Source organism: Pelodiscus sinensis, chromosome 5 (assembly GCF_049634645.1).
Source record: "Pelodiscus sinensis isolate JC-2024 chromosome 5, ASM4963464v1, whole genome shotgun sequence".
NCBI classification, from domain to species: domain Eukaryota; kingdom Metazoa; phylum Chordata; order Testudines; family Trionychidae; genus Pelodiscus; species Pelodiscus sinensis.
Genome location: NC_134715.1, coordinates 36,366,421 through 36,593,884, shown reverse-complemented (window position 1 = coordinate 36,593,884; position 227,464 = coordinate 36,366,421). Strand labels below are relative to the sequence as shown.

General features: G+C 42.8%; 1 protein-coding gene and 1 long non-coding RNA gene across 9 annotated transcripts in view; one reads left to right on the top strand and one right to left on the bottom strand.

Moving 5' to 3' along the window:
- Positions 1-17,841: 17,841 nt before the first annotated feature.
- On the top strand, positions 17,842-169,284 carry PRDM5 (PR/SET domain 5). Of its 7 annotated transcripts, none has more exons than XM_014574834.3 (17): positions 17,842-18,118; positions 27,855-27,938; positions 47,246-47,368; positions 58,919-59,111; positions 60,237-60,411; positions 62,343-62,435; positions 62,701-62,822; positions 73,889-73,968; positions 77,301-77,385; positions 78,637-78,794; positions 83,339-83,425; positions 85,531-85,624; positions 92,910-93,070; positions 108,330-108,423; positions 134,436-134,521; positions 155,874-155,978; positions 165,442-169,284. In XM_014574834.3, the coding sequence occupies exons 1-17, from the start codon at positions 18,026-18,028 to the stop codon at positions 165,604-165,606; spliced, it is 1,998 nt and encodes a 665-aa protein (XP_014430320.2). In that variant the 5' UTR covers positions 17,842-18,025; the 3' UTR covers positions 165,607-169,284. The 7 variants fall into 7 exon arrangements, with proteins under 7 accessions (XP_014430320.2, XP_075785934.1, XP_014430319.2 ...); XM_014574833.3 differs by having other exon boundaries at positions 17,843-18,118; positions 58,919-59,120; positions 165,442-169,283; XM_075929819.1 differs by lacking the exon at positions 27,855-27,938 and having other exon boundaries at positions 58,919-59,120.
- Positions 169,285-197,987: 28,703 nt separating this feature from the next.
- Positions 197,988-227,464, bottom strand: part of LOC142829572 (uncharacterized) — a 144,562-nt gene continuing 115,085 nt past the window's right edge. The window contains exon 4 of one of the 2 annotated variants that reach the window (XR_012904100.1): positions 197,988-198,466. This is a non-coding gene — a long non-coding RNA (uncharacterized LOC142829572). The remainder of the gene's footprint in view (positions 198,467-227,464) is intronic. The other variant, XR_012904099.1, reaches the window with a different exon arrangement.

The following is a 227,464-nucleotide window of genomic DNA, read 5'->3' as shown; positions in this document are numbered from 1 at the left end:
TTTGCAGGTGACCCGGACAATATAAGACTGTAGCCTGAAGCCCCATTTCCATTACTCCAGTGGTCTCCAACCTTTTTAAGCACAAGGTTACTTTTTGAATTGAAGTGCAATCCAGGATCTATCTCAAACCCAAACACCCTTGCCCCATCTCCTTCCTGCCACTTCTCTGAGGCTCTGCCCCTGCTCACTCCATCCTCCCTCCCCATCCTCACTCCCTTTTATCAGGCTGGGGGCAGGGGTTTGCAGTGCAGGAGGGGTTCAGGACTGGGGCTGAGGTTTGGAGCTGGCTCCAGCTAGGCACCGCTTATCACAGGTGGGTTCTGGGTGGTGGTGGTGGTGCAGGAGAGTAAAGCAGGCTCACTCCTACCCTGGCCCTGCACCACTCCCAAAAGCAGCCAGCAAACTCTCTTCATCCCTGCCCCCACCCTGATCTGTGGAGATGGAGTACAGGGTGGAGGGAGGGTCACCCTGACATAAGTACCCCCCTTCCTTTTCTACCCATGCCCTGCGCAGCAAGCAGGGTGGTCCCAGAGGTGAGCGGCACCTCCAAGGCAGAGGGCAAGAGCAGCATATGGCAGCTGTTCCATACCCTTAATAATTTCTGTTGCCATTTTCTGAACTTTTTCCAATGCCAAGATATTTCTTTTGAGATGAGGTGATCACATCTGTACACAGTATTCAAGATATGGGAGTACCATGAATTTATATAGAGTCAACATTTCACCATGAATGAAAACCTAGCATGCAGACAGCGTGGAACTAAAAGAGCAAGTATATTTTTGATCTAACAGTTTGATTATATTTTTAGAAAGAAAGCCAATTAGGAGCTACATTGTCTAAATTCAAATTTCTGAGCAATAAACTTCATGCAGCTATAACTAAATTGTGAAAGCAATTGATCTTAAAGCATAAAACAAAATTTTCTTGGATTTCATGTGTGGTAGCAAATGATATAAGACAAGTTTTATAAGCAGCCCACAATTATTTATTTTAAAAAGAAATACCCATGTTGGATACTTTATTGATTGATGGAGAAGGATTTTTCGGGGGTGTAATCTACAATGAAATGTTAACGCCACAACACTTCAAACAAGTTTATAAGGTTGCATTTTTTAAAAATACAAGAAACTTTTAAAAGGCTATTGCTTCTAACATATGAAAGTATAGTAGTAAAAGAATAACATATGTTTTTCAAATCAACAAAAATGTAGACAAAGCAAACAACATTATAGGTCTGAAAAAATGGAGACACTCCCCCCAGGGCACAAGGGGCTTGCTTGAATCCTGACAAAAGGCCTGTTTAATTGTTTAGGAAAGTAGATTAGGTCTTTGATTTCTTTTAAGGGATTTGGAGTTCAGAATCAGTAGTATAACATGTGGTTTGTGTTGAGTCCATGTCAATACAATTTGTTCCAGGCCTCCTGTCTATAACTGTCCTGTTACTATCAATGCCAGACTAACACGGAAGAAAAAATATCGAAGAGTTGCAACAAAATGGTGACTTAAAAGTTACAGTGTTGAGCACAAAAAGTCCTTCAATCATGTGGCCCTTCTTGGTTGTGCCCTGCAGTGATACCACAACCTTTAATCCTTTTCCCTTCCAATGTTGCAGGGGGATTCCCCCTCATCATGAATAATTAGTGCAGAGAGACAAAAGGAAATGTCACTAGTAATTACTGTAAAGTGGTGGAGGCACATCAGCTAGGAATAATGGAAACTCCCACTGATGCAATATTCGCACCCCCCTTTTTTGCCCAAATACTCTGTTCTCTTAAGTGGTCTTAAAAATGTCTAGCTCTATTTTTTTTTTCATTTAAAGTAAGTTCAAAACAATTGCTGATTTCCAACTTACAATTTCTCTGTTTTAATTTGGGTAATTTTTTTTACATGGTCTAGATCACTGTCACAACTCTGCACTGAAGGGAATTATTTACAGAGCTGTTAAGAACAGCCCTACAATATTTCATAGTCATCATCAGCCTTGCCTGTGACTGTTCAGTGAATGAAGTGGCTACATTACCCCGGGTTCTCTTTGCCTCAGTTCTGCTACTACAGTAGAACCTGGATTGTGAAAACCCGGGGAATGGAGGTTGCTTGTAATTCTGAAATGTTCATAATTCTGAACAAAATATTCCGGTTGTTATACCATAGAATTATGGAATAGTAGAACTGGAAGGAACCTAAAGAGGGCATCAAGTCTCATCCTCTGCACTCATGATAGGACCAAGCACTATCTAGACCAGGTGTCTCAAACTCAAGTTACTTCAAAGCCTCCTAGTGGGCCAGTGAGCAACCCCTCTGGCAGGGCTCTGTGGTGTGTATGTTTGCATTGCCCCCACTCCCACAACCCCTGGCTCTGCCTGCCACCCCTGGGTGATTTAACCCCTCCCTGTGGTGGTCCGGCACCACCCCTGGTAATGCAGCAAGGCTAGAGTGGTTTCTGGCTGCTAGACACTGTCAGCTTGTCCCTTTGGCCTGGTGGAGGTGTGTGCAGAAACATCCCATCCATAGAAAGGTTTGGGGAGTTGCCCCGACCAGCCTAGGGACAGGATGGTCCCCCTTACCCAGGTTAGCTCTTGGAGTCCTGGGCAGCCTGGGGCAACAGCAGGGGTCGGGTCCCTCCTCCCCAGCACTCACCACAGCAGCAGGAGCCACAGGCAAGCGAAGCTGCGTAGCAGCCTACTCTGCTATGCTGCCATCTCCCAAACAAATCCATGCCCCCAGTGTGGTGAAGCCGAGCAACTGGGCTGGCCTAGGCAGGGCTGGACTGAGCCATTCCGGCACCCCGGGCAGACAGGTTAATTGTGCCCGGGGTTGGAGGAGGGCGCATACACGGCCCCACATCCGCCCGGTGCATGGGGGAGGGCGCGCGGAGCTGGTGGTGGCAGGACGCACGTGCCCGGTTTGGCCCAGCCCGTTGTTGCGCAGCTCCGGACCAAGCCTGGGCGTGAAGGGCCCCATGGCCACAGGGGGAAAGGCGCTGCTGGCTGGCGCTGCAGGGTGGCCACTGGGAGCTGCTGCAGCCCGCGATCCAGGAGCCGGGCGCGAGGCGCCTGATGGCAGCTATAAGGGGCACTGCGCACCCCTGACAGCTGCCATTAGGCTCCCCCATAGGTAGGCACCCTGGACAGCTGCCCAGCTAGCCCATGCCTTAATCTGACCCTGTGTGACGACGCGTTGGGGTCCCCCGTCTCCTGCACCCCCGAAATGGCATGAACAGACTCCACCAGCCCGTAGAATAGAGGTGGTTTATTGCTTCCCCAGTATACAGCACAGCACAGATGTCATCAGGTTACAGGGCAGGCCTAGGATGCCTCAGCCCCCCCTTGATATGGGGAAGGGGTCTCGGCTTCTAAACCCCCCAGCCTTTGCTGAGGCTGCTTCCTCCATGCTCCCAGACAGAAACTAACTCACTCTCCTCCAGCCCTGCCCCCCAGCCAGGGCAGCATCCACCTTCCTTTGTTCCTCTCCATGGGGGTTAGCTGGTCGGACAGGTTGAGAGATCCCTTTGCATAATGACACATCCCTGTCCTTCTGGGCTGTGGTACCGGCGGCAGCCAGTGGGGTAACCACAGACCCATGGAAACCAGCAAGTTCCCCCCCACTACGTCACAGTTCTCCTCCCTTCGAGAGCGAACTGAGCAGGGTCACTCCGCTCGTGACCTAGGGAAGTTCGGGTCCTCTGCGTGGGAACCTGCCCTGGGGACATGGGTGCTCCCCTGGACTCGGGCCGGCCATGGCGAGGCCGCACATGAATTGGCTTCCCTCTGTCCACTCACTGCACCGCTCCAGGGCGACTGGCACAGGCCTGTCCCCTGTGGTCGCACCCACCCTTCCGCTGGCCTTGATCTCTGGCCAGGGTCTCTCGGGCCGGGGCCATGAGCCCAGCGAGCCTTCTCTGGACAGCCAGGGCGGCTTCCACCCTCGACGCTCCCTCCAGGGGGGTCTTCCCCTCCCATAACTCTCTCAGCAAGCCCAGAGGCTCCTCCATACAGGGTAGGGACCCCCAAACCGCTTTCCTCCTGTCTTGGGCCTTCCCGCCCCTCTGGCAGGAGTCACAGGACTGGCAGTACCACTGCACGGCTGCAAATATCCCCGGCCAGTAGAAGTGTTGGAGAAACCTCAGCCGGGTGCTCCGGACCCCCCGGTGGCCCGCAACAGGGACGTCGTGGGCCAAATACAGCAGCTTGAGGCGATGCTTTTGGGGGACTACACGCTGCCGCTGGACCCCCCATGCCCTCACCTTCCTGGGGGGAAGCCATTCATGGAACAGAGATCCCCGCTCCCACAGGAATCTCTCCTGGCCACCTCCACCCAGGGGCTGAGCTGCACAGAGGCCAGCCTGGTCCCTCAGCCTCTGCAAGGAGGGGTCTGCCTGCACCTCAGCCTGGAATTCAGCCGCTGAGGCAGGGATCGGGACCTGCTCCCCACCTTTGCCTAGGTCCAGAGTCCCAGCCTGGCTGGACCCCGTGTCCACTGGGATGGGACCCTGAGGACTCTGCCGGGAGTCCTTCCCTGGATCCAGGTTGCCAGCCCCTCGCTGGCTCTGGCTCCGGGTGGTGACTAGAGCCCGCTGGGATTCATGGGGCCACTCCTCTAGGTCATTCCCCATCAGCACCTCTGTGGGCAAGTGCGGGTGCACCCCCACTTCCTTGAGACCTTCCTTGGCCCCCCATTTCAGATGCACCCTGGCTACAGGCACTTTAAACGGGGACCCGTTTATGGCCTTCAGGGTCAGCTGGGTGTGGGGTAGTATCCGGTCTGGGGCCACTATATCGGATCAGGCCAGCGTCACCTCCGCCCCCGTGTCCCAGAAGCCCGTCATCTTCCTCCCATCCACCTCCAGGGGTATGAGGCACTCGCTCCGCAGGGGCCATCCTGCCCCCACCCGGTACACGGAGAAATCCACCTCCTGAGGGTCAGACCTCCCAGGGGAGGTGCACTGAGCATCCTTCCCCCCACTCTGAGCTGAGGTTTGCCTGCCAGCCCCTGCCTCTGGCGCAGCCTGCCCTTCCTCCCACTCCAGCCAGTTAACCCTGGAAAGTCCCAGGTCATGGGACCTGGTGCACCAAGACCTCTTGTGGTCTTTTTGCCCACAGCGATGGCAAGTTAGGCTTTGGGCTGTCTCTGTCCAGGCCCTGGCTGGTTCTCTGGGGCACAGACGACCTGTTCCTTGGGCTTGCCTCGTAGTTGACTCCCTCCGTCGCTCAGCCGAGATCCGGTCTCTGCACGATTCCCTTTCTCTCCGGGACTCCCGTTCACACCTGGACCGGCTCTCCGTGAACTCATCTGCCAGCCTCCCAGCCTCCTCGGGGGTCTCTGGTCTTCGGTCCTTGAGCTACAGCCTCAGTTTGGGTGGGCACGCTTCATAGAACTGCTCCATCATGACCAGTTTGAGCAGCTCCTCTGCGGCCTGGGCTCCGACTCCAGACACCCACTTGCGGCAGTATTGCGCCAGGCGGGAGGCCAGGTCCACATAGGTCTCCCGTGGCTCTTTCTGCACCCCCCGGAACTTCTTCCTGTACATCTCGGGGGTCAGCCCGAACTTGTGCAGCAGGGCCTCCTTGACTCGGTTGTAATCCCCTGGCTGTAGGTCCTCCAGCTGACTGAGCACTCTGGCCGCCTCCTGGTTCAGTGCGGGGATGAGCTCCTGCAGCCAGTCAGCTGGGGGGACCCGTTGCAGTCCACAGGCCCTCTCAAAGGAGCTGAGGAGCCCGTCTATGTCACCCATGTCCTTCAATTGGGCCACCACGAGCCTCTGCAAGCGTCTGGCAGTCCTGGGACCCTGGGGCCCATACACTCTTGGCGCAGCCGGTGTCCCGCCGGTTCGCTGCCCTGCCATGGCCAACTCATGCTGTCACTGCCTCTCTCGGTCCTGGCGCTCCTTCTCTCGGTCCTGGCGGTCCCTCTCTCGGTCCTCTACTTCCAATTCCTTGATCCGCAGCTGGATCTCCAGCCGCCGCAGCTCTGCTGGGCTGGCCCCTGCCCTAGATGGGCTACAGCTTGCAGGCCTCCTGGGGGAAGCTGTCTCATCTCTCCGGTGGGTTCCAGTGCTCCTCCCCCTCTCTGAGCCTGACACACTCTCAGGAGGGGTCTGGCTACTCCCCCTGGGGACAAGATCCTGGCCCTGTGGCTGGTCATTCTCTTCCAGCTGGGCAATCAGCTGGGCCTTGGTTGCTTTCTGCACAGGCAAGCCCCTCTCTCTGCACAGCTTCACCAGCTCTGCCTTCAAGAGTCGGGCGTAGGCCATCGGCCCGCTGGTCCCCTCAGTGCAGACTCACCAGTCTAGTGTTGCAGCGCCCCACGATTCCCTGGAACTGCTTCGCTCTGTCTCCAGCATGCCTGGCTACCGGGCTCTTGCTTCTACTGCGCCTTGTCGCTCGCCGCTGGAAGCTCCATTCACGGGGTACAGTACATCCCACCCCTGACACCAGTGTGACGACGCGTTGGGGTCCCCCGTCTCCTGCACCCCTGAAATGGCACGAACAGACTCCACCAGCCAGTAGAATAGAGGTGGTTTACTGCTTCCCCAGTATACAGCACAGCACAGATGTCATCAGGTTACAGGGCAGGCCTAGGATGCCTCAGCCCCCCTTGATATGGGGAAGGGGTCTCGGCTTCTAAACCCCCCAGCCATTGCTGAGGCTGCTTCCTCCATGCTCCCAGACAGAAACTAACTCACTCTCCTCCAGCCCTGCCCCCCAGCCAGGGCAGCATCCACCTTCCTTTGTTCCTCTCCATGGGGGTTAGCTGGTCGGACAGGTTGAGAGATCCCTTTGCATAATGACACATCCCTGTCCTTCTGGGCTGTGGTACCGGCGGCAGCCAGTGGGGTTACCACAGACCCATAGAAACCAGCAAGTTCCCCCCCACTACTTCACACCCTGGGCCTAGAGATAGCGGCAGAGAAGAGCCTGTTGTATTGCTCTGCTTCCCCACAGCTCTTGCCAGCACGGTGAGTATGAAGGGGCCCGATGCCTGCTGACACCCCACACCCGGCTCCCGTGACCTGAGGCCATGTCCCTGCCTTGCAGGAGGGGGCCTGAGAATAAGGTTGTGATGCGGGAGGATGGCAGGAGGGTCGAGGAGGAGGTGCAGCAGGGATAGGAAGAGGTGGGACAGAGGTGGAACAGGGACCAGACAGGGAGGAAGGGTAGAGACACCCTCTCCAAGGCTGCAGGGACTCACATGCCAACAGCCATGTGCAGGCTGGATTGTGGAACTGCTCAGGCTGCAGATGGCTCACAGGCCATGAGTTTGAGACCACCTGATCTGGACTATCCCTGACAAGTGTTTGTACAACTGAATGTTAAGTTAATTCAACTTTATTCCAGAAAAAGAAATTATGCTTATAATCATGTTAATTTAAGTGAAACACACAAATATTCTCCTTACCATGTCAATTTTTTTAACTCGCCCTTTTTTTTCATTAGTTTACATTAAACACAGCACTACATCGTATTTGCTGCTGCTTTTGTGCGTGTTTCCACTGCTGTCTGATTGTATGCTTGCCGTTCCAAATCAGGGGTATGGTTGACCTGTCGATTCATAACTCTGGTGTTTGCAACTCAGATTCTACTATGTAGCCCATCTATAGAGGACGTCTAGTTCTCTCTGTCAATCAATGTGTGAGGAAAGGAAGCTAAAAATAGTATATATGTTGTGGCTTGGGCTAGAGCTCAGCCTCTAAAATCTAGGGGATCAGGTGCACTTGTCTGTGAGAGCTCAAGCCTTGCTAGAGGGAATCTGTCTCCTGGCCAGGGTGAGGGATGTTAGATAGCGTATAATTGAACAGTCAAATATTAACCACATCACATTTTAGCAATTACATGACTATTTGATAGTCCCTAAGGGGAGGGAGTGGCCGGCAGACAGTGCACTCCCAGCCCTACTCCAAGGGAGCCCGCTGCTGCCTCTCTATTAGCTCTCTGTTCAGACCGATTCCCGGCTGCTGCCCCGCCCTGCTGCCTTTGGTACAGGACCCAGGCTCACCACAGACAGAGGCTGCTCTGTGGGGTGCTGAAGCAGCCTCTGTCTGCAGGGAACTTGGACCCTCCCAACCTTCTGCTGCCTCCATAGAGGCTTTTAAGCAGACTCTCCCCCGCAGCTAGGGTTGCCAGGTGTCTGGTATTCTACCGGACAATCCGGTTTTTGGGCCCTCTGTCTGGTAAAATAATCCAGAAAATACCAGACATGTGCAATGTCCGGTATTTCCTGGATTTCTAGTGTGCCGGACGGAAGCCTGGCTGGGGAAGTTGCTAGGAGGTGGAGCACGATCGGCGCTGGGAGCCCTGGCTGCATCTGACGCCTTGGGAAGGAGAAGAAGCCCTGTCCCTGCTCCTGAGCGCGTGGTGGAGCCGCAGCTGGACTCACTCGCGCTTCTCCAGACCGTGTGTGGGACTGACAGCGCTCTGGGATCTGCACGTGCCCGGGTCAGTCCCTTCCCCCGACCCCTTCCTGACCAGCTCCAATGCCCCCGGCCCCCTCCCGGCCACCGCTGCTTCCTGCCGGCCACTTCTCCTCCTCCTGATCTCCCCTGGCCAGCCGTGCTGCCCCTGACCCACCTCCCAGCCAGCCCCGCACCCCTCCTGGCCAGTCCCCCCCCCCATCAAGTGTGTCCGGTATTTTTTCTAAACCTACCTGGTAACCCTACCCCCAGCACTTGCTCCTGCCTGACACCCTCCTGCCCTTTGCCACCTCTGATACAGAGCAGCAACGGGGGTGGAATGCATGTAGTCGTCAGGATTAACCAATAAGCTCATCCTTATTAGTTAATCGTGTAGTCGTCTACACATTGACACCTTAGCCTGGAAGACTTGTTTTGAGGTGCTGTGTAGATATACCATGAAGAGACCCGCATTGCCCTCCTAGCTCTAACATGGTGCACAAATCAGAATTATCTATGTTGGAGAAATGTGACTTATCAGACACTTAAATACAGTGATAACAAATGCAAGGAACTTGCTCCATGGGGGGGGAAAAAAAGCAAGTCCAAAATCTGCAGTGCAAATGGTCTGTAGTGATAGGCATTGAGGGAACTCAAACTCAGATAATGACAAATAGCTCATTGTTTCAGCCCAAGGAGAAGATGTGATTGAGAGCTGAAAACAAACTGCATTTTCTGGTCTACACTCAGAAAGTCTATGAAAAGAAAATGTCTACACAGGAGACTGAAGTGTGTGTTTATTAGAGGTCTAGCCCATATCTGCCCAGAAGGTACTGTATCTCCGTTTTCACAAAGCTAGAAAGAGGGTCAAGGAGGGGTCAGTTTCTGAGAGAACCACCTCAAACAATATTCACAAGCACGTTAATTTTTGTGATAGGCTCCTGTGAAGAAATAATTGCTTTTTTAGAGAACTGCATTAGGCGGACCTTATCCATGTACAACAGTCCTATAAGGTCCCTGTGCAGTAAGGAGCTAATTGCAGCTTGGAACACCATGAATGCAGTAATCTCAGCCATCAAAGAAAAGGTATAAATATTGAACATTTCAAGAAATCATTACGGGGACAAGGGCACTTGCTTTCCTGGTCTCACTCTAACTACCAAAAGAGGAGGAAAAGTCTGTTAGGACGCAAACAAGCTTTTCAGCATGTTGCTATACCTAGTAAAACAGTCATGGATGAAAAAATTCTCTTTTGGGACACACTCTGATTTTAAGCCATTGGACATTTGCTTCTGATGCTGACCAATTTACTTCTGGAGTTTTGAAATATGGTTCTGCCTAACATATTTCTGCTTCTACTTAAATTTTGACATGCTAGTTTATACATCTGACCACTAATTAGCTTTTTTCCTTTCTTATAATTAAAGCTGGCTGGTGAGAGACAATTCCATTTCATGACAACTTTTTTAAGATTTCAAAATTGGTTTTGTGCTGCATTGGAAGGAAACAGAAACCCTTTGAACATTTTAGTGGAAAGAGAATTGTGTCAAAACAGCTGGTTTTGGATAGAAAAGTTCAGATTTTCAAGTCAGGCCTCAGGAATCTTCCAGACAAAAATGTGGTCAAAATCACCATCTCTCCAAAATGTTTCAGCTTTGATAAAACAGCATATTTTGACAAGGCTCTGATCAGCTGTAGTTCTGGTGTTGGAACATATGGATAGTTATCTGAACACATAACTTAGGAATTATTTTTATTTGCTAATATAAATTGTAAATTCCTTCCCTGTAATATTTTAATTTAGAACATAATGGTCTTGATCATTGCATGAGCAGCTTTATTCTGATAATATATCATGTACTATTTTTCCTCCTCAGAAAAGAGCCAGCCTGCTAAATCTTTTAATCCAGCCTACCCTCCCTTGCAGTGCAGCTCAAAGCTGATAGCTGCTTCCTACGCTGCGGGGGGTGGGGAGCACTGTGCATTGGCCCTGCCCCTAGCAAGATGTCTCAGCTCCTATTGCCTGGAAACTGGCCAAGGAGCTGAGAGATTTTGCTGGGAGTGGAAGCAGTGCAGCACAACTTCTCAGCTCCCATTGGCCAGTTTCTAGCCAATAGGAGCTGAAGGATTTGGGGGGGGGAAGAGCCAGTGTGTAAAGCCTGCCCTCCCCCCACAATGTAGAGAACCACACAAAACAGTCAGCTGTGGGCTGCTGGCAGGCAGTGAAGCCTGTTTAGGTAAGCACCACCCAGCCGGAGCCTGCCTCTGGTACCCTACCCCTTCCCTGACTCAGCACCTCCTTCTATGCCCCTCCCCCAGGCCAGAATCCTCTCCTGCACCTATATCCCCTACTGGACCCTGCACCCCAATCTCCTGCCTTAGGAATACCACCCAAACCCTCTGCACCCTCCTCCTCTCTGCCTCAGGTCAAAACTCCCTCCCTGAACCTGCTCCTACTAGGGATGTTAAATATTGGTTAATTGAATAGTCAATTAACCTCATGAGTTCTTATCAGTTACTTAACTATTCTATAGGCCCGGGGGTGGGGCCGGCAGCCAGTATACTCTGGCCCCAGTCCTGAGGAGCCCTCTGACACTCCGCGCTGCTGCCTCTGTATTAGAACTGGTCCACGAGGGGACCTGATACCCTCACAGACCAGCTGCCTGTCTCCCAGCGCTGCTGCCTCTGATATACAGCAGCGCAGGGTGGCAGCAGCCCGACCAAGAGCAGGGTCTGAGCCCTTGGACCCGGCACGAGCCGGAACTGAGCCAGGCTGTCTGACCACCAGGCTCCTAATACACTTTAAATGCAGAGCCGCAGTGGGAATAGGTTGTAGACCTGGCACAAGCCAGGACTGAGCCAGCCTGCTAAAAAATGTACTGACAGGAGGCGGGGGAATGCGTGTAGTCTATAGAATTAACTGATACGTTTTGTTAATCCGCTGTTACATCCCTAGCTCCTACATCCCTCCCCCAGGCCAGAATCCTCTCCTGCACCCATACCCCATCCTGGACCCTGCACTCCAATTCTCTGCCGCAGGGCACAACCCCCTCCTTCTCCCAAACTCCCTCTCGGTTCCCACATCCCTCTCCTGCACCCCAGTCTCCTACCCTAACCTCCCTTCTGTACCTAACTTTCATCCCATGCCTGCTGCATAGAAAAGTGTGGCCCTTGACAACTTACCAAAATCTTGGCGTGGTCCCCTGTCAAACATTATTGCTCACCCCTGACCTAGGTTTAAAATGTGAAGGCTGCTGAATGCTTTTTTTATTATGTTTACCATATTGTTGCTACACATCCCATGTGTTTGTAAACAAATAATTATACCTCGGGACTCGGGAGCAGCACACAGAGACATATGCACCCCAGCTAGGGGCCGCAAGGACATGTTGACAGCCAAGTGGAGGGAGCAGTAGGAAGCCACTCTAGCCCTGCTGCACTGCTAGTGGTAACAGCAAGGAGCAGCAGGCGGGGCCAGTGGACACATGAAGAGGGGAGGAGAGCATGCAGAGGAGACAGGCAAGCAGCAGTGTGTGGAGACACCCCTCTCCCTCCCTCTCCCAGAGCTGGTAGCAGAGGCATATTCTCCAGAGAAGTGGGGCACCCATCTGTCCCTTCCTTCCTCCGTACCACACCCTACTTCCTCCCAGAGCCTGCATCCTCACTTTCTCTGGCACCCCCACTCCCTGTTCTAGGCCAGAGGCCAAACCCCTCACCCCTCCTGTACCCAAACTCCCCCCCCAGAGCCTGCACCCTAATGCATTGCCCCGCCCAGTGCCTGCATCCATATTCTATCGCAGAGCCTGCTCCCTGCCCCAGCCCAGAGCCTGCACCTAGCACTGAAATTCCCTTTCAGAGTTCACATCCCTCCATCACCTCAACTCCCTCTCAGAGCCTTAGGCAGGGGGGAGGGGGAAAGGAGTTTAAGTGTGTGGGGGATAATGGGCTCTGGGCATTCTGGGCTCAGATTTCTGCAAATCTGCTGCTCCTGGCTGCAGCCACTAAAAGCACCTATGTTCTGGGCCAGCCCTTTTTGGCAGGAGGGAGGTGGCTCAATTTGCTGCCATTCCTCTGCTTCTCATCCTCCAGGAGCTGCGTCGCTGTGAGCGCCGGGAAGTTCTGTCTGCATGTTTATCTATAACTTTTTTGAGGTTTTCCCTTATTTGCTGTCTGCTTCGTATGCCTTCACACTTCCTTTTGATTCTATAATTAGATTTCAACAAACCAAAGTCTCCATTCGGAAAAGAATGACCTTTTACCAGTTTTAATCTTTGCTACATTTGATAAATTGTTTATATATTAAGAAAATGATGTAGGCATTATGGATTGAATTTACAGCTAAAATTAATCTGTTTACTAATGAAAGTTCACTTGCAGGTCATGCTGTCTTTTGTAATACTGCAGTCTTACAATTTATTATAGTAGCAAATTCTATTCAGTCTAAGACAGGGTATGATACTTTCCAAAATGTAATGTAATAAGTTGTGCTTTATTTTTAAGTATGTACTTAATTTTACTGTACAGAAAAATATACAGATTGGCAAAGTTCTTTTAGCTCAGACTTTCTAAGATCTGGTTTACACTTGGAGTTTAGGTTGAATTTAGCCACATAAGGTCGATTTTCTAAACAATGAGTTCACGCTACTAGGCCCATTCTGTCAACTTCAGGGGATGCTGAAGTCGATTTCAGTACTGTTTTTCACAAGGAGTAATGCAAAATTCCACCTTGCATGGCCAAATTTACGGTAGTGTAGACACAACATTGCAAAAATAGAAATTTTTGGCCTCCAGGAGGCATCCCACAGTGCCCTGCTGTGGCTGCTCTGACCACAACTTGTGCCTCTGCTGCTCTCCATGTGAACAGGAAAAGCCTGGGGAAAGTTTGAATTTCATTTCCCATATTGCCAGAGTTGTGAGCACATCTGAGCAGCACACATGGCCATGAGTTCAAGTTCCATGATCTCCAGTTCTCAGGGGCACAGTGCATCACTCTTAGAGTCGATAGCAGTTTCCTTGCTGGGGACGTATTACTTCGAACAGCACTGAATTCTTGCATGAAGTGGGGACATGGACCTTTGACTTTACAAAATTTTGTAGTAAGAAATCGACCTTAATAAATTTCACCTTATCTCATAGTGTAGACATGGCCTAAGTTTCTGTGATTTCATCTAAAATTCTTCGAGCAGCAGTGCCTAAAGTTGCTAAAGTAATGGTAATACTCAGAAGTTAGCCATTCATGCAGTGGGTTTATGGCAGGGTGAATATGGACTAATATGTAGATTGGTAAATGGTGTCTAAGCATCTTTCCTTATTCAAAAAATGTGTAGAAACACATTGTGCTCATAAAACATACTGTCTTGACAGATCATGTAGAATGAAATCTATTCATAGTCCAGCACAGGCAGCAGTACCACAAGTTAATATTCACTGGGATATACTGTAAAAGGTATCAGTACTTGAATCAGCTTTTATCTACGCAAGAAAAAAAATGGTTTATGATGCTAATTTGCAGATTTTGACTTTCATTTTTACATGAAAACTTAAAATCAAGGAAAAATAAACAGTGATTTTATGTATATATTATAGGTAGAGCAAAAGGCATTAGAACTGGTTGAAAAATCACCTTTTTCTAACAGAAAACTGAGTTTTCAATTAAACAAAACTTTTTGTGGAAAGTGTTTGATTTCCTTGAAAAAATTGCATTATCGTTTTCTGGTGAAACAAGAAACTCTGAGTTTGGGAATGTTCTGTAAAATCCTCAACATTTTCTGTTACTTTCCCCCTCCCTCAATCGACTCTATTCCTTGTAGGTAAAGTTGAAAATAGAGTATTATAAGGTAAAGTATTAAGCAATTGCCAAACTTTAGCAGGTGAGGATGAAATGTCCATGCTTGATCTCTGCTTCAAACTGATTTGCTGGGCAAGACAAGTTTGAGAGATTCAAGAAAAATAGTTCAGATGTTTCTGAAAATGGAAAAAATAGGTAATTTTGCCAATGTTGATTTAAAAGGAAAGAGAAGCTATGCACATTAGGGAAAATACCATGGTTGGCAAGGCCAAAGACAACAAGAAGGAGTTTAAGTACATCAGAACCAAAATAAATCCTAGCAATAGCATAGGTTCATTACTGGTGGCAGTAAAATTTATTAATTATTCAGAAAAGATGTAAACATTCAATAATATTGATGTTCTGTAGCCGGATGATGAACTACTTTCCAAGTCATAAGTAACTAAGTAAAAATGTTAAACAGCTTCTACTAGGGATCAATAAACTGCAGATAATTTGTACCTGACAGGGATGTTAAATTGTGGGTAATCAGCTAATTTAGTAGTCAATGGAATTTCAATTGACTATTCGATTAGTCAATAAGGGGAGAACTGCAGAGTCACAGCAAGGTTAGCTTCCAGCTATGAGCTAACCCGGCTTCGACTCTGCCTTTTAAATGGCAGAGGTGTTGCAAGTGGACTGGGTGCAAGCTGGGAATCAGCTGTCCTGGCTCACACCTGGTCCCAAATGCTGCGCCTCTGCTTTTAAATGTATTAAGAGCCGCCTGGCAGCTCTTAATACATTTAAAAAACAGAGGCACAGCATATGGGACTGGGCACGATTCCCAGCTTGTGCCTGATCTTCCCCTCTGCCTCTGCCTCCCCTGCCCTCTGCCCCCAAGACCATGCTGGAGGGAACCAGCTTTTAAGCTGGCTTCCTCCAGCACCAGCTCCTGCTCCCTCCCCCTAAGGGAGGCAGCCAAGGGGTGAGAGAGTGACTAGTTGAATCAGTACTCGACTACCTGATAAGCATATGCTTATCAGGTAGTCAACTAGTCCCTTACATCCCTTATACTTAAATCTCTTAATATTGCATCTGCAGTGGGAGTGTTCTAATTCAGCTGAGCTTTTTAACATGTGAAATGCCTTATCTCTTCTAGAGACTGAAATTAATAAATCTGTGAAGTGCACAGAATTATAATTGATCAAGGCCTCATAACCAGTATTGCCAGTCCCAAGCATCAAAAATCATGAGTTAGAATCCCCAAAAAGCATGAGGTTGGTGTAAAAAAAAAGTCAGGGGATTTAAAAAATACTTTTTTTGTTCTATTTATTCACATTTTGGCTTCAGCTAGTGATTTAATGGTTGCAGAGAAAAACATGACACACCAAATTAACTTAGCTTTCTTTTAAAAAGAAAAACTAAGATTTCCATGCAATGTGTTTACTCCAGTCGCTGGATTTTTAACAAAACCATGAAATACTGCAAGACCTGCTATTAAAATCCCAGGCATTGTGAGAGCTGGCAATACTACATAGAGATTGCACTAGGTCACTAGGAATGGAATAGATGGGGGACCAGACTCTGGGCCGGCTCTCTCAAGAAGTATGACTCAGAAGGCATTGATCTGGAAAAGGGGTACAGAGGAGGCGTAAAGTCCTCAGCTCTTGTGTGTGCTCTAATTTACATCAGACTGATCATGGGCTACTCCAAAGGATGGAATTATCATAGTGCAGAGTGCTTTAGCTACTGCCCCTCTTCTCCTTCAGTATGAATATGCTGACTGCATCTTCTTGTCCCCAGCATAGCAGGTTGTGAGGGAAGAGTTATATAGTGCCACCTTGCTGACCCTTATGCTGGAATAATACTTCCTGAGCTCCTCTGTCTCTGGTTGTCCCTTGTATTGTACAGGAGAAGCACTATAGAAGACAAGTCCATATGCCTAACAGGGCAGACCCCAAAGCTCCTCCACTCAGCCAGCCTGGCTTTCAGAATGAAAATGCCAAATGAATGTTACCTATGATCTTTAGATCTTTCTCTCCCTCTACCAAAGTGAAGACTAGCACCCACATCTTCTGGTTCCTAGTACTCATTATTTAACCAATAACTATGTAAGAAGACAATGGCAATGGGTCTTGCTTCTCCCCGCCCCCGCCATGGCTGGTCTACATAAAGCCTAGTATTGATACCAGTAGTATCTTCCGCATAAGTTGTAGAAGCCTGTGCTGTGTATTTAAGGGTCCTGGATTCCAAATGTGCTGATGATCTATGCACAGGAGTCATTATAGTTCCATGCAATATAATTTCTAATTTACAAAACCCAGACATCTAAGATAATATCTACAAATCAAACAAAGCCTGCTAAGAGAAAAATATGAAGGTTTTTAAAACACTCAAAGGACATGACAAAATTAGGGTGTTAATATGATTCCCCTGGGCATATACATTATAGTAGTTTTTAATTACATGGTCACATGTTATTTGTTCTGAGACCCCTGTGTCATTCAATGCTGGACTGAGTGTGAATGAGGAAGAGGAGTGCTAGCAGAAGTTCCTTTGTATTTAGGGCTTTGGACCGGGATCCTAGGGATATAGTTTCTATTTCTGACTTTGCAATATGTTTGTCATGGGCACAAAGGGGGTAAATTGTGGCTCCAATACTTCCAGAAGATCTCCTTGGATAGATTCTTACACTGTAGAGTTCCAGTGAAACCAGGTGTTTCCCATTACTTGGATTGGGTCTTTTGAGTATGTCTCACTGCAGCTGGAAAATGTGTTTGAAGTAATATGCAATACAAATTAAACAGAAATAAACATAGCCTCAGTAAGAGAGATTTTAGCCTTGCGATGTTTTCTTTTGCCAGCAGAAAGGCGTAAACTGCGTGGAAATGAAAGAGGGCACATACAGAAAGGTAGCAGGTAATCTGTGCAGTCCCAATGTTCTCTACCCAGAAAGATTAATTGTTGGTTCACTTTCATCAAAGGGAAAATCAAAGCCCAAAACTAGGGTTGCCAGATGGTTTCAACAGAAATAGGGGACACACTTGACATTACATCACAATCTACATTACATCTTATGTTGAAGATACCAGACATTTCTATTTTCTCAATTTATTTTCCAAACAGAAAGCTCAAATTCGGGACTGTCCGGTTCAAAATCGGACCTCTGGCAACCCTACCCAAAACTGGGCCAATTTGTTGTCCTGAGTGTTGGATTTTCCAAATATCCCTATTGGAAATGGATTATAATTTATGACATGTATGAGCATAATGCATTAGGGGCTGCAGGGCTTTCCTCCCATCCAGGCATGATATTTGGCAAAGGAGTGTCAAATATTAGGCAGGGGCCCAAACTTATGGATCTTTAGTCAACTGGGTCAAAAGCAGCTGGATCACCCCCTTTGCTGAAGGCCTCCGGCTCTACGCGTCTCAGCTGGTTTGCCCCTCTCTCTCTAATGGGCTTACGGGGCTGAAACAAGCGTCGCTGGATCAGAACATCCCTGGATTTCCCGACCCTGATCTCGTGGTTCCGTCCAGTCTGGGACTGAGCCCTGACGGCTGCAATTTGCGGTGGGGGGGAAGGAAGTTCCCCTCACGCCGCCGCTCCCCCCACCCGCCACCGCCCTAAGGTCCCGCTCGTCTCTCTGCAGCCAAACTTTCAGCCAATAGGAGCCCGCCCTTTCCCAGCCAGCTGCTACAGCCTCTGCCCAGCGGCTGCTGGAAGCTTGCAGCCGCCTGACTCCTCCCCTCTCCTTGGGGGGACTCCTGCAACCGGCGCCTCGCTGCCCCCTCCCCCAGCTCCTGCCCTTTGCAATGAAGGCCCCCGTGAACTCTTCTCCTCCGTAGCAGGCGGCGGCCCGGGGCAGTGCAAAATGCTGGGCATGTACGTGCCGGACAGGTTTGCCCTGAAGTCGTCTCAAGTGCAGGACGGGATGGGGCTCTACACGGCCCGCAGAGTGAGAAAGGTGGGTGAGCGCTGGGCAAGACGGGGAGAGCAGGGGGCCGTGCACTGGCGGGGAGGGGGGGGGTGCATTGCAGCAGGCAGCGGTGCAGCTTGCAAGCCCGCTCCGGCCGCCTCCCACGCGCTGAGTTTCCCACATGCGGGCTTCTCCCGACAGCGCCTGCCACGTAGGACAGGAGCTCGCGGCGGCGCGCGCCGTCTCCTCTCGCTGCCGGCAGCGCTCTAGTGCCGAGTGAAGCCCAGCCCTCCCCCTTCTCCTGCGGTGGCGCTCCCTTCCCTCCCGTCCGCCTTGCAGCGGGCAGCCTCTGGTTGCAAGGAAGAAGCTCCCCCCCCCCAGCGTTGCGTGTTCTGGGGGGGGGTCTTTCATGGAACCAGTAGACTAGGACTGACACCGTGATCAGCGACCCCCCCCCCCCAAAAAAAAGGCACCGTCCCCTAGGGGAGTGGTTAGCCCAGCGAGGCAGCCACCTGTACATACCCAAGCAAAGCGCGGGCTAATCATGTGCATAGGGCGGGGTTGTAGGAGGGTTTAATTTTGAGGGCGTTTAAAAGTTTTTAAAACCCAGGTAGTGCCTGCCCTATTTCTCCATTTCCTTTCAGACACAAATATGCCTCCCTCCTCACCAAACTCCTGCTGCTTTCTCACTTTGAACAGAATAAGTTGCATTTGCTTTGCAGACTAATGAAACTGGTTGCAAAAGCCCAGCTGAGATCTCCATTTCAGTGCAAGTCCTTTTTATTCAAAACAGGTCACCCATCCTGACAGATGACAATGACGTTGAGATTGTGGATAATCAAGAGAATTTTCAATTATCCAGAGTCTTCCATAATATTTAGGTAGTTGAAGTGGTACAGAACTAAAAAGAGCAATCCCACATTAAATTAAACTTCAGTTTTTGTGGGTTTTTTTACTCTTCTTTGGGGACTCTGTTCCATTTTTGGGTCTTATTAGTTTGAGGGAGGTGCTATTTTGACTGTTTTGTGGTGTGTGCAATTCACCTTACCCTTTGAGTACAGTGTAATTCATCAAAATTATTTCCTATTTTAATAGTCATTACAATTTTGGACCAATTTCTGCTTCTCTTAAGTATGTGTGAAACTGGTAAGGGGGGAAAAAGGCAACCTGCCTATGCTAACTGCCAGAATTTCTCCATATTGTGTTGGTAGATGTCATGAAGTGGTGCTATTATACAGTGTCTTTCTTCCAAGTACTTTTTCTTAGAATGGCAGCAAATATTCAATGTTAGGAAGACATGCTAAATATTGCTATTAGTTATAACAACAAGGAGGAGTCCCATAGCACTTTGAAAAAGCTTAGTTGTGTTATGCATGGCTCTAAGTAAAGGTATCTTCGTGAGCAGCAGGCCTTGCTCTCTTCCTTGAACTTTGGAAACCAGTGTTACTTCTTGGGAACCAAAAATTGGTTTATGGCTGAGATTCCTGAAGGAGGGAATTGGCCTGCATGCTGTTTGTGACCACCTCTGTTCTGGTGAACATGTGTAAATAAAATAAATTGTTCATAGGATGTAACAGGACTTCTTGTCACTGGGATGCCTACCTCAAAGGGGGGGAATAATAGTAATTATGCTATATTCTAGTCATGTAGTGGCCACAAAAGAAATTCTATTAACAGTTTTGCAGTAGTCTTATATTTAGGAGAAGGTGCAGAATGTGAAATGAGATGTATATTCCAGAGTAGCAAATTCTGTAGCGTACTCTGTGGTGTCAAACAACTTAACTGTCTTTCTTGTGGTTAAAATACTTCTTTAAGATGTCCTTATGTTGCCATTAGTATTGCTAACTTCAGTTGCTCAAAAATAACAAGGCAGGTTCCTCAATAACAGATTTTTTAAACAAAAGTAATCAATTTTCTTTCCTTTTTGATTTGCTTCTGTGTTTGAGCCTTTAGGTTTCACTAAGGCAGGGGTGGGCAAAATATGGCCGATGGGCCAGATTCAGCCCGCCAAATATTCAGATCTGGCCTGCCACAGTACTTTTGGCTGCCAATGTCTTGTGGGTCAACAGGACCCTTAGGTAATGCCACTCAAAGTGGATGGCTGCTGGGCCCACCAGAGAGTTTGTGTTGTACATGCCCCTCAGGGGCAGGTTTTCACATACTGAACCTGCCCCCAGCACAATCCTTGTAGCTCCCATTGGCTAGAAACTGTTCAGTGGGAGCTGCCTGGGCTGTGCTATTGGGTGTGTGCAGCATATGGAAACGCACACTCTGGCCCCAGCAGCCAGATGCTTTGAGTGGCATGTGGGGCATGGCAGGCGGGGAGCCTGCCTGAAGGTGCCACCGGGCTGCTTATCCAGGAGTCATCTACAGTAAGTATATCCTGGCCACAGCCTGCATCTGACACCTCACCCCCTCCTATACCATAACTCCCTGCCCCAAGTCACAATCCAAACTCTCTGCTCCCCGCTCTTCCACCCCTGCCCCAGATTTCAGTCCCCTCCTTTCCTGGGTCAGGACTCAAGCCCTCTGCACTGCCTTCTACGTCCCTCCTGCAGGTCAGAATTAGGGATGTTAAATTGTGGGTAATCTGCTAATTGAGTAATCGAGGGAATTTCTGCAACTAGTCAGTAAGGGGGAAAACTGCAGAGACACAGTGGGGTTAGTGGCTCGCTCCTGGCCCCCCTTGCTGCGCCCCTGGGCTCATTGCTTAACCTTCACAGTTACACACAAGGTTCCTCTCTCCACTGTCTCTATCAGAGGCAGCAGTGCTGCGGTGGGAGGGGGTGGAGAAGGGAGGCAGGCAGGAGACAGTGTCATGTGGAGATGATTTTTTTCTTCAGAGCCAGTTCCCTGTGAGTACTGGCTCCTGCCTGCCTCCCCACGCTGTTGCCTCTGATACAGAGGCAGCAGAGGATGGGGGGGCAGGTAGCTTAGCAGGGCCTGGTGTTCATGGGGAACTACCTCCTGTGAAGCGGCTCCCCCTCCATGTAAACGCTGACCATTTCAGCAGTTACACATTTACAAAAACACATGTTTTTTAATCTCTCTAGTTTTTTGTTGCCAAACCTGGGTGTTTTTCCCTGGCAAAAGTCGCATGGCTACGTGAGCTAGGGATGTAAGCGACTAGTTGAATAGTTTAGGCTTATCAGGTAGTTGAGTCATTACTTGACTACTCTTTTCCCCTCCCCTTGCTGCCTCTTAGTAGAGACACCACGGTGGGGGGGGAAGGGGAGCAGGAGATGGGTGCTGGTGGGAACCGGCTTTGGAGTCAGTTCCCCCCAGCACCATTTCCAGGGGGGCAGGGAAGAGTGAGGTGCAACGAGGACTCGGCGGGAGGCAGGAATTAGCAGACCTGCGCTGGGTCCCCTACCGCTGTGGCCAGCTCTGCTTTATAAATGTAGTAAGAGCCACCTTATGGAGATAAGTAGAGTAAGGCTGTTAAATTTAGATTAATCATCTAATCGATTAGTCAATATATTTTTATCGACTATTTGATTAGTCAATAAGTGTCTCTGGCTCTTGCTACATTTCAAAGGAGGAAGCTCTGTGGGGAGCACAGGTGCTTTGCTTTTGAAATATACAGGAGCCCCAGGAGGGCTCTTGTACATTTCAAAAGCAGGGAGCATGGTGCTAGTGGTGGACTGTTTGAGACCCCAGGCACCCTGCAGCACTTCTGCTTTTGCAATGTAGCAAGACCCCGGCTCTTGTTACATTTCAGAGGCGGAAACACTGCCAGTTCCCTGCTGTACCCCTGCCCCTTGTCCCCACAGAGATGGTTCTGGGGGAACAGGCTTTTAAGCCAGCTCCCCCCAGCACTGGATCCTGCTCCCCCACTTGCTGCCTCTTTCTGATAGAAGCAGTAAGGAGATGGGGGGGGGAAGCAATTTGTCAAGTCACTAGTCAACTATCCGATAAGCATTTGCTTATTGGATAGTTGACTAGTTACTTCCATCCCTAAAGTAGAGCCCTGTAAATCCACAGATATCAGCCTCATCCACATCCACAGATGTGGTACCTGTGGATAGAAAGCGATCTGCAGCTCATTTTTGTGGATACAGATACAAATTTTCTTGGAATGGCTTTCTTTGGCTTCAGTCCTTTTGTTTTGTTGCTCTCTCTCTTCCTGCTATCATAGTGACTTTTCTTTACACAGGAGTCTGCCCGTACCCTCCTCCCTGTGCCCTCACTCTCCTCTTCATAATCTCTCTTCAACATCGCATTTGCCTTGCTTGCCACTGCTGCTTTCTTTTCTACTGTTGTCCATTCCTCTTACTCCCAGCTTTTATTCTAAAATACCAGAATTTTCATGGCTTGCCTGCTGTGTTATCTCTTTCCTTCTCTCGTATACTTAACCTTCACCCATCCTTTCCCTGGACTCTTCCTTTCTCTGTTATCTTGTGTTCTGTGCATGTCTTCTGCCCTGCGTGGGCTACCTTTACTGCCAGTTACAGAGCTGTGGGTGGGTGGGTGGGGGGTTGGTGGTAGGAGTTATTAGGCACTGCTGGACTGCTTTTGCAGGTGTTGTTGGATGGGCCAGTGAGAAATGGAGAAATAGGCAGAACCATGATTCCCCTTCCCTCACAATTCTCTCCGCAGCAGAAATAAGATAATATAAAATGAGAAGTAATCTACTACCAGAGAAGGACTATCACTGACTACTTTACCTCTGGATCGAGAGAAAAGCCAGGGAACTAATTGTGTCCATCACAGTTTACACTCTGGGGGTATGTCTACACAGTTTACACTCTGGGGGTATATTCCTTTCAGGAGGAATAATGGTAGTTCAAATTAGAAGTTTTATTTCTAGCTGCGGGCAGGTAGTTCGAACTACGGGGCATTTAAGAATGGCGGCGCCCATGAACACGCAAATGAAGTCCAGGATATTTAAATCCCGGGCTTCATTTGCAAGTTCGAATGCCTACATTAGCCACCCTAGTTCAAACTAGGGTGGCAGTGTAAACATACCCTAGGCTACTCCTGGGACAGTGCAGCTATGCAATGTTAAGAGCTAGGTGGTATTATTGAACACTTCCCTTTACTTGGCAGCAGCTTCCAAAGTTACAGTCCCATCTTTGAATAAAATAGTTCTGTGGCATCTTAAAGAGTAAGGGTGCATCTACACTGCACTGTAACTCGAAATAAGATGCGCATGGGATAGCTATTTCAGGATACTCTGATATCTGATGAAGTGGCTTTTACTCTCAAAAGCTTGATCCCAAATAAATGTTGTTCTTTCTAAGTGATTTTTATCCATGAAACCTTAAGTCCCAGAAATTCTGCTACTCTTTAAGGTGCCACAGGAGTCCTTGTTAGTCTGTTATCTGCAAAAACAACACAACTACCCTGCTGAGACTTAATCCCATCTTTGTTATAAATTCTTTTGGCTGGTGAGCTTTGAAAATCTCTGTTCAGGACCCTCCAAAGTTATGGAGCTATACAGATGTTTATCAAAAATAACCAAAATAATCCATATGTTTACATCAGGGGAGGAAGTGTATTTTAATATGTTAGCAAACTAACTAATGTAAACAAAGCAGTTACAGTTTTAACATGATTTGGTTGGTGGCGTAAATCATTACCTCATCCAGCAAACACAGGTTAAAACTACAGCTGCCTTGTCTACACTGGAATTTTAACATGTTTGCCAACACATTTTCCCCAAGTGATGACAAGGTCTAATTGTATGTAATATTGTGATTACTGGTATGAAGGTTTAGGAATATGTCTTCTAGAACGATTGTACTATATTGTGTGTAAAGGAGAATCTGGCAATATGTTGTTTTTGCTTATAGCAGGACTACTAGTTTGGAAAAAAGAAGATTAAGGGGGGACATGATAGCGGTTTTCAAATATCTAAAAGGGTGTCACAAGGAGGAAGGAGAAAATTTGTTCCTCTTGGTTTCTGAGGACAGGACAAGGAGTAATGGGCTTAAAGTGCAGCAGGGGAGGTTTAGATTGGACATTAGGAAAAAATTCCTAACTGTCAGGGTGGTCAAATATTGGAACAGGTTGCCAAGGGAGGTGGTGGAATCTCCCTCTCTGGAGATATTTAAGAACAGGTTAGATAGACATCTGTCAGGGATGGTGGAGCTTGGTCCTGCCTTGAGGGCGGGGGGCTGGACTCGATGACCTCTTGAGGTCCCTTCCAGTCCTATTATTCTATGATTCTATGATTCTACTCAACTTTGGAAGCCGTGGGGGCCACAATGATACTCAAAGCACATGCTGAGGGCCGCAATTTAAATGTGGTTGCATATACATGCAAATATATATATGCAAACAGCTTCTTTCACACTGATGAGCATGAATACAAAGATTAAGACAAAACTACACAATACATAAGCCCTATTTAATATCAGCAGAATTGACTTAATAAAATGCAATATTTACCCAATTTCCACCCATATGACAGCACTTTTAATGAGCGATGACAGTCCAGGAATTTAACTACTAAAAAGCATATTAACAGAAAACCATTATATTGACTATTTTTTGGCTTTGGCTCCCACCCGCGGGCCATGTGTTGAGCCCCGCGTAAATCCAAACCACACCGCAGGCCGCAAACAAACGGGCCGTGGGCCGCATGTGGTCTGCGGGCAACGTGTTGAGTAGCTTCTGGCTTACTTTCACAAGTTTGTTCCCGTAACCTTAATAGCTAAGAAGACACTATTTAAAGTGCACTCATACATAAAATACTTAGATATTTAATTGGGTTATGTTAATAAATTTTTACCTCCTGATTAAATCTGCGCTTTAGATTTCTGTAGCTGTTTTATCCAGTTTAAAGTAGGGATGTAATAATGTAGTCAATTAACCAATAAGCAAAAACTTATAGGTTAATCCTATAGACTACATGCATTTTCCCCCCCACCCCATCGCCAGTAACTTTTTAGCAGGCTAGCCAGCGGACATGCTCAGTCCTGGGTCACGCCAGTTCCGGAACCTACCCCAGCTTTGGCTCTGCATTTAAAGTGTATTAGGAGCCAGGCAGGCAGCTCAGCTCAGTTCCAGTATGAGGCAGCAGTGTGGGGTGACAGGCAGCCAGTCCACAAGGGGAGCTGGTTTTTAAACCGGCTCCCCTCACAAATCAGCTCCCACTTGGCATCCCACGCTGCTGCCTCTGATACAAAGGCAGCAGCACAGAGTTGCAGGCTGGCTCCTCACTGGCTGCCAGCTCCACCCCTGGGAACTATAGATTAGTCGAGTAACCGATAAGAATTCATGAGGTTACTTGACTAGTCAAGTAACCAATATTTAGCATCCCTAGTTTAAAGAATAAACAGTGTATCAGGGATACAGTGGTAGCCAGTGAATAGAAATGAATTGAAAATAGTTGACTTATTGACTGGCCTCCACGCATTGCTACCCTTACTGCTTTAGTGTATGACTATTAAAAGATGGGGGAATATTAAATACTCATTGAGAAATGAAAAATGAGAGTTATATGCTAAAAAGTAGTTTTCAGACAATCCTTTAGAGAAGAACCATAAACAATATGATATAAACAGTTGCTAATTTGCTGGGGATTCAGTGTAAAAAAGGAAAGGACTGGATAATTCTATTTAATTAAAAACAGAATCCCTTATTCGTTGTCTTTATAGTTAGAGTGTAAAGACAACTAACTTCTGATCAGTTTAGCTGCACGTAGCAATACAGCGCCTTTTTCATGCAATCACCTGTGGCTATTGTACTTCCGCAATCACCCTGTTTCTAGTCTCCTCCCTTTCTCATTTTTACTTATGTGCATCAAACCTAATCAGTCTAGACTTCAGCCTATGCTGCTGCTTCCACAAAGTTGTTACCATAAATGCTCACTCTTCCCTCCTAGAGGATTGAGCCTTGTCCATTATTTGGTGGGAAGGAGGAATAGATATCCTTTGCAACTTGGATATTTCTTGTCTATCTGTTGCATCTGACTAAGTGGGTCTTTGCCCACGAAAGCTTATGCTCCAACACTTCAGTTAGTCTATAAGGTGCCACAGGACTCTTCGCTGCTTTTGCAGATTCAGACTAACACGGCTACCCCTCTGATACTTGTCTACACTCCCTTCAATGGCCGAGTACAAAAAGGTACAGTAGATTTTCATGTTAGGGAAGAGTAAGTCCATCTTGCAGAAGGAGGAGACAAGGGGAATGCTCTCCCCTCTCTGTATCTCTAGTAGGAGCTCTTGAATGCTGGAATGCATGTTGGTGTTCTCTTGGAAAGATGGGAGAGAAGGAGCCACAAACAGCTCTATTAGCTTGGGTCTTGATCTTGTAAAAACAAACAAACCCCCAAACTGTAGAAGCTGCATCATGTCTTTAATTGAACCAGTGCAAGTTTGTGTGTGGATGTTCCCATGTCAGTTTAAACCTAGTTTATATCACTTTAGGTGGAACTACTTGAGTAAAGTTAAGCATCTACATAAAACTTTGCTGGATTGGGACCTTGATGCTGTCTGTTATAAAGATGTTAAGGACTAGTCGACTATCTGATATGCATTTGCTGTCGACTAGTCGATTTCCCACCCCCTTGCTGCCTCTATCAGATAGGGGCAGCAAAGGGCATGACGGGGGGGGGGGGGGAAGAAGGGGTACTTCAAAGTGGTAGCACCAGACAGCTGAACCGGGGATCAGCTGTGTGGCAGTGCCACTTTGAAACCTCAAGGCAGCATTTCAAAGGGGCGGTCGCTGCACAGCTGACCTGCAGCGCAGCTGTGCTGCGCTGCCCCTTTAAAACGCTGAAGTGCCATGGAGTCCAGGGTCAGCTGGGGACTCCCCAGCTAACCTTGGGTTCAGAGCAGCATTTCCCCAGATCTCCGGAGTCAGCTCTGAGTCTCCTGCTGACCCTAGGCTCCATGGCTTTGAAATGTTAGCGGGACTTCCTGCTGGCCCCGGACTGCATGCGCAATTCTGCATTCCCTCCAGCGGGGGCTCTTGTACATTTCAAAGGAGGAACGCGAAAGTGTCCATCGACTACTCGACTAGTCAATTAACCACACTTTAACATCCTCAGTATGTTACAGCAGAAGTTTTTGGTATTTGTCAGTTCACATGTGTATCTTTCTTTTAACTTACCCTCTTAGTTTATAAAACCCGTCTTTGGACCCCGCTGAGTCACAGTTAACTGTACAAGAGAGGACTACTTAACTAATTGCATGGGCATTCCATTCCACCGGAAGCATGGCTACTTAAAAGAATTTTGAGGGACAAGGTGTTATGTAATATGGAAATGTAAAATTTAGATGTTTCTTATGAATTACAAATCTTCTTCATCATTTTGTACTGGTGAACTTATCGCTTTTTTTTCCTTGCTCTTTCCAACAAGCCTTGTCTCTGAGATTTCCTTGTTTTTCCACCTGTTGGCCTTCTGTGAGTTTGTCTAGGGAAATTTCAGAGCATGTTGTAATTATGTAAATAAAACAAATCTGTCCTGTGAATTTCAGCCTCTTTCAAAATACAAACAAAATATTTGTCAAGTGGAGGATATATGTGGTAGGGGAAATTGTTTTAAAAATCAGTGTCACAAAATATGAAAGGAAAAAGCCCAAACATACTAGCTAGCATAATAGTGTTTAGACATTATATAATAATGTGATAGCCTTACTTAAATTTAAAAAATGGCGTATGAACTTGAAGATTTAGCTGTCCAGCTGTCAACTGCAACTCTGTGTACTATGTGTGCTCCTTAAGAGCATGGAAGGGTGAGCAAATAAAATTGTCCTCTTGTTCTGAAGCAAAAGGTAATAACAAAAGACTGTAGTTTAGTAACTCGTGAATTTTTTGTGTAATCATCATTTAGGGTGAAAAATTTGGCCCATTTGCAGGGGAGAAGCGAATGCCTCAAGAACTGGATGAAAACACAGACTGCAGACTGATGTGGGAGGTGAGAGCTATGGGTAGGGTGACCATATATCCCTATGCCGAATACTGGACACCTGGTAAAATTGCTTGGACTGATTGCCGTTCAACTTTAAGTCAGAACTATGTGGTACAAATGTTCAAAATAACATTAAGTTGACTGAGCATCCATTAAAAAGACATCCTGCATTATTATAACTAAAATGGTAAAAAATTAAAAATATATACTTGCAATTAAGTGGTTACTGCTCTTTAGAAGTGCTTGTCTTGTCCTCATCTTCCTGTCCTCCGCAGTGTGGGCTGGTAGTTTGAGGGGGAGCTGCAGGAATCGGGACGGGGGCTGTGTGTGTGGGGGAAGCTGCAAGAGTTAGGGCTGGGAATGTGGGGGGGGAGAGCAGGAGGCTGGGTGGGGGTGCAGGAATCAGGGTAGGAGGGTCGGTGTGTATGGGAATGCAGGAGGCTGGAGTACAGGTGCAGGAGTCAGGACGGGGATTGAGAGTGAGGGGAGAATATGGGGGAGCTCTGGAGCTGGGTTCCCCACCTTACCTGCTGTAGTGCATGCCAGGAATAGCACATAGGCTGCCTAGTTCACGGGCTCTGTCCCAACCAGCTCTTTAAACAGTTGGCCCCTGCTGTGCAACATATGGGACAATTTGCCTGGTTTTTTTGTATTGTTTTTTTTTAAAGGAGACTTCTTCCAGAGAGCTTAAATGAAGGACCGTCCTATTAAAAACAGGACAGATTGTCACCCCAGCTATGGGGCCGATCCTGCAGACACTGTCATAGTGTTTGCTACTATGAGTATTCCAAAAGGCATTGTATCTAGTAGAAAGCATCTGCAGAATTAGGCTTTTAATTGCATCGTGTTTTTGGTAACTTAGACTCTTGATACCCCAGGCAGAAGTTTTTATAGAGTCTAACAACAATATAAATCCTGCTAAATTTGTATGAACCTAAGAATGAAAATAATTACAGTCTATGCTGAAGAATATGAAAAACAAAAAAAGTAAACCTGTGAAAAGCTGAGTAACACTTGAAGCCTTTTTTTTTTTTTTTTTAAAGAAAGTAATTTAGTAATAAAGTTAAGAAAAATGGTGGTTATTTATTATGAATTTGTGCTTCTTTAAGAATTGAGCATATTGCAATGAAAGAGATTAACACAATTATATTAGGGAGCTTTGTGACATGGTCATTAGGTCTGAGATACCTAGAACTAGTTTCTGTATTTGATAGTGTTTGAAAACTTTTCCAAACAAGGTTGCAATCTAACATGGTTGTAAGGATAAGGAAAGGAACTGGTGAAAGGCCTAAAAACTGCAGAAGGGAAGAAGCAGTGGCTGCATGGCACAGTCTCCTCAGACTTGGAGAAGATCTGTGGGGGACTGATGAAAGGGAAGAGCTATGGAACAGCTGTTCTGTGACATGCTCCCGTCAAGATCCCATCTTACTTTTATACTGCACTTTCCACTTTCAAGCTGTCTTAAGCAAAAATATTTGAAAACAGTATTATTAACAAGTCTGGATTTTTTTTTCTAAATCTTCTTTGTAAGATTTTGGGTACTGAGTTATGTGGGTGACTACTATTTTCTTGTAATGATAATTGCAACGCAATGAATTGCTTTATGATATTCCATCAGAACAGAAATCTGAACTGCAGGCAGACTCACCAGGGCACCGGTTTTCAGTTTCACTCTGTGCTTCAATTCCACAGATTGAAGTAGTACTCAGTTAGGCCCTGATCTTGTGAACAGATTCCTCAAGGCAGAACCTCTTACCCATATGCAGCCCTAATGAAGCTAACAATGTCAACAGGGCTTTGTGGTACCTAAGGAGAAGTTAAATTTGGTTGGCACAGATCCAATCATATTCCCAGAGCTTTTACCAAGAAAATTTAGCCAACTAAAAAAACTTGCACGAGAATTCCTGCTGTTTAGTGCTTATTAGTCTGTGACTTTCATCTTGTTCCCTGTTAGTGCCCCTCAAAGTGACAGTGTGGCTGCTTCCTGCTTGAATATTTCCTTGACAGCCATTTATATGGAGAGAATTCTTTAAAATATGAGTGATTTTAAAAATAAATCCTTTTATGCACTAGAAATAGTGGTTGTAAGCTTGGCTTCTTTAACCTCCTTTTAAGAAATGTATAGCCATAATCAGTTTAAAATTTTAAAAGTGGGGTTGACTGAGGTAGGCAAAACAGTTTATGTGAAGTTTAAAAACTTCTTATCACTAACTTTGTTCATTATTTGGAATTTTTAATGCCCCCAAATTCCCTATTTTATTTTTCTCAGCATAGCAGGCAAAATTCACTTCTAAATGAAAATATGACTTTGCACGTAGAAGTTGTGAGGTCGTATCGAGCATAAGTATTATGGCTGGCTTGTGTCTGAAGATGGGGAAGGATAGAACAACACAGACATGATTTTTACATTCATTTTCATCCTGTGAGTTTAGAGGTATAAAGTCATGGGCCTGCCCCCTTGAGTGCCACCCAAGGATCCTGTAAATGGTCACTACTTGCTTTACCTCCTCTGACTCCTCGGTTCATTTCTCTGGGACATCTTGGTGCTCCCTGCACCCACCCAGCACCTTCTTTGCCCTTACCTTAGGGCTTCAACCTACCAGTCCTAGCAACTAGCCATGAGTTCTCTCTAGCTTCCCTGGTTGGCAGCATTGCTCTGTCCAGGGTGCTGGTTCTCCTTTCTCTTGGTAGGAGCCTGATTTACCTCCCTCCCCCCTTTCAAACTCTGGCAGCTACTGAAGCTGCTCTGTCCAGCAGCTCTTCTTAGGCCCTGATTGGCTTCTCCTCTCTGCTTTTCTGATTGATTGCCTCCTGCGTAGTCCCTGAACACAGTAATGGCCATACTGGGTCACACTAACGGTCCATCTAGCCCGGTATCCTGTCTGCTGACAGTGGCCAGTGCCAGATGCCCCAGAGGGAGGGAACACAACAGGTAATCATCACATGATCCCTCACTTGTCACCTATTCCGAGACAAACAGAGGCTAGGGACACCATTCCTACCCATCCTGGCTAATAGGATTCTCTTAACCTCTTAGAGCAGGGGTCTCAAAATCCTGGCCCCTTGGGCCATTCTTGGCTGGAGTAATTGTGAATCTGGGACTCATGGCGGGCCACGGGTGCCTGTCTATTACTGGCTCCCAAGTCCCGTTCCTTTCTGCCACTGCTACGTCTGTTCCCCCCATTCCACCCCTTCCGTGAGGAGGCAGCTTTGGGGATTACCGTGGGGCCTGGCGCTGCACTGTGGCAGTGATCGCACTCCCTTTGGATTCCCTGAAATGATGGGTGCCATGGGGAAGCAATGTGCACTGGACTAGTGCACTTGCTCCACTTCCCCACAGTGCTTGTCACCACAGAAGGTGCAGGCATGTGTGACCTTTGCTGCTGCATGGTGCCAGGCCCCCCGGTAATCCTCAAAGTTGTATGCTCAGGGACGGGGTGCCATTGGGGGGAGAGGATGGCGTGATGGTGGGACTTGGGGGGCCAGTAATGGACAAGGCCCCCCACCCCAGCCTGCAAGGAGTTCTGGACTGGATTGCACAATCACTCTGGACAGGGATGTCTCCACGGGCTAAGAGTTTGAGACCCCTGCTTTTGAGCCAAATGTGAATCAGGTACCTCATCACAGTTACTGTCACTTGTTTATTAGGTGGTTGCAGATAAAACATCCCATTTCCCAGCATGTATTCAAAGAATTATCTGTGGACTTAGTACAAGGGAAATATATATTTTAAAATCATCTACTGTTAACGTAGCCAGACTTCGTACACAGTGTAACCTGGTCTCACCACAACCAAACTATCTGTAAAAGTATAAATCAAATTCTGTATAGCTAAACAACATGTGAAAGAATGCTAAAAGAGAGTCTCATTATATCCCAAATCAATATCAGTCTAGTGGTGTGGAAACAGAAAAAGGTTCATGGTTGGATAGTTTATTCAAGCTTGTGAAGGCCCTCTCCACTGACTAGTCCTCATTTTGATTAGCTATGAGAGAGCATATGCAGTGTAAGCACTCCGACTGGGGAAGCACAACTGTGACTTCTTTTGAGTTGTTTCCTTATTCCAGGAGGGCACCTGGTAGTTGTGGGATGTCATGGCAATTGGCTTGATTTCATTGGCCTTTGCCCTTTAAAAAAAAAAAAATGCATTTGATGTTATTTACATGCTGAACGCCCTACTGTAGTATCCATATGTTATTTTTTCACAGCATTTCTATAGATTACCTTCAATCAAAATGATATAATTGCTGAGGTAAACTTTAGAACATGTTTGGTAGGTTAAGGCACTGAGATGAAGGCCTACTAACTTAGGTTGCTCTTGGAGTGCAATAATCTTTGACAGTGTCTTGTTGCTGATGTCTAGATTGAATATCTGTACTTGAAAGCAGCAAAAAAAAAAAAAAGCACTTTTATTCACTGACCACATTAAGATGACTCCCTTGACAGCAAACCAGAAAATCAGGGTGGGGTTTTTTGGGGGGGGGGGGGGGGCGGGAGGGGAGGGGGGGGCTTGTGAGCAGTTCTGAAACCATTGCATACATCTTACTCCAAGATGCTCAAAACTATGCTGAAAAGATTCCTGCATGCCAAATGTTATGACTTCCTGAATGTTTGAACCCAGGCATTTCATGTTTACTCAAGTTGATCTCAATATAATTCTATAATATAATTTTAATCATGCTGACTGGTCTTAAGTAGAAAATTGGGGCCAGGAAAGTAAAAAGCAGCTGAACTGTCCAAATAGATAGTTAGTCCAAAAATTCCTCAGGGCATTTATTATAGCTTGCTAAGTTAATTGCAATTTACTTAAACCAAATGTAATGCCTATGCACCACTGGTCTCCAACCCTTTTACACCCAAGAACACTTTTTAAATGTCAGAGGAAGCCAAGATCTACCCCATCCCTTCCCCAAAACTCCACCCCTTCCTTGAGGCCCCACCCTCTGTTCCCCATCTCTCCATCATTTGCTTTCCCCAGCCCTTACACACTCTCACTGGGTTGAGACAGGAGGTACGGGCTCTGGGGTGGAAATGAAGGATTTGGGTGTGGGAAGGGATGAGAGGTGCAAGTTATGGGATGGAATTTGGGTGCAGGAGGAGGTGGCGAAAGGGGATTCTGGCTCATGGAGGGGGTCCCAGGCTGGAGAGAGTTAGGGTCATATGGATGATTGGGGTGCTGAGCAAGCTGCAGGCTTGTGGATGTGGGGGTGCAGGAGTTGGGCTGTATGAGGGGCTCAGGACAGGGAGGCTGGGAGTATGAGGGGCTCAGGGCACAGATTTGCAGTGTGTGGATGCTGCATGAGTGTTGTGGCAGAAGATGGGATGTGGGGGTACAGGAGTTTGGGGATGTGAGATGCTCAGGACAGAGGGTTCTGGTGTATGACAGGCTCAGGGTTGGGGATGGGGTGCAGGAGTGTTCTGATGCTGTGGCTAGATGGGGGCTTGTTGGCCAGGCTTCGTTTTTAAATAAAATATTATGTCAAACACACCATGTTTCAGTATTGTCTTTATTTATGAGAGGAGTGGGGAACCTGTTTTGGGTCAGACGTTACTGACCCACAGAAAAATCATCCGGGGACCACACAAGTGAGATGCAAAAAACAACCCCTCCAAAAACCCCCAAGACTCACTGATGTGGCCCCCCTACTGAGATACCTCACTGCCCTGGCACTCCAGCCCCATGTGAGAGAGGATAGGTAGGACTGAGGTTCAGATCAGATTAACTTTCTGGGGTTCCAGGATTATTGGAATTTGTGGGCCCCTCTAAACTCTGAGATGGGGCCAAAAATGAGGGATCCAGTGTGTGGGACAGGGCTGCCAGTGAGTGGGATTAAGGATAGGGGTGCAGAATCTGGGTGGAAAATAGGGTACAGGAGCAAGCTGAGAGTAGGTGTCTGGCCAGGAGGGAGGGGGCAGGAGCTGGGTGCTGGTGGGGGTCTGGCCAGGGGGCAGGTTGCAGGTGGGGGCCTGGGCAGGGTACTCATGGGGGTCTGGGCAGAGTGCTGTTGGAGGAGAGAGAGGGGAGGTCTTGCCAGGGGACAGGGACAGCTCAGCCAGTACCTGGGGATCCTGTGGTGCATGTTGCTCTTCCTCTCCCCAGAACAGCCAGAACGCTTCCTAAGAAGTTGGATCTGGAGTGTGGCTGGGGAATTCCTTCCCTGAGCTGCATGCTATCCTTCCTGCATGGAGTGTGGGGAGAGGGTCCCGTAGCTGTGTGCCAGCTCCACTTCTCAGGAAGCATGTGTGCTGCTCCTCCCCTTCCCACAACAGCCAGCGTGCTCCCTGAGAAGTGGGAGCTGGTGCACAGCTGGGGACTTCTCCTCCCCCTCGCCCCCAGTACAGGAAGGAAGTCCCCAGCTGCGTACTAGATCTGGTTTTTCAGGAAGTGTGCTGGCTGTTTTGGGGAGGAGAGGAGAGTTAGCGCACTTTCAGAGACACTGGATCTGGCGTGCAGCTGGGGATTCCCCCTTCCCCCCCTCCCCCCACCTGCAAGAAGCTGGTGCTACCTCCATTTTCCCAGAAGGTAGGGCCAGTGCAGGCTCCTTCTTGGGGGGTAAAGGGGAAGTGTGGGGGGGAGGGGGAGGCTGGAACACCTCACGATTGACTGGTTGTGCCCCCAAAATTGACCAGTCGATCACGATCAATTGGTTGGTGACTATGGCTATACACATTATACACATAGCAATCAAAAGGCTATGTTTTTTTTGGAGAGGACACCTTTACACATGAGATTAAGAAAATGCTCTACTTTTTTCATAGATGACATAAATATATATATTAACAGAATGTTTTCTCATGGTACCATGTGGTCATAGCTTCAATTTAGTGGAAATTTTTTTTAGAAGTCAGTGGAAATGTAGTTTTTCAGCTGGGCTCACCTGGAAAAAAATATACCATCTGGATTTCCATTTGTGCACCATATCTGTGACGTGGTTGGTGCTTGATCTATGATGGGAATGACATTTTGAATGAAGCTTCAAGGGGTAGCTGAGTTGGCCTTTCTTTAGGGAATGAGTGGTGGTTTGGTGGTTTTTTTTTTTTTTTGTTTAAAGAGGTGACATGAGACAGAATTGTACTTCCTTTCTACTTTTGCCTTTGTAAAACATAACACTTAAAAGAAGTCTTCCGTGCTCTGGTGATCTGCTGTAATTTTGTTAACTAAGGATCTGAGTAGGAATGTGATAGTGTACATTTTTAAATGGTTAACCAATGAGCTTGGACTCATCAGTTAACCTTCATGATTACATACAAGACACCCCCTCAACCCACAGTGCTGCTGCTTCTGTATCAGAGGCAGCAGCATGGGGAGGGGAGCAGGCCGGAGCTGGTGCTCGCAGGGAGCTGGCTTTTAAGTAGGCATTGGCTGCAGGCAGGGCGGGGAGGAGGGGGAACCGGGAGCGGATGTGTGGGGAGTCAGCTTTTAATCAGACTCCCTGTGTTACTGGAGCCCAAGGTGCTGCTTGTCTCCATCCCATCTCCCCCATGTTTACACACACAAAAACAAATTTTAATATACCTAGTTCTGAGATTGTCAATATTTGTGATTGTTCTATCTAGCAGAATGACTTTATTCTGCCTGTAGTTCCTGAGCGACTTGTACTTTTCTGAAGAAGTCAAACATGTTGGGCTCGTCTACACTGGCCCCTTTTCCGGAAGGGGCATGTAAATTTCATGAGTCGTAGTAGGGAAATGCGCGGGGGATTTAAATATCCCCCGCGGCATTTAAATAAAAATGTCCGCCGCTTTTTTCCGGCTTTTAAAAAAGCCGGAAAAGAGAGTCTACACTGGCCCCGATCCTCCGGAAAAAGTGCCCTTTTCCGGAGGATCTTATTCCTACTTCAAAGTAGGAATAAGATCCTCCGGAAAAGGGCACTTTTTCCGGAGGATCGGGGCCAGTGTAGACGCTCTTTTCCGGCTTTTTTAAAAGCCGGAAAAAAGCGGCGGACATTTTTATTTAAATGCCGCGGGGGATATTTAAATCCCCCGCGCATTTCCCTACTACGACTCATGAAATTTACATGCCCCTTCCGGAAAAGGGGCCAGTGTAGACGTAGCCTTACATTTTTTCATTCAAGAAACTCTAGGGGATTGATACAAGAGCCTACTGGATTCAGCTCTCAAATTCGGCTCAGTAAGGGCTACAGCTTGCAATTTATTATTGAAGAGTTATGGGTGTGAAAAAATGTAGGGTAGGTAACCAAGTAGTTAGTTGTATGTTTTTGAAATTATTTTTGAAACATTTTTCTCTAAGGTTATCAGTCTCTTGGATTAACTGCATGTTATACTAATTTTTGATGATCATCTGTGAAAGAAAGCTTTATTCTCATAATTTTTAGGGCTATCCAAATGCTCTTATGGAATAATATGTATATGTTAAAGACCATCTATTTTATTTATAATGTAATTGAAAGCATGGCGGTTTTAAATTTTTTCCTTTATTTGCCAAAATTAAAAATAAAGGCAGTACAGAATACTCTTTGGGTATCGTATTATTTTACATAACTTTTTACCTCGGGGCAACTTTAATGTAACTCCAACTATTTATTGTTTTCTGCAGGCAATTTGGAGTAGAGTGAAGGTGTCCTCAATTGTTTCTCATTTTCCCCAAATCAAGCAAATGGATTTTCATTTTGAGTTATGTTGGAATGTGGAAAGCATTGTCTTTGTATTGATTTTTGGCAAACATTAATGTAGAAGGAACTGGAGAGACTTAAAATCCTTTCCAAATTTCCCTACATAAACCATGAAGAAATGTTGGTCAGGGTAAGGGTGCACCTAATATACTGTTAGCAATGAACATTATATATTTCAGGTTTAGCTTCTGTATGTCTGCCAAGATAATGATGTGAATTCTATATGAGAAGAGCAGACGTGCTGGAAATCAGTCTTTTTATGGGAGCTATGTCTTATATTTATTTATATTAGAGAATGAAAAGAGCTTTTATTTCTACTACTTATTCTCATCACTGTTGCCTTGACAAACTGGTTATAGTTATAAAACCTGATTTTTATTGACTTTGGTAGGCTTTGGATCTGGTCCATGATATTTCTGTTCAAGGTATGAGAAGTTGAAAGATGTTTTAATTAATGTTTGGTAGAATTAGATTATCTTTCTTGGTAGTCAGAAATCTGAGCTGGAATTGGAGAAGTGCCTTTTATACACAATGCAACAACGTGCAATGTTTCTGAGATTTCTGTTGGGGGGGGGGGGGGGGGAGAAGAATCTTAAACGGCGTCTTGTATTTTCTTGTCCAGAACATTAACCCCTGCAATGTCAATAAAATGGGATTCAGAAGCATAGGGTGCAGTTCTTCTGTGGCATGATGGAATGTTCTTTCGATGCTTTTATTCTTTAGAGAATTTTTATGTTTAGGGCATCTTCTAAAGTGATTTGATTTAATGGCTCTGCAGGCAACTTTGCTTACTTCTCTTTTCAAAAATATTCCTTATCTAATGGTTTTCCTTGCTATTTTCACAATCGTTGACATGAATGTGCATATCTATATTTAAAATTACTCCACCACATTCACTGTGGTTTTTTTTCTTTAACCCCCTACTCCTGATTTTTATTTAAAGTTTCAAATTTTGGCATAAACTTGGGATCTTCTAGAAATACTTTTCAGTGAGGTTTTATGGCCATCCTAATTGGACCAGTAATTTTTCTTATCACAGTTTTCATCAATTACTTAGTTTAGATTAATGTATTTTATTAACTCTTTATTTTAAGCTAGTTTTTTTTTTTTTAATCACTCTTACTCATTGACTTCAGTGGCCTTTGAAACAGGCTGGTTGAGTAGCACCTTGTCTCACATTGAGTTTTATGTTATTTTTGTGGGATTACTCTAGGACAGTGGCTCCCGATGTTTTTGAGGCCACAGACCCCTTTTCAATCATTAACATTTTATGGACCCTCCCCCCCCCCCCCCCCCCCCCCCGCACCCGAAACAGTATAGCTGTCTGTGTCTGCAGCCTGCATGTCCCTCAGCCCGCGCTGCCCCTCGGCCCGCTGGGGAAGCAGCACGAGCTGAAGGACATGCCGGCAGCCAGCATGTCCTTCAACCCACGTTGCTTCCTCCAACCCATGGAGCCTCTCAGCCGAGCCATGGGAAGCAACGTGGGTTGAAGGACATGCTGGCTGTGCGAGGCTCCGTGCAGACCCCGTACAGTAAGCCCCGGGCCATAGGTTGGGAACCACTGCTCTAGGATGAGGTGTAGCTTGAGATGCGTGAAGATGGTAGAATTAAGTCCTTAATTATTACACTTCTTTAAAATGTTTTAAAATGGCTTTAAAAATCAGGAGTTGATTGCGTTCAGTGTTAGAAGGCCAATTTAGACTTTGTTGTAGTTAGAGCCCTGTGCAAACAGAAACCACAGATTGAATGGAAGCTGATTTGTTTCTCAGGGCTCTACTCCCAGGAGATGCTGCAGCCAAAGGAGAGGAATGTGATGCTGTTGTTCCTAGGAGCTGTTCCTGCCCTGCTCCAGCAGCTCCATCTGGCGGTGTGGCTGAAGCATCTTCAGCCCTGGCTCCCTGGGGCAGCAGCACCATTTTCTTCTTCTCTGGCTGCAGTGTCTCCTGAGAGTTGAGCCCTACAGATCAGCAGATACCGTTTCTATCCATGGATATCTGCATCTGTATCTGCATTAAGGATGTGAATGACTAGTCAACTATCCGATAAGCAAATGCTTCTCGTATAGTTGACACACTAGTCATTCTTTCCCCGCCCCTCCCCCCCCACCAACTTGTTGCCTTTATCACAAAAAGGCAGCGGGTGGGGGAAGGGGAAGAGGAAGGGTAAGGCGTGGGAGGGAGAGGAAGGGGGTACTTCAAAGCAGCACTGTGGAGCCCGGGGTCTGCTGCTTTGAAACACTGCATGCAGCCCGGGGTCAGCTGGGGACTCCCCTGCTGACGCTGGGCTCCCTGCAGTGCTGCCACTTTGAAATGCCGCGGGGAACACAGGGTCAACAGCGGACTGCTTGAGTCTCCTGCTGGCCTCGTGCTCCCCGCAGCGCTTTCGCCTTTGAAGTGTAACAACACCCTGGGGCTGTTGCTACATTTCAAAGGCGGAGACGCCCTTATCAACTAATTGACGAGTAGATGCAAATTGTGACTCTTCTGTTAGCCAATTCATCTAAATTTAACATCCATAATCTTCACAGGGCTCTAGATATAGTAGATCATACAGTACATTAATGTGGATTTTTATAAATCTTTGCCTTTCTGTGGAGAAGAATCAGTAAGATATTCATAGAAATCTGAGAATTAGCTTGAAGAGAAATTAAAATGGTCACATTTAAAACTGAGAGAATTCATCCTTCCAAAAGGGTCAAATATCTGTATAGTGTTGCATCGTAAGAATTCATTAATATCAGAAGCTGGAGTCTTATGGATGGGAAGCAGTGAGGATTAGAATATCTCATGTATTGTGGAGGAAAAATGAATGGTGAGAAATGTCATCGAGATGCCTTTGCTTCTCAATTGACAAGCAAACCAAGAATTGCTGGATCAGTTGACCCCAAGTTTACCTTTACTTGATAGGATTTAAAGTTGCTATAGGAGATATTAGGCTAAGTCCTGATCCTGCAATGAATTCTTTGTACAAAGGTGTCTTGTTGTTATAGCTGCCTCATACTATCAACAATAAACCAGATCTTGCTGTTGACATGGAAATATAGGTCTCTTCATTCTCACTTAATGAAACCTCTGAAAATAGTCTCTGTAACCTAACTAATTTGTTGACTGCATACAATGCAGAAAACCATCTGCTTATTGTCAGAAGAGGTATGTTGTGTTTTTCTTCCCTGCCATGTGCACACGGAACCATATTTGCATTTGAGCTTATGCATATTTAAATAGTGCAGCCGAATGCTTGACAAAGTCAAATACATTTTTTAAAAAACGGGAGGTAATTTCATTCGAGGTTTAAGAATGCCATCTTGCAAATGGGCTGGGCCATCCCATGGAAAGACATTAAAAGCAGCTTGGGCATTATAATGTAGCTCTTTGAAGAATTACATCTCATAGCTTGCAAGGTTGCTGAAAATGTGTTTTCTAATCTATTTCTTATAGTGATACTGTGATTTAGGGATGTAAAATCCCATTTAATTGGGTAACTGGGTAAAGGGGGATGGGCGGAAGGGCCACTCCAGATGTGGGCAGGGGCTTCTTGCGGTAGCTGGTAGCTGGAGCTGCTTCAGCCCCCACCAGTTAACTGGGTTTCTGTAAGTCTCACCCGGTAAGGGTGAGGCTAACTGGTTAACAATTCATATCTCGACTATGATTGAAACACTGTTACAGGATTCAGTGACCTCCGTCTTAGTCAGAAGGCAAAAACTCTCCTATATGGGATCCCCATAAGTCTCCGTTATTTCATTTATTGTAACAGAAATTGGACTGAATTAACTCAGTAATGTGTTTGACACCATTGTGTTAAAGCTCAAGAAGATATTTTCCCATTTTACTCAATATTTAAAAGGGGTCTAACATCTAGTGTACATTGGATCTCTTAATGCATTTTAGTTAGCCTAATAGAACATTGTAATTAATTAGATATTTTAGCTAACTGCTGCTGCTACTAGAGCATCAGGCTCGACCTGTCTGCAGATTTGTCCTTCTGTTTAGAGGTTTGGGGATAGGGACGATGGGGATTACGTTTTATCGCTATTTAAATTAAATCCATGTTACTCATTTTTAAAAGGACTTTTCATCCAGAGCAATGACTTTTATGAAAACAACTTGCTTGTAGTGTAATGGTAAAAGCATATTTCTCTCCCCCCCCACAAATACGGAGTTGCATTTCCAACTCTGACACTGACTTTAAATGTGACTTCAGGGACCTCATATAAATTTTCAGGGCCTCATTTTATCCATGGGTAATATTGTAGATGCCCAAATATTTATCTATCTCAGGGAGGTCTTTTGAAATTTTAAAACACTTTTTGGCCTTGTTAGCAAACAATTTTTAAAAAACAATTTCAGCTAAAATAATTGCTAACTCTGTGCCTTGGGTATACTGTTGTTTAAATGGTTTTTAAAATTATTTCTTGATGATTTTCAGGAATTGTACTTAAAATTGGTCGTATGCTTTTGCTGGATGTAGATGGCCACTGTTACCAGGTTGGGATAATATCATTTCAAATGTATGTAAGAATTCATGCAGTCAGGTGTCAGGGCGCTATTTACTGACAAGATTAAACTTTCGCAAACTTTAGATAGGAATCATGATGATTAGCCACTAGCAGTCTAACCTATGTCTTTTTAAATATGTTTTCTGCAGTCTTGTATCAATGGTCACTATTTACATAATTGCCTATTTTCTACACACACACCCCAAGAATTTAAGTGCTGTTAGATACTTTGCTGATGAAAAGGTCCCCTCAAACACTTCCAGACCGAGTCTGTGATATATGGTGAGTTTCCCTGGTTAAATATTTTCCCTTCTTCCAACCCCCCAAACCCTCCCCCCCCCCCCCCCCCCCCCCGACAAACCATTGATTCTATATCAATGTAGTAGAAGCAGTTTCTTTGGAAGCCAGTAGGTGTGGGGTGCAAATCCCTTCTGGTAGAGTGGCGGGGGTTTGTTGAAGACCCTTAGATTCATAGATCACAGTTCCCCTTCTAGCACTGAAATCATCTATTTGGATCGCCTGAATAACACAGGCCATAGAATGTCTCCAAAATAATTCTTAAAGCAGATCTTTTCGAGAGAACTCTCCAGTCCAAGATCCTTGGTAAATTTTTCTAATGGCTAATTATCTCACTGTTAAAAAAAGGTGTGCCTTGTTTCCAATTTGAATTTGTTTAACTTCAGCTTCCAGCCACTGGATCATATTACACCTCACTGTGCTAGAATGAAGAGCCCTTTATTAAATATTTATTCTCTGTGTAGATACTTAATAGACTGTAATGAAGCCACCCCGTGATCCTTAAAAATTGTGGGTGGGTAGAGATAGGGGCCTTTGGAGACCAGAAAGCCATGAAGCCCTAGTTTCCAAATGTTGGAATAGGGTAGTGAGTACCCTTTGGCTGGGGGGGGGGGGTGATTATAAATGGGAACCGTTTTCCCAGGGTGGTGGTAGGGAGAGGGCAAGTGTTCCCTTCCAAGTGGCTTTTGGGGCTCTACTGCCTGCCTGCCAAGCCCCAGTCCGATGAGGAGAGAGACAAGCTGCTGTGACTTCTGGACTGTTGCCCTACTGCTGCTCAGCATCATGTTTTCCTCTCTTACTAGTACAGCAGGCACAGCTGCTGTGGTGGGGGTGCGGTACTGAAACTACAGAGTACATTTCTTATGCTCTCCAGGGGGACTGGTTGGGGATGCAGGAAGGGAAATCTGTTTACTACGGTGGCTGCAGCTATGGCAGTTCTGAGTACACCTGCAATTGTCTGAGTGGCAGCCATTTTAGTTCTATCTCCTTGGATGGCCGAACAGTTTCACCAGTACTTCTGGATGTAGGATTTTAGCATGCATCTCTGAAACTTTTTTTTTTTTTTTTACCTGCCTCCTACTCCCCCAAACTTAACTTACTCCTGTGTTCCATGAGCATACCAGGTGAAGGATTTTAGTGAGATGATTCTTGGGGATATACCCCAAACTTAATTACTGACATTTACAGGATCTGCATTTGGTTCCCCATGCTGTAGAACAGGAGTCCAGCTGTTTGTCCTGTGTGATTTTATTTCCGTTCATTTACAGTTTTAGGGCTGTCATTGCAAGTTGGAGGCATTCTTTGATAAGTAGAAGCCGAGATTACTTTAATGGGGCTCAGAGGCTAGCTGTATTAAGAAAGGGCTCACATGAGCCCCTGCTGGCTCATCAGTGGGAACAGGGTATCCGTAAATGTCACTAATCCAGTCCAGTGTAATATACAATGTTTTAAGTATATTTTTCTTGACTTTTCCTCTGTTTCACATCTGTATATTTAATGCAATGTTATGTCTTTATGAGGTGAAAAAAGCAATAGAAAATCTAACACATGTCTTGAAGGGTTTTATGGGATTATTTTGGTCAATAGTTTCCTTATGTGTTAAATCCTTGATGTACGTTCGACATGTCTTCATGCGTTGGCAAGCACTGAGAATGCCCAACTGAGATGATTGTAAAATTGAGATAAATATAAATTCTTCCAATATAATTTGAGGATTAAACAAATGAAAAAAAATAGATTAAGAGGAAGGTAGAAGAACATATGGCTTTTATAGTAGGAACTTAATTGTTTCTCTTTTGAAACATCAGTCAAGAGCTGATGAAAACCTTTCTAGGACCAGCTTGGTGGGCCTCCCTCACTCCCACTCTTGGTAGCTATTGCCAAGTCCCCAAGCTATTAGCTTGTGTTTAATTGCTCAAAGATGTAAATCTGCATTGTTAGCCATTTTCATACAAAGATTATATTCTATAGCTTACATATTTAGAACAGTGTGGGTATAGCAATGTAACTATTGTAGTGCTCACTTATGGCTTTCAGGCCCTCTTAGGCTGTGAGTACAACATAAACTTGTGCTATTGTGAAAATACAGAGCTTTTTAGGAAAGTGTGATTATGTGAATGCCATGTATATTCCTACTCCAAGCAGCAATTAATATATTGGTATTGCTTTCCATGTGAAGTAATGTAGTATATTATTATTTCTAGGTCAAAATCTGCTTTCATTTTACAAAAATGGCTCCCATTTGCTTCAGCAGTGAGGTGTATTTAGATTTTAAAAGTAGAATTTGGCCTTTTAAATATAAAATGGGGCAGCTTTTCATGAAGCTTAAGAAGAAACAAATCATTGTTTGGAAGTACAGTAATACAGCCTGAAGATTTTTAAGTTTGTTCATTTTAATTACAGAAATAGGTTTTTTTTTTTTTCCAGTTTGGGGTGTTGGGGTTTTAATCTGAGAACAATGAAAGAACAACATTGATTTGTTCTCTAAAGCAATACAATTTTTCTTTCTGAAATACTTTAGAGACTAGGTAATTTAAACAGTCATGCTGAAGACACACGGTATTAAAATGTTTTAGAAAAAAAAAAACCTGGAAGAATGTCAGCAATTTATATACAAAGGCATGGTGACAATTTAAGTTTTGTTCTTACTTTGGCCCTTTTTGATGACAGATGAGAAAATGTGTTTCATATATAAATAAATCATATGGAAAAATACTGTTACAGCATGAGCTTCCTTCATAGATCTGAACCTTCCACACCAGAAGAGGTTACATTTCAGTGACAGATGAAATATATACTTTTTCATACCATTACTGGAATGTAACCCTTTCTGATGTGAAAAGCTGCAGATATATTTTTGCCAACTTGTCCCCTCTTGCCTCCAATGTGTTTTTTAGAATGGGGGTGAAGAATAATTTAGCTAGTTGAAAGTTCCGGGGGAAACAGGTATTTGCATTTGGCCAGCCTGATTTGGAATGTGGAAAGAACACCACGGTTGTTTTATGGGGGGGAGGGGAAAGACTATGGACTCCAGCAGCACTTGGCTTTGTAAAACAAAAAAACGCTTCATATGCAGTATACCTTCTCTGTGGTCCTCCCATCCAAATACCGACTAGGCCTGACCTGAGAAAATCCAATGACATGGTTACAGACCAAACACCCTTGATAGAGAAGTTGATTTCCCAATTACTGGCATTGAGGTGGAAGGAGCATGATCATTTCTAGTTCATCAGTTGCACTTGTGCAAGTAAAATGTGCCTTCCATGAGATTTCAAAAGCTTGCACTGTATCCTCTTCACTTAATGAAAGAGTTGTTTCCTTAACATTCCAATTAAATAACTTATAGCCATTGCCCTGCATATTAAAATTCATTTGATTTTTGTCAAGACCTCCATGGCTCCGGTGAAACTTCAGCCAAGTCCAATTTTTAGGTTTGAACCGTGACCATTGGGGCCACGTGTTCATACTTTAAGATTAGTATAGAAAACAAAGCTTAAGGAAATGAAGGGGCTAACAGGAGATGCACAGTAGCTTTGTACATGGGCCTTGACACAAGAGAAAGTCCTTGAAGTGACAGAAGGCAAAAATATAATTGGCAGATTCAATAAGGGATGCATTATAAGAAGAAGTTGTTTCATGAAGTTATTTGAATAAACTGGTGGGAGAGATGAGATTCAGAGGGACAGAAGGAGAACAAAGTTATGGCCATCAAGGGTTTTAAATGGCAGGAATAAAGAGGGAGGATTCATTTGGTGATCTAGAGGCAGAAATGGAATTCAGTGAAAGTCTGAATATGGGCATGGCAGAGTAAAGTTGGTGTCAGGTAGTGAAACTGGGAAAATTGCAGGCTAGAGAAGGTGTCATTGGGATGAAGGTGAGCAAGAGTTAGAAAATTGGAATTAAAAGAAAAGATGAGTTCAGATTTGGACATGTTATGGCGAAGATGGTAAGATGGTTGCCGGTGAAAGGTAGGAAGTATTTGGAGATACAAAACTGGAGAGAGTTAGAAAGGTGGATTTGGGACATTATAGGCATGACATGGTTAGGATCACTTAGAGTATGTCTACACTACAGAGAAGATCGAAGATGCTGCTGTCGATCTTCCAGGGTTCGAATTAGCGGGTCTAGTGAAGACACGCTAATTCAAACTGAGAGGGGCACTTTGGTTGATGCTGGTAGTCCTGCTTCCACGAGGAGTAACGGAAGTCGAAGGGAGAGTGTTCTCCCTTTGACTTCCTCCAGTGTGGACAGCAGCAGAAGTCGAGTTAAGCTTACATAGACTTCAGCTTCGCAATTAATATAGCTGAAATTGTGTATCTTAATTCAACCTCATCCTGTAGTGTAGACATACCCTTAGAGAGAATGTAATGGGAGGACAGCAAGGGAATCTAGAGTAATGTCAATTAAGAGAAAGGAGGAGGATGCAGAGCTACGAAAGGAAGGAACAAAATATGGTAAAAGGCAAAATGGGAGGAAAAGATATTCAGGGAAGAGGAGAATGAGATCAGTGATGCTGAAGGCAGCTTACCAATGAAGGGACACGAGAACAGAGAGAGGTTCTTTCAGATTCTCTAGAAAAAATATGATGTTTGTGGGTGGCCTCTGTGAGGTGTCAGTAGAACAGAAATGTTGGAAGCTAAATGTGAGAGATGGAGTGAATTTAAAGAAGGAGGTGTCTTGGAGAATAAGTGGAGGGGGGAAATTGAAGGGAAAAAAATCAGGATAGACAACACATGTTTTGTAAATAGATGGGATGGAGCCAGAGGCATAAAATAATTTGGTAGGAAGAAGATAAGGAAAGAGTGGGACAAGAGACAGAAAGGGAGACCAGAAAACTAGGAGACACCAGGAGTGAAATCTTGGCATCAGAGAGATGAGGGCAGTGAACACACCTGGGGGTGGAATGGCAAAGGAGCAAGAGGAAGGCACTATGTATATGGTACAGACTGGACTTCTATAAACCAGACTTACCTTGTCCAGCAGCATCTGTGGGTGCGCCGAGGCAGGAGCATTCATGGGGGGAAAGCCAGAGGCCCTGCACTCAGTAACTCCTCCCCACCCTCCCAGAGCTTTTGGTGTGCAGCAAAGAACTCATTTGCAGCATTCAAGCTTGGAGTAAGAGCCAAGGTGGCTATGAAGCGTGGCAGTGTAGCCCTGTGGCTTACAGTGGGGGTCTGGGAATACAGCTCTGCTGCTGGCCTGGGGATTATGCAGCCACCCTGCCTCTTCCCCTGAGCACCCCGTGCCCCTGTTCTGTCATTGTTGACAACTCTGCTACCATCGGGGCAGAGCCTTGCAGCCAGCAGCAGCAGAGGGGCAAGTGTTGACCTCTCCTGGTCTGGCAAATTCTCTGGTTCAGGACAAGTCCAGTCCTAAAAGTGTAGGACCAGGGAGGTTCAACCTATATCACTTTTTGGTTTTTTTTGAAACATTTGCTAAGATCCTTATCAGAGGAAGAGTAGACGGGATAATGTTTTTCAGAGAGAAAAGAGAAGCTGATGGGGGATTGAAGCAGGGAGTCAGTCTGGAAAGAGTTCAGTAAGGAAGAAATTGAGAAAAGAAAGAATGAATGAACCTAATGGAAGAAGCTGACAAGATGGTTGGAATTGTTGAGTGATCAATCACCATGAGATATCCTAAGCAGAAAACTCATTGTGTGCTTGGGGGCGGTGGGAGGGGACAGAAGAACTGAGTATATGTCCTGAAAGCAGAATTCACCTGACAAACATCATGTGAGCTAGACACCTTCAATATCCTTGTGCTTGTATCTAAAACACAACAAAAATTTAATCCAGACCTTTTTTCTTTACATATAAGATTTAATCTTTTCTTTGCTATGAGATACTGTTTCTGGTTTTCATTTTGATCAATGGTTTTTAATATTTCAGGTTCGTGGGAGTAAAGGAGAGGTCCTTTATGTTCTGGATGCCAGCAATCCACGATATTCTAACTGGCTGCGTTTTGTCCATGAGGCCCCATCGCAGGACCAAAAGAACTTGGCTGCCATCCAGGTAAATCTGCTGATTTCTTACCATTCACTTAGTGTTCTTAATCTGCTTGTTTACTCTTCATAACTTGCAATAAAATGTGCAGATGATAAGCAGCACAGCAACTTCCCTGTCTCCCTTTTTAGAAGTGAATGTTTGTCCTCAAAGGTGTACCATAAATAAATATCTCAAACACTAACAAGCCTGAGTATCGAGGGCATTTTAAAACTTCTTTGAAAGGTTTTAATACCATTCTGAAATTTGCTGTGTAGAATTTGTAGCCACTTAAAATCCATTTCTAACACTCAATACAGCTACAGTTAGATTTTCTCTTTACAGCCCTGATTCAGGTAGGTAGGTAAGCCTCTGTTTAATTCAGTGGTACTACTCTTATGCTGGAAGATAAATGTGGGACTATATATTTAGTTGAATCAGGGCTCATTATTTAGGGGTTTATCCTCACACGAAACTCCTACTAAAATCTTTAGGCGTATGCAGAGAAAGCAGAACATAAAAGTAATTTTAAAGCAATTAGCTAAAGATATATAGAAAAATAAAAGATGCTCTAAATATTCCAGTGGAAGCTTTAAGAGAACTTAATGTATTTGCTGGGCATCAGATGGTAGTTACTGTTGGTCATTGCAAAAGATCTATCTATATAATATATATATTTTTAATCCTTCTTCATTACAGAAGAAGAGGCTAGAGACCTCCTCCTATCAGGTAGTTAAGATGAGGCTTTGTGAAACATTGAGGGGTGCAGTGAGGGAGGTGCTGCCTAAATATGTCATGTAATCGTCGAGTTGTGTTCTGTGCCCCCATGGATTAACTTGGCTTGAGTGGGGCTTAGTGTGAGCCCAGCAGTCAGCCTGCATGCTGTATGTTGCAGAACTGAGCAAAAAGTCACAAGGCGCCGATTGCTTAATACAAGGATGCTGAGAGAATTGAGGAATAAAGTGACCGAGTTCCTTAAAAACGATGTAATCTCATTAAAATCAGCTACTGTTATTACAGTCAGGTAGGTGAAGAGGTAGCATAATGGCAACTGAGAGGTTGAGTGGGCGGCTCACTCCTGGGGCAGCTGTAATACCCTGGTGGCTCCATCCCCGGAGGGACCCATGGCAGTGCCACATGGAATGGACTGTGGCTCCTTGGACTCCCTCCCCACTGCCCAGCACCTCTTGGTGCCACAAGCTGCAGAGGATTTAAAATATTTGGGGCTGCAGCCAGCTGAGTGTCTGGGTCAGGGCTGGGGGACAGCAGGGACAGCACTCTGGGAATCCCCCGTAGTCAGGGAAGGGAGGATGGAGAAAGCAGCCAGCTGCTGCCGGGATAAGGCAAGGCTGGGTGGGGCTGCTAGCCCTTGCCCTTTCCCAAACCATTGAGATTCCCTGCCCACACTCACCGTAGTTTCCCTGCCTTGACTTGGACACTCAGCCAGCTGTAACCCCTCACTCTGCCTTGTTGCCCCTTTTGTCACCAGAGAAGCATGCACTACAGTTTGAAAATGAATGTGTTAGCAGGAATAGTTGCAGTGGCTCGTACCTTTTGCTGGATTCTAAATATAGGCACTCCCTACATTACAAGCATCCAGTTTATGAACATCCTCACATACAGCCTCAGGAGAGCTGGCAAGAGGCACAGATGGTGGGAGCAGCGCAAGTGCTGGCTGGATGACTGAAGAGGAGCGGGGGGGGGGGGGGGGGGGAGTCGTGCAGCCAGCAGCTGGAAAGAAGAGCAACACTTCGAAGGAAAAACGGCCGCTTCTCTCTAGCTGCTGGCTGCATGGCTGCCCCCCTGCTCCTCCTGAGTCCTCCAGCCCACACTTGCACTACTTGCTGCTTCCTGGTGAGTGGGGGGGGAGGGGAGGAGAGCTGCTGGGGAATGGGGATGACCACAATGCAGAGCCCATGGTGGCAGTGGCTAGAGGATACCCAGTCATCCCCTTCAGAATTTTCACCTGCCTCCTCAGTCTCCTCTAATTAAACCTGTCTTTCCTCAACCACCATTGTTCAAGGTTAAATACAAAAACCATGGCTACTATTTATCATTGCAAATACACAGTATTTCAGCTACATTATGAGTTAAATAGGTTTTTTGTGGGCTAGCCTGGGAAACTAACAACCATGTATAACATTGTTTCTATGGGAAAATCCATTCCAAGTGCCAAACTATTGACTTACAAACTGGTTGTTTTTCAAAAGGTTGTAAGCTGGGGATTTCCTGTAAACTTAAGCCTTTCAGGAAAATAACCACAGGTCTCCCCGAGCAGAGATTTTAGTTGTTGGCTGCCATGTACAACAATGATTAAGTTATCTGACTGACCAACCAACCAAAAAATCCTAAGAAAATGTTAGAATGTATAAATAACTGAATAGAAATTATGCCATTGAAAAATAGCATACCCTCACCTTGAGTATGTGGTTTCTTCTTGGGCACTCGGTACTAAAAGAAGGCAAAAATAAAAAGATGGGCGACAAGAATGATTAGTGGCATGGAAAAACCCCCATGTAAAAAGACTGGTAGTGCTTAATTTAATGAAGTGACAAAGTAAACATCATAGAAGATATGAACTAATACGAAATAATGAAAGGTAATTTGGGCAGTCTCATTTCTAAATTGCTGTACAGTATAGGTCATTGGGTATCATCAGTAATGATATACTAAAAATCCCAGATGTTTTACTGATTTGTTGTAATGTAAGGTCCCACTACTGCATTTCATATATTTGCTTAACTTTATACACTGTGAGTGGTCAGAGGGGGTACTCGCAGTGCATGAAGTTTAAGTACAAAGTCTTTTCAGCATTGGAACTTTCTGTAATATATAGGTGACAGATGCCAAAGCTCTGACATGCATTGTCATACACAAATACTGACCCATACATCTTTACTGATATGCAAATGTTGAGCCAATTTCTGTAGTTACTTTAGGCACAGGATCAATGGCAGTTCTGTTTGTGGAATGGCTCCAGTAATGGAACCCTTATTTATTATTAAAACTAAATACAATCTTTCCCTGTATAGCCTCTGTGACAGACTGACAATTTCCTGCAATATCCTGAATGGACTTTATTGAATTAAGTTAAACCTTATTGAATTAGTCTTTGGAGTTCATTGCACTAAAAATGCAATTGTGTATGTGTTTTTGTGCAGTTGTATGTATTTCCACAGAAAGGGTAAATAGGAGAACAGCAGGGGGTCACTAAGCAAATTCACTCGTTACCTCTCCAGAGAAGCCACCCCCTTGAAAAGTATGCATCTACTAGTTCAAACTGGATTCTCCAGGGACCCACGGAAAAAGACAGCTTTTGGTTAAGTAGCCTGATTTAAAAAACAAACAAAAAACAACTCACGCAGGGCTTTCTTCCTGATCCAGTAAATGGATGGGGCCCTGGTCCATTCAGATCCTTAGCCCTTACAGTACCGTTGGAAGGACTAGCCTGCCAGAGTTCACGTTAGGGTTAAAGATAATTTTGGTAAGCATAGTCATGTGTGTTGGTTCTTTTATTGTTTTTGATAATATGCTGTCTCTGCGTTTAACCTTAGGAAATAAAAAGGCTTACATAGGAAGTCTGTGTGGTATTTGTAACAGCTGTAATTGTTCTCCATTTCTAAAGAGAAAGCAAGCAGGTGTCCTGTTGAGAAGGCAGGGAACTGTGCATCCTGGAAGTACCCCCCTCAAAAGAGGGAGAGATGTGGGTCACTCTCAGAAAGGCACTGGCCAGGGAATTGGAAACTTGAGATTGAGTGCCCCGATGAACTGCTGAGGGGAAATACAGATGCAATTACCCTAAACTGGGACAGCCTTCATAAAGATAATGCAATGATACTCTCTTAGACCATGTTTTGCAGTCGTTGCAAATGCGACACTACTTAATTTACATCAGCAAAGTGATTTCAGCTTTGATATCCTGAACTCCAGTTGCTTAGCTGCTGCTACTCCTGCTACTAATTCAGTTACATTGCTGAAAAAGCACTGAAACAATTAAAACATGAAAATCATTCATAATACAGATTATCTCTATCAAACACAAGAGAATCCTTATCTTAATAGTTCAATTGAGTAAAGTGGAATATGTCAGCGTAATTACATAGAGTAGAGGACTAATTTTCTAATTAACAAGAGAAAATGGAATATTTAAATTCAGATGGGGTTCCAGACCTCTTGTTCTAACTGGCACATTGTAATTACTCTCATGAAACACAGAAATTCTCATAATGTTAACCTCAAGACATTTTTATTGTACAAAAGGAGGAGTTTATTGGGTTTGTAAAGCTACTACTGGATTTTAATTTTGCCTTTCTAACCCATTGTTCAGTTTTCCAATTGTACTTGGTAAATGCTCTAATGATGATTTTCATGATCTCAAACCATAGATTTGGAAATAAAGATTTGTGACAGGTACTTATGATGAACTATAAAATATGAGAATATTAGTAATTAGAGAGCAAAGATGTCTTGGGATAGAATGCTTTTTTGGTATCATGACTGTTACAAGGTTATCCTAGCATTGACTACAAAAGTTACTTTACAGTACAGGTTGAATCTCTTAAGTTTGGCACCCTTGGGATCTGAGGAGTGCTGAACCAGAGAATCTGCTGAACCATGGGAAGTCAATATTGTCTGGCAGCATCACCAACACTTCCATTGCTTTCTGGGCTCTTTAGAAGACATTTGGGGTAAAATTACCCCTAAATGACAGCACAGAACACCAAGAGCAAGGACTGGTGTTAGTAAACAAAGTTTATATGACTCTGAAAAACTTGGCCACATCCATGATAGAAGGACATCTGGTTTAAAAAGAACCCTACAGGCTGAACCTCTGTAGTCCGGCACTCTCTGGTCTGGCAACATCCATGGGTCTGGCATGATTATAGTTAAAGTCCATTTTGTGTTCCCCACAAGAATTAATAGAAACCCAAACAGATGTTAAATTCCATCTCTTTTCACTGGCAAAGCTTGTCTTTTCAATTTTCGGAGAATCTAGGTGGAACTTACTGATCCAGCCTGTGGTAAAACCACAGAACCAGATTCTGCCCCCCATAATTGTTTGTGCAGAGTGGTATGTACTCTTTTTGGCATAGGGATGTCACACACACAAAGATCAATCACATCACTAAGTGGGCAAGAATGCATACAGAAGAGTAACTCATCTTGAGATGATTCTGTTGAAGGACTACATTTAAGAGTACTGATGTCTAGGTTCTAAGATTTGTGCAGTGTCCTTCCTTTTGAGCATATAAAAAGAACTTATTGAGAAGAAGATGCATTAAAAAAGAAACTGGTTGTGCAGTGTACTTGATTTGATAGCTCAGGTAAAAGCTGTTGGTGGTGGAGGTTATAATAATAGAATGCTTAGATACTTCTATGAGGCCAGCAACCAGAAAATATTTCGAAATAGTTGTTTCATAAGTAATACAGCCAGTCCCAGAGTTACAAACCAAGCACTTGGCCGTAACTCGACGTGTTCATAACTCAGATCCCATAGAGTTACATGGCGACAGCGCTGTTCGTAAGTGCGAAGTGCTGTTCATAACTCAGGACCAGATTTATGACCACCTTGGTAGTAAGTGCGGATGGTCGTAAGTGGAGGTGGTCGTAAGTCGGGCACCTGCTGTACTGCCATGTGAGAACTGACTGAAAGGTTGGAGTATACTTCCAGAAATGCCAATTTTCATTTGTATATTCTATTAAATGTCTTCTATGAGCTCATGCAAAAGCCTGAAAGAATATTATATTTTCAATATTCTTAGCACTGTGTACATACATATATCTGTTTGCCAATTGTCTTTTTGTGAAATGATCCTTGCTGTAGACTACTTTGCAATGAAAGCCACTGGGTTGTTAATGTTAAAACTATTTTATAAATAAAATCATAGCCAACCTGAGCTTTTAAACTCAGATACTTTGTTCATTAACAACCAGACATACTGGTGGTCTGCACTAACTCAGCGAACTATGAGTTAGAATAATGAAATGGCAAAGGTTAATGTGAAAGGAGGTATTTACTGGGAAGCAGTACAGTGGTTTAAAGTCATACTTACTAATCTTCCAGTATTACATTTGTTGTTTAAGAATCAGTCAACACTGTAATAAATATAGTACAATTGGACTATCTCAGAGTAACAGGCAAGAATGAAGGGAGAGAGAACATAAGGAAAGCAAGGACAAACTGATAAGCTGCTTAGTAAATTTACATATTGCAGGACAGTTTTGTGGAAGTCTGAAATCTGCTAGTGTTATAATAACTACAAAGACAAGATTAACTTGTTACACAATATAAGTAATAAAATGAACACAACATTAACACCTGGGGTGCTAAAAGGACAGAATTAAAATGGCTGCTTGATGCTTTATTATATTTTTCTTGAAAGACTCAATTATTTAATTCCAAGATCATTCACATTTATCGGCATGTTTAGTGCTTTTCAGATATTCTGTTACTTAAACAAACAAGCAAACAAAATGGGTAGCTTTAGATTAGAAGAATGAAACAGTTTATTTTTCTCTGGCAGGGATTTCAAACTACAGCTGGTCATCAATGTAGTCTAATACCAATAAGAGTTTGAGTTAAACTTAATGAGTGTGAACCTGAAAAACATTAAAGCTGCTTTACAGCGTTGACTATTGGACATGTCTTAAGGGGAGCGTCAGTGTAACTTGTACCTACTTTAAGACCCACTTTGCTGCCAGAGTGATGCAAAGGGAACCTTAGTGCATGTGATAATCAGGCCTCAAATTTGTATTCCTCGATGACGTTCGAAAGCCTGTAGGTGGTCACCTGTCTGCCCATCTAGCTGCTGATTGATAGTTTTTACTTTCTGAGGTACAATGTTACAAGGAAATTTTAAAAAATTAACATTTTCCAATCACTACTATAGTTTCCACTAGGGTAGGAATGTAAGTGACTAGTTGACTATCCAATTAAGCAAAAGCTTATTGGATAGTCGACTAGACTCTTGACTAGTCACTTCTCCACCTCTGCTTGCTGCTTCTATCAGAAGCAGCAAGAGGTGGGGACCAGGAGCCTTTGCTGGGGGGAACCAGCTTTTAAGGGGGATAGCAGGGATGGGGTGTAAGTCAGGACAGCTGATTCCTGACTCTCACTGGGTCCCCCTGCTGTGCTTTAGCTTTTTAAATACATTTAAGAGGCAGAGCTGCAGCGGGGTTAGCTCCTGGGTCGGGAGCTAATCCCGCTGAGGCCCCCTCTGCTTTTTGACTAATAGACTAGTTGATAGAAGATCCATCGACTAGTCGATTAAACTAAATTTAACATCCCTAGACTAGGAATGTCAATGTGTTGTCTATTATACAATTAATTGAAAAAGCCTAGGCTCATCGGTTAATCTTGTTGACTACACTCATCCCTCCCCCCACCCTGGTGTATGAGTTAACAAGGGGGAAAGCCAGGAGCCGGTGCTAGGGCAGTAGCCCTAGTTTGGAGCCCAGTCCCATGCCCTGAACTCCTCATTTCTGACTCCACCCCAGAGCTTGGTGCAGAGGCGGGGAAAATTTTCAGGGCCAGGGGCCACTGACCCACAGAAAAATCAGTTGGGGGCTGCACACAAGTGAGAAACCAAAAAAACCACCCCTCACCAGCATGGGCTCCCCAATGCTGGGGGGAGTCCTGAGCCTCAGGGATTGGATCCAGGCAAGCTGGAGGCTGCATCTGGTCCCTGAGCCATAGGTTTCTCACCTCTGTCCAAGTGGAAGCCCTGAGCCTCTGCATCTCCACAACCCCCATATGAGGCTGTGTGTTGCTCACCACTGATTTCCCCCCCCCCCCCCCGAAGGTCATTGGCACTGATGGGGAGGGGGGAGGAGTTTCCCTACTATGTGATAGCTCCAAAATTGATGTCCATTTTAAGTATAGATGACTGTGTACAAAAATAATTTGATATATGGAAAGCTGCTGTTATGATGCATGATTATTAAAAAATAAACCTGGCACACAGGAAAGATTGTAAACAAAGATACTTTCCCAAACACCAGCCATCTGAATTGCCATGTTCAAAATTTGTATCTGCTCTTTTATCTAGAATTTATGTTTAACCTTATGCTTATTTTTACTTCTGGAAGTCCCTTCTTGCTCCCCCATGTACTTTGGCATTTATCTGTATTATAAATCACTAGAAATAGTATAAAAACAAACAAGCAAAAACCAAAAACTTTGGTGTGGGTTTTAGGTGCGATGTTATTTTTTGAAAAGGTCAGTTTTATTCATCGAAAAAAATGGGAAAAAGAGAAGAAAATTGTTTAAAAGAGTTCATACGATTTTTTTTTTAACTAAAATCTCCTTATTCTACCTATTCTTTCCCTTTGTTTTCTATTAAAATAGGTGGATGCAAGAAGGAGAAACCAAAACCTTTTCTTTTGTTGGAAAAAATCAGCGTGTTAAACTTTCGTGAAGGGGGGAAAAAACAATTTTTTGTTGCTGTTGTTGCAAAACTATTGACTAGCTCTAGTCTGTTGGGTCTGATCCAGTATTTCATTTTGGACTACACATGGGCTTGGCTATAAGGATGTTAAGTAATGGTTAACTGACTAGTCGAGTAGTCAATGGAATTTCCATCGACTACTCGAGTAGTCCATAGGCACTTTTGCATTCCTCCTTTGAAATGTACCAGAGCTCCTACTGGGAAGTCCCGCTGACTCTTGGCTGCACATGCGCGCCAGCTTTGAAATGCACAAGGGTCCCCAGCTGATTTGAAATGCCATGCTGGAGCCCGGGATCAGCTGGGGAGTCCCCATCTGACCCTGGGCTCCACCATGCATGGCAGTGCTGTCTGGCACTGCCACTTTGAAGTACCCTCTTTCCCCCCTCTTTTCTGCCTCTCTTCGATAGTCGATAAGTGGAGGAGCTGCGTGGAATTAGTTCCCAGCCCTGGGAGATAACCCTGCTGCAGCTCTGTCTTTTAAATGTATTAAGAGTGGGCAGGCTTTTAATACATTTATTAAAAAGCAGAGGCACAGCATGTTGGGACTAGGCATGAGCTGCGAATCAACTGATTCCCGGTTCGCACCTGGTCCCCGCTACCCTCCTGCCTTCTCTGTCCCCCACAGAGACAATGCTGGGGGGAAACCAATTTTTCAGCTGGCTCCCCACAGCACCAGCTCCTGCTACCTCCCTTGCTGCCTCTGATGGGGCATCAAGGGGTAGGGGGCAAGTGACTAGTCAAGGAACTTGTTTATCCGATAAGTCGGTAGTCGACTAGTCGCTTACATCCCTAGTACAGGTTGTACCTCTCTTAACCTGGTCCAGCAACATCTGTGGTCCAGCAGGGTCACAGAGGTTCCTGGACCACAGAGACCTGATATAGGGAGGTCTGGCTGTGGAGCAGGAGCATAGCATGGGGGGATGGCGGCTCAGCTGGGAGCCCCGTCTCAGAAGAGGGGGGCCAGGTGGTGCGGTGGGGAGGTATGGCCCAGCAGCTGGGTAGTAGTAAGGGCCCATTCCCGGTTGCGCAGCTTCAGGCGGGGCGGTGGCCAGGGAGCTCCAGCCCCAGCTGTGGAACTCCAGCCCTAGCTTCAGCCCCATTGATCACATGGGAGGGACTTCCGCTGGTCTGGCAAATCCCCTCATGTGGAACCGATCAGGTCCCAAGGTGCTCGACCAGGGAGGTCCAGCCTGTAGTTGGGAAACTAAAAATACAGATGGCATCTAGTAGGATTATTAAAACCACCAAGATGCCTCCTGGTTGATTTCAGTGGGAGTTAGGCATCTGGGTGCTTTTGAATTTCCCACTAGACACCTATTAGCATCACTAGTGCTTAAATGCCTTTAAAAAAATCTGGCCTAGAGCCTGTGCCTTGAAGAATTTTCAGGGTCAACAGATAATGAGCAAAGAATGGAGGAAGTTACTGCAACTGAATGGTGATATTTAACATGTCTTGTAGTCCACGATGTGTATGTTTACTAAACTCCAGTGGGAATACAGTCTTTGAAGGCATAATGCCACATCCTTCATGAGAGTGCCTTAGATGCTTGGCGTGGGAGCAAATTGGAAATTATTTATTTCACTTTGGGGTTTTTTTCTTTTTCTTTTAAAATGGTATACTTTCCCCTTCCAAAAACAGCAGTTATGTCCACCTACATGTGTAAAATTGTCTTGCTTTTAAAATGAGATGAGTTGTACTAGACAATAATATAAAGACAGTGTGTGCCAGTGTTTGTGTCCTATCTGTGCCGATAATGAGTGGAGAGAGACCTTTTTACCTCACTTCAAAGTTACAGAAGATATATATATTTTTTAAACTTATGTTAAAGTTCTTTGAAGCCCACGACAGCATCATATAAAAACCAGCACCTCCTAGATGTAGTCAAGAGTTAGGATGGCAAAAGGATCGCTATCTGGATTGCACTTTGAAATTCAGATCTTGGGGAAAAAATGTATCATTAGATTTCTTTCAAATCACTGATAAAGAACAAAAAATGAGGTTGGTCCTTGAAGACTGCTGCTTCCATCTAGTTATTGAATTAAATAGTTCTCACTGTTGTTTGAAAATGAAGTATTAAAAATACTATATTCCTGTTGACAGTTTAAATTAATCTTAGCATGTTACAAAATTAAAAAACATTATCTTGTCTTTGGGTTATGAAGCTTGCTCTAATCTAGATAACTAAACCTGCTTCATAGTATAACTTTACTGCATGGTATTCAGATAAGCATTAAGATTTATGACAGCACTTGGAAGTTTTCATTAGGTAAGCATGATTCTCCTTTAGTTGCCTTGGGTAGCACTCAAAGCACTTGGCTTAGGTACAGCAGACAAGGCAGCCTAGTTGATCAGTTTATGAGAAGACAGCTGCTTTTGTCAAAAGGGTTATACATTTTTTGTTAGCTTTGGTTAAGTAAACATTGGGAGACACAGAGTTAGCTCATGGATCTGTTTGGTGGCTTACTTGTTCATTTCATATACTTCTGTAGATGATTTTTGGACTTTTTGTTTTTACTTGATACAGTATCTGGGCTATATGAGTCTGCATGCCTACAATAATTTACACCAGCTGAGGATTTGGTCGTCTTTCTCAGTATGCGAAAATATGTATTATGAATATGTCCTTTGTAATTGTATAGTTTAACCTTATGATCAGAGTAGAAGGCTTATTCGATAAGACTGGGATACTGGAAAAAAGCACTATGTAACCATATAACTGAAGGCTGTATTTGTGTGTCTGTGTGCGCGTGTGTGCGCACACACACAGCATAACTTGAGTTTCACAGGCTACTTTCACTTTGGCATTTCCTAATTTCTGAGTGCACTTTCTAATGCATCCTCAGTCCTTGGAGTGCTGAGGATGATGGTAGAGGAGGATAAAGGTACATCACCTTCATACACTCTTATCACAAGCCTATCTCTTAGCAGAGGATGTTCATCCACACACCTCCACTAGGAAAGAAGGCTGAAAAGAGCTATGCAAGCTCATTGCCAACTGGGCAATTGAGTGTCACTTGAATCCTGTAGTAGCTCTGTAAGCTAGCTTTATGACGGCAAGATCCAGGATCTGGCTCTCGCTTCTCATTTCTCTGTCTTGAGGATTCATTGCTTGTACTTTACTCATTGCAATAGGAAGGGGAAAACATTTTCTATCTGGCTGTTGAGGATATCGAAACAGATACAGAACTGCTGATTGGCTACCTTGACAGTGACATGGAAGAAGCAGAGGAAGAGGAGGAAGAAGTCATTCTTAATCAAGAAGATGAAGACAACAACAACAGCAATAATAATAATAATAACAACAACAAAGAACTACAGCAAGCTGGTGAGAGAGGTACAGATAAGAATGAGTGAGAACTATAGTAATTTTTGTATTTAAAAACAATATCAAAAGAAGAGGCACAGAAACTTCTGACTAGCAAGAAACCGAAGATATCGGTTGTATGTGTATATTGTACTCAGTTTTGTGTGAAAACTGAGGGCCCTATTCTATGCTTCCTTGTGAGCTAATGGAGTCATTTGCTTCCATTGAAAGAGTTCAAAATGGTTATAAAGCCAAAAGTGTGTAGAACCTTTATACAGGTTGGCCCTCTTTGGCCCAGCACTCTTGGGAACTGACCAATCCCAAACGAAAAGATTTACCACACCAGCAGAGGTCTCCTGTCATTTGCCCCCCCCCCCCCCCCCCGCACTGCTGACTGCTTCTGGCCTGTTCCTGGACCCGCTTTCCGTAGGCTCCGGCTTCAGCTCTGGACCCCCTCCTACCGGCTCAGCAGGGGGCTCCCCAGAGCTGGAGCTCCCTGCTGCGCCACCAGACTCGCTGCTGCGGCTGGGGCTGGGGCTGGACCTCCCCACTGCTCTGCTGGCTGCCTTCGGGGCTGGAGCTCCCCAGAGCCGGAGCTCCCCAGAGCCAGAACCCTAGATCACCCTGCCATAGACCACCCTGTCACACTTCTGGCCTTGCTGCCAGACTTCCTTATCCCTGGGCTCTGTGATCCAGCAACATCCATGGTCCGGTTGGACCAGAGATGTCCAATTTTTTGGACATATATAACTTTTTTTTTTTTTTTTAAACTCCTGTTAGTAAAGGCAACACAGCAGAGAGTGAGTGATCTGGATTCTGTTCTTTATTGTAGTACATGCGCAAATTTCAATAGTCTGTACAATCACATTGATGGGAATGATCTTGTATAGGCATAACTGAAGGCAGAATTTGGCCTTTCAGAATGTTGATTAATATGATAATGCACTTATCCTGAGATTTGGTAGGAATAATCTTTTTGAGAAACAGACTCACCCAGTGTGGTGAATCCCATGATGCTATTTTATATAGTCCCTCTTCAGAGTAAGACCTCACTTTTTTTAAAGTATTCAGAAATATAATTGCCTAGAAAGCATGCCTCTACTAATGTGTGATTATTTTTCTCTCCCCCCCCCCCCAATTGTGTAGATTCTCTTAGCTGCAAAGAGGACCACACATGTCCAAATTGTGAATCCAGTTTTGCCAGCCAGGAGATCCTAGCGGAACACCTTCAGACCCTGCACCAAAAACCTAGTGAGGAAAAGGAGTTTAAGTGCAGGAACTGTGGAAAGAAATTCCCAGTGAAACAAGCCTTACAAAGACAGTGCGTACACACAAGAATGCTTTCTTTGACCCTTTAAACGGATTAGTAAGCTTAGTCAGTTTCTGTTGCCTATAGCTTTGTGTCTTTTTTTTTTTCTTTCCACTAGTGTTGTGATTTAAGAGGCTGTGGTTGCACTAAATTTCATTACATTTACTAATTGAATTAGCCTTTCATACTTTAATTTTTTGAATATGTTGACTTCTTTAGGACATTAGTCTGAATACTTGTAGTGCCCTTAATGTTTAAATACCGTACCATTAGAAAGGCTAATATGTATTAGAGCTGTTGTGCAACGCTGGACCTTTGGTCTGCCCAAGTAGACTGATATATCAAGCAAACTCCTGGAAACCGATGGTATCCCAGCTATCTCTAACGGGTGCCGTTGTGAAATTAGAATAAAGCTTTGACGTAGAGAAATGGAGATGTAAAAGGACATAGAGGAATAAAACACTTCATGTTGATTTAATTTAACCATTGTGGGCAGAACAAAAATACATTGAAACATGAAAACAAAGCAAGATTTAAAAGCAAATCACTTGCAGTTCTCCCCATTATTTTGTGTATTTATCCTTTAAAGTAATGTAAAGTATGCTTTACATGAAAACATTATTAATTGATATTACCTGTTTTTCTTTTATTTACGCAATGCTGGTAAATCAATTACTGTAGATGAAATGGATCAGCTTTTTAATTGTAGATTTAGTTATAGAGGGTACCCCATTTAATCTCTTTTATAAGGGAAAATAATAAAAAAATACATAGCCATATAAAACTATTTCTGTAATGAAGTGATTTTTTTTTCATGCAGATATGATCATAATAATCTCTTAATGATCATCTTATACTGATAAGTAAATGCTCTGCTTGCTCTTTTGAATAATGATTTTTCTGGAGTAGTATTTTGTAGAGAGAATGAAATGTTTTCAGACAAAAATAACCTTTCATTCTTCTAATCTATAACTGCATTTGATTTGTGGTAGGTGACCAGTTAAATTTTTTAAACTAGGTGAAAGCCTCAGCTGTCATATGGATGTAATTTGCAGTGTAACTCCCCACCCCACAAAATTGCACTCAACCATGCTCTTAGCTCTTGCCATGGATTCAGTTGACAGTTGTAGAATCTTACTATGTAGATTAACAGCACCTTGAGAGGACAAAAAGACAAATGCCTTGGTAATTGAGAATATTTTTTTATATTGTATTATGGCCCCAAACTGAGGACATGTATGCATGTAATGTTGCTTTAGCATATTAGAGGGACAAAGTATGTGAGTTACTATCTTTTATTGGACCAAATTCTGTTGAGAGAGGGAGAGACACGAGCTTTCAAGTTCACATGTAGCTCTTAAGGTCTGGGAGATGTAATCAGAATGTGATAGCTAAATATAAGGTAGAACTTCCAATGGTGAGCCTAGAAGCTTAAATTCAGACCTTTGCTGGTCACTAAAAACGATGGACTATTTAGAGACACTAGATTTATGGTTTATTATAATTAGTTATAACAGTTAACCTGATAAGCCCTATAAAACTCCGAAGCTGTCTTTGCCCCACCTTTCTTTTCCTCCTGTGTTGGAGGAGCATCAATGGCAACCTGGAATGGTTGCTCAAAATATAAATGAGCTACTTATTCTGAACAATCTTTTGCACTATGTATTTTGCTGTGACATTCTGAGAGTGTTTCCAAGACATGAGGAGGAGCTCCCAAGTATTTTTGAAAGCTTGTCTCTCTCACCTAACAGACATCAGTCCAATAAAAAATACTATGTTCTCCACCTTGTCTCTCATTTTTATGCATGTGAGTAGTTCCATTGAACTCAAAGCTTATAAAGTTACACCCAGTCTTGCTAATAATGAGTATCTTTTCTAACTATTACAGTGAAAATGTTGTATAGAGAATATTTGCCTTACATTTTGTTTCTTTTTTTCCCTAGCGTCCTTCAGTGCACAGAGAATGTCAATCCAGGAGACACTTCAAGAAGTTTTCAGTGTTCTGTTTGCAATACGTCCTTCAGCTCAGAATCGAGGTTTTGTGTCCGAGTTACTGGACTGCTGTCATATCATTGCTGGCCTCCCTTTGCATGTTTGCTTTCAAGCTTATTAGTTTATGTGAATCCTAACAGTGAACGAAGTGAAATACTTTCATTCCTATCAGCTGTAAGTAATGCATGAGGTGATCCTGGAAGTCTGTTGTGTGGCATGTGTGTTAAGCTCAGAAGACTTGCTATGAGTCTGAGTTCTGTAGCTATGTCTTCATGTACTAATTTTTCCTTTATCGGGTGTCCAATATAGTTATGAGCAGCACAAAGAGGCATGCAGAGGAGATGCTAGATTCATATGCAAAGCTGACAGCTGCGGGAAGAGGTTCAAGAGTAAGGATGCTCTGAAAAAGCACAAGGAAAATGTTCACACTGGTAAGAAATGATTGAATATGACATTTTTAACAGGATTGGTGATCTGTTGCTTAATAGACAACTTTTTGTTCTCAAAACAAGAACCATCTTTCGTTTAATTTTAAACAGGTTAAATGGTATTCTTGTTACATATTAATTTAGTTACATATCCTATTTCCATAATGTCTTGATTTGAGTGACTTTAATATAACTTTCCCACTTGTTTCTGAGGCTGTGGCTTTAACTATCAGGAACAAAAGAAATCCGAACAATGGTAAATGGCAATTACTAGAAGGAGATGGAAAAATTGTTAGAAATTGTGGACAAAAGGAAGAAATGTTCCGTAATATGTCTTCTCTGTACTTCTAAATGGGGAAGAGGATGTACTTCTATCTCATGAGGTTGATTAACAACTTATATTTCTGGGTTGCTAATGGATATAAATTAGGTGCCATTTATTGGGCTACCCATTTTAAAATTAATAGCCTCATATGACTTGCACCCAAGAGTCCTAAAAGAGAAGATGTCTGTCCTCTGGACTAATTTTTAGTAAATCTTGGGATACCAGGAAAATTTCAGAAGATTGGGAGAGTGCTAATATTGAAAAGAGCAAGGCAAAGTGATCTGCATAATTATGAATCAATTAGTCCAGCATGACTCTTGGGAAAAATAATGGAAAACTGATACAGAATTCATTTAATAAAGAGCTAAAGGATGAGAATATAATTTACACCAGTCAACATGCTTTGATAGAAAATGGGCCTTATCAAAGAAACTCAGTTTCACTTTTTGATATCCTTCCAAATTTGGTTGATAAAGTTAACTGCATAGATGTTATAGACACATTTTTGTAAAGCATCTGATTTAGTATCTTATGGCATTCTAATTTCAAAAATAGCACTATACAGTATCTGTGAAGCACATCTTAAACGGATTAAAAACTGCCTGATGGATCTAAAAAAGTAGTCGTCAGGGAAGAATCATGTTGGAATGGGGTTGTTGGGATTTTCCAGGGATCGGTACTAGGTCCGGCACCATTGCAGGGGGTTGGAGTCAGTGTTCCCTCTAAGCGGATTGCTGGGGTGGTCGTCCAGGACAAATTCAAATGATTCACAACTGATTAGCACCTACAACATGTGTGGTAGTAGTGCACATTTTCACATGCTTTGGTGCATGTAACACAACTTATGCTGCACATGGATGAAAAAAAGCTAGAGGGAACATTGTTGGAGTCTGAAAAGAGGTACAGTCTCTGGGCTGGGAGTGCAGGCTCCAGGGTGGGACCAGAAATGAGGGGCTCAAGGTGTGGGAGGGGACTCTGGATAGAGCACTGGAACTTGGGGGGTGGAGGGAGGGATGAGGGTTCCAGATGGGGGATGGGCTCCATCTAGGGATGTGAGCTCTAGGGTGAAGCCAGGGATGAGGGGCTTGGAGCAAAGGAGTAGGCCTTAGGCTGGGTTTATGGGGTTGGAAGTCTGGAAGAAGGCTCAGGCCTAGAGCAGTAAGTTGGGGAATGTGCACATGAGGGCTCCAACTAGGAGTGCTGACTCTTAGGGTTGAGCCAAGTATGAGGCATTTGGAGTGCAGGAGGGGCTGCAGGCTCAGAGCATTTGAGTGTGGGAGAGGACTCAGGGTTGGGGCAGAGCATGAGGGCTCTGGGATGGGGATAGGGACGTTCTGATCCAAAATCTGGCAACCATAATCTTCAGACATATTTAGGTATCTAACTGTCTTTGAGGATCTAAGTTTTAGAATGACAAATTTTTGTTAAATAAATAAATAAATAAAAAAAAGTAAACTGAGCATTCAAGGCACTTGAAATCTCGTGCATTAATATTTACAATACGTTCATGTCATTCATTCCCACATATAGCGCATTGTGCACCATAGTTATTGACAATATTAGTGGTAGCTTTGAAATAAAACTGTAGCATAAGAAAGATCCCCTGGAAAATAATAGAACACTGTAGACTTCCATTCTTTAACTACAGGTTTTTGGTATATGCCTGTGAGATATGCAGACTTTATTTTCTAGAGTAACTTTTTTTAGTTTTATCCTAATCAATCTTCTGCAGACTGAAACACTGAGGATTAAGCCATGTTTTGTAAAATGTGGTCCCCGCAGGCTATGGACTGTTCCAGTTTCTAGCTACCTCTGGCTGTGATTTATTTGAGATTAGAACCTTTTCAGCATTTTTAAAAGAATACAACTCTGTATTTTCATATTGTGCTTAAGCTATATCTGTATTGTAGTAAGATAATGTATTTAATAATTACAGTTTTCTTATTTGAGTAAATAGTCTTTCCTATTTATCAGTTAGAATAGTATATGGTCATTTGAAGGAGAATACAGCATAGATTGTGTGTTATTGAAATTAGGCCAAGTGCGCATCTGCCTTTCTTCCATCAAAAAGCAAAGAGAGTATAAGCGTAGTCTGTGATTTAATAAGGTGCCTTGGGATACTAGATACTAGTGGGGATTATTGTGGGTGTCCAGCAGTGTTCCCTCTAGACTGCACAGCAGTACAGCTTCACAGGTGATTAATCGGCCCCACCTAGTCAGTCAGCTCCATGCACAGAGCATGGAGCCGTGAGCCTCTGACTGGATGGGACTGATTAATCACTTGAGACTGTGCTGCCGAGCAGCTTAGAGGAAACACTTGTGTCCAGGATAATGTTATTTTTCCTTTCTTTTGTTCCTTTTTCTGTGGTGTTTTGGTCATCCCAGAAACCACCTACATCCTTCTCATTATCATCCTCATCAATATTGGATGCCAATGCCCTGTAGTGGATGGTCTTGCATTAGCATTTTCATAGCTGCTAGGAAAATAGGGAAGAGGATGGGTGCCGGTACACAACTTATTTTCTGCCAATTTGGATGACAAAGAGCTCAGAGTTAGAGCCACTGCACAGGATGAAGACCGTCATCTGGTCATGGAGGAATCTTACCGTGGTGATAAATTTGCCTTGGGAAGCCAGACCTTGACATGATTTTCCACAGAGCCTCATGTTTGATTTTGGCCAGATCAATGAAGGCCTTATACAGCCCCTGGTGTTGATTCTGACACTTTTTCCTGGATCTGTTTGGTTGTGAAAATCGTGTGTAGTGCCTCGTGATGGTATGAAGCCACCTAGGACTCTGGAAATACAAGTGGGGCAGGTGATTCAGTAATTTCAGAAACAATCTTCACAGCCACAGAAAGGAAGACTCTCCTCTTTTGAAAATGGGAATGATAATAGTGTTGCATAAGTCAGCAGGGATTTCTTCTGCATACCAGATTCTGAGGAACAACAAATGAAGCTTATTTGACAGTGTTTCTCTCCCCCTTTTTGGTTCTTCAGCTCATATGTCATTAGGGCCTAATTCTTTATTGTTCTTTTGCTTAATTGTACATTAAGGTGTTGGTTGGTCCCAAACTGGAGTCAGTAGTGTCATCAGTCACAATTGATTCTTGATTTAGAAGCTTCTGGTAGTGTTCCTTCCAGTGCTCTTTGATGGATTCATTGCCTTTAAAAAGAGTGGTCCCATCTTCAGATCTCAGTGGTATGAAGCTACATGAGCTTCATCCATACAAAGTCTTTTGTCTCAGAAAAATTACTTGTTTGTTGTTTTGTTTTTGTTTTGTTTTTTTGCTTTGTCCTCCCACCACTTGTGTTTGATTTCTCGGATCCTCCTTTGAATCTCAGCTTTAAACTGATGGAAAGAGCTTTGAGTCTCACTGGATAATTGATGGTTTTGCCTATCGCAGAAAACTTTCCTCTTTTGGTTGTAGTGGGTTGTGGTCTCAGTGTATTTGTGGTCTAATAAATCCTTATGGTAGTGAGCAGGAAGGCTGATGAATTCTATTTTAAAATTCCCTGGTCATCTTCGACACATGCATTGTTTCCAGGTCTGCATGTGATCAGTTTTTCACTGAGGTGTGCTCAGTGAAAGTTCTCTAGGTGAGCTGAGGACTGAAGTCTCTGGTTGTAGTTTTGCTATCTGTATAATTCAAATTGCTTTCTGTATTTTGGTGTTCTCCTGATGTCTGATCTCACCGGGCAATTGTTGACTCCTCTCGTGACCTAGGTAATTTGGATGTCTCTTAAATCCTACATTCCTACAGTGACAGTCTATGAGGTCCCATTGTTTTGAGTATGGTTGTTGCCAAGTTTTGTTTTACTTGTTGCTTTGTCTGAAGATTGTGTTTGTGATCACAAGGCACTGCTCTGCACATTTGCTGAGTAGAATAATTAGTCTTACCTACTACTTCTTTCCCAGTGGTGTTGCTCCATACATTAGAGTCTCGTCCAACTCTCACATTAAAAGTCCCCCATCAGGATTGTTTTTTAAATGGATGACAGAATACAGGCAGTCCCCGGGTTACGTACAAGATAGGGACTGTAGGTTTGTTCTTAAGTTGAATCTGTATGTAAGTCGGAACTGGCGTCCAGCTTCAGCCTGTTGAAACTGATCAGAGGCTGATTCCAGGAAGCCCGGGGCAGAGCAAATCTGCCTCGGGCTTCCTGTAGTCAGCACTGGTCAGTTTCAGCAGCGGCTAACTTGGGGACGCCTGGGGTGCTGCTGGGTTGGTCCAGTAGCGCCCAGAGTGGTGCTGCGGAACCAACCGGCAGCGCCCCAGCTGCTCTACCACAGGCATCCGGAGAAAAGCCTGGACTGCTTGGGGGGGGGGGGCAGCGTACTAGCTGCACCACCCCCCCCCCCAGCAGACCAGGGAGACGCAGGCGGGGGACCAAGACGCACCGCGGTCCCGCCGCCCGGATCCTCCGCGGCTTTGCTCTGCGTCTCCCTGGTCTGCTGGAGACCAGCAGACCAAGGAGACGGGGAGCAAAGCTCCGGAGCACGCCGGCAGCGGGACAGCCGCGGCGCGTCTGGGCTGTCCGCTGCCCGCGTGCTCCCCGGCTTTGCTCCCGGTGTCCCTGGTCTGCTGGAGATGGTCCCCAGCAGACCAGGGACACCTGGAGCAAACCCGGGGAGGCGGAGGGGTCCCGTGCCTCTGGCAAAGCCTCAGAGGCACGGTACCCCTCCGCCTCCCCGGGTTTGCTCCAGGTGTCCCTGGTCTGCTGGAGAGGGTCCCCAGCAGACCAGGGTCACCCGGAGCAGCTTTTCTCGCCCCGGAGGTCGAGGTGGCGGGACCACTGCGCTCTGGGTGGTCCCACTGCCTGTGAGCTCCGGGGTGAGAGAGCTCCGTTCGTAAGTGCGGATCCGACATAAGTCGGATCCGCGTAACTCGGGGACTGCCTGTATTGTCAAGGTCAAGTATATTATAGACTCTATAAGAAAGAAGAGTTTTAAATATGGGAGTCCTCTTTGTTCCTAGTTGGAGCTTAGAAGTTAGCAGATTGAGCTGCAGCAAGAGTGAAAGCAGTTCCTGTCAGGAAGATGATCGTAACATTTTGTCCAGATCCTGCAGAAGTTGGGAAGAGAGGGGCAGGAGGCTTGTGTGATGAGGAAGCGTATGGGAAAATATTTGGAGATGGAGGGAAGAAGGCATAAAAGGGAACAGAGATGAGAAGAGGAAAAAATGAAAGAACAGAAGAATGACTCTCACACACATCAGTAGAAAAATAAGAAACAAGGGAGGTGTCTGAGCTCATGGAAGGGTTCTTCCTCCCCCCCCCCCCCCCCCGGGTTCGTGGGCAGCCACTCCGCCTTAGTCCACAGAGTTCCCTGGGTCTTGGGCCTGTGATCAGCCCAGAGCATGGGTTAATAATCCAGTTGCCCTCTTTAGGGCTGACAGTCTCTAGTCCCGGAGCTCCAGTCTGCACTCAGGCCAAGCCAACAGTCTAGCATCTATAGTGCACTGGCCCAGACAGAGGCTGGGGCAACAAACCGGCAGTAAATCAGAGCAGCCCATGCCTGGTTCAGAGTGGGGCAGTGAACAAACAGTTACCTTATAGTAAGTAAGAGGTCCAGGCCCTGGTGCATGGTGGAGTAGGAAACAAATAGTTACGGTATACACTGTTAGTGGTCCAGGCTCTAGGTCAGGGTGGGGCAGTGAACAGTCAGTGTTTATACAGTTAAAGGCCCAGGACCTGCTGCAGGGCAGGGCAACAATACAGACAGTACAGGGACCCAGGACCTGGTGCAGGGTGGGGCTACAAATAAACTCAGTCTAAAGTAAACAAACAGTTGGGTCACTTGTTCGGGCAGAGATCTGGCAAAGACGGGTGGTTGGCCTGAAGTGGCAGAGTGGGGGAGACTGCCATCCATCCAGGCCCACCCAGTTTATTGTGTCCCAACCCAGGGCCCTAATAGCAGCAGAATAGCCTGCTGCTGGGTCAGCGGGGATCTGCACCACAACACACTGACCCGAGCTCTGAAATGGCCTGACTACTGTTGGCTATCTCTGGGCTGCCTTTGTTCTCCCCCTCTGCGCATACTTGGGCTTCTGGCAGGTTTTCTGGGGGCATTGGAGCTTGGCAGCTCCAACCGGGGTTGACTTTCCTCCCAGTCACCATTGATTAGGGGTCCCAATGGTCCAGGCCAGTCCTCAACCTCCTGCAAGCGTGGTGGTCCAGGCCAGTCCTCAGCCTCCCAGCATGGGAGTACAGGGCAGGTGACTGGTTCCTCTGGTGTCTATCTGACCTTCTGGGCTGGCTTTTTATAGTACTAGCCATGCTTCCTGACTTCCAGTTAAGTGAGAGGTTGGGGTCAAGCTCTGCCCAAGAGGGCTCACAAAGGGGCTCTTCCCCTTCCAGGTCAGTGGGCGGCCACTCTGCCTCACTACAGGAGGACTTGGAGCCAGGAGAAGTGGAAAGAGAAGTAAAATATACACAAAGGACAAGGCAACGAGGGAAGCAGAATAAAAGTATACACTGGGCATGAGAGTAAACCATTGTCAGGGCTGTTCCCCACTCTGGCCTCTGTGGAGGCCCACAAAGATCTTAAATACCTCTTCAGGCATTGCTTACAAAAAACTCCCCAGAGTCACAGTGCTCTGATGGGAAAAAATCCAACAACCCAAAAAGCTGCCACCATCAAGTGATTTCACCCTAAGCAACAGGAGGGAACACTTGAGTTCCTTCCCCAGGGGTACCCCAAGCTCTTTTGCCCCTAAAGAGCTTGAAAAAAGGAGAGAGAGAAACAAGCTGCAGTCTCTGGTAGCTGACTGCTCATCTTAGGCGCACGCGCACACCTTCCCCTCCCCACCCCCTCTGTGTCTTTCCAGGAGACAAGAATCAAATCATCACCTTACAAAAAGTGATTTTTATTCATATATACCAAAAAAAAAAAAGATATACTTGATAAAGCTTACATGATTTCTAGGGGTTACAGAGCAACTAAGTAAACCAAATTAAAATACAGGGAAAATCTCTGGGAACAACTCTTAGGCTACGTCTAGACTACAACCAGTACTTTCGAAAAGGCAAGCCACTTTTTCAAAAGAGATCACCCAGGCAATCTGGATGCTCTCTTTCGAAAAAGCACAGTTTGCATTACATGGCATTATTCTTCGTAAAACAAGGTTTACCATGGTCAAAAAACTGTCACATTCTTTCGATTTACTTTTGAAAGAACATGGCAGGAGTCTAGACACAGGGGAAGATTTTTTTTTTTCCCCAAAAAGAGCCACTTCTTTTTGAAAAAACCCTGTAGTCACTTTGATAGTGAATGTGAGGGAAGCCATGGATTCACACAAAGAAGTTTAAACTGAGCAACTAAAATAAAGAAAATTACCCTGATTACATCTAAATACACATTTTCCCTTTATTTACTCAGAATCCCTTCCTGGTTCAATCCACTTCCATGCCCTGAATTCTTTTAGCCCTACCTGGGTTTAAATCATTCTGTGTGTGTCAACTCCTAGCTTAATTTCCCCACACAAAGAAAGGTATCTTATACAATTCAAATTTCACCAATGTATCCCCATTGGTTCTTCTGCCCATGCCCATGCTACCTACCTGTGTTTAACCCCTTAGTCACTGGGTGCAGCACTCGTCCTATCCATCATAAATATATACAGTAGAGGTGAGAGACAAGGATAGGACAATAGACAAAATGGTTTGTAAACTAAGGATGTTAATAAGCAGGTAATCGACTTATGTACTTGATACAATTTGTATCCAGTACAGAATTAGTTAAGGGGCCCCGCAGCGGCTCTGCAGTTAAAGTGTAGTAGGATCCAGGTGCGCAGGCAGCCGGACCTTTACTACATTTAAACTGCAGAGCTGCAATGAAGATAGGTCCCAGACCTGTTGAGAACCCGGACTCTTGAGTCCTGGCTCATGCTGGGTCCCGGACTCACTCTGCTGCAGTTCTGCCTTTTAAATGTAGTAAGAGCTGCCTGGCTTTTACTACATTTAAAAGGCAGAGACAGAGCTGTCAGGGACCCAGGGTGAGCCACTCATGCTGGGTCCCTGACCGCTGCGCCTCTGCTTCCCCTGTTTACCCCCCACCCCCGTTCTGTGGAGACAGTGCTGGGGGAAACCAGCTTTGAAGCTGGCTCCTCCCAACACCAGCTACTGCTGCCCTCCATTGCTGCCGGTAAGCCTAGGTTTATTGGGTAGATAACTCATTGATTACTGTTTTACATCCATATTGTAAACGTGTGTGCTCCTACATATGATTTTGAAGCCTGCAGCCCTGGCAGGCACTGAGAAAAGGGCTCATTCTGCTGCAGTGTGCCAGACATCAGAATCCCTAGGGTTAGGTCTACACAGCAAAGTTATTTCGAAATAACAGCTGTTATTCTGAAATAACTTTACTAGTGTCTACACAGCCAAACTGCTATTTTGAAATTAATTTGAAATAGTGGAGCGCTTATTTTGAAATTGGTAAACCTCATTCCAGGAGGAATAACAATGCCAAATTGGAAATAGCTATTTCAAAATAAATGCTGTGTAGACACTTATATCGAAATAGGGGGCCTCCATCCTTCCCCGGGTGCCCTGGTGGCCACTCCAGCCCTCAGCCAAGAACACTCTTCTCCCTCCCACCTCCCCGGAGCCCTTAAATGGGTTGACTCTGGCCACAGTGCCTGTGCCAGCTCCAAGCCTGCCAGCCCAGAATCAGCAGTCACTGCCCCTGACCCAGTGGCCCCAAAACATGAGCCAGCAAGCCACTGGCAGCCAGCCCTCCACTGTTCCCCAGGAGCAGCCTGCCAGCTCCCAGGAGCCTGCCAGGGCCCAGAGAAGGAGGTACCTTCCTGGTCCAGGGTGGAGATCATGGACCTTACTCAGGTTTGGGAAGGATGCCCTCAATGTCCATGATCTCCGCACTAGATGGAGGAACGCGGCCGTCTATGGCAGGATAGCTGCCAGCCTGGCCACCAAAGGCTGCATGCGAACCCAGAAGCAGGTTTGCATGACAATCAAATTGGTCTGGCAAGACCTGGTTCCGGCCGGCCTTAAATGAGATTCAGCGTCCACTCAGTGTGGATGCGCTATTCCGAAATAGCAAAATGCTATTTTGAAATGCATTTTGTGTGTAGACATGTTGTTTTGAAATAACTTATGTTGAATTAACTATTTCAAAATAAGATATTTCGAAATAAGGCTGTAGTGTAGACGTACCCTTGTTCTCTTCAACAGCTTGATGGCCTTCATAAGTACAGTATTTAGATTCAAGGAATTTGATCTCACTTGGCTGTAATCCAAAGCCCTAAATGGTCTGAGACCCGGTTTCCTAAGGGATTGGGCCTCCCTGTGATATTTTGCCACTATGGAGGGCAACAGTGGCACTAAAACTGGAGGCTGTTCAAAATAAGTAAGAGGGTGCTGCAGGCAGGGCATTTTCTGGTGTTTGGTATTTTGGGGGTGTTAATCCAGGTTTGTTACCTTCTGAGCACACTGTAAAGCCAGTCTTTATTCCCTCATTGTTAAGGCTGTTGAGGATACTGTGACTTGAGGTAGTGTGTATATTTATGGGCAGTCCTTTGTCTGTGTTTATATTATAATTTTTAAATGTATGGGATATATGCTGAAACCACTCACGTATTTTAAATATTTGAATTAATACCTGGTTGGGGAGTATCTTTATTCTCATTAAACTGGTTTATTTAACAGTTTTCAGAGAGGACAAAGCCAATGCAAATGCCAATTTAATTATTTATAAAATATTCTAAAGGAAGAAATTGGGAAAACAAATAATCAAAAGAAATATACATTCTTCAGGGGGACAACAGCAAAGATCAGACACTTTGAAGTCTGGAAGAATCTCGTGTGGAACTGGAAACCATCTGACTTGTTAATTTCTGATTTATGCTTCAGTATTCTTCCAAGAAACACTGTCTGGCCTCCTGTTTACCTTTGTGCCCTTATCTTTAGTGAAGTGTAGTGCAGTTCTGGTGGAGAAGTCAGGAGATGTCACATGGGCTTTCGGTTGTAAACGAAGAACTAAGTTTGTAGTAACTAAAGATGTGAAGTACTAATATGAATTTGAAAGCATGGTAATTAATAGACAAACCTAATTAAATGCTCAGTCACTTTTTAAACAAGCTGTGAAAAGGGAAGGGCAATACATCTTGTAGCTGAACTGTGGGTTTATAATTTTACATGATTAGATTAGATTTTTATTCATGATGCGGTTCTATTACCAAATACACTGTTAAGAAAATGTTAGTGGGATTGATTGTTTCCTACTGCACACCTTAGAAGGAAGGATACTTGGAGCTTTTAGGCCCTGTTGTCATGATAGAAAATGGAACTTTTGGTGTTGACTTCATTATAGATCTTATTTCATGTTGTTTCACTCATTCCAAATGTTCCAAATGTATAGGCTGCTTGACCTGTAACACAAAGTTTTTGTGGATGATAATTGTTTTCACTTCTGAATACTAAAGTATTTTTTTTTAGTTTGTGACAAGCAGATTGATATAAAGTGATACTTGAATTTTATTATATATATATTTTAAAAAGTGAATTTTCTAGATTTGCATTCCATTGAAAAATTAGCTTGTAGGATGCCTGTAGAGAACTCCTGTAACCTGATATCATGAAGATGGGTTACAAATATAACATTTTCTGTCAGTCAAATGACCTGTGGGGAAAAAAAAATCACGCACTCAGTAGAAACATTTGGTTCCTTTCTTTGCCTTTCCTTTTTAAGATGTTTCTTGTTAAGATGTATTTTGTTTCTGTTCTAGGAAATTCTAGGAAGAAGTTGATGTGCTCTGTGTGCAGTAAGAAGTGTTCTTCAGCTACAAATCTTCAAGAGCATCGAAAGGTCAGTAACATGAAAGTTGACCCACAGCAGGCTTTGACTTCACCAAGATGTAAGGCCAGGGAGCATGAGTCACTTGAGAGCTGCTGTAATACAAACTATTGGGTAGTCTTTTTCCTGGTTACAAAAGCAGTGCTTCTTCTTTGATTAAGAGTATTTATTTTTGTAACCACAGTTGATCAAACCAAAAATCCTGGTTTCATTCTAATGCATCTTTTACCAAATATAATTTCATGTGTGTGTCACTTTTATATTACCAAGCTAAATCACAATTACCTGCTCTTCTTTTTTTGACTGTAGTTCACAAGGAGAGAAATGTATTTTAGCCATTAAAGTAAATCTGTGAATCTCTCTTACTATGCACAAAATGCAAACAAGCTTTCTTACCACCCTGTGTGGCAAAAAAATCACAATCCAAAGGGTGTTATAGATGATCTTTTGAGTTATTTGGTTGATATAAGAAGTGCCACTTACACAATTTTAGTTTATGCACAATTTTTTTTGTAATATTTAAGAATCTGTAAAGAAAGAATTAATATCCTAAAAATAATGGCGTTCGAATAGAAATACAGGGTTATACATACAAGTTTCTGACTTCATTATACCCAAAAGGAGACCCAGTAAGATTAATTTACTAAATCATCAAAACCTTAGAGATGCTGTTTTTATCAGCATCTGTATTGTAATGTTTTTCAGATTATCTGTAAGTCTTTAATAACGTCCTACTTAAAACCTAAATCCAGTGAGGATGTACATAGTATCAATTAAAATAGGATGTTGCAAAGACAGTTATAATCCCTTGTACTAGCTGTTTGTGAATTGCTATTTCCTTGTTCATGTTGTTTTTCTTCTGTACCTTTTCTTGAAAAAACTTACAAATTCTGCCATATCTTCTCAAACCTAATCACAGTGCATCCTGTTTTGTTTTAGTACCCACAAATACTTGCTCATGAAGGGGGCTGTGGGACCCTGCAAACCAATAATGTCCCACTTTTATAGGCATGTCATTGTTAGGCTTATAAATAAGATCTTTGCTTTGTCCCAGTTGCTATAAATCCCTAAAGATCCTTACCAAAGAACCATTTGACAAGCTTTGCTGGTGACACTAATGGCAGATTGATTGAATGCCTGTTCACCACTATCTCCACCATCGTGCTTGTCACACATAGAAAATCACAGTAGGGTAATAGGAGCTACAAGATGGAACGCGGTCCCAAGACTGTCTTCTGACCGCAAAGAATCCTAGAATTTAGAGGTTCAGCCTGTAGTCTATTCTCAAGAAAAACTAATACTTAATTCCTAAAATAAGTTGTCTTAAATATTTCGGGAGGAATTATTTTATTGTTACATGGCAGGTCAGTGGAGTTTATACAGATCTGAACTTCAATGCCAGAAGAAGAAAAGCCAATGAAGCTGAGAGAGAGTACAGTAAAACCACATGTATCAATATGGAATTTGGATAAACAGGATATTTTTCAGTGCAAGTTATGTCTACCAAGGGCATGACCTAATTTTGCATAAGGATTTTTTTCACTAAGACTCGTCAGGTTCACACGGAATACAGCTTGAACACTCTCTTGCCTGGTACCCTTGGGATCTGACTGGTGGTGAGCCAGAGAATTTGCCAAACCATGGGAGGTCAACATTGTCTAGCAGCTTCCATTGTTTACTGGGATTTTAGAAGGCATTTAGGGGTAAATTAGAGCTAAATAACAGCACAGAATGCTGAGAGCCAGGTCTGGTGGCTATAAACAAACTTTATGGGACCGCAGGAAATGTGACCACACTATAAGTGGGCATCCATCCGACTAACTAAACTCGTGCCGGACCATGGATGTTGCTTGACCAGAGAGTGCGGGTCTAGAGAGGTTCAACCTGTAGTATGTAAACAGAAGGCCATGGAAGCCTTATGGAATATTATAACTGGCCTTTAGATAATTACTAGGGGCTGTGTCCCCTGTTTGCTACACTTGCCAACCCCCCTCCCGCCTCCTCAGAGCACCAGGAAGGGAGGAGGCCATAGGGGCCCCTCCCGGAGCACTGGGGAAGGCAGAGGCTGCGGGGCTCCTAACCTCCCCCACAGCACTGAAGAGCAGGGAGGCTGCATGGCTCTGGCTAATTACTCCCCCTCCCCCGGAGCACTGGACTGTGGGGAGGCCATGCTGCTCCCACCCCTCCCCCAGGGAGAGAGGCGGCCACAGGACTCTGTCCCTCTTCCCAGCACTGGGGAGGCCATGTGGCTCCCACCCTGCCCCCCAAGAGAGACCAGGGAAGCCATGTGGCTCCCGTCCCGCCTCTCCTTCCGGAGTACTAGAAAAGCCACGTGGCTGCTGCCTCCCTCCCCACAGCACCGGGGACGGAGGGAAGGTTGGAGGAAGCCAGGTGGCTGAGAAGGGATGGTAGGACACAGAGTGACATGTTGACATCACTCTGTCATCCCTCACGAAAAGTGTGGTTTTTTTTTTTTTAATGTGTGTATATATAGAAAGAAAATGTATACTTGGCTTCAAAACCCGGTCATTAGTGCAGCATCTGGTCCAGGCCCTAGGTTGATACTTGGACAGATCCATCCTTTTGGCTGCACATGCAAACTTGGTATCTTTGCTAGAATGCTCTAGAAAGTATGGCCACTGGGGCCATGTGCATCATGTGCAATGCATTTATTAATGTAGTTCAGGGAAAAGAAGTGTTTTATATCTGGATGTTATGATCATGTTGATAAAGGCTATATGAGACTAGTTCATCTGCAAATAAAGCACTAATCTTATCCTTACCCAGTTTTTTTCATTTTATTAGTCAATGGCAATGTTAGTAATCTGATACACTGATACTGTTGAAATACATTGTTTTATTTACAGTGGAAGCCAACAGTATTTCATGTTTATTACACTTTTTTGAAAATTATTGTACATGTGTTATTTTGTTGTTGGAAAGATAAAGTGGGTGAGAATATTTCTCATTGGACCAATTTCTGTTGGTGAGAGCAACGGACCTTCAAGCTCTATTTGTTATTTATAAGCCCTTTTTGCAAGGTATTCCACATTTATTTATTTTTTGCATCCAATTACCATATTGGTTGGATTTAAAATGAATGTGATATTGCATATTTAGATCATCTTCATGCCTGTGTTTGTTCAGAAGTATGAACATTTGATTTTTGAGACACACTGTTGTTCAGCACGGGATAATTAAGGAAGAAATCACAATATATCCCTGAGTATGAACATAGCTACTAGCTAGGAAATAATTACAGTCTGTTAGATGTTCAGTATATCTAAGATGTGTGATCTTGTTTGAGACACATATTTAATTATCATTAAACACTCATTTTGCAGGTTCATGAAATCTTTGAGTGTCAGGAATGTGACAAGAAATTTATTTCAGCTAACCAGCTAAAACGCCATATGATAACTCACTCAGGTAAAAAAACAAAAACAAAACTGTGGGTTTTTTTCCGTGTATACCAGAATTGGCCCCTAAGGTTTATTGCTTTTTACTTTATTTTATATCTGTTTTGATGGATTCTGAAGTGTTTAGGGGCTGGTGCAAGTAAATCTGGTGCCAACTAATACTTTTCACACCACTGAAAGGTCAAAATTTAAGTGGTGCAACCTTTGTTTCATGTCAGCTTCTTCAGGCTTCTCCTTCAGACTAGCTGGGAAGGAAGAGTGGAGTGCTATGGGGACTGGGAAAGAAATAGTGTTGCTGCTTGGTTTGTGTAGGGGTTTAGGTGCCTAGTGGTTGAATGGAAGGGGTGTGGAACTTGGATATGCCTCAGGCCGGGCTGAGAGAGAGAGATGTTCAGCTTCTCAAATGGTCTTGCATTGGGAGTGCAATGCTGCCAGTCAGAATAAAGCAGTTAATACCACACCATGCAGTAGATCACACAGTAATTTATCAGCCTTCTTAGCCTCTTTTGGAGCAAGTCAGTGACTGGCAGCATCCTGTGCCTGCAGTCTGGCAATATTATATGAATTACACTGCCAGCATTTAGATTCTGGCACTTCTAGCTCATTCACCCAGTAATTAGAAACATCAGCCAACACAATGGAAGTATGAACTTGGTTCTGTCAAATACATTAAAGTAGGAAAATACAGGATTTTTAACAGCAGAGCTTTTTAATATATCTGCTTTCTTGGTTTCAACTTACTGCAGTCACATGTAATTTTAAAATAAGCTTTATCCTCGAGGCTTTCAGCTTACTTTTGACATGTTTGGATGAGACTACAGGGTTTGGGTTCGAGTCACCAGTTCAGGCATAAAGGCTTTTTGCATAGCAACTTTTGGTTTTGGAAACTAATATATGAGATATAGTTAATTAACTTTTAAAACATTTAAACTGTCATGCCCTCTTTCACATTTGTAATCTGGAAACAGGCTTTTCCTCTTTGAAGTCATTCTCTTTTGATTTAAGCTAATTAATCAGAATTTAGTGTTAGCAATGACTATTGCAAAGAATGTGCCAATTTCTTGAGATACACCATAGCTCATCTTTTATGAAGTGACTTAACTGTCTAACATAAAGGGCATTAGATGTCTTTCTAATTGGTTTAATCTTAATTGGGTTGACTTAATTGCAAAAATCTCTCTGAGGAGATGACTGTCTCTGCCTTTCATCTTCTCCCCCTGTATAAACAGGAGATTAAATGTCCCCCACTCATTTTCTGCAGAAAAACGCCCCTACACCTGCGAGGTTTGCAATAAGTCCTTCAAACGACTTGATCAAGTGACTGCACACAAAATAATACACAGTGAAGATAAACCTTATAAATGCAAGCTTTGTGGAAAGGGATTTGCCCACAGAAATGTTTACAAGAATCACAAGAAGGTAAAGCACTCTGCTGTTGTTGTTTACAGGTCTGCCAGCCTCAGATATGCAGCTATTTTTCTTTTAAATGGTTGATCATTAAGCTCTGGCATGCTTATAAACATGATTAAAGTATTGAAAAAATGTATTTTCTAGTGTTCTTTGTTATAACCAAGATCTCAAGATAATAAATGAATTCCAGTAAAATACAAACACACACAAAAATGATTATTTTGCTAAACACACTGAGTAAATCCCTATTTTTATTTTTCTGGTTTGTTTTTATATGTTATCAAGTAAAGTTTTTTATCTGATCTAAAAGGTTTTCAGTTTTTATTAAAAAAAAAAGATATTTGAACAAAATGAGCAATAATGCAGTCATTCCTAATCACTGTAATTATGAGGAGGTACTTTCAAACAATATATTTTTTTGCACTTGGTAGTGTTAAATAATATATTATTGACACGTCATAAGAAACACTACCCTGAGAATGTACACACAAAGGGATGTTCTACTGAAACCTGCCTGTCCTAATTTCTGTAATGCTTGCCATTACTTTTAATCCCTATGTTACATTTTGAGTGGCAAAGCTGCACCCATGTCTGCTGCCTCAGAATTACATAATTGTAAAACAATTATCTGGCTGGTTTCCTGCCCAATCTTTGGAACCCTTTACTCTCCTCCCCCCCTCCCCATCTTCACTTTGATGAAACTGATATGTCCATACTTAGAAGGTTTTCAAAGTGTGGCTCATGTTATATGCCATCTGGGAATTTGGCACAGGATCTTTGCACCATCTCTTGTACGTTCAGCCATAAATCATATGAAAGTAGTAATAATGCTTCTTGCAGGATGAATCAGTGATGACTCCCCTCCCCAGCCCCGGAGCATGCTAGAAGACCAGGCTAGCTGCCATATATATTATGATCATACCTCCCACGTGTAACTTCATTTAAAAAAAAACAAAACCCAGACCTTACTAAGATAAGAAATGTCCTGAATATGGATATGAAAATTCCTGACACACACAATCTGGGCAGTCCTTCTCTTTCTAAAAATTAAGAAATCTACATATTCTGATATTGACAGTGTTTCTCAAAGTGGCCTGCAGATCCACTCAGAGAGCTTCTACCAGGCAGCTCCAGTTTGTTTGCTTACTAGCTCCGCAGCCACGGGAGCCTGGCGGCTCCCATTTGCAGCCAAGGGGAGCTGCGGGAAGCAGTAGCCCAGGTCACGCAGCTTTCTGCGGCTCTCCTTTCCTGAAAACGGTGAACTGCAGCCAATGGGAACCATGAGACCCTGTGGCTAGAGAGCCGGTAAGCAAACAAGTGGAGTGACTCAGTAGCAGCTTTCTCGGAGTGGGTCTGCAGACCACTTGGAGAAACACTGTGTTGTGATGTCCAATAGTATTTTTCCTGAATAAGAACTTCAGGATCAAGCAAGAATAATGCTATATCATTTTGTTCTCTTACTTAAATCAGTGGCCCTGCTCATGTAACTAAAGATGAATAAATCTTGCAGGATGGAATCCTATATTTTGCTGAAGATTATATATTCTGCTGAGTGAAATTTGCAAACTTTTTGGTTGATTACCTGATGAATATCTTGTTTTGTGTTTGTCATAATTATTCCCACGCTTATTTCTTGAGTCTGTGTGCTAATAATACAAAAAGTACCTTAGTGCCATTAGATAAAGACAGTGCACAGAGAAACAGAACATACATTTACTTATGCTTTCAACCCCTTCAAGTCCAACCAACATATCATTTTGAAAAACACACAGTATATGTCTGTGTACAGTGAATAAACAGCATGGCACAAATTATATGAGACAAGCGTCCCTTCTCTATTTTGAGGGAACGGCACTATTCACCAGAGGCAGAGAGGTCAGTGACTTGTTGATAGTGTAGTTATCCCAATATAGTTACCATGACTGAAAACTTCATGTTATCCCACTCCATCATGTATTTCATTTGTGCTTTTTCATTATGTTTGTGGTTTTGTTCGTTCAAATATACATTCTCCTGATTTTGTGCATGTGTGATCCAATGAGGATACTGTACTTGTTTTATTTTCTTTGGGGGAAAAGTAAATGTTTGCATCCATATTGGCTGACATCTGGGAATTTGGCTTTTTCAGTTTCAGAATACCTTTACTATTCCTATTTCTGAAGCAGCTTGGTTATAAATGTGCAGTAGGAATAATGTGTGCTAGGGTTAAAAACAGATAAACAGTAGGTAAAGGAGAACAAATGTATTGATTTGAAAAAACCTTTTTGGCTTTTACACTGCAGCTAGCAAGCAGACTTTTATTTATAAGAAGAAGCAGGTTAGAAGTGTTTTTCCCTCTTTGAATTTGATTTGTATCATTTGGATGAAGAGTTTTTTGTTTTTTTGATTAATTTTAGCAGATACTTCATCTGGTGCTGTGTGGAAGTGTCAGAATAAAGTAGAACATGGTTCACACAATGCTCAGGTTTTTTGTAAGTGCTGCCCACTGTGCAATTTAAGAATTGGCTTTTCAAAGAAGCTGAAAGGAGTTAGTTGCTGAACGGTCACGGAAGTTCAATGGGAGGTGGGAATTAACTCACCATGGCCACTGTGAGTTGTGGGAGGCGAAGCCTGCAGACAGTCAATGTCAGCAAAATGTCTTACGACCCTCAGTCAGATTACCCTGATAGATCTACAGATTGCCCACCACTGAATGGCAGTGCTAGGGGGATTCTGCTAGGATAAGAAGCTGTATGCTTGGGTTGAGGATAGAATTCCACGAGACCCGTGTTCCTAGGGAATGGTCCATAGCAGCCTGTTCCTCAGCTGCCTTGGTCTCATCACCCTCCTACGCAGATGCCAAGCCTATTTTTATAGAATGCCAAGCCTATTCCTATAGAATTCCAGTGGATAGCTGCAACCCTGGCAGCAGAATAAAAGATGTAGGTATCTTGGGTGCCACATCCTCCCTCTGTGCAGCCTTATTAATATGAGGTGCCCTGGGCCAGTCCAGATTCTGAATGACTCAAGAGTATACTATATGCATTTCTGTACCATTCAAAGCACTAGAATGATAAACATAATAATGGTTTCCTAATAAGGATAACATTCAAATGGGGGAAATTATCTTCAAGCCTCTCTGCTGGTGTTGCACTGTTCCCTAATTACATTACTGCGTGAGCCGCAGCAATGCAGTGAAATGCTTACACACATTCCATATCGATAGACTGTTCCCGTGCTGATACACTTGGGTTCAGCACTGTATCCAAATTTTCAACATATTTCAAAGCTCAGTTCATCACTGATTTTGTAGAAAAGTATGTGGCAACAACTGAGTGGATTAGATACTTTTTAAAGGCCCTGTTTGAGCTGTGTACTCAAGCACACGGATAGTGCGCTAGCCTGGGATTTGGAAGACCCGTGCTCAGTATCATGAATTTTGTGCAAGTTGCTCTGCCTGAAGGTGCCTCATTCTCCATCTTTAAAAATTAGGTTAATGATGCTTTCCTACTCAAGGGGTATTGTGGGGATAAATAGGTGAACAATTGTGAAGTGCTACGAGGTCTATGGATGAAAAACTATATATATTTAGCTTTTATTTAGGCATGTGAATAGTCCTACTGAAGTCAGTGAGGCTACTCACATTATTAGTATTAGGTAGTTGCTTAAGGACCATGGTGAATCTGAGTCTGGTAAATGCAGTTGAAGATGTTCTATAGGATAATGGGCACCTTTCTTTTGACTGCAGAAACTACAGGTCTTGGTGTTTGCTGCTTCAGCTTGATCTGAGTGGAGGTCAGCTTTAGGTGGTGCCTGATATGAAGCAGCTGCAATTTGTTCTGTTACATTCAAGTTAGGGGCATGTGCCCGTCAGCTGGAGAGGTGGGGGTGGAGGGGGCGGAATTGGACATTTTTGGAAATCTACACTTTTGTATGTTTATCTCTTGCTCACTGTTTTTGCTCCTAGGTGTATATTAATTGGGTCTTTTAAAATACCAGTTGGTAAATCCTATGTACAATACTATATTATTGTATAGTACTCTTACGCAGTAGTTTGTATATTAAATTTATTATATCCAGTTACATATAATTTTGTAACAGCAACTAAAGCCTTGTTGTTTGAACCTTCAAATTGCATGTGAGCATAATAAAAATACTAGGCCAGTTTTCTGATTTGGAGTCTCCTATTCTAGAACCCATGTGCATTTCTAGCAAATCAAAAGAACTCCTGGTATGAGAAAGTGAACATGCGATTGCATGCATTGTGTGATGAAAATGATAAATTAATCTCCAGGTGCATCTTTGCATCTATTACACATTTAGATATTTGTCTCCGTTTGAAGTTTTAGAAATACAGTTGGGCTCCTACACTATAGCTGAAAGGCCATATATGAGAAAAGCTGCAAAGAGATTTTAAGTGAGTGGAAGAGCCCTGCACCCATAGAGCTAACCAAACGGAAAAGCATTCTAGCGTAGGGTGTTTTGAAATAACTGGAAGTAACTTTTTTGCGCTCGTGAAAAGTGCCAGATTGACAGCCCTGGAGACTGAACCCTTCTATTTATCCACAGAACAGGTACAGCACAGACAGCAGCACTGCAAGCTTCCCCACAGTGTCTCATCAATATGTCTCAACCCTGTTCTGGAGGAACCACCTATTGAGGTGAGAAGGTAGTTCAGTCTCTTCATGCCCAGTCAATCCTTGGCCTCTCTGTTGAGACTGCCAGGAAAGGGTATCCACTAATACTAATTATGTTGTGAACCACTAAGAGCCAGACTTAAACAATCAATCAATTTTACATAGCCGTTTGATGGCCAGTTAGTGGCCTTTCTACTGTATGGGACTTAGACTGGATTTGAACTACACGTTAAGGCCACATCTTCACTTGCTGTGCCAGAGATTGATCTTCTGGCATTCAATTTCGCTCTAGTTAAGACCCGCTAAATGGAATGCTCAGGGCAGCTCTGGTCAGCACAAGTACTTATAGTCGCAAAGAGCCCTCTGTGAAGACCGCTCCAAGCGCGGCTTAAGGCATAGCTGGAGTCAGCTTACATTTTGTGTAGCTGGAATTGTGTACCTTAAACCGACCTTCCTGGTGTAGTGTGGACCTGGTCTTAGGGGTGAAAAGCCTCTGTATCCCATTTTCAGCCATTGCACTGTCTGAGCCATCCAGTCTCAAGGTACCTTCTTAAAAGGTACCCCTTCTCTCTTGTGGACATGCACTAATACATAGCAATGAAGTAGCAAGGCTTTGTTCCTTAATAACAAACAATAGAATGTTTGAAAGAATAAGTATCTATGAAAGAAAAGAGTCCTGTGCTGTTTTATCTAATCATTGTTTTGGCTGTAGTGTTTGCAGTCCACTACAGTCGGCTATTAGTGTATCATAACATCTTGGTATTGCTTGCCATGAGAAAAGAAGTTTGGGTTCTGTGTGTGTGTGTGTGTGTGTGTGTGTGTGTGTGTGTGTGTGTGTGTGTGTGTGTGTGTGTGTGTGTGTGTGTGTGTGTGTGTGTGTGTGTGTGTGTGTGTGTGTGTGTGTGTGTGTGTGTGTGTGTGTGTGTGTGTGTGTGTGTGTGTGTGTGTGTGTGTGCGCGCGAGAGCGAGAGATCCAAGAGCGCTAAAGGCTACATATAAATAATTTAATTGCTCTTTACCTTTTCCCCCAATTTGTAGAGTAGCTATAAATATCTTATGCCATTCGGGATTTCCCTGCCATGAGGAGAAAACAGATTGTGCACTTATGTCCCATATTAATGTTTACCCATAGGCTATGAGAATCACTCTTTAATATACATCATTTTGTTATTAATCATAATCCCTGCATGTTATACAACACTTCCAATCACTCCCCTTGAGGCACAATAGCTTTCAATTAAGGTCCTCTTGAGCTAAATGCAGTATTTAGACACTCATTCTTTAAATCTTCCCTTTATCAGAAAATTATAGGCAATTGCTTAGATAATATTGTACAGTATCATTTACTGACTATAATGGGATGGTACGACATTACAATAAAAAAAATCAGAGGAAGTTATTTGAATTTTACACAAGTAGAATAAAAGCTGACTCTTTCACAAGCTCCAGAGATCAGTGTCAGCAGTTATGAAGTTTGTTTACAAGATTCAGCCAAGCTTAGCTTTCTGTCTTGTTTATGACTTTGATGTGGCTGTTTCAGCTATGGTGAATTTTTACAGAGGTAAGCAAGGCTCTCAGTACAAATACTTCTGTCTTCTGTTTCAAATTAGCAAATGAAGGGGAGACGAGGGTAGGGATAGGTTCTAGATGTGAGAGATTTAATGTGCTAAACTTTTAAATGGTTGTGTGGAAAGTAGGCAGACCAGCAGCTGGCTAAGAGTGGACTGGAATTAACTGAGAAAATGTTGTGCTTTTGAGGGTGTACTTAATTTTTATCATTTTATGTATTATTTAGTGAAATAGCAAATCCTCTCCTGTAGCTTTCTTTCAAAATGTGTGTGTATATACATAGACACAGACAGACACAGAGGAGCGTGCACATGTACATGCTTATATACCCTTTTACATAACAGGGTTCTAAAGACTTATGGTGCACGCCTATTTAATAACTGTCCTGTTGTCTTGCAAAGTTCCACATAATGGATGTAGTTTAAGGCTTTTTCACCTAATAAGTGGAACTGCTATGATGCCCCTCTGAAAACCGCCTGCCAAGTTATCTACAATTATTGTAATAACACCTAATTGATTTCCCTGATCCTTCCCCCTGACTCATTGTCTTTCGTCTGCAGACCCACTCTGAAGAGAGACCATTCCAGTGTGAGGAATGCAAGGCTTTGTTCCGCACCCCGTTCTCTCTGCAGAGACACCTACTAATACATAACAGTAAGTGCTAATTCAGAGGGACAAAGGGCTTCATCAGTCCACATCACTGATTTGTACCCTGTGGGAGGAAATGCGCTGTTACACAGCACACAGTTGAAGTACATTCTCCTTCTGTCTTGCTCTCGAATACCCTAATTATGTTCAATGATTACTATACAGATTCAACCCACAAGAGCCAGGAGATTCAGTAAAGTCTGAAAGTTTACCTGCTGATTTACTCCTGCTGTACAACATAGAGACTTCAGATAATCCAGTGTCATTCCAAAGTCCTTTGACAAAGAACTTCTGCGTCTTTCAGATTAATTTGTAGTATTATACCCTTTTATAGATGGGTAGTTGAAACAAAGAGCTGAGTGACTTGAGCAAGGTGACAAAAGAAGTCTGTGTCAGAATTGAGAACTCACTATAGCTTCAAAGGCCCAGTCAAGATTCTTAGCCACAAACCAAGTTTTTCTGTCAGAAGCATAAATTCTAGAAGATTGGACAAGTCCCTCTGTCCTGTTTGAGTTTACAAACTATGCCATCTTAGATCTGTATCTAATCTTCTCAGTCATTGTTAAAAGACTCGGCTTTGCTTTGAGGTTTTGGAGTACGGGTGCCTTCTTTGCCTCTCTTCAGCAGAAGATAGGATTTAGTCACTTGTGAGAATCTAAATTTCTTTTATATTTTGTTAAATGAGTTAATTTAAAAAAATGAATAAAAGTATGTAGAAATTTCTTATTATTTTACTCCTAAGATCACTGTAGCTTTGAAGGTACTGCTATGTTTTGAGGGAAACTTCTGTTTCCTATGGGTTCATCTACACTATGGCATAAGATTGTGTTAATTGTATAGCTGAAGTCGAAGTATCTTAACTTGGCTTTTGGCACTGTCCACGCTGCAGGAAGTCGAAGGGAGAACACTCTTCTTTTGACTTTCCTTACTCATCATTGAAGCAGGACTATTAGCATCTACTGGAACATCCCTCTCAGTTTGAATTAGTGTGTCCTCACTAGAGCTGCTAATTCGAACCCTGGAAGATGGACAGAAGCAGCTTCAACCTTCTCTGTAGTGCAGACATACCCAAAAAATTAATATACCAGTTTTGTACTAAGTGAATATGCATTAAAGAATTTTTTTGAGCATTGTCATTTTTTCTTAGGCTTCCAAAGCTATGATCTATTCTTTCACTGAGTATTTAAGGTTGTAGAATCTTGTTCTGATGACAGCCTTAGCCAGAGTATTAAAAATCTTTATTATCTTTCTATAAATATATACTCTAACTCAGGGGTCAGCAACCTTTTCAAACCAAAGAGCTAAACTACATCAAAATTCAGAACAAGTGGTCATCTAAGAGCTGTATAAGAATGCCCATTTGCATGACTGAAAATATACAACTTAATATTATTGATGATTGACATGATTAATAACAGCATAAATGAAAGATACTCACACTTTATTTAATGGAACTTCTGCTGCTGCATCTTTTTGCACTTTTTTTTATATTTTTTGAAATTTACATCGTAACTGGTCAAATTCAGGTTCATGCACACATTTAAGTTACATAAGTAATTATGTGTTTTTAAAATTTTGAATTTTTCATTTTAATTTAAAAAGTTGCATGTATTTTAGGAATGACAAAAGAGCCATAAGCTGCACACCCCAATGCATAGAAACCTCTTTTTAAACACTTGAACCACCTTTATACTTACTGCCCTGGAGATCAATTCTCTGGCATTCAATTTAGCAGGTCTAGATAATACTTGCTAAATCGAATGCTGAGGGTGGCTCCAGCCAGCGCCAGTACTCCTGGCAGTCACGAGGAGCAAGGGAAGATGATGGGAGTGTTTGCTCCTGTCGATCTTCTACTGTAAAATTCACGCTAAGCTATGTATTTTATGTAGCTGGAGTTGCTACGTACCTTAGCCTGACCTTCTAGGTCTAGTGTAGATTGGCCTAATTTAGGGACTGATCTAAAGCCCATTGAAATAATTTTCTGTCGACTTGAGTGGGCTTTCTCCCTTCCCCCACCTCCAAAATACTCAAAAGTAGCAAAGCCCATTCAGAGTTACAGGTTCTTGCCAATCTCTTTTTAAAATACATCTTTTGTTTTTCCAATTTCTCTGAGCTCAAAATTCTTTTTGTCTTGTGCCTTAAAGATCTTGGGGGGGGGAGGATAAAACACTTTTTTATTCCAATTTCTTTAATGTTTCGGCTCCTGGACTCACTACCAGCACCATATCTGTATATAAAAATTTGCGTAAAGCAAACATTTTTTTGGTTGGGTACAACATCCTCTCTACCTGTGCAGTTATTTATAACAGAAGGACTGACAGACCATTAACAAAGTGAACGTCATCACTATTATGTACTGTATAAGAAATAGTTTAAATACAAGATAGTGGTTAAAACGAGGGTCTCTGTTATAAGATCAGAGTGTGTGTTTCAGATAAAGAACGTTAAAACTCCACCTCTTATGACCTCATCCTGAGATCGACAGGCTCTGTGGCTATTTATTTAATAACCTGTCCATTTATTTAAATAACTCAAAAATAGCTCAGAATCATAGGCATTGCCATACCAGAGCTGACCAATGGTCCCTCTTCCAGCATTGAACTCATGTGCTACTTCTGAGGAAAGAGCAAAAACAAACGAACAAAAATAAATCCACCTAATGTTTGTGAAGTTTCACAATGCTGTGTCATGGAGAAGGACTTGTGTGGGAAACTTCTTCTCCCTGAGCAATAGATTCACGAAAGCATGCAAAACTCAGAATGAAGGCTTACCTTCCTTCATAAATTCCATCTAAAATTTGATATGCAAATTATATACAGTTACCTTGAAAATGAGGTATTCTACAGATAGTGGTATCTAGCAAAGTTTAAAAAAAATCAATGGTAAATTAGTACATATGTATATTTAATAAAGGAGTGCCTGAAGTGGATCTATGGAAAATGGTATCATGGGGATTGACTTTTTTTTTTTGTCTTTCAAGATTCCAGATCAAATGTGTTTAGTTTAGTGGTAAAATATTCCCTGTGCTCCCAATTGCCAGTTCTGCAAATTCAAGCTGGGATTTAAAAGAAAACAAGAGTCCATCCCTGTTCTTGCATATCACTGTTGGTAATACTAGGTCCTGCACGCTAAATTATACTCTCACTAACAGTTATGAAACCCTCTGACCTCAACGGGTTTACACCAATATAATTTATAGAATTTCGTAATAATTCTGTTGATAATACAGTAGAAGGAATACAATCCATGTTCTATTCTCTTAGCTACGCTGACGACTCAGAGCTAACAAGAATTTAGGGCAGTGAACACTTACTTTGAACATTAAAGAAAGAAGATAGGGGGCTCTATATTATGTAAGAAGATCTATTGAGTAAGACGACACAATTTTTACGTTCTCACTTTTTTAAACCTAATAATAATAATAATACATTTAATTAATTGTTTAAAAAAAACCTCTTGTGTCCACCCGCATAATTTGTAGGAGTGAAAGCTGGGGGGCAAACACAATATTTCCTTATAATCTGTACCTGAAGGACAACAAGTAACTTAAGATACACTTACACCTTTATTCCCTAGTTTTGACTGGATTTAAGGCAGAACATTTTTATTAGCAGGTTTTTTAATTTAAAATTGATTTCTCAATCCAACAGAGCCGAAGTCTTTTGACTTGAAAATAGGGAGTGGAAATACTTTCCCAGTTTTATGTGTATGAAGTGACTTTTTAAAAGAGCCTTAGAGCATAAGTAGTAGGTGGAAGAAACTTGGCATTTGGTGGAGAGAGAGTTCTTAGTTTACAGATATGCTTTACAGTAGTCTGGTGAAAATTGGTTGTGATTTATTAAAGTAATGAGATCTTGTAAAAATATACTTTGTACGGTGTATAAAATATAGCGTGCACAGTGGATTTTGTAATGCAGTCTTTTATGAGATTTTTTTAAAGGTATCTAAGGGATTTAGGTGCACAAATATGATTTATTTTTTTAAACTAGTTGTACTTGTGCTCTTAAGTTTTGTAGGAGCTTTTGAAAATCTCTATAACTGCCTACCAATGTTCTAGTGCTTTGGTGCAGGAATATGTTGGTTAGGAAAGTTTTCCTGTTTCTTTTCTGTGATTAATGAAGAGGTGTTGTATGAATAAACTGACTAATAAAGTAGAGAAAAGTATATAAAGAAAAGAAAAATTACCTATTCAGTATAGAGTTTGGATGGCGTGCAGCTAATGAGAAATGGGGCCACATGCTGAATAATGAGGCTTAGAAGAAATAATGAATACTCTGTTTGTTTATTGAGAGTTATCCATCTTGTACATTATGGCTCTTACCCTGCATGACATGGGGCGTCCCCACTATAAGCTGCCCCGGTATACATCCGCTCGAGACTAACGTCATTGTAGCTTATAGGGACTGATGCATTATAAGTCCTCCCATTCCTCACTCTTAAGTCGCGCAAAAAAAAAATTGGGCAAATGGAAAAAAATTCCCCACTTTAAGTTGACGAGGAATCCTGTGGCACTTTATAGACTAACATTTATTGGAGCATAAGCTTTCATGGGCAAAGACCCACTTCGTCAGATGCATGTCACATGCTGCTTATCAGAAAAGAATAGGCACAAGATCTACTTCCATGACAAGAGAGTACTTTTGCTAATAGAAAAATGGTGTTTCCATTTAGAAGAGTAATGCCAGTGGAGAGGTGGATTAATTTGGTGTCAAACGAAAGTTGTGCAGTAAGGAAATGAGTGTTTCAGCACCGTTGGAATGGTCTATCAGATTGGAATTTGAAGGCCACTGAAGTAAACGGGAGTCTTTCCATTCACTGGCCTTTCAGTTGGGGATGTATTCTTGTCGGTTTCAGTTAACGATTAAACTCTGCTGCCAGCTGGATTCCAGGACTCCACTGTTGCCCTGGGAGTTGAAGCTGAGAGGAACCACAGGCACATGGGCTGGCAAGTTGCAGCCAAGCAAGATCACAGGAGCCAGCAGGCAGGAGGGCCACGGAGGGGGCAGCAGCCCAGGTCCCAGATGTAGGCAGCAGTCTGGATCCCCCCGCGTGGGGGCCAGCAGCTGAGCCCTAGGTGCAGGAACTGACAGTGAGGTCCTGTGTGAAATGTGGGGGTGCCGCAGCACAGCCCTACACTACCAGTTCTGTGGTGACACATTTGACTCTGTAACCCAGGGGTTCTCAAACTTTGTGATACTGCGACCTGCCCCCCTCTAAGTTGCTCGGGATCCACAGTCTGAGAAATGCGGGTGTAACTAATAAAAATTTTAATTGGTTACGTAGGGTTTTTTTAAACCAGTATTTACATCCCTACTTTCAATTGGGCCAGAAAGCACAAGGAACACTGAACCCAGTGGAATTGAGATGGCCATATTGTCTATTAAGTAGCATTGAGGAAGTATGTGAGCTAGAATTCAGGAGTTTGGAGATCAAAAAACTTGGATTGAGAAGTGAGATCCAAGGAATAATGACTTTCTTTTCATTTTAACGGCTCTTTTGTTTTGAAGGAAATGCATGGAAATCAATTCAGGACAGATGCACTTTGATTTCATGTTCTTTACCAAGATTTTGTGGACCTGTAAATATTTTAAATATGATGGCTTTCTGAATTAAATACAGGCAGTCCCCGGGTTACATACAAGATAGGGACTGTAGGTTTGTTCTTAAGTTGAATCTGTATGTAAGTCGGAACTGGCGTCCAGGTTCAGCCGCTGCTGAAACTGACCGCCAGTTCCGACATACATACAGAATCAACTTAAGAACCCCAAGCGTCCCCAAGTCAGCTGCTGCTGAAACTGATCAGCAGCTGATTCCAGGAAGCCCGGGGCAGAGCAACTCTGCCTCGGGCTTCCTGTAGTCAGCGCTGGTCAGTTTCAGCAGCAGCTGACTTGGGGACGCCTGGGGCAGAGCAGCTGGGGTGCTACTGGGTTGGTCCAGTAGTGCCCAGAGCGGCGCTGCGGGACCAACCCAGCAGCACCCCATCTGCTCTGCCCTAGGCGTCCTGATTCAGCCGCTGCTGAAACTGACCAGCAGCGGCTGAATCAGGACGCCTGGGGCAGAGCAGCTGGGGTGCTGCCGGGTTGGTCCAGTAGAGCCCAGAGCGGCGCTGCGGGACCAACCGGCAGCGCCCCAGCTGCTCTGCCACAGGCGTCCGGAGAAAAGTTTAGTCTGCTGGGGGGGGGGGGGCGTACTAGCTGCGCCCCCCCCCCCCCCCCCCAGCAGACCAGGAAGACGTGGGCGGCGGACCGAGACGCACCGCGGTCCTGCCACCTGGGTCCTCCGCGGCTTTGCTCCCAGTCTCCCTGGTCTGCTGGAGACCAGCAGACCAGGGAGACGGGAGCAAAGCCTCTGAGGACGCCAGCAGCGGGACAGCCACGGGGCATCTGGGCTGTCCTGCTGCCGGCTTCCCCGAGGCTTTGCAAAGCCGCGCCTGGGCTGCTCCGCTGCCGGCTTCCCCAGGCTTTGCTCCGCGTCTTCCTGGTCTGCAGACCAGGGAGACGCGGAGAAAGCCCCGGAGTACACGGGCGGCAGGACCGCGAGGTCCCGCAGTCCGTGTCCTCTGGGGCGAGCCCTGTTCGTAACCGCGGATCTGACATAAGTCGGATCCGCGTAAGTCGGGGACTGCCTGTACATCTTACAGATCAATATATAGTAACACAGTATGCATAAAGCTGAAATTCACTTCTATGTTTAAGATAATAAGAACAGTAAAATTTTGTATCTGTTTATCTCCAGTTTCACCTTCTTGGATTTTTTTAATAAAAAATTCTGTGTTGATTTTCATAATATGATACTCCCCCCCCCCCCTTTTTTAAAGCATTCACTGCAATGAATGAGGGAGTTTTAATCTCAAAGTTATTGTTAAGTATTCTTTGCAAACTCAAGCAAACATCTCTGCATCACTTATACATGCTTAAAATGTCAAAATCTTCCTTTGCACCACAATAGCTAGAACCTTACGATGTTGGGCATGCTGCTTTCCAGATTAGTTACAAAACCAAAAGTTCCTGACTACTTGTGGTCATTTTAAATCCATTCACTTTTGGCAAGGATAGCGTGGTTAATCCCAACTTCATGGCTAAATTATTTGGGTGATTACTTTCTGCCTTCTTAAATTGAAATTTATACTGGATAATGGTGTTCCTTCGCTTCTTGTTCCAGGGACATGTCAGTACAGCTTCCTCCATGTGGCAAATATATGGATCGTGTTCCCTTTCTTAAGGGATTAGAGAGTTAATATGATCCGTGATGTTAGCTGGCGTATTAACATTTTTCTTTTCTATTTTATAAGGCGAGAGGACCTTCAAGTGTGATCACTGTGATGCTACCTTCAAAAGGAAGGACACTTTAAATGTTCATATCCAAGTTGTGCATGATGGACATAAGAAATATAAATGTGATCTGTGTGACAAAGCCTTTGTTACACCTTCAGTGCTTAAGAGTCATAAAAAAGTGAGTATGATCAACTCGACTGCATTTTCATTCATTTCCTTGTTTACCCTCAAGAATGTAACTAAGCATATCTCCCAATGTGTATGATCTGTTTTTTTCCACTAAAATGTTGAGTTATTGTTAACAAGAACTAAGTTATGTTCACATATTTCAATACTGGGGGTTGGCGGTGGCATCCAGAGTCTAGAAGGTTCATAGGTAAAAGTCCTTTCTAAACACTCCAGCAATGGGTGTGTAGCAGAGGTGACTTGTTGTACTGCTCTTATAGCACTCCTGTCTACCAGTCCATAGAGCAGCATTGGTGTCTGCTTTAGAGGAAGCCACTTGCTCACCTTCCTTGCCAGAGGTAAGGTGTCAACTTAGTAGATGTTAATAGGGATAAATATGGAGAAAATAACTGAACAAAATGACTAGCCACAATAAATGGTCTTCAGAGCTGCCACCAAATGTAGAGTGTGAGAGAATCTGCTGAAAACCATTGTGCATTCTTAACTGCAACATTTGAATTGGTAAGTGTATATAAAACACAATCTATAAAAAGTTATAAGGGTGGCAGCAGCAAAGTAAAGTGTAATTATGGTATTTGTGTACAGCAATTTAAACGTGAGAGTATATTAAGCACTGATTATGTGCATTATCATTAGGGCCTTATCAGATTCACAGTCCATTTTGCTCAATTTCATGGTTATAGGATCCTAAAAATAATAAAGTTCATTATTTCAGATATTTAAATCTGAAATTTCATGGTATTGTAACTGTTGGAATCCTAAGTACAGGGTAAAAGCACACAAAATACTAGATTTCACGGTTCATGATACATTTTTCTTGGGCATGAATTTGGTGGGGCCCTATTATCATGCAAGTGAGTTGAGCATGGAGCGGGTTTGTACAAAATTAACCACAAAAGTGAATTTAAAGTCTGTTGCCCCTGTGTACTTAAGTTTACTATAGTCACTGCCTTTGCATGTGTTAGCCTGCAAAGAATAAGAGTTAGGATTAGGGTTAAACTGGGGTCAGAGACTGGAGGTCAGAAAGCAAGGTGAGATCTGGAGTCACAGCAGGCAAGAAGTCTGTGTGGCTGTCCTGACAACATCCGGGGAAACTTCCATGGTTAAGCAGTGAGCATGGACAAATCAGAAGGCAGCAGGATGCCATCGTGAGGGTTCCTTTGGGTGCAGAGCCTACTCTTCATAATGCTCTGTATGAACTCCTGGTAGCAATGCCAGCTATCCCAGGCTTTGCAAACCAGGGTTCTAGTCCGTGTTCCCACTAAGATTTCCCTGGTGTGAGTTTGGCTTTGTGCACCAATATTGCTGTGATATGTGCCACTGTGGAACCCACCAGTTACTAACAAAGTTGTGTGTGTGTATATATGTATACATATACATTTATAAATATATATACATTTAAATTATTATGAAAGGAAAAAAATACTAAAACAAGGGATAATTAACAAGGTGTTGCTAAAATGATCAGCAATGAAACAATTTGCAATGATAACATTAAAATAAACCTTTAGACTACAGAATTATGCCTCCCTGGTATAAATAGTACAGTCCATCTGATTCATAACTGTAATTCAGCTCGAAAATGTGTTGGTTTATACTGGAAAGATTATTGTGGCAGTGGATGAAGCTGTTAAAATACATTTGCTTTCTAGCGCACACAGAAGCAAATGCAATTTCATTTAAAAAAGAGACCGCTATTTTAAAAAGAAAAAGACACACATCAACTATTGTTACAAATTATTCAAAAACTGGAAGGGTCTAGAATTCAGCAAACACTTACATGGAAAACTGGCCCTTACAACATGATCAGTTTCACTGTTTCCCCAGGGTAGTAAGTGACATTTCTCCTGTTTACATAGGTCTGAAAGCAGCAAGAGCTAGACACACAGGCTGTGTCTAGACTACACTGTTTTTTTTTTGACAAAAGTTGGCTTTTTTCGAAAAAAGTCACCCGCGTCTACACTACCGCCGCATTCTGTCGACAGTAAATCAAAAGAATGCAGCTGTTTTGTCGACAGCGGTAAACCTCATTTTATGAGGAATAACGCTATTTTCCATTGAGAACTGTCGAAAAAAGGTATGTGTGGACATGGGGAAGAATTTATTTAGAAACTGAAGGCCTCCAGGAAGAAGCCCTGGTGAACACGCCTGCCAGAGCTTTCAACTCTATTGTTCCTGCCTGTAGCCATCTTCAAAAGGCACAGGCACCCAGGAGTAGCATTGTGGCAGCAAGCCAGCTCCAACCAGGACCCTGACTGTTCAGCTCTTCCTGGTAGGGCCACTCAGAGCCATGTCCCAGGGACAAGCCCTCTGAAATCCCCCTGGCCCTTCCAGGGACACATCCCCACAGCAAGCCAGGGGCACCAAACACTGGGCACCTTCCTGGTCTGGGCCCGAGATCAAAGCCCTCTTGGAGCTCTGGTCTGAGGAGGAGTGTCTTCAGGCCCCCCAGGCAGAGGAACATGGATGTTTATGCCAGAATGGCAGATGGCCTTGCTGAGAGAGGCCACCAACCCTGCACACTAGACCAGGTCAGAGCCAAGGTGAAGGAGCTGCGGCAGGGGTATGTTAGGGCCTGTGAGCGCAGCTCCCGCTCTGGGGAAGCTCTACACTATTGTGCCTATTATGAGGACCTGGACTGGATCCTGGGGGCTGGAGAAGCCCTGCCTCCCGAAAGGGTTGTGGAGTCTGGGATGGAAACCCTTGTGCAGCAGCGGCCGCAACTCCAGGGTGAGACCCCAGAGGACCAGCAGCTCTGAGGGGAGGACACCAGCAGGAGCACAGTGACCCGACCCTGGAGCCAGACACAGGAGGCCTCCCAGACAACTTCGGACAGCGGGTAGGGAACATCAGGTGAGTGCTGTGAGGGCCCAACACACACAGGGCAGAGAAGGCGGGAGCAAAGTGGATGGTGCTGTACTGTGACCTGTCATGCTGATCACAGCCTGGGGGGAGGGGGAGACACATGGCCGACCTCAGGGAGGGCCGTCCTACCCCTGCACCCGCATGGCTGCGAGGCACCACCTGCTCCAGCAGGCAGTGATGCCATGTGCAGACATGGGGTGGGAACGCTGGGATTGCCACACAGCTTCAGGCCTCTCAGCAACCTTTGGGAACCCCAACTGTGGCCTGACACTTGCCAGTGCTGCTTGGCCACAGGGTGTGTGTGTGGGGGAGGCATGGTGAGGGCCTGCACACCTTCTGGGATCCAGGGAGGACGTGGCTGCTGGCCAGGCCACACCATGCCTTACTGAGACCCACATGAGCATCCCCTGACCCTAGGACAGGCACTGACTGCTGAGAAGGAGGGCATGCCCTCAGAGAAAGTGTGAGCATGCACGAGTGACGACTTTTCCCTCTTGTCTTCCACAGCCAGACCAGCAGACCGTGAGGGGAGCTACACACCTGTCCCACCACCCAGACGGCTGCAGGGAACCCGTCGGCACTGGGGCACATATTTGGACCTGGTGTGCCAGCACATCTCAGTCCCGCAAGGGATGCAGGACACATTTAACCAAAGGATGGAGGCAGAGTGGCGCAGGTGCTTGCTGAATGAGTTAGTCCAGCAGCGCACTGCTATTTGCACTGCTATCCGGGAGGCCATGGCCTTCTCCGGTCCTGTGTCTGGTCCTGCTCCTCCTGCTCCCCACTCACCGCCTGCCATCCCAGACCCAGGTACAGCCCCACCTCCTGCCCAGCCCCCTACTGTCATCCTACTGCTCCATAACAAACCGGTCCCACCAGTCTTAACTGGTGTCCAGCCTCCAAACTCGCCTCTCCAGGAATAAGTTCAGTGACAAGGGCAGTGGGGCTGCAGCCCGAGTGAGGGGCTCAAAGCTGGGCTCTAAATCCAGCTCTTCCACAAACATCATGATGGTCTCATGAAGATGCAGCAGAACTTCCAGCATCATATTGTGGGGCCATCACTTGCCAGGGGCAGCTCAGGCTCCATGGCCAAAAATACAGTGAAAAGCACAAAAACAAACCTGAAAATAAACTGCTGTGGTGTCCGAGGAAGCAGGACAACCAGAGCAAGAACTGCAGCAGCTTTTCTTTCCCTCTAGGAGGTAGGCAAGCCAGAAGCAGGAACAGAGCGATGGCTGTCCAGGGGGATCCCTTTAAGCATGCATCTCTGCAAAGGGCATATGCAGCAGCACCTGGAAATAAAGGCTGCCCCCATGCCCTGCCAGAAGCACATCCGGGTGCCTTTTTTTTTCTGAGCTGCAGCCACCACCTGCCACAGGGAAGCTCTGGCCCTGGCCATCGGAGCAGCCATTGCCAGCTACCATGTGGTGGCGCTGGCCCCAGCTGCCGGAGCTGCTGCCGGGCTCTCGACCTGGCCACAGCTCCAGCACTGGGGAAGGGCTGAGGTTAGGGACAGAGCTGCGTGGTGGCTGCCCAGCTGCTCCTGGGGCGGGGCAGCCACCTGTCACGCTTTGTGACGTGGAGCAGCCACCGTGCAGCCCTGCTGAGGAGGTGGGCAAAACTAAAATTCTTGGTGTGCCCATGCACACCTTAGAGGGAACTATAGGTCTAGTCCCACGGATCCTTACAGGATGTGCCTATCAAACATTAAAAACTTGGACCAATCCTGCCCCCTCAAGAAAATGAATGCTAGATTTTTTTGTGGAAGAAACATAACTGAGCAGTGGGCGAAATTGGTTATATGTGTGTGTGCTTTTTTTTATGCTTTTGATTTGATGCTGGTTTACAGTAAGTTGGTTATGATTACCAAATGAAGCACATCTGCTGAAAGTGTCACTTGTTGTTTACTGCTTCAGAGCAGATTAAAATAGTAAAATAAGATATTAATTCTCTGGTATAATTTATGTTTTGCTCTTCCTTGATCTGGAAAAAGTTCATCAAATGGCTACTTAATTAGATTTGTTTGAAACTACACTTCTTTGAGTTACCACACCAAAATAGAATAAAAATCAATCTGTGGCATGGAAAGCAGTGAGTAATGATATGTTGAGGATAGAAAGGAAATTAAAGGGAGTTGTGGTCTACTCTCCATCTATAGTAGTATTGTGCTTAAGAATAAAACTATACATCATAAAACAGTATGTAAAATCTAAAAATAATCTAAATTGTATTTTTTCCACTTTGTTTCAATGAAAGAGACAGAATTTATCATGTATTATGTACTATATATCATCAGGATTGTGTGTGATCTTTTGTTTTGTTGGGGGTTTTTTTTAGTGCACAGAAAAAAATATTTTAAAAATAAGATTGTCTTTGAATGCTACAAAAATGGCAGAATCCACCCATAACAGGATGGAATAGCTAGGAATAGTTTGGGCATCTACTATCCAATCTTTTATGTAAGTAGTTGTTCAGCAGACTGGAAACTCTGATCCTTTTATAGGCACTGTTAAATTGGATAGGGAGTTTTAGGGTAGATCAAAGTTGAGCTACTTTATTCTCGCTAAACATTATCTCATATGCCACTATTTCTAAATGTATAGAACTAATTTCTAAACAGAGAAATGTTATAAATATATAATACTTTAAATATAGTATTTTAAAGTATCAAGCTAATTAGTGATATATTATATATAAATATTCATGTAAACAAACTACATCTAAGGAACAAAGAGAAGGTTATTAAAAGGAAAAAAAGACACTTCCAAGGACACTATTTATCTAAAACATGGACAGTATGTTTCTAGCTGTAGCTATGAAAATGCAAACTTGCCCTTAACACTGTCAAAACATAATGGAGGAAGATTATGCGCAGATCACCCGAACCTGGCTCTTCCGGGTTGTAATCTACTCGCCACGAGGGAGTAGATGACATAATTTGTCGAACCCTGCCTATAATACACACTGCTAGAAGTTTATTTGGATAACCTGACCATTAATCAGTCCTTGCTTCTAGTATTATACCTAGAAAGAATGTTATTCCCTGATATGCTCAGTAGGACTGATGGACGGTGGAACTCTAGTTCCATTTCCAGGAAGTGACATGAGTTTCAGGTTCGCGCTCTCTCTCTCTCTCTCTCTCAAAAAAAAAATCCCAGTGTCACCTAGGGATGTGAGACTAGTCAACTATCCTATAAGCAGAAGCGTTTCATGACTAGTTGCTTCCCCCCTCTCTTTGCTGCCTCTATTAGAAAGAGACAGCGGGGGGGAGCAGGAGCCGATGCTGTGGGAGCTGACTTAAAAGCTGTCCCCGCTAGCCCCACGCTCCCTGCAGGGCTTCCTTTTTAAATGTACAAGAACCCCGCCATGGCTCTTGTATAGTTCAAAGGCTCAGGTCCCACAGGGTTCTTGCTACATTTCAAAGGCAGAGGTACCCTTATAGGCTAATCCAATAGTCAATGGAAATCCCATCAACTGTTTGATTAGTTAATCTAAATTTAACATCCCTACTGTCACCGTTGAGCTGTAGGCAAAACCACTATATTGTTTCAGCTGGTTTCTTCTTGTTTGTTCTACTCCAGCAGAACCTCTGACTTTCAATTCTGTCTTGGCAAAAGAATGTCGTCATTCAGAATCTTCTTCAATGTGTAGATTTTTTCCCGTTATGCCAACTCTTTCTTTAATTTTGTACGTATGCTGCACTGATTAGAGCGAGGCACGTTGTAAGCATTTGCAAATAGACCTTCTTCTGTTTCTCACTGTGCATGTCTGTATATGGCTTACAATAGATGATCTGAAAACCAGAGCTGCATCCCGGGAGTTGAAGCCCAAAGCAAGCTGAGCACATGCATTGGTCTGATGTGTTTGCAGAAGCACTGCCCAGAGCCCTCAGAAGGCTCCATTTTGAAGGGTGCCGATCCCTGCTGGTGGTGCCAGCAAATACCAAGGCAGGCAGGAGCAAGGATGGGTTCAGGGAGGGGCCATTGCTCCCACCACCCAGCCATCTCAGTAGGAGGCTGTCGTGGCTTGAATTTGAGAAACACTGACCTACAACATCTCTGCTTTCCTGCTATCAGTTTTCAGCTGAAGATGGTTATCCTGCAAACTATTGAATGGTTTTGATTTGTATAACTAATTCCCATTGGAGAGTAGAAGAAAAAACCCCGTCAAATTGCTTTCCATCTGTGCCTGGTTTGGGGCACGGTTTGAACACAGGATTCCAAGGGTGAAGAACTAATGTAGAAATCCATTGTGCTACTTAACTCTTCTTTTCTTATGTCTTTTGGAACTGTTGATAAATGATCCATTATTTCTTTATCCTCAGCAAGTTGTTGAACCACTTAGCTCCCACTGGAATGGGTAGGAGACAAGGACACTTGACAAATCTCAGGATCATGGCCTAAGTGACTGTTTTTGAAGCATTTGGGTTATTTTTCTCTTATCCTTTCTATTTAAAATATTTAATTTTAATTTCAAAATGTCTCTTCACTTATTGGCTCTGATTGGAAGTCCCTTATTAAGTCTTTTTGCAGGCAGATCTCTTGTTTGAGGCTCATATGAGCTTTGCATGTATAAAACCTGAGAAGTGACCTTAAGATCAAATCTGTATGGATTATATCTTTCTGTTTTAGAATTTGTTATGCCTTAATTTTAAAATAGCTGAGATGCAGGTACTTTAGAACTCTTGATCACCGCACTAATATGGTTTGTGGGGGTGGAGGGTGAGAATGAAAAATGTTAGGAATATGAATATATTATACAAAATATCTCATTCGTACAGAATTGCCATCTGTTTCTTTTAGTTGATTTAATTCAAATTCTGAAGCTACGAAAACATTTCAGAGATTTGCTAATGATAGATATTAATTGATCTAAATTCTTGTATTTTCAAAGTTTGAATGAAATAGTAATATTTGGTCCTTTAAATTTAATGCTGATATGTTTGTGCATGTATATTTGAATCTATAGTTTATATAAGAACTCTAATACTAACTAATGAAATATTTCCCAATATTATATTGTTTTAAACAATTAACTTGGTCCTTAACTCAATTTTTGGTTGTTTTGGAAAATACAATATTTAAATGTAAATGCTTCATTTAAATCATTGCTCTGGGGTTTGGCTGGGGATGAAGAGTTCACTATGCAGACTGCACTGGGGAGAGAGGATAACCCCAGCTCCTTCTCTTTACAGCAGCTTGGGGCCAGATGAGAAGCACCTCTCCGTGGCTGCTGACGCTTCAGTGGGCACAGTTGAGAGAGGGGTGCATGCCCCCAGATAGGGCAGTCCATGTTTATCTGCCACCTGCACTCCCCACCCAGAGTGAAGAATGCAGCAAACTATGCACTTTCCCCTTGCTCTCTGAAGAAGGGGAGCAACCAGCAATGTTACCCTACGAATTAGGGTGGAGGAAGGAACTTCATCCTCCACCGCCCTCCCTAAAGTGCACCTGGCGGGTGGGAAGTTTAGGGCTCGGGAAATCCCAGAAGGATTCTGCCCCCAGCCAGTCCCTTCCACCTGCCTGGTGATTTTGTCTCTTTCCTGTATGGTTTTATGAGAAGCAGTTCCAGTCTAGGCACATCTCATTTTTCTGGCACAACCAAATCCTTACCTTGTTTTAAGTTACAATAAGATAAAGCTGTATACCGAATTTGGTGGTCCTAGTGCTTACCTTTTAGGAGGAGTTCTTGGACAGACAGACAAATATATAGTAGAGAAAATGATCAGTGGCATTAGAATATTTCTATACATACAATCATTCTGTGTGTGTGTGTGTGTGTGTGTGTGTGTGTGTGTGTGTGTGTGTTTACATATGTACACAAATGATAATTTTGTATGAGTTCACATTTTGAAAAATGGCTTCTAATTTTGAGGGTGCAATTATATGCCCCTCCCTAAAATAGTCTCTGGTTGCAAAATACAGATGCCTCGTGCGCAAATCTGAAAGATGTCTTTCTGTTCAGCTTGTGTTCATGCAGATGTTTGAAGTAATTGCACGTTTTATTGGTGCAATTAACATCAATAAAAACCGTAGGTACAAATTTACAGCATTGATGTCTGATGGAAAATATTTCTCATAATTTGCATCTAATGAAATTGGTTTTAAAAGCACATTAAATCTTTTTATTTGACAAACTGTGAGGTCACTAGATAAATTTTTTTGAGTATGCAATGTTGGTCTAATTATGCAGGGGAAAACCCTTAAGGGCCTGCCAAGTGATAGCAAATAAAAATCCCATATGAGATTTTAATAGGGTAGACAACAATTACACATGGATTAACTCCCCCCCCCCCCCCCTGAACTTTGAGCAAATTCAGATATGAATCTAGATTAAAACTTGAACCAATCTCTAATAATAAACTTTGTAACAGTTATCTGGTGAATAAAGTCCCTGTGACAGCTTTTATCCTTCTACACTCTAACTAGGAGAGTAAGGCCCAGTATCCCCAAAGAGAAGAGTCGTCCTAACTACAGATCTTGCTATCCAAACTAGTCCTTTTCATTCTGAAGAACTGGGTTGATATGAAAGAATGTCTGTCTTATTGTTGTCCCTGTGAATGCCGTGTTAAAGTCAAACAGCCAGACTCAAAAAAAAAACCCTTTATTTAAACTAAAGCTAGTTTTAGTTTTTTTACTAAATCCAACAAAAATTCCATTGAAGTCAATGTAGTTATGTTGCTGTAAGGATCAACTAAGAACTTCAAGGCATGAACTGTAATTAACTGTATTTATTGTTAAGATAATTTATATACATTTCATTTAGCCCTGGACGATGCTACGAAGTTAGATCTAAGAAACCAAATAAATCCCAATGGTTTGTTTACCTTAAGGGTTTGTAGCCATGGAGTCTCGTAGCTCCCACTGGCTCTGGTTTGCCATTTGTAGCTAAGGGGAACCATGGGAATCTGTTTGGCTGGAAATGGCACATCAGAGCCCATGGGAGCCATGAGGCTCTGTGACTAGGAACCCATTAGATAAACAAAGCAATGCGGGCCTGCTAGCAGCTTTCCCAAAATGGTCCTGAGGAACAGTTTGAGAACACTGCATTAGAGAATGAACCTACCGTTTTGTGCTGCTCGTACAAATACGACTGGCCCGTGTATTTGAGCAACCAAGAACTCCTAGGGTAGTTATGAATTGCTTCGGGAAATCCTGTGATTATGGTTGTTCAGAATGAATTAGTAGTTGTCTATCTGGAATCCCCCAATGTTGCCATAAAAGATACATAAAACTTCTAAACAACCTTACCCTAATCAAGATGGATTAAACATTCATATCCCTGGCATCCTGGAATGAACAGTGTGTGTGTTAGTTTTTGAAACTGTATCCCATTTACTTTAACTTCAACTACAGTATAATTTTTACCATGTGAGGTGAAGTATTTCAAGAAGAATAAAGAATGTATAACTTTTTAATGGCCGAGGATTTTTCAATCAAAATTTGAATTAATTTCCTGTCTTACAAAGAATTAAATTAAAAGTTTTAAAAACTGAATTTGTCAGCGGGATGAATGGTTTAATAATCTTACTTCTATCCTATTTGAAATATAGACAGTTATCCTAAATGATGTTTTTTAACCAAATCCTAAGAGAAGGGAAGGGTTGACTGATAAATCGTTCTTCATAGAAGAAGACTGAGATGGGAGTTGTTGAGGTTATTTGTGAGGTAACATGGTGATGCTCACAGTGTAGCTGGTAGGTAGAATCCCTTTCACAACATATTTTGAAAGAGTTCAGCCTTTTATTGTGGGAAGAGAATGAGTCTGAATTTATTGAAAGTCTTTTGCTTTTTTCACCATTAGTATATTGGGGGGTTACCTTTGATTTTTGAACTGAAGACATTTTGCCTAGATAATCCTGAATATTGATATCATGAGTAAGTAAATACATAGTTCAGACACAAGAATAGTAAAAAGAAATGGCTGTAACTCTTACTCTCAAATGGTAAAGTAAAGAAGTAAATAAGGGCCAGATTTTGACAGCCTTGCTGTCTTTGAATATTACCTTCCACCATGAGTAATTATTACATTCAGTAAATGTGCTTATTTGTGGAATAAGTTGCTGTTCAATGCAAATCAGTCTGGGCTATCAGTTTCAGCAAAATAGAATGGTTAGGACCAAATGGGAGGGCATCTTCTCCTGGTTAGTTGATATATATTGTTAGACTGCAGTTAAAGGAAACATCCATACTAACATTAAGCACATACTTAAACACAGGCTTAAAATGCTTTCCTGAATTCAGGCCTCAGAGCAATATGTGAAAATCTGCAAGAACTCATGCCCACAGCTTTCGCTGCAGAGTGGTTCTTCTGATACCTCTATGTTCAGGCATTGTCCCTTCAAAATAGCTATGCATAGACCAGTATGACATTCTAGCCATAAAAGGCTCAATAATGCAAAGGTACTGAACACCACCTATAAAATTCTGAATGCTCTTAGTTCCCGCTATAGTCAGTGAAAATTGCAAATGTCCAGCATATCGCTCAAGATTGGTTTTTATAGTTGTTGATAGGTAAGGGTATTGGCCAGTAAGGTAAGTCCCAGACCGACCGTGAATAGCTTTAAAAGGATCTCTCAAAACTAGGTGACTGGACAGATTAAATTTAATGTTGCAATGCACATTTTAAAACATAATCCCAATTATACATATAAAATGAATTAGCTGTTACCACTTAAGTAAGAGATTTCGGAGTCGTCATGGAGAGTTCTCTGAAAACATCCACTCAGTTGTGCAGTGGTGGTTAAAAGTGAAGAGAATGTTGGGAATCATTCAGAAAGGGAGAGATAAGAAGATAGAAAATATCCTAGTGTCTCTGTTCCCACATCTTGAATATTGTATGCAGATATGACCGTCCCATCTCAAAAAAGATGTGCAGGTTGAAACTCTCTTAACTGGGACTCTCTGGTCTGGCAACATCTGTGCTTGGGAGCCCTACAGGCTGCAAGGGCAACAGGAGGCCGATGCGTGATAGTAGGGCTACCCAATAGGGCAGCAGGAGCTCCAGGTGGTAGTGTGGCTGCGTAACAGGGCAGTGGGAGCCCAGTGCATGGAGTCACAGGGGCTGCCCGACAACAGGAGCCTGGCAAGCAGAGAGAGCAGGAGCTAGGAGCTGCAATGAGAGTCGGGAGTGCAGAGGCAGTGGGGCTGCATGATGTAGCAGCTAGAGCCTGGTGCACAGAGGTAGCAGGGTTGCCTGGCACAGCAGTGGGACCCTGGTGAGCAGAGGCAGCGGGAGCCGGGTATGGTAGTGGGAGCCTGGTGAGTGGAGATAGCAGGGCTGCCCAGTGCAGCAGCAGGACCCCAGTGCACAGATGCAGTGGGGTTGCCTGCAGGGCAGTGAAGGCTGACAGGGCAGCAGGGGCCAGCAGAGGGGGGAGCTGGCTGGTTTTAGCAGTTGGACTAGGGCTGGAGGGAGCTGGTAGCAGGAGGGGCCAGAAATTACCTCCCCTGGTCCGTCAAAATTCCTCATCCAGGACTGGTCAGGTCCTGAGGGTTCCAGACTAGGATGTTAAAGACTAGTCAACTATCCAATAAGCATTTGCTTATCGGATAGTCAGTTGACTAGTTGATTTCCCCCCCCCCCTTGCTGCCTTTATCAGTCCTAACACTGGGGACTCTTGTACTTTCAAAACTGTCACCTGCATGCAGCCCAGAGTCAGCGGGACTTCCTGCTGACCCAGGTTTGCATGGGTGTTCCACATTCCTCCTTTTGAAATGTACAAGAGCTCCTGCTGGGGCTCTTGTACATTTCAAAGGAGGAATGCGGAAGTGCCTATCGACTAGTCAAGTAGTCGATGAAAATTCCATCCACTACTTGACAAGTAAATTAACCGCAATTTAACATCCTTAGGTCCAACTTGTATTGGAATTGGAAAAGGTTCAGAAAAGAGCAACATAAATAATTAGTGATATGGAACCGTTTCCATATGAGCCAAGATTAATAAGACTAGAACTTTTCAGCATGGAAAAGAGATGACTAAGGGGGCAGGGATATGATTGTGATCAGTCATGATTTTATAGGTGTAGAGAAGGTAGATAAGTGCTATTTTCTCCTTCTAAAAAAAGTACTAGGGACCACCAAATGAAATTAATAGGCAGCAGGTTTAAAACAACTAATTCCCTCCTCCTTTCCCCTCTCCCCCCCCCCCCCCACAATGCAATCTGTGGATTGCTTTGCCAGAGGAAGTTGTGAAGGCCAACATCATCACAAAGTACAAGAAAGAGCTAGATACGTTCATGGATGATGGGTCCATCAATGTAAATTAGTCAAGATGGGCGGCGATTATGTCCCTAGCCTCTGTGTGCCAGAGCTGGGAATGAGTGACAGGAAATTGATCACTTGATGATTACCTGTTCAGTTTATTCCCTCTGGGGCACTTGGGCACTGAGAGAAGACTGAATATTGAGTTACATGGTCCTTTGTTCTGACCCAGCATGGCCATTCTTACCTTTTAAAGTAAACATGGAAATTGGATTTTTAATTGTTCTTGTTGTAGGAATAGAATTATGGGGAGAGAGGAAGTAACCTCAAGAAAGTGATGTGTCCTATCCATGTATGACTGATATCAAAGTTTCTAGTCCTAATTAGATTGCCAGTTACATTGAGTTTAAGAGAACAAATTAATATTTTCATGGTAAAACATCTGATAATAAAATACAGAAAAACTGAAGTTAAAAAAAATTGCTGCTCTTTCAGTTAATGATGAAAGCATTTTTCCCAGGAGAGGTATCTGCTCTTCTGTTACCCACAGGGAATTTACTGTATGTGTTTAAACACAAACACACACTAATGTGACTTTCCATAACTAATATTTCTTATTTATGCAATAAAAATATTAACTGTTACCTTGGTAAATAGGAATATAACTGTTTAGAATTTTTTTTTTTTTTTTTTGCGCTCTGCCTCCTAGCTGCATACAAAAATAACTCCAAATATCTGTAACTTCTTGTCTGCCTTGTTTGGGCAAAATGGTAATCTGTATTTTAGATTTGATTTCGTACATTAATTTGCGTGAGATATATACATTAAGTGACATACCTAAAATGATAAGAGTTGATCTTTTTATACAAAATTAAGATTTTTTTTTTACTGTTTTATGTCAGCTGATAATGGTTCAAATAATTTATTTTTCAAACTTTAGATTAAAATTTTTGTATGGGAAAGTGTTCTGACAAAAAAATAGGTAAAGATATTCTCATCTTAAAAGATGGTAAGAATCCAGCAGTCTGGGTTGTTATCCCAACTTTTATGGGTTTATGAATGTTAAGTATGATATTTATAAGACTTCCAAGCATTGTATTGTTTGGTTCAAACTGGAAATACCTCAAAGACTCAGTCTTTCACATCATCATTTTTCTGGCAAGTGTAGATACATATGAAAACAATTGTGTAGCATTTGAAATTGTGCCCACAGATGTCCATGATTGGCTTATAGCTATTCCTGCCTTATAGCAGACTTTCCTCTTCTAAAGCCGACAGTTAACACAAGCATACCCTGAAATAGACATTTGAGTCAATTCCTATCAAAGTACATAATATGCACAAAATATTTTACAGAAATTTCCATAAATGGATGAATCAAATATTTATTATGCATTAAACATAGAGGATCCAGTGTTGCAGCTCATGTGCACTGAAGTGAACTACAGTTTTCTATGGTGAATAGCTGTCCATGTTGATTTGAGTTGTATTTAAACTCTGCTCCAAAATATATTTCAATTAGAGCTTAAGCCAGTTAGAAAAACGAGAAATTGTGGCAAAAGTTCCCCAACCCTTTCTCCAAATGATATTCCTACAGGAAAAAAATTTCTGCAGGCCAAATCAAACTCTATTTTATTTTGTAATAAAAGAAGACAGGACATAATAGAAGCTTTTAAGCAGTAGGCTTTTATTTTATGGAGGTTAGTGGAGTCTTGAAGAAATCCATGTTTCCTGTTTTAAACTGGAAATAGCATTGGAAAAATAGGTACTCTTCCTCTCCCCCCACCATTGTGGATGTTGGCAAAGGCACATAAAGATTAATCAAAACTTTATAAACCAAACTATTTAAGGAATCATAAACTGGGTGAAACTGTAGTTAGATTTGATAAACAGGTTTATTTCACAATCAATAATGAGATTAATTTAGTAACTTTAGCTATTGTGTGGACTAAAAGAACATCCATGATTAATTCTTTAGAATCTCTGCCTGATGGCATGAAATCAAATATTAATGACTGTAGAAGGAAATATACGTTTGGAAGAAAAAAAAACAATAGAGAAAAACGAAGAAAAATAGTCAATGTCAAGTATATTGAGTCTTCTATTGAACCTAATTCTTTGAAGCAAAGCAAAATCTTTTCTTACCTTTATTTTTTCTTCCTCTTCCTTTTCCCCCCATCCAGACACACACAGGGGAAAAGGAGAAAATATGCCCATATTGTGGACAGAAGTTCGCAAGCAATGGAACATTAAGAGTTCATATTCGGAGTCATACAGGTACAGTAGTTTTATGTGGTAAAAAGAAATTAGCTCCCTAGAGCATTACAGAAATTTTCTTGCAATCTAACTACTGTGTTTACACAGGGTGACTTAATACTGCATTTTGACATTTTTTTGTACTACTCTTTTTGCCTGATTAACTTGGAGATCCACAGTTACCATGCTTCAGACAAACCAATTACAAAAATCCCATTAGACTATCTGATTACCCATCTATTTGTACATGAATTAACTTTTCTTATTAATCAGCCTGCTGTTCTGGCCTGATTAATTTAGAGCTAAATCATGCTGCCCGTGTTTGTGTAATCCCACGTGACTTCAGTGGAGCTATGGCAATTTGCATAAATTGAGGATTTGTCCCAGAGACTTGAATGAAGCAACTCTCACAGGCCCATGGAGGGGAGGGAGAGGGGGACAGTTTCCCCAGGGCCCAGCAATTTAAAAGAGCCCAGAGACCCAGTGCCTTTAAATCTCACCAGAATGCTACATGGCATGCTCCAGTCAGTGCCAAGTGCTTGGGAGGGATGGGGGAGCGTGATCCATGAGGCGCTGAGGGCTGGCTTCCCCCAGCTCCACCACTTCTGTCCCTTCCAGGTGCGCAGAGCTACCCCCGCCCCCACCTTGCCTAGAGGCCTGGAGATGCTGTTGGCTCCCTTGAACTCATATCAGTAAGGCAAGCAGGACATGGCCCTTACTGTTTTGAGACGTCACTATAGTTGCCATGGTAAAGCATAGTGCGCTATCAAATATGGGATTGACGCATCACTGGTTGACTAGACATTGATTGCAGATACATTAGATAGTCAGTTTTGTTGGTTTTGGAAGCAAAAATTGATTCTATAACTACATTATTACCATGTTAGGAATTTCTGGTTCTTGTGGAAAGTACAAGGTGAGGTGGAGTTAGAAATAGTTCACACATACCAGAATATTAGCATAAGAGACACAAGTTTGGTGAAAGAATATATTGTTTTCAGACCAACTTCTGTTAGTGGAACAGATAAGGTGGCTAGTGATTCTTTCAAAGGCAGCCATCTGTAGTGGTTAGAACAGGAACTAGGCCTAGGGACTGGAGGCTAAATGCCTGAGTGTAAGACCAAGTTAAAATCCAAACGAGGACTGGAGCTATAGGTCAAAAAAAGAATCAAAATCCAAATGCCATCACCAGAAGTTGAGACTGAGTCAGAACCAGGCTTAGGGTCATAACCAGATTGCCTTGTGTCAAGGAAGGCAAGAGGAGGACTGGTTCCAAAGCAGGAACAATTCTAGGGGCAGGTCAAAGTCTAGGCTGGGGCAGTATATGAGTAAGAAGGAGCAGGGCTTTGAATGAGATGAGCGCAGGCAGGCAGAAAATCCACAGGAGGGATGTGTGTGTGAGATGCAGCTGCTGATCCTCTACAGCTGATTTGCCTTAACAAATCGTGGAGCTCTGCTGTGGCCTTGCTGTGCTTTCTGGCTGCCTTACAATGCATTCCTGAAAGAAGCTTTCATCCTTCTACACACCTTGAACTTAGTCCAGAAACCCTCTCTAGATGAGACAAATTGCTGAGCAAAAAGGGCTTGCAGGTGCTATAGGACAGTGGTTCCCAACTGCCGGTCCACGAACTGGTGCCAAGACATGAACTGCTGGCAGCCAGGCCCCAGCACGCTGTCCATGCCTTGATGATTGGCTCGGGTACTCTGGAGCAAGGCCCCGTCAGCCCAGAAACTCCCCTTCTCCTTTCTGCAGGATTGTCTCTTCTCCCTGCGCTGCGTTGGCTTCTCTGCATGACGCTGTCTTGACATGGGGGCTGCTGCCTGAGCCCAGGGGCAGGGGCGGCAGCACGGTGGGTTGTTCTCTAGGATCCAGCTGCAGCAGGCAGGGGCTCTGGGAACCAGGGCTGGGCTCAGCCGACTCGCAGCCACTGCTCGCGGTGACTCTGGGGCCAGACTCTGGGCCAGATCCCTGAATCCCAGCAGGGACTGCTGCTGGGCTCCCAGAGCCTTGGCTGCAGCCGGAAGGAGGAATCTCCAGCAGGGCCAGTCCCGCTGCTCCCCAGGAGCCTCTCCCAGGGCAGCGCCCTCAGCCTGTCCAGCCCCAGCCCAGTCGCTGCCCCAGAGCAGGCAGCGCTTGGGGAGCAGGTAAGTGAATCCCTCCTCCCCCCCCAGGAGCAGTGCCCTGTGGCTTCAGGGGAAAGGTTTGGTCCCGGGCTGCTACCAGCATGTGTGGGGTGGGGGAAGCCAGTCCCGGGGGTTTGGGCAGGGACAGATAAGAGGAGTGAGGGGGATGCAGGAGACGCCAAAGGGAGGTTAGGGGAGACTTATGGGGTGGATGGAAGCAGGGATGCAATAGAGGAAAATTCTGAGGGGGGAGTCACAGGGAGGGAAAGGAGGGATGTGAGAGAGGAGACTGGGGGGAGACTGTGCAAGCACAAACAGCCTGGCTGGGGAAGGGAGACACACAGGGCAGGGGTTATACAGGAGATGGGGGAGATACAGCAGCCCGCAGGGAATTCTTTCTGTGAACTTTTTTTGGTGTTGTAGACCGTGCTTTTTTTTGTTTTTGTTTTTTTTTATTTAAAAAAAAAAGTGTGCCGGCACTCCAGGGGAAAAGTTGTTGAGCTCTGACTGGAGGTGCCGGTACCGCATCGGGAGGTGCCAGTATTGCATACCGGGCAGTACCATCACAAAAAAAGTACTGGTTGTAGATATCTGCAAACTCTGATCCATTACAACATGTATTGTGTGCATACAGATGTGATGTAAAATAACATATAACCTCTTAAAATTAATTACCGTAATGAATATGCAAGCAAAATGTTACTGGTCCACCAAAAGTTTGTGAATGGGTTTGCCGGTTCATGTTATAAAAAAGAGTTGGAAACCACTGCTGTAGAAGAGCACTTAAAATTAAGTAGGCAGTTAAGGGTTAGTAGTTCGTAGGGGGAATAAGAGTGCTGCTTTGATGCCAGCATTTGATTTAATCAGCTGCTCTTTGCAGTAGATTTGCATGATCAGCTTTGGCCAAGAGAGGGGAGTGCTTCCTGAAAATATTTCATTACGGTATATGCTGCATTAACATAAGTTGCCAGAGCAGGAATCATTGCACGCTGGCTACTATTCATAAAATGTAAAACAGCAAACAGATTATTTTTCTCAAATCACTCCAGTATATACTGACAGATCATTTGATATATTATATGGTATGAACAAGCTCATAGTGTCATGTGACGACAGACTTTTTGCTTTAACCAAAAAGGACAAAAAAACCCTTCCCCCCCCCCCCCCCCCCGGGAAAATGCTTAAAAAACTAAATATTTCACAAGCTTTCCAAAACTGTACTATTTTGAGGATGTAGGTCCATTATCATTTGTATTTAGAAACTATTTTGGTCAAAATTATGCTATATCTCTTTAAGCCATCATAGCCCTTTTTGTGGTTTTATGGGTTTTTTTTTTTCAGATTGGATGCCCCAGAACAATCAAACATTCCATCCCCCCTTCTCCCCCCCCCCAAAAAAAGTACAACTTCTACCATCTATTTCCACTCCAGTGATGACCATCTATGTCCTTAACATGTGGTAACAATGGCATTTTTCTAGCTGATGGGTTACCCTAAGTCTCTAAGGAGACTCCCTTTGAAATCTGCCTGGAATACAAAAGGCAGAACTTGCCAAAGAAATGAGTCCGGACTGGAACAGCGCAGGAGGCTGCAGGTCAGGACTAATGTGCATCAAGAGCTAAACTGGAGAAACTTTGTCCCAACACAGCTTTACTTTGCTTGACTTTGACCTCCTCTGTCAGGCCCACTGATGGGGTGGGGTGGGGGAACAGGAGGGAAACTGCAAAAGAGGGCAGTTGCCCTGGGGGCATGGCAATTCTAAAGGGCCCAGGGCTCCAGATGCTGCCATGGCTGGAGCCCTAGGCCCTTTAGAATCTCTGCTGGAGTGCCAGGCAGTGCCCTCCAGAACCCCATGCTGTGCGTTCTGGCAGTCTCTGAACGCCGGCAGCCTCTGAACGCCAGCGCTCCAGGCAGTGCTGTGGGCTGGCTGCCCCCGCCCTGCCCCTTCCTAGAGCATGGAGCTGCCCCCCCCCTCCCACGTTGCCCAGGGGCCTGACAATCCGTTCATCTGCACTGGCCACCCACAATCATAGTCTTTTACCACAATCATAAACACCCCCCCCCATAATGCGCATGTGATTTTCATACCAGCCAAACAGGCCCAAAAACTGAGGATGGTGATGGATGCAGTGTAAGTTTGATTTTGCGAGCTTGGTTATGCAGCTACAAAATGAAGAACTAAAAGCCACATGTCATTAAGGGTACGTCTAGACTACAGGCTTCTGTCGACAGAAGTTTTGTTGACAGATACTGTCGACAAAACTTTTGTCGACAAAGAGCGTCTACACTACATTGAGTTCTGTCGACAAAGCAAGCTGCTTTGTCGACATGGTAGTGTGGACGCAAAGGACAGTTTACATGCAATAACACCTTCTGTTGACAGAAACTCTGTCGACAGAAGGTGTTATGCCTCGTAAAATGAGGTTTACCAGCGTCGACAAAACTGCTGAGTTCTGTTGACGTTATGTCGACAGAACTCAGCGGTAATGTGGACGCAGGTATAGTTTTGTCGACAAAAGTCCACTTTTGTCGACAAAACCCTGTAGTCTAGACGCACCCTAAGAGAACTTTAGGGTTACAAGGTCAAGGACTCAAAAATTAGGAAACTCCTGAATTAAGGTTTCCTGTGCAATGCTAAGTAGACCTCTATGATCGTCTTCAGTTACATAATCACATCCTTTTTTTTCCGCAGGACCATTAGCTCAGTGCACAGGATTGACCGTGGTCACTCTGAGTAGCTATTCAATATTTACATTATTCAGGGGGTAGTACCACACTTTATTTACTGCACACCATCCCAGCATTGCACTGAGTGAAGAATCATCAGCTGTCCAGCTGATTAGCAGAGCACCCAAAACTAGGATTTTTGTTTCTGCTGGTGGTGCACGTTCGCATATCCCTTGATGCACATAAAAATGTAATCTGCACATGGATGGAAAAGAACAACGGGAACATTGTGGTAACTGTAATTCAAACATGCACCCACCAGACAGTCGAGAGCATATGCAAAAGGTGTGCATGCTGCAGGAAGTACTTCCCTAGAACACTGAAATGGCTACTTTCTTGGAGATTCCATACTTGTGTTTGAGTTGTGTTCATCATTGATCTAGTTCTGGACTACTGTCTTTATTTTAGAAAGTTGATCTATTTTAACTGAGTAGTAGTAGATCAACTTCCAAAAATAAAGACCGTAGCTTTTGCATCTGTGATGCTCCCAAAGGTGAAGCAACAGCCTGAAAACCAACCTAAGGGCAGACTATTAAAAACCAGGGCACAAACTCTTAACTGGTTCTAAGTTCTAAACTCAGATTTCACCACTCAATTGCACTAAGTGCAAACTCTTGCAGCACTTTTACAGACTCAGCATGGAGTCCCAGGCATTCCCTTTGTATACAGGCAGTCCCCGGGTTACGTACAAGATAGGGACTGTACGTTTGTTCTTAAGTTGAATCTGTATGTAAGTCGGAACTGGCGTCAGCCGCTGCTGAAACTGATCAGTTTCAACCACGGCTGAATCTGGACGCCAGTTCTGACTTACATACAGATTCAACTTAAGAAACCCAGGCGTCCCCAAGTCAGCGGCTGCTGAAACTGGTCAGCGGCTGATTCCAGGAAGCGTGGGGCAGAGGCAACTCTGCGTCGGGCTTCCTGTAGTCAGCCGCTGGTCAGTTTCAGCAGCGGCTGACTTGGGACGCCTGGGGCAGAGCAGCTGGGGTGCTGCTGGGTTGCTCCAGTAGCGCGGCTCCTCGGCGCTACTGGAGCAACCCAGCAGCACCCCAGCTGCTCTGCCTCAGGTCCTGATTCAGCCGCTGCTGGAACTGACCAGCAGCGGCTGAATCAGGACTCCTGGGGCAGAGCAGCGGGGGTGCTGCCTGGTTGGTCCGGAGCGGCGCTGCGGGACCAACCCGGCAGCCCCCAGCTGCTCTACCCCAGGGGTAGGCAAGAAAAGCCTGATCTGCTGGGGGGGGGGGCACTAGCTGCACCCCTCTCTCCCCCCAGCAGACCAGGGAGACGGGGGTGGCCGGACGCCCAAGTCCTCCACGGCTTTGCTCCGTCTCCTTGGTCTGCTGACCTGGGAGACGTGGAGCAAAGCCGCAGAGCACACGGGCAGCGGGACAGTCCAGGAGCGCTTGAGCTGTCCCCCTGCGGGCGTGCTCCACGGCTTTGCTCCCCGTCTCCCTGGTCTGCAGAGAGACTGGGAGCAAAGCCTTGGAGCACGCCCGCAGCGGGACAGCCCAGGCGTTCCTGGGCTGTCCCGCCGCCGGCTTCCCCCGAGGCTTTGCAAAGCCGCTGCGGGGCTGGGGCTGCCGGGGGAAGCCAGCGGTGGGACAGCCCAGGAGTGCCTGGGCTGCCCCGCAGCCCCAGCCCCTCCGCGGCTTTGCACCGCGTCTTCCTGGTCTGCAGACCAGGGAGACGCGGAGCAGCTTTTCTTGCCCCGGAGTACACGGGCAGCGGGACCGCGAGGTCCTGCTGTCCGTGTCCTCCGGGGCGAGAAAAGCCCCGTTCGTAACTGCGGATCCGACATAAGTCGGATCCGCGTAAGTCGGGGACTGCCTGTACTCCAATTTTTTCTTGCCACCCAAATGAGTGTGTTTCTGTCCTACATGGGTCCTTACATTAAGAATTATAGCAACATTCAAGTTACTCCTAATACCACAGGACCGGTCACTTACCCCACTTTGGGTCTCACACCAAAGACAATGCTTATAAACAGTAATACAGTAAAATATATAAAGATTTATTAAATAGGAGTTGGAAATTAGAAAGTTAGGAATATATGGACACACAAATAACTTATACTCTTTGGTATAAAAAAAAAGCCTTCTATAATCAGGAAGCCCAAATGACTATTAGGGAAAATGGAAACAGACCACCTTCATGTGACTCTTTAAATTTCATAAACGAAAAAAGTGCCAACAATAGGGTCTTTAATCGGAACTCTTTCAGACTTCCGATAGAGAAGTATGGGTTTGAATCCTAGATTTGAAGTCCCCCTATCTTTGGTATATTTTTGGTTTCTGGGTTAAATCCAGAATGATAAAGGTCTTGTTTCCTAGTTCCAGGTTTGATGGGACTGAAATCTCTCAATAAACTTGCAAAACCTCAACAGTATAAAATCCAAATTCAGAATCTAGTATTGACTCAGCCTCAGATTCTTACCCTATCCTACATGTAATGTAGATCCAATCACTCAATCATTAAACCCATCCCTACTCAGTTCTTTTTGTCACAAAGTCTTTTATTATTATGTCTTGATATCCATTTGTGTATCACCCATACCATATTATTGTCATTCTACACAGCACATATACAAACATGCTCAAAACAAATCAGTCATATTGGAGGATTTCAGTTACCACAGTCTTCATATTCAATTCAAATAATTGGCATGCACTGAAAGTTTTAGTGATGTTTTGCTTCCAGCATGAAAGGATGTAGGTTTTGTTTGACATGCAAAGCTGCTGGTAACAAATAGGCTTCCTGTAATTCTCTTCAATTTTGCATAAGCAAATTTGGGTTACAGGGAGATGACAGCATGTGTGTATTTAATCACTTGGCTTTCTACTGTGTTTGCTAGAAGTATTAATCGCTTTCCTCTATCATGGCTATCAGTTAAGATAAAAGTTATTTGTTTTGTGATACAGTTTATAGTTCTAAATGCATCTAGTGCTGAATACTGGTAATTTCAATGGCCCTATATCTGATCATGTACCCAGATGAAAATATTCCACCGTCTGGGTGACAGGATAAAATTAATTTATAGTTTTGGCTTTTATTCTCTCATGAATGTGAAAGTCACTCGTCACTGCAGGTCTGAAAAAAGGGAATTCTACTGCAATAACTGGATATTGTGTATCTGAATAAAATAACAAGCTAGAAACACAAAAGGCAGTGTCATGGCAAGCATAATAAAGAATTAGAGTGCAACCTCCCCCTTCTCCTCTTTCTATGACGACCCAACCTCCACAATCTCAGACAGTTCAGGAAGTTTCAATATTTTACTCCAGTTTTTAATTAAAAATTCTTGATTCTCACTTCTCAGTTTGTTGAATGTAAAATCTTTTCATCTTCATGGCTGCATAAATCATTATTTGACTTGCTTGCTCTGTTGATAGGTATCAAAAATAATCTTTGTAGACCATAGACTTTCTGTGAATTCCATCCCCATCTTTTAGATGAACTGCTTTAGTTTTCTCTTCTCACAATCCTATTTTTTTATTTCCATAATAGATAATGTTGTTTGTTGAATGCCACATCTTTACTGTTTACTATGAACTACAGATATTAGGCTTCAGTTTTAAAGTGTAAAGTGATGTTAGTTATTTTCAAAGCAGACAATAGATCTCTTTTGAATAGGTTGGATTTTATAGCTAGCAGACTGAAAATTCTAATTTAATGTATAGCATTATTCATGGCACTTAATACTCTGGCTCCTTCAAGCAACATTTCTAAATATTAGAAAAAGTTTCATGAACCCACTCCCTGCAAGACCTTCAACTGGAACTATGGTAAAGTAATTATTCAGAGCCATTATTATACCAGAAACAATAATTATGAGGTTTATTTGAATAATAAAGGCTTCCAAATTGGAAAATATACACACACAATTGAATCTGATGAATGAGCCTGGCTGGAAGATTGATCCATGCAAGACTGATCTGGAGAAATATGCAGGTTTATGCCATTCTTTGGTCAACAGATAATTGAAATGCTTCAATATTATTGCCCCCATTAAACTGAGGGGATAAGAACTTTGAAAGCTAGAAACTTCTCCTGCACAAAACCAGATATAAAATAATTTGCAGTGATTTGTCATGATTAAGAGCTATCTCCTTGCTTGCAATAAATTAGTTATTTATTAGTCATTAATATTTTGGATTGTGTTTGTGATTCGTGTCTTTCCTCTCTGTGGATCACAACATATATGTTCCTAGATTTTCAGAAATAGACCAGCTAGATATGAAGTTTCTTCAGACACTGATTTATGAGTTTCTTTTGTGTTCCTCTGTTACCTTGTGATGTTTGTAATAGAAGGGAATAACTTCAGAGTTAGGCACTTGGTTAAACCAATTTCAGGTTTTCTGGTGAAATACTTTTACACCATTTTTCATAGAGAGAAAAGTTCAGCTTGCCCTGGTAACCAGACACATCAGCAGTGTTAGACCATGTGTGCCACCGAGATGAATTATTGATGGAAGGTTGTCCACAGTGAAAAGCAATCAGTACTTCTCCAATTAATTGCAAGGGTCAAAGTAGTGCTTCACCTTCTGAGGGGCTACATCACTGCAAAGGGAAATATGAGTTGCCAAGGGAGGGAATCCCTATAATCAGAAAGCAATGCAGAAAGTCAAGAATTCATTTAATGGCCTTCAATAATAAAACTTATTACCTTTAACTGCTTTGGGAAAGACCTGACATGGGTTTTTAAGGTGATTTTCTGCTCAATAAGAGAGCTTAGCTGCACATTAAACAGTGAAGCCATGGTTTTCAAATGCTGCAGTAATTTTGAGTATTTCATGCTGTTGGCATCCATTAAACACCGTGGTTTTGAATTAAATCAATACAAAATTATACCCTCCTGTGTTTGTCATCACATATCCCCTTTTGTGAGTTGTGAACGAAACAATCCATCTTTCTGGATCACCCTCTCAACCAGTGCTAAGTTTTGACAACAACTGAGAACCATGGTTGTACAAGTCTCAGAAATGCCCTCAGGCCTTAGTGATTACAGCGGATGTGGCTAGTGTCCCAATTCAGTGATGTGGGTTGTCATGTTCTCTCAGCATGGGTACTGGCGATTCATGTTGTTTATAACTATATTAATTGTGGGGATTGTTTTGTTTTGTATGCGGTAAATCCAGGCAAACATAGGCTCAGATTAATTTCCCTTTGTTAGTAGGGGCTCTAGGAGTTCATGCTGAACTCCTACCTGGGATACTAGACTATAACGATACGACCGCCTGAAAGGGACATTCCAAGTCTTATGTTATGGATCAGTTATTATCATATGATATACTGAAGATTTACCTGGCATTGCTCAGCTCTTTACCTCAGTTGTTTTTTGTTTTTTGGAAAATAAAATGAAAATGTACATGCTTCATTTAAATCATTGCTCTGGGTGGGGCTAGGGATGAGGGGTTCAGGATGTAGGCTGCCCCAGGGAGAGAGAACAACACAGCCCTCTCTCTGCAGCAGCTTTGGGCCAAGTGAGAAGTGCCTCTGGCTGCTGCAGCTCCAGTGGGCATAGCCGAGGGGTGCATGTTCCCTAGCTGGGGCAGGTCCAGGTTTATCTGTCCTCTGCCCTCCCCAGCCAGAATGAGGAATGCAGCTAACTGTGCACTTTCCCTTTGCTCCCTGATGAAGGGGAACAGGCAGCAATGTTTCCAAATAAATCGGTGGTGTGGGGATGGGAGCTTCAGCCTTGCTCTCCCTAAAGGGCACCTGGAGGGTGGGAGGCTCAAGGCTGGAGCAGTCCTGGGGGAGCAAGTACCCCCAGGCCCCTTTATCTTCCTGGCAATTGTCTCTTTTCAGTATTGTTTTCTGAGAAGCAATCCCTTTCTGGGCACATTACATGTTCACAGCACAACCAAAACCTTACCTTGCTTTTAAGTTATAAGAGGAAGCTGCATACGAAATTTGGTGGTCCTAGTTCTTACCATTTAGGATGAGTTTTTGAACACACAGATAGACACACAAACTCTCTGCAATATACTGTAGACAGAATCATAGAACATTAGAACTTGAAGGGCTCTTGAGAGGTCATCAAGTTCAGTCCCCTGCCCTCAAGGCAGGACCCAGTACTGTCTAGACCATCTCTGGTAGATTTCTATTTAATCTACTCTTAAATATCTTCAGAGATGGAGATTCTACAACCTCCCTAGGCAACTTATTCCCATGTTTAACCACCCTGACAAAGTTTTCCCTGATGTCCAACCTAAACCTCTCTTGCTGCAGCTTAAGCCCATTGCTATACTCTTAGGCCAAGGAGAGCAATTTTTCTCTCTCCTCCTTGTGACACCCTTTTTAGATACCTGAAGTCTGCTTATCATCTCCCCTCTGTTTTCTCCTTTCCAAACTAAACAAGCCCAATTCATTCATTCTTCCTTCATAGCTCATATTCTCTAGACCTTTAATCATTCTTGTTGCTCTTTTCTGGACCTTCTCCAATTTCTCCACATCTTTCTTGAAATGTGGTGCCCAGAACTGGACACAATACTCCAGTTGAGGCCTACTCAGCGCAGAATAGAGCGGAAGAATAACTTATTGCGTCTTGCTCACAACACTCCTGTTAATGCATCCCAGATGGCTGTCCCTTTCTCCACCTCTGCTCCATGTTGCTCCAATGGGATTATAATTGTCCCAGTTCCCATCTCTGACCCCTTTCTGCCCACTTGTGGTCATTATAAGGTACAACTGTCCCTGCTTTCCATCCCATATATCTTGCTGCCCCCATGTGGTTATTAGCAGAGCAGAGCTCTCCCTTTCTGTTTTATGAGAAGCAATTCCATTCTAGGCACATCCCGTTTTCCTGACACAACCAGATCCCTACTTTGCTTTTAAGTTATAAGAGGAAGCGGTATACTGAATTTGATGGTCCTACCTTTTACTGTTTAGCAGGAGTTATTGAACATACACACAGACAAACTCCCTCAAATATATAGTAGATTGCAAATGGGATCAAGGTGGGCCATAATAGCTCATATAAAATAAATTCAGTCTCACCATGATCCCTAGTTTGAAAGACCCTGCTTTACAAAGCGTCTTTCACAAGCACAGTAATCCATCTCTAAAATGTTTCAAGTAAACGTCTCCACTGTTATTTAATACATGGCACATGTTCTCAGATGTTGTTATTCACAGATATGTATATGCTCCCTAAGTTAGCAGTTTTCTGTTCTCTTTTATCTTAGGACTCTGTAAATGAGGCCTAATGATACTTGCAGTTTCAGCTGAAAGGGCTAGTTTGGGGTGAGTGAAGCTGTCTGTGAATGCATGTGTATAAGAAGGTGGATGTTTGGATCTAGCCTGGCATATTGCTCTGTAATTTATCATCTGGGTTTCCAGATCTAGAATGACAGAGACAGGTCAGCTGAAACACTATAGCACATTCTCTCCCTGCTATATCCTGTTGGTTTATGGCTTCTCGGGGTCAGAGGGAGCTGGGGTTAATTCAGCAAAAGAATCTTCTGACTGTGACATAAATTCCATTGGTGGTTCATAAATTGTGAAAGAAATTCTATGAACTGCTTTTTGGGAGTTTTAAAGCTATGGGCCATGAGGTTAATTATTTGCCTATAGTTTTAGCCAACTTTCTGTGCTAACAGATACCGGCTGTTGTTTGTGCTTTCTTAGGTCTAGCTTTACACACAGTCATTTAAATGTGATGATAAATCACTATTCCATATCTTTAAAAATAGTAATCCCATTCTGGGCACATCCCATGTGGCTGGTCTCCTAATTGATAATGCCATCTACATAAAGAGTAGGAACTTTTAGGATATTGTATTTGAAGTTGTACATTACAGTTTGGTGTCTGATAATTTTATATTTATAGATACTTTTTTCAATATATAATAGTAAGGACATACTGAGTGTAAAGTTATTTTATTCTTTACCAGTTCCATTATGCAGAGTTTTGGGGCTGGCGATGGACAATCTTGCACATCAGATTTTTGAAGATATGATATCTTTCTTTGCCCCTGCCCCCTTTTTAGCCAAGGTGCTAAAGCTCAATGAAGTCATAGAAGGACTCCCAGTTACTTTGGATCAGGCCCTAAATGCTGTCCCAGCATATTTATTATTTTGTTATACTTCTAAATTAATCCATAGCATATAGTGTAGCTTTCCTGACAAACTCTGTGCAATAAGGTATCTTTTAATTCTTGAAATAATGTGAGAGTATTCAGAGTAGATAAATTACAGATAATACTAAGCAGTTGCATTAAAATCACAACATAATCTAGAATTTAGATTCTACATCTTACTTGTCAAAGTACCAGAATTTTTCTCTTATTGGTTTCTTTTCCATATTTAATAATTTTGTATTATTTTTTTTCAGGAGTTTTTAAGCTCTTTTCATACTTTTATATAATCATATTTCAAGGTGAAAGTTTCCCTTCACAAAAACCCAACCATGTTTAAAAATGGAGGCCCAAATTCTGCACTCACACTATGTAACTTATTAATATGAGTTTTGCGTATATAGTTAAGAGCAGAATTTGCTCTGCATGTCATTGTCTTTATGTATTTGTATCTAGAAAATATCTCTGAATAGGTTGTTTCTGTTGTTAATCTATTGATCAACAAAAAGTGAGACCCAAAGATAAAGACTCTGCATTCCTGAACTTTTCAGCTTATACATCATTATTCTTTTTATCTCCATGCAAGACTTCTATCTGTAAAGTCTCATGAAGTTACATCTGCAAAGTCTCATGATGCTGTCAGCTTCTTGTTGTCCATTATTAGTGGACGAGAAAGATATATTCTTAGAATAGTTTTCTTAAATGCAAGGAACTTCTTTAGATCAAATGAGTTAAACACCTAATATATTGATTAATGTGTATAGTAAAAGAATACCAGCAGTGGGTTCACTGAGGTCATAGGTTTTAATGCACCTTTCTTAGGGAAGTAAAATCACTTCATTCTACTCAGGGCACGAATCAAAATTTGACTCTTCTTATTTTAATAGTTGGTAGGGGTGTGGCAAAAATTATTGATTTGATTATACAATTAATAATGTTCTATGTCCGATTAAATTTTTGATTCTTCCTTTATTGCAATAATTCAAATAACTTATTGACTTTTGTAGAATTGAAATTTAATTGGCTTTTGAATTTTACAATAAATACAACTCCTACCATATTGTGAAGCATTTGAAGGTCCATCCTAATTGGATGCGTATCTGAAATTAATCTAGACTCATCAAACCTGTTCAGTTTGCAAAATTAAACTAGCAAACTCCAAGAACAGACTTTTTCAATTGTAAGAATGTGTGTCTGATGCCCAAGAGTAAGGGATGGCTGATCATGTAAAAAAAGGCAAAATTCTAAAAGGTCTGGTTAAAATAACCTGATTCCTTTTTTCCTTTTGGTAGCTGTAATTCTGCTTGAGAGTAGACAAAACATTTGGCTGACTCAATTAAAAACAGTTCTCGTCCCTTGTAGGCGAGGATATATACCAGTGTTGCCTCTTGGCGCGGGAACATCCACAAACACAAAGGTTCTCTGTTTTTATAATCAGGGGAGCAAAAGCAAAATACAGAACACAAGTGGCCAAGTATTTCAGATCGTGTCCCATTAGAGTCCTTATTAGAACGTAGGAAGTATAGGTCCTTTCAACAAGAAACTTCGAGTCCAAGGAACACCTCTTAATGAACCACAGCTGAAAACCTTTTCTCCATTTTTGGCAGGTAATGGAATCATTATGTCTCAATGAGAGAGCTCTTCTCTAACCCCAGTGAAGGAATATAACCCCACTTCTCATATCCAGATATGTTCAGGGTATATAATTACACAAGATTTTGCTTTTTTGGGTTCTGGTTCCAAATGGAAACCAGAAATATTGGGAAACCTATATTGCATTGTTCAGCCCTTCAAGGCCAGAACATCCACCAGTACATTTTAAATAACTGATAGAACACCAAATGAGAAAAATATTTGGGTTGGAAAGGGTAAATATACCTCTCTTATTTATTGTCTAGTCTATCCATTTAGCCTAATTCTAGAGTTTGTGAACAGAGCAGTTAGCTACAATGGTTGGCCAAACTCACTGCTGGTATACTGGCCCACTTGGTATTACGCGGTTCGGCCTTACTAGTATTTAGCAGTAACTATTTCAGATATGCCTTATTGACCTATGCCAGTGGTCCCCAACCATTTGGGGTTGCCGGGTGCCAGGGCGCGTGGCCGTTCGCCCGCCGGGCGCCCGGGGGGGCGAGGCCCCCCCATAGCTGCATTCCCGGGGCCGGCGCTCTCTTCCCCCTCTCCCCCAAGCGCCGCGCGCCCGGGGCTGGCGCTCTCTCTCAAGCGCCGCGTGCCCGGGGCCGGCGCTGGCGCTCTCCCCCTCCCCCCCCCCATGCGCCACGGGGGGTCAATCCGCGCATGCGCCACGTGCCCGGGCCCAGGCCAGCCCTGAGCACTTGGCGGGCGCAGACAAATGCCCCCGCGGGCGCCATGGCGCCCGCGGGCACCGTGTTGGGGACCATGGACCTATGCTGTGTAGGCACATTAGAAAATTTGACCCGGTAACAGTAAAACTGAGGAAATGGAAATTGCTCCTTATTTGCAATGAGTTGTTTGTCTCCTGTGAATCAGTATATCATTTTACACTGCAAGGCATAAGCGATTAATATTTGGAAATTGAAAAAGTGCTAAAGAAACCAATAATAAATTATTAATCTTCATAAAATAATTCCCTTGTGTGGTGATTTTTTTTTATCTCAGGATTCCTTAAAGTCAATGGGAGCTGTGCTACTGGGATCGGTAGACAGCGAATCATTTCTTAATTACTCTGTTTTTTTTCTTTCTTTCTCCCTCTTTATATGTGTCTATAAAACAAATTTTAAATTAATGCTGTCTCATCTTATGGACACAACTCCTATTTACTTGAGTGGGAGTTCAGTGTGCGGAACAGTAGCAGCACAGGGTAAATGTGTATAGTGAGAGACTCCACGACAGATAAAATTCTAAGCATATGCCACAGATTATAGTTTAGTTCTATCTTTTAACCTTTTGCCCATCTCAACTTGCTATTGAATGCTGTCATCACCCCACATTATCTCTGACTAAAAAAGACTCTTGCAACTCCCCTTCTGGACTGCCCTATTGATCACCTGGTAGGGGGTGTTGCATATGTGATCCAGATGTCTCTCTTGCCTCACCATTTCTCCCCAGGAGAATTGTCTCCGTTCCACCAGAATTGTGTGGTGATGGATTTTTTTAAACTCTGATCAACTCTAGGCTGCTCTCAAGTCAGGTATTTAAAACCCAGGGAATTTCAGAGTTGCAGATTAACAAAGTCCCTTTGAAAATCACCTTTTAAAAATACACTTGAAATGCCCTTTTTTAGTCATCTTTATAAAACAAATTCACTGCACATATGAGTTCATCCTCTAAGATGCCAAGTGCTTTGTGGAAGGGCCTGAGCATCCTCAACACTGGGCAGGATTGGATCCTTGAAAGTAATTTTCTGCTAGATCATTTAAAAGAAATAAAACTTATTTTACATTAAGCATATTGGGCCTGATCCAGTGCTCAGTGGAAAGGCTGCCTTTGACTTCTATGGACCCACTGTGCAAAATCTTCAACTGAACCTGTAGTCAGGGCTATAAGGCCCAGGGGTGGGCAGTAATTTTTAATGGGAGGGAGTTACAACCTGGGGGAAAGGGTGCAGAGGGTTTGGGTGGTGACGTGGGACAGGGAATGGGGTGCAGGGTCTGGGAGGGAGTTGTGACCTGGAGGAGATGGGGAGAGGGTTTGATTGGTGGCCTGGGGCAGGTAGTTGGGGGAAGAGAGAGGGGGTGGAATGCCAGAGGAAGGCTGGGAGCCTTATGTGGCTCCCAGGTAGCAGCTCTGCAGACTCCCTGCCTGTGTGCTGGGCAGCTGCTCCACGTGGCTCTGCTCCAGCAAAGGGAGGAAGGAGAGGGGAGGAAGTGAGGAGGCTTCATTTTACCTTCAGCAAAATTTCTCAGCTCCTATTGGCAGGAAACTGGCCAATGGGAGCTGGATAATTTTGTTAGGGAGTGGGGACAGTGCACGAAGCTTTCTTCTCCCTGCGAAGACTGCATAGCAATTAGAAGTCAGCTGTTGAAAGCGGCTGCAGCTCCTGTGTAGTAAGGGTATGGCGACACAGCCCCGGGCTGGATCCCGCCTGCTATCTGCCTCTTGCCCATACCTGCTATAGCCCCTTAGCCTCAGATGTGTCCCATAGAACACAACGAAGAATCACCTATCGGTGAGAGAAGAAGCATTACAGATATCTTATGGATAGATTTTTTTTTGAAGCAAAATTAAACAAAATGAATGCCAATGCATTGTAATTAGGTTTGATGTATTTGATTTTTAAAAAATTGATAAATGTAAGGAAATATTGATTTCATTGTGCATGCGCGCACACAAACTGGAAAAAAAATTCCATTGATTACTGAAATTCACAGCAAGGCAAAGAAAGAACAATGCTGCTTGAGAACTAGAGTTTGATTTAAAGTTGTTTACTTGGTATATTTTGATCCATGCAGCCGTCAATTTGTGCTTTCACAGCTGTAAACTTTAACTTTTTCAATTTCAACATCTGCTGACATGGAATAGTTGTTGTCTGTCTCTACCCATAGTACCCTATGTTAAATAGATACAAAATTTTAAAAAGCTTATAGCCCATAATTTTGTGCAACTGTGAATATTTTTTTTTAAAAATGAAATAAACACAATGCTTTAAAATATTGGTGGTATCAATTGAAATTATTTTATTTTATTTTATTTTATTTTATTTTATTTTATCTTTTATTTTGTCAAGCCTAAGAGACCAGAGATCCTCATAAAACTGTTCAATCATATGGTAGTTCAATAGATGCGCATATGTGGGTTTTGTCGCTGTCTCTCTTTCCCTTCCCACTTTTTGTCTTGTCTAATTAGATTGTAAGCTCTTTAGGGTGAGATTCTCTCCTATCTCAACTGAGACCTGTAGATCAGTGATCCCCAAGCTTTTTACCTCGTGTCCTCCCTTGTCCTTGTATATGTCCACCAGCTGTGGCTGCAGGAGTTGAGGGGTGGAGACAGTGGTATAGGAGGGCAAGGCTGGGCCCACCACAGCTGCAGGAGGAACCAGGAGTGGCTGAGGCCGTTAGCCAGGGCCCTGGGTGTGGGGCCAGCAGTGGTAGCCCAGAGCAGAGCCCTGGGCACAGGACCAATGGCCAGGTTGGGAACAGAGCTGAATGGTGCTCTTTTCCTACCCTCTATGGGGCCTGGCCTGGTCCACACCTGTAGCCCCTCACTCAAAGTTACTCTGTGCCTCCCTGCCCCCAAAACAAGTGCACCCCCCAGATTGGAGACCTTTGTTCTAGACAATACTGTAATAATTTTTTCATAAATAAATGATTTGTTTAGTCTTACACAAGCTGGTTGTTTCATACTTAGTAGCATCTAACAAAATACTATTCTAATGATTTTTTTATCTCCAGTTTTCCCTTAGATTTTTGAAAGTAAGAGTCACTTTTGGGAACTGTGGTTTATTACGTAATGTAAGTTTGGCGGTATCACCAGGTAGAATACATTTTGATCCCATGTCAGAATCCTGCTGAATCGCCAGGATCAAGACATTTGAACATATCTGCTGAACTGCTTGATAGGGAAATAACGCTTTTATACTTCCAGAAGATACAGGAAGCTGGGACCAGATTCTGATACCCAACTCCTATAGGCTGATTAAAATCAGAGCAACTGTTCATAGGTTAAGATCCTACGTGATGTGAATAAGAGTAGTGGAATCTAAATACATTTAGTTTTTAAGATTTATTATAATCCAGTACATACTGTAAATTATCTCAAATAGGGCTTGCTGGGTATTTAGTTAGATACATGAAAAGTTTTAAAATAATACATGGAAATTCGATCATGACATCTTTTCATAAAATTCACATATATAGTAGTTTTGTTTGATCCTATATTAGGATTAAATTGAAAGTTTACATTTCCAGTTTGTATTAAAATAAAACCAATGTCTAGACTATGAATTAATTCCAAATCTTAGTGCAGAGAGATTAAAAAGACTGGGACTTTTCAGTTTAGAATAGAGACGACTAAGCAGGGATAGGATAAAGGTCTATAAAATCATGACCAGTATGGAGAAAGTGAATAAGGAAAAGTTCAGTTTTTCCCATAACATAAGAACTAGGGGTCACCAAATGAAATTAATAGGTATCAGGTTTACAACAAACAAAAGGAAGTTTTTCTTCAAACAGCACATAGACAACCTGTGGAACTCCTTGCCAGAGAATGTTGTGAAGACCAGGACTTTAACGGGGTTCAAAAAAGAACTAGATAAATTAATGGAGATTAGGTCCATCAATACTTATTAGCCAGAATGGGTAGAAATGATATCCCTAGCCTCTGTTTCTCAGAGGCTGGAAATGGATGACAGGAGAGGGATCCCTTGATGATTACCTGTTCTGTTCACTCCATCTGGGGCATCTGGCATTGGCCACTGTTGGAAGACAGGATATTGCGCTAGATGGACCTGTGGTCTGACCAGTATAGCCATTCTTATGTTCTAGTGTGGCTTATCTGAGGCACTTGAAGGTTTTCTTAGAGAAATGTAAGTAATTTGTTGAACATTTTGACTTTGAACATTGGAATGTGACAGTCAGTGAAATGTAACTAAAGGAATAGATGTAACATTCACTGCATTTATGTCACTTAAACTTGTTTGTACTCTTTTTAGTGAGACAGCTGCTCTTTTCTTTAGCTGATTATTTTGGGCATCAGATATCATTTGCATTGATAACATTGTTTTGGACTTGTCTGAGGATGTTATCAAATGTAATTTGTTCAGAAACTGTGTCTGAACATTGAATGTAGGAAACCTCTAGCAGTGTTCAGAGTAGGATACACAAATCACATTCTCACATGGGCTAACTAGCAGGGGCCCAGCTATCAGTGTAAAAAAAAAATTAGACCTTCTCTTTTGAGGATAATACACATGAACAGGGCTTGACAAATTATGCAAAATCCTACTTGCCAGACAAAAAAGATACTCGCCATTTTCCCCCCCCCACCCAAGTGTTTTTTTTAATGGCATAAATTCCTAATAAGAATAAGAACAGTAATTAATAAGTTATTGATAAATATCTTATAAACCTCTACCTTTTCCCTCTGCTGCCATGTCTCCTCCCCTTGTTCCATCAGCTCCCCTGGTGATTGCTGCCCCCCAACCCCTCACCCTCCTCTGCTGTCCTGACTCCTGCCCTTCTCACTGTTCTCAGCCTTCCTGCGACCTGCCCCCCTCCACCAGCCCTTCTCTCCCCCTTGTGCCCACTTCTCTAGTAGTCCCACTCTGTGAGCTACCCCTCCTCATCCCTCTACACACCTACCCTGCCTCTCTCCTCTGGTGCTAGTCCCTCCCCTGCTTCACCCCCAGAATCCCCTGGCACCTGCACCCTCCTGGTGCCTCCCCCTTCCCTCACAGCTCCTGTCCCCTTTGCCTTCTTTTTCCCTGATGCCCACCCCTCACCACCCTCTGCCCCCGTTCCCCTCATGTCTCTGTGCCCTCACACATGCCTTGCTCCATCCCCGCCTTCCTCATGCCCATCTCTTCTTTCAAACTTTCTCCCAGCACCTCCTCCTCCCCGCTTTAACCCCCAATGCCCATAACCCTCTCCCAGCATCACCCTGTCCCCGTTCCCACTGACACCTTCCCTCCTGCCCTTTTCCTCATTGTCTCCGCTTGGCCCCCTGGCATTTGTCTCTCCTCCACCCCGTCCCTTGGTGCCTTCCCCTTACTTCTCTTGACCTGCCCCCTCCCCTCAGCACAAGTCCCTTCCCTCTATTTTCCCCCCTTCCCCTCCCCTACCTGACTTCTGCCTTCCAGTTTGCGGGGCTACCGGAGCCTTTTTGAATCCAGCGGTTGCCGGCCGTGACATCACAATGCCACGTCATGCCAGCATTTTGGCGTCTGCCGGCGTCCTGCCCTCTGGCTCACGCCTCGTGCTGGAGCTACATGCAGGCAGCCCGGTGGCGAGAGTTGCCACACTTCCCCCTCCCTGGTGGCAGATGGGGCAACACTGCCCATAGTGCGCACCTATGTCTGTAGCTACTCGCCAGCTGGTAATATCTACTCGCCATGGACTAGTGGGCGATCATATTTGTCAAGCCCTGCACATGAAGGTGTTTAAACCTTTTTTTAATCTGTTAAAAATTGGCGTTTATCATGGATGTTTCTTCAAATGTTTTTTATATATATACACACACACACACACACACACACACACACACACACACATCTTTTCTGTTATATAATTAAATTAAGATCTTTCATTTTTAAATAAAGACTAGTATTTTAAAACCTTTTAATGTGTTTGTTACAAAAAACAATGAGGCTGTCATAGACAAGACCACAAATTGATCTGTCTCCAACATTCTGACTGACCAGTTTTATTTTTACTGCCAGCTTGTCTCAAAACTTGAGCTACGTCTAGACTACAAAGAAAAGTCGGAAAAAGATACTCAAATTGTGAACCGCAAATTGCATATCTTTTTCCACTTTCTTTCAAAAGAGGCTTTTCCAAAATTTGGCGTGTCTTCATGGTGCAAAATTTTGGAAAAATCTGCTCTTTCGAGCCATCCCTTCCTTGTACAATGAGGTTTACAGGGATGGCAAAAGAACGGTGTATCTAAAAAAGAAACTGAGTGTGCAGTACAAAAACCATGCTATATTTCTAATCTTTATTTCTTTTTAAAGTTGTAACTCCTTTTTCTTTGTAGAGAGAGGAGAAAAGAGGTAAGAGATGCAAGACTTGGGCAAACATGAGTTGCTGAAGATTTCCATTTTCTAATATCCAACTTATTTTTAATCTCTTCCACAAACACAACAGATCAATTCCCTTCCTAATCAGAGAAGGTTTACACCTGTAAATCCTCAAGTATTTATTGTGGCTGAATTGATCTGAAGCAAGGCTTAGAACTCCAATTTTTACACTTAACATTTGGTGAGTTTTGGTTGATCATAGACAAATCCCGAAGGGATAATGTCACCTTCTTAGCAGTATTTATTATTAGTACTTGATCTTCCTGTTTCAATGTCTAACACATAGTAACTTTCTCAGTGAGAGAATTTCTCATTTCTAGGCTAAAGATATATTCCAGTACGAAATGCAGTGTCTGGGCAAAAACTTTACAGGCATACGCAGAAGAAATGTATCATTTTTATTTTTATTTTTTAAATACGTCTTGGAACCAAGTGGTTTTTCTACTTTTAGGCCAACTTGAAATTTAGCCAGTAGGGTCAAAAAAGGGTTTGATTGTTCGCTCTTTACGCAGATCAGAAAAACATCTATTCACTCAGTCTCATGAAGGAATCCACTATTGGGATTCCTTTGTGAACAGGTGATCATTGATGGAAATAAGGCTAGAACAATCTAGTCCAAAGTGAGGTGGGGAAATTCTGGCCAAGTATACTGAGGCTTGAGGACTGCATGTATGCCAAGTCTTGAAATTCAAATCAGGTTTCATTTATTCAAGAAGCGGGGGAAAGCATGTAATTATTTTAAGATCTGGAATACTTTTTCATTCACCATGCACACAAAAACATTGCTGGATTAGGTATAAAGAGGTTAGGATTTTTGGGTTGTTTTAAAGCAGGGGTCAGCAACCTATACCTCCCAAGTCAAATATGGCTCAGTAGGGAGCCAAATATGGCTCTTCTGCAGCTCGAGTTCCTCGCCCCCCCCTCTCCCCTCCCAACAGCAGGAAGCTTGTGCTGGCACTCCAGCCTTGCATCCACCTACAAGGTTGGAGCACAAGTGCTGGCTTTTCTTGTGGGTGGAGGAGAGAGAGCCCCAGCCTCCCCACCAAATCTGGCTTGTGGGGATGAAGCGGAGCTAGAAGCGACTCCGCACACTGCCACGTCCCTTCTACTTCCCCCTTAAAAACCTGTTTCTCTCCCCCCCCCTCCCCCCCCCCCGCCCGCACCATCTACACAGAGGGAACCAGGCATATGGAACCAGGCGTGAGTTGGGAATCAGCTGATTCCTGGCTTGTGCCCAGTCCAAGATGCTGTGCCTCTGCTTTTTAAATGTATTAAGAGCCTATTGGCTCTTAATACATTTAAGCAGCTAAAGCACAGCGGGGGAGAACCCGGCGCAAGCTGGGACAGCTGATTCCTGGCTCGCGCCACGTCCCCCCCCCCCCCCCCGGCTCTGCACCAGCCTTTCAAATGTATTAAGAGCCAACAGGCTCCCTTGCTTAGCTGATGGAAAATCCATCAACTAGTCGAGTAGTTGATTAAACTAAATTTAGCATCCCTAAAAAGATACAATAAAAATAAGAATAAACATAAAATAAATTAGGCTGTTATTAAAGATGTTTTATTTCACTGATGCTATAGTTATGGACGAGAAGACAAATATATAATTCAGTGAAATATTAGGCCATAAGAGTTGGCCCCTCCATCAACCCGCAGTCTCCATATATATTGAATGGAAAAAGACTGGAATTCTGAGCTGCCTACCAAAGAGTCGTAAGGTGACAATATATAGTGATCAAAGGCAGGCTGTATCTGGTACAATGTGCTGATATAAAGTCACAGTGTTGCCCTCTACTGGCATCTGCTGAAAGCTGTTAAACATCTATTAATCAAGAACCCTAAACAGCATGATAAATTTCTGAAGGACAGTATTAATAGATTTCAGACCAGCTCTAAGCTATCCTTGTAAGCAAAAACCTTCCTCTGTGAGAGGAATGGGGGGTAGCACTTAGCTGTCAGCACTCATCTGCTTACAGACCTCTGCAGACTTACGTTCAAAATACAAAAGCTTTAAAACATAAAAATGTCAGCTGGATTAATTAAATGTTTGAGCACCAGCAGCTCCTACAGAGTTCGAAGGCTCATGGCATGAATTAGGGACACTAGGGTCACGAGAGATAGTGTCATGTTTCAAACAGATGTGAAATGTCTAATTGAGAACACACAGAATCACACAGCCGCCTTGTTAAAAAATGCTTTGCCAAATCCAAACATTTGTACTTAATAAGATAAGGCAGGGTGGAGGAGAGAGGAGTGTTTGCATTTCACAAGTACTCCATTGCCTTTATTTCTTTTATTGTTTTCATTTAGGTGGGATCTGCTGTCCCCCCCCAGGCATTAAAGAATAGGCTAGCCTATTAAAGGCTCAGATGTTCAATTCTTACTTGAGAGTAGGCCTCACCCACATGAATAGAGTCAGTGGCTCTGAGAAGGCTCAACATGCAGCAGTGATATCCAGTGGGAAGTGTTCCCTCTAGGTTTTTGTTCCATCTGTGTGTGGAATACGTTTTATTGCATGAACTGAAGGATGTGAGGCTGTATACTACCAGTAGAAACACATGCTGCCAGTGGTGGGTCCTGTGGGCACTCTGCTAGTCAACTGGGCAGTATTAAAATCTCTCCTGGGTGGCCACCCAAGCGCTCATCTCACAGGAACATTGCCAGTGGGTTAGCTGTAATGTAATCAAAGTGTGTCACTTTAAAGAATTATTTCTCTAGACTGGCTCCAGCACACGCTTTTGGAATTCTTGAACTTCCAACATCTGTTTGTCAAGCACTAAAGGATCAGCACCTGAGACAGTGAAATGAAGGCCTTAAAAGGAGCAGGAGCAGATCTGCCTTGCTCCAAGTCAAAACGTATGCCCCATAGTCAGAAAAGTCCTCTGTATAAAGCTGTCTCTGCCCTTCACTTGCTCTGTGGCTTTGAGCAAATTATTGCAATTGATTGAGTTTTCCCATCTTTAAAATGGAGATAATTTTACTTGTTTACCTGCCATGCTGGGTTGCTGTGAAGGACACTTAATGTTTGTAAAGTGCTTGGAACATGTCAAAGCTCTGCATACATGCAAAGACTTCTTTTATTATCTGATTTTTTTTCTAGATTGGTTGAAGAGGGCTTGTATCTGCACATAAAGGTGTGTTGACCAGGCAACAATGTGATTTGCCGGAACAGATTCCAGTTAGTTAGAAAATTAGCATACATTAGCTTGAGGAAAGATACGTTTTGTGATTAAAAACAATCTGATTTTGTTTATAAGACTTTTATGTGCAATTAGCCTAGATTCGAGAGTTTTATTCCAGCACATTGCCTATAATACTCAAAATGAAAAGTTTACTTAAGAAATTGTAAAGCTTGATCACTCTTTTCAAAATCTGGAATTGCTACAGTAAACTCTTCTGAGCGAATATGAATGCCCCAACTTCTGAGTTACATGGTATAAATTCAGAATGACTTCACTGGAATCAGATGCTTACCGGTTCTAGTTAGCTGGTAGGGCATGGACCAGTTCCCTGTTCAGCCTGGGCAAGAGGCTGCTCCAGCCCCACAGGGCTCGCTGGAGAGGCGCCTGTCTGTGGAGGGCCCAGCCCCCCAGCTGCAGGTTACACGCCGGCTCCTCAGGAGTCGGTTACAAAGCCTGTAGGGAAGCCTCACCAAGAGCGGGGCTAGCAGCCCTTGCCGGCTCCACTCTTTAAGTCTTTATACTCCAGAGCCCGCAGTGCCTGTAGCCATGTAACCGCTATGATTTTTAGCAATTACACGGGTACATTTTAAACAAATTTTTATATCCCAAGCCCAAACCTATGAGTACAGCGGACTTCTTGTGAGGTGTGGAGTGCTCTTGACTCCCCCTGGGGTCTCTGAGTATCACAGAAGTTGCTGTGTCTCTTGTAGAGCAGGTCTTGCTGGTGTTCTTTTAGTTCAATGCAAGAAATGAACAGAAGTGGGTTTTGTCATTTAAATTGGCTAGTGACACCCAGATGGTTCTAATGATGAACAGATGTGAATGGAGGGAAATGTACTGTACTTTGAGAACAATTAATGACTAACCATACAAGTAACCATGTACTTGCCACAATAGAATTCATCCTAGCACAGTTGTCATCAGGACTGGGGGGCGGGGGGGAACCCTGTCTGCATCTATTCATATTTCATGACAAAAATCAAGCAGCTGAAAGTAATACTCTGATCCAGCCGTGCATGCTGTCCAAACAGATCTTTTGTTCTGTGTGGGGAGTTTATCCAATGCTCAGATCTCGTTCTGTGTTTGAACTGAACATGAACACGAGCACAAAAAAATGTTGGACACCCAACCATGCTGTGCTGCCTTGATTTATTAAAGCAATGCTTTCTTTCTTCCAGCTGCATTTGTTGACTCCAATGCTTATCTGATTTTCAGGTGAGCGCCCTTACCAGTGTCCTTACTGTGACAAGGCTTTCAGCAAGAATGATGGACTAAAGATGCACATCCGTACCCATACAAGGGTAAGCAAGGCCCACTTGCTTTAATTGTTACTTAAGAACCATGATTGCCCATGAAGAATACAGGGAGATAAATTATTGCTGTTTCAAAGACATTATTTGCACTTCGAAAGAGGGGAAGAGAGCATGCAAATTAATAATTTTAGAATTTTATTTCTGACTTCTATATTGACCTGTGATATCTTGGACAAGATGGTTTACTTTTCTGTGCCTCATTTTTCCACATGTAAAGAAGGGGTAATTATGCCTACCTTCCTAGCACAGTTGTCTTGGGATGCTTCAGTGTTTATAACCAGTTTGATAGGTTAGTATCATTATTATTAAGAGAAAGAGTTAAATATCAAACACTTTTATGTTTCTCTCGCCTCTAAACCTAATCTCTGGCAAATTCTCTCTGTCTTAATAACAGTAATGGTACTGTGCTCATGTGCAGCGCTTTAACCCTATTTATTGATTGCAAACATCAAGCAAGTCTCAAAACAACCTTGTGAAGAATGTAGGAATAATATTTGTAATGCAGGCTCGAGAAATTTCTGAAGATTAGTCGCTGACCTTAGGATCATAAATATCCTGGTTTTGTGTTGAAAGCTTATAATGTTTGAATATTTACTCAAGGCAGTCCTTACCCCCACTCTGCCCCCCCTTGTGCCTATCTAGAAAAAAGGGTGGTTTAAAATAGCTGGCTGTGAATTCTGCTTGCATAGGAGAATCCCAAGTAACCAACTGTTTGCTATTTACTCTCTGCTTTCCCTTTCTAGAAAGCATTTTGGGGACAGATTCTAGGCAGTGTGCGTGTGTGCTAAAAAACTCTTTATAGAATAGAAAAGTAATGTAAAGTTATATAGTTATATGTGTATATAGATCTTGATAACTCCTCATAATGCAGACAGCGAAGTGCTCACACATGCATATTGTGTTTGTAGTCTATTAGGAAATTAGTCACTTCAGAGAAGGCAAAACTTTTATTTGTCAAAACTGGAGTACTTACAGAATTGCTCTTCTGAGAACTCTTAATTCCTTGAGATTTTCCTTTTGTTGTTTATGCTCTTAGACAGCTGTAGTACCACACCGTTAGAGGGAATTTATGAAAAACACATTTAAAACTGGCTTAAAAAGACATGTACAAAATAGGACTGAATGAAAGATGGGCTAAGCCAAGGACTTACACGAAGGAAATGGCTTAAACTCTGCTTCTGCACGGCAGAACAACAGCTCAGGCAGACACACTCACTATTCAGTCTGCAGCAACAAGGAAACATTGGTAATTTGGATTTTACTGAGTGGAAATTTGAATTGTATAAATGTTATGCATTGCTAAAGAACATGATAAAGTTCTTCAACTGATGGTCTCTATGTGTATTCCACTTGTGCTGTGTACACACCTGAGATCGGAGGATTTTTGTGGTTCCTATGTATATCCCATTATTCACCCTTCTTTCCTCTCTGCTCTGGCATTTTATCCTGGGGTTATTTAAGGTAAAAGGATACATACAGAAGTAGTCAGTCCACACTTGTGCCCTCATGAGAAGGAGAAGGCCACAGGTACAGACCACTGGATACTGCTAGCAATAATCTTCTTGTCTCTGGCATGTATTGTGCATGCTTACCTGGAGAGGAGTACAAATAGAGTCTACACATCTTGAAGAGCTCCCTTGGTTGTACAGGGACGTAATCTTTCTTTTTTATGTTAACAATGGCTCTAATAGAATTTGTTGTAATAATACAGTTATTTAATCAAAATAGCATCAGTTCAGAAACAAGGGCACACCTCTCCACAACTGCTCAATTCATGACATATGCATTATGATGATTTCAGTACATCAGAAATGTCATGACTGCCCAATAGTAAGCTGTAATGTCATATTTCACCTCTGTTTTTGACAAGTAAATGAGTGGGATTCCTTGCAGTCATGTTATGGATAACTAGAAATATGCAGGGCAGATCTAGAATCGTGTTTGAATTCCAGGTTTTAATGCTGTAGGGTTGTTTATATACCACTTAACCCATGGTTCTGAAGTTTAAAAGTCAAGTTTGTTTATATCCGAGTGACATTTTATATAAGCTTACATCAGAATAAGGATCTTCCATTTCAAAACATGGGGTTAAGTACTGGCACGTTTGTAGTAACAAGCATATCATTATACTTAAGTTGTTCTCGTGCTCTGACACTCCCCTCCCCCATACCCCAACACCATATTTGCATGTGGATAGTAAAAAGCTTAATTTCTATGAAGATGTAATTGTTTGAAAGTGAACTAATAGTATAATATAAAATACTACAGATTTTAAGACTGGAAGGCATTATTATAATCATCTGGTCTCAAATAAGAAAAGTCATGGAATGTAACCCAGTAATTCCTGCCTCAAGCCCATAACTTCTGGTTGACTTAAGCATACTGGTTGACTTAAGCATATATGTAAGAAAGATATCCAATATTCATTTAAAGACTACATGTGATAGAGAATCCACTACTGGTTGTTCCCATAGTTAATGACCTTTGCACATGTGTAAATAGATAAACAATTTAACCACTTAAAGGGGCTTAATTCAGATAAGTTAGAAACCGATTTTCTTAAAGTGCCTTCCATCTGAAAATTCTAGAGAATTTTTGGACCATTCAACGTTCCATCTGCTGTCAAATCCTGCATCCCTGAGGTTACATATAGCCAACACCATTCTGAATAGTCAATATTTTGTTTCAATTTCAAATAGATTCAGGTTAGGGCAAAATATTGAGTAATACTTGGTTTTACGGATGCTGATTTGTTTTTTACAAGATTTTATGTAAATTTGGATACCCTTAAAATTGTAGTTCTTTATGGAGCTAGATCCATAAAGGGATCTAGGTATTTAAGGCCAACATTTAGGTGCCAGTGACAGCCTCAGAACCCCAGGTCAGTTGACAATTAACTTTGGAGGCACCTAACATTCCTAGGCTCAAAATTGAGTCCATCCTTAAAGTCCTCTGTGTGCCCCAGGATATACCTACATGGCCTCTGTAGGACTTGGGCTTGTAGATTTCTTTTTTCCAACTCCATGCTTGAGCATCCAGACTTACTGAAAACGTGAGTTGACATTTTGTAGACCCAGGTCTCACAGACATGCTAATGTGTCCACACAAAACTACATAGATCTTCTGACTCAGGTCTGCAGCTTGAGTCACATCTACACTGTAAAAGGACAGGGCTATAACCCACCCTCCTAGCAGAGTCCTCGGTGTTTACTGACCTGAGTCAGACTGATTTGTCCGTTTGTGGGCTCAAACCTGCATTAGGGTCCAGGCTTAGTGTGCCATGTGGACATGTCCTAAATCTCTGCCAGTTGGCATGTACACAGCTGTGTCAGTCTAGGCACCTGAGCCCCGATAGGATACTGAGGCAAGTACATCTGTGGAGTCAACACTTCGTAGGCATTCTCAGAGCACACCTAACCTCATGGTGGTAAGAGTGGGGGCAAGGGAAAGAGGAGCTCCTCCACCCCTTATAGCCTTTAGTACAGTGGTTAAAGCATGTGTTGAGGATGTGCCAGACCCAGGAGCATAACCCTCTACCACCTGATGTGGAGCAGGAATTTGAATTTTGGTTTCACAGAGAGTGGCCTATTATTTTGGGATGCCAGGACACTGAAAGCTTCCATGGTTCAGAGGCAGCCTATCCAGTGAACTGCTCTGGAACTGAAGATTCATTCCCTTCCAAAATTTTGGGGGTTTGTTCCAAATCTAAACTAAAACAGATTTTGAAATACTGAAGTTCTCTGCAAAACTGAATTATAACACGTCTTGGGATTCTTTTTGGGTTAGGTGGCTTAATAGACTCCTAGGTTTTTGTTTAATGCACAAAATTGACTATATAAGACTGAAGGGTCTAAACTGTGTTACCTCATCTCTAATATTCTAGTTTAACTTTAGGTATATCACGGAAGGTTAAATTTTCAGACTGATTTATGCTCCATTCCCTCTTCACCCCAATCCACCTTTACAAACATTTTTGTAGCATAGTTGATTCTCACACACGTTGCCACATAATTATTTTCAGGAGCTCCAAGTATAGGGATAACTAAAAGTCTGTCAAGTATTTTTGCATTAGCCAAGCACAGAAATGGGGAATTAAAAAAAAAAAAAAGTTTAGCACCATTGTTCAGAAGCCTTATTCATGGTTCTAATGAAAACAATGCTACAGTGTTTTGCTCAAGCCTTTAAAATGGAAAACTAAAGTATTCTAAATGTAATGCAATAACAATTCATGCAGAAGATAAGTCTGTGTGCATTTCACTAGTGGGACCAAATGGCAAATTATCCACAGACCAAGAGGGCTGCTGGAAAAATCATTGCAGAGTTCGATTTATACCTGACAGCTGCTAAAAAGTGCAGTGTGTGGGTGGCCCCAGGTGTCCAGTCTAATATTGGAATAAACAGAAGAAGACAGGAGACTAGTCAGAATTCCTCCAACAATGAAAAGAGGAGAAAATACTAGCAAACTTTACATTAAAATTTCACGTACGTGTGGATTTGTTTTAATAAAAACTACCTTACTTTTTTAAAGGAAAATAAAAGCACTCAAAGAATTGGGAAAGGATAATGCATACAAGTTCTTGAGGTAGTGAGCTTCAAATAGTTCCTCAAAGCTAATATGATTTGTATCATGCTCTCCTAACTATCCAGTGAAGTAGGTTAGGGGTTTATTTCAAAGTCGTGTGTACTGTATACCATGATGTTACTTGCTGCAGGGCGCAAAGCTTAATTGTTGAGGAAAAAAATGACTGCATTTTACTCAAATACGATTTAGAATATTATTAAATGTAACCAGATATGCATATTCAGAAGCAATCTTTATGCTGAATCAGCATTTTCATTTCTTTTTAAAACACTCTTATTCTATTAAGTTCCAGACTGTAACATGGCAATAATGGAAAACAGAAATAAGAGAAGGGCACTCCCAAATGCTGTTTCATCACTTGTATTAAATATTATATGTCCTTTGAAAATACAATAATGAGATCTATTACTTTTGCAGCTGATTTTAAATCTAATTACTCGTGGTTTGAATACCACTGACTGTAATGTTAAGAAAATGGAGACAAATTACAGTGTGAAGAGTGATATGTTTCATTCTGTTACCTTTGTAGGTTCCTAAAGATAGTCAATTAACTCAATGTTTAGGCACCATAAACAAGTTTGACTTGGTCTTCAGAGGTTCTCCCATTGAATGACCTACTCTTGCATTCAGTCACCTCTGGAAATCAAGCCACTGTTATTTAGGTGCCTGATTTTAGTTACCCAAATTTGTTTTTACCTGTATAACTATTAGACAATGACTGGGCAGTGGACTGCTGATGCAGAAAATTGCTAATGAGGTCATTTAGAATTTCACATTTAGTCTACCACGCTTGATTCTGCCTTTAGTAGCTTTAGCTTAGAGGCTAAGGCCAAGGGCTGATATGCAGAGAGAGAGGGTTTTTTTCTCTCTCTAACGTTTAATTCATTTGGACCATGCATACACCACAGATAAGATCAAAGCAGCTGCAGTCAATCTTCCAGGGTTTGAATTAGCAGGTCTAGTGAAAATGCCACTAGTACTGCTTCTAGGAGGAGTAAGGGATGTCAAAGGGAGAGTGTGCTCCCTTTGACTTGCCGCAGTGTGGATGGTGCCAAAATTCAAGTTAAGATACTTTGACCTAAGTGACTCAATGTCACTGGAGTTGCATATCTTAATTCAAATTTATCCCCTAGTGTAGATCAGGCCTTAGAGCTGTGGTCACCAAACTATCAATGACCAGTCGATCACGAGGCTTTAGGACACTCCCCCTTGCTGCCCTCCACACCCAAGATTAACGCCGTGCTGATACTACCTCCAAGGACTACGGAGGTGGCGCAAGCTCCCTGTGGGGTAGGGAGGTGTTCTGTAGCTGCATGCCAGGTCCTGGAAGTGCGCGGACTGCCCTCCGCCCACCTCCAACAGCCGGTGCGGTACCTAAATTGCCGGTCTGTCGTGCACAGGGGACTTTGTTCCCCTCCTGCATCCAAATTTCCCCCCAGAGCTTGCACCTCTCACCCTTTCCCACACCTAAATCCCTCATTCACACCCCAGAGCCCACACCTCCGGTCTCAACCCAGTGAGGGTACGGCTACACTGCAGGAGTTTTTCTGGCAAACACGCTCTTTTGGCAGCCCCAGTATTCCTCGTTCCACAAGGAATAAGGGGGCTTTGAAAAGAAGGGGTTTTTCCAACATTTGTGCTAGTCTAGACAGGCCAAATATCGGAAACATTTCTTCCAACCGAGAAGGATTGAAAAAAAGCGGCAGTGTAGCTGTACCCTGAGAGTGTATAAGGGCCGGGGAGAGCAAGTGATGGAGAGAACGGGAACAGAGAGGCGGGGCCTCAAGGAAGGAGTGGAGTCTTGGGGAAGGGATGGGGTAAATCTTGGCTTGTCCTGACATGTAAAAAGTGATCTTGGGTGTAAAAAGGTTGGAGACCACTGCCTTAGAGTTCTATCACTGACTTCAAAGGGGACAGCTTTAAGCCATGAATGAGCATGGGGGCTAAGTAATCTCCCCACTGATGCTTTCACTTCAAATCAGAGTTTCATTTTATTGGCAGGACAGTGTGGGAAGGGCTATCTCCAGGGCTTTCCTTTGGCATTTTTTTAAATGGAACCTTTTTGGGGGGGGGGGAAAGCCCAAGAGACTAGAAAAATTGTCAGCAGTGAACAAGGAAAGTGTTAAGATGTCATAACATGATCATATTGACTGTTCGGTCTACACTTCACTGCTTATGAATGCTTGGGCTTTTGGAAGTTAACAACAAAGGCTAATATTCATACTGTAAATGTAAATAGTATACCATGCCATTTCCAACAGCATTTACCATGCAAGACAGTTTTTATGACTAACAGATTGAATTCTTAAAAATGGAATTCTTCTTGTGTTTGCTCATGTTGCGTCCATACTAAGTGAGTGCTTGTACACCTGCATGGCTGCTAGAGATTTTTCCCTTTGTGTTATCTATAGGGCCATTCCTAGCATCCCCTCGGAGCACCGTATTCATGTCCTGGTATATGCTCCTCAGATCCTTCTTAGTGTCCATTATGATTGCTGGAACCTCTCTCTCTCTCTTGTGATTTACAAGTGTTCCTAGTGGTTTTTCAAGGAGTCATTCAGTTTGTGGGTTCAGGTCCAACACAGAGTCAGTTAGAACAGGCCGCCTATCAAGAGCTGGGCTTGCTAATAAATGAGCAGAAGTCCAGTCTCTTCCTAGTTCTGAGACTAGAGTTTATAGGACTGGTGCTTGACTTCGGACTCCTAGAAGCCCAGCTCCAGATGATAGTGGATTTAATCACCCGCATCAAATCTCATCCGATCACAACTGCTCGGGTATGCCCGAGGCTGCAGGGCAAATGGCAACATGCAGGTATGTGCAGTATACGTGGCTTCACATCAGACCTCTCTACAGATGTGATTGGTGTCTGTCTACTCTCTGCACCAGTCCCGCTGGCTGTTCTCAGTCATGTCCTTGGCTTGGTGGGCAGATCTGCAATCGGTGGAGACAGGGGTTCCCTTTACTACTCCATGCCAGTCAGTGACATTAGTCTCAGATGCATCAACCCTGGGGTAGTGAGCGGGTCCATCTCGGCAGTTGGAATACCTAAGATCTCTGGCAAAGGAAGAACTTTCCCTTCACATAAATGTCTAAAAACTTAGGACAGTTCACTTGCCAAGGCATTCACTTGGCTTCCACAAGGCTTCCAGGTGTTTCATCCTTACCTGTTGGGCAAGGTGGTGTGCATCCTCACAGACAATATGGCCTCGGTGTTTGTAAATAGTTGTGACTCACCACCATGGCGCCTCCTGCTGGTAACACTGGGAATTAGTTCTGTCCTCAGCAGGACACCACCTTCTGGTCGGTGTCTCACCCATCCTTGCTCCATGCTCTCTCCGTACACTTGCTCTGAATCTGTGTTGTTCCCAGGACTATGGTGGTCTCTTTGAGACACTGCCCTCTGGCAGGGCCAATCACTCTGGTCTCTCGCCTCCCTTCCAAGGATGTCAGTAGTCCTCACTCTTGCCCCTGCCACTTTGGCCAAATGCAGCCTCATTCTAGCCCCTCCTCTCAGGGGAAAGCCACAGTCCATAAAGGCCACTCCCTCAGTGTTGCTAGGTGCAGTGCAACAGGCAAAGGGGGAACCCAGGCCCAGGCAATATTCTGCATCCTGGTCCTCTGGCAGCAGGGACCCTCTGGCAGCAGGCTTGTCTTGTCCTCTTATCTCCCCCAATACTGCCTCCTCTTCCTGGGCCACTTCCTCTGTGACTCCTGCACCTCCCTGGCCCTTACATCAAGGACTGCAGCTTGGCAGGTGTCAGGCTAGAGCCTTACTCTCTCTAGCCCCCCTGAGCCTGCCCAGCACTGCTTTCTCTAACATGCTTCTCTGGAAACCAGTCCTGCTCCCTCCTTGGTCAGGATCCAGCTGCTTTCTGCTGAGCAGCTCCTTATATACAGGGCTGCCCCAGCAAGCTGCCCTCTCATTGCCTGCCTCTTAGCACACCTCTGATTGTCCTGCACTCTGTGTAGGCTCCTGTCAGCCTGCTTTAACCCCTTCTGGCCAGAGTAGGGCAGCTGCCCCACTACAGTGTTCAGTATCTAACAAAGAGCCCACTCCTCAGCCCTGTGTCAGAAGGTGGGAATTCGGGTGCAGCATTCAGTTCATCTTGAGGTATTGTATTTTCCAGAGGACCAGAATACAAAGGCGGATTACCTCAGCAGATCTTTTCCCTCTAGCTGGAGATGGTCAGCAACATCTTCCAGAAGCGTGGAACTCCCCAAATACACCTATTAGTCTAAGATGGATTGTAATGATGACCATCTGCTCCACTTAGTGCATGAAGACGTGACTTCATCATTTAAGGTCCACATGGCAGCCACCTCACCCTTCCATATTTCAGTCCATGGTAGATCAGTCTTCTTCTCTGAGGTGATAATCAGGTTCCTGAAAATATTAGACCATTCTGTCTGCAAATTTGCAACTCAGTCCCCCTTTGGAATTGAACCTGGTGCTCATGAGACTCATGGGTATACCCTTCAAACTGCTAGCTTCCTGTTCTCTGCTGCTTCTCGGGGATGGTCTCCTTGCTGGTGGGCCCCTGAAACTATGGCACTGCTGTCGGAACCCTGTTATATGATGTTCTGCAAGGACAAGGAATAACTGCACCCCCATCCCGCTTTTTAAGATGTGTTGCTCATGTCTATCATATGACCTGCCCTCCTTACCTCTCTGTTGGAGTTGACAGCAAGAAGGAACTGAGAGGGCAGGCGACTGTCAGTCAATGTCCTTTATACCAGCTCATAAGTTCAGGAGGTGCTAAGACTGCCTCCAACCGATACCAGTAAGGGAAAAATATCCGGCAGCTGTGTCTGGGCGCAAACACACTTAGCTTGGAATGGCCACGAGCAACACATTTAGCAGAACAACAGCAATGAAAGATAGGTAACTTTTTTCTGTTTCCCCATTGGTGAGACATGAATGAGTTCCCAAATATCTGCCCCCTTCAAGATGATGCTTTTGGCAACGCTGTGGTTGTGGTATGTAAAATCTCTTTGTTTGCATACAGGAGATAGAAGGTATGAATCCCAGAGGGCCTACATTTTCACATCCTTTAGTTTCCGGAGTTGGTTGATGATTTTTTTTTCCCAAGTAGAGGGAAAATATATTTTTCATGTAAGAGTTGCTCTCCTTTTAAGGCTAGATCAACATCTGTTCACATTTTGTTCTGATTGGTTCAATAAAGCCTCTTTTCACTGAATTCCAAGGAGAGAAATTATTTCAGAGTTATACAGAGCTGCTTTGCAGTGGATTGTCATAAACAGGCAGAGATTTTTGAAATACAAGAAATGATGTGGTGATATACTAGAGCCAGTCTGGATTGTTTGTTTGGTGAGAGAAATTTCAACATCAGAACTTTTAATTTATAGCAAACATTCTTTGAGATTTGTCAGGGTTTCTTTGAAAACGGGAAAAAAAATCACATTTCAGTTACTGAAAACCCAAACGTATTTGGTTATGAGTTGTGACAAAAAATTGAATAAAAGTTGAAATGTTTTGTAAAAAGGTCTGATTTGTTAGAAAAGTCATATTCCATAGATTGTCTCAATGGAAAAAATTCAGTCAGCTCTGTTACATACACAGTGCAGTACAGGCAGTCCCCGGGTTACGTACAAGATAGGGACTGTAGGTTTGTTCTTAAGTTGAATCTGTATGTAAGTCGGAACTGGCGTCCAGATTCAGACACTGCTGAAACTGACCGCCAGTTCTGACTTACATACAGAATCAACTTAAGAACCCCAGGCGTCCCCAAGTCAGCTGCTGCTGAAACTGATCAGCAGCTGATTCCAGGAAGCCCGGGGCAGAGCAACTCTGCCTGGGGCTTCCTGTAGTCAGCGCTGGTCAGTTTCAGCAGAAGCTGACTTGGGGACGCCTGGGGCAGAGCAGCTGGGGTGCTACTGGACCAACCCAGCAGCACCCCATCTGCTCTGCCCCAGACGTCCTGATTCAGCCGCTGCTGAAACTGACCAGCAGCGGCTGAATCAGGACCTGGGGCAGAGCAGCTGGGGTGCTGCCGGGTTGGTCCAGTAGTGCCCACGGGCGCTGCAGGACCAATCGGCAGCGCCCCAGCTGCTCTGCCCCAGAGTCCAAAACAAAAGCCTGGTCTGCTGGGGGGGGGGGGGGAGCACACTAGCTGCGCCCCCCCCCCCCCCCAGCAGACCAGGGACACGGGGAGCAGAGCCGCAGCGGCAGCGGGGTGCCGCGCCTCTGAGGCTTTGCTCTGGCAAAGCCTCTGAGGCGCGGGACCCCCCGCGGCTGCGGCTTCAGTCAGGGTGCCTGTGGTCTGCTGGGGACGGTCCCCAGCAGACCACAGGCACCCTGACTGAAGCCGCAGCCGCGGGGGGGTCCCGCGCCTCTGAGGCTTTGCCAGAGCAAAGCCTCAGAGGCGCGGGGAACCGCCGCTGCTGCCGCTCCAGTCTGGATGCCTGTGGTCTGCTGGGGACGGTCCCCAGCAGACCATAGGCACCCGGACTGAAGCCGCAGCCGCGGGGGGGTCCCGCGCCTCTGAGGCTTTGCCAGAGCAAAGCCTCAGAGGCGCGGGACCCCCCCGCGGCTGCGGCTTCAGTCCGGGTGCCTGTGGTCTGCTGGGGACCGTCCCCAGCAGACCACAGGCACCGGGTCTCATGCGGCAGCAGCGGGGGTTCCCGCGCTTCTGAGGCTTTACTCTGGCAAAGCCTCAGAAGCGCAGGAACCCGCCCGCTGCTGCCGCTTGGGTCCCGGTGCCTGTGGTCTGCTGGGGACGGTCCCCAGCAGACCACAGGCACCGGGACCCAAGCGGCAGCAGCAGCGGTTCCCGCGCTTCCGAGGCTTTGCTCTGGCAAAGCCTCAGAAGCGCGGGAACCCGCCCGGTGCCCCTGGTCTGCTGGAGACGGTCTCCAGCAGACCAGGGGCACCGGAGCAGCTTACGAACGGGGCTTTCTCGCCCCGACTTCCGGGGCGAGAAAGCTCCGTTCGTAAGTGCGGATCCGACGTAAGTCGGATCCGCGTAAGTCGGGGACTGCCTGTACAAGTAAATTTGAAGATAGATTTGTGCTCTAAATTCTAATAGAAGAGAATAGTATATTATAATTAATTTAGTAATAGAAGACATGCTACTTGAAATCTAATGTTCTCTTATCTGTGCATCTTACAGTCTCACAAAACCTTAATGTTTCTCTCTGGCCATTTCCAGTGTTAGATTAGGAAATGTTAGACTGAAGTGTATTCAGGAAGTAGGATTTCTATCACACTGATAACTGTAGATGTATCATCCACTTTATGTAGATCTCGTCTGTGAAGGAGACATTTGCTCTGATTTCTAGGTAACCTCTAATTGTTGAAAAGACAGGTTATTAGTTCTTTCAGATTTTTCATGTTACTAGAAAACTTGACCTCATTAACTCATACCATCTGTGATCTAGGCGACTTATCCTCTCTTCTCAATAGGGGATCTTATGCTGGTGGAGGGGGCTTAACAATGTATTGCCAGCGTTTTTGGGACATTTAATCAATGTAATGCTTTCTTTAAGACTGAAATTAACTATATAAAAATCAGTAGCTTTTGTTGCACCAGACACAATTCTGCCTTTCCTCCTCTCTCCCGCAACTCCTGGGCCTTTTCATTTAAAAAGGAAAGTTGGACCTTTAAACATGTTGCGTCTTACTACTTGGTAGTAAAATTATTTTAATTCCTCCTTTTTAACAAGTAAAAACACCCTGTCACTGGACTCCAGAGGCGAAAAGATCTGTTACCATAGCTGCTAAATTAGCAAGCTTGTCTTTTAAAGAACTATTCACTAGGCATGGTGCAATTCTGCATCATCTGGTAATGTCTGCAGGGGTTTCTGTGCCAAGCAGAGGGATTCTCATACTCTGCAGAGCTTCATTGCTTATTCATTGGTGGTCTGCTTAACTGTAAAGCTGTGCTGTTATGATGGATTACAAATTATTAAGCACATCTTTGAATGCAGATAGTATCTCATGCAAACAGCTCAGGATGTTTTCCCAATGAGGAAAAAGAAAACACCTTCATTTAATAATTAAGCCTTTAAAAAATCAGAACTTACTACCTAAAGGCTGCTCTGTCACAAAATTGATTAAAAATAATATAGTCACTTTTGTAAAGTCCAAGCTCATAGTTTTTCTCTAAACGTGTTCCTTACAGTGTGAGTAAATCTGCTTTTTTGCAAAAAAACCCCACTGTGAACCCACATTAGCACAGGATGTTAGAGATAATAGAGGCTCAGGTTTACACCAGCCACAGATCATCAAACCATCACAACCCATACATTGGGGCTCTGTCTACACTGGGCCACTTATTCCGGAAAATCAGCTACTTTTCCGGAATAAGCTGCGAGCTATCTACACTGGCCTTTGAATTTCCGGAAAAGCAACGATGCTCTACTGTACAAAATCAGCCGCTATTCCGGAAAAACTATTCTGCTCCCGCTCAGGCATAAGACCTTATTCCGGAACACTGTTCCAGAAAAGGGCCAGTGTAGACAGCCCAGTAGTCTTTTCCGGAAAAAAGCCCCGATCGCGAAAATGGCGATCGGGGCTCTTTTCCGGAAAAGCGCATCTACATTGGCCACAGACGCTTTTCCGGAAAAAGGGCTTTTCCGGAAAAGCAGCCTGCCAATGTAGACGCTCCTTTTCCGGAAAAACTGAAAACGGAATAGTATTCCGTTTTAAGCATTTCCGGAAATTCATGCCAGTGTAGACACAGCCAAGGGGACCACATCCTAAAAAAAACTTTCCTGAACCCCCTTTTCTTGTCTTGAAATAATCCCCACCTTCCCAAGCTCATCATCAGAAGCAAGCTCCCCACGGATCAGGACTAGGGATTTCAACAGGTCATTGACAACCTGACTTAACATATAATCCTGGGTTTATTGGTTAATCCTGTTGATTACACGCATTTCCCTCTGTATCAGAGGCAGCAAAGGAGGGGGAGTTGGGAGCGGATTTTTAAACTGGCTCCCCATGAACACTGGATCTGCAGAGCCACCTGCCTACCCTCAACCCTGCACTGCTGCCTCTGATAGAGAGGCAGCAGGGCAGAAGCTGAGGGGAGACAGGTGGGAGCTGATGCACATGGGAGCTGGCTCCACAGAGCTGCCTGCCTCCCCCTTGCTGCCTCCCAGAGAAGCCGGGGAGGGGGAGCAGGCAGGAGCCGGGGCTGGGTGGCAACCAGCTTAAAAGCCAGTTCCCTACTTGCACTGGCTCCATGGAGCCACTCCCCCTGCCCTGTGCTGCTGTTTCTATTCGAAGCAGTAGAATGGGGGCGGGAGGCAGGTGTGGCTGCCGTGGAACAGTCTCTCTATGTAGTGGGCTCAGGTTCACCATGGACAGGGGCTGCTTTGTGGGATCCGGCACAGCCTCTGTCCACAGGGAACTTGGGCCCGCTGTGGACAGGGACTGCTGCCACCCTATGCTGTTGCCTCTGATACAGAGGGAGCAGCAGGGGGCTCCCCAGGAGTGGGGCTGGGAGCACATTGGATGCTGCCCCACCCCAGGAACTATTTGATAATTGTGTAATCGATAATATTTGGTGTGGTTACACAACTGTTCAGTTACATATCATCTAACATCCCTAATCAGCAGAGCTCGACAAATCGCGGCGAAATCCACTCGCCAGCCCCACACTGTGCATGCACCAGACCTGCACGGCGCATGCGTGCACTGCTGGTGAACGGGACGACCAGCTGAAATCTACTTGCCCCAGGCAAGTAGACAAACGGATTTGTCGAGTCCCGCTAATCAGGACACACCAACTCAAAGCAGATCAGATGCTGCCAGAACAGTTGCAAAACATGCAGACCAATCTCCACTGCTATAATGATCAGTACCCATAATACACCTTTCAGGATCTATGGATCCTATGAATGGTGCACTGACTGCCCCAATAGTGAGTGAAACCAAACCATTGCTACACTCTCAAACAAATTTACACTGGAAAATAAGAAAACAAAACCACGATATCTTGTGAGTGAAAACTTTTCACACAGTCCTTTCAGCCCTCACCTTCAAAACTGCATAGTGCACTCAAAAGACAAAGCTGGGAGCCTAAATTCATGAGACTGCTAGACACTAAAACTCATGAATGCAGTAGAGACACTGGATTTATGACTACAAACCATTACCCACTAGGTACCCTCCCAGTTGCTGTACCACTTCTCCTTGCTTCTCCTCCTCATAACTGGAGGGGATACTCATGAGCCACTTCATCCTGGTCTCTTGAAGACTGTTAAATACTTATCCTAAGCATTCTTTTCTGATCAAAGTGAGACTTTGTGTTAGTTTCCCAGACACAAAGAAGAGCTCTGTGTAAGCTTCTCTCTTACCCACAGAAGTTGGTCCATTAAAAGATATTACCGCAACTACCTTATCTCTCTAATCAGCCACAGCTGACAGTCTTACATGGGGTGGGCAATAATTTTTGCCTAGGGGCCGCTTCAAAAATTTTTGAAGTAGCTCTGGATCACCCCGGAATGGGTGAGGCCTAAATGGGAAGGGGCAGGACTACCCCACCCCCAGACCATGATTTGCATGCTTCCTCACCCCTGAGCCAATCAGGGTCTGGGGGCAGGGGAGCATGGGTAGCCTCCTCCTGCCCTGTGAGGAGCACGTCACACTTTGAAATTCCGTGGGCTCCTCGCAGGACCCAGGCAGGGAGAAGGAAGCTTCACACAGCTCCTCTGCCCCCAGGTGCTGATTGGCCTGGGGGTGGGCGAGCGTGCAAAGCCTCCTCCATGCCCCCCGCCTCCCAGCCTGTGAGCACCGTGTGGCACTTCAAAGTGCCACGTGCTCCTGGCAGGGTGGGAGGAGGCTTCGCGTGCTCCCACGCCCCCAGGCCAATTAAGGCCTGCAGGTGGGAGAGCTGTGTGAAGCCTCCTCTGCTCTACCCCTGCCTTGTGAGCAATATGCGGCGCTTTGAGCCGCGCGCAGGGCAAGGGCAGAGCAGAGGTGGCTTTGGGCACTCCCCCGCAAGCCCTGATTGGCCGGGGGGAGTAGCAGGGCCTCTGCAGGCCGGATCCAGCCTACGGAGACCCTTTTGCCCACCCCTGGTCTTACATGTAATGGGACCAAGAATTAAACTCTTTACTTAAGCACATCACTTTTTGCCTCTGCGCTTGACAACTTTATACCCTTCCTATCACCATCCCGCCCCCCTGCCTCCATTGCATCCTGTTCCCCGAGGGATGTGGCCTTGGGCAGGGCAGCAGCAACTGTCAACCCTCCCACTTCTCCCCCACCCCACACACACACTCTCCATAATAGCAGGAACAGTGAGGAAGCATAGCGAGTGCACACACCAAGCGTACTCCACTTCCTCGCAGTTCCTGCCGCCACATTCCTGTGGCTGCATCCCTCGGCGGATGGGGGGGGTTGCAATTGATGGAGAGGGTGGGCCAGTGGCAGGATTTGGGGGTAAGATAGACAGCCCTCTTCCCCATCAGGACTTTCAGGCTGGACTGTGAAAATAATCCGTCTGTAGATGGTCCTGTGGGCCGTGAGTGTGAGACCCTTGTTTTAATTCCTGTTTCTTTTACCATCGATATTTCTATATACGGCCGATACACTTTAAACATGCAATGCTAATCACTTTGAGGTAAATTACATCGGGACTGTCTCATCTCTTATTTGTCTAATCAATACAAAAAATACACTCAATCCTTTTCCTTTGCTGCCATCATTGCTGTGCCTGGGCTCATGCTGCATTTCTATCACCTGGATTTCTAGTGCTAGCAACTAGATTCAAGTGAAGTCAGAATTCTGTTTGTTAACAAGTGGGCTGTGCCCACAAAAGCTCATGATACCACCTACATGTTTTGTTAGCCTACAAAGTGCTGACAGACCAGGTTTTGTTTAAGTTTATTTGTTTAACAGTTAGCAATATTTTCCTTTGCTTCATGCTTTAAATCTTAGCATTTTTTTTTTAATTTCTTCAGTCTCTCCATTGCTCTTTCCAAAGACACTTATTTTCTTTCCACTTTGTAGCTAGTTTTCAGTCTTAATTTTTTCCTGCAGATTATCTAGAGGGGAGTTTGCCATCATCTTTTTCCACATTATAAATGTCCTCTTCAAGTGCTATTTTCTTGTAATAGAAACTTGGTTAGGTTTTTGTTTTTTTCCCACAGGGTGATTGGTTTTGTTTGGGGAAAAAAAACCTTTATAATGTGAGGGCTTCTTCCAAGACAGAGAAGTTGTGCCTTTGCAGAAAGATGAAAGGCTACAATTCTGTTCTGATTTACACATGTAACTCCACTGATGTCACTATAATAGAGCTGTATGTGGCTGATAGATAGGGAACTGAATGCAGGGAGAGACATACAGGGGCTGGTGTAAATCAGGAATAAGTCTACTGGCATCAGTGAATTTATACTGATTTAAAATTGATCTAAGGAAGAAGATTAGAACTGTGGTGTCTCTACCATCTTTCCTGTGAATTGAAACATATACAGTATGCCTAAAAGAATGCAAGCTGTCTTCTCTGCAGTCAGGTCTTTCTCCTCAAGGGGCAATGTGAATAACAGCAAAAGTTAATTAATATAATTTTAAGAGAGTAAATTGAAATGTCTTATGGTTGTGGGTTTAGCCCATTGCTGTGTCCCCTGGGTGTGGAGTCCTTACTTCCTGCCCTTGTCTCCCGCAAAGAGCTCAGCCATTCCTATTACCCTTGAGTCTCTGTAAAATGGGCAAGAGACGCTGTGATGGTGTCAGTACTCTACTGACTGGGAGTGATGTAGAATTCCCTGCACCTGCAGAGAGGCGACAAGTAAAGGAGGTAGAATTTGCACTAAGATATGTTTTGACAGATCAGTGATTGCCATGGAGAATTTATAAGCCATGCAGGTGTATAGACTGTGTATAGGTTGGACCTACCTGGTCTGGCATCCTCAGGACCTGACTGGTCACGGATGAGGGAATTTGCCAGACCAGAGGAGGTCCTCTGCCACCAGGCCACCACCCCTCCCTGCCACCCGCACCTGCTGCTGTTGGGCAGCCCAGCCCCAGCTGGATTGCTAAGGCGGTGGCTTCACTGCTGGGCCACCCCTACCCCCAGCCCCATTGCTAGCTGGGTTGCTGTAGCCCTGGCCTCTCTGACTGAAAGCAGGTGGCCCTGATAGGGCTGCCACAGTCACAGCCCTGCTGTTAGGGGGCTGCAGCCCTGGCTCTGCTTCCAGGCAGCCCCACTACCAACAGATTCCTAGCTGCTGGCCCACCTGCCCAGGGCTCTCTTGTCCACAGATGTTGCTGGACCAGAGCGTCCCAGTTTAGGGAGATGCAACCTGTACTGTTTTATTTTAAGCTTTCTATGGTGTATCCTACATGGAGCACAGAATTAATATTCGGAGAGTTTATAGAAAATGTGGATTCCATTAACCACAATGCAAAACCAATTAAGGGTGTGTTATGGAAACCTGCTTTTCATATGGTTTATCCATAAGCTTCCCCCAAAATTACAGGGCCTAGCCTGTGAAGTCTCTACCCAGTCCGGCAAAATTCCCATTGACGTAAAAGCTTCAGGACTGGATGCACATTTTTTTTAACAGGCCATTGTTTGTGACAGGAGTTGTTTTCTTGTATGTTGAAAAATCAGGCAAGCCACAAAAGTAAGAGAATGATTAAAAAACCCACAAAGCATAGAAACATATGTGTGAAAGCAGTACCCTCCAGCGCACTTAGCCGTGAGACACTAGTCACTGTTTGCAGACTCAGGTACTAGCAGGCATTTGTGCTGTATATAACATTGTGTGTTTTGTTTTCTCTTTCAATTTATGTGCATTGAAAGTGAAATCTTGGAGAAAGCGTTCTTAGTAAGTGCAAAACTTGTTCCCAGATTGAAGCCTGTGCTGTGGTGCTTTGCTGGTTGGGGCCAGACTGCTCCAAACCTGGCAGCAGTACACTATACGAATCGGCCACTACTCCCTGCATACTACAGGCAAGGGATTCAACAGCTGGAGAGGCCTCAGTATCCCGGTGATTCCATCACATAAGCTTGGAGGATTGATTCTTCCCCTCACCTCCCTGAATTTGAGTGCATCTCCCAAAATGGACTAATGCTATATGATTTGTTAAAGTGAACTACAAAACTTTCTCCTCCTCAGCTGCCAGTAAAGAATTACATTCTCCACCCTGGAAAATAATTTGGACAGAAACATTATTTACATCTCTATGAACTGCACAGGCACTTATGTTACTTATAGCATTAGTAGTTTCAAACTCCCTCTGGGCATACAAACAGACTGCTAAGTAGGCTGATTTATTCTCCTGGACTCCACTTATTTTTTAATAGTTGTACTTAGTTTTAAAATTCAGTGTAAGTTCCTAAATAAATGCCATGTGCTATATAAATACACATTTATCTCTGTTCTTATGTGAGGGAAGATGTCTATTTAGGGCTGTGTATTGTTTTTTTGTAGGGGAGAGCAGATGTGTGTGTTTGTGCACATGTGCACAAAGACTGTAAGCTCCAGAAACACTGCAAAACCAATTGAAGGACTGAAACAATATGGGGAATTTTCCATTTTATTTCAGGGAGAAAGTATATCCATTTAATGTATTTTAATTATCTCTTATTTTTTTTAATTAATTACCAATAATACACTATGATGCTTAGAATCCTTTCTAAAAAGGTGCAAAGATTCATTATATAGTTTTCAAATTGTCACTAAACTCTTGTTATTCTTCTAAGGCAATGTATTTTAACCACAAATGATTCTCAGGAGACGAAGAAAACATTTCAGAACAGGTGCATGTCAGAACTACTCGACACTCTCTCATTTAAACATTTAAAATGACAGGTCTTTAACATGTTTCTTCAGTGTTCTTTAAGGACCAATACTGTGCTTGATGTTGTGGGCCAGCACAAGGCCCTCCACGTCCTTTGAACCCAAAACCAGCAGCTGCACAGAGGGACTGTAGGCAGAGCAGACACCCTGTATGCTTGTGTAACTATGTTGTAGCCAAAACTCCTGACTGTTTCAGTTGTAGTGTAGATGGGCCATCACAACATAGCTGTTTAAGTACAAACAAAAGTTAAATTGGTTAGTCTTACAAAATACCTTAGTAACTTTCTAAATATAACTCACTAAACCAGATAGGGTGAAATCTTAGCCCTCTAGAAGTTGATAGCACAAATCCCATTGATTTCAGTGGGACCAAAACTTTACTTCCAGTGTCTTAATACAAAAGGTCTCATTTCTCTACTGTATTGCAGCAGTTTTCGGCCACTGATTTCTGTGAAACTGTACTACTGAAGTAACAGCATGATGAATGAGGCCAAGAAAGAGTCCCCAGTCCAAAGCTGAGTTTGTCAGAGACCAAACACTGGAATAGTGTTCAAGTGACTTTTCTCACTCCTTAAATGACACTTTGTATATCCTGTAACTTCAGCTATGAAGTCACAACAGTGTCTTTGTATTACTAAGTTACATAGAATTTATAGTCACTTCCTAATTTACTTTATTATTGTTTTAATTCAGAAAACAAAATCTGATAATTTTTTTCTAAAATAAATCTACAGATTTTGAAACAAAAACAATATGACCTTTTGGGCCACACAAAAGTTTTGCATGAAAGTGAAAGATTAGCAGTAAGTAGACTTTGAAAGATCCTCAGTGTATTTAAAGCATTAAAAAGGATCATTGACAGCAAGAGCAGTGTCACTTTTATTTGTTCAGTCAGTTATTGTTTCTGTTGCGCCTTTGGACTACAGTACTATAAATGAGAGACCTTGCATCTTCCCATTAGGGTTGCCGGGGTCCGGTATTTACCCAGACAGTCCAGTATTTTTAGCTCCTGTCCGGTAAAAAAAAATTCAGAGAATACCGGACACCTAAAATGTCCGGTATTTTCTGAATTTTTCCCCAGCCAGGAGGCAAAAATGCTGGGCACCTGGCAGCCCTACAAACACTCAGCGCCCAGCCTTCCCTCCTGGCTCCCAACACCCCCATCTCCCCAACCCCATGCTTACCTGATACCCCAAGGCCGCTGGCACAAAATGGCTTTTTTTTCCCCCTCAACAACTTTGGTCTCCCCCCCCCCTTTTTTCCCTCTCGACAGAATTTTTTCCCTTTTGGGGGGGGGGGGGTATTTTTGTTTCAACCATCTGGCAACCCTACTTCCCATATAAGGTCTTTGATTCAATCAGATTTGGAAAAGTTGTAGGGAGCCTTGAAGAGGAAAATCACTATATAAGCAGTTCTTGGTGGATACCCCTTAAATAATTTGTAACCGGTTCAAGAAAAATCTAACTGGAATAAATAATCATGGTCTACAATAGCCACTAACCATTAGTGCCAGTGAAGATACAGAGGGCTTGGTGGTTCTGTGAGTTAGCCTTCTGTCACCAAAATTTTAAGAGATTTTTCCTCCCTACTTCCTACTCCCCAGAAGAAACTGGATAGAAATCCTGAGGGTCAAATAGATCTCACTTGTCTTTATGCTTTAACTTTTTATAAAGGAATAAGGAAAGTACATTGGGATTTTAAGTTTTTGTGCCTTTAACATTATGGAAAAACAGACCCCCAAAACTGCTGCATTTGAAAGACTGAAAAGGATAATTAATTCATAATGGGTGTGGAAGTGGAAACTGTCAGGCCACAGCTTTCCCAGCTTTCACTTAATCATTTGAAACTCATTTTCTGTTGTTTTTCACTGACTGCGATCCCTTAGAGAGAATATAAAACTTGCACCATCCAGCAGAGAATTCCACTCCCTTAATGACTTGTGCTCTGTGTTGACTCACTTTCACTCACTGTTGTCATTCCATACAGGAAAAGCCATACCAGTGCTCCGAGTGCAACAAGGCCTTCAGTCAGAAACGAGGCCTAGATGAGCATATGAGGACCCATACTGGAGAGAAACCGTTCCAGTGTGATGTGAGTTGAGCTTTCTTTCTTGAATTCAGTCCTGGAGTCAGACTTTATTTTCCATAGGAGTACTAGCCTATATGTATATTCACTTTGCAGTTACATGCAATAGCATAAACTAAAACTGTTTTATGGTCTTCGGTTGCTTAAGTAATGAGATATCACTCAAGTTTTATATAGCCTCTCGTGTTGCCAAGAGCATCCCTGAACATGTTTATTTTATGGCTCATATCCCTTAAGAGTTGTTTGCACCGTTCTTAATGAAATTTGGATTTTGTGCAGTATAAATTCATTACCATTTGAGTCACACCTTTTGTTCATTTATAAGTCTTTGACAAGTTAATACCCGGAGATTAGCCTGGATGGGAATATCATTTACAATATTATAGTGGAATCTGAATGTCTATAATACACACACACACACACACACACACACACACACACACACACACACGTACACCTATATACGTACACGTACACACATACACATACACATACACCTATATACATACACGTACACGTACACACACACACATTATAACCATTACATGTGTTATATATATTTTACATGTAATGGTTGTAATGTTGCTGAATAAGCAGAGTGCAGATTTCCAGTTTCTGCTAATATAAACCTGAATTGCAACTGATTGAACTTTGGCATATGGTCAGTTTGTTACATGGAGAAATGATAAATGATTTCTAAAAGTTATATGTCTTGGATAATAGCTCAGATGAAGTTAGTTTTTTTTTTTATAATATGTCAACAACATGCTCTTTGTGTTCTGTAACATCACACAATCATAGAACACTAGAACTGCAAGAGACCTTGAGAGGTCATCGACTCCAGTCCCCTGCCCTCACGGCAGGACCCAGTACCATCTAGATCATTCCTGATAGATGTCTATCGAACCTGCTCTTAAATATCTCCAGAGATGGAGATTCTACAACTTCTGTAGGCAACTTATTCCAGTGTTTGACCACCCTGACAGTTAGTAAGTTTTTCCTAATGTCCAACCTAAACCTCCCTTACTGCAGTTTAAGCCCATTGCTTCTTGTCCTATACTCAGAGGCTAAGGAGAACAAATTTTCTCCCTCCTCCTTGTGACACCCTTTTAGATACTTGCAAACTGCTATCATGTCCCCCCTCAGTCTTCTCCTTTCCAAACTAAACAAGCCCAATTCATTCAGTCTTTCTTCATAGCTCATTCTCTAGACCTTTAATCATTCTTGTTGCTCTTCTCTGGATCTTCTCCAGTTTCTCCACATCTTTCTTTAAATGTGGTGCCCAGAACTGGACACAATACTCCAATTGAGGCCTAATCAGTGGAGAGAGTAGGGTGGAAAAATGACTTCTCTTGTCTTGCTCACAACACTCCTGTTAATGCATCCCAGAATCATGTGTGTGTGTGTGTGTGGTTTTTTTTTTTTTTTTTTTTTTGCACCAGTGTCACACTGTTGACTCCTATTTAGCTGTGGTCCACTGTGACCCCTAGATTCTTTTCCGCAGTGCTCCTTCCTAGACAGTGGCTTCCCGTTCTGTATGTGTGAAACTGGTTGTTTCTTCCTAAGTGGAATACTTTGCATTTGTTCTTATTAAACTTCATCCTGTTTACTTCAGATCATTTTGAATTATGACTCTGTCCTCCAAAGCACTTGCAATCCCTACCAGCTTCATATCATCTGCAAACATAATAAGTGTACTCTCTATGCCAATATCTAAATTGTTGATGAAGATATTGAACAGAATATCCCAAAACAGACCCCTGTGAAACCCCACTTGTTATGCCCTTCCAGCATGATTGTGAACCGTTAATAATAACTACTTTCAGAATAGTTATCCAGCTAGTTATGCACCCACCTAATAGTAGCCCCATCTAAGTTGTATTTGCCTATTTTATTGATAAGAATATCATACAAGACCGTACCAAATGCCTTGCTAAAGTCTAGGTATATAATAAATGGTATAGAGTCCCTGTGCATGGAGTTTGCTTGTGAGAGTGCTGAATCACCCAACTTTGGAAAATTGATAGTCATGAAATGTGAGCTGGAATTTCTCACTCTAAACTTCTTGACTGGACAATACAAGGGGCTACTTCAACATTAAAGTAAGAATAACTCCCAGCAGGATGCACAGATCTTGCATGGAGAGAAGATATGTGGCACCCGTGAAATTTACATGTAACCCATAGCCAATCCTTAGGTCCCTAATATGAAGATTTCCCCCATTTTTAGCCCTGGTTTGGTCAAGTCTTGCCCCTTCAATGTGCTGGCCCAGTGCAAAGTCAGCATGTGGGACTTACTGGGGTTTGTGTGCTCAGAAGACTGTGTAATTTTACCTGGACGAGACTGTGATTCTGTAAGCCAAAAGTGTGGAGAAAATTATAATAGATTTCAGATTGGTCAGTGAACATCGTGACTTGTATGATCTAATTAAATATATAGAAACATAAGAGTCAAACAAGTGCAAGATTAATCCTTTTCCAAATGACACTGTTACAATCAATCCCAGGTTCAGTTATGATTGGAAAAATGTATTCTAAGCCACCACAATTTATTTATTTTGAAATCTCTTTACAATTGCCAAAAATATTTTGTCTTTCCAATTAGTTCTGTGTTTCTAGCCTTCTATGCTTAAAAGGAGCAAACTGGCTGCATTAATGGCAACATCTCAAATAATACACACATCTACTGATATTTAATCCCTCTTAGTGGCGCATACAGTGTTCTGTTGGAGCAATCCTATTCCAGTTTATATAGGACTGCCTTAATTCCGGTCATTGTCAATGCTTTTACAGTTTTCAGCAGTCCCCTATATTTGCATGATTAATCAGAGGCTTCTCTATCTTAAAAACCTAAAACTTAATCCATTCAAAATGGACCTTCCCCAAAGGGATGGGTTTATTTTTGGTGGTACTCCATTTCCTTTTTTTTCCATTCAGTATTCTAAAAAAACATTGATTGTCCCATCTACTCAAATTACTCTTCATTGCCATTTATTTATCAGTGCCACACTAGCAGCGGAGGGTAAAACACTGAAGTGGATAATCTGCCCATAGAAGTGTCTTCCCATCAAGTTACTGGTTGGCTTATGCACTGAAACATGCAAATTGATATTATTTGTATTTTTTGTTAGTCATATCTAAGATAATTATAGATATTCTCATTAGCTATTTAAAAAAATGACCAGGCTCTTGACCTCAAATACCTCTTGATTCCATGAGTTCCATAGGTTAATTATGCATTGAAAGCATCCAGGATAGAGTAACATTGAGTCATATGTGTTATACTCATTGAGTCCTTTTTATAAAATGGTTTTGGGTATGCGGGGATCAAGGCTGAGATGTCATATAGGGACAGTTCTAACAACTCCTTGAGTAGTCCAATAGAGCTACAGTAGTTCTAGTAGTCAGGCTTATAAAAAATCCTATTAAGGCACAACCAATTTTTGTTTCTTTCGGAGACCGTGATATTTACAATTTCAGATGTATAAGTGCTCATATTGATTGGGGGGAGGGGAAGTCTGGAATGACTGATTTTCTTACCTGGTATCAAGAGCACTCATGATGACTATTCAATGCCTTTTAAATAACCCTTTTATTGTAGGTGTCCCGCTTTACCATTGTTAATACTAATGACTTTAGCATTGAGCACCAGGAAATGCCTCTAGTGCCAAAGGGTTAAACAAGATCAGGTTTCCTCTGTTGAAATAAAGGCAATCGAAGCCTTTTCACATAAAAATGCTTTAACAGAAATAATTGATGCATCTTTACCTTCGAAAATGTTCCTTGTGGGTAAACATTGTATGCCTTCTGGAACAATGTTAAAACAACATAATAAAAATAAAATAAATGACAGGTTCTCCCCCCCCCCCCCCAAGAAAATGTGATAGCCATTATGATATTGCACTTTCGTGAGTCAAAGTAATCCATTCACTACTTTTGATTAGTATATTATGTTTATTTTGAAATCAGCTTAGTTTTTTAATCTAAAATATTGCCAAGGTTTTTTATTATTCCACCTTCATAAGTGTAATGGCTTGAAGTTGAATCCCAAACTGATTTCATTAATATTAGTGGAAATCAGCTTCCCATGTACTACAAGGGGAAACTTAGCCTATCTTCTACAGGCGAAAAAATGGACTATCCTGGAATTGAGATTGTTTTAAATGGTCTCTGCCCTCTGAAGATATGCAGGTTTTTATCTAAAAGACAAATGAACTGTAGTTGCTTTTATAAGCAACAGCTGTTTCTCCAGGGCCTAGACGGGCATGCATTGCCTATCCTGGTTTATTTCCAGTGAGGTACAATCTCTTCACGCTGTGCTTACAGTTGATCCTAAACATACCCTCATGTGTCAGATGTCAGCAACCTTCACACTAAATCAAAACATTCATCATTGTGATGAGATTGCATGAAGGTTCCTGTGAGCGTATTGCAGGAATCTTTGAAAATCAATACAACATAACAGGTTCATTACAAAATGGAAATTAAAAAGCAAACTCTTTAACCATTTTACATTCCCACTGAAAGCATGACAAGAAGGCTCATATAAACAAGTAATGATTTTTTTTATACTGTGTGGTCTCTGTTACTTTCTGAACAGGCAGCAAGTTGAATGGTTTAGGGCCTTGAAGCAAAGCCTGTAACACGTAATACTAGATCGCATCATTGTAAGGCCACTGAAAATGACACACTATTTCATTTTCAGGGGCCATACAATGATGCGATCTAGTATTATAACTTTAATATATTACATCTTATTAAGGTTATATAACTATAAAAACTTAGGGTAATTGCTCTAGAGTTCTAGGCCTTGATTCAGCACCCCACTAGGCAACACTGATTCCTATGTAAAGGAGCAGTGGTCCTAGATGTAGGGGATGTGGATTCACGTCCTAGACGTAGGGGATGTGGATTCACATCCTAGGTCTGCTATTGAGCTGCAGTGTGATATTGTTCCTCACTTTCTCCACCTATAATAATAGAAATGTCTGTCCTTTGTACACATTAAGATCTATTGATGATGAGCTAGAGGAGCAGGGAATTTTTTTTAGGTCGGGGGGCGAGGGTCTCTGATCCACAGGAAAAAAATCAGTTGGGGACTGCACAGAACGGAGAAGAAAAAACCCTCACTAAAAACTTTCAACTAAGAAACAGAAGTACTCTCCCCATGTTTCCCCCTCACACCAGAGCCTGGTGAGGGGGCGGGGGAGGAGGGTGGAGTAGGAATAGTAGATTTTGTGGGAAACCCTAGGCTCTTGGGGCCAAAACGAGGGGTTGAGTATGGGGGAGAGGGCTGCCTGGAAATGAACTTAAGGTTTGGGGTCTGGGAAGGAGGGTGCAGGAGCAGAGTGGGGGAGCAGGGTCTGGGTGGGAGGGATGTGCAGGAGTAAGGCAGGGGTGGGGAGTATGGCACTGAAGGGGTGCCAGGAGTGGGCAAGGTGGGAGGTTAGGTGTCTGGGCAACAGGGGGTATAGGAGCGAAGTGGAAGTGTGGAGTCCATGTGGGAAGAGATGCAGGAGCAGGGTGGAGGGTTTGGGAGTACAGGGGTGGGAGTATAGAGAGTGTGGGTGGTAGGGAGGCACTTACTTGGCACGGCTCCCTGGGGATGCACAGGGCTCTGTCCCCTGCCACTCCTAGGCACCAACCCCTGCTGTTCCTATTGGCCATGATTAAAGCCAATCAGAGTAGTGCGGGGGGAAAAAAGCTTCCAGGCAGCACTTTGTTTCCCCAGATGGCAGGTAGGGGGAGCTTGGTGGCAGTGTGCAGAGCTGCTACCTCCCCCTGCTGGGTGGGGAAGTATTTCTGGCCCTGGCTTGCCTTTCTCCAGCCTGTAGCGCTCAACTCCTCCTCCTCCTCCTCCTCCCCCCCCCCCCCCCACAGATTTTTACCATATGTAACTGTAGCAGAAATCAGGAAATGGTGCATTTCATTTTAGGTGAATTTCATTTGCAGTTTAAAGCAATATTTCTGACTGGTTAAGCTTATTCTTAGCACTCCTATATTTTGTGGCCTCATTCTAAGCTTTAATCTTGGTAATGCTCTCTTATTTTTGTATGGAATTTTGCCATCACTGAATTTCAAGAGGAATTAACATAGGATAACCTGTGCCTCTAAGCAGTTTATCCTTCTCTTATGGCAGACAATCTGCCATTGTTAAGTTGTGGTCGCTAGACAATGGGGATTCATTAGAAATTACTTACTCAAAGGTGAATTTGACACACCGTGTTGTATTCATGGAAATATTCAAATAGTGTGTGTGTAATATCTGACTGGGTTTATGGCTATCACGATTAAAATGTTAATGGTAATGGATATTTTTGTAATAAAGATTTGTGTAGGTGCATGTGTTTTCAGCAAAACATATCACAGCTGGACAAACTGTTCTCAAACCTTGAGAGCTACAAGGTTACTTCCTGGGTTGTATGAGAATGTAGGAGAAAACAAGAGATCAGCAAAAGCCACTGTAACAATATCAGAGCAGAACAATGGCCTCTATAATGACTTGTAATTTTAGGGGATGCAAGGTTCTCTGGTTGCCTGGGGTAAAGAGATAATTGCTTGATCACCACATTTGCTATTCAAAGGTCAGCACTGTTCCATCTCCTATATTTAACAATGCTTCATTGTAATAACTTATTTTTCCAAAAAAGACTAGTACATATGCTATTTTGGATACAGACTATTGCCCCTTTCTCTGACCATCCTGGGACTTCTCCTTAATTGGCATAAAGCAATTATAGTCCAGGTGAGAATAACCTATCAAGATAAACATCCTGAACTGCTCAGACTGGAGTCAGAGGGAAACCGCACCATCACTAGTTGCTACAACTGCAGCTTTACAACTCCACTTCTCTTGTGGTGAATTCCATGGCTAATACTGTCCCATACTGATAAGGTGCTGAAGGTGGATGTCTGTGATCCCAGGACTGCAGTTAGTCCAAGAGTGCAACAAATTTCACTCTTCAGTCACTACAAGGCCATACTTGCTTTAAAAAGTTACCATGTAAGAAATCCACATGTGCATTCCAGCATACCAAGAGAAAAGTCAGTATGTAAAACTATACCTGCAGTCTTTCAAAACAAAAATTAAGCCATCCTTCAAACAGAACAATTAATTTCTGAGACTGGATATGCAAAATCAGTCTCTCTTAAAATGATGGCAACAGAACTTCTTGCTATGGTTTAGATACAAACTGGTGGCATAAAGCCTAATACAGTGAATCCAACTCCCCCTCCCCATGCTACAACAATACAAATTAATAATAATGAGCGCTTACTGTGAAACCTTATGCAGGAGAAGCATTTTTGTATCATGACACAGCTAGTGTGCTCATGTACTGTAGACTGCAGGCTACTATTCTGAGATCAAGGTCTGGATTCACATTGGCTACGTCTACACTGTCCCCTTTTTCGGAAGGGGCATGCTAATTTTGAAAGTGGGAATAGGGAAATCCGCGGGGGATTTAAATATCCCCCGCGGATTTAAATAAACATGTCCGCGGCTTTTTTTCCTACTTCGAAGTAGGAATAAGAGATCCTCCGGAATAGGGCTTTATTCTGGAGGATCGGGCCACTCTAGATGCTTTTTTTCCGGCTTTTCCCCAAGCCAGAAAAAAAGCAGCGGACATGTTTATTTAAATCCGCGGGGGGATATTTAAATCCCCCGCGGATTTCCCTATTCCCACTTTCAAAATTAGCATGCCCCTTCCGAAAAAGGGGACAGTGTAGACGTAGCCTCTGTGTATGTATTTCAGCACGCTGTTTTTTAAACAACTTTCCATGAAATTTAAATAAATGCTTACTATGTTTGTCTGTCTGCTTTGTATGTGTATTCGTTCCTTTTTCTCCACTGGCCGATAGTATTTCCTCAGTGTTAGTATATTTTATTGCCAGTTAAGTTTCCTTTTCCCTCTTTCCATTCTTTAACTAGCTGCCACTGTTCCCTTTTGTTCTTTCACTTCCCCTTATTAATTACTATTTCCCGTCATCCTTCTATTCCCATTAAACTTCAGCGGTCTTTTATGTATGTAGAGCTAAGAGTCCTATTTCTGTGGCATCCTATTGACATTGCTCTTAAAACTATACAATACAATAGATAAAAATTATAGCAGGAATAATAAATTAACTATGTCTAGGATAATCATGCCCAAATTCCTAGTATGTGTGTTTTAAGCTAAGTGTCTATTGAACAGAAATATATAAAGGGGCCTTTGGTTGCTGGCCAACCTCATTTTGTTCTGCACATTGCTGTGCTTATATTAGTTAAGAGGAACAGTATTGTGATTCTACTCCATGTTCATGCACATGAAGTTTATTTCATGAGTGAGAACAATCTACCTCTGACAACCTTTACAGCATGAAGAATACAGAATTTGCTGACAAAACAATGTGCTTTCTGTACAAATGTTCTTTTGTTTGTCACAACAATGAAAGTCCTTTAAAGTATATACATAGCAAGTACTTGAAAGTGCAGTGCCTTTCATTCATACTTGCCTCTATATGTCTAATTTGGTTCCAAAGTGTTGTGAAAAGGATTCTAGGCAAGCATCCACACAGTGAGTTTCTCTCAGTTGTTGGCTATGGGGTTATAGGAGTATTTCTTTCTTGACTTCTTGCAGTGACATTTACTAGTACAGTACTACTCAACATGAAAAAGGGTTTCAGAAGCTCAGTTAAGGGACTACTGAATGAGCACTAGGGTCTCTGTGGATTATTCCCAACTGGAGTATTTTTAGATTCAAATGCAGCTCAAGTGCCCAGGCCAGAAAATTGGCAGATATACAGGAAGTAGATACAAATGGGAGGCAAATGGAATGGGTGCAGATCCACTCTATAGAAGCTATGCAGGTGGAGGAGGAACAGAAATAGCACCATGTGAACAATGTAGTTCTTCTTTCATATGACAACTAGCTACACTGTACAAGCTACACAGAGTTTTTGAAGTCCTTGAAAGCTGATAAATCATTTGGAAGAAATTGCAAGTGGAGTGTTCTGTGCAGGAAAGCTAAATTTGTCAATTAACACGTTTTGTTCAATTATTATATTGGGCTTCTTTGGTGAATCTGCAATATGCAAGACATATATACATTTAGGGCCTAATTTTGCAAACATGTACACATGAGTACTTCACCCATAAGAGCAATCCTGTCCACTTCAATGCAATTCTTTAGAAGGACAAGGAAGGCATTGAGTTCAATAACTGTGCACAAAGTAAATTCCTTGCTGCTTCCAGGTATGTGGTTTGTTTATTTTAATTCCCATGTTGCCAACTGTTAAACTACAAAGATACAAGAAATAGAGCCATATAACTTAATGCTCAACTTTTCAAAAACCAACTCCCTTTATTTGCAAAACGGAAGACATGAGCTAAGAACTCAATTATCATTGCATTTATTTAAAATAAATAAAATGTCTTGCCCACTTTCAGGATTTTTATATGTAGTTATTTTGTCTTGTTTTTCCTGCATTAGGTTTGTGATTTATCCTTCAGCCTGAAGAAAATGTTGATCCGACACAAACTGACGCACAATCCCAATCGTCCAATGGCTGAATGCCAGCTTTGCCACAAGAAGTTTACAAGAAATGACTACCTCAAAGTTCACATGGAAAATGTCCATGGAGAAACTGACAGCTAACTGTGGCTTATGCAAGAAGAGTATGTCTACTGTTGAGTGTTCCATTTGTCATGTACAAAATCCAGACTGCTCACCTGTGTACTGAGCAGAGTCAGGCAAAATAACTGTCATATGTTCAAAGTCTTTTTTTCCATGTTACTAACTAAAGGGGTTTTTTAAATCAAGTAAAACAGTTTGAAGATTTAAAAAAATATATAAACTTTTCTTTCTCTTAACCAATTATGTTTCCAGCCTTGGTATCTTCAATCTTGGGGGTATTATCATGAGACTTTACATACATTGAGTTGTCCAAAGTTGCTGGAGCACAATAAAAGCAACTGGATGCCTTCTTAAATTCAATTTCATCTTGACTAAACAGTGATCTCACCCAAAGCCATTTTATACAGATATTATCACCACATTTTAGTGGAACTGTTTCTTTACACTTTTAGTGCCTTTAATTATTAGATAAGTTGATCTTGAGATGCCATGATGCATGGTACAGAAACTGCACTCTCGGGCACTTTAACTAGAAGAAATTACATCTTGCTTGCTGATTGTTAGTCTAGTTCTAGACATAAGTTCTTCTCATTGTGTGAGACAAGCCAAGAGCAAAAGATGTGAACAATTTAGTTTTAAAAACCATATTCATGCCCTCAGTAGTAACTGGCCTGGGCAAATACAATTGTCTTTTTAAGGCAAAATAAATGTGTATTCAATTTTCTGGGGAAAATGATGTTCCCTGAAGTTTTACTCTGTGCAAAGCAGCTGCCTTGATTATCCCATTTAAACAACTTTAGTTTTCATAAAACTGTTAATGAGCACCAGGAAAAAAAATACAGCCGCCAACTGAGTAATACTCAAATTCTCCCAGATGTTAGATTAAGATTTGTATTCCACCAGTTCTCACAAAGAAAATAATTTTCATATGCTATCCATGTTTGCTACTGCATAATGAAGAGCCCATTTTAACCTAGCGAGACAGTAAAAAGCATAACTCTAGAAGTAGAGTGCATTTGAGAGGTCCAATACAATCCTGGAGGGGGTGTCACAGTTAAACATTAGGGCGCTTTGCCTCTGTGCTCTCATTCATTTTAATTTATGCGGATAAATAGTCATGAATAATTTGAAACTATATACCCTGTTCATGCTAGAAGCTTATCTCAGGTGCTGATGGAAAATGTAAACTTGCTCCTGGACTGCAACAGCGACCAGACAGACGAGCAAAAGGAAACAAGGCAAAATCCTGGCCCCACTGAAGTCTTCACTAGGGACAGAATTTCAATGGTTTTGCGTGTGTTTTGGCTCCTGTTCCATTGGATAGCTAACAGTCAGTTCTCAGTAAAATAGTTAATTTTTCAAAATATGAACAGAACACCTCATGAGTCCCAAAAGAAAGCACAGCCTGGCTAAGTGTGGTCCCAGGAAAGGAGTGCAAGGGGTTGTCCACATTTCCCTGGTTGGCACCATATTTACTACAAGACTATTTTTTGAACCCACCTCCATGCATACAATTATGTAACACCATGTGGCAACTGTGGCAATGGGTTAAAATACATTGTAAAATGTCATTGTGTAACTTGTCTTTTTCCTTATTTTCAGCTAGTTAATTGCATTAAAAGTGCCATCATTTTGGGTCAGAACTAAAGTCCATTGAAATCTGTGGCCTTTTGTTCAGGCACCATGTGAACAGCCATGTGACAAGGAACCCTGTGCTTTATATGAATGATATATGGTCAGTAAGAAACTACAGTGCATCATCCAAAAACTAAAAACAGACACAGTAACAAGGCAACACATAGGATGCCACACTTACATGTAATTATAATGCTTGGCCAGTCCCAAGTTATGCTACTGTGTCACGTAACTGACTATCGGATTCATTAGTTTAACTGAGGAAAAAATGATCACCATGCATATGTTGTCATTTTATATTTGACATTAACCTATGATGACAATTTTAATTAAAATCGAACTTATTTTCCTATATTTTATAACAGTTTGTCTCAATGTCATATTTTAGGTGCAAAGTATGTGTTTCTTTTTATAATTCAGTATTGAACAATGGTTGATGCATTTTATTGTCTTAAGTCAGGAAGATTCAATTAAATATATATTTTGAAAATCAAACTCGAGTGGGACATCTGTAAATTTGGAAAGTGGAGAATAATTGGGAATGTTTTCTTAGTTTGGCATCACAAAGACTTAAGCGTGTGCATATAAAAAATCAAAACAACAAAATTAAAACTCTCAAATGCCAAAATATGCAGGAAGAAACCTACATTATAGAAGTTTCACAAAGATATTTGAGATATTTGTCTCACTCACATGCAATAAGTTGTTTCTTCTTTTGGGAAAAGTTCTTATGAAGAAGTTTACTGGCAAGGCTATTTGCGAAGCAAATTTTAAATGATCTTGCTCCTGGTATTAGTACTAGAAACCTGATACCAAGAGTTACATAACCTATATTACTATATTTACAATATTGAACTGTATACTGAGTTTATATCTAGTACTGAGCACAATTATAAACCTTGTTTTCAATTGGCCATAACTTTTATTTAAAGAAAACCCTCTTCTTTCAAAGTAAAAAGCTTTCCATTGTTTGCCTGATACCACATATGATTTTTTTTTAATTTAAAGAAAATGCCCTTAAATCAATTAGAAGCATCCCATTCTATACATATCCTCCCATCCCCAACACATGTACACATTTTTTTTGGCTCTTTGATAGTCCAGTGAAGCAAAACAAAAGGATTAATTTATTGACATGATTCATATCATATGTCTTGGGTCAGACACAGCCAACTCTTCCAAAACAAAACATCACTAAAAGGAGACAATCATGTGAGGGAAGAAATTATACACTAACAAGTGTAGATAGCTGCGTTTGTGCCTGTATTGTGTAACTTCGTAATGGGGAATATAAAAAGGGAAAAATGGAAAGCTAAGATATGAACAAAGTCCATCCCAATGTAAACTGACGTACTCTTAAAGTTTTGTCTACGTAGAGTGCTGAGAATGCTTGTAAGTGTAAACTACCTCCATGAGGGGAACAGTTAACAGCTCTGGGAGCATGGCTTTCAGGCTGGGTCTACACTATAGAGTTTTTGTGCAAAAACTCGGAGTGTCCATACCTCCTGTGCGTTTTTGTGCAAGTAAAATGAAAGAACGAGGGTTTTTCCTGCTGTAGGTATTCCTCCTTCTAAACTCCTTTTTGCGCAAGAGCTCTTGCACACAAAGGTGTGGTTGGACGGGGAACAGAGCCTTTTGCGCAAAAAGAGGCAATCGAAAAAAGCCCAGGTGCCCTGGTGGCCATTCTGTAAACAGCGATCAGAGTTTTCTTTCGAGAGCATCCATGCAGTCTGGACGCTCTCTTGCGCAAAAGCGCATCGTTTTTGCTATGCGCTTCTGCTCTGTGGATGCGCTTTTGTGCAAGAAGCATGCAATGTAGACATAGTCTCAATGACGTAGCACCGTCCGCACTGACACTTTATAGCTCTGTAACTAGCTGTGCTCAGGGGATTGTTTTTCCACACTCTAGTGCAAGACCGTTACAGCACAGTAACTTGTCAGTGTAGAAAAGTCGTAAGAAACCCATCTTGCAGAAAACTCTTCCCATCTAACATTAGTAACAACAAAGATGTGAAGTCACCTCTCCCTTAACCTCATCCTTCCAATGAAGTGAATGCTCCAAAGCTGTCATGAGTATAAAATACTAACAATATGCATAAACAAAATGGTTCCATTATGTAATGAATAAATGTATTAAGTATGTTTAATTTGTCATTCATTTCTACAAACAAGGAAAGGAAAATAGTAGAGTAAGTAACATCACATGTACACAATCTTCAATATATTTGAGAGTCTGTGTGTTCAAGAACTCCTAAACAATAAGAGCTAGGAGCACCAAGTTCGGCATACAGCTTTCTCTATCATAACTTAAGGCAAAGTAAGGATTTGGTTTTACCAGGAAAATAGGAAGTGCCTGGAATGGGATTGCTTTTCATAAAACCATACAGCAAAAAGACAGAATCACCAGGCAAGCGAAAGAGGCTGGATGGAGATGCCTATTTTCCCCAGGACTGCCCCAAACGCCCGCGTCCCCTCCCCCCCCCCCCATTATTTGTACATGAACATTGCTGGCTGTTTGTCCTTTTTGTCAGGGAGCAAGGAGAAAGTGCATAGTTTGCTGCATTCCTCACTCTGGCAGGGGGAAAGGGGGAGTAGAGGCAGATGAACCTAGACTTGCTCCAGGAGACATACACACTTGCCCCAGCTATGTCTGCTGGAGCTGCAAAGGTCAGGTGAGGCACTTCTTACCTGGCCCCAAGCTGCTGTGGTGAGAGGGGGCTGGGGTAGTCCTCTCTCCCCCAAGCAACCTGCAAACTCAACCACTCATCGCCAGCCCCACCCCAAAGCAATGATTTAAATGAAGCATGCACATTTTCTTTTCCAAAAAAACCCAACTCAAGTAATTTTTGTTTAAGAACCTGAGCCATACTGGCTAAATCTAGTATATTTTATAAGTACTTTTAGATATACAGTAATAGTTGAATATGTTAAATACATGTCCTAGATTAAGGAATTAATTATATTATTCTGGGAACATAATAGCTGACCCATGTTTTAAAATTAAAACTTTTTGCAATTAACGTAATTTTTGTTTTGTATGTATGTAGGCCACTACTCTGCTTAATTCAATTTATTAGGACATGCACAGTACATCAAATTAAGCATGCACAATTTGAAGAACTGATGTCATAATTTGTGTTTATGTAAATTATCTTGAGGCCTGAAGGAAATTTTACATTATTTGCTTATCAATCAGTGTTATGATCTGAGGCTCTTTACTTTTCTAGGATATTGTTTAGAATAACTCGTTATTTTAAAAAAGGCGAAACATTCTGATCAACTGAAGAGGCAAGTGATTCTTCTCTAACAAGACAAAAAAGTTAAAAGAACATTTTAACCAAGGATTTATGTTTTTGTATGTTAATATGCTATATTAAAAAGAGGGAAAAGTTCACTATTTATTGCTGCTCTCTGTGACATGGCATGCACTGTGGCATCCTGCACAAAGACAGCTATTGTGTTTGCACAGAGTCAGCGGGCAGGGCCCAACCCTTCCTTTGTCAAATTCAGTAATCTAGTGTGGGTTCAAATAGTGTTTTACACACTCTGGCTTCTGTGTAAGCGTAACTGGTGATGTAGTACTCTGTTGTACCTAGTCTACATTCAGATAGTCATACATGGACCGTCTGCTGTCACTTGTGTTGACAGCCATACCTGGACATTCTAGTTTAAAAGACTTCATGCATACTGCACCTTGCTTTATTTGGTCACGCTCCTGCTCACAACTATTAACCTGTTAAGAGCAAGTTCAGAGTGTTGAACTCTATAGTCAGTGCTACGTAATCAGGTGACATGTGGTGGTGGCACAATATGTTAAGATTCAGGTATATGAACGCCGTATTCAGAAGTAAAATACAGAAGCAATCCACCCAGTGAGTTCTGACTTTTTCCAGAATGTTCCCAGTAAAGTGCACTATAAAACTACAGCATATCCAGTATTAGCAACAAAAGAAAAGTATTTGGGGAGGAAATATAAGCTTCTCCAAGTGTGCCATGTATTTTTTGGGAGGGGGGGGAGTTAGTCTTTTGCTGCCCATTGACAAGCTAGAACTTTCTGGCTATTGCTGCCAAGCACATAACATTTGCACGAATCCTACATTAAGAACAGCATAGTCACACATCCCCCAAAGGGAACTCTGGGAACATTGCCTCTCCAGAAGACATAATGCCTCTTAGACTTCCCCAAAGCACATGGGAATTACAGCATGTCCACCCTCCTTTGACTGGCCACCTCTGAGAAATGGAGGAGGGAGAAGGCAATGGCTGTCATGACATGGGCACTTGCAGTCTGTTCTATTTGTTCTGCTCAAGTGACATTTTTCAGGCTACTAAGTCACTGCTTAACCTTAGATATATCTGTCTCCAGTTACTCTAGAAGTGAGAACAGAAGCTCTATGTAACATGCACTCTGTCATCACCCGGAAGGAAACCACCACCCAGAATGGTAGATAGGAAGAGCAGATGCTCTGTTTCACCCTTTGGATTCTGACTGAGGTAAGAAGGAGAGCATTTCTGGGCCTCCCCGTCACTCAGAATGAAACAGGCAGCAAGATGGGGAATAAAAGCCAACAAAGCTTATTTAATGTTTAGCTTTTTGGGGGGAGGGAGAAAGCAAATAGTCATACAGCATTTTGTACCATGCTCTGGAAAGGCACTTTAAAAAAATAATCAGGAAAGTAAGTCACCATTTAAAAAAAAACACACTAAGACAGATAAACCATGGTCTAAACTAACGGCCAGAGAGAATTTTTTTTAAGTTTAAACCTTCAGCACATTTCTGAGAGTCTAGTTCTTTTGATGATTTAAAAGAAGCTGAGCAGCGATCAATAGCAACAAAAGGAATCAACTTAAGTTTTGAAAAGATTCTAAGGAATGGAGGTTTACATGTCTTATTGTAAGCCGAATAGAATGTCAGGAAAGGAGAGCAACTTGGTACAGTATAACAAATGCTTGGTACAAAACAGTCGAAACTACATTATCCAAGGAAACTACCTATGTGCCTATGATTCTTCTGCACCCCCCTCCACATACCCTTTATAACAGAAACAAAAAGCTGCCCTTACTGGAGTTAACAGCCCTGAGTTATGCCTCAAATCATCAACTCCTTCCAACAAATTGTTAATCTCAGGAAATCCCCCAAGTTTAGTCATTGTTTAATTGAAATGAAGAGCAACAGATCCAAGAACTGTCATCGAGATTTCTGAAAGCAACCTTAAATCATGGCTCTAACCCTGCAAGCACCAGAGGAGACGTATTCAGACAAAGCACATCATTACAGTAATTTATTAAGCGAGATACCTTTTTCTAAAGAGGCATAAAGCCCCAATTAAGCAAAAGCATGTATTTAAGTCTATTGGGGGAAGACATGCTACAGATTAAATGTTCGGCTGCATCAGGTTGCAACGTTGCATTAGGGCGGTGGGTCATGGCTACACTACAAATACTACCATGACACTGTTACACACTCTATGTCCTCTATGGCCATAGTGTAGAAATAGTTCAACAATGGAAAAAACCCTCAGTTGCTGTAGTCTAACGCTAAGGGTACGTCTAGACCGCTAGAATCGTTTTCAGATACTTTTGTCAGAAGAGGCTTTTCCAAAATGTGGCCCATCTATACTGGGCCAAATTCCGGAAACTCCACCTCTTTTGAAAGCCCCCTTCTTCCTCGTGGAACAAGGTATACAGGGACTTCTGAAAGAGCATATTTGCTCTTCTGCCAAAAAAAAAAAAAAAAAGCGGAAGAGCACATGGGTTCCCTGGACACGGTGGAGGGTTTTTTTGGAATACCTCTGGTATCCTGAACCCCTCCCCCCCCAGTCTAGCCGTACCCTGAGTAATGGTAACTAGGTTGAAGGAGGCATGGTTCCATTGAGCTAGTTAGATCAACAGGAACTGGAGATTTAGGTCAATATAGTTTTGCAACTCAGGGATCTGAATTTTTCACACTCCTGAACACTGAAATGATTTCAATGTTTTTAAGTTTAGGCCAGGCCTTAAATCTGATCTCTCACCAATTTGGAAGTGATTCCATGAGGAGTCTTGCCAAAATAAGAAAAAGGACTTGTACTCTGTCAGTGTGGCTTCTATGCAGCTTAACATATTATAGCTGCCGATGGAGAATCAAGATAACTCACAAAAACAGTATTAGTAGTAATTAAGCAAAAATGAGGTTCTGAGCATGGACTAATATAGGAGTCAGGAGCCCTGGATTCTATTCCAGGCATAGCCTGTGAATGACTCTGGGTACGTCACTTCACCTTTGTGTCTCTCTTTCCTGTCTCACCCTTTATCTTCTCTATTTAGGCTGCCAGCTCTTTAGAACAGGTGCCTTCTCACCATCTGTTTGTACCATTCCTTGTATGTGAGGGCCCTCATTTTGGTTGGTGTCTCCAGGCGTAACTAATACAAATAACTGTTGTTAATAGTAATAAAAATAGGAGCATTACCTTGAAATTACTAATGAGAGAGCAGGACTTGTTTGCTAAAAGTGAGGCAGAGGAGTATTCATTTCAGTTAGTCACTAATCCCCAGGGAAATGGGGTTGTTGCTATTGTTAAATAAAGGTCCTTCTATAAGCAGTTATTGTCCTTTCCAATTAACAGATTATGTCTTTGTTAGCTCAGAAGTAATACCTCATAAATGCCACCCAAAAAAGTAATACAAAGTTTGCCTCATTAAACATGCTTTCTTTGAAAAATAGGATTTAATCCATAAATGTTTTGTTGCATTGTTCTCAGCATGTAAGCTCTTTGGAGCAGGGACCGAATCTTGCTAATGCTTCTGCACTATGCCTAGCACAGAGGGGTCCCAGGAACACTATCCTATAAATAACATTATTTTTCTATTGGTATTTTGAATAGTGGAGGAAGCACTTATACAGTTTGCCAAACAATGCTTTATTGGACGGAGTTTATTTTAATTTGTGTTCCTCTCCAATCAAGGCATTTAACAAAAAGGGGACCATTAATAAAAAGGAGTCGTATTATTCTTTTTTGAAGGCAGAGACTATAAGCCGTTAAATCCACAAACTCATTTCCAGTTTGACAGCTGTTTAAACAAAACTGGGAGGAAGTTCTACAACAGGTAGGGCTGCTGTTAGATTATAGGCCTTCACTGGTGTTTTGTCAAGGTTAACCCTTTGGTGTGTACCATAGACTCATCTGAACATATTCTTGAACCTATCACAGACACTTTCTCTTATTAGCTTTCAAGTGAATGGAATCTAGAATTCTTTCACCAACTAAACTCAACATCTTTGTAGATATACCAGGCTTGAAATTCCATTTATCTTTACCTAGTACAACATGGGCAGGACAAGAGCTAACTTTCCCAGTCATGTCATTTATACTGTGATAAAAACAGGGAAATGTCTGTGTTTGCATCTGTGGGGAACATGTTCATTTGCACAGCAGACAGATTGAATGCTCCACCTACAGAGACTAGATATTAAGAACTTCTGAATCAGGGCGTCTTCTCTAACTCATATTTAATTGTAGCCTACTTACTTTTTTCTCTTATGAAGAAGAGTTTTGCAGTTAGATATTTCCAGTATCAGATTTTATTATTCTATGATATTTACAACTCAACGCCAATATCTAAATGATTGGCCTTTAATGCTTAGGATTTGCCTGTGCTGCCCGTTGTCAGATACTTAGCCTAATACACCATTTATCATGTTCAAACATTTGCTAATTAATTCAAATTAAAATACAGTAACAAACATGAATGCAGCTGGTAAGAAAACAGCTGATAAAGATGACCAGTTTGCCCCAGAACAGCATCATTTTTCCCATGTTCTTTAATCATTAAGGGCCAAATTGTGAAGTTTTTATTCCTTTTTGGTGAGCTCCTACTAAAGTCATTGAGTCGATGCACATGAGTATAATCCAGCCCTAAGAAGGAAAGACCTCCTACAGAAATAAAAATGTTTCCTACTAGACTGGCTTTTATAGTGCTTGCTCATCTCTTTCATGAGCATGAAAGCCCAGGCCAGCACTAAATTTTGTTCCTAATTACACGTTTCTTCTAGTTGATGCTGCCGTTTCCTAAATTAGAGCTCCAGCTAGGTCTGGTCAGGATATGGGTTACTGTCATATCCACAAGGATGTGGTTCATCTAGCGATGGTTCATCTCACCATCAATGGAGGATAAATATTTGGATGTTTTGCTTCAAAAGATCTCTTCAGAGAGATAAAAACAACCTTTACGGGCATTTACTCCAAAGGAATTTAGAGCCCACATAATTATTGTGTGCTCCAAATGGCTCTAGGGTTAGCCTTTTTCTAAAAGCAGATCCTTGCTAGATAAAGCAGCTGGTTTTAACTGCTCTTTCTTCACCCAGTATCCCTCATGACATGACTTTGAGAAGAGCCAGACCAAAAGAACAAAAAAAAAAAATCATACGTTTTCTAAAATCCAAATAAAATGGATCACAGATGAGCCCTTGGGTCTTTATTATATTTCAGACTTGTAGTAGGTGAATCCACAGCTGTTCTAGATTTTGGCAGTATGTTTGTAGACATACTGAGTGCATCGTCTGAGAATCACAAAAATCATATTCTCGTCTCACACTGGTTTACTTCCACTGACTTAAAAAAGAGGAATTGTTTAATATATTGACACACAGTAGCTACAAGATTTTTCTCAAATTCAGAATTATATTTAAAAGATAAGGGTTAAAATTAAATCTGCCTGTATCTCTTGGAAGATGGAAACACTGCTTACATATGTGGTGATTTTTGTTTTAGTCTGCTTGGCATTTTATCTTCATTTTAATCAAATGGGAACACAACTAACTAAAGTTAGACGGGCCCCTTCCAAAGAAAATGCATCAAATCAAACTGTAGGAAGAAACAACACTCAGCTCTGAGTGTATGACAACTCCACCTATCCCACAAAACACCTAGGCTATGTCTACACTGGCAGGATCTTGCGCCAGAAATATGCAAATGAGGCTAAGCGTGGAATATTGCTGAGCCTCATTTGCAAATCTAATGAGCCGCCATTTTGTGGAAGAGGCTCTTGCACCAGAAGGAGCTGTCTACACTGCCCCTTATTGCGCAAGAAAAACCCTCTTGCGCAATGCCGCTACGCTGATTATTTTCAGGAATAATGGCATTGTGTGAGAGGGTTTTTCTTGCGCAAGAAGGGGCAGTGTAGACAGCTCCTTCTGGTGCAAGAGCCTCTTCCACAAAATGGCGGCTCATTAGATATGCAAATGAGGCTTGGCGATATTCCATGCTTAGCCTCATTTGCATATTTCTGGCGCAAGATCCCGCCAGCGTAGACATAGCCCTAGTGTTTGAATAAAATTTTTATACTACCAAAGTCCTATTTGCAAAAGTAATTGTAGGCATTCAAGGTGAGATTTTGGAATTTGCAGCCCCTGTGGGTTCCGTGTCCCCAGGCTCCCTACAGCATTCACAAAGCTAGCTAACCTCTGAAGGGAAGGATTTTCAGAAGCCAGCCAGCTCTCTGAGACTTACTCCCTCTGTTCCTTGCAGTCTTTTGTATAGGTACTGGGCTGTTCTCCCCCGTCAGTTATGACCTGCATACAGCCCTGCAGCTTCAGCATCTGACAGATATTAGATCTTAAGTGTATTCTCTGCATGCCTAGACCTAAAGGACAGGCCCCACTGAAGAGATAGGGGTTCCCAACCTAGGGAGCCTCTCAAGTTTTGACTTGACCTAGGGCTCCGAGCAGCTCCTTCCTGTTGGCAGTGATAGCAAGGCATGGGCTGCTTTTGTAAATGCTGACTAGCAAAAACTTAGGTCCTTGAGAACCTAGGAGAGGTAAGTGGCATCTAAGCTGTGGCTTTGAAAATGTCAGTGGAAAGTACATGGTGGACTTATGCATGTATCTGCCTCTTTAGGTACTTGAACACTTTTAAAAATCTGGCTCCTAATTCCCATTGAAATGTTAGGATTTACAGCCAGATGTTAAAGGTGACTAGTGATGCAGACAGGTCCCACACTGAACTCTCGCTCATGGTCAATGAGACATAAGCATCTAAGTGCCTGAGTCCCTTTTGAAAATTTAAGCCTCACAATGCCTACTTCAGCAATGCTTTAATGCTGTTAACATTCTAAGGTTATATCTACACTACAGCCTGGATCAGTTTTCTCAGATGAATCCACCGATGGTTGATTTAGCAGGTCTAGTGAAGACCTGCCAAATCAACCACAGATCACTCTCCCAGATGAGAAGAGTAAGGAAGTCAATGGGAAAATTTCTCCTGTTAACCCCTCCCCCCATGGTGTAGACCCCACAATAACTTGACTTAAGGCGTATTAACTACAGCTACCTTATTCGTGTAGCTAGAACTGTGTACCTAACGTCAACTTTCCATGATGGTGTGGATATAGCTTAAGTGTTAAGTACATCTGAAAACTTTACCCAACAAACAGGGTAGGATATCACAGGAGAGAAACAAGCTTCTCCAATTCCAGCTTTGAATTGGGGAAGCTGCTCTACAAACTGATCTGAATTATTTCCAAAAGGATGATCACACTTATGTACATTTTTCAGGGATAGTAGTTCGTCTCACATCTGTACATTGGTTTCAACTGCAAAGATGCTATTAACATTGTCATCATTGTCTGTGGAATCGTTGTTATGGATTTCAGAACAAAGGAAAAACTGGGACAGCATACGATAATGTCCTTCATATTTTCAACATGTGGGAAGTTTGAGTTTGAGCAAACACAATGGCAACAAGTTTTCCATAGTACATGATTAGTTCTGCATTAAATACGGTAAAATCATTAAGTACATAGAAAATAAACAGCTTAATGGTATATGCTCTTTCTCCTGGTATGTTTTGTCTATTCCACATGCACTAGTTTCACTATGTTTCTGCCCTCTTGTGGATTTGAAATGTAATAAATAGTGTAAGTTTATATTTATTGGATTTAAGTATCTGTAAGCATTTTATGGTTGTCTAATTTAAATAATATAGGGCAAACTAAATGAAATAATTGTGCACTATGGCTCTTTTGTATTTATTTGCCAAAATATTACCTAGTCACTTTCAAAAAATTTTTAAGACACAGATTAGTCTAATTGGTATAATTCATCAGAAACTTCAAATGTGGTCTCGCTGATCCTGCCAATTCTCATGCAGTTGCTCTTCCAATTCTGACTGCTTCAGGAAGTCAGAAATACAAACAAGAATGAGATGTATGAACTATCATTCATTTATTCTTGAGGCTCATAAAGCCATGGGAAACTTTTCTAAGGTCACTAAGAGATCAGAGCCTTTCACAACCTAATCTTGCATATAATATATAACCTGTGTCTTGAAAATTGTGGCTTGTGCAGAAGAAGAAAGCTTCAAAGCTGGATACAGAGAGCTTAGGGTCTATACTAGTAAGAGCCAAGAGGATCAGGACTATGTCAAGCCACAAGGTGAAATTCTGAAAATCATGCCAAGAAATCTGAAACCGAGACACTATTAACATAAATACAATGTGTGGCTGTTTAGAGTTATTCAAAATGCCTTGGCTATGTTTATTTTATTTCTTTGTATGTTAAACATGCAGATAGTCCCATAACTTTGCATAGCATTACACAACTTTAAAAAGCCATAGTCCCTGCTCCAAAGCATTCATAATCAAAGGTCTGGGCCCTTTAAGAAGAATCACTGAACGTTGAGAATGCTTCATTGACTTCAGTGGAGCTCTGCATGACTGCAGTGGTCCACTCCTGCAGTTCAAGCAAGACCACGTTATAACCAAACACCTTTTATATAGTATGATGTTTTTAACCAGAGGTTAAGATACAGCAAGAGGGGAGGATAGCCCAGGAATGGGATTCAGCAACAGAGGTGGGTTTTAAAGAAGTATTTGATGGCGGAAAGGATTCTTGGAGAAAAATTAAACACTTCTCCTTTCTTGTGTCCCAAGTCTAGTGAACAGAAGGAATAAAGCTCCTATGGCAAGAGGGCGAAGAGATGACAAGAGATTTGTCTTCACCAGTTTATTCCTCTACTGTTTTCTACCATTGCTACCACCAGTTCAGCTCTACTGGTGGTAGTAAGAGGAGAACACGAACATATACAAGACACTGGGAACTATTGGTGTTTTTCAGCACCATGCTGTGTAAACCTAATATAAGGAGGTTATGCACCATAGTGGCCATGTATGTCCTCCTCATCACTAACCCTACCACCAGTGGAGCTGAACTGGTGGGAAAAGTGGAAACTCTTTGTATTGTGTACATTTTTATCTGTACCTAGTGTTTATTATTCGCAAACCCATACTGCCCAAGGTGCTGATGACATCTTTTGAGATGAGTAATATCAATCTTGCATAAACTATGTCCTGCTTTCTGGAGCAAGCAGGCACACAGCATTTGAGGCAGAGATGGACAGTTATCTCCCAAAGGGCTCTTGTTACCAATCCTTCCTAACAGAGGGTTTTAACGCATTAACTGGTATTTCAGATAAATGCTTTAGAATTTCTTAACTGCAGTCATCAATTATGAATTTCAGTGGAACTTAGGCGCTTACATCAATTAGGCATTTAAAAATTGCCTTTGAATCCACTAATATATGAAGAACAACTGTCCAGTGGCTGTTTCTGTTTTAGAATGTGTCTGCGTGTACAAGGACAGTGAGTTCAATTCTTAAGAGCTTTTTCAAAGAAATAAATATATGAAAGTTCAGTGTTAGCTTTCACTTACACTGGTGTAAACAAAAGGACAATTTAGGCCACTGAAGTTAGTAACCTAACACCAAAAGCTAGTGTGCCTGCTTGCTCCAGAAAGCACGATACAGTTTATGTAAGATTGATATTACATATCTCAAAAGGTGTCATCAGCACCTTGGGCAGTGCAGGTTTGTGAATAATAAACACTAGGTACAGATAAAAATGTACACATTTATTGAAAATATGAACACAATCTTAAAACAGACACACATTAATTCATAGTGAAGTCTTCAAAATACGTTACATCACTAAATTTAAAAAAAATGGTCTCCTACATGCAAATCACATTTTTTTCAATGTTGTATTTATTTTCATCCCTATTTACACTAGGAGCACATTGAAATAAAAATAAATAAATAAATAAATAAAGATAGATAGATTGCACAGAAACTTAAGTCTCATTACGTTTCCAACCAAGGAGAGGCACAGATGTTCTAGAATTTCTTTTTCTGCCCCATCCCTCTCTTTTCAACATTCAGAAGGTCTTATCTATGAAGTTCTTGACAAACTGCTACAGCTACAACAAAAGACAGAACTATGTAGCACTTTAAAGACTAACAAGATGGTTTATTAGGTTATGAGCTTTCGTGGGCCAGACCCACTTCCTCAGATCAATATGTGGAAGAAAATCGGCACAACCATATATTTTGTTTAAACCCATACATTAAGTGTCAAATTTAAGCATGAATGACAATTCTGAAGCTTCTCCTTGAAGTCTGGAGTTAAAGTCTCTTTGAAGCAATATGCATGTTTTAAGGTCATTAAGTGAATGATCAGTCTGTGTATGGGTTTAAACAAAGACTCTAATTATCTCACCCATTACAAAGATAGCTTCCCCAATTATCACCCCAATGTCATTACCTCACAGAAACTTCCCCTATTATCACCCCTATGTCACTACTTCACAGAAACTTACCTTCCCCCCTCACCCCCACTCTGTTCTAAAATTTGATTTGTCAATTTCACACGCATTCACTTTTTTTGATTGTATCACTTTGGTATATATGGTTGTGCCGATTTTCTTCCACATATTGATCTGAGGAAGTGGGTCTGGCCCACGAAAGCTCATCACCTAATAAACCATCTTGTTAGTCTTTAAAGTGCTACATAGTCCTGTTTTTTGTTTCACCTACACCAGACTAACACATTTCTATCCCTTTAATTAGTGTGTTATTCAAGGTATTGGGGATAAATTCATAACAGAGGAAGCTATAATACAGATGATCAGAACATGTAACATTAATGCAATGTACATAATATGCCACGTTAATGCTTGAATTTAAGGTTAAAATAAAGTAAACTGTTAACTTCCATATTGTTTAATAAGTTACACTAATCAAGTATTCATAAATGGAACCGTACCAGGAAATGTCACTAAATTCTCATTGTGCCAGTTTTCAAAACAGCACCTGCCTTGTACACAGAGCGCACATTTGTTTGTAGTTAGCTGACTGACAAATGGGAAAGCCAGAAGTTTTGGCAGAAGAATTAAAGACTTCAGACAGTAATTAGTTTTTATGTACTTGATATATTTTTACTAAATTTGCTAATTTTAATAACATGAGGCTGGGCTGGGTGGCCTCAAGGAGTAAGTAACAAACTGGAAGCCATGTTTTAACGGAGTTCTCATCCGGACTCTGTTACTAATACACTGGGTGGCCTTGGGCAAATCACTTAATCTCTGCCTTACTTTCCTTGCTTGCTCTAGGTTAACAGTACACATTCAGGGTATGTCTACACTACCCCGCTAGTTCGAACTAGGGTGGTAATGTAGGCATACCACAATTGCAAATGAAGCCCGGGATTTGAATTTCCCGGGCTTCATTTGCATAAGCCGGGCGCCGCCATTTTTAAATCCCGGCTGGTTCGAACCCCGTGCCGCGTGTAGCATGGAGTAACGGTAGTTCGAGCTAGGAAGCCTAGTTCGAACTACCTAGTTCGTGCCACGTGTTGCCGCGCGGCACGGGGTTCGAACCAGCCGGGATTTAAAAATGGCGGCGCCCGGCTTATGCAAATGAAGCCCGGGAAATTCAAATCCCGGGCTTCATTTGCAATTGTGGTATGCCTACATTACCCTCCTATTTCGAAATTATGAGACTGGATAACAAGACAAAGGAGCTTAAATAAACACTCATTTATTTTTATTTTCCCTCTGGGCAATGAGCCTTCAAGGCTAGAAATTGACTTAAAAAAAGGCAGAGATTCTCACATAATTACACTCGGGCTTTAAGAAAACCACCAAAGCATGAGAGACTTGTAGCAAAATCACAACAGCTGGCAAGATCTCATCTACAAAATGGGAATGATATGTGCTCATCCAGCATCATACAGCAGATTCAGTTTATCATCTGAAAATAGGGTGATCGTATTTTTCCAAAGGGAAAACAGGCCTTTGAACAGTGCCAGTCCCCTTCCCATGTGAGACCAGCCCATGCCCATCTTTCCCTGCCTGCTTGGAACCAGCCTGAGGTCCCCCTCTACCTCTTGTCCGCTTGGACCAACCTGAGCACCCCTTCTTCCCCTGCATGTGAGATTGGCCTGTCCTGAGCTGCTCTCTGGAACCCTCCCTCATGAGTTGTCTGTTTATTGCCACCTGCCGCCTCTCCTCTTGAATGTTCCTCCATGCCTCACTATGGGTTGCATTGCACTTCCTTTGACAAAGCCGGGCATTTGTTCAATTCACTCTTGCCAAATGACCATCAGCTGGCAAGAGCAAACTGAACAAATGCCGAGTTTTGCCAAAAAAGTTAGAACAGCTGGGAGAGGGCTTAAGAAAAGGAGATGCCCCAAACAAAATGGGACATATGGTCACCCTAGAAATGGACTATAAAGTCTAAGTATTATGATGATTTCTGATTACAATAGTTCTAACGACATCATCTCAGAGTATAATATCGAAGGCCGCATTGTTATGCTGCTATTTAAAACTCTACCCACTGTCTGGGAGGTTACTATTCAATCTCTGTGTTCTCACTAACAAACACACCAGAAGAAGAAAGGACTAAAAGACTGTGCTTAAGTTCCACGAAGTCAGTGTGGCTTCAGCACACACTGGCTGTTTGTTAATCTTGTGCACGAGTGTCCCCCGGAATTGGAACCTTAGGATCAGACTCTGCCATCCTTACTCTTGCTGCGTAGCGGCTTTATGTTTGCTGCAGTAAGAAGCCTCTTTGTAAAGTGCTATACGGTGTGAATTGGGGGTTTAGACTCCATCCTCTAGTACTGACTGGAAAAAAAAAACCCTCTTCATCTCTAATCATAACATTTGTCCCTCAAGTGAAGAAAGATAGCTCCTAATCCACCAACCTCCCACTGCATCTCATCTTGCAGTTCCAATAAATCATTCTTTCAGCCACCTCTCTTTACATCTTTATTTTCACCACATTTATGTGCTCTGGGGGGGTTTGCGTTGTGCTAGCCTGGACTCGTTGTGAGACATTAATGTAGCTTTGACAAGGTATATGAAGTGGAACAGTTTGGTCTAGAGCACCAATGAAAACAGATGGGGAAGCAGAGCCACATGTGACGTAAGACGTGAAGAAATGTGCATCTTGCCAATTAATCACGGGAGGCTGCTGACAAATAGGTGACAGTAATTGATGCAGACCTTTGAGAAGCAATCTAACGTCTGCACTCTGGGAGAGCTTCCTTTTGCTTCTTTGCAGCACTAATGACAAATAACTGCCCTGTTTAATTGCTGCCCAGCATTGCTTTATGAGATAACAGTGCCAGTGACAAGCCCTACACCAATGGTCACTAACCAGTAGATCAGGATCTACTGGTAGGTCTTGGAGCCTCTGACAGGTGATCCTGACAGGTTTGGCCTGGAAGCTATCAAGCACTGACATCAGTTGCCCTCCCCCCCCCCCCGCCCCGGTCATGCTGCTCCTGCCCTCTGCCTTAGAACTGAAAACCTGTGAGCCTCCTGCTTGCTGTGCAGGGTTTGCGAGGGACAAGATAAGAGAGTTCTGATGTCAGTGTCCCTCCTACCCCCACTCCTGTACTCTATCTCCACCCAGAGAGAAGGGAGCTTGGCAATGCAAACCTCTGTCACTCTCACACAGAGAGAGAGAGAGAGAGAGAGAGAGAGAGAGAGAGTGTGTGTGTGTGTGTGTGTGTGTGTGTGTGTGTGTGTGTGTGTGTGTGTGTGTGTGTCAGTCTCTCTCTCTCTCTCTCTCTCTCCCCCCCCCCCCTTCCTTCTCATGTCCCCACCCAGCACATACGTGGGGAGGTTGTTACTACTTGCTGTGACGTAGTGGGGGTACTTGCTGGGCTGTGGTGACCCCTGCTGTCTGGAGCAAGACCCAGCAGGGAAAACCTCACTAGGCCAAGGTAATGCCAAACTTGTTGAGCCAGGGGCCAGACACCCCCCATGGAGAGGAACAAAGGAAGGTGGAATGCTGCCCTGGCTGGGGGGCAGGGCTGGAAGTTAGTGAGTTGGTTGCTGGCTGTCGGAGGGCATGGAGGAGAGCCTAGGGGAAGGGGCTGGAGTTTAGGGGCCCAGTCTCCCCCATCTCAAGGGGGCCTGAGGCATCCTAGCCCAGTTCCTGTAACCAGATTACATCTGTGCTGCGCTGTGCTGGAGGAGCAATAAACCACCCTCAATTCCACTGGCTGGTGCAGTCTGTTTGTGCCATTTCGGGGTGCAGGAGACGGGGAACCCCCTACGCGCCGTCACACTTGCAAAGTGGGTTATTTTTGCTTTTTGGTCTGTGCAGTTCAAAATGTTCATTTCTCTCCAACTCTTAAATGTAATTCTTTGAGCAGCGAGTTCTAAAATGCCAAACCTGGCATGGCTGGATTATTTATCCCTGTAGTAATTGCTGCTCCTGGATGTAGCCGGCATGTTCCTGCAGCCCCTAAGAAAGGCAGAGCAGCAGGGGGATCTCCATATGCCGTCCTTGCCTGAAGACGCCACTCCTGCAGCTCCCAGTGATCTGTAATGAAGAGCCATGGCTAGTAGAAGCTGTGGGCTCAGTGCCTGTAGATGAGGGGGAGCACATGGTGCCAGGTGCCATGGAACCACTGCTGTACATGCCAGCTGTTTTCGCAAGTGGTGCAGGGCCAGGGCAGGAGTGAGCCTACCTTAACCTCACTGTTCTACCACCCGGAAGCCATCTCAGTTAAACGGTGCGCAGTCAGAGCCTGCTTCCTGAACTCCTGTCCCAGTCTTGAACCACCTCCTGCACCCAGCCTCCTGCCCCAGACGTGAATCCCCCTGCACACAAACTCCTTCACAGAGCTTGCACCATGAAACCCCGCCTGGCCCCCTGGACTAAGCCCGGACGCCCTCCCACACTCTAAGTCCCTTGGCCCAAGACCAGAGCCTGCACCCCAACCCTGTACCCCAGCCTGGTGAAAGTGAGTGAGGATGGGGAAGGAAGGGAGATGGAGTGAGCAGGGGGAGGTCTCAGAGAAGGGGTGGGGCAGTGGCGGAGCCTCAAAGGAGGAAGTGGGGGGTGGGTATTTGGAGTTGAGGTAGATCTTGCATTGCACTTAAATTGAAAAAGTGATCTTGTGGTTAAAGAGGTTGGAGACCACTCTCCTACACTAACTAAAGTTTATCATCACTGAGAAAGTTGCAGGTGACACAAAAATTGGTAGAATGGATAACAACTGAAGAGGATAGGTCACCAATTCGGCGCAAGATTGCTTGGTAAACTAGCAAAAGCAAACAATATACATTTTAACATGGGTAACCCATAGAATCATAGAATAACAGGACTGAAAGAGACCTTGAGAGGTCATCGAATCCAGTCCCCTGCCCTCCTGGCAGGACCTAGTACTATCTAGACCCTCCCTGATAGATGTCTATCCATTCTGCTCTTAAATATCTCCAGAGATGGAGATTCTACAACCTTCTTAGGAAACATATTCCAGTATTTAACCACCCTGACGGGAAGTTTTTCCTAACATCCAACCTAAACCTCTCTTGCTGCAATTTAAGCCCATTGCTTCTTGTTCTATCCTCAATGGCCAAGGAGAACAATTTTTCTCCCTCCTCCTTGTGACACCCTTTTAGATACCTGAAAACCGCTATCATGTCCCCTTTCAGTCTTCTCCTTTCCAAACTAAACAAGCCCAAATGTAAATGTACAGCCCTGGGAAAGAAGAATGTAGGTCATACCTACGCTATTCTGGGAAGCAGTGACTAAGAACATAAGAACAGCTGTACTGGGTCAGACCAAAGGTCCATCTAGCCCAGTAGCCTGTCTGCCGACACTGGCCAGCACCAGGTGCCCCAGAGAGGGTGGACCGAAGACAATGATCAAGCGATTTGTCTCCTGCCATCCTTCTGCAGCCTCTGACAAACAGAGGCCAGGGACACCATTTTATCCCCTGGCTAATAGCCTTTTATGGACCTAACCTCCATGAAATTATCTAGCTTCTCTTTAAACTCAGCTCTTTTCCTCAGAGCCTCTCCAAGTGCTTCACAAAGAAATCTCTCTCTACTCCCATCTCACAATGGTGAAAATGGAGACACAGGGTGACTTCTGGGTGCTCAGGACCTCGATGAATTGCAATTATATTTATATTACAATTGACCTGTCCAAAGCTATGCAGTGCATCAATGACCAAGCTGAGAATAGAACCAAAGGGCAAATTCTCCACTGCCCTGCATCAAATAAGAATGGTAGGATTTCCTCCCCACTTTACACGGGTATAAATGGCTACAAGTAAAATAAATAAAGATGAGGGAGAATAGCATCAATACTATGAGGCTGTAAGAACACCATGCACAACCCTTCCACCGGTCCAACTGCAGGTGTAGACCAGCAGAATGACATCTCCTTTCTACAAGTGGAATCAGTCTGACCAGCTGCAGCTGTTAGTTCTTTACTACAGTGTTTCTCAACCTTTTTTTTTTGTTATTATAAAGGACCCCTTTTTCAAAATAATAAAATTATAAGTACCCCCAGTACCCCCAGTTTTCAGAGACACAAAACTTTTTTCTACCATTGCAACACATTTGTTTAAACAACTTAATCATAGCTGGGCGAGCGATTAAATTTTTGGGTGTTAAAAGTACAAAAATAATAAAGCACTGTAAAACTTAAAACAAAAATTCAGTTTTCTTCAAATTTCAGTTGTGTGGACAGAAACCCCCTCCCCCCCAGACTTCTCTCAAGTACCCTCAAGGGTACGCATACCATTGGTTGGGAAACACTGCACTACTATACAAGAGCAGTGCAAAGATTGCCTACCACTGCTTGCTATCCACCAGGGAGACTGCAATTGCTACATAGGTGAGCTATGGAGCAGTGGTTGTGGGGAGGGAGAGAAGCAGTATCTGCTTCACAGCTTCTATGGGCTTAGTTTCCTTCTTTCTGGTACATCCTGCTAGGATGAAGTACAGCATCCAGGCTGTTATGTTATGCATACAGGAGTTATCTTGGTAAAGGATTCAAAACCCTAGCTTTAGGACAGCAGGGCTCCTGCAAAGCAAGATGTATGCGGTTTTGGGCAAATTTCCATAACCCAAGCAACATGACTAGAGGAAGCAGGGACTTCACAGCTGGGCAGATCAAGGACAGTGGCCTTTAAGGGAACAGAAGAAAAGTAAGCAGCTGGGAAATGAGGCTTAGGGAATTTGTCATTACAGATGAAACAGAAATGTTTCATAAGTGAAATGGGGGTGCGGGGAGGGGGAGCAGGGAGGGCTTTGGATATTGTAAGCATGCTGGTCCAGCGCAATCTCTCTTTCAAGGTTTCTCCCCAGTTATTTTCTCTGTTCTCTCTCTCTCTCTCACACACACACACACACACACACACACACACACACACACACACACACACACACACACACACACACACACACACCCCTCCTCCTCCCCCCCCACAAGCCCTCTACTGTGCTCAAAATAAATCAGAATCCTCTCAGTGCTTCCCCAATAGACCTTCTTCCTCTTCCCATGTCCCTTCTTTGCCTTTTCCCTCCATGTTGTTCCTGTTGCAAAATTCAGGTCTCAACCCTTCGTTCCCTGGCTCCCATCTTCTGTGTTTAGATCTTCCTCCAAGAAATCTGGAAAGATGCACTCATCTGTTTTCCTTCCAAGTACAAGAACAAAAGCACTAAATGAGCGCCCCCTTCCCTGCTGATTTCCCACCTTGATCCAATATGTTTAACAGTGTTTAGGCAAGCTTTTCTCCTGAGACACCTGCCAGAGCTCTTACTGTTGTGATCAGGCACTGCTGCTGATTCCTGGGATAAGAGCTGAACTATGGGAGGAGGGGGGGGGGAGTAACTCCCTTAATTCACACACGAGCCTGTTCCGCCATCATGAAGTTGAGTTGAGTTTGAACGGTCAGAAAAGTGACATTTCACAACGGCTGTGACTGGCCATGTTTCAAAGTCTTTTTTGTTACGTCACAGAGTAATCACTGATTAAATTCTTGCTATATGATGAATGTAATTAACTATTTCACTAAACTGCACATACTATCAGATTTTTGAAAGTGAGGCTTTTATAATATTCTCAAAAGTACATAACTACATGCAAGTGAGCAGCCTCCTCAGATTTCTTTCCAATACACTGTGCTATACATTGATCGACATCTTCAACCCATTCAAGCAAGCATCCCAATAACACACAGGCTGCTGTTCTGGACCAGCTGACTTTGGCTTGCAGGGCTCAGGCTGCTGGGCTGTCAAATTGCTCTGGGATGCTCGTGGAAGTAATGGACCCTGCTCAGACTTGAACAGCCATACTACAGTTTTATAGCCACACTATCTGAGCCCAAGAGGTGAATCAGCTGGCATGGGCCAGCCATGCTTTTTTATCACAGTGTAGACATACCCTAAGACAGGGATGCTGATGGGGGGAAAAAGGAAAGTGCCCTGGGACCTGGTGATTCAAAAGGGCCAACAACAGCAGCTGTGCCCAGAGCCCTTTAAATCATCGCCAGAGCAGCACTTAGCATGCTCCAGGCAGCACTGAGGCCTGGCTGCCCTTGGCCCTGCCCCTTCTACCTGAGGAGCCGCCCCTCCTAGGAGGGGGGTGCCAGCTCCCCCCCCCCTTGCCAAGGGGCTCAGCATGGCTGGCCTGCACTCAGACTACAGCAACTCTTTTTTAATCAAGGTCTCAGTGTGGGAACGTATGATGATAATGGTCTGGAATCCATGCCAGTTGCCTGTTGGTCTCTGGGTGGAGTATAAGGTGTTGGTTATGATAAATAAAGCTCTCAGTGGCCCATGATTTGGCTTTTTGACAGGCACATTATCACATTTGAGAAGAGGCACTTGTGTTTGACCTTCTTTCCTCACAATTTTGTTAGGAAATAATGGTGGAAAATCTGAAACATGTCATCGGTTGGCAAAAGCAACCTTTTTAATGGGATCCATGGCGATGTTGCAGTATTGGGGCTATTTTATTCATTATTCTGTAATCCTATTGAAGATTCAATTCAGAATGGTGATCACAGGTTATGTGAATCATCAGGCATTTATAAGATCCGTGAATCAGGTACATTTGTGAAACTGAATTCATAAATCTAGAGAGAGATTGCTACTCTATGAATCATGACTTAGGCTCCTAAGCCAAAGAAAAATCATAGCTTTTTATCTAAGCCCATTCACTTTCAACAGAACTTGGGAACTAAGCCATTTAGGTGCTGTTGAAAAGTTAGCCTTATTGTGCATAGTATTCATTCCAGATTATTGATAGTGGTATTATGGTAGTATGCTTGGTCCTAGCCAAAAGCAGGAAACACATTGTGTTAATCAGTATTCACACATGTAGTAAGATATTACCCCAGGTCCAGAGAGTTTACAATCTAAATTGATCCAGCTGACAAAGGAAGGATTAGCATCTCCATTTTACAGATGAAGAATTAAGGCACAGAGAGATTAAATGACTGGGCCAAGATCTCACAGGAAGTTTGAGACAGAACTAGAAATTGAACCCATATTTCCTGAGTGCAAGTCAGATGCCTTAACTTCAAGGCCAGCCTCCCTCACTGGAAGAGAACAACAACTATTTGAAAAACTGATCGCTGTTGGGCAGTTACAGTTTCATTTTTATAGGATGGAACTCACTTAGGCCAAATTCTATTCTAATTTATACACATGTAACTGTGAATCTCCCTTTCCTGAAAGGCTTTTTAATTTAGTTATTTAAAAAAAAAAAAAAAACATGATTAGACCCCCTGCCAAGTAGCCTGCACATGCACACGGTTTGAGTGCACTGACTGCCCAGCAGTGTGACATTCTCTGTGATGCTGGGCCATCAAAAAAAAAAGCATGACGTGAAGTTTGGAGGTGACTAACGCAGCCAGTGTTTATGCAGAAGAAACAATGATCTTCTTGTTATGGAGATCATTAATGAAACATCAGCACTGATCTGCAAATGCTACCACGTTGTGATCCAGCTGGAAAAGCAGCCTTGTGTAATATGAGTATGTTGAGTAACTTACAAACTGGGGGAAAAAAACTGTTTGACTTTTCAAGGACTATTTATTTTTTAACTCAAGCTGAATGTATAATCCAAAATGAATAATGTATTTGATTAATTTAGCTTATTTTCTGCTCAAAGTATATCTGTCTGGGGACCCTCACAGGTATTTGTAATTCTAATATTTTGACAAATATCTTTTTAAAATCTTTTTATTATATGATGACTCTCAAATATTTGAAACACAGCTGTATTTCTGATTGGTCAGATAAGTCACATGGTCTTACTTTCAATGTTTGACTGGATGAGGTACACAAAACACTTCTGGAGTAAATATATGCCCGCGTATCAAAATTTGGTTTTTGTATATATTCAGCTAAACTGCAACTTTGAAATTTGTCGTTAACTTATTAATTCTTTCGATGGACTAAAAAGTGTTCATTCAAATGTTTGTAATATACAATGCACGGTTCAATTAATTCATTAAAACATTCTTATAATTATTTACCCCGCTGTAATTAAACATTTTCAATGCAAATACAACAAAACCAGTTTTCCTCAAGCTTACTCCTAATTTCTTTATTCTGTAATTTTTTTTTCCTGGAATAAAATAAACACCTGTTGCCAAACACATCATCAGGGGAGAGCATTTCATTTATAGTGAAACCAACAAAGCTTTAAATCCTCTTCTTAGAACACTCACCCTTTCAAAATTGCTGCATACCTATACTACCAGCTCCTCAGTGAAGGAAGTATCACTTACGAAGTCTAGTTTTATGCATTGATGTTTGAAAATTTTTATCAATGTTAAAACACCTCCTCTGATGTTTTCCAAAGCTCCTGGGTGGGGGAGGGGAGGGAAACTTTCTTGGGATGAGATATGGCATGTGAAATTTCATTTAATTACTGAGTCTCTTTTGGGAAGGGGCACAACATTGGGGAAAGAAGAATAAAAATCCCATTTTATTTTTAACAGGAGTGGTTGATGCTGTGTAATAGTATTAGTAATAATGAGTACACTTCTGATATGGACAAAGTTTGCAGGCCAGATCCTCAAATGATGTAAAATTGACATATATGCATTGTGTTCAATAAACTTATGTTGTTTTGCATTCGCTAAGGACCTGGCTTTGTGACTCCATTAATGAGAATGGGACAATTTTTGTCACCCAAGGAAAGACTGATCTACCATAATTAAGGGTGTGTAACCTATGAAATGGGAATCAGTCTGTGTAATTGCTAGCTCTTCATAGTCACACAACTTTCATTCTTACACTTGCACTAGCAATAGTGCTCTGAGTAGCACCTCCATGAAATGCCGCTCATCACTGAAGACATTACAGTATTCAGAAAACCATGAGATCCAGCCTGCAGCCAATAATCCATTTGCTCTAATTCAAGCTACCACACTGTATTCCTGTGAGCTCTTTGGCAAGCCACCAAATTTCTCTGCCTCATTTTCCCCATGTGTAAAAAATGGTGATGAACTTTGAAATAAAATGGAAACTATTATGCTTGAAACAGCCAGAGAACACATTCCAAAAAGTCAATGCCAGACCGCACCATGGTTAACTGAGAAGGTGGCAGAGCAGGTGGACAAATGAAACAGGGTAAAAGAAAATGGCTTCGAGATGGAGGAACGCAGGAGAGAATATAAAGACTAAGCAGACAGATTCAAAGGCAAACTAGAGAAAACAACTGCAAATATATAAGGGCAAAATGTATGAACTTCAGAATCATAAAGAAAGTAATAGTAAAGAAAGTAACCGTACAACTGGAATGTTCACATGGTCAGATTTCTTACCACAAAAGGTTTTCCTGGTAATCAAACAGAATAAAAGATCATGACAGCAGAGTCCTCACTGAGGCTGATATTAAATGCAGGTGGAAAGACTATGCTGCCAATCTGTATGAATCACCAGAGCCACACATAATACAGGATGACAGAGAAGAGAGTAGAGAGCCGGAGCCATCAATCCTAAGAGAGGAAGTGGTGTATGCTATTACAAAAATGAAGTGTGGGAAAGCAGCAGGGGGAGATAACATGCCTACAAATTTGTTAAAAGCAATTTGTGAATGTGGTGCTGATTTTATGTGGAAAATTTGTAATGAAGTAAGAATGACTAGAACTTGGCTAGAGACCTGGATAAAGGGAATTTTCCTGCCCTTATAAGAAGGGAGATTACTACACTGTTATTAGGGGTCGCGAAATGAAATTAATAGGTAGCAGGTAGCAAGACTTGATGGCCTCTCGAGGTCCCTTCTTGTTCTAGTGTTCTATGATTCTTCACACAGCACACAGTCAACCTGTGGAACTCCTTGCCAGAGGATGTTGTGAAGACCAGGACTTTAACAGCATTCAAAAAAGAACTAGATAAATTCATGGAGATTAGGTCCATCAATACTTATTAGCCAGAATGGGTAGGAATGGTGTTTCTAGCCTCTGTCAGGGGCTTGATATGGATGACAGGAGAGGGATCATTTTACCTTGGGCATTCCTCTGGCTACTGTCAGAAGACAGGATACTGGGCTAGATAGACTATTGGTCTGACCCAGTAGAGCCATTTTTATGCTCCTATACCATCCTCATTATATTGCACCTGAACAGTTCTATATAATCAAGGATTGCATGAAATGAAGGACAGAAGCAGAGCTACTATCACCACAAACTCCTTTCAGGGTGGGCCCAAGCACACATGACCAAACCATTAATATCCATCATATCATTGACAAAAGCAGAGTGTACCATACCCATTGGTCATGTGTTTCATTGACTCCCATGGACCCTCAAAAGTGTTTGATGTCCTCAGGAGGATGCTGGTAGATATGGGGACTCCAAGGTATTACACTGAATTCATGGCAAGTCACTTCATCCATCAGCAGATCACTACAGATTTCGACTGGAGAGGATGAGACACAACATTATATTTTATCCCCAACCCTTTTTAACCATCTATGCAGAATTTATTAAGAGCTTTGGAAAGTTTCGGCAAACTGGAGGATGCTGAGGAGGGACACTTCTTAGCCAGCTTCAGATATGCTGGGAATACAATGCTCCTAGTTACAACTACCGAGACAAGGCAGCAAATGCTGGAGTCCATCAAAACAATTCATGAAGAATATGGAATGTTCCTGAATGCGACAAAAGCAATATGCATGCATACTGACACAGATGACAAAAAAGAGGCATAAGGAGTCATTCACAATTAATGGACAAGCTGTAATGTAGTACATTACTTAAAATTACCTGGGATCATATAGATCCAAGCAAGAAGGGTGTTCCAAAGAAATCAAAAGAGGACTGGTTATTACTTGCTCATTGATGACCTCTCAATAAAATATGGAAAAGCTGTGGCATTTCAAAATGTACAAATCCCAACTGGGTGAATCTACGTCATGGAAATGTTTGGATATGTATCTCCTGATGCTGCTGACAAGGAGAAAACTAAGCTTTTGAAAGGTACTGCTGAGAAAGACACTTGCATATCTACTGGATAGGGGGAAAAGGCAAAGGCCTATAGTAAAAATACTGTTGGAGAGAAGCAGACTCTAATGTCAGAATTCAACAAACATTTGCATGCGCTGTACTTACGTACATGACAGAAAAATAAGCTGAAGGAGGAATGGTGAAGGGTCATTTTAGTAGGGGATGATGAGTAAAGAGATAGATGAATGGTGTATGTCAGATCACTGGAAAAGTTAGCTGCTGAGTTCTCAAAGTTATGATTTCCAAAAAATCATGATGGCTTCCAAAATATCGGTGACATCAGCATTGAATTTCAGACATAATTAAAATGATTCACTTACTTTAAATTGATGATAATAATCCTCACCTATCTACCAAGAGTGTCAAAAGATTCACTCATATTATTAGTGTTACAATACAAAGAAGAAATGTAATATGTTAAAGCTAAGCACTTTACAGAGGACATAAGAAAAGGTGCTTTAAAGCTGAGGGTATAGGAAAGACAGGAACGTATGTGTAAAGTTAAAAAATTAACTTTTTGTGTTATGTTTAGTTATCCCATTTTAAAATGTTTTTCTCCAAATCTGGCAGTTATCCAGGATATTTTTATTGGCTCTAAGGGTGAATTAATTATAAATGGTAGAGACTTTGTTTTACGACTCTCTCCAATAAATGTTAGCATGCTAAAGCTCTTTATAGTTTCAAAGCTGGACAGAACTGCCAGGCACATTTTCATTACAACTTTTTAACTTCTGTTTTGTTACTGTTGCAGTGGATAGTTATTTTACAAGTCTCAGCTGCAGTACAAGTCAGAGTGGAAAGGTCTCTTGTCTGGTGCAATCAGCAGTCACTGTAGGTGAGAAATGCTCATAGTTAGGAATATGTACAGTTGGATCTGAATCTACCAGATGTCTCCATGCATCAGATGCCGCCCATCCCATCAGTCATGTGTGCGAGTGATTAGAAAACATTGTACAGTGGATATAATTATTCTATGCTGTATAGAAGAATTAAATGCTTCCTGTTCACATTATCTGTGCTCACACCAATATTATAAACTAATCACTAAGTATTGTGGTTTATTTGAAATGCCCTCTTTCCCTGACCATGGCTGCAGCAGTGGTTTTAAAGCTGGGTGAGGAGATCATAGAATTTATGGTTGCTGGGGATTATTTTATGGACAAGTATCTAACTTTTAAAATTTAGCTTTTTTCAATTATTTTCCATTTTAATTTCCTCATATGGAAAAATATGGTTTTGATGAATGTTACTGCACATATATTTTAAATGGGACAATATGCAAACTACATTTTACAGACTGTTTTATATTTATGTAATGCCAATACAGTCATAGTCTTATGCCAAAATACAGTAAACTTCCGATAATGCGTCACCTTTAGGACCCAGGGGTGCCGGATTATCAGATATGCTGGACTGTCAGAAGGGGGGGCTATGAGGGGTCTGGAGTGGGGTGGGAGGGGATGCCACCCCAGACTCCTCATAGCCCCCCCTTACAATAGTCCGGCTCTGCCCCAGGCGTCCCTGATTCAGCTGCTGCTGGTCAGTTTCAGCAGCAGCTGAATCGGGGATGCCTGCAATAGAGCAGCTGGGGTGCTTCCGGGTTGGTCCCGCAGCGCCGAGGGGCACCAACCCAGCAGCACCCCAGCTGCTCTTGGGGACGCCTGGGGCAGACCAGCTCGAGTGCTGCCGGGTTGGTACCGCAGCACCAAAGGACGGCGCTGCGGGACCAACCCGGCAGGACTCTAGCTGCTCTGCCCCAGGAGTCCCCAAGAGCAGCTGGGGTGCTGATGGGTTGGTCCCGCTGTCCCTCGGGGCTGCGGGACCAACCCATCAGCACTCCAGCTGCTCTGCTCCCGGCTTCCCAGATTCAGCTGCTGGTCAGTTTCAGCAGCAGCTGAATGGGGGAAGCCTGTCCGGCTGCCCCAACACTTCCGGGTTCCTGATGGTGCCGGACCATCAGGAGTCCCAGAGCATTGGATGCCGGACTAATGGAGTTTTACTGTATTTGAAATTTGGCTAATTTCTGCATTTTTATATACATGTCTACATAATAAGCGTTATCAAAGATGAAAGCTTTTCTTCATTACAAAAGACCTGATGTTTTAGAGAAACCATTCTATTCAAAACACAATTTCAGTGCAACACTCAACTGAGTGTTTTGTGAGTTCTTCTGTTTCTTATTATCTGTATTGCAATACCACCCAGAGATCCCAGCTACAATGAGAAGATGGTCCTCACCCCCAGAGGATTTATAGTCTAAATAAAAGAAAAAGAGGTAGTTACCATGAATGGGATTGTGTGGGAGCACAGTGTGACCTTGGATACATTCTTTGTTGACACCACTTATTTGGGTTTAATTTCTCATTTGAAGTCACAATCCTATCTCTGCAACACGAACAGCCATTTCCATAGCAAGTAACTGTAAAGTCACAAATAGAGGATTCCATAACCTCAGGTGGGAAACAGGCAGCAGAAGCAAATGACCTAAATAATAAAAGACTTTGGGTGAAATCCTGGCTCCACTGAAGTCAATGGGAGTTTTGTTGCTGACTTCAGTTGGGCTAGAATTTACTCCCATCTTTCCTTTCAGATGACACAGGAAGAAACGGCTCTCACTAGAACACTTTTCAAAGTTTTCCAGGAGAGATCAATGGATTTTGTAAACACTTTTTCACTTTTTTCATTCCTATGTCCTGTGAAGGTGTAACCACATATCTTATAGCAAGATATTGTTAGACAATGCCATGTATTAGTGGGCTGATTCATACTTTCACTGAAATTAATTTCCATAAAAGTAAGACAGAAGCAAGATTTGGCTAATGATGAGCAAATATGTAAGCAGCATTCTTTTACAAAGGGTAAACAAAGTCTTACTATGTCAGTTGTCTCAGAGTCTCAATTTGTTTCCTGCCCAGCTTTGGGGGTCTCCCAGCTATATACAGATTCTTACTTAGGGCTGATTTGTAACCTTACAATCTAGCTTTAGTAAATGCCTGTAAGATAAAATTGAAAAGACAAGAATGGCATGGAAGATGAAAACCTTAAAAGGCATAAGCAAGAATGTAGGCCATTCTGACACCTGTGAATACAAAGAATATTTGACACCCCAAAGCCAGTGAAAGCAGCATCTGAGACACAAACTGTAAAAGTGTGGGTCCTAATTCTATGAAAAGTTGAGTAGACTGGGTCAGTCTTGGAGTTCACTTACTGCTGGTGGCACCTCCTGCTGGCTGTCCTGAGACTTAGCTCCATCAGGTGCTGGGCTTCCCCTCCGGAAGTGACTTCCCCTGACCTGTCTTGCTCTGCAGCCCCTCTCACCCCAGAGCTGCAGTCTCTTCGTGGCCCTCCTGCCATATCCCTAATGTCTTCCCTTTCCAGGGAATTCAAAGCTCTTCCAGACCCACTGAATGGCTGGCAACTCCAATGCCCTTGCCATTTCCCAGCAGCTAGTAGGGAAACCCAGGCCTTCCCTCTTCACTCATTTCCAGCTTACAGGGCCCTATAAGTAGGCAAGTCTCTGCAAGGTCTGACCCCTTGCTATTGTTCCCATGGGTTTCTGCCTACTCATCTGGCTTCTCTTACCTCTGGGCTTGTCAGCCCCCTCCCCCCAAAGCTCCCTCCACTCAGCTGATTTCCCTGCTTTCCTGCCTATGTCTTTCATGCTTTGTACTGGCCCTACCTGTTGCTGTCTCACTGAGCCTACTTCTAAGTACAGGTTGAATCTCTCTAGTGCAGCACTCTGTGATCCGACGTGATTTTAGTGAGCTGGATGTCCATTTATCATGGGGGTGGACATTTTTCTTGCAGTCCCATAGAGTTTGTTTACAGCCACCAGTCCTGGCTCTCAGTGTTCTGTGCTGTTATTTAGCTCTAATTTACCCCTAAATGTCTTCTAAGAGCCTAGGAAGTAGTGGAAGTGTTGGCAACACTGCCAGACAATACTGACCTCCCAGTGTCTGGCAAATTCTCTACTTTAGCACCGCTCCGGTGCCAAGGGTGTCAGACTAGAGAGATTCAACATGTGCGGCATATTCACTGATTCCTCCTCCAGGAGCACCCAGTAGAGTTAATTGGCCCGCCTGGCCACCTTAAGCTCTTTCATTCCTGGATGGGACAGATTCCTTGTCACATGGTAAAAATTGGATATAAAAAAAAAAATGTTGAATTTTTTTTTTAAATTTCAAAGACATCATTCCACACATTTAAAAAAAGGAACAATTTTAGATTTTTGAAAGATTGGGTGAAAATTTGCACAGGCTCATCTTTGCTTAGCATACAACTTGAAGGCACTCAACTACTAGGGGGGAAAGCGTGGTTTAAAAGCCTTATACAGGTTGAAACTCTGAAAGCCAGGACTCTCTGGTCCAGCAACGTCTGTGGTCTGGCAGGACTATGGATATTTCTGGATCAGAAAGAGCCAGCAGTCAGGAGGCCAGCAGCAGGAGGGCCAGTGACTGGGAGCCCTGCTGGGGCTGGCAGCAATGGGGTCGGCAACTAGCAGCCCTGCTGTGCCGGTGGCAATGGGGCTAGTGACAGCAGGACCAGCAGCTCTGCTGAGGCCAGTGGAAGTAGGGCCAGCATTGACCTCCCATGGTCTGGCAAGCTCCCTCTTCAAGACTGGTCAGTTCCCAAGGGTGCCAGACCAGGGAGGTCCAACCTGTAAAGAAGCGACAAGAGAAAATATTCAGTTTCAAACTTTTAATTTAATTTTTCTTTTCCTTTTTCCATTTCTTCCCTTCCCTTTTTCCCCACTGCAAAATTTGAAAGGGGTAAAAATTATTTTAAAAAATCAGAAAACCGAGACAGAAAATGAAAATGACATTATTTTCCACTGTTTTATTTCTCTTTAAAAATCTCCTGTTTTGGAAAAAGGCCATTTTTCAATGAAAACATTGGATATCTCCTGTGGGGTCGTGAATACCCTCAATTTTCTGCAAGTTGACTGGGAGAACTTTGAAAGTATAGACTATCTAGAAGTACTTTGTTTTTAAATGCAATTTACTGTAACTACTTTACTCTGTGATCTATCAGACTGAGGAAACAGTAATTGAAGCAGAAGTAGCTTAGCCACTGGAAAGGAATAAGACAATCAGGATGAATGTATCTGGGCAAAATATAAGGATTTGATCAAAGTTCTGTGTATTATCAAAAGTAATTCCTTATTGTAATAGGTGGTTACATGCTGGTAGTGAAGTTATGTGATTATAACATGACCATAAAAATAATGCTGCTACCATTGTTCTATAATTGTAAAAAATCTTATGCCAGAGGTCACAAACTCCAAGTTCACAGGCCAGTCTCAGCCAGGGACCCCCAGCAGGCCTGGAGGACTTGTCTGTTACCAGCCCCCAAATTCTATCCCTTCCAACCATCATTCCGCCCTCTTCCCTCTATAGTATTCTGCCCCCTAAGCTCACAGCTGTGGGGATCACTGGGAGAGGGGGCTGGCACCACTTGGTGGAAGGATCTGCGGGGGAAGTGAAGGAGTGCACTGAGGTCAATTTAGCCGATGTAGTGAATTTGAACTCAGTGCCCCCAGTGGCACCGGTACTCCTGCTCTTCACAAGCAGTAGGGAAACTAAGAGGATGGTGATTTAAGACATATCAACTCCAGCTACGTAATTAAGATACGCAACTCCAGCTACAATAAGTCGACCTTCCCCTTCTGTGTAGACGTGCCCTATGATCTGGCTGAGTGACTGAAGTCCTCATATCATGATTTCGGTAGGTAAATTCACCACTTACACTAGCATAAACGATCAAGTGACCTGTGCCTCCTGCAGAGGAAGGCAAGACATCTCCAGGGTCTCTGCCAATCAGACCCAGGCGAAAATTCTTTCCCAACCCCAAACTATGGCAGCCAGTTACATTTTGGCACAACACCAGTAAAGAATTATGTGCAGGAGCTTAGAGCCCTCCAAATCTAGTCTCATCATCAGCCATTGGGGATATTTGCTACCAGCAGTCACAAATTGGCTAAATGTCACCATAAGCAGTCTCTTCACATATCCCCTCCATACACTTATCAGTCTTGAAGAAAGCTATGCTTTTTGCCCCTCCACTGCTCCCTGGAAAAGCTGTTTCAGAAATTCACTCCGAGGTTCGTTAAACACCTTTATCCAATGTCAAGTCTAAGCTTGCGATGGCCACTTTATAGCCATTTGTTTTTGTGTCAGCACTGGAGCTCCCTGTATTTATAGAGAACAATCACATCTCCCCTCAGCCTTCATTTGGTTGGTCTCCGAGTCTCTTTTATAAGGTAGGTTTTCCATTCCTCTGATCCTCCTCCTCTCTGCACCTGTTCCAGTTTGAATTAATCTTTCGTAAACATTGGAGACCAGAATTGCACATCCTCTTCCAGAGGAGTCTCACCAATAGAGGCCTGCATGGATACAAATTTGGTATCTTCATCTGCAAAAATGATCCACAGATATCCACACCCACGTCTGCAGATGCGGATATGTACAGATTTGCGGAGCTCTACTCACCAGTGCCCTGTATGATGGTACTAGCTCTTCCCTGTCTTTACTGGAAATACCTCACCTAACATCTCTTAGGATTGCATTAGCCTCTCTCACAGTTACATCACACCAGCAGCTCATAGCCATCCTGTGATCAATCAATGCCCCCAGATTTTTATCCTCTTTCACTTCCAACTGATAAATCCCTAGCTCATTGCCAGTGAAAATGATGGGAAATTCTTTAAGGACATCCTTCTAACTTTCATATAAGGAAACTGGCAGTAATGAGAAAAATCGAGTTTAACTTTTTTGGCACCTGAAGATAGCTGAAAAGCTTTCTAATGTGATGTAACTCAATGGAATCATGACTCCATTGGCAAACAAAGGGCTTAAAGCAGCAGCCACCAAGCAGTAGATCAGGATTTACTGGTAGATCTTGAAGCCTCTGAAAGGTGATCCTGACTGGTTTGTCTGGGAAGCTATCAAGCGCTGGCACTTCACTTGCTCCTCCACACACCTGTCATGCTACTCCTGCCCTCTGCCTTGGAGCTGCCCCCCTGGGAGCTTCCTGCTTGCAGTGCAGGATGTGGGAGGGAGAAGGGGGGGCACTGATCTCAAGGTGTCTCTTCTCCCCTTTCTTCTGTACCCTATCTCCACACAGAGAAGGGGATGGAGGGAGCTTGGCAATGCAAATCTCTGTCACTCTCTCACATACACAGTCTTTCACTCTCATCTCCTGACCCAACACATATGTGGGGGGTTGTTATTATTGTTGGTGGTGGTGGTGGTGGTACTGGTACTGCTTGCAAAGTGGGTTATTTTTGCTTTTTGATTGGTCTGTGCATTTCATAATTTTCATTTCGCTCTTACATTTAAATTGAATTCTTTGAACAGTGAGTTCTAAAATGCCTAACCTGTCATGGCTGAAGTAATCATCGCTGTGGTAACTGCTGCTCCTGGAAGAGGCTGGCATGTCTCTGAGAAAGGCAGAGCAGCAGCGTGGTCTCCACATGCCGTCTTTGCCTGCAGACACCACTCCTGCTACTGTGATCAGTACTGGGGAACTGTGTTCAGTAGAAACTGTGAGCTCAGTGTGTGTAGATGAGGGGCAGCACATGGTGCCATGGAGCCATCGCTGTACAGGCCAGCTTCTTTCAGGAGTGCTGCAGGGCCAGGATAGGAGTAAGCCTGCCATAACCCCACTGCTCCACCACCCGGAAACCATCTCAGTTAAGTGGTGCCCAGCCAGAGACTGCATCCTGAATCCCTGACCCAGTCCTGAAATACCTCCTGCACCCAACCTCCTGCCCCAGATGTGTGTTATCCTCACCCAAACTCCTTCCTAAAGCTTGCACCCTGAACCTCCTCCTAGACCCGCAATCCCTCACCCTGGGCTAAGTCCGGAGCCCCTCCCACTCTCTGAACTCTTTGGCCCAATACCAGGGCCTGCACCCCAAGCTCCTACCCCAGCCTGGTGACAGTGAATGAGGTTCAGGGAGGAAGGGAGAAGGAATAAGCAGAGTGAGGCCTAGGAGAAGGGATGGAGAGGGGCGGGGCCTCAGAGAAGGGGCAGGAAGGAAGCAGGGCAAGAGTATTTGGGTTTGAGGTAGATCTTACATTGCACTTAAATTGAAAAAGTGATCTTGTGGTTAAAAAGGTTGGAGACCATTGGCTTAAAGACAGCTAAAAAGACAACTAAATAACATATTAAGGGCACCTAGTAGAAGCATTATTATGGTGTTGTTACATTCAGACACTTTACGTCTCTGCTTGCACTCCAGGGTGTAGAAATGTATTGCAATGCATTGTCACAGAAGCATACCTCTGGGGGAAATGCCTAGAGAGACCTATAAAAAATAGCCTATTTTATGGTAGTTGGGTCTTTGTTACCTTTCCCTACACTGTCTGCTAAAAAGTTGCATAAAAGGACTTTGACACATTTTAGTATAATTCTAGCAAGCAGGAACCCACTTTATGGCAATTAACACAGTTGACAGCCAGATATTATGTGCTTAGCACATTTCCTATTGAACATACCAGGTAAAACTCTGGGGTTCTCAGGTGGTGTTCAGTAGCATAAAGAACCAGATTAATAATTAGGACTAAGGTATATAGAACCGAAAAAAGCTCCATTGCATAGGAAAGAGATAATCCACTGATACAGAATCAATTAATGATACTGCATGTAATGTTAATCAGCCATTTGGTTGAGCTGTCAAATATTAACTATTGGGGACCTGATTCACCATTTCCCCATCTCTTATGCGGTCATATAGTGCAAAATGAGCATGATCCCCTGCCAACTCAGAGCAATAGTGTTTGACACCAGCTTCCATACTCAGTTACAGCCCGCCAAATGGGATAGCGACAGTGAATTGAGACCAAAATATCTGCCAGTTTTAAACACTTATCATCTAAACCTGACACTTTTAGGAGCTTATGCTATGCCCATAGTTGTCTACAATCTGAAATGTCTCAAACAGGAGCAAAAACCTAATCAAGGTCCATTACAGTGAAAAGAAACTTAAGGCTTGATTTGTGTTAGAGCTCATATTTGTGATGATCTCTGAGAGCAGTGCTCTGAGCAAAGACTGTGTCACAGGCAATGGTTCTGTAATGCCCCGGCAAAGAAAGTAGTCCTGCATCCTGAAGTATGAACAAAAATAAATCCCATATGGACACTGCTTTCACATTCTTTTACAAGGTCCTGGAAAAACACAGAACCCCCTCAATAGATAGCTTGCATGCAGTCACGCCATAGGACATCAGAGCTTTTCATCCCCCTGCTGACACCAAGAATATCCAGTGCTCAGGAAACATATTAAACTATTGAGCGAACAAGGGTAAAATTAAAGAAAAACAACAGGAATTGATGTAAAATGACATTTGCCACTGGAACCTCCATGCAGCACACACAGTATTCCTCCTCTAATCAGAAGCAGACTCCCCCCTTCCAGTTGAGCCACATGCTCTGTTGATTCACTTTTTGCATTAGGAATATGGACCCTTCAGTGAAAACTTCATTTCCCATATCTTGAGGGAAATCCATGAGGCTGCTAACAGATTATCACCCCCTTTTAACAGTCAATTCTGTCCCATTCTGCTATGTGAAATAGTCTAGCGGTGTTAACTGCAGTGATGATAAAGCAGGTGCTCAATGGATGGCCACAGGACAGCAGCAGCAGCTTCACAGACATGGACTTGCCTACCCAGTCATCAAAGCCCGGATTCTAGAAATTCAATAGAGCACCAGGTAGCCCTGAATCCAGATACCAAGACAATGAGCTGAGTCCACCTGCTTGTCATACATCACCCTCTTCCACTTGATCCTGACATTCTCTCTCCATCCCATGTCCTCTCGCACCTCAGGACACCACCCGCCATCTCCCTGAGTCCCCTGTATTTATTTGTTGCTCCCACACAACTTCCTACCCTTCAGTCAGCTCCAATCATTGTCTATTCTCCTCCCCCACAATCTACTCCCTAAATTTAAATGATTGAAAATCATGAGTGTGTGCGTGCACATATGTTAAAAAACAAGAGCTGCACATGAGATATAAAATAACTGCCTAATAGAGATGGTAGAAAAAATTGTTGTTTAAAATCTTTTCGGTGCAAGTTGAATTTTTGATTAACCAATTTTTTGGGGGAAATGTCTGCTTTCTGTGAACATTTTTTATTTTTAAACTGCATTTTTTTTACTTAAAATGTTTTATAATAATTTTCCAACCAACTCTACTGAACAGACTATTTGTAACTGTGGAGAAATCCCTCCCACCCGCCCAAATCTTCAGTCTGGTCTTATAACTAAGTATTCAACAGTTTAGACCACTAACTGTGTCTTATTTGTTTGTGCACACTTTTCATAGTCCAAGAACAAATAATAGCAGGACTGTCCATCCACTACTGTAATAACTTACACTGCCTATGCAGTGACTCATAAGGAGGAATCAAACGATTTTTTAAAAATCTACAGAATTATTAGTTATATACAAATAAATCTGTGGGCATATTACTGTAACAAGTTCTTTTGGCCTCCTTGCTTATTTATTTTCTGACTGCATGATCATGTAGGTTGTCTTTGGAATTTGTAAACATTTGTTTAGAAATCTAGGCACAAATCCTATGGATCTTTATGTAAGTTCAGTGGTCTGCCTGTGCAGCATTCATTGCTGGATCAGGGTATTATTTGGGGGGGAAAAAAATCTAAACCAGACTGATTCTATGTTCCTGATATTTCTTCATGTGGTTATGGTGGTGTGTGGTTCTCTCCCCTTGTTTAGGATAGGGTTTCCCATTATTGGTCTAACTGTGCTCCCCCAAAAGCCATTGGTAAAATTCCCATGACTTAATGAGAGCTGTTTTAAAGACAGAAAATAAAATAGGATAGCAATATTTTCTACATATCCTGCCAAATTTTGTAGCGAATATAATTTATTCAATAATTCATCATGTGACCAGAATGGTTATGTTAGTCAGTTCTGGTCAAGTGTTTATTTAACAGGTTTTGTAATTGTTCAGAATGGAAGTGTAGGATGAGAGATATAGAACTAAACATTAATAGTTACAAGAATAATACTAAATTGTAATGGTCTCAGAATATAACAGAACAGAATATTCTGGCCTAAATCGTAAGGGTCAGAATATAGTTACCTTAGCCACATTGATTAACAAGAACAGTCCCATTCACCAGTGCTCTGGTCCCAAATGTGTTTTCCAAATCTGGGATTAGTGTTCCCTATAAACTGAGCATTTGGGTGGCCATACAGAAGATATTCAAATGCCACCTATATGATAAGCAGAGAGCCCACAGCTGTCCATAGTTGGTAGCATCTGTTTCTATTAATTGTGCACATCTGCACGTCTCGGTGCACATAAATTTATTCTGCACACAGAAAAAATAGAGGGAACGTTGTCTGGGATTATTATAAATTTTGTCTGGCAATCATACAAGTTATCACAAATAAAACTAATGACTTTTTTTAAAAGGTTTTGGAAGTTCCTTCTTAGGAATATTATTCTCATACCATTTGGACCAATATTTATTCTTTTAGATCTGTAGTCTAGAAAATACAGAAGCCACTGCCACTTTTTTTCTTATCATAGAATCATAGAATAATAGGACTGGAAGGGACCTCGAGAGGTCATCGAGTCCAGCCCCCTGCCCTCAAGGCAGGACCAAGCTCCGTCTACACCATCCCTGACAGATGTCGATCTAACCTGTTCTTAAATATCTTCAGAGAGGGAGATTCCACCACCTCCCTTGGCAATTTATTCCAATATTTGACCACCCTGACAGTTAGGAATTTTTTCCTAATGTCCAATCTAAACCTCCCCTGCTGCACTTTAAGCCCATTACTCCTTGTTCTGTCCTCAGAAACCAAGAGGAACAAATTTTCTCCTTCCTCCTTGTGACACCCTTTTAGATATTTAAAAACCGCTATCATTTTACCCCTTAATCTTCTTTTTTCCAAACTAAACAAGTCCAGTTCATGAAGCCTGGCTTCATAGGTCATGTTCTCTAAACCTTTAATCATTCTTGTCGCTCTTCTCTGTACCCTTTCCAATTTCTCCACATCTTTCTTGAAATGTGGCGCCCAGAACTGGACACAGTACTCCAGCTGAGGCCTAACTAGTGCAAAGTAGAGCGGCAGAATGACTTCATGAGTTTTGCTTACAACACACCTGTTGATACAACCTAGAATCATATTTGCTTTTTTTGCAACAGCATCACACTGTTGACTCATATTCAACTTGTAGTCCACTATGACCCCAGATCCCTTTCCGCCATGCTCCTTCCTAGACAGTCGCTTCCCATCTTGTATGTATGGAACTGATTGTTCCTTCCTAAGTGGAGCACTTTGCATTTCTCTTTATTAAACCTCATTCTGTTTACCTCTGACCATTTCTCTAACTTGCTAAGGTCATTTTGAATTATGTCCCTATCCTCCAAAGAAGTTGCAACCCCACCCAGTTTGGTATCATCTGCAAACTTAATAAGCGTACTCTCTATCCCAATATCTACATCACTCATGAAGATATTGAACAGTACGGGTCCCAAAACAGACCCTTGAGGAACTCCACTTGTTATCCCTTTCCAGCAGGATTTAGAACCGTTAACAACAACTCTCTGACTACGGTTATCCAGCCAATTATGCACCCACCTTATCGTGGCCCTATCTAAGTTATATTTGCCTAGTTTGTCAATAAGAATATCATGCGAGACCGTATCAAATGCCTTACTAAAGTCTAGGTATATGACATCCACCACTTCTCCCTTATCCACAAGGCTCATTATCCTATCAAAGAAAGCTATCAGATTAGTTTGGCATGACTTGTTCTTCACAAACCCATGCTGGCTATTCCCTATCACTTTATTACCTTCCAAGTGTTTGCATATGATTTCCTTAATTACCTGCTCCATTATCTTCCCTGGGACAGACGTTAAACTGACCGGTCTGTAGTTTCCTGGGTTGTTCTTATTCCCCTTTTTATAGATGGGCACAATATTTGCCCTTTTCCAGTCTTCTGGAATCTCCCCTGTCTGCCATGATTTTTCAAAAATCATAGCTAAAGGCTCAGATACCTCCTCTATCAGCTCCTTGAGTATCCTGGGATGCATTTCATCAGGACCTGGTGACTTGCTGACATCTAACTTTCCTAAGTGATTTTTAACCTGTTCTTTGTGTATCCTATCTTCTAAACTTACCCTCTCTCTGCTTGTATTCACTACGTTAGGCACACCTCCAGACTTCTCGGTGAAGACCGAAACAAAGAAGTCATTGAGCATCTCTGCCATTTCCAAGTTTCCTGTTACTGCTTCTCCCTCCTCACTAAGCAGTGGGCCTACCCTGTCCTTGGTCTTCCTCTTGCTTTTAATGTATTTATAAAAGGTCTTCTTGTTTCCCTTTATGCCTGTAGCTAGTTTGATCTCATTTTGTGCCTTTGCCTTTCTAATCTTGCCCCTGCATTCCCGTGTTGCTTGCCTATATTCATCCTTTGTTATTTGTCCTAGTTTCCATTTTTATATGACTCCTTTTTTATTTTGAGATCATGCAATATCTCCTTGTTAAGCCAAGCTGGTCTTTTGCCATATTTTCTGTCTTTCCTATACAGCGGAATTGTTTGCTTTTGGGCCCTTAACAACGTCCCTTTGAAATACTTCCAACTCTCCTCAGTTGTTTTTCCCTTCAGTCTTGCTTCCCATGGGACCTTACCTACAAGTTCTCTGAGCTTATCAAAATCTGCCTTCCTGAAATCCATTACCTCAATTGTGCTGGTCTCCCTTCTACCTTTCCTTAAGATCATGAACTCTATTATTTCATGATCACTGTCCCCTATACTGTCTTCCACTTTCAAGTTCTCAACTAGTTCCTCCCTATTTGTTAAAACCAAATCCAGAACAGCTTCTCCTCTGGTAGCTTTTTCAACCTTCTGAAACAGAAAGTGGTCTCCAATGCAGTCCAGAAACTTATTGGATAGCCTGTGCCCCGCTGTGTTAGTTTCCCAACATATGTCTGGATAGTTGAAGTCCCCCATCACCACCATATCTTGGGGTTTGGATAGTTTTGTTAATTGTTTAAAAAAGGCCTCATCCACCTCTTCCACCTGGCTAGGTGGCCTGTAGTAGACTCCTAGCATGATATCACCCTCGTTTTTTACCCCTTTTAGCTTAACCCAGAGACTCTCTACACAGCTATCTCCTACGTTCATCTCCACTTCAGTCCATATATCATGTTGAAAATCCAAATTCTATAACTACTTCACTTACAGACCATAAATGGAGCTTATGTACCACAAATGGAAATGTTGCTGATGCGTAACTATGGATTGTAAAAACCCAGCAAACTAGATTTTCTATTTTGATTCATGTATCAGCAGGGTAGGATCTTAGTCTGTTTCTGCAAAAATAATGAGGAGTCCTGACACACATTAAAGACAAAGATTTATTTGGGCATAAGCTTTCGTGGGCAAAGACCCACTTCATCAGATGCATCCCATTAGCCCATTGTTATTCATGTTTCTTGTAATTTTCTGAATATGCCAATTGACTACCATTAATGCTATATACACTAGAATCATTTTTATTGTTCAAAGATAATTAAATACTTGTTAAGTTTATACATGTTGCAGATATAGCATTAATGACTAATTTGAGTATACTGTGAATAAACACTGAAGGGAAAATAGTGGACATCCTTATCTTGCTCACAATTTTAGCCTAGGCTAGGTATCTACATACAGCATACAACAATGTATGCTGTACAGTATCTCAATTTTTTTTACATTAGGCCCAAACCCAAATTCCTTGATTATAGCTAGAAGACACTGTATGGCCATTCAACTCTATCAAATGCCTTCTGGCAGCCTGTGATGCAGCAATTGCAAAGTGTTCCGATGATTAGGCTTCAAATATTAACTGTATTATTCCTTGAGAAGAGTCAGTTCCTGACCTTCCATTTATAAAAAACACTCAACCTTTTTATGTAATTGTGGAAATATGGCTGTTTAATCTGGCAGACAAGATTTGTTGCTAACCTTTTCCAATTTACATTTAAGAAAGCAGTTGGCTGGAAACCTCTGCGCTGGTTTCCCATTTATCCTATTCTGGAATTAGTGTAATCAGAGCTGTTTTCATATTCTCTGGGATAGTGCCAATGCTGAAAAATTTCAACTACGTTTGTACTAACATAAAGTTATGTGATATTTAAAGGCTTTACGAATATTGTACAAAACTATAAAGCCCAGGTAATTGTGGGCTTCAATTCTCATTTGTGCCAACTATACAGAATCACATTCCATTGTTTTCACTGAGTGATAGTACCACTTTCAATATTCTGTCTTTCATAGACATTCATATAAAAGTCAGTTCAACCGTGATAAAAATAAAAAAATAAAAATATTACTTGTATCAGCAGGTTATTCATACAAATGTAAGCAGCGGAGGAGTTTTCCCATCTTTAGGATTGATTTTTTAAAGGTTCTGGTAACAAATGAAATTACAATTTATTTTTACTTGAAATTTTAAAGAAAATAATCACTAAAGTTCATTTTTAACCATTACTATCACGTAATGTATCAGCACCTAGTTAGGTGATCAGGCAACTAAGTTGCCAAACCTGGGAAAGTAAAGTAGAGAGAATTGTTGCTTCTCAGTTATGAAAAACCAGACAGCTGAAGCTCTAAATATGGTGCAGAGGGCAAAGGGGGGTACAAGGGCAGAAAAGGAAGAAAAATATAACCTGGACATGTGCTAGATTTGTAGAGTTCAGTTCTGCACTGTGAACCTTAACTGAACTCAGGTATGCCCAGATTTGGAGTTCTAATTCAAGCCCATTGTTAAGGCATTTTTGAGTTGTGAAATTCCAATCCAGACCTGAGAGAAAGAGGTAGGTTCCTGTTAATGCAATGAAGTATAGCTAGAAGTGGAGGGAGAAAATGGAGGCCTCCCTTAAAACTTACAAGCCAGTGGTTAAGTATGCACCCAGGCTGTATGAGCCTCTGGTTCACTCTACTCTCCTGTCCATTCAATATCCAACACAGTCTCCTGCCTCTCAAATATGTCCTTCAACCATCTGCCTATAGAATTTTGGATCAAATTAATATTTATTACAAATTGCAACGGCTTCAACAAGAGTGATGAAGAGTGACTCACATCTGACTAGTCAATTAGTTCAGTGATTAGGATACTCACCTGAAAGGTGGTGAATCTTGTTCAAATCTCTTCCCCTCAGGCAATGCGGGGAAATGAACTGGGCGTTCCCACGTCCCAGAAGCATACCCACAGTACTGGACTAAAATGTATTTATATGGAAGACTGCGACCTCTCCTTTTCTGAGTGGAATTAGGCATTCTCTGAGTCTGAGCATTCGAACCAAGATTGGGACCTATGGCTGAGCAAGATGGGTTAACACCTGTTTTCTCCACATTTGAGAATGGCACTAAGGGTACATCTAGACGACATGCCTCTGGTGACAGAGGAATGTAGATTAGGCTGCCCGACATAGGAAAATGAAGCGGCGATTTAAATAATTTAAATAATCGCCGCTTAATTTAAATTTCAATGGCTGCCACGCTGAGCCAATCAGCTGTTTGTCGGCTCAGCGCGGTAGTCTGGACGCTCCGCGGTCGACATCAAAGGCATTTGTTGACCTCCCAGGTAAGCCTCATCCCAGGAGGCATACCTGGGAGGTCGACAAATGCCTTTGATGTCGACCGCGGAGTGTCCAGGCTACCGCATCCAGACTACAGCGTGGCAGCCATTTAAATTTAAATTAAGCGGCGATTATTTAAATTATTTAAATCGCCGCTTCATTTTTCTATGCCAGGTAGTCTAATCTACAAGCCTCTGTCGCCAGAGGCATGTAGTCTAGATGTACCCTAAGGCTTAAGAGATGAGATAAGTATCTAGACAATTGCCTGAGGCTGCAGAACACCTTCTGAGGCAGAATCTAAAATTGTCTTGGGGATTTTGCAGCAAAAATTTAGGTAACTGACTAAATTCAGATACCTCCAGGATTAGATAGCAGCTAAGAGCAGATTTTGTGGATCACAATGAACTTCAAGTCTGGATTTTAGGCACCTAAATTCAGCATTTAGGTAGTTAAAATGAATCTATGCCAGTGACCCTGAGCTAACTGAATTTTAGGAGGACTACAGGATTTATGGGGATGACAACAGATGGGTCTTAACAGACTAATGGTAAAATGGGAAGTAAAAAAGGAGATAATTATAATGTTTACCTTGATGCAAATCCAGGGTTATAATAGGTTGAAAAAAAAAAGTACTGTACAGATGGTGACCATGCACAATTATGTCCACATTTTCATAATGTCTATGCAATTTAGTAAAATTTCACACACAAAATTTCTGAGAGTGCATGCAAAAGTCACACAACTCATAGGCTTCTGGGGGAAAATATTGCTAATTTACTGAAGTGGCAACACAAAGCTGTGGAACAATGATCATTGCATTATTTTTTAATGTTTAAAGTGATTAATTCCAGGTTTTCCAGATAGTCTATATAATATGTCGAGGAAATGGGACAACGTAATACCAGAATGCAAAATATACAAGATAGACAGAGTAGGTCACACTAGTGTGATGGGGGACATTATATGTTTAAAAAAAAAGCAAAGAGTTGAATCTGAAATGTTAAAGGAATCAAATGGTACCAAAGAATCTTTGTTGGTCTAAATTCCATGCTTAAACAATACGAGTATAGCAGTAGGAATATACTGCTGACCACTATTGTGACTAGTTTTCTGAAAACTTTTGCTCAATGCACAGTAGTCAAAAAGGCTAACTTATGTTAGGAACTATTAAGAACAGGATAGAAAATATGACAGAAAATATGAATTCCACTATCTAAATTCATACTGCACTCATATAATGTCTAGTTCTTGTCACCCCATGTCAAAAAAGATGGCATAAGACTTGAAAAGGTTTAGAGAAAGGCAACAAAGGTAATCCAGGAAATGAAATGGCTTCCATGCAAGAAGAAACAGATATCAGAAGGGGTAGGATAGAGGACTCTAAAATCATGAATGAAGTGGAAAAACAGAAAATGGAATAGAGGTGAGCTATTTATCCTTTCACACAATACAAATGCCAGGGCTCACCCAGTGATTATATTAAACTAGCAATCAGGCAGATCGTTTAATACAAACAAGTACTTTTTCGTCTAATGTGGAACTCATTCGTGGGGAATGATGTGATGGCCAAAAATATAACTGGTAAATTCAGGGCCAATAGGTCCACCCGTTTCTATTAGTCAAGATGGCAAGGAATGCAACTCCATGCTCAGGGTGACCTTAAACCTGACTGGCAGGAGTGTAAAATAGGTGGACCACTGTCCTGTTCTATATTCCCCTTCTGAAGCTGGTTTTCAACAGTGGCCTGTAACAGGATATTGAGCAAGATCTTATGTTCTTATCTTGTGTGCTTTTGGAAAGCATTCCCATATGAACGCTGTGTGTTTATTGCGTGTCGGAATAAACACCTCGGGATGTTTGTAAAGAGACATGTACCAACTTGCAGCAAGAGAGAGCACATTAGTGGTTTGAAAGTATGTTCACCGTAGGCACTTAGACTGAATATACTTGAAGGACAAATGCATGATATAATTGTGATTGTTCTTGTGTGTCACATGCCTGGACCACTATGCCTCAAAATGAAACTCTCAAGGAAAAATCCACAGTAGATAAGGCAGGAAACCAGGAGTGACTGTGCACAAGAAAATAATAGGCATCACTAACTCTCAAGCCACATGCCAAGATTTCTGAACCAGGACTGATTTTGTTTCATAAACCAAATCTTAGAGGTGTAGAGCTGGAAAGCATATACAAAAGGGGCATTACAGAACATAGTGTCAAAGGAAAATGCTGATGTGTTGGCTTCTACAAGCTTCCACAAGGGGGATTTTACAGTATCCATTACTTCCTGTCTCAGTGCACATGCTGAATTTCTGAAGACAGCCATTTTTCTCAAAATAAACATGGGTCCAGCAGCAAGATTATTCATTCATTTATTTGCTACTGGAAAATCTATTTCACCATTGCCATCAGCCTTTCTAAAGTTTGTCCCACAAACTTTTAGGAGTTTGCTCATATGAGGAACTTTTCACAGAAGCTTATTTAATTCAGTTCTTTAAATGTACAGAAGTTGAAATTGTATTTATCGTGTATGCAGATTCTTATTGAAAAGGAGGGCAGGGCACATCTCGATCAACATTGTCTGTAAGCTTCTGCAAAGTTTACAACAGGAAGTGGGACTGAAATGGGTTTAAAAACTACAGATTTCACAAGATCCTCTCTTCATAATAAAATTTCCTAGCCAAAAAACACCATCCCTTTTGCTAGGGCGATTGCAGGGTGGCCAACAGAATTACCTGGCTCCTGGGCTCTAACTCCCCATGCGTGTTGCCTGGGGAGGAATTTCTGATTTCTCACATCAGAATGTGAGCCAGCAACAGACTTTCACTTGTGGGTGGGTGGGAAAGAATGGGAGCTGCTTCCAGTCAAAGGGGGTGGAGGAAAGGGATGACCTATCCTGTATCTTTGCAGAGTTTCTCTCTTCCTCCCCTTTCCCTTGTGGCTGGAAGCAGCTGGTCCTTTCCTGCCTGCACAGTGTTCCAGGGCCCAAGGAACCTAACTGCAAGGGCTGCAGGGAACTGGCTAGAGAGGTGGCACAGCAAAGGAGAATTCCTAATAGAGATGTAAGTGACTAGTGACTCGACTAGTCAATTCCTCCCCACCTTGCTGCATCTATCAGAAAGACACAGCAAGGAGGGGCGGGAGCAGGAGCCGGTGCTGGGGGACAGAGGAGCACAGGCATAGCTGGGACCAGGCACGAGCCAGGAATCAGCTGATTCCCAGCTCTCACTCAGTCCCCTCACTATGTCTCTGCCTTTTAAAAGGCAGAGCCGCAGTGGGCTTAAAGCTCCCCAGGCTGGTAGCTAACCCTGTGGTTTCCCTCCTTTTCAACTAATTGATGAAAATTCCACTGACTACTCCATTATCTGATTACACGCCATTTAACATCCCTAGTTCCTAGCGGATGAAGCATCCCCTTGGTTCCCTGGGGGCAGAACATAGGGCAGGGGGGCAGCAGAAAGAGAGTGCTAAGCCTCTGCTGGGGAGCTGCTGTCAAGCCTGCACAGTCAGGGCATGAACAGGCTAGAAATTGTTGCCCCCACCCGCTATTCCAGAGCTTAGCTGAGGGACTTCCCTGTGCCAGCGCTATCCAGGGGTTTGGATCCTCCTGGCCTGTGCCCCAGGCCAGAGGGCCTTGGGGTCTCCTGTGGCACTGGCCCAGCCAGAGACAGTGGTGAAGGAAGTAGCCTACCAGTCAGGCTGCTGGTGAGCTGGGCTCTCTGACCAAGGGCTGGCTCTCTGCACATCACTGGGAGTGGGATGTGCCCTGTTGCGAGAAGAAAGATATGGAGGAGCAGTGGGGCTGGACAGAGTATGAAGGGACAAAGCAGGGAGAGGACAGCAAGAAAGGGAGCACTTAAAGGGCCAGCAGAGGCGACATGTAACTGGCTGGCACCTTGCACCTGCCCGCCTGCACTCATCAGCCCCTCACCTCCACCCCAACTAGCATTGTGTAGCCAGTGCTAGCCAGAGACAGGATGGAGAGCGTAGGACATTGCTAGATGACAGATAGCATGTAGCCCCATGTGCTACAGTTTTGCCTGACCATCAGCTTTGTACACGCCTCCATCGTTAGCCCTGGACTTCCCCACTCCCCAATCACCACTGGTGGGCTGGCAAGCAGCCACTTGGACAGCAGCAGGATCTTCCAGTACTGATGGGGGAAGAGAAAGAAAATATAGGACAATCTGCCCATAAAAAAAAAAAAAAAAAAAGAGAGAGAGAAAGAGAGAGAGAGGACACCTGCAAGAGGGCTTGAAAATACAGGACTGTCCTTTTAAAAATTCAATGTCTGATCACCCTATCCTTTCAACTACTGAGACAAATTGAAGCTTTTCCCCATCCTTATCTCTTTAGTCTAAGACAATCATTTCTCTCACACACACACAGATCCAAAGATGATAGCTACACGGGAAAACAAGTGATGACCAAGAAACTTACATTCACAAGAACCTTCAAATTCATGAAGGCATGTTATCAAGGGTACTGTAAAGGACTGTAAAGTACTGTAATGACCAATTTCATACACCCATAAATACTTGTACATGTACACATGGGATAATTAAATATATTACCTGCTTGATTTGCACATGAAAAATTCATACAAAGTTGGAAGCATTTTTGAAAATATGGTCTGTAACATCTACATTTTAAAACATGCAGTACACATTTGTAGGGTAAACTGAGGCAGCCCTAAATGTGCTAGTAGGCCTCTAAACAGCAGGACTCCATCCTGGGATCAGGCCTGGGAACACCACAGTCAGGATAAGAGCTGCAGGCAGTAAAAAGACCCTAGGCACGATAGCAACCACATTCTAAGACACTCAGACAGGACTCCAGTTAGTAACGTAACACATTTTGCTTAAGATAACATTCATAAAATTTGCTTAACTGTCTTGTTTCACTCCTAGATAATGAGCCTGAGAACCAAGCGCTGCACCAACTCAAGGCCATACCCGCCTGCTATAGAAACATCATCTATGCATACTAAAATGTTATTACTGTTTTGCTGACATGTTTTGGCATTTTAACAGTAACTACCTGTATATTAATTAATGAGTTGTTACTTTGCAATGGGCGGAGATATTATGTAATCTTTAGTAGTTCTATTGGCTTATGTGCTCATTTCATCTTGCTGCTAGACCTATCAAATAATTTTTCCTCCGTCCACCTGCTGACTATATAACCTATTGTATTGTGTTAATTAACCAGTGTTCACCAGGGTAACCCCTGCGTGTCACTCCATCAGCTGGTGTATAATAAATCCTCCGCTTGTTTTCACCTGCATCCAGAGTGTCCTGGATTATTTCCAACAACATTGAACCTATGTATTTTGGCACTCTCAGGACCTGACCAGCACCTCACCAGAGAATTTGCTGACCAAGGGAGGTCATTATTGTCGAGCAGCATTACCAACACTTCCACTGCTTACTGAGATGTTAGAAGACATTTAGGGGTAAATTAGAACTAAAGAACAGCACAGAACAATGAGAGCCAGGACTGGTTGCTGTAAACAAATATAAGGAACTGCGGGAAACTTGGCCACACCTATGATAAGTGGACATCAGGCTAACTACAATCGTGCCGGACCATGGATGTTGCCAGGAAACAGAGTGACAGATTAGAGAGGTTCAGCCTGTACAATGGAGAGGGCCCTGCATAGATACAAAATTCTTATCCACGTCTCATCTGCACAAACAGTCATTCACCGAGACAGAAATCAGCAAATGTAAAGTGGGTATGAGCAGATTTTCAGGGCCCTAACTATAAAATTTGGGTCTGAATCCATCTGTGATCCACAAACATAGCCTGCAGATATCTGCAGGTCTTTGGCAGTAGATGTTATTTTGGGCAGAAGACAAATTGGGAAGGGAGAGAAATATGTTTTACTTCTCATCAGAAAATAATTCACAAGCATGTTTTTTCTGTTTCCACAGATGAAGTATTTTTTGTTCTCGTTTTGAACTTTTTACAGAAGCAAAAGGTGACATTTATAGGTGGTAAACTCACTTAACCATGAAAAATGAGGAGTGGGTCCCCTTTGTACCCTGCATTGTCCTTTTCCTTCCAATGAATCCTTGCGCCACAGAAAAATTATTTCTTGAAATTATGATATTTAAAAAGGCCCTTTTTAAATCAAACTAAAACTAAGGAGCTAGGATGATGAGAAGAATGAAAAAACATGTACAAAATCTCACTGTTTTATAAATCGTAAGTGAGCCCAATCCCATCCAATTGTCTGATATTTCTCTTTGTGTCCTGTCATGCCTTGTCTGGACATAGTATAAGAGCCATATCTTTTAAATCCGAAGCACCATAACACGAATAGCACTGTGTAAATCACGAATAATCATAGCCAAGGGAAAATCTTAACATGTTTGGGTCAATTTAAATGTTAACTGGTTTCTGTTTTTTCTTGGTAATTCTGAGGTCGGAATTTTTAACTGGACTTCACTTGTATTTTGTAAATGCCGGATCTACAGAACACTTGAGCTAGGAATGAAAGAGGCGCTCACTCATCCAGCTGAAAGTGCAGGTAGAATTTTATAAAAGCAGAATATAACTGCCTATGCTGGAATTTCACCAAGAAAAGAATAAGCTAACAATGCTCTTCTTGGAAGAAATACGATGGGATCTTTAAAGACAAATGGCCTCTGTTTAATATCCCATCTGAAAGCATTGTGATCAAAGGAATAAAACAGGAATATTTAGTACTAAACTCCACTCTGCCCAGGGATATCACTTGCAAGTTGGGATTCTCTCTCTTCGACATTCACATGATTGTTTCAGTGTGTGAGACACAAATATTCTAAAGAGCATGTTCACCTTCCACCAAGATATCTTAAACAGCAGAAACTGGGATGCAGAACATCACAGAAGTGTCAGAACATGAAATATGGTTTCAATTTCTCAGTCTGGTGCAGATTAATACAAAAAGTGAGGGGTCTTTTAAAAAGACAAAATTTTTAGTTTAGGAAAATATTGTTTTAAGGGTGATTTTATAAAGCAGATGTTCATAAAAGCTGAACAACAAGGAAATGTTTACGATTGAAAGTAAACATAAGACTAGTGTTGGCCTACGTATAGTGAGAAAGACACTTGTCTATAGTAGCTGTATTGCTGGAATCTGACAACTGTCTCCTATGTACATCAGGGATTAAAATTTCTGAACTAGTTCAAGCAATTGTCTTGGGTCTAAAAGCTATTGATACAGTCTTCAAAACGATACTGTCCTGCTACCATATTATTTTGTGATAACAGCCACACATGTTCTTTGAATTGATTTGTAAGGTTATGGAGACAATATATAGTGTAGGGATTGGATAAAACCCTAGGAAATTCAGATTCTAGATTTTATTTCATAAACTTGGAATCTATCCCCCTTTCCAAAGACCTGATACATGCACTTTCTGTTTTGAATATTGCATTTTATTCACATATGATCTTGTTCTCTGATGATCTGGCACGATGCCTTAGCACTATTCAATGATCTACTGAATACCATGATTCTGCCATGTGGAAAACTATAAAAAACATGCGGCATCAATTAGACTTCACTATTTCCCTGAGAATTCAAATACAAATTTGTGTGTGTGTGTGTGTGTGTGTGTGTGTGTGTGTAGATATATTTATATAAAGACTGCTTATAAAGTTTGGATTTCCATTAACCAGAAACAGTTTGTGTAAGTAATTTCTATTCAAACTATTCTACCAGTCCTAGGTAATAAAAAAGAATATATCCTCTGCATTTGTTGGACTGTAGACATAGAGTATTTCATGCTCTTAGGAACATGAAAATACAAGATTGTCAGGCACACTATAAAATTACTTTACTAAACATCACAATTTTTCATAACACCGAGGAGACATTTGGAAGACTAAACCTATTATTGTTTGTGCTTATTTTTATACACCTTTAGCATGCATGGTGATTTACAGATGCGAATGAAGACAAGAACCTTAGCCTGAGGATTTTACTGTCTAAATTAGATAGCATAATAAATAACAGTAGACAATAGGAGGGAAAAGGAGAAACTCACATGACAATAAGACTTCCATTGTTATTAACAAAGAAAGTAAGGGGTGGATTAGGTGTGATGCTAGCACAGGTGGGGTACCAGGAAGGCATTACGGAATCTCTCCTCCTCCCCACTACTCTCTGCAGTGCACAAGTTGGCCCTAAACACCCAATTCAGCAAGGTATGTATGTTTAACTCTAAGTAGGTGCTTACGTACCATTGAAGTCAAAGGTTTTTTTTTTTCATATCGCAAGAGAGGGGATTAACCTACACAACATTAAATAACCAGTCCAGATTAGCAAGACAGTGAAGAGCTTTTGAAGTGGCTTGGAGTAATCCTGTGATGCTACTGACAAAAACTGACCCAGCTGCCAGTTTGCCACCATTGTCCGAACTAACATTGTGTAGAAGATGGCAGCATCTGCCATGTGAGAGTCTGAAATGGCTCAATGAGGACCGCTGTTTCCATGCTTGACAGTTCTTTAGTGGGTTTGGCAATGAGGTACTTGTTTGGGACAGTAGCATTATCCCAGAATTCTCTTTCATATTTCTCAGGATGGTAATGTCTAAGAAGCACCTTGAAGCAAGCCTCCTAGACCTGTTGACAGACAGCCTGACAGGGCATACAGTGGTGCTCTAAAAATAACTGGATATACAGCATTTTGAAACTGAGGCTCAGTCTCCTAAATTCACTCTATCCCCTCCATCCCTGTCCCCACCCCCACCACCAGACATCAGAACCTTAGCTGCAACTTCAACGCACTGTCCATACTTTTTAAAGCACTAGTGCTAGCCTGAGCCTGTGGGAAGATCCCCAAAAGCAGTTAAGAACTTCAGCCAGATTTTAAAAAGTTGTGTGAGATCTCAGATGCACCTTCAGAAGGTTACAGAGGATCTCATGAATTGGTGAGTTCAAGATGGCCGTCATTCAGTTGTAGTCATGAGCTTTGTGTGTGTGTGTGTGTGTTGCTGTCTCCGGATTTGAGAGGGAGTATATATGCTTCTTTGCAGTGAGCACTAACCAAAACACTTGGGTGTAATCTTGCACAGAAGCTTGGCTCTTGAAACTCATCTGGAAAAGAGATGAGAAATAGCAAAAGCAAGGACTAGCCTGGTCCGAAAACATGCAGGCATAACAAGGGGTATTGAAGCACACAGAATTCAGACACCAACTCTAGCGCTGGTACACTGGATTGCTGAATATTGCACCCCAGGCTGGGCAGGTAGCTCACATACCATATATCTGGACTCTCAAGCTCAATGCCATAATGAAAATTTTAACTGGAATCACAGAATCATGGAATACTAGAACTGGAAGGGACTTTGAGAGATCCTCAAGTCCAGTCCCCTGCCCTCACAGCAGGACCAAGCACTGTAGATCATCCCTGAGAGATGTCTATCCAACCAGCTCTTAAATATCTCTAGTGATGGAGATTCTACACCCTCCCTAGGCAATTTAACCACCCTGACAGTTAGGAAGTTTTTCCTAATGTCCAACCTAAATTTCTCTTGCTGCAATTTAAGCCCATTGCTTCTTGTCTCATCACAGGAGTGAATAGAGCGGGTGAAGAGACCATTGGCCGAAGCAGAGTGAACCCTAGTGACAAGGCTTTGTGAGGACACAGGCAACCCAGGGCATCAGAAGAGATTAATTACAAATTATAAACCAATAAATTGGGGAATTTATTCAGCTGATGGGGCTGGAGGCAAGCCAGAGCTAGCTCTGTTCAAGGGCCTCTTTTAAATACAAACACCAAAGAGGTTAAAATGCTGTTGAAGGCTGTAACTGTTATCTCCATTATAAGTCCAAGTGTTGTATAAAAACACACATATCATATACTTAGCATTTGCTGTACATCTTTTAGGATACTTGCTTTAGTTGCAGAGTGGTGAAATAAAGCATGCTACTCAATATGTCAGTCTTAGTGAGAATGAAATTACGATGCTGTAACAGTAATTAACATCTATTCTACTACATGAAGCTAATATAACAAACGGCACAGTAAAGAGCTGTTCTATTATTTATAAATAGTACAAAAAAGATGATTTAATAGCACAAATCATGTTTGTCTATTTCTTACTGAACCCATCTGGTTGTTATAGCTAGAGCCTGAATAGACATAATTATTTATAGCACAAGGTATGCAACCTTTGAATTATGAAGTCCAAGTCAATGGTGTAAGATAATCATGGGTTATACTAAAAAATACTCACTATAAAATAACACCTACCAGCTGAATTACCATATTTGTTCCTCGTTATTCAGAGATGCTAAATTATTAGCACTAAAAAGGAATCTCCCTCCCTCAAACAAACAAAATCTCAGGAAACATGCCACTTCACAAAATTTTTCTTCTTGGGTTAAATCCATAATGCCTGTGGACTTTTACATTCATTTACCTCTAGTCCTTGATTTGGTTAAAAAAATAAAAATATGCTTAGGTTTAGTGTGCAAGTGCCACTGAAGTCACTGCAAGGGACAACACATTCATTCAGACTTCAGTGGGACTTGTCTAAGTATTTGTCTGCACTTGAATCACACAGCAGGGCCCTGCTGCAGTGAACCATATTATGATGAACTGAGGTCAACAGATGCAGATCTGAGGACAGAATCTGGCTTCTGATAAGTCAATCTATCATTATTCTGGACAATGCCTTGGTAGCACAGGCTATTGTAAACAAAGACCAGTTTAAGACTATTCTTTTCCTCTTTTCTTCCCTTTAATTAAAACTGGCAGATTCAGTTGGCAAATGACATATTTGGAACATAAAGCAAATGTGAGGCATTTAAATGAATATTGACTATCTTATATTCATTCCAAAGATACATGGAAAATGTAAGTTTACTTTATGGGCTAGGCTACAACCTGTAGAAAAATGTTCCTAGATAAACTTTGGCTGCTTTCAACTTAGAATGCAAACTCTGTCCATCCGTCTCTTCATTATATGTTTATACAGCACCTACCACAATGAGGAGCTGGTCTATGGCTAGGACTCCTACACATATAGTTACACAAATAATAAAACCCAGGGCAATATATTAACTTTCTTTCCTTTTTCTCACACTAGTTAACGTCCATCACAATTCGAGACACAAATTGGAGGAAAGATGGGGTCCTTTCACAGAGTAGTTTTATCATGGCAAATAAGAATTCACTTTAAGCACATCTTTTAGGTCTTCTCATTTTCTTCAGCAATCTTTGGTCCTAATTCTTATGCCACTAACTAATGACTAGTTTATATCAATACTAGAAGATGTACATTATATTAAGTATACAGGCTCTGACCTAGTGTAAGGGAACTTGTCTTTTGCCTTAACAGAATAGAAATCATGGTTTTAGTCCCAGAATAATTATCACTGTACAAAAATATGATAATTAGAGTGTGCCATCATCCATCATCATTGTAATGAAAGCCTCAGAATTTCTATAATGGGTCAACCGTGATAAGAAATATCCTTACAACATGCTAAACAAAAGCACACAGGTTCTGAGAGGACTATCAATTAGTATTTTAAGCATGCTCATCAATAGCTTTTAATATGGATCCATTGCATTCAACGCCCATTATACATGCTGTTCCACTACCAGCACTTTTTTTTTGGGGGGGGGGGGGGGGGGGCAACAGGGACAGTATATTACTACATGTCCTCCATGCTGGTCTGCTTTTCTTCTGTGTGATCCTGTGCATAAAACATTTTTCCATTTAGGCCTCTAGTGACTGGGTGTGTGTGGGGGGAGGAGGGGGGGGGGAAGGGGGTTGTTTGTTTTTGTTTAGATAGAAAATCTATTCTAAAACTATAGCTATTTGTAGGGAACACATAACAATAAGGCACAATAACTAAAAATGGCTTTAAATGACTTTAGAAGGCTGTAAAGTTACATAAACTCTTCGCAAGACTCTCGATACACAGTGATTCATACAATAAGAATAGCGTTGTATTGGAAGAACACAAATGATTTGTTCAACTACTATTAAATAGGAAGTTCACTTCCATAATTTTGCAATATAAATAACCTGCCACCCTCCAGGATTTTTTTATTAAGCTTCTATTGACATTTTATAGAATTTAGTTCAATGGCAATTGACTTAATGGAATTCTAAGCCAGAAAGCCATATCATTGGAGAGATACTGGAAGGCTTTTCCACCATAAGAACGATGCTCACATAAAAGAAACCCCCTTTCTAGCCAAAAAATACTGATCAATCCCACCCACCAAAAACGTTACCTGAAACAAATCAGCCCAACAAAACATAAATTAATAAAAATCTAACCCCCCCCCCCCCGAATTCCTACTTATTGAACACCATTTTTAGCCCAACAAATGAGATTTCATGAAGTCATTGCTGATTTTATATGGATGATAAGTTTGGTAATGGCTACCAGTATAAAATCCTGGAAGACAGAAGATAGGTAAGTGAGATCAGAGGAATTTCACAAAGCTACTGCATTCAAAGAGCAAATTGATTCTCAGGGTAACTTAGTGCACATGCAGATAATTTTACAACATATAGCTCATTTTCTAAAGACAAAATCTGTAGCTGATAGACAGCGATTATAAAAAAGAAATCTAAGACTTAAATTCTTGGGTAGGGTAATCTAATTATAGTTACACAAGAAAGAATACATGTTGATTTGGCAAGTACATTTTCTTACAGGCTTCTATAAATGGAGAAGATATTAGCAAATTTCTCTTGGATAGGTTATGTGATACTGACAAATTTTTAAGTTTTTGTAATAGTTCTCTAGTGAAGTTGTTTTCTATTCATTCAAGCTGAGTAAAATTTGTATTATTTATAACTATGTAATATTTATCATGTGCTTTTTTCCAATTATTTTTCAGAGAGAAGAGGATCTGTATCTACAGAACTAACATCTCTGACATACATTCCATATCTATTTAGTCTTGTTATTTTTACCCAAACACGTACGTATATAAGATCTTTCACTGGAGTAAGTTATTATATGTATGTGATGTGTTTATTCAGTGGTCCTAACAAATTTCCCTCTTCTGTGGGTGTAACTATGAGCTTCTCTCTCACACACACCAGATGTGTTACTCCTCTGGGAAAAGAAAAAAAAAACTAAGTGGCCTCTAAAAGTTACATTTTTATGATCCTATACTACATAAAATATAGTCCTTCATTGTTTCTTGGGGCTTTTGTCTTAACCTCAACATTTTACCGCACATTTATGTTCTCAAAAGAGAATGATACCACTGAGCTATCCAGAGAAAAAAAACAAACCACAAAAGAGGTTTGCACATTTGAAAAGTGCCTCTCAGGTGGGCTCATAAATGACTGTGTGTGTGTGCGTGCGCACATGTACTCCCTTGAGATTCAGATTTATAAAAGACTTGGGACTTTGAGACTCTTGGGCCAAAATTAGAACTGATTTTTTTTTAAGAGAGACTTCACTTTACAGCCTTATTAAGATTCCAGAACTATATTTATTTATTTACAAAATGTTGAGAGGTTACATCATTCAAAACTCTCATGTGCATTCTATCATATACATCACTGGATGTATTTGAACATGCATACCTGTGTTTGTTATCAATGTTGCCAAGATAAAACCTCCTTCTCAAGGCTATGTACACTGTCTCTCAGAATAATACTGGAGAAACTGCAGGTTAGATAGGGAGATGAGCTAGATCAGAAGAAGCTAACCACCAGCATAATTAGAGATTTCTGTCACCATCACTGGACAAGCACAAGAGTAAGGCAACTGTTATGGTCTGGAACCAGTATGCATCTGCCGTACCAAACTCTGGATGCATGAAAAACAGAGTTAGCAGCAATAAGTGAATTCTAATGATGCTTCATTATTCTTTTATTGCTCTTTTTCTTTCTTAAGTACAAGTTTCTCTTATCCGATTCAGATGGTGACAGTAGTCTTTAGTACTCTGATAGCGCCTTTACATTGACAAAAGCACATTATATCCACACGGAGTAGTATTGTGTGAACTGTGGCATCAACTGGAATACATGTTCATGTGGCAAGAGAGCAGAAGACCTAAGGTGGGTGAATCTAAAATTAAATAAAAAGAAAAATCCTTTACACACTTTTAAAATTTGCAGATGATACAAAGGTGGAAGCGGTTGCAAGTGCTTTGGAGGATAGGGTCAAAATTCAAAATGATCTGGGTACACTGGAGAAATGGTCTGAGGTAAATAGAATGAAATTCAACAAGGAACAATCAGTTTCACACATACAAAATAGGAAGTGACTGCCTAGGAAGTACTATTGCAGAAAGGGGTACAGAGTTCATAGTAGGGATGTTAACTAACTAACTATTAATTTACTGGTTGAGTCGTCGATGGAATTTCCATTGACAACTCAACTAGTCAATAGGCACTTCCGCATTCCTCCTTTGAAATGTACAAGAGCCCCCTCGGGCATACCAGCTTTAAAATCTACAAGACTCTCGTATATTTCAAAGTGGAAGCACCCTCATGGAGCCTGGGGTCAGCAGGGGACTCAGAGCCACTGACTCAGGGCTCCATGCTGCCCTGCTGCTTTGAAATGCCATGTGGAGCTGCTGCTTTGGGAGCATGGCGGCATTTCAAAGGGTCAGCTCCGCACAACTGAGCCCGGGATCAGATGAGCAGAGCTACCCCCTTTGAAATGTCATGCCGTACTGCTGCTTTGAAATGCAATGCGGAGCTGCCACTTTGGCAGCATGCCATAGCGGCGTTTCAAAGGGGCAGCGCCGCACAGAGCCCAAGCTCAGCTGTACGGCGCTGCCCCTTTGAAACATCCCCTCGGTATTAAAGGGGCAGCGCTGCATGGAGTCTGGGGTCAGCTCCTTGCAGTGCTGCTTTGAAACGCTGAGGCGGTGTTTCAAAGGAGCAGTGCCACACGGAGCATGGGTAAAGGACTCCGTGCGGCACTGCCACTTTGAAGTACCGTCTCTTTCCCTCCTTGCTGCCTCTATCTGGTAGAGGCAGCAAGGGGGGGGGTGTGTGTGGAAGGAATCGACTAGTCAACTCGACTATCCAATAAACATTTGCTTATCGGATAGTCGACTAGTCCTTAACATTCTTAGTTCATAGTGGACTAACATTCTTAGTTCAATAGTTAGATCTATGAGGAAAGATTAAAAAAACAGGATTTGTTTAGTCTGGAAAAAAAAGGGGACAAAACAGCTTTCAAGTCCCTAAAAGTTTGTTAGAAGGAGGAGGGAGAAAATTAATCTCTTTTACCTCTTATGATAGGACAAGAAGCAATGGGCTTAAATTGCAGCAAGGGAGGTTGAGATTGGACAGCAGGAAAGCCACCCTGACAGTTAGGAAGTTAAGCACTGGAATAATTTGCCTAGGGAGGTTGTGGATCCATCACCGCATATTTTTAAAACAAGTCAGACAAACACCTGTCAGCAATGGTCTAGATGGTGTTTGGTCCTGCAATGAGTGCAGGGGACCAGACTTCCAGATCTCAAGGTTTCTTCCAGTTCTGTGATACTATGAAGATATGAGAGTATAGGTCTATATTATTCAGCTTCCCCCAGGGGAAGGAAAATATTACAGGTTAGGGCTGAGCATTTGTTATGTGCATATGGGGTAGAAGAGAAGGAAAAGAGAGATATAGCTAATATAGTTCAATATAAATAAGAGTGCCAACTGACTTTCTTTTTTTTTTCTTATATGAGCTAAAATATTGGGTAGCACTAGTATGCTTATTTGGATAGTGTACAGTAAAGGCTATTTCCAGACCTGATGTGTCCATATTACAGCAGTGTAAATATTGGAAAAACTGGCACATTCTCATTTAACAACTGATGTCTGGCCAATTCCATAAATAAAACAAAATTAAATTATACTGTGAAGAGTAAACAGTTTTGTTTTGTGCAGTTTTTCTCAAGACACTTAAAAATACAGAAACAGATGAAAAGTAAAATTACACTGCGTACAATATAGCCTAAGGGATAAATCACTGAGTGGAGATCCAGGAGGCCTGAATTCCCAGCTCTCCCACCTACTTCTTGGGTTATCTCGGGCAAATGAGTGCACTTCTGTGCCCCATTTCCCCCACTTTAAAGGTGTGATACTGACCTCTTTTGAGAGCAAAGGATAAAAGGCATGACAACAGAGCTAGGTATTATCATTATTACAACAGAGCAGTGGTTCTCAAACTTTAGCGATGGTCATCGCCATTTTAGCGATGGTCATCACAAACTTTAGTGATTTAAAATTTTTTTTAGACCCCCTCCATCCTGCTTCCAGTTTTCTTTGGGGGTGCTCAACCCCTGCTCAATCCAAAGCCCTGCTCCTACCCCTCCTCTTCCTCACCTCTTTGTCCCCTTCCCCCCAGAGTCTCTTGTATGCTGCTGAACAGCTGTTCCAAGGCATGCAAGAGGTACTAGGAAGGAGGGGGAGGAGTTGATCTAAGGGATAGCTCAGTGGTTTGAGCATTGGTGTGCTAAATCCAGGGTTGTGAGTTCAATCCTTGCAGAGGCCATTTGGGGCAAAAATTCATCAGGGATGGTACTTGGTCCTGCTGTGAAAGCAGGGGACTGCACTCAATGACCTTTCAAGGTCCCTTCCAGTTCTAGGAGATAGGCAATCTCCATTATTATGCTGACCTGACAAAATAGCTCCAGGAAAGGAAATGCAAGTGAGTCTTTTAACGGTGAGGGAGACATAACTACTTCATTGGGTCTAGCCTTAAATTCTGGACAGGATCTTCTTTTCTAATCCACCAGATCTCTTCTTTGCCTTTGGATATGCAGGTAACCTTAGCTCCCTAACAAGTTCACTAACAAAAATAGCTAGGGGATGCCAAAGGCCTCCAAAACACAGCTGATGACAAAATGGCTGGAAGAACATTTTATTTCAACTGGGTTTTAAATTGTCAGTTTGTTATTTCAAGTTTATTCTTGGAAGAGTGAAAATGACAGTTCTAAGGCAACAACGTCTGTAAACTTTTCCCAGTTAAACTGAAACTTTTCAATGAGTTTCCATATTTATGAGTATATCAGAGTCTCCCAGTGCTGGGACTACCTTAGAACTAGTTCACCAC

Bases quoted from the DNA above. Each gene is read 5' to 3' on its own strand.
- PRDM5 (XM_014574833.3), top strand. From the start codon at position 18,026: ATGCTGGGCATGTACGTGCCGGACAGGTTTGCCCTGAAGTCGTCTCAA. The intron at 18,119-27,854 runs GTGGGTGAGCGC...ATCATCATTTAG, and splicing joins CGGCCCGCAGAGTGAGAAAG to GGTGAAAAATTTGGCCCATT. The intron at 155,979-165,441 runs GTGAGTTGAGCT...TTCCTGCATTAG, and splicing joins AGAAACCGTTCCAGTGTGAT to GTTTGTGATTTATCCTTCAG.